At 48.0% G+C, this 283,516-nt stretch overlaps 6 protein-coding genes, 1 long non-coding RNA gene and 2 pseudogenes across 34 annotated transcripts; 6 read left to right on the forward strand and 3 right to left on the reverse strand.

Moving 5' to 3' along the window:
- The first annotated feature begins 9,490 nt into the window (after nucleotides 1-9,490).
- Nucleotides 9,491-54,627, forward strand: L3MBTL1 (L3MBTL histone methyl-lysine binding protein 1). 14 transcript variants are annotated; one of them, XM_077951823.1, is made up of 22 exons: nucleotides 9,491-9,567; nucleotides 15,627-15,772; nucleotides 15,971-16,194; nucleotides 16,718-16,859; nucleotides 17,092-17,242; nucleotides 17,375-17,498; nucleotides 18,163-18,247; nucleotides 31,527-31,615; nucleotides 32,133-32,237; nucleotides 33,153-33,288; nucleotides 33,671-33,762; nucleotides 35,664-35,815; nucleotides 36,233-36,309; nucleotides 36,893-36,978; nucleotides 37,170-37,280; nucleotides 37,714-37,828; nucleotides 38,724-38,823; nucleotides 38,967-39,179; nucleotides 39,294-39,343; nucleotides 42,823-43,109; nucleotides 43,524-43,586; nucleotides 54,419-54,627. In XM_077951823.1, the coding sequence occupies exons 2-22, from the start codon at nucleotides 15,637-15,639 to the stop codon at nucleotides 54,551-54,553; spliced, it is 2,673 nt and encodes an 890-aa protein (XP_077807949.1). In that variant the 5' UTR covers nucleotides 9,491-9,567; nucleotides 15,627-15,636; the 3' UTR covers nucleotides 54,554-54,627. The 14 variants fall into 14 exon arrangements, with proteins under 14 accessions (XP_077807949.1, XP_077807952.1, XP_077807950.1 ...); XM_077951826.1 differs by having other exon boundaries at nucleotides 42,952-43,109; XM_077951824.1 differs by having other exon boundaries at nucleotides 38,982-39,179.
- Nucleotides 25,424-26,141, reverse strand: LOC107000397 (transmembrane protein 14C pseudogene; annotated as a pseudogene).
- LOC144332176 (uncharacterized) lies at nucleotides 44,340-61,173 on the reverse strand. The gene is made up of 2 exons (XR_013399980.1): nucleotides 61,036-61,173; nucleotides 44,340-45,259 (listed from the first exon to the last, which is right to left on the reverse strand). It is a non-coding gene; the product is annotated as an uncharacterized LOC144332176 (long non-coding RNA).
- SGK2 (serum/glucocorticoid regulated kinase 2) lies at nucleotides 61,045-94,055 on the forward strand. 9 transcript variants are annotated; one of them, XM_077951840.1, is made up of 13 exons: nucleotides 61,047-61,589; nucleotides 68,889-68,947; nucleotides 69,502-69,551; nucleotides 70,099-70,156; nucleotides 70,350-70,433; nucleotides 71,819-71,950; nucleotides 73,364-73,476; nucleotides 73,771-73,807; nucleotides 74,814-74,900; nucleotides 76,862-76,957; nucleotides 78,189-78,344; nucleotides 82,221-82,310; nucleotides 92,140-94,055. In XM_077951840.1, the coding sequence occupies exons 2-13, from the start codon at nucleotides 68,912-68,914 to the stop codon at nucleotides 92,284-92,286; spliced, it is 1,086 nt and encodes a 361-aa protein (XP_077807966.1). In that variant the 5' UTR covers nucleotides 61,047-61,589; nucleotides 68,889-68,911; the 3' UTR covers nucleotides 92,287-94,055. The 9 variants fall into 9 exon arrangements, with proteins under 9 accessions (XP_077807968.1, XP_077807966.1, XP_015004453.1 ...); XM_015148967.3 differs by lacking the exon at nucleotides 92,140-94,055 and adding an exon at nucleotides 87,377-89,232 and having other exon boundaries at nucleotides 61,048-61,589; nucleotides 71,822-71,950; XM_015148965.3 differs by lacking the exon at nucleotides 92,140-94,055 and adding an exon at nucleotides 87,377-87,562 and having other exon boundaries at nucleotides 61,051-61,589.
- A 326-nt stretch (nucleotides 94,056-94,381) lies between these two features.
- On the forward strand, nucleotides 94,382-149,156 carry IFT52 (intraflagellar transport 52). 5 transcript variants are annotated; one of them, XM_077948142.1, is made up of 15 exons: nucleotides 94,382-94,505; nucleotides 96,759-96,870; nucleotides 98,148-98,272; nucleotides 99,802-99,889; nucleotides 107,778-107,907; nucleotides 108,201-108,276; nucleotides 109,010-109,081; nucleotides 117,015-117,141; nucleotides 122,637-122,723; nucleotides 124,581-124,649; nucleotides 127,474-127,628; nucleotides 136,860-136,947; nucleotides 138,086-138,194; nucleotides 144,414-144,559; nucleotides 148,865-149,156. In XM_077948142.1, the coding sequence occupies exons 3-15, from the start codon at nucleotides 98,154-98,156 to the stop codon at nucleotides 148,910-148,912; spliced, it is 1,314 nt and encodes a 437-aa protein (XP_077804268.1). In that variant the 5' UTR covers nucleotides 94,382-94,505; nucleotides 96,759-96,870; nucleotides 98,148-98,153; the 3' UTR covers nucleotides 148,913-149,156.
- Nucleotides 149,157-149,299: 143 nt separating this feature from the next.
- Nucleotides 149,300-153,122, forward strand: LOC144332173 (large ribosomal subunit protein uL15 pseudogene; annotated as a pseudogene). Its single transcript, XR_013399959.1, has one exon. The product of XR_013399959.1 is annotated as a large ribosomal subunit protein uL15 pseudogene (transcript).
- Nucleotides 153,123-167,232: 14,110 nt separating this feature from the next.
- On the forward strand, nucleotides 167,233-219,713 carry MYBL2 (MYB proto-oncogene like 2). Of its 2 annotated transcripts, NM_001265855.1 has the most exon segments (14): nucleotides 167,400-167,503; nucleotides 174,229-174,322; nucleotides 181,628-181,699; nucleotides 182,946-183,038; nucleotides 187,047-187,267; nucleotides 194,362-194,524; nucleotides 201,684-201,971; nucleotides 205,008-205,421; nucleotides 208,271-208,410; nucleotides 212,686-212,785; nucleotides 214,191-214,304; nucleotides 215,724-215,828; nucleotides 218,414-218,563; nucleotides 219,183-219,713. In NM_001265855.1, coding segments are annotated over 14 exon segments (2,103 nt in total). In that variant the 5' UTR covers nucleotides 167,400-167,483; the 3' UTR covers nucleotides 219,312-219,713.
- Nucleotides 219,714-229,432: 9,719 nt separating this feature from the next.
- Nucleotides 229,433-230,281, reverse strand: GTSF1L (gametocyte specific factor 1 like). The gene is made up of 2 exons (XM_077952235.1): nucleotides 229,685-230,281; nucleotides 229,433-229,609 (listed from the first exon to the last, which is right to left on the reverse strand). Exons 1-2 carry the CDS (start codon nucleotides 229,961-229,963, stop codon nucleotides 229,517-229,519), a joined length of 372 nt encoding a protein of 123 aa, XP_077808361.1. The 5' UTR covers nucleotides 229,964-230,281; the 3' UTR covers nucleotides 229,433-229,516.
- Nucleotides 230,282-250,587: 20,306 nt separating this feature from the next.
- Nucleotides 250,588-251,959, forward strand: LOC694418 (phosphoglycerate mutase 1 (brain)-like). Its single transcript, XM_015148958.3, has one exon. It carries the CDS (start codon nucleotides 250,605-250,607, stop codon nucleotides 251,367-251,369), a length of 765 nt encoding a protein of 254 aa, XP_015004444.1. The 5' UTR covers nucleotides 250,588-250,604; the 3' UTR covers nucleotides 251,370-251,959.
- The last annotated feature ends 31,557 nt before the right edge of the window (nucleotides 251,960-283,516 follow it).

Here is a 283,516-nt window from a genome sequence, read left to right on the forward strand (position 1 = left end):
AGTCAGGGTATGGTGGTGGGTGCCTGTAGTCCCAGCTACTCAGGAGGCTGAGGCAGGGGAATGGCATGAACCCGGGAGGCAGAGCTTGCAGTGAACCAAGATCATACCACTGCACTCCAGCCTGGGTGACAGAGCAAGACTCTGTCTCAAAAAAAAAAAAAAAAAAAAAATGTGTCTTAGGTGTTTTAAGCCACCAACTTTGTGGTAACTTGTTACAGCAGCAATAGAAAACTAATACAGTTCGATTTTTTTCATTGGGTTCCTCAGCAAGGAAGACATGAATTCTAAGGGTGTGTTGAAAGCAAGATTCAGATACTTAGCAGGGTAGGAGAAAAGGAAATAATTGAGGCTCTGGCCCTGACTGACACAGATTTTCCTAGTGGATATAGACCTATTTTTTCACAAATGTAAGTGCAAGAGTAAATTTCCAAAGCCCAGTGGAAAATGTGTCAGTCTCTGATGTTCTGGATAACGTGCAGCCATACCCACACTGTAAAGTTACTAATCTCCCTCCCCATCCCTTGCCATACTGTAATCTTTCTTTTTTTTTTTTTTTTTTTTTTTTTTGAGACGGAGTCTCACTCTGCTGCCCAGGCTGGAATGCAGTGGCCGGATCTCAGCTCACTGCAAGCTCCGCCTCCCAGGTTCACGCCATTCTCCTGCCTCAGCCTCCCGAGTAGCTGGGACTACAGGCGCCTGCCACCTCGTCCGGCTAGTTTTTTGTATTTTTTTTTAGTAGAGACGGGGTTTCACCGTGTCAGCCAGGATGGTCTCGATCTCCTGACCTCGTGATCCGCCCGTCTCGGCCTCCCAAAGTGCTGGGATTACAGGCTTGAGCCACCGCGCCCGGCTCATACTGTAATCTTTCGAAGGAAGTCGTGCTGTGCAACCCATACTTGAAGAGCAGTGCTATGGTTTGAATGTCCCCTCCCAAACTCATGTTGAAATTTCATCACCAATGTAATTAAGAGGCAGGATCTTCAAGAGGTGATTAGGTCAGGAGGACTCTGCCCTCATAGTGGATTAATGCTGTTATCTCAGGAGTGGGTTAGTTATCACAAGAGTGGGTTCCTGATAAAAAGAATGAAGCTGACCATCAGCTGAGTAAGAACCTACAGCTCCAGCTACTTGGGAGGCTGGGGCAGGAGGGTTGCTCGAGCCTAGGAGTTCAAAACTGTAGCATGCCAAGATTCTTGTGAACAGTGATTGCACTCCAGCCGGGTAACATAGTGAGACCCTAATTTTTTTGTTTGTTTTTGGTTTGTTTTTTTGTTTGTTTGTTTTTTGAGAAAGAGTCTTGCTCTGTCACTCTCTCCCCAGGCTAGAGTGCAGTGGCGTGATCTCGGCTCACTGCAACTTTTGCCTTCCAGGTTCAAGTGACTCTCCTGCCTCAGCCTCCCAGGGATTACAGGTACCTGCCACCACACCTGGCTAATTTTTTTTTGTATTTTTAGTAGAGATGCGGGTTTCACCATTTTGACCAGGCTGGTCTTGAACTCCTGACCTCAGATGATCCACCCACCTCGGCCTCCCAAAGTGCTGGGATTACAGGTGTGAGCTACAGTGCCTAGCCGCAAAACACTATCTTTAAAAAAAAAGGGAAAAAGTTGAGTTCAGCCAAATTTCCTCTTTGTCCATGTTCGCCTGCCCTTCTGCCATGTTATGATGCAGCACAAAGGCCTTCACCAGATGCTCGTGCCATGCTCTTGGATTTCCCAGCCTCCAGAACCATAAGCCAAATAAACTTCTATTGTTTATAAATTGTCCAGTCTGTGGTATTCTGTTATGCACCAGAAAACAGACTAAGACAGGTGGTGAATTGTGCTTCCTTTTCTTTAGGGTGGAGTATCTAATCCCTTTCCATTGGAATCCCTCTGCATGGGAGATTTGTCTTATCTCCCCTATTTATTAGTTTATTCAATCTTTTTTATATCAATATGGACTCCTGGATATTTATTTTAATCTTTAGCTTATGATTCAATATTACTTTATTTGATTGTGCACATTATTCCAGTGTTAGCCATTTGGAGCACTTGTTGTTTCCTCTGACCCTTTGATTAATGCCCCTCATTGTGTTTTGTTTTGTTTTTCTTTTCCTTTCTGGCACTATAAGATGAATCCTGTATATTTTTCATCTCAAACATTGTATTTTTTATATCTAGAAGTTTAATTTGGGTCTTTTAAAAATTATCTTCTTTTTTCTTTTTTTTTTCCAGGATGAAGTCCCACTCTGTCACCCAGGCTGGAGTGCAGTGGCACAATCTCGGCACAACCTCCGCCTCCCAGGTTCAAGCGATTTTCTTGCCTCAACCTCCTGAGCAGCTGGGATTACAGGCACCCGCCATCATGCCTGGCTAATTTTTTTGTATTTTTAGTAAAGACAGGGTTTCACCATGTTGGCCAGGCTGGTCTCGAACTCCTGACCTCAGGTGATCCACCATCCTCAGCCTCCGAAAGTGCTGGAATTACAGGCATGAGCCACTGCACCCAGCCTCCTCTTCTGGCCGGGCACGGTGGCTCACGCCTGTAGTCCCAGCACTTTGGGAGGCCGAGGTGGGTGGATCACGAGGTCAGGAGATCGAGACCATACTCGCCAACACACGGCAAAACACCGTCTCTCAAAAAATACAAAAAAATAGCTGGGCGTGGTGGCGGGTGCCTGTAGTTTCAGCTACTTGGGAGGCTGAGGCAGGAGAATGGTGTGAACTCGGGAGGCGGAGCTTGCAGTGAGCCAAGATCACGCCACTGCACTCCAGCCTGGGCGACAGAGAGAGACTTGGTCTCAAAAAAAAAAAAAAGATTATCTTATGTTTCTCTGCTTAACATGTTCAATTCTTCCTCTAGCTTCTTGAGCATATGGAATAGAGTTATAATAACTGTTTTTAAAAATTTCTCCAGTAATCATGGGAATCTTGAAAGATTATTTCTCATCTTTCAAGAATTTCTATTCTACCAGCCTAGGCAACATAAAATATTTTTTTTAAATAGCAGGGTGCAGGCCTGGCACAGTGGCTCACATCTGTAATCCCAGCACTTTGAGAAGCCCAGGCGGGTGGATAACGAGGTCAGGAGTTCAATACCAGCCTGGCCAACATGGTGAAACCCCATTTCTACTCAAAATACAAAAATTAGCTGGGCGCGCTGGCAGGCACCTGTAATCCCAGCTACTTGGGAGGCTGAGGCACAGAATTGCTTGAACCCGGGAGGCAGAGGTTGCAGTGAGCCAAGATCGCACCACTGCACTCCAGCCTGGGCAACAGAGTGAGACTCCATCTCTAAATAAATAAAACAGGGTGTGGTGGCAAATGCCTATAGTCCCAGCTACTTGGGAGGCTGAGATGGGAGGGTCACTTGAGCCCAGGAAGTCAAGGCTGCAGTGAGCTATGATCATGCTACTGGACTTTAGCCTGGGCAACAGAGTGAGACTGTCTCTGATATGGTTTGGCTGTGCCCCCACCCAAAATCTCATCTTAAATTGTAATCTCCATTATCCCCATAATCCCCACAATCCTCATGTGTCAAGGGAGAGGTGGAGGTGATTGCATCTTGGAGGTGGTTTCCTCTATGCTGTCCTTGTGATAGTAAGTAAATTTTCATGAGATCTGATGGTTTTATAAGAGGCTCTTCCCCCTTTACAGGGCACTTCTCCTTCCTGATGCTTTGTGAAGAAAGTGCCTTGCTTGCTTCCCCTTTGCCTTCCACTATGATTGTAAGTTTCCTGAGGCTTCCCCAGCCATGATAAACTGTGAGTCAATTAAGCCTCTTCCCTTTATAAATTACCCAGTCTTACCAGGCTCGGTGGCTCACGCCTGTAATCTCAGCATTTTGGGAGGCCAAAGTGGGCAGATCACTAGGTCAAGAGTTTGAGACCAGCCTGACCAACATGGTGAAACTCCGTCTCTACTAGGAATACAAAAATTAGCCAGGCATGGTGGCGCGTGCCTGTAATGCCAGCTACTCAGGAGGGTGAGGCAGGAGAATTGCTTGAAACCTGGAGGCAGAGGTTGCAGTGAGCTGAGATCGCATCACTGCATTGCAGCCTAGGTGACAGAACAAGACTCTGTCTCGGAAAATAAATAAATAAATAAATAAATAAATAAATAAATAAATAACCCAGTCTTGGGTATGTCTTCATAGCAGTGTGAAAATGGACTAATACAGTTTCTAAATAGAAAAGAAAGAAGAGTATGTCTTTTGTTACTTGATGGCCAGTGTCTTGAGAAACATTTGCTATGTGATTTCCCTCTTCTCAGTTGTTTCAGTAGAAAGAGTAAATCTAAATCCAAATCCTCATGTAACTCCCATTCCTTTTAAAATGGTTTTAACACATTTGCTTTTGTTTTTTGTTCTGGTTTTTGAGAGACAAGGTCTTGCTATGTTGTCCAGTCTGGTCTTGAACTGCTGGCCTCAAGTGATTCTCCTGCCTTGGCCTCCGAAAGTGCTAGGATTACAGGCAGGAGCCACTGCACCCAGCCCACATTTATTTTACAATCTCTTTATGAATTATGCTATTGTCTCAAGTTATTGTGGGTGCTAATTTTTCTGTTTATTAGGTCTGCTGGTGGTTAAATATGGTAGATCATTTCCCTGACTACTTTATGTTTTTCTACTGTGAGCATTCCATTTGGCTTGGGTTGTAACGACGTCTCTACAGAGAAGTTGTGCATGGATATTACTTGCCCAGGACCAATTTTTGCATTGTTTTCCTAGCTGAAGCTATCAATACCAGGAGGGCAGCACAAATCCCTGCAAATCTAATCTACAAATAGGGTTCCCAAATTTGTAGTTTTACAGTTTTGTGTAGGCTTACAGTTTTGATTTTCCATGGTTGACTTGCCCTGATCATCACTTCTATGCATCCCAGGCAGAGACAAGCTTCCTTTCTATTTCTCTGGACTGTCGTATTGAGTTTTTCCAGAACTCTCTTTAGTGAATATATACTCTGGGAGGAGTATCCAGTCTTTTTTTCTTTTTTTTTTTTTTCCCTTAAGACAGCGCCTCACTCGGTTGCCCAGGCTGGAGTGCAGTAGGGCAAACATGGCTCATTACAGGCTTAAGTGATCCTCCTGCCTCAGCCTCCCAAGTAGCTGGGACCACAGGAATGTAAACACACCCGGCTAATATTTTGATGTTTTGTAGAGACATGGTCTCACTTTGATGCCCAGGCTGGTCTTGAATTCCTGGGCACAAGCAATCCTCCCACCTCAGCCTCTCAAAGTGCTGGGATTACAGGTGTGAGCCACCACATCTGGTCCTCCAGTCTTTATACATGGGCTTCAGTTCCAACTGTCAGGGCCACATGGACCCAAGGTTCCAACTTGCATCATTACATGTGTGGTAAAACTCAACTCTCTAGCAGCTGGGTCCTGTCTGTATCCAACAACCACCTCCAGGACAAGAGAGACATCAGGCCACATCTTGTTGCTCTGGTTCCCTTTTTGGTTTTGACTCCTGAGGATTTCCTCTTACATGTTCAGCAATGAATTTACTTTTTTTTTTTTTGAGACGGAGTCTTACTGTCGCCCAGGCTGGAGTGCAGTGGTGCGATCTTGGCTCACTGCAAGCTCCGCCTCCCAGGTTCATGCCATTCTCCTGCCTCAGCCTCCCGAGTAGCTGGGACTACAGGCACCCACCACCATGCACAGCTAATTTTTTTGTATTTTTAGTAGAGACGGGGTTTCATCATGTTAGCCAGGATGGTCTCTATCTCCTGACCTCATGATCCACCCACCTCGGCCTCCCAAAGTGCTGGGATTATAGGTGTGAGCCACCGCGCCCAGCCAGCAATGAATTCACTTTCTTTCCCTGTGTGCTTGCTTGCTTCCTTTCTTGTAATATAATAGGCAGGGTTTTTTGGTGTTTGTGTTAGAAAAGGTTCCCAGCCAGGCACGGTGGCTCACGCCTGTAATCCTAGCACTTTGGGAGGCCAACGCAGGAGGATCTCTTGAGCTTAGGCGTTTGAGACCAGCCTGGACAATACAGGGAGACCCTGTCTCTATTTTATGTAACTATATTTAAAAGATAAAAATAAAAAAATTTTTTAAAAGTGTCCATACTAGCTCAGTCTGACATTGGAACCAGAAGAGGTTTTTTTTTTTTTTCCCCCTCTCCTCCCCCTCCCCCCAGAAGAGGTTTTATACATAAAGGGCACATCCTGATAATTTCCCTAAAAATCTGCAGACAGTATCAATGGTGAATGAAACTCTACTGTAGGAACAGAATGGTGTGGGCTGCTTAGAAACAACGGTTTTCTTTTGTTTGTTTTACATACAGGGTCTTGTTCTATTGCCCAGGTTGGAGTGCAGTGGTATGATCACAGCTCACTGCAGCCTTGACTTCCTGGGCTCAAGCAATCCTCCCAGCTCATCCTCCCAAGTAGCCAGGACTATAGGCATGTGCCATCACACCCAACTAATTTTTAAATTTTTTGTAGAGACTGGAGGGGGTCTCTCATTGATACAGGAGGGGGGCAGGGAAATGCTGGGTAGAGAAAGGCAGGGTCCCCGGTGAGGGCCCCACCCATGGACCTAGGTGAAGACGAGCACTCCTGTTTTTGTGCCCAAATGTTGCATTTTCCAAGACCACTCTGGCCCACACACCCCCATCTTGTGCCTGTATAAATCCCAAGACCCTAGTGGGCACACATACGAGTGGCTGCATATCGAGAGGAACACATCAGAAGAACACACAGATGCTGACAGGCCATCAACTGCAGAAGGACACGGATGCCTAGATAAATTCACCTGAGGGTGGTTGAAGGAGAGCCCGGCAACTCCAGGGGAAGACCAGGTTCCCACTCCATCCCCCTTCTGGCTCCCCATACACCTGCTGAGAGCGACCTCCACCATTCAATAAAACCTTGCACTCATTCTCCAAGCCCACATGCCATCCGATTTTTCTGGTACACTAGGGCAAGAACCCAGGATACAGAAAACTCTCTGTCCTTTCGATAAGGCAGAGGGTCTAATTGAGCTGATTAAAACAAGCTGTCTTTGGATGGCTAAACTGAAGAGCACACAGTAACACACGCCTACTGGGGCTTCTGGAGCTGTAAATACTCAACCCTAGATGCTGCTGTGGGGTTGGAGCCCATGCTCCCCACAACCTGCCCGTCTGTACGCTCCCCCTGGGGTTTGAGCTGCAGGGCACCGAAGAAGCGAGCCACTCCCCAGCTGTCGCACACCCTGTGAGAGGGATAAGGGAACGTTTCCTGTTTCATTACTACGTTGACCAGGCTGGTCTGGAATTCCTGGCGTGAAGCAATCCTCCCACCTTGGCATAAGTGCTGGGATTACAGGTGTGAGCCACTATGCCTGGCCTAAACAACAGTCTTCTTAGTGCTTTGACTCATCAACATTTCAAAATATTTTGGGTCCATGCTTGAGCAGGGGGTTAACATGGAGAAGACAATGGGGACTGTGAACTTGCAGAAGACGGGGCTATCACTTAAGAGGAAGATCGGATTTGCTTACTTGCTCCTGAAGGTAGACTGGTACTGGAAGGGGAAACTGGCTTCATGAGGCAGAAACTTCTCCAAATTATATTACGTGGGAGCAGCTCTTCACCCCAGTATTTGGTGGGCTTGATACCTGGTTTGTTTGTTTGACCCCTGTTCAAGCCAACAAGCCAGGTATCAAGACCACAAAAATACTGTTTTTTTCTTGGGTGGTAGGGAGGTTGTTTGTTTGTTTAGACAGGATTTCTCTCTGTTGCCTAGGCTGGAGTGCAGTGGCACACTCATGGCTCACTGAAGCCTTGAGCTCCTGGACTCAAGCAATCCTCTCACCTCAGCCTCCCGAGTAGCTAGGGAGGACTACAGTGGTGCGCTACCATACCCAGCTAATTTTTTTTTTGTACAGACAGGATTTTGCCATGTTGCCCAGGCTGGTATCAAACTCCTGGGCTCAAGCAATCCTCCCACCTCAGCCTCCCAAAGTGCTGGGATTACAGGCGTGAGCCACAAAAATACTGTCGATAGGCAGAAAAATAATGTCTTAGCAACTCACATCTATGTTAGTTGTTTGTTTCTAGGTCTTGCTAGCTCAAATTCCACTTGTCCGTCTAAAAGATGCCTTTGTTTTTGAGAATCCATGTGTTTGTGTAGGTTCACCACTTTCTTTTAATCTTCTGAATACCTAAAATAAACCTTTGAAATCTAGATCAAGCACAGTCTGGGTTGAGATGAGAGAAAACTGAGTGGATGGTTGTGTGTGTATCAATGTGTAGAAAGAGGCATCCATTGTTATGGCAACCAGCATCCTTAACTGATGCAATCCTGTTCCCAATAATATGAGATGTGATTAAAAATTGACATTGCAGCAAGGAAGAACACATGCGATGCGTTGGCGTGGCAACCGGAATAGTTAAATTCTGCATAAATGTAAACCTGTTGATCACAGCAATTTGGAGAATTTGCCTACATTTCATTAGGAACCCTTTTCTCACCTGGCCTGGGAAGGAGTCAGGAGCCTGGAGGTCTGACACGTGGCCATGACTTAAGTCCAAGTAAAACCAAGGGATTAAATTAAATCATTGTTTCTGTAAAAACAAGGGATTAAATTAAATCATTGGTGTGAGAGAGGGGGCTGGATGGTGGACTGTACCAAAAGTTACCCTGTTTTCATCTGTATACCGTACATCATTTAGTCACTGAACAGATATTTGTTAAGCACCCACTCTGTGCCCCGCTCTGGGCTAGGTATTAGGAATACAGAAACTAATGTTTCCTACCCTCTTGGAGCTTGAAACCTCTTAGCCTCTTGAATTACTCAAATCTATGTGAAGTGCCAACTGTGGTATGTGTAAGCAAGACAGGTATCTTGTGTTACCAGAACCAATAACAAGGAGATTTGATTAATTAGAGAGATCAGGTGGAGGCGAAGAGATCAAATTGAAGCAGAGAGGCGCAGTGACTGCTACACCACCACAGGAACCCAAACTCAAAACGACCATACGCCATGAAGTGGGTGATGGTCTTTACAAATGTCGAAATGGAGGACCTGGAGGATAGTGATGTTACCCAGCCCATGGCAGTGGGGTCATCCAAAAGTAGACGCCTCTAATGTCGCTCTTTATGCCCCGCAGGGCCAGGACCAGAGCCCCCGCACGAGGGTTCCTCTTTCCGGTCGAAGGCGTTGGACAGAGCAGACACTCGGCTGGGGTGCGTGCCCGGGTGCAGCCTCGTCTTTTGTCACTAACCACTCAGCTCGGTAGCCCTCCAGGCTGTCTCTTCGAGCTCCGCGATCTCCGCGCCCCCGCTCTGCTCTGCTAACTGTGATGCAGGGGTTCGGGGGCAGGAAAAATCTCGACCCGCCACGCCCGTGCGGCAAACCTGTCCTAGGTTGAGGGGGCATGAGGCGCGCACAACCAGGGCCTCGAAGGCAGGCAAGAGGGCGCGGGCGCCACCGAAGCCTGGGCCTGCGCCTGGGCCCGGCAGATGTGCCCGGCGCTCGGGCCCCGCGCTCTGCGTCCTGCGGGGAGGCGGACCCGCCCCGCCGAGCGCGCAGGCGCGCGGCGCCGGGCTCGGACAGTAGCTCCGCGCTGGGCGGCCACTGGCTGGCCGGGCAGGTAAGCACCCAGCGGCTCGTGGGTTCAGACCGTGCGGCCCCTGGGCACCGCGCCGCGCCACCCCACTCCGCCTAAGGCGGCGAGGGCTCGGGTCTGCGGCTCCGGCGTCTCGCTCCTTCCGTACGCCTCCGGCGGGGGGCGCGGGCTGGGAAGGAGGTTCGGGAAAACGCCGGGGAAAACGGTCTGGGCGGAGCGCGCAGGGGGCCGGGCGGGTGCGGGGCTCCAGGCCCAGTCGACCCTACGGCGTGGCTTCGGGCTGCGATCAGGAGGGGCGGAGGGTGGAGGCTGCGTGTTTGGAGATATGCAATCAATTAAGAGTTTTTTATTAATGGAAAGGAGGTGTGGAGGGCGGGGTTTTGGTTTTCTTGGGAAATGAGTCATGTGGCAAACTTTCCTATTATTAATTTTCGATTTTTATAATGGAATATGGAATTTTCTCTCTTTTTTTTTTTTTTTGGCCATAAAGAATAAAAAGAATTCCGCCATTTTGGCGTTTTAAAAAGTAACCGTTCTGCGGAACTGTTGGATCAGTGACCGCCCCGCCCGCCTTTGCCTATACCAGTCCCGGGAGGCTGGTGGCGGTTCCCGATCCTAGAACCCTGCGCTCAGGGCCGCTACCGTCCCCTCCCGCGTCCGGGAAGCAGCTGCGGCGAGGGGCGGGGCCGAGGCCCCAAGTTTGTGGCGCTCAGCTTCGCTGTGTGGTGTTTTCGGGGTAGCTGTCGAGGGCTCTACTCCCCACCCAACACCTATAGTAAGGGCATTTATTGGGCGTTTTTGCACACAAGGCCTTGGAAGGCAAGGGATTGAGGAAACCCTGTCAGACATGAAGAGAAAATACCCATGGACACATTCAGCCAATATATATTTATTGAGCATCTGCTATGTGCACGGCTCTGTGCTGGGGCTACAATGGTTGTTTTAGGTCGGGTCCCCTGGAAACAGACTCCGATAGCAATATTTGAGTGTAGGTTTATCGGAGTGCTCTTGGGAATATCACCAGTAGGGGAATGAAGGCGGGTTGGGCGGAGGAAGAAGCTGAACTGCTGATGTAGTCTCAACAGAGGCCTCAGCCTGACCTAATGGAAGCTCTGGAACTGACATGGCCCTGCAGAGGTGTTCCGAAGTAAGGCAAGGGGGTGGGGTCTCCACACCTCATAGCAACTCGTCATTGGCTGGCGGCTTCCAGGAGTGCGTTCAAGCCTGGTAGCTCTCTAGGCTCTGAGCAATTCCAGGAGAGGCTGATGGCAGAAGGCTGAAAACTTTTTTCAGTGTCCACCAGAAACCCAGACTCTTCTGAGTTCCCTCTCACTTCATGGCCGACTCCTTCTCAGTCTCTTTTCCTCTTCCCAACCTATAAATGTGGGTGTGCTCCAAGGTTCCCACTTTTTTCTTTATATTCAGTTATGTAGTTTTCTTTCTTTCTCTTTCTTTTCCTTTTCGTTTTCCTTTTTTCTTTTCTTTTTTCTCTTCCCTCCCTCCCTCCCTTCTTTTCTTTCTTTTTCTTTCTTTCTTTTTTTTTCTCCCCCCCTTCCTTTTTTCCTTTCCTTTCTTTCTTTCTCTCTGACAGGGTCTTGCTCTGTCGCCCAGGCTCGAGTGCAGTGGTGTGATCATAGCTCACTGCAGCCTTTACCTCCCAGGCTCAAGTAACCCCTCCGCCTCAGCCTCCCCAGTAGCTGGGACCACAGGGGTCCACCACCATGCTCAGCTAATTTTTAAAATTTTTTGTTGAGGCTGAGGCCTCACTGTGTTGGCCATGCTGGTCTCAAACTCCTGGGCTCAAGTGATCCTCCCACCTTGGCCTCCCAAAGTGCTAGGATTACAGGCATGAGCCACCGGGCCTCACCCCACTTCCGTGTTTTTAAATGCCATCTACATATGCCGGTCTTCAAATTTATACTTCCAGCCCCAACTTCATCCATTATCTCCAGCATATAAGCTTCATGAGAGCATTTGATCATGTTTGTGACTGTAACCCCAGAGCACAGAATGGTGCTGACACCCACTTGGTCCTCCAATGCTTGCTGAAGGCAGCAAGCCCAAACAGAAAGGCAATCTTTAAATCCAGCTTCTGCAATAGACCTGAGATGTGACAGGTTTTGACACAGAGTGAAGTTCTTTTAGAAATAACCACATTCACTCTTAACTGTCAGTGTTTCAAATAAAAAGATTAACTCTATTTATTTGTTTATTTATTGAGACAGGGTCTCACTTTGTGACACAGGCTAGAGTGCAGTGGTACGATCTTGGCTCACTGCAACCTCCACCTCCTGGGTTCAAGGGATGCTCCTGTCTCAGACTCCTGAGTAGCTGGGATAACAGGTGTTTGCCACCCTGCCCAGCTAAATTTTTGTATTTTTGGTAGAGATGGGGTTTCAAGATGTTGCCCAGGCTGGTTCTGAACTCCTGGCCTCAACTGATCTGCCTCCCTTGGCCTCCCAAAGTGTTGAGATTACAGGCGTGAGCCACCACACCTGGCCTGCCTGGCTAACTTTTGTACTTTTTTTTTTTTTTTCCCTCGCTCTGTCGCCCAGACTGGACCGCAGTGGCCAGATCTCAGCTCACTGCAAGCTCCGCCTCCTGGGTTTACGCCATTCTCCTGCCTCAGCCTCCTGAGTAGCTGGGACTACAGGCGCCCGCCACCTCGCCCGGCTAGTTTTTTGTATTTTTTTAGTAGAGACGGGGTTTCACCGTGTTAGCCAGGATGGTCTCGATCTCCTGACCTCGTGATCCGCCCATCTCGGCCTCCCAAAGTGCTGGGATTACAGGCTTGAGCCACCGTGCCCCGCCTACTTTTGTACTTTTGTAGAGATGGGGTTTCACCATGTTGCCCAGGCTGGTCTCCAATTCGTGAGCTCAAAGCGATCCACCTACTTTGGCCTCCCAAAGTGCTGGGATTATAGGCGTGAGCCACCACGTCCGGCCTAACTCTATTTAAAGGTATTTAAAATAGTACAAGTACTTCAGCTGTGCAAAGCAAATTGGAATTGAAATTCGGGGAATTATGTTTTATAACTTTTTTTTCTTTTTTCTCTTTTTTTTTTTTTTTTTTGAGATGGAGTCTTGTTCTGTTGCCCAGGCTGGAGTACAGTGGCATGATCTTGGCTTACTGCAACTTCCACCTCCTGGGTTCAAGCAATTCTCCTGCCTCAGCCTCCCAAGTAGCTGGGATTACAGGCGCCTGCTCCCACGCCCAGCTAATTTTTTGTATTTTTAGTAGCAATGGGGTTTCACCATGTTGGTCCAGCTGGTCTCGAACTCCTGACCTCAGGTGATGTACCTGCCTCGGCTTCCCAAAGTGCTGGGATTACAGGTGTGAGCCCCTGCACCCAGCTAATTTTTTTTTTTTCTTTAGAGACAGGGTCTCGCTCTGTCACCTAGACCAGAGTACAGTGGTGAGATCATGGCTCACTGCAGCCTTGACCTCCCAGGCTCAAGTAATCCTCCTGCTCAGCCTCTGGAGTAGCTGGGACTACAGGCATATACTACAACACCTGGCTAATTTTTATTTTTTTAATTTTTTATAGAGACAGGGTCTCCCTGTGTTGCCTAGGCTGGTCTTGAGCTCTTGGGCTCAAGCAGTCCTCCCACCTCAGCCTCCAAAGTGCTGGGATTACAGGTGTGAGCCACTGCATTGGACCCATACAGTGTTTTGTTTGCTTTTGTTTTTTGAGATGGAGTCTTGCTCTGTCTCCCAGGCTGGAGTACAGTGGCATGATCTCGGCTCACTGCAACCTCCACCCTCCACCTCCCAGGTTCAAGCGATTCTCCTGCCCCAGCCTCCCCAGTAGCTGGGATTACAGGCACATGCCACCAAGCTGGCCCCATACACTGTTTTTTATTAACAAGTTCAAGTTACTGAAATCCAACACAAGTACTTATTAAGCACCTACTATGTGCCACGTACGAAGTGTTGGGGATATAGCAATGAACAAGACAGACAGTCAGCATTTATGTGGAGATGACTGATCAAACACAGAAATAAATGAAGATCACTTTTGATTATAATGAAGGATGAGAAAGAAAGAAATATATAATAGTAATGAGACAGCTAGTGGTGGGAAGGGGTGAGGGGTATGCTGCTGCTTTAAATTCCTTGGTCAGGCCGGGCTCGATGGCTCACGCCTATAAACCCAGCACTTTGGGAGACCGAGGTGGGCAGATCACCTGAGGTCAGGAGTTTCAGACCAACCTGGCCAACATGGTGAAACCCCGTCTCTACTAAAAATACAAAAATTAGCCAGGCTATGTGGTGTGTACCTGTAATCCCACCTAGTCAGGAGGCTGAGGTAGGAGAATTGCTTGAACCCTGGAGGCAGAGGTTGCAGTGAGCCGAGATGGTACCACTGCACTCCAGCCTGGGCAACAGAGCGAGACTCCATCTCAAAAAAAAAAAAAAAATTACTTGGTAAGGAAAGACCTCTTCTGAGGAGGTGACTATTGAATTGAGGACTGGAGGATGGGAAGGAGCCAGTTAAGCAGAGAGCTTGGGGAAGGGCGTTCCAGGGGTAGGGAACAGCAAGGGCAAAGGCTGTGAGTGGGAATGTTGGTCAAGCAATAGAAGGAAACCAGAGTCTGTTGACTGGAGAGAACAGGGGAAGAATGGCATAGGATGAGGCCAGAGGGAAAAGCAGAGGTCAGATTTTCTAGGGCAAAGCACTTTGATTTTACTCTAAGGGCAACAGAGAGCCATTGAAGAATTTAGATAGGGAAATTATGTGATTTGGTTTATGTTTTTAAAGTTTTTCTTACTGGGGAGTAGACTGTAGGGGTGCAGGAAAGGAAGCAGGGAAATGGGCTAGAAGGCAATTTCAGAAGTCCAAAGAGAGCTGCTATTGGCTGGGACCAGCATGGCAGCAGTCGAGATGGAGAGAAGTGGTTAGACCTTCAGTGTGTTTTGGAGGTAGCACTGACAGGCCAAGCTGTGCTGTCCAATACAATAGTCATGGCTACTGTCGCTATTTATTTTCTTATTTATTCTCAGAGACAGGGTCTCGCTATGTTGCCCAAGCTAGCCTCAGACTCCTGGGCTTCAGCCATCCTCCTGGGTCAGCCTCCAGAGAACTTGGGACTACAGGCATGCACCACTGTAACTACCTTCTGGTAACTTTTAAATTTCACTAAAATAAAATAAAATAAAAAATTCAGTTCCTCAGTCATAGTAGCCCATTTCAAGTGCTCAGTAGCCACATGTGGCTAGTGGCTACTGTGTTGGACAGTTTAGGTATTGGACAGTCTCATGATCACAGAAAATTCTACTGGACAGTGCTGGTAAGGCAAGTAGGGCAGTGGTCAGTATATTTTAGGTGCTGAGTAAATAGATATTAAGTATATTCTTTGTATCTCTAGGTCTTTTTCTTTATGTTTTTACCTGTTGAATGAACTCTATGAAATGCCTCTACTGCCTTTGCATTATTAAAACAAAATCACATACTGACTTGACTGCATTTTCGTACACTACGTCTTTGCTCTTCAGATGCGTACATGTGTTCAGCAGATATCTGAGTGCCCACCCTGTGCTTGGGGTTGGAGGGAGTGGTGGACAGGGCCATAAAAGAACATGATCAGGAAAGATCCCACCTCCCAGGAAGATGATCCCTGTGTGGGTGAAGGAATACCTGGTATTTGAGGTCTCTGAATCCCCAGAGGGAGGAGGGAGTGATTCTAGTGGGGATAGAGGTGGGGTCAAGGAAAAGGTGAGTTTGGATGTGGCCTGGGCTGTGTCCTGGAGACAACTGGCCAGACAGAACCTTGACCCGAGTCATGCTCCCCAGAGTCAGTGCTGTACATCACAGTTTACAAAGTACCCTCACACATGCCACCCTACCCATCCTTACCATCCTTACAGAGACTGGGGAGGTGCAGGGCCTGGCCAGAACAGGAGCCAGACCTGATGCTGGTCTTGAAGACACCCTACTCCCCACAGGACTGAGGCCTTTCTCTGCAGGTTACGGGTTTGAAGGTGGCCAGCTTCTCAAAGAAGCCCCATCCCTTCACATCTCCATTGCTTCTGTAACAGAGGTCCCCACCTGATCACCCTGGGGGCTGTGTTTGGCTTGTAGGCCTGCCAGGATGGAGGGGCATGCTGAAATGGAGATGCTGAGGACACTGAAGGGGCCTTCCACAGGGGAGGTCAGCGTGCACTTGGTGGCCAGAGACAGCCCCGGTTCTGGTCCTCACCTGCCCGCAACTGCCTTTATCATTCCAGGTGAGTCAAGCTAGGGTAGGAGTCTGGGGAGGAAGAGCATCTCTGTACTTGCACAAGCAAGTGTGGATCCTGGAGAGGGGATGACTGTTTTCACTCTCCTCCACCTGTCTTCCTTCACATGCCTACACATGCGTGGCAGGATTGAGGCAGGGCCACTAGACTCACCCGTGTCGTGTCTATTTGTGTATCTGTTTACAGCCAGCTCGGCCAACCTCGGCCTGCCCAGCAGTGCCCTGGATGTGTCTTGCTTTCCCCGGGAGCCAATCCATGTGGGTGCCCCGGAGCAAGTGGCCGGCAGCGAACCGGTTCCTGCCACTGTCCTGCCGCAGCTTAGTGCCGGGCCGGCCAGCTCCAGCACCAGCACAGTGCGGATTCTGGAATGGACAGAGGCCGCGGCCCCGCCCCCTGGGGGCGGCCTGCGGGTCAGTGTCTGTGGGGATTGGCTAAACCTCGTAAACCACAGCCATGGGGCGGGGCTTGCGGGCCCGGAGGCCGGACCTGAGGCGGAAGCGGGGGAAGCTGGCTAAAATGATGGGCCCTAGGGGTGGGCTTTGAGTGAGGGACTCTAGGGGCGTGGCTTGAGTTGAAGCACTCCTAGGCCCTGGGGACTATGGGGGCGTCGCTTGGAGTGAGGCACTCTGGGACTGGGCCTGTGGGTGTCTGGGGGTGTGGCTTAGAGTGGGGCACTCTGACTGGGCCTGTGGTAGTTTGGGGGCGTGGCTTAGAGTGGGGCACCGGGGGACTGGACCCTGCAGGTGCTTGGGGGCGTAGCCTGGAGTGAGGGTTTGGCTGGTATAGCTTGGAGTGAGGTGCCCTGGCATGGAGTCTTGAGGCCTGCTGAGGGCGTGAGCTGGCATGAGGCGACGAGAGGGCCATGGCCCCGACGCCGAGGTGGGTCAAGGGCCCGTACGGGAGTCGCAATCCTCAGACCCTCCCGCGCTCCAGTTCCGGATAAGCGAGTACAAGCCGCTGAACATGGCGGGAGTGGAGCAGCCCCCGAGCCCCGAGCTGCGGCAGGAAGGCGTGACCGAATACGAAGATGGCGGGGCCCCTGCTGGAGATGGCGAGACGGGCCCCCTACAAGCGGGTAGGAGCCCCGCTCCCCAGGCCCTGAGCTGGGCCCTGTGCGGGTGGGGTGAGGCCTGAGCCCCAGGAGGACCGGGGGCGGGGCCCAGGGTGGTCCTGGGGTGGAGAAGGCTGGAGGAGGCCATCCGATGCGGAGATGGACTGAGGCGGAGGCAGGGTCTGAGGGGGCGTGGGCGGAGCCTGAGTGTGGCTGCAATGGGGCGGGAGGCCTGAGGCCCATTTGGCCCCCGCAGAGGACCACCCCCAGAATCCTCCAGAAGATCCCAATCAGGACCCCCCAGAGGATGATAGCACCTGTCAGTGCCAGGCGTGCGGGCCTCACAAAGCCGCGGGTCCAGATCTTGGTTCCTCTAATGATGGCTGCCCTCAGCTGTTCCAGGAGCGGTAAGGGGAGGAGGTCGCAGCCCTACTCGCTCTGCCTTCAGCCCCCAAAGCCTCATTCCTGTTCAGGGGTTAGGAGAGGGGCTGGGTGGTGCAGGGCGGGTGGTTCTTTCTCTAAGGCTGGCCCTTCCTCAGGTCAGTCATAGTGGAGAACTCCTCAGGCTCCACCAGCGCTTCTGAGCTCCTCAAACCCGTGAAGAAGAGGAAGCGCAGGGAATACCAGAGCCTATCAGAGGAGGAGTCGGAGCCAGAGGCCATGGTAGGAAGAGAGCAGTGGGGAAGGGAGGGGGAAGCTATAGCTTATGCCTCAATTCCCACTGTCGCCTCCGTCGATCCAGATTATGGAGCTGGGCCAGAGAAGACACGCATAATGACTCACTCATCATATTTGGGGGTCCCATCCTGAGTCAGGTCTTATACCTGCTTGGAGGGAAATGAATTAATCACTCTCCTGATTTTCCAGAGCTCCCATCTCAGTTTAGTGTCAAGGTTAAGACATAGTCATGCGAACTAGTACCCAAAGTACATGTGCAGGCAGCTGGAAAACTCCATCACTGGGGTCCAGTACCTAGGCCAAAGGCCAAGGAACACCCAGGGCTCTAGCTGCAGAAGCTGGAAGGGACAGAGCATGAATTCTACTGGGCATGTAAGAGCATCACAAAGGAAGTTTTTGTGTACCAGATAACAAGGAAAGTTGTAGTCAGGCTGTTTAATTAGGATATGCATGCTCATGTGAGTCTGTGCTCAAGTGATAGGGGGATGTGTGCTGGAGCCACACTCCTGCTGGCAGCCTAGAAGAAATTCTGCCTGTTTGGGGCGGAATACCACATGGCCAGAGAGCCAGGTAGGGGCCAGGATCAGACGCTAGCACTTCATCCCAAACCATGAGGAGAAGAAGCTGGGATCAGGCTTGCCTTCTATAGGAGAAGCAAGAAGAAGGAAAGGACCCAGAGGGACAACCCACCGCAAGCACCCCGGAGAGTGAGGAGTGGAGCAGCAGCCAGCCTGGTACGATGGCCTGTGTGTATATATTCGTGTGAGGTGTGTATGCGCCTTTGAAGGTGTGAGGCTGGGAGTGTGGGTTATGATTGTGATGGTAGGTTGTACATACATAAATGAGCATGAGTTAGTGTGTGTGAAAGAGAAAGAGACAGTGAGAGGCTGTTTTGGGTTTGTGTATTAGTGTATGTGTGTTCTTGGGGGTTATATCATGTGTTTATTTATCCTCTTATTACCCAGTCATGACTAGGCCCCAGTGCCAGGGAGATCTTGGCTCAATTTTTGAAGACTTGAGCAGCTTTTACTGGCACCACATGTCATTGCTTCTCTTTAGTGGTAGGGCAAGCCTGCACTGGTCATTGGTCTGACATTCCTGTTCGGAACCCTATTCTCACTCTTTGATTCTAAGAAAAATGGAACAGAGGTCATTCATATCTCCAACCTTGAGGCCTTCTCTATTACCATCTCCGCATTCCCATATGACAACTGTCAACTGTAGCTAAGTAGCATTGTCATACTTGTAATCACATAGATACTATGTAGCAATTTGTTTAATGTCTCTCCTCCGCCCTCAAAACCATCAACACAAGGACGGTATCTAGTTTTTTTTTCTTTTTTTAAATTTTTTAAATTAAAATTTTTGGAGGGTGACAGGGTCTTGCTCTGTTGGCCAGGCTGGAGTACAGTGGTGCAAACACAGCTCACTGAAGCCTTGACCTCCTGGGATTGAGCAATCTTCCCACTTCAACCTCCTGAGTAGCTGGGATCACAGGTGCATACCGCCATGCATGGCTAATTTTTTAAATTTTTTAAATAGAGATGGGAATCTTACTTTGTTGCTCAAGGTGGTCTTGATCTCCTGGGCTCAAGTGACCCTCCTGCCTAGGTTTCCCAAAGTTCTGGGATTACAGGTGTGAGGTACCACACCTGACCCTCTTTTTTTTTTTTTTTTTTTGAGATGGAGTTTTGCTCTGTTGCCCAGGCTGGAGTACAGTGGCACAATCTCAGCTCGCTGCAACCTCCGCCTCCCAGGTTCACGCCATTCTCCTGCCTCAGCCTCCCAAGTAGCTGGAACTACAGGTGCCTGCCACCACGCCTGGCTAATTTTTTGTATTTTTAGTAGAGATGGGGTTTCACTGTGTTAGCCAGGAAGGTCTCAATCTCCTGACCTCATGATCCGCCCGCCTCAGCCTCCCAAAGTGCTGGGATTACAGGTGTGAGCCAACGTGCCTGGCCTGGTCTCGAACTCTTGACCTCAGGTTATCTGCCCACCTCAGCCTCCCAAGTGGTGGGATTACAGGCGTGAGCCAAGGCACCCAGCCTTTTTCTTAATTTTTATTTTGGATTTAAGAGGTGGAGTTTCACTCTATTGCCCAAGCTGGTGTGTAGGGCTATTCACAGACACACTAGAGCCTTGGATTCCTGGGCTCAAGGGATCCTCCTGCCCCAACCTCCTGAGTAGCAGGGATTATAGGCATGGGCCATTGCACTTGGTTCTTGTATCTGTTTTATTAATCATTGTATCCCTGGTGCTTAGCTAGAGTCTGGTATGGAATAGGTTCTCAATCAGTGTTTGTTCAGTGGAGGAATGGATGATTTGTATGTTGGTGGTTTCTCTTGGACTATGGCTTAGTTGCCTCAGTCACTGTCTTTCCCGTCCTACAGAGAACCAGACAGATGAGGTCATTTCTTAGGACATTATCCTGCCTTGATGGATCCAGTACCAGCTGGAGGAGCCCAATCTGCACCCAGGGCTCTGAACTTTATAGTGCCTCTTCCAACTTCTGCCCATTGTAACCAAACCAGAATTTCACTGTTGTGTCTCACCTATGGTATTCATATCAGAAGGCAAAGGTTTAGCTCGCTTTGGTTTATGGCCTCTTAAGACTTATGCAGAGGAAAGAAGCAGTGTGTTAACTACTGTTGGCTCAACTGCTCTATCTTGCTTAGATAAATAGATTCGTAAATCAGCATTCTTTCAGCGAGGTCCTGTTGACCAGTGCGAAGTTATCTTTGGATGCGTACTACTCACCGCCTCAACTGTCAATAGTAGTGTGACATTTCCCCCAGTGCTTTTTTTTTGTTTTGTTTTCCAAGGAAAGAAACTCTATCAGTAGACAGAAGTTTGCATCTATGACTGAAATGTTTTCTACTCATTTTCAGAGTCTTCTGACAAAAGAATCCAGGGGGTAGGAATGGGGGTTGGGATTGCTTGAGTTTCTTGTATCTATGTTGGATCTATACTCTATTTGGCAGTTTGATGGCCAGCTTTTCAATTCATGTGACGCAGACCTGACATACCTAGAGCTGACTGAGTGCTCCAATAGTTTAAGAGTTAAAAACGTGTGACTTGTGTGCCCATTTGGGCCTTCTCTCTCATAGGTCTTCTCCTTTTTGATAACCATGTTTCGTAAATGATCATTTTCTAACACACACCATTGCAAGTTTCTAAAGCTTACTTAGTTGTTCATAGATATTCTGATTGTGGTGACAGTTATAGTAGTCCCCTTTTATCTGCAGGGAATATATTCCAGGAGCCCCAGTGGATGCTTGAAACCATGGATAGTACTAAACCCTATAGATACTATGTTTTTTCCTATCCATACCTACAATAAAGGTATGATAAATAATACACTTTAAGGCCGGGCACGGTGGCTCATGCCTGTAATCCCAGCACTTTGAGAGGCCGAGGCGGGCAGATCATGAGGTCAGGAGTTTGAGACCAGCCTGGCCAACATGGTGAAACCCCATCTCTACTAAAAATATAGGAAAAAAAAAAAAAAGCCAGGTGTGGTGGCTCACTCCTCTAATGTCAGCTACTCGGGAGGCTGAGGCAGGAGAATTGCCTGAACCCAAGAGGAGGAGGTTGCAGTGAGCTGAGATTGCACCACTGCACTCCAGCCTAGGCAACAGAGCAAGACTCTGTCTTGGGGGAATAAAAGAAAAAAAACAATACGCTTTAAGGCTAGGCATGGTGCCTGTAATCCCAGTACTTTGGGAGGCTGAGGTGGGTGGATCACTTGAGCTCAGGAATTCGAGACCAGCTTGGGCAACATGGTAAAACCCTGTCTCTGCAAAAAATACAAATATTAGCTGGGCATGGTGGTGAGCATCTGTGGTCCCAGCTACTCAGGAGGCTGGGGCTGGAAAATCGCTTGAACCCAGGAGGCAGAGGTTGCAGTGAGCCGAGAGTGCACCACTGCACTCCACCCTGTGTGACAGAACAAAACCCTGACTCAAAAAAAAAAAAAAAAAAAGCTGGGCTCGGTGGCTCACTCCTGTAATCCCAGCACTTTGGGAGGCCGAGGCGGGCGGATCACCTGAGGTCGGGAGTTCGAGACCAGCCTGACCAACATGGAGAAACCCCATCTCTACTAAAAATACAAAATTAGCCGGGCATGGTGGCGCATGCCTATAATCCCAGCTACTCAGGAGTCTGAGGCAAGAGAATCGCTTGAACCCGGGAGGCAGAGATTGCGGTGAGTCGAGATCATGCTATTGCACTCCAGCCTAGGCAACAAGAGTGAAACTCTGTCTCAAAAAAAAAAAGAAAAGAAAAAGAGACGAGGTCTTGCTGTATTGCCAAGGCTGAAGTGCAGTGGCGATTCACAATACGGTCATAGCACGTTGTAGCCTCAAACTCCTGGGCTCAAGGGATCCTTCTACCTGAGCCTTCTGAGTAACTGGGACTACAGGCAACCTGCTCTTGGTTTTTTTTTGTTTTTGTTTTTTTTAAATGGTGTCTTTTAAGGAACAGAAAATTCATTTTGGTGATGCCCAATTTGTCAATTTTTTAATGATTAGTGCTTTTTCTGTACATTTTTATAAGGTACCAGTTCTTAATAGCTTTATTGAGATATAATTCACACACCATACAATTCATCCATTTGAAGTATACAATTCAGTGGGTTTTTTGTTTGTTTGTTTACTCACAGAGTTCTGTAACCATCATCACCACAATAAATTTTAAAACATTTCCATCACTCCCAAAAGAAGTCCCATATCTATTAGCCATCATTCCCCCTAAACTCCCTCCAGTCCTAGGCCACCAGCAATCTGCTTTCTGTATACCAGATTTGCCTATTTTGGACATTTCATGTAAATGGAATTACATATTGTGGTTTTTTATGCCTGGCTCTTCACTTAGCACAGTGTTTTCAAGGTTTACATATTTTAGGCTGTATGTGCTTCTTTTATTGCTGAATAATATTCCATTGTATGGGCATACCACACTTTGTTTATTCATCAGTTGATGGACATATGGGTTGCTTCTACTTTTGCGCTATTATGAATAATGCCAGTATGAACATTTGTATACAAGTTTTTGTGTGGACATATGGACTCATTTTTCTTGGGTATATACTTAGGGGCGGAATTGTTCAGCCATATGGTAACTCCATGTTTAGCCTTTTGAGGAACTGTCACACTGTTTTTCAAAGTGTCTGCACCATTATACATTCTCACCAGCAGTATATGAGGATTCCAGTTTATCCCCATCTTTACCAATGCTTGTTATTATCTTTTTTATTATGGTCATTCTAGAGGTTATCAAGTGGTATCTCATTGTGGTTTTGATTTGCATTTCCCTGATGGCTAATGATGTTAGCATGTTTACATGTGCTTATTTGCCATTTATATATTTTCTTTGGAGAAATGTCTATTCAGATCCTTGCCCATTTTTAAATTGGGTGTGAAAAACAGATTTTATATTGAAATACAAGGACTGCCATATGGAGTTGGTGAGCAAGTTGAGAATATGAGTGTGTAATTCAGTACCAGACGTGGATCAGTATGCCACTTAAAGCAACACTGACTTAACTGTGGTCCTTAATCTAAGTTTACATGCAAAATTCTGTGACTTGTTTATGTGAGTTGTCCATGACTTTCATTACATTTTCAAAAAGGGTCCATTTATACTTCCGAGAAACCAAAGGTAATTTTAATGGCTGACACCAGGTAAACAATAGACTATAACATTTTGGAGTCCAGCCTCTTCCGTTTGGTGTTCCCAGGCGTAGATCCCTATAAGGCACATGTTAAACATAAATATCGGACTCTTGGTTAAACTTTCAGTGTCTTAAAATGAACTGATTATGAATTGGCTAACCATGTTCTATAGGAGAGAGGCAAACACACAAATATCTCTGTAGCAAATTGAGAGCAAAAAGACCCAGCACATAGTAGTACCCTGAGGACTGCTTGTAATTAATTGGTTCTTCTTGAATCTTGGCATTCTGTTCTTCCCTTTACATTTTCTGTCTTTTCTGTAGACATTGTAGCAAAAGGTCTGACTAGAACCATTAATTTTTGAATTATCTGTACTGAAGTAACTGATAGTATGCTGAAGAAGCTTCCTGAGGGAATGAGAAGAAAGGAAAGAAGGTGGGAGGGAAGTACTGTGTTCGTTTCTAGGTTTGCACCATTGAGGAGCAGGGTTGAGGCAGGAGGAGGAAGAAGAATAGAACGAAGAGAGTGGGTAAGAAAGAAATGACAAGATGGAATGGGTGGTGGGCAGCACATGAAGATCAAGGGTTGAAGAATAAGAATAGGTCATTGATTTTGACCTTAGTAACTGAAGAGAGCAGTTTCACTAGTGTGTAGAGGTAGGCATGAGACTAGGTGATTAAGTAAAGGAAGTCATCAAAAGGGTGGAAAATTCATAATACCCCCTTTTAATTATTTTATTTTTTATCATTATTTTTAGAGACAGGATCTTACTATGTTGCCCAGACTGGCCTTCAACTCCTGAGTGCAAGTGATCCTCCTGCCTCAGCCTTCTGAGTTGTGGAACTGCAGGCATACACCACTGCACCTGGCTCCCCTTTTTTATTTATAGTAAACTTTATTTTCATTGATACTCCATTTAACATAATTTCAAAGTAGCTCTGTGCCCTAAGATGAGCGAAAGAACAGATATCCTAAATATCATAAGATATTTTTTTCACACTGTTCCTCTGAGCACAGCATGAGGTTTCAGAGCCCCCATTGTTGCCACCTAACATTTTATTCCTTGAGATTTCACCTATAAGATAAAGTGGCCAGCTGCAGTGACTCACACCTATAATCCCAGCACTTTGGGAGGCCGAGGTGGGTGGATCACGAGGTCAGGAGATCGAGACCATCCTGGCCAACATGGTGAAACCCCATCTCTACTAAAAATACAACAATCAGCCAGGCATGGTGGCATGCCCCTGTTGTCCCAGCTACTCAGGAGGCTGAGGCAGGAGAATCGCTTGAACCTGTGAGGCGGAAGTTGCAGTGAACTGAGATCGTGCCACTGCACTCCTGTCTGGGTGACAGAGCAAAACTCTGTCTCAAAAAAATGATACAGAAAGAAGATATAACATCAATACACAAGAATTAAACTGTATTAGGGTATCTGTGGGGTTGTAATGGTGACTGAGTTTTTCCCTGCTAAGTTTGGTGTCTTTTTTTTTTTTGAGACAAGATCTGGCTTGATCACCCAGGCTGGACTGCAGTGGTGCGATGTCCGCTCACTGTGACCTCCGCCTGTAAGGCTCAAGCCATCCTCCCTCCTTAGCCTTCTGATTAGTTGGGACTACAGGCGCACACCACCATGCCTGGCTAATTTTTGTATTTTTGTAGAGACAGGGTTCCGCCATGTTGCCCAGGCTAGCCCAAACTCGTGATCTCAAGCTATCCGTCTGCCTTGGCCTCCCAAAGTGCTAGGATTATAGGCATGAGCCACTGCGCCTGGCCAATAGTGTCCTTTCTTTTCTAAAGTAAAGTGTCAGATAGCCGGGCCTGGTAGCTCACCTCTGTAACCCCAGCACTTTAGTAGGCCGAGGCAGGTGGATCACTTGAGCTCAGGAGTTTGAGACCAGCCTGGTCAACATGGTGAACCCCATCGCTAATAAGAATACAAAAAAAAAAAAAAAAAATTAGCTGGGCATGGTGGAGCACACCTGTGATCCCAGCTACTCAGGAGATTGAGGCAGGAGAATCACTAGAACCTGGGAAACGGAGGTTTCAGTGAGCCGAGATCTGCCACTGCACTCCAGCCTGGGTGACAGAATGAGACCCTGTCTCAAAATAATAATAATAATAAATGAAGTAAAATGTCAGAATATGCAAAAATGCTGCACTTATTTCTGTTAATACCTTGAAAATAGTGGAAGTTTGGAGATTTTTAATTCTTCAAGAGTCCAAGCTGGGAAATGACTACTACTGATGGGGTTTGTTCAACGTACCGATTCCCAGCTTGGCAACCATCAGCAAACTGGTACCTGCAATTAAACCTGAAGACATAAATTTTCCAGAGTGGTAGAATCTCATTCCCATAATGCCAGCCAAGGTCTCAGATGTAGCTAGGAAAACCCAAGCATCCCTTGGATCCTGAAAGCTGATAAGCACCCAGGCCTGTTAAACCCCCAGAGAGGAATGGCATTCTACCTGCTTTTGCATAGTCAGTGATCCCTCCAGAGGCAACCAGTGCTGCCTAGCCAACAGCCAAACCAGTGCAAAGGCACTTGTGGACCGGTATCCTGCGACATTGTTCTCTTCTCACCTGTGCAGACAGGAGACTATAGCAGGCTTGCACTTGGACTGCTCGCCTGAAGGTCTGCACTGGTCAGCAAGATCCCCTTATCCTTTTAGTATCTGTAGGACATTTTTAAATTTCTCTTATTTTCTTTTTATTTTTAACTTTTTTCAAAGATAGAAACAGGGAAGGCCAAAGTGGACAAATCGCCTGAGGTTAGGAGTTCAAGACCAGCCTGGCCAATATGGTAAAACCCCATCTCTACATTTCTGGAAGTGGAGAGAAGAAAAATACAAAAAATTAGCTGGGCATGGTGGCGCATGCCTATAATCCCAGCTACTCGGGAGGCTGAGGCAGGAGAATCGCTTGAACCCAGGAGGCGGAGGTTGCAGTGAGCTGAGATTGCGCCACCACACTCCAACCTGGGTGACAGAGTGAGACTCCATCTCAAAAAAAAAAAAAAAAATAGAAACAGGATATCACTATGTTGCCCCCAGGCTGGTCTGGAACTCCTGGCCTTAAGCAATCCTCCCACCTCAGCCTCCCAGAGTCTGTCTTTGTTTATTAATCAGTCTTTCCAGAAATGTACTAATTTTATTTGTCTTTAAAAATTTTTATTTCCATTTTCTTTGGGTTAATTTTACTTTTCTAACTTCATGAGACAGATTTATTTTGATTTTTAAATTTCATTAATTTTAGCCATCCTCCTTTTCTTTTATTTATTTATTTATTTTTTTGAGACGGAGTCTCGCTCTGTCACCCAGGCTGGAGTGCAGTGGCCAGATCTCAGCTCACTGCAAGCTCCGCCTCCCGGGTTTACGCCATTCTCCTGCCTCAGCCTTCCGAGTGGCTGGGACTACAGGCGCCCGCCACCATACCCGGCTGATTTTTTGTACTTTTTAGTAGACGGGGTTTCACCGTGTTAGCCAGGATGGTCTCAATCTCACGACCTCGTGATCCGCCCGTCTCGGCCTCCCAAAGTGCAGGGATTACAGGCTTGAGCCACCGCGCCTGGCCGCCATCCTCCTTTTCTAATATGTTTATTTAAGGCTGTCATTTTCCTCTAAATATTGCTTTGGCTGCATCTCGGTTTTTGATATGTAGTTATTTCCATCATTGTTCTCTTATTTAACAAATACTAAGTGCCTCCTATGTACCAGATAGTGGGCTAGATGCTAAGAGTTCAGAGTAAGCAAAACAGTACTAGCACTTAATGAGCTCATAATCTAGTTGCAGAAATAGATATGTCAACAGATTATTATGTAACCATATAAAAAGTGTTATGTGTGAGGTATGTAAATACAAGGGGCTGTCACAGAATAAACTCTGCCTGCTGGAGTATAGAAAGGCTCCATGGGGTAGATGGGATGATATTTCATCCATCCATCCATTCATCCATCCATCCATCCATCCGTATGGTCATTTAACAAGCATTTGTTTTGCATCTATTTTATGTAAAGTCTTGTGCTAGGTGCTGGAACTATGGCTACGTCTTGAAGGATGTGAAAAAGATAGGATAATGGAACAAGGCGGGGGTGGGATTTTAAAGCAGAAGTATCAGCCTATGCAAAGGCACAGACATACAGGGGCATGGAAATGCATGATGAAGCTGGCCTGATGGGGAGTAGCTAGTTCGCTGGCACTGTGTGTGGTGTGGAAAGGTGTTTAGATTTTTGGGTTTTGGGTTGGAAATGAGAAGCCATGGAACCTAAAGCAAAGAAAATAAACAGGTTTTTTATTTGATATGTATTCTGGCAGTAGAATAAGGGTGAGGCAGAGACCAGTTAAGAGGCTTTTGGACTAGGTTCAAAGCAAGGACAGTAAATGTGGAAAGATTGATATAGATCCAAGAGATACCTAGGAGTTGGAATCAGTAGAACGTAAGGATCCTGGGGAGTTAAAAAAAAAAAAAAAACAGGCATAAATGATCACTTCCAAGTTTCTGGCTTGCGTGACTGGATGAATGGACGGTGGTGCCATTGACTAGGGTAACGAATACCGAAAGGGCTACAGGCTTTGGCAGAGAAGTTACAAGTTTCATTTTAGATCAGGCTGAGCTTGCCAAAGAAAGTGCTATCCAAGAGCATCTGGTCTAAGGAAGCAGGAATAAGCAAAGGAGCATTTCTGGAACTGGAGAGAGGATCATTGCCACCGCTAGCCAATATGGTACCTTTGTACAAGTTATTAAAAAAAGTACTTCTCGGCCGGGCACAATGGCTCACGCCTGTAATCCCAGCACTTTGGGAGGCCGAGGCGGGCAGATCACGGGGTCAGGAGATCGAGACCATCCTGGCTAACACGGTGAAACCCCGTCTCTACTAAAAATACAAAAATTGCCCAGGCATGGTGGCGGCGCCTGTAGTCCCAGCTACACAGGAGGCTGAGGAAGGAGAATGGCGTGAACCTGGGAGGTGGAGCTTGCAGTAAGCCGAGATCTGGCCACTGCACTCCAGCCTGGGCGATAGAGTGAGATTCTGTCTCAAAAAAAAAAAAAAGAAAAAAGAAAAAAAAAAAAGTACTTCTCCTGGGCAGACCAGTTAGAAAAGGGCAACCTTGCTTCACAATAGAGTCAGCCACTTGGCTTGGTAGACAGTCCCGGCTGGATTTCAGCCCCGTTCACTCCCTTGGCTGGGCACCTATATACAGTGCACAGATTGTACAACTATACACAGGAGCCTTGGGACTTACTTGGGTTTGGGGATGTGCCTAAGGGCTCAGCCCATTGTTTACCAATAGAAAAAGGAGGCAGGAAACTGAATTTGGCTGGGGGCTTGGTCAGGGAAGGAATCTAGTAATTGCTGAAGGATTTGGTGGTCAGGCCTCTTTCCAGTGGATTACATTGAATGTCTGTCCTCACCTGTGAAAGGGGTTACTATGAGCCCTCTCTATCATCTCAGGGCATTATGAGGATTCAAGGAGACCGTGTATATGAAGTGTTTCAGGCATCTCTGTACCCCCAATGTCTAGTACCAGACATGGCACACAGGTTTAACCACTAAATGGTGAAAGGAATGGCTAAGGTCAAATGAAGAGGTGCATAATGGTAAACTGAAGAATGTATGCTTGGTAAGTGTTGTGACTAGTGAGTGAATATGAAGGTAGTACAGACCCAGGGAGGGACATCTTCAGGGGACCAGTGGTAAGAGATAATGGCAGATAGAGGGTGCTGTCAGAGGTGTCTGCTGTGGCATGGGGGTCTCAGAGCTTGGCCTCTGGAGTATGGGTAAAGGGAAGCAAACTGAGAATTGAAGCACCGAAGAGCAGCAGAGGTGCCCGAGACATGAAATCCGGCAGGTAGTCAGCCCCTTAACTGATGTTATGGTTTGGGAAGAGTGAGGCAAAAAGAAGAAAGTCATCCAGGGAGGAAGAAATGACTGTTGGGAAGGGTTCTGTCATAGTAGAAGAAATTTGGGAAAAGTGAAGACGTCTTGTCGTATGCATGGTGATGTGGAATCCCAGTGGCAAGAAACAGCAGGATGATGGCATCCTGAAGTCTACTCTCTCTTCTCTTTTCCCTACTCAGTAAGAATGGATGAAGACTGAGTGGAGAGCTGGAGGGTTTCTTGAGGGAATATAGTAGGTGATATGTTCTAAGGGACAATCCAGGTTTTACTCAGGACAAAGGATAGCCAGAAGAGATGAGCTGCAGATTGGTGTCCACATAGGTCCCTGAGAGTTTGGTAGCTTGCTTGATCCGTTGATGAACAAAATACCTTCTGTGGCCCAACTGGATCAGGCAGTTGAGATCTCAAGGTTTGGTACAGTGACTGAGGAATTTAGGCAGCTGCAAGACAGGTGCTTCTAGGCCAAGTGCGGTGGTTCACACCTGTAATCCCAACACTTTGGGAGGCCAAGGCAGGTGGATCACCTGAGGTCAGGAGTTTGAGACCAGCCTGTCCAACGTGGTGAAACCCAGTCTCTACTAAAGATTTTTAAAATAGCCGCACGTAGTGGTGGGCACCTGTAATCCCTACTTGGAGGCTGAGGTAGGAGAATTGCTTGAACCTGGGAGGCAGAAGCTGCAGTGAGCTGAGTTTGCACCACTGCACTCCAGCCTGGGCGACAGAGTGAGACTGTGTCTCAAAACAAAACAAACAAACAAAAAAACAAAAACAGGTGCCTCTAGCCACTTAGGTCCCAACTAAAGCAAAAAGGGAAAAAAAACATCTTCCTGAGAGACAGACCACTCCAAGCCTGAATTATCCAGGGCAGTAGCCAAGAGAAGCAGAGAAAAGCAAAGCTACAATCCAGTCCTACAGACTTAGTGAAGACCCAGGAAGCACTGGTAACAGAAATACAGCGTTCTGTATTTCATAAGGATCTTTTATACATAGATCTGACTTAATCATCATAGTGATCCTGTATGGTGGATATCTGCATTTCACAGATGACAAAATAGAAGTGTAGAAATTTCTAGAAGAAGCTGGAGCCATTTACCTAAGGGATATGAATTGATTCTTGTGAGTTGTTACCTCTTTAGTTGTCTGTAGCCTTCAGCTGGAGACAGTTCATGCTCATCTGGTCAACCTACATGTGACTGGCTATTCTAGCCTTTAAAGGGTGTTTGTCCTCTGTTAGAGGCTAGGACTCCACCTCAGGTTAGATTGAAGGTGCTGCAGGGGGGTTCATCTCCCTCCCCAGGACCCTGAGACTTGGAGGCATGGACAGGACCTGGGCTTAGGCCCTGACCATAGTATATGTGTGTGAGTATATGTGTGTGCACATAGGCTGTGTGTCTGGGAGGGCTGTGGAATTCAGTGTATCCACTCTGGGGGGCGCCCACCAAGCACACATATGCACATTTGTGTAAGTCTCTGTAAGTGTTCAGGGGAAGAAGAATTTAAAAAGTCGGTTTTTTTTTTTTTTTTGAGACGGGGGCTCCCTCTGTCACCCAGACTGGAGTGCAGCCGCATGTTCTCAGCTCACTGCAGCCTCCACCTCCCGGGTTCAAGCAATTCTGCCTCAACCTCCAAAGTGGTTGGGACTACAGGTGTATGCCACCATGCCTGAATAATTTTTGGTTTTTTGTTTGTTTTTTGAGACGGAGTCTCACCCTGTCGCCCAGGCAGGAGTGCAGTGGTGCGATCTCGGCTCACTGCAATTTCTGCCTCCCAGGTTCAAGCAATTCTCCTGCCTCAGCCTCCCGAGTAGGTGGGATTACAGGCATGTACCACCACGCCCAACTAATTTTTGTATTTTTAGTGGAGACGGGGTTTCACCATGTTGTCCAGGCTGGTCTCAAACTCTTGACCTCAAAGTGATTCACCTGCCTCAGCCTCCCAAAGTGCTGGGATTACAGCCATGAGCCACCATGCCCAACCATGTTTCTTATTTCTCCCAACTGTTCCACTTCTTCCTATTTTCTTATTTTCCCTCTCATTTCTTTTTTTCCTCTCCTTTCCTTGTGAGTTTAGATGGCATTATGACTAAGTTCTCTGGCACACGACTTGTCACTCAGCTTTGTCATGTCAGAGGACAGGGTCCCTCTGTGGCCGAGACTTTGAAACTTCAGTCAGTTGCTGAATGATCCAGAGTAGTTCTGCTGACAGTGGCCTGAGGGGGTAGGGGGGAAGTGACAGGCAGAATTTGGTTTAGCCTCACTTGAGACCAAGCCTTCCCCCAGCCCCCTGTGTCTGGCACCATCATGGTGGGTGGGACCAGAGGGTACATGTAAATGCAGACAAAGGTTTGTTTTGGGGATGAAGGTAGAGCTTCGTCAGGGGAAGCTGAAGAAGGTCATACATCAGGAGCAGCCCAGGAGTTAGCCTGTCTGTCCCCTTTCCACAGCAACAGGTGAGAAGAAGGAAGGCTGGTCGTGGGAATCCTACCTAGAGGAGCAGAAGGCCATTACTGCCCCAGTCAGCCTCTTCCAGGACGTGAGTTGGACAATTTCCCCCTAGGAAGAGCTTGTCTTCCCAGTCCAGGGACACACCACCAAACTTAGGCCTTCTGGCGTTTTCTGTGTCAGGCATGCCTCAGTGGACTGGCGGAATGGAAAGGGAGAGACTGTTTAGGGGCCCAGAGTGGAAAAGGGCCCGCCATAAGGGGCTGGCAGGGTGGAAAGAAATAGAGAGGTGGAAGCTAGGCTCACCCATCACTGGGCCTGCAGACTTTTGAGTTCTGGTGACTTCTACTCGATTCAGCATTGATCTTTCCATGACTTTGGTGAGAGGGAGCCCTTGGTGAGTCCAGCCCTGACTCACCCACATTTTTCAAGGGACCTGGGAGATATTCTCTCTCTCTCTAGATCCCTGAAGTAACGATCCCCAAATAAGTTGCCCCTTTGGAAATACCAGGCGGGTGGGGCCTAAAGGCAGCTCCTTCACCCCAAGCCCACTAGGCAAGGATAAGGCTGGATGGAAGCTGGGTCCTCTCCACTCTGTGCGTTGACAGTCCCAGGCAGTCACTCACAACAAGAATGGCTTCAAACTGGGCATGAAGTTGGAAGGCATTGACCCTCAACACCCGTCCATGTACTTCATCCTCACTGTGGCTGAGGTGAGCTGGGGTTTGGTACCACCTTTCTGATGATGTCTCTCAGTGTAGATTGATGGATCTTGCTGGGGACATAGAAGGAAACACCTCCCTCCCCTCAGAGCACACACAATCTAGCAGGGGATTAAGTTGGAATACACAGAAAGCTTAAAAGAAAAAAACCACATGGAGTGTCATGGGTCAGTCCTATTACTGGATGAACGTATACTGTCCACTCTGCGAAAGCTTGAGGAGATCCCGAGGGCCAGGGATGTTGGCGTGAGTCAAACAAGGTCCTTGTCCTCTAGGAGCTCACAGTTGTCTGGGGAATCAGCCAAATAAACATATCAGTGACATGCCATGGGGGTGGCAGCAGACTTGAGCTGGGAGGCACAGCTGGATCAGATCTGTCTGAGGAGCAGGAAAAGCATAGAGGAAGGGCCTCCTTTGCAGAGTCTTGAGAGAGAAGTTGTGAATAAGGAGGGAGCTCCAGGCAGAAGGAGCAAAGTGGGCAAAAGCCCTGGGGCATGGAACAGACTGCTACCCTCAAGGAATTGCTATTAGCTCAGCAAGAGTGGAAGCAGAGTGTGAGTGGGGAGCAGTGAGAGAAGGTAGCAGAGGGAACAGTCATCAGGAGCCTTCAGCAGTCCTGAGCCTTGGTGGCTGCCCTCAGAATTCTGTCCAGGGCTCAAAAGGGTAGGAGACTCTCATAGGGTCCACCTCCCTTGTATCCAGAACTCAGGGCTCATGAGTACACAAATTGTCCTCACTGCAGAATAGGACAGGATGGGGTACACCTGGGAGGAAAGAAAGGTGGGGTTGGGGAACCTGCTAGCATTAGAGCTTCTGAGACCACCAGACTGGGCCAGGAGAGGTGAGGGAGATGGGGAGTGGGGCATCTCCTGACATTGGAGTCCCTGATTCCCCTCATGGGGCCAGGTATGTGGCTATCGCCTACGCCTGCACTTTGATGGGTATTCTGAGTGCCATGACTTCTGGGTCAATGCCAACTGCCCTGACATTCACCCTGCTGGCTGGTTTGAGAAGACGGGGCACAAGCTGCAGCCTCCCAAAGGTAAGGCCTAGCTGGGTTGGTCACAGTGAGGCAGTGAGTCCTCAGACCCTTTGCTTCTTCCCCTTGGGTCCCCTGGCTTCCAACTCGTTTGTTTTCTGACCCTGTACGCTGTTCCAAAGTCAGCCTCTCTTCATCGCATCCTGATGACTCTACCCTGGGACCAAGTTGACCAGGAGCCCTAGGACTTCCGCTTTGCACTTGCCGTTTGAGTGTCCGCTCAAGTCGTGTCCTGCTTCAGTAGAGGGGGATCCCTGGGCAAGTTCTTGAGGGCTGGGGGAGGGTGGTCCTCAGGCATGCCTGATTCTGCTGCTTCACTGTGGGGTGCCCTCGCCGTGGCCCAGACTCTGCACGGCGCTCTGTTCATCCCCCTCGAGGGGCCTAGGTTACAAGGAGGAGGAGTTCAGCTGGAGCCAGTACCTGCGCAGCACAAGAGCTCAGGCTGCCCCCAAGCACCTGTTTGTGAGCCAGAGCCACGTGAGTGCCCCTGAGTGAGAGTGGATGTCACCCCCAAGTCCCAGAGTCACTGCAGCTGGCCCAGGGTATCTGACTCATCAGAAGGAAGTTAATCTACTGGTTCTTTCAGCTTTGTTCTGATCTCTCATATTAGATGGGGAGGGGCACAGCTGGGCAGGGTCCAGGGCCAGGGATGGGAAGCTGGTTATAGGTTTTTCCCGACTTCCTTCCCTCCTTTGCTACTGCAGATATCCTGTCCTCACATCCCCTTGGAGCCCCTGACCCACTACCCTAGTCTGAGCACTGAGATATCATTGCTTATGTATTCTTGCTTTGGTTTGCTCTGCAGTTCTTTGGTGTAAGGTCAATGCCTCTATTCTGGGAGCTTCTTTTTTCTTCCTTTTGCCTAACATTGAGATTCCTCCATTTATTTCCAACAATTCATCCCTTGTCCTTTCCTCTGTTCAAGGCAGCTGGCAGCTTATCCAGCAGTTAAAGTATCTCACATAATCCCAACCAAAAGGCCTAGGATATATAGGGAGCCCCCATTAAAAATATTATACTGGGTCGGGCACGGTGGCTCATGCCCGTAATCCCAGCACTTTGGGAGACTGAGGCAGGTGGATCACCTGAGGTCAGGAGTTCAACACCAGCCTGGCCAACATGGTGAAACCCCGTCTCTACTAAAAATAGAAAAAATGAGCTGGGCATGGTGTTGGGCATCTGTAATCCCAGCTACTCAGGAGGCTGAGGCAGGAGAATCGCTTGAACCTGGGAGGCGGAAGTTGCAGTGAGCCAAGATCGCGCCATTGCTCTCCGGTCTCAGCAACAAGTACAAAACTCCATCTCAAAAAAGAAAAGTGTATGTTTGTGTGTATATATATATATATAGCATACTGGCTGGGTGCGGTGGCTCACACCTGTAATTCCAGTACTTTGGGAGGCTGAGGCGGGAGGATCACTTGAGCCTAGGAGTTTGAGACCAGCGCAGGCAACATAGTGAGACCCTATCTATATAAAAAATGTCATTAAATTAGCTGGGCATGGTGGCACGTGCCTGTAGTCCTAGCTACTACAGTAGCTAGCTGAGGTGGGAGGATTGTTTGAGCCCAGGAATTCAAGGCTACAGCAAGCTGTGATTGTACCACTGCACCCCAGCCTGGGCAACAGAGTGAGACCCTGTGTCTAAAAAAAAAACAACTATATTGCATGTCTAGAGTCCCCATGGGCCCGGGCCTCCACCATGCTCTTCAGGCAGAGACAGTTACTCCCCCACCCCAGTCCAGCCCCAGAGTTCATACTTGCAAGTTCCCAGGTGACAGGTGGGGTCCCATCTGCTGTTGTGACAACAAATGCCGACTTCTAATCCAAACTGTTTAAATAGTGGCCCCACCATTGACTAGCATTGTGTTCTGGGCCAAGTGATTTAACTTCTTAAATGGGAATAGGGTTGTTGTAAAGGTCCAGGGAGGTGATGTCTTTTGAAGCTTACATGGCAGGTACTCAGTTTATACTGGTTCCCGCCTGCCTCTGTGCCATAGATGTCCACTGTTTCTTCCCGGTCACCCCACTATTGCCACAACTGCCTCAGGACAGGCTGGGAGGGATTGTCTGGGTAGGGAAGATTTATACTTGATTCGCCAGGTTCTTTGGGCGAATGCATAGCCTCCTTCCAGGCACTTACCTTCTGGCACAAGCCAGGCCTCTGAGTGCACCTTGGAGACCAGAGGTTCCTGAGTGCCTCAGGGCTCAGGTTATAATTCTGCCCTGGAGGGCCCTCTTTCCCAGCTTATTTCTCCTTCCTTTCTCACTGCCCACACCCCAGGCTTTCCTAGAGAACCTATTCCTTTGTTTGCCAGTGGGCTCGGGGCTGGTGCTAGCCAGCTTGGCCCTGGCCATGGCAGCCCCTCTTTTTCCCCTAGAGTCCCCCACCCCTGGGCTTCCAGGTGGGCATGAAGCTGGAGGCTGTTGACCGCATGAACCCCTCCCTTGTCTGCGTGGCCAGTGTGACCGATGTGGTGGACAGCCGCTTCCTGGTGCACTTCGACAACTGGGATGATACTTATGACTACTGGTAGTGGGAGGGCCCAGACGTGGTCTCAGGGGGCAAGGGGATGGCAGGGGGCAACTGCTTTCATATCTCAGGTACCATGTAGCCCCACTCAGTCCAGTTCTGACATTCAGATCTTCCTCAGGTTGGAAGATAATTGAATTGAGTTTTATCATAAGAAATATAGCTCAATATTAAATGTTTCATCTAAAAATACCATGGTTAAGATGAGCAAACCCCTATGATTCATGATTTTCCCTTAGATATCGTGGTGATGGTAGAGTTTGTCATTCATGTTGCAATTTTCTAACTTTGTCATTGCCATCTGTCTCCCTCTCACTAAGAAGTAGATGAGGGTGGGCCCTGAGCCATGCTGTCAGAGGGTGGCAGGCTCAGGGCCTCAAGTTGCTCTTGGGACAGTGACGTGTTCTTGGATTTCAGGTGTGATCCCAGCAGCCCCTACATCCACCCAGTGGGCTGGTGCCAGAAGCAAGGAAAGCCCCTCACCCCTCCACAAGGTGACCCTGCAGCCTGAGCACGTCCCCTTTCCTAAGCCTGGCTCTGCTTCCCTCCACTGACCGCCTACCAGTAGTGCCTCGGTAGCTGGCTCTCTAGGGTCAGGGTGAGAGAACAGACGTGTCCTGAAGCCTCAGCTTCTTGGCCTGGGAGTTGAGAACCCTTTGATTTTAGGAGACTCCTGTCAAACCCTGACTCCACTGGGGTTTAGGGGAAGAAAGTTACATGACCATCTCAGCAAGGAAGCGGGGAATCAGAAGTAAAATGAGTCCTTCCTCCTGGAAGTATTGCATTGGCCCAAATACAATAGAGATTCAAACGGGTCTGGGGTGGGAGCAACAGGCCAAGAGTGACAGGAGTCAGGGTTCCCAGACAGCCCTGTAAACTATTAGGGTGGTGCTGTGCTTGGTTCTACTAGCACCCATCTGCCTGAGGAGCCCAGTGCAAGGAGCTGGCTGTGGTGATGGTGGGGGAGATTCTACTCCAAGGGCCTCTGTCCCTTCCATGTTCCTGGTTGTGCTTGGGGGCAGAGGGCTTCCCCAGTACACCTGGGTGGCTAGACATTGCTCTCATCCTCTCCTCCAGACTACCCAGACCCTGATAACTTCTGTTGGGAGAAATATCTGGAAGAAACTGGGGCCTCTGCTGTCCCCGCTTGGGCCTTCAAGGTGGTGAGTCAGTGCTCCCTGCCCCCAGAGCTGAGCTCAGAAAGACATGGAGCACTCAGCTAGCCAGGCTGGGGCACTAGTTTTCTCCTTTGGGCAAGCCCCAGTTTCCCCAGGCACAGCATTTGGGCTCCCTCTGTGGGGCCTCAGCTCTGCTGAGCTGGGCCTTGGCCTGAAGGAAGCTGTCCCATCTGCAGCGACCCCCTCACAGCTTCCTGGTCAACATGAAGCTGGAGGCTGTGGACCGCAGGAACCCAGCCCTGATTCGCGTGGCCAGCGTGGAGGATGTGGAGGACCATCGGATAAAGGTGGCTCTGGGACCCTAGGGCTGGGAAGTGGACAGGCCAGTTGGGCAGGAATTCTGTAGACTGCTTAGAGGTCAAGGGCATCATGGCATGAGAGAGATGAAGCCAGAGATCTTGAATCTCATTCTTGCCTCATCTGTGACTTATTTTTGTGGGCTTGGACAAGTCATTTTCCCTCTCTAAGCCTTACATCATCTGTAAAATGGGCCTAATAATCCTCGTCCCACCCGAGGACTGCCAGTGGGAGATGCCAGTAACTTGATGAGTGATGCCCTTGGAAAATGTGGTGGCCAAGACTGATTATTGCAGGGTTGGCCCCTTGATTCTTCCAATCCAGGATCTAGCTTCTGACGGGTCCCAGGGATGGGGAGAGGACCTCCTGGCTGAGCTGGGCTCCGTGAGAAACACCTGACTTCCAAGAGCCTTTCCTCCCCAGATCCACTTTGATGGCTGGAGTCATGGCTATGATTTCTGGATCGACGCTGACCACCCAGACATCCACCCTGCCGGCTGGTGCTCCAAGACAGGACATCCCCTGCAGCCTCCTCTCCGTGTGTACCCCTAGGGCACTCTGATCTTTTCCTTTCCCCCCAGGTTCTGACAGTCCTGTAGTTTGCCTACAGAGCTCTGACAACCCATGCCCAAATATGACACAGAGGGCTCTGACGCCTACCATGAGTTTCGGAATCCCCCATCCACCCCACCCCCGGACTATATGCTACACTAAGCAGCGCTTCTGGCTACCCCAGTTGTCGGGGTTTGGGGTGTTGAGGTGCAAAGGGGCGAGCTCACTTGGTAGCATGTGCTTCAGAGGTGGTCAGGCACTCAGGGATTTCTCTCAGCATCTAGCAGAGCCACACTGAGCATGCACTGTGTTTGCTAAGGACATGCTGGCTTCCTAAAGTAAATTCTCATTGTCTGTGTGGCAGGGATTAGAGTTCAGGTCACTGGGCTGCTCAGCCCCATTTTCACCCTTAGGATTCTCCTTCCTTATTTCCCTGCTGCAACTGTGTTTGTCTCACATGGGGTGTTGATCCTTTTTGAATGTTCTCCAAGCATAGGCAGAGCCTTAAAAAAGTTACCAAAGTCTTGGGAATGAAAACAAGAAAAAGAACTGAGAGTAACATGAATCTGCCCGATGTGGCTTCTAAGGTATGGCTTCACCCAACCAACTCTGAGTGGCTCTTCTCCCCTAGAGTTCTCTCAGAGACTGAGGGCATGGTCTACAGGTTTCAGCAAAGTATTAACATATGAGAGCTAAGCCCTCCTTACTCAGAGAGGGGCAGATATCCAGTAACAGAGAATGGTGTCACAACCGACACAGGGCCCTCATCCCTGGGGAGTGGGTTTCTAGTGCTGATCTCCCCAGTGGAAACTGCTCCTTCCTTCCCAGCACTCCCCACCCCTAGGACTCCATGAGGACCCCCCTCCTTTCTGCTCTTCTAGGACCCAGAGAGCCCAGCTCTGCCTCCCTTGGGGGCTGTCCCCCTCTCAGCTATAGGAGCCTGCCCCACACTAGGACATCCAAATACAGCTTTCACCACCGGTGAGTGAAGGTTCCTGCTGAGACCCTCAGGGTTGTTTTGCACCTACTGCATGCAGCCGACTGGGGTCCATCAAGACACTCTCCAGATGGGACCAGGGCTGGAGAGGGCTCAGCAGGGACCAGTGGATTCAACCCAACTTAAGCCTCTTCTTCCCCAGGAAGTGCCCCACTCCTGGTTGCGACGGCTCTGGCCATGTCACAGGCAAGTTCACAGCTCACCATTGCCTCTCAGGCTGCCCGCTGGCTGAGAGGAACCAGAGCCGGCTGAAAGCAGAGCTGTCTGACTCAGAGGCCTCAGCTCGCAAGAAGAACCTCTCAGGCTTCTCCCCAAGGAAGAAGCCTCGCCATCATGGCCGGTATGGAGGCCAGGGAGTCAGGGCCCGGCCTTCCTGGGGGTGTGGGGCCTCGTAGCCTCTCGAACTGGGCCAGACACTGATTCCCTGCCATGGGCCTGGTCCTTCCTTCTCCAGAATTGGACGCCCTCCGAAGTATCGAAAGATTCCGCAGGAAGATTTCCAGAGTAAGTCTGGCTTATCTGCTCCTATGTCCTCCACTTCAGAGTGTTCACAGTGAGTGCTCTGTCATTGGTGGGATGAGACAGATTTCCCAGAGTGGGAGAAGTTAGAAGGAGGGCTGTGCCTCTTCGTTTGAGATACTAAGAGCACAGAGCAGTGGCAAAAGCAATGGAGGGGCTTTGAGTGACCTTGGGTTCCAGTCTCATGTCCCCCATGGCCTTGCTGTGAGTCTGTGGGGAAGGTACAGAGCCTCTTGGGGCCTTTGGTTCTCACCGTGAAGCAGGATGATGCCCCTGCTCTTCTCTGATTCTAGGCTTCCTGGGAAGGAGACTATAGCTATCCCTTTCTACCTGCGTGACCTTAAGCAAGTCCCTTAACATCTTTGAGCTTCAGTTTCCTCACTTGAATAACTGGATAAAACCTGCCTTTCCGTTGTCAATACCTGAAATAACAGTGGTTACTACCACTGCTCACTGAGCATCTACTATGGGCCAGGCAGTATGCCAGGTGCTTTACACATACTGTGTCTAACTCTCACACGAGTTCTCTAACATGTATATTGTTCTTCTGCAAGAGGAGGAATATGAGTCTCAGAGGATGAAGTCACTTGCCCAGGGTCATTCACCTTGTAAGGGGCAGAGTTGGCATTCCAACTTGGATCTGACCTGACTCCTCCTGCTGCGTGCTGCTGGTGTAAGAGACATAAAGCACCTAACCCAAATGTCAGTTCACTTCTCACTCCCCTTGCATTAGCGTGCTTGCTGCCGTAACAAAATACCATTGACTGGGTAGCTTAAACAACAGAAATTTATTTTTCACAGTTCTGGAGGCCAGAAGTCCAAGATCAAGGTGTTGGCAGGCTTGATTTCTTGGCTTGCAGATGGCTGTCTTCTTGCTGTGCTCTCACGTGGTCTTTCTTCTGTGCACAAGCATTCCTGGTGTCTCGTGATGTGTCCAAGTGTCTCTTCTTGTAAGGATACCAATTGAGTTGGATTAGGGCCCATCCTAATGACCTCATTTTAACTTAATCACTCTTTAAAGGCCCTTTCTCCAAATGCAGTCCCATTCTGAGGCACTGGGGGTTAGGGCTTCGGCACATGAATTTTGCGGGACACATTTCAGCCCATAACATACTTTAAGGGGAGGAGCACAGTGACTGAGCCCTCCCCTGGGTGGTGAATTCATCTTACATCTGCAGCCACTAGTACAGGGCCTGATGCACAGCAGGGCAGTTGAATGGAATGAATGTCGTTTTAAGGCTAAAAGAGACCTTGAGAATCACTTGGTTTAATGCACCTTTGGCAAGACCCAAGCTGTCCCAGTTCTTCAAGAACAGTCTCTGTAATCTGGGCAGTAAATAACATAGTGATAAAAAGCATAGCCCTGAAGTCAGACTACCTTTTACAGGCTGAGAGATCTTGGGTGGGTGACACTGCCTCTCTGAGCCTCACCTTCCTCATCTGTAAAATGCTGATAATAATTGAACCCATCGTATGATGTGGTGAGAGGCTTAACTGAGATGCTCCATGTGAGGTGCTTAGCACAGCTCCCTGCCAGTATTATTATTCTGAGTCTCTTGCTCACTCCCTCTTGCTGTCATCTCATACTGTTTCCTTTTTTCGGGAACAGAGGCAGTTTCTTCAGTCTCACACCTGAGGGTCTTGGCCAGCGCCTAGACCCTCAGAGTAAGGACTCCTAAGGATCAAACTGCAGTGGGCACTTCTTGTACCCACCTGTGGCACCCACGGTCTGGTCCACTGCAGGACCAAGTTCTGACCACCAGAGGGCACTTGCCTACTGTGTTCACCCCGGAATTAGGCTGTAGAATTTTTGGGAAGCTACATCTTTCCAAGACTGAGACTATGTCCCGGAGCTGGCAAAGAAGGGCTCACCCAGAGCCTTGAGGCACTTCAAGGATAGAGCAGAGGCCATTTCCCAGATCTCACTTCTGCAGGGCACCCCTGCTTTTCTAGCTCTCCTCTCACCCAGAGGAGCCACTGGTCATTCATAGGCTCTGGGGTTTGCTGGTGAACACTTCCATAGGAAGGGCTGCCTGGAGAGGACAGGGCTTGGCTGGGCTTAGTCTTTAGGCCTGGAAGTGTCAACTGCTGAAGGAACCGAGGAGCCATGTCTGAGGAGACATGTCTGACCTGCAGCTGGGTGGTCTGCAGTTAGATAAAACACTAACTGCTGGTGAGCGCTCCTGGCCTGTGCTCTTCCCTGTGCTCTGGGGAAGCAAGATAAGGAGAAAAGCTCCCTACAAACTTGGTGTTGTCTCCCAAACCCCACCCCAGGGTATGAAGGGGACCAGATACAGGGTTTCAAAGAGGGAGTACCTGGTGGACCACAGGCCAAACCTGTGGCCAGGTGGATAAGGTGCTAGTGGTGGTAGCTGTCATGAGAGATGCTGGGCGTGCCCCAGATGGGCCATAAGAGGAGCTGACTGAGCAGGGAGATGGGGCTGTCTGGTGTATGGGCAGGTATTAGGGTTTTGCTGATGAACAGAGAGAGCAGCAGGAAGGCAGTGGCACAGAAGTGTGGTTGGTAGGGCCGGGGATGGAATCCCCGAGGCTTTGTGGGTGGAAGAGCCAGGCTTAAAGGCAGACACTCAAGGAGAGAGGGCAGGACAATCTATGACCAACAGGGAGGGTCTTTGACAAGAGGGCACTTGGAGGTGCTGCACTAATGAGCATCTGGAATTAGCACCAGGAAAATAAAGAGCCAATGCCCCTGGACCATGGACAGAGGCTGGGAAAACCCCTTGGGAAAGTGGCCACATTGCACAAGGCCAGCCAAGGCTGGTAGCAGTGAGTGGGGCCAGGTTTGTCAAAGCAGCCAGAGGGGGATGAAGTCCAAGTTGGCAAGTGCCAGGCCCCACCAAGGAGGAGGCCAAGCTGAGCAGCATGAGTCATCAGCTCAGTACAGCTGCTTGAGGTAGGAGGTTGGGGCCACTGATCCCAGAGGCAGACCAGGAAGCAAAGCCACAGGCAACATGGAGCTGAGGAGTGGGTCAGAGATCACCCTCTAGTGCTGGCGTAGGCAGTAGTGCAGACCGGGCTGGTGGAGGAGGCGGGGGAACTGGAGCTTGAGGCAATGGCAGTGGCCAGAGGGGTGGTCTTCAGCCTCCTCAGGGGGACTGTGATTCTGAAGCAGAATCACCCTAGCTCTGAGAAAGTTGGTCGTAGCCCAAAAGGACCCATGAGAAGAAGAGTAAACAGAGTGGACTTCTGACGTCAAGGCTGAGCTTGTTTGGATGTTAAGGACCCTTTTGATGCATGGCATCTAGAAAATTGTGTCTTTAGAGATGCTGCAGCAGCTCTAAGAGAGTATCCTTGCAGGGCCCAGGGTGGTGCAGCCTCAGAGAGATGGGGTGAGGGTCATTCCAAATAGCTGACCTGAGAGTCTTTGAGAGAGCCACTTTACCAGCAGGAATGAACACTGCATGAGGAGTCAGGAGATATGGCTCACCCTCTTGACTCTACAGGCTGTCAGAAGGGTCCCGGGGTCCTGTCTACTCTGCCAGCCAGTCTCCTGAGTGGTGTGGGTATGCATGGGCTTCGGGAACAGTTTAGCCCTCAGCGTCTGCCTGCCAGCCTCTGCCTCTGCTTTCCAGCACTCACGCCCGATGTCGTGCACCAGTCCCTCTTCATGTCAGCCCTGTCGGCCCACCCTGACCGCTCACTCTCAGTGTGCTGGGAGCAGCACTGCAAGCTCCTGCCAGGAGTAGCGGGCATCTCAGCCTCGACAGTCGCCAAGTGGACCATCGATGAGGTGAGGAGCGAGGGCCCTTCTTTATCCTTGTCTTCCCCTCCTCCTCCCTCTCACCATACCCTGGTGGAAAGGCCCAGGTCAGGTAGAACCTGGTACCACTCCTGGCACTACCTCGTGCTCATCTGTCGGCTGCCCAGTGAGACACTTCCTAATAGGCCCATCTTGGCAGAGGGGGCAGGGGCTGTGCTGCTATTTCAGCCAGAAATCCAACAGGAGAGGCAGACTTCAGTCCCAGGTCTCAGAAGCAAGGGGCCCAACTCGGCACATCTGCCAGCATAGAAACCCTAGGATCCTTTTAGGCTGGGGAGAAAAAGCAGCATTGGCACAGCTCAGATGCACCTAGGCCGTGGAGGCCAGCCCTCCTACATGCCTATGCTCTGTCACCTGGTCAACATGTCATCTTTGGTTTCCAAGGTCTTCGGCTTTGTTCAGACCCTGACAGGTTGTGAGGACCAAGCACGCCTCTTCAAAGACGAGGTAAGGTGCAAGTGCAGAGTGGGAGACAGAGCCGGGGTCACTGTGTCCTTAAGACAGCAGGAAGCAGGTGCCCTCACTGGCGCTGCCTCAGCTAGGGAGGGACCCGTGTTGCCCTACCGGGCAAGAATAGTCAGAGTGACCCATGTCTCTGGGAAGAATCTAGTCTGGACTGTGGCCCAGCTTGGGGACCCTGTGTGCTCAGATCATCTTCAGGAAGGAAAAGGCGTCCTGGAGACAGGAGTCCATTCACTCCTCTGCTCTCTACCCACTCATTTGCTTGCCAAACTTAGCTTCGCAAGTGGTAGTCAGTAAATTAAAGTGTACTTTTTTTAACCTTTAATCCAATATAGCTGATAATTAAAGTGTATTTTGAATGACACAGATACTGTGATTTACTGCAAGGATCCTAACACACACTTAAAATCAAGAGCCAAGGAGTAGTGAGTTGTAGATAAAAAAAGAATGTCAGCTTTGGAGACAGTCTGGGTTTAAATCCCAGTTCTGTCAATTTGAGCTGTTTACTGTCTCTGAGCCTGCATCTTCTTGTCTGTAAAATGGAGATAAAGTGGGTATAATGAGGTCTACCTTGCAGAGCCATTGTGAGCATTGGAAATGATGAATGAATCATACCAGAATGTCTAGTATAATTACAGTCATGCATTGTTTAACGATGGGGATACATTCTTAAAAATGTGTCACTAGACAATTTTGTCATTGTGTGAACATTATAGAATGTACTTACACAAACCTAGATGTTATATGTATTTTTATTTATATGTATATTTTCACATGAAAAAACAAATGTCCCAGCATTATTACTGAATATCAGTCATTTCCCCTACTTGATCTGCCATGCCAATATCAAGGGCCATGTATCAGGTTTCTGTATATGTTCCATTATAATCTTATGGGACCATGGTTTTAAATGTGGAATCATTGATGGAAATGTCTTTATGTAGTATATGGCTGTGTATCACTAGTATATAATATAGCAATATTATGGAGGAACATGTAGATCCAATCACTTTACCTAATACAAAATGACTGATATGGTGGGAACACAATAAACACCAGTTTTGACTTTTAGTACATAGTTGCCCTTAAGTAAAGAATTTTGTCAGCCGGGTGCAGTGGCTGATGCCTGTAATCCCAACACTTTGGGAGGCCAAGTCGGGCAGATCACCTGAGGTCAGGAGTTCAAGACCAGCCTGGCTAACATGGTGAAACCCTGTCTCTACTAAAAATACAAAATTAACTGGGTATGGTGGCACGCACCGGTAGTCCCAGCTACTCGGGAGGCTGAGGCAGGAGAATCACTTGAACCTGGGAGGCAGAGGTTGCGGTGAGCCGAGATTGCACCACTGCACTCCAGCCTGGGCAACAGAACAAAATTCTGTCTCAAAAAACAAAAAAAGAAAGTAGTTGGCTCTTCTTGCCCTGGAAGAGTGTCTGTATCCAGGCCCAGCACAGCCAGTTTCCTCCTTTGAGCTGTGTGTGGTGGAGCTCCCAAACTCCTCCTGCTTCCAGGTGCTTTCCTTACCCTCTGTGTTGGTGATCTTCTTCTCTTCATGTATGTGTGCAGAGCTGAACTCCCTGTTTTCGATGGCCTCTGGCCGACATAGAACATGCTGGGGTGCTGCTCCCCTAGAGGTGTTTTAATTGAGATAAAATGCCTATAGAGAGAGAGGCACACATGTTAAAAGTACAATTTCACAGGTTTTACGACATGTCTGCCCTTGAACTCTTCAATCAACATATAGACATTTCCTCTCATATTAAGTCATACAAAAAAAACTTAGTTAAAAAAAAAAAGAAAAGAAAAAGATATAGACCTTTCCATCATACCAGAAAGTTCTTTCTCAGCCCCTATTAGTCAGTCCGCACCCCAAAAGACAACCACTTTTCTAATTTCTAGCATCATAGATGAGCTTTGCCTGTTCTTCAGCTCATATAAATGGAATCATAGGGCGTGTTATCTTCTAGGTCTGTCTCTGCACAGTGTCATGTTTTTGAGGCTTCTCCATGTTGTTGTCTGTACCTGTAGTTTGTTTATTGCTGACTGGTGTTCCATTTTATGAGTATACCATAATTTCTTGTACATTAGGGTTATTTTCTCTTCCCCTAGATTTGAACTCTATTTTTTTTTTTTTGTTAGCAAAACTTAAGTTTGCCCTAGCTTTATTATAGCCACATCACACTACTTTGGGGTTCATAAAAGCCCCCAGGTGCTTTTCATGTCAACTACAGTTGAACCAAATTTTCCAGTGAGTACCTGCACCACTGAGATTTTTTTTTTAATTAACCTAATGTAAAACTTTACATCCACCCTATTAAATGTTATCTGGTTGGTTTTAAAGCCCTGTTTTAAATTTTGCTTCGGTCATCTGTGATGTTAATAAGGCTTTCCAACCTCGTACAGCTTGCACATTTGATAACTAAGCCTTCTGTGTCTTTGTCCAAGTCTTAACGTGTTTTATGAGAAGGCAGAACCATGTGGCACCCTGTTTCAGACCTTTCTGTAGGTTGACCACAGGTCATAAGTCAGCACTCTTCAAGTGTGGTTGTTCAGCCAGCTACAGAGCCAGCCGAGTTTCATCCTCCAGCCTATGCTTGGCTTTGCATTCTCTTCATCTTGGGACAAGGGCTATGTCTCCCAGGAACATCTGCTGTGTCTCTTGGTTCAGCATGGTCTGTGATACAGAAAACTAGTGGCCAAAGGGAGAAGGTGTACTGGTAGACTGCCAGCATCAAATAGAGTCTTGGAGTGGAGCAGGACCTTTATGGGATGTGAGGATCGCCATCTCCAGTGTCTGGCCCATGTCATGTTTCCCCAGGTAGGACGATGCTCCAGGAGTGGGCTCTCTCTGGCTTAACTGATGATTGGGTATTCAGGGACACCAATCAAGATGCTCTCCGTCTGGGACACAGACCAGCCAGTAGAGGGTTGCTTCATGAGTGAGGAATTAGAGCAAAGTGCATAGATGGTCTTATGGTTGTTCTTTACTGGTGGCTCTAAGAGTAGTCTGTCCAGTCCTCTCTTTGTCATCTTTATTGTAGCCATTTCATCAGCAAGTAATTATTGATGTCTACTTTGTGCCTGGCCTTGTATAAGGTGATGTGATACTGAAGCAGATAAGAACAGGTCCCTGCTCTTAAGGTTCTCTGCGTGGTAGGGGATACAGAATTGTAAGTTGTTGCTCCTGGTAGAGTGTGGTAAGGGCCGTGAAAGACACGTGTGCAGGTGTCCTGGAGCCCAGAGGAAGGGGAGGACAGAGAGGGGCCGGTGGGCTCTGCTAACTGTGCAGCCAGATGGATACTGGCAGCTTCCTGCTTCCCAAATGTCCCATATTCTTGGGCTCCTGGTAGACCACACCTTTCTGCTGTGAAAGCATAGAAGTCCCAGTGGGGTTTTGAAAGTGCTGATTAAATCTTAGCTTGACCTGTGTTAAACATTCCATGTATGGCTCTCTCAAGATCTATCCTGATCATCTCAATTTTAGGAAATTCCCTGGACCTCTCCACAGCACTGCAGGCTGTTGCTTAGGGTAGATTATTGTATGACTTATTTTATCCATTTTCCTCTACCTTCAAGGTCAGAACATGACCCTTTTCCTGATCATATGGCTCAAAACTCCCCATACCCACCAGCACACAGACAACATCTTAGATTTTCTGAGGTCATTCCATTGTTCCCTTACCTAGTCTCAGACTGCCAGACCACAGACTCTGGCCTTTGCTTTGAAGAACCTGAAACCTGGGCCTTGGCAATTACCGTGGGTGAGAAATCTCAGGCAATACACAAGGAGCCATATACCAGTGGGTTCTCTGAATGATAAGAACTGAAATCCTGGCCGGGGCGGTGGTTCACTCCTGTAATCCCAGCAATTTGGGAGACCAAGGCGGGCAGATTATTTGAGGTCAGGAGTTTGAGACCAGCCTGGCCAACATGGTGAAACCCAGTCTGTATGACAAATACAAAAAAATTAGCCGAGCATGGTGGTGCATGCCTGTAGTCCAGCTACTCGGGAGGCTGAGGCATGAGAATCGCTTGAACCTGGAAGGCAGAGGTTGCAGTGAACTGAGATTGTGCCACTGCACTCCAGCCTAGGCACAGAGCAAGACTCTCTATCAAAAAAAAAAAAAAAAAAGAAAAGAAATGAAATGAACTCCTGTAAGAGTACATACTTAACTCTGCCAGGGTTTCCTTTCCTTCATATCCTGAACTTCGAGGTCTCCCTGGCCAGGCTCTGTGATTCAGTGGGACCATCAAGAGGGAGCCCCAGAGGCCAGGCATGGTGGCTCACATCTGTAATCCCAGATGTCAGGAGTTCGAGACCAGCCTGGCCAACATGGTGAAACCCTGTCTATACGAAAAATACAGAAATTAGCTGGGTGTGGTGGCACATGCCTCTGGTCCCAGCTACTCAGGAGGCTGAGGCAGAAGAGTTGCTTGAACCTGGGAGGTGGAGGTTACAGTGAGCCGAGATCATGCCACCGTACTCCAGCCTGGGTGACAGAGCAAGCCCCAGAGCCAGACTGGCATGAGGTGTCTGAATCTGGATGTTTCTACACAGACACATCTGCTGGGGGTCAGCAAAGAGAGCTCCTCAAGTCCAAGGGAGCTGCCTCCTGGGATGACCACTTGGCATCCGCCTCATAGCTCCCAGTGTCTCAGGCAAGCAGTTTCTCCAGTGCTTCCCCATCGAGGAGGTGCTAGAGAGAGAATAGAATGGCAGACTCCTTGAGGAAGGGGGAAATGTGCTTGTTCACCAGACCCTGATCTTAGACCTGGGAAGCCCCTTTTCACTTGAGGGGTCATTTTAGAGCATTAGAAAGGAAGCTTAATGCATATAATCTCATCGGTGCATTTGGCTACTAGACTTTCCATTTTCTTTTGAGGGGGAAGGTTTTTAGCCATCAGAAGTGCCAGTTTTCGGAGCCTCCTTGGTTAGTGAATTGGGAAGGACCAGGTAACTGTTTCCTCAGAGCTGCTGGGGGGACAGATATATGGGGTTCATTCCCCCACTCTGTCCTGCCTCCGTTTAACCTCTAAGATTGCCAGCCTCTGTGAGATACAGTTCTGTTGTCACCACACCTCGGAGATCCTTTCATTCATTCTTTCTGGATTTACTGAGCACCTGACTTATGTCAGGTAAGCAGCCCCGTGGTGCTCCTGGAAGGCAAATGAAGAAATACATACAATTCAGGGGAATTTGTAGAACTGTGTGAAGTCTAGGCAGAGTGGAAGGAAAATTCAGGGGAGTTTGTGGAACTGTGAACTCTAGGCAGAGTGGAAGGAGAATTCAGGGGAGTTTGTGGAACTGTGAACTCTAGGCAGAGCGGAAGGAGAATTCAGGGGAGTTTGTGGAACTGTGTGAACTCTAGGCAGAGCGGAAGGAGAATTCAGGGGAGTTTGTGGAACTGTGTGAACTCTAGGCTGAGCGGAAGGAGAATTCAGGGGAGTTTGTGGAACTGTGTGAACTCTAGGCAGAGCGGAAGGAGTGGACAGTTCTGACTGCTGGGAGAAGCATGCTGACAGTGAGCAGGCCTTCCTGGCAGGGGTGGTAGAGGGAACAGAGGTGCAAGGCAGAAGACACCCAGTTATTGGGGAAGGGTCTGTAGTGCAGTCTGTGGAGCTAGGTGTGAGGAGGGCTCACGCGGAACTGTGGGGCAGGGCCAGGCTTGGGCGGCATCGCCCCCTGAGCTGCATGAGTCATGTCCATAGGATACCCCTACCCAGCTCTCACAGTGGTTAAGAACACAGGTCAGCACTTATAAGCAAGGTATATCTTGGGCAAATTCTGTAGCCTGTCTGCCTTGGTTTCCTCATCTGTATAATCAGGATAATGGTATTGCTTCATAGGGTTATTGTGAGGATTAACTGAGTTAATACATGACAGGTGCTTAGGAGCAGTGCCTGGCACATAAGAAACAACACAGAAGTGTTTTCATTGCTATGATGCTTGAGGGGTGAGCATAGGAGGGATGGCATATCCTCAAAAACAGCGTCCCCCAGCTCAGTCTCTTGACCCCCAGAGTCTGCCTCCCACCTCTCTTCATTCCATCCCCTCCTCCACAACTGACTTCACTCCTTGACTCTACCCACATACCTAGCTGCTAGAATCAACAATTACCAATATTTTCCATATTTGCTTCACCTATATTTGGATGAAGTAATTTTAAGTAAATTTTAGACATCATGACATTTCACCCCTGAGGACATAACTTTGCATCTCTAAAAACTAAGGACTTTCTTTACATAACCACGATCTTGTTATTCCACTACCAAATTGCAAGTAACTCCTTTATATCATCCAATACCCAGTCTGCATTCATATTTCCCCAGTTCTTAGGATACTCTTTGCAGTTTTTGAGCCAGAATCCAAACAAGGCCCACATAATTGGTTTTGGTTTTTATGTCTCTTAAGTTTTTTCTGTTCTAGAAGAGCCCCTCCATCCTTTGTTTTTCCTTTTTTAATGACGTTTTAAAAGTCTTTCAGAATGTGGTTTTTTGGATTTGTCTTGTTGCTTTCTTGTGGTGTCACTTAACTTGTTCCTCTATCCCCTATATTTCCCAAGAAATGAAAGTTAGATCCAAAGGCTGGGTTAGACTTAGGTTAAATTTCTCACTGTCACTGTCCCTGTTTCTCTCTCTCTCTCTCCCCCTGCCCACCTCTGCTTTTGGCAAGACAAGCTCCTAGGTGATACTGTGTACTTCATACTTCCTCATGTCAGAATGCTCACAGTGTCTGCTTGTCTTGCTGTTAGCAACACTAAGGTTGACCGATGAGGTCATGTGGCGACAACAACAGCAGGTTTCTCAAAGCCACTGTCTGTGAGGACTCAAAAGACATTTTGCAAATACATATGCTAAACCTTAGACCAGTCAGCAGAAAGAGAGAAAGAGAACAAGTGTGTGAAGACGGGGAAACCTGTGGCTGTCTTTCTTTCCTTCTCCGTCCCCATTGCTGTCTTCCTTTTTTCCTTTCTCCCTCCCTTCTCCTTTCTCCCGATCCTTTCTCTCCCCCTCTCTCCTCCTTCCCTGTCTTCCACATATCCTTTACTCCTCCTCCCCTCCCCTATTCCCCATGTGCACCCCTCCCTTTCCTTCACCCCTGCCCCGTGACCCTTTCCACCTTCTTCTCCACTTTCCACCTCCCTCCCCCGACCCCTCAGATGATTGACGGCGAGGCCTTCCTTTTGCTGACACAGGCGGACATTGTGAAGATCATGAGCGTCAAGCTGGGCCCAGCCTTGAAGATCTATAACGCCATTCTCATGTTCAAAAACGCCGATGACACCTTAAAGTGACTGGCCCAGGGCTGGGCCCTCCTGCGGCCCCTGCTTGGTCTCCCTCTCCAGCTGATGCTTTCTTCCTGACCTGAGTTCCTCATACCCCCACGTCCCCATGTTCCACCTGTATCTGACCAGGGCTAGTCCTTCTTAGAGGGTACATGGGAGCCGAGGAGCCCTGGGGAGGGTAGGCACCCAGCCCCAAGTCCTAGAGCTCATTCGCCACCAGGCATGTCAGTGAGGGTGTGATTGGCAGGGGCATTACTCATGGAGTCAGTGGGACTGTGGCAACCCCACAGCTCCAGTGGACTTTTATTTTATTACCAAAGGGTCTTTTTCTTAGCGGTTGAGGAGAGTCTAGTAGAGCAGCAGTCCTTCAATCTGAGGCCCCTTTCCCTTTTTTGGTATCTCTGTGTGCTTTTCTCTTCTTGGCTCCTTTCCTCCTGCCAAGAATGACCCTGCCACAAACGTATTTACTCCTGGAGGCACCTCCTCCCTTTCTGTCTGCTGGTTTTGCTGCCCTCATTCTGCTGCTTCGTTTCCTGGGCAGTGCCCCCAGCCAGACCCCACTGGCTCTTCCCCCTGAGAGATGTGAACCTCAGAAACATGTTTTCATAAGATCCCTTGGAAGTCTCTAGCTGCCTTTCTCTCTTTTGCCCGGAATTGAGAGATTCTGAGCTAAGATGCCTTCCTGAACTTGCCCAGTTCTGGACCAGTTGACATTTTAGTATCCCATGCCAAGTCCAAGTTCCAGCAGAATGAGCAGGTGGCTAGAGCCTCTTTTATAGATGGCAGAGGTTGAGGTTCCACTGCTGTTTTCCACACACCCTTCATGTGTTGAGTCTGGAAAGGAGTAAGCCCAGCCTGGTCAGTAGCCTAGGTTAGGAGACCAGCATAAGAATTTGTTAGACAATCTCGGGTCTTTGGCCAGAGGGGCAGCTCCAGCAGGCATAGTGGTGCCTGAAATTAGGAATAGTGTCCTCTGCAGCCTTGGACCTCAGCCAAGGTATTGCCCATGGGGTGATGGCCCCAGGTCTGCCAGGCCTTCTGCCATGAAAATGTAGCACTCTGTGTAGCACACACCCCCATGATATCATTCAGCGTGTCCCTTAAATGTTTACCACTAGCTCTTGCAGAGTCTTGAAGTTGGGAGTTAGGAAGGTGAACTTTTCTATCTGAATTCTCCGAGTCCCTGAAGCCCTCCTTGCCGCTCTCCATTTGTCTTGCACTGCCAGCCAGGTCCCTGCTGGGGCTCTGGGACTTCCACTTCTCTGTCCACATAGGAACCCAGCTTCCACTGAGTCACTGCCAAACCTGCCTCCCAGCCTGGGTGGGAAGGGGGAGAGCCACTGGCAGGAGCCAGCCCCACATGGAGGCAAGGAGTCGCTGCCAACCTCCCGTGCCCAGGTGCTGTTGTGGGCCTGCAGAGTGTGGGGCCGGTGCCTTCTCCCAGACCCCTTCTCTCAATCGTGTGATGCGTGTGTGTGTGCACGTGTATGTGTGCGTGTGTGGCACTCTCAGAAGTGTTTGACAGGGTGCAGATGTGAGGCTCAGTGTTGGGAAAATGCCAAGGGCTATTATTAAAATTTGAAGCTTTATTTTTACCTTAGAAGTGGAAAACCCAGAGCTCTGTTGATTTCCTACCACAACCCAGTAGGGGCCCCTCTCTCCCATGGGCTGGACAGCTTTTTGAGGAAGCCATTCAGCTCCCACAGTTGAGCTCCCACAGGGCTTCAGGTGTCCCTTCCCTTTCAACTGCTTAGAGGCAGCTTTGAGCACAGCCTTCCTGGGAGGAAGCTAGGCAAGCCCTGCCACACAGCAAAGGTTGGGTTTACAAGGGTGACATTGGTACCCCCTTGGCCAAGAGTAAAGTAGAACGAGTCTAAGCCCTGCTTTTATCTTGGTTTTCTGGGTGGTGGCAGAGCTCATCAGCTCCTTATCCTCAGTCGGCTTCTCTAAAAGACGAGAGGTGTTCACTGACTTTGTGCAGTGAGAAGGCAGCAAGTACTCATGGCTGGTGCTGTGGGACCTCACAGCTTCTAAGGAGAGGGGCTAGGAGGGCCTTTGCCCTCGGATCTGTGTAATGCTTGCCTGTGGTAAAGGCAAGATGGACCGAGGGCCTTGGAAAAAAGGGCTCCCAGGCCTCTGAACTTTGAGGCCTCAGCACTTTCTGCACTGTTGTCAAACTCTTTGGAAAGAAACCAAATCATTAAAAAGTAGAACGAAATCTGCCTCTTGTCTGCCCCACTGCCCCTTTACCCCCACTCTGTCCCCAAATGATATTATTGCACCTTGACCTGGGAGTGCAGAGAGGGGAGGGAGTTGGCAGAGATTCCTGGTGCCCTCTGCCCTCTTAGCAACAGGTGCCACTTATATTTTGGCCCCTGGCAGCCTCGCCCAGCCCCTGATCAGCCCAGGCCTAGGGCAGTTAGGACCTTTCTGTTTATGTTCTCAAGCAGAGAGAATGATCTCAGAGTTTGCAAATGAAGCCTTTTTTGCACTTTCATTCACATGCACTTTGGTGGGGTTACATTTTTGTACTTGCCTCTTGTGTGTGCACATGTGTGTGTGTGTCTTTTAAGAGAATCTTCTGGCTTAAGCTAAGATGACTCTTGAGGGAGAAAAAGTTACAAACAAAATGTGGTGTGATTTGTCGGTGTATCAAAACAACATAAATAAACTTGAACAACTGAGATTCAGCCAGAGTGTGTTTCTATTTTCATGATAAAACATCCAGAGAACACAAAATGATTATCAGTAGTGGCATTACTGAAGAGACTGAAGTGTTCTCTTTGTTGTTAGTTAGGGGTACTTATAGTTTTTAAGGTAACAAACAAAAGATAAGGATAAATGGGTATATCTGTCTACATTGAAAGTGTAAACAGTGGGAACTCCCAGAGATCAGTGTCTAAAAGGGCCTGATCCTTGATATTTGGTAAATGGTCAAGGGCAGAAAATTCAATGAAACCTCTAAATTTTAAAATAATAATATCAGGCTGGGCACAGTGGTTCACGCTTATAATCCTAGCCACTTTGGGAGGCCAAGGAGGGAGGATCACTTGAGGCCAGGGGTTCAAGACCATCTGGGTAACATAACTAGATCCTGTCTCTATAAAAAAAATAATTATTTTTAATGATGGCGTATGCCTGTAGTCCCGGCTACTTAGGAGGCTGAAGCGGGAGGATCACCTGAGCCCAGGAGTTCAAGGCTGCAGTGAGCTGTGATTGCACCGATGTGCTCTATCCTGGTGCTCAAATAAAAAATGAAAACATCAAACTTTCAGATGGGGAAATGTCAACCTGAACAGTTAGATTTTGTTACACTTCCCAGAGACTACGAGCAGGTGGGAAAATGGCACCTTTCCACACCGTAACTGGGAACCTACCTGACCGAGACGGGTGCCATGATAGAGTGGTGGTCCCTGGCTTCAATGTGAACTGAACCCTCAGGGCACCCAGGAAGCACCTGGGGTTTGGGGGCTTTAGCTCTAACTTCCCTTTTCATGCTTCTCAAACCTCCTACCCCATTGTCTTGACAGATGTCCTCACCATCCATGTCACAGAGAAAGTGGAAGTCATCAGAAGAAACACCTTCACCTTCCTGCCATCTCATCTGCATGTCTCCTCCCACCCACATTCATTCTGTTTCTTTCCTATTACAGTGGAAGACTTGATGCTTCCACTTGTCAGAAGCTAATCTTCTACTAGCCATGGCTGCAATAAAAGGAAAAGAAACATTAAGAGACAAGAAGGGGCTTTTGGACATTTAAAATGGGATTACGGAGATAAAGATTCAACACAAGGGTCAAAAGATAAAGTTGAGGACATTTCCCAGCAGGTAGAATAAAAAGAAAAAGGCCGGGCCTGGTGGCTCATGCCTGTAATCCCAGCACTTTGGGAGGCCAAGGTAGGCAGATCACGAGGTCAGGAGTCTGAGACCAGACCGACCAACATAGTGAAACCCTGTCTCTACCAAAGATACAAAAATTAGCCAGATGTGGTAGTATGCGTTTGTAATCCCGGCTACTCAGGAGGCTGAGGCAGAAGAATCGCTTGAACCCGAGAGGCAGAGGTTGCAGTGAACCGAGATCACACCACTGTACTCCAGCCTGGGTGACAGAGCAAGACTCCACATCAAAAAAAAAAAAAAAAAAAGAAAAGATAAGAAATGGGAAAGAAGAAAATGTATCAGAGGACTAGTTGGAGGCCCAAATAGATGATTAATAGAAATTCTAATAAGAGAAATTCTAATTCTAACCGAGAAAACAAATTATATCAAAAACAAACTGAACAAACTTGTATACTGAAAACAAGAAAACATTGCTGAAAGAAATTCAAGAACACCTAACTAAATGGAAAGAGATCTGTGTTCATGGCTAGGAAGACTTAATATTGTTAAGATGTCAATATTACCCAAAGAGGTTTACATATTCAATGCAATCCTTATCAAAATCTCAGCTGATTTTTTTTTTTCATGCAGAAATGGAAAGACGGATCCTTAAATTCCTATGGAATTGCATGAGGCCTCAGATAGCCCAAACAATCTTGATAAAGTATAACAAAGTTGAAGAATGAACTGATTTATTTATTTCCTTCCTGCCTGCCTGCCTGCTTTCTTTCTTTTTTTTTTTTTTTTGACAGAGTTTTGCTCTCGTCACCCAGGCTGGAATGCAATGGTGCAATCTCAACTCGGTGCAATCTCAGCTCACTGCAACCTCCGCCGTCTCCTGGGTTCAAGCAATTCTCCTGCCTCAGCCTCCTGAGTAGCTGGGATTACAGGCACCCACCACCATGCCCAGCTAATTTTTGTATTTTTAGTAGAGACAAGGTTTTATCATGTTGGCCAGGCTGGTCTCAAACTCCTGACCTCAGGTGATCCTCCCACCTTGGCCTCACAAAGTGCTGAAATAACAGGCATGAGCCACCGCGCCCAGTCAGAGCAAACCAATTTCAAAACTTACTTCAAAGCCACAGTAATCAAAACAGTGTGGTACTGGCATAAGGACAAATAGACCAATAGGATAGAGGTGAGAGTCTAAAAATTAGTCCATACGTCTATAACCAGTTGATTTTCAATAAGAATGCCAAGTCCATTAAATGGAGGAAAGTACAGTTTCTTCAACAAATGGGTCTGGGGTAACTGGATTTCTACATGCAAAAGAATGAAATTGGATACCTACCTCACCCCATGTTCAAGAATTAACTCAAAATGGATTGATGACCTAAATACAAGAACTAAAACTATAAAACCCTGAGAAGAAAACATAAAGGTATATCTTCATGACCTTGGAATTGGCAATGAATTCTTAGCTATGACACCAAAAGCATAAGCAACAAAAGAAAAAATAGATAAACGGAACTTCATGGCCAGGCACAGTGGCTCACACTTTTAATCCCAGCATTTTGGGAGGCCGAGGTGGGCGGATCATGAAGTCAAGAGATCGAGACCATCCTGGCCAACATTGTGAAACCCCATCTGTACTAAAAATACAAAAGTTAGCTGGGTGTGGTGGCACGTGCCTGTAGTCCCAGCTACTCGGGAGGCTGAGGCAGGAGAATCGCTTGAACCCGGGAGGTGGAGGTTGCAGTGAGCCGAGGTCACGGCACTACATTCCAGCCTGGGCGACAGTGCGAGACTCTGTCTCAAAAAAAAAAAAAAAAATTCATAAAAATTAAAGACTTTTGTGCATCAAAGGACATTATCAAAAGAGTAAAAAGCACCTACAGGGTGGGAGAAAACATTTGCAAATTTTACAAGGGTTTAATATATAGAATATATAAAGAACTCCTAAAAGCAAGCAACGAAAAGCCCCATTAAAAGATGGGCAAACAACTTGAATAGATATTTCTCCAAAAAAATACATGTAAATGGCCAGTGAGCCTGTGAAAAGTTGTTCAACATCATTAGGCATTAGGGAAATGTAAATTAAAGCCACAATGAGATATCACTTTTTACCCATTAAGATGGTTGTAATTTTTTAAAAAAGGAAAGTAAAATGGTGAGGCTGTGGAGAAATTGGAGCCCCTGTAGTAGTGGAGATGTAAAATGGTGCAGCTGCTATGGAAGAGAGTTTGGCATTCAAAGCATGATGTAGGCTGAAGAAAAGAGTTTGGCAGTTCCTTCAAAAGCTAAGCATAGAATTATACGATTTAGCAACTCCACTCCTAGGTATATACCCAAAAGATTTGAAAACAGATACTTGTATGCCTATGCTCATTGCAATATTATTCACAGCAGCTGAAAGGTAGAAACAGCCCATGTCATCATCAGCAGAAAACAAAATATGGTCTATCCATTCAATGGAATCTTAATTCAGTCAAAAAAGAATAAAGTTCTGATACTTGCTACCACTGGATGAACCTTGAAAACACGCTAAGTGAAATAAATGAGGCCAGGCGCGGTGGCTCATGCCTGTAATCCCAGCACTTTGGGAGGCTGAGGCAGGTACATCACGAGGTCAGGAGTTTGAGACCAGCCTGGCCAACATAGTGAAACCCCGTCTCTACTAAAAATACAAAAAATTGGTTGGGTGTGGTGGCAGGCACCTGTAATCCCAGCTACTTAGGAGGCTGAGGCAGGAGAGTCACTTGAACCCAGGAGGTGGAGGCTGCAGTGAGCCGAGATCGCACCACTGCACTCCAGCGTGAGCAACAGTGTGAGACTCCGTCTCAAAAAAATAAAAAAGAGACATGAAAGAACAAATACTCCACATATATGAAATATCCAAAATAGGCAAATTCATAGAGATGGAAAGTAGATTAGAGGTTACCAGGGACTGTGGGGAAGGGGAAATGTGGAGTCATTGCCTGATAATTACAGAGTTTCTCTTCGGGGTGATAAAAACAGATTTTTTATTCATTAGATAATGATGTTTATATAACATGAATATACTTAATGACACTGAATTGCACCCTTAAAAAATGGTTACAATGGCAAGTTTTATATTTACCACAATAAATTTCCTTTTAAAAGAGGAAGACATAGGATCCAAGAAGCAGGACACACCAAGGAAAGAGACAAAGGGGATTTTCCAGGCCAGTCACAGTGGTTCACGCCTGTAATCCCAGCACTTTGGGAGGCCAAGACAGGTGGATCTCTTGAGGCCAGGAGTTTGAGACCAGCCCGGCCAACACTGCAAAACCTGTCTCTACTAAAAATACAAAACAAGTAGCTGAGTATGGTGGTGCGTGCCTGTAATCCTAGCTACTTGGAAGGCTGAGGCAGAAGAATTGCTTGAACCTGGGAGTGGGAGGCTGCAGTGAGCCGAGATCGTGCCGCTGCACTCCAGCCTGGGTGACAGAGAGGCTCTTATTTCAAATGAAAAAAAGGCGGAGGTGGGGACGGGTTTCCAGAGTGATGGGAAAGGAAGGGCCAGGTTCACCTCTGGACAGCTGTCTAGGTGAGAGTAGGAGGATGAAAGGCTCTAAGAAAAATGGGGGGAAAAAGACTGAAACTGATATATTAATGTATCAAGAGGATATTTTAGCTTTATCAAAGAGTTATGTACACATAATTATATATAATTCTCTAATAATTATATATATTGAATATGTTCAATTTCTAAAACCAAATGAAGCAACTATAAATTCAGGAAAAGCTGCAGTGTGTGTTTGCATGGGCATAATCTAAGTATTCATGTTCTATAGTAGTAAAGAAACCACTTGAAATGTTTTAAACTGAAAGATGGAAGAATAGAAGTATAAGACTATTAAGATATATGGAGGTAAATACCAAGGAAAGCAGCTTAAAAAGATGAGGAATGGGGCAAGGAACTGATCTTTTTCATTATTTGATTTTACACTTTGTACACTTACCACTTTCTAAAAATGTTTCCAAAAAGGAAACTGCGGCCCATATCTGGGCTATGTTTGCCCAAGAGTCTTTCTCTTAGCCCATGTGGATAACAGATTTTTCTCTGGTGGCCCTGTGTCTGTTATTCCTTTTGCCTATGGGTGAATCTGCAGGTGGGGCTGGGGGTGGGAATAGGGCTGGAGCCAGACTAAGGACAGAAAAGTGGGCTGAGGAATGTCAAAGTCCAGGGAACATTTCTGGAGGTGAATTTCCATTGGTTAAGTCTCTTGCTTTCCCCTTATGCCTGAGAACAGGGCTTTGACCTTCATACCCAAACAACAAAGTCCAGCCAGGGAGGGTGGGAGGGGAAAGAAGGAAGAGAGGAAGATGGGAAGGAGACGCATATCTGCAGTGGACTATCTGCACATATCTGCACGAGTGACCTTGGCCATTTCCTGCAGTATCACTGAGGGGGAAGGGCAAGTTCAGCACTGCTGCTAGCCACGTTGGTTGGCACAACTTGTTATAATAATTTGGTAGATAGTTCATAATTAACCCAGCACTCACATGTACAAGAGTTTATCTGTTAGAAATACTAGCAGAAGGCCACAGGATATTAAAGCAGAGAGGTTCTCTGCAGCCTTGTTGGAAATATTGTGAAACTGCCGAAAGTCTAAATGTCCATCAGAAGGAAGAGTGAATAGGGAATAGGGGTAGTGAAAACCCCACACTGAAGTGTGGTGCAGCTGCTTAAAAGATGTATATATGAAAAAAAGTGAATTACTGATGGCCCATTTTCTGGAAAAGAATGGACGCAGTTATATAGATTAATACATACAGATTAATATATATAGATTAAGACATAGACAAAAGTCTGGAAGGATTGTCACCCTTTCTTTTTTTTTTTTTTTTTTTTTTTGAGACAGAGTCTCGCTCTGCTGCCCAGGCTGGAGTGCAGTGGCGTGATCTCAGCTCACTGCAAGCTCCGCCTCCCGGGTTCATGCCATTCTCCTGCCTAAGTCTCCCAAGCAGCTGGGACTACAAGCGCCTGCCACCACACCCGGCTAACTTTTTGTATTTTTAGTAGAGACGGGGTTTCACCGTGTTAGCCAGGATGGTCTCGATCTGCTGACCTCGTGATCCGCCCTCCTCGGTCTCCCAAAGTGCTGCGATTACAGGCATGAGCCACTGCGTCCGGCCTGATTGTCACCCTTTAGTTAACAGCAGCTACCTCTGGAAAGGATATTGAAGATGGGCTGGAGGGAAAGCTTTCACTTTTTATTTGACATTCTTCTGTAAGTTGGAATTAGTTGATACACTTTATGCAACCAATGCCAGTATGTGGGGTGTTTTTTAACCAGCTCTGGAAGAGCAGGGGAGAAGGAGCTTGGTGGCACAGCAGCAGCAGCAGCAGGAGCTCTGGAAAAGGGCAGGACCTTGTGTGCTGCCCTGATTTGCTCTGTGCACTTAGGCCAGCCACCTCCCCTATCTGGACCAGGGCCAGACACCTGCTGCTATGTGTGTTGGTGGAGGTGGGGTGTGTAGCCATGCAGGGCTCCTCCAGAGCACAGCAGAGCAGCCAGTGTTTAAGGCACCAGAATTACCAGAAAGTTGTTGACATTTTAATGGAAAGGCAATGGAAGAAGCAGTGTGAAAGTCAGCCTGCTGAGGAGGGGTCACTGGGTAGAGCTTTCCTTACCTGTCCAGGGGTCCAATTAGAACCCAGGGCCAGCCAGGCACGGTGGCTCATGCCTGTAATCCCAGCACTTTGGGAGGCCAAGGTGGGCGGATCACGAGGTCAGGAGATTGAGACCATCCTGGCTAACACGGTGAAACCTCGTCTCTACTAAAACTACAAAAATTAGCCAGGCATGGTGGTAGGCGCCTGTAGTCCCAGCTACTCGGGAAGTTGAGGCAGGAGAATGGTGTGAACCCGGGAGGCGGAGCTTGCAGTGAGCCGAGATCATGCCACTGCACTCCAGCCTGGGTAACAGAGCGAGACTCCGTCTCAAAAAAAAACAAAAAAAAGAACCCAGGGCCTGGGACGCTTTGGGTCAACCCCCAAGAAAACCTTCCCTGTTCTCCAGGGTGAGCTAATCTCTGGTTCCTGAGCCTCAAATCTCTGAAGGGCAGAGTGGGGCATAGGTTTCAACTCAGCTGTGATTCTCCCTGAACGGTGCCAGGGCAGTGCTAGGTTGGGTAAGCTCTGGGTGGCAGTCTTTGGCTTAACACAAGAAATTGCCAGAGGCTGGCTCAGGGGGAAATGAGCTGCCCAGCCCTGGAAGTTTCTATGAAAGGACTGAACATAGAGGCTGGTGGCCCCCATTAGGGAAGGGGTGGAGGAGAGAGTTGTGTGAGACCAACCTTTCAGTTGCTGGTTCACTAGGTTCCAAGCGAAAGGGAAGATGACTCAGCAGAGGGAATCAGGGAAGGCTGTGTAGGAGTCAGCATTTAAGCTGGACCTTGAGAGAGTGCGGCAGTTCCAGTGTTGAAAGGGACTTCAGAGACCCTCCCTCCAGCAGGACACACCATCCATCAGCAATTCACATGAGGCTCCGGGAGCTGAAGTCAGTTGCCCATGGTCACATAACAAGTTGTGCTTTTAAAAATTCAGAGAGTCCCCCAGGCAGTGCCCATCCAGGAGCCAGCGGGTGCAGCCAGCTTGGTAATTCAGGTCCAGTTGTTAATTAGTAACTGGAAGGCCCTGAAGCCAGCTTCCAGCAGGCAGGGCTGGGAGGTTGAACTTGAGCCGGTTTGGGAGCCAGGAGCGAGTGGGTGACAGGTCGTTCCTGATTGGGAAGGTTGCTCGACAAGTCAGGATTGTGCCTCCAGTCAGAAGGACCATGAAGAGAGAGAAGAGGGCAGAGCCGTGCAAGGGGCTGCTCCCCAGGACCTGAGCTGGAACCTGGAGTTTTCAGGTGAGAGGCTCACCCGTGAGCAGGATACCTGCCTGCTGGCCTATTGGTCTCCAAATTGACTAGTTACCTAGCTAACATCTTTCCTAGTACTTGTTGACTCTCTTTCCTTCCTTTCTTCCTTCCCAACTTCTTTCCCTTCTCCCTCCTTCCTTTCCTTCCTTCCCCCTCAACTATCTGCTTTCTCAGCTGTCTAATTTTCTTTCTCCTTAACTAACCAACTTACATCCTCACTTCCTTCCCACTAACTTCATTTTTTCCTTTTCTAGCTTTCTATTGTCTTCCTGAAATTCCAGGTCATGGGCTCTGCAGTCAGATGGCCTGGGTTCAAATCCTGGTTATGTCATTTATTAACTGTCTTGATCATGTCACTTCCCTCTCCTTGCCTCAGTTTTCTCCTCCTTAAAACAGGTACGATGATAGTTCCTAACCCATGGGGTTGTTGGAACAAAATAAGATAAAGTTGGCACTTGAACTGGGCAGGTGTGTAAATGAACAAGTTACATTGAAGACAGGGACAGCACCAGGAGAGGGCGCATGGGGTCGGCGGGTCGTCTGGCTTCCAGGAAAGGCAATGAGAACAGATGAAAAGGTGAGCTGGAAAGACCAGGTTCGTTGGGGAATGTTCCAAGGAGAGAGAACTGTGTGACACTGTCACACCCCCACACCCCATTTGACAGGACCAGGGAGCTGTAAGCATGTCCATGTAACAATGGGACAGAGGAGGCAAATCTGGGCTGTGGCAAGTTAGGAAAGGGACAGGCTTAAGGACTCATGGAGGGGCCTGAGTGGGAGTTCGCAGAGTCTGAAGAGTTAGGAGAACATATTGATGTCCAGCTTCTGGCCAGAAAATTAGAACACCGTGGTGCAAGAGAGAAGAAAGCCTTAGGAACTGAGGGCTGATTAAGCATAGGGGTCACAGTCAAGGTGATGGGGGAGGGTGTGATGGGCCATGGGCATGCCAGGTTCCCACCCAGAACTTAGTACTTGAATATTAACTCAACAGCAATATCTTGAGAAGCTTTACACAATAGTACAAAGATAAAAGTTAAAATAACCAGCCAGGCGCGGTGGCTCACACCTGTAATCCTAACACTTTGGGAGGCCAAGGCGGGCGGATCACCTGAGGTCAGGAGTTCGAGACTAGCCTGACCAACATGGTGAAACCTCCTCTCAACTAAAAATAGAAAAATTAGTTGGGTGTCGTGCACATGCCTGTAATCCCAGTTACTCGGGAGGCTGAGACAGAGAATCGCTTCAACCCAGGAGGCGGAAGTTGCAGTGAGCAGAGATTGCGCCACTGCACTCCAGCCTGGGCAACAGAGTGAGACTCCATCTTAAAAAAAAAAAGTTAAAATAACCTAACCTAAGAACCCGCCGTTACCTTGGGTCGTGACCTTCCAGTCTTTTTTTGGCAGCTGTACTCACAAATGTGTGCGTGCATACGTGTCTTTTGTTTTTCTTTTATAAAATTGGCACCCCTACAACACCTGCTATTTTGAAACTTGGTTTTTTGCTTGATACTGTATCATGTGTATGTTCCTGTTTTGGTTTACATAGGTTTTATATAGTTTTTGGTTGTGTAATTTTCCACTTTATATATGTACCAACATTTATCAATTCATTTATCGATTCATTAGCCAAATATGTACTGGGCACCTACTATATTCCAGGCCCTGTGCTCAGTGCTGAGGATACAATAGTTGAACAGGAAGTATTTGCCCTCCTGGAGCTGATGTTTTAGTTGGAGATAGAAAATAAAAACTAATAGTTACAGGATAAGGTATCAGTGCTACAAAGTAAAATATAAAGTAGACAAAGTGTATAGGGAATGAGCAGAACTGGTATCAGAGTGACTAACCATCCTGGTTGGCCCAGGACTATAGCGGTTTTAGCACTGAAACCCATCAGTCCCAGACAAACCAGGATGACCTGTCACTCGTGATCAGTACAGTCCTCTCCAAGAGGTGACTTTTAAGCAGAAACCGTTATGACATTAGTGGAAAACAGCCATGCGGATGCCTGGGGGAAGAGTGTCGTAGGCAGAGGGAAAGCTACGTGCAAGGGGCTGGAGGCCAGAGAGTAGTGTGTTTCAGGGACAGCAAGAGAAAGCAGAGAGGCTGAGGGCAGTCAGGAAGCAGAGGAGTGGAAGCCGAGGAGGAGATGGAGACAGCAGCCAGGTCATATGGATCTCATAAACCATGGTAGAGGCTTTGGATTTTATTTATTTATTTATTTATTTATTTATTTATTTAGACAGAATCTTGCTCTGTCACCAGGCTGGAGTGCAGTGGCACAATCTCCGCTCACTGCAACCTCTGCCTCTGGGTTCAAGCGATTCTCCTGCCTCAGCCTCCCGAGTAGCTGGGACTACAGGCACGTGTCACGACGCCCAGCTAATTTTTGTATTTTTAGTAGAAACGGGGTTTCACCATGTTGGCCAGGATGGTCTTGATCTCTTGACATGAGCCACCACGCCCAGCTGAGGCTTTGGATTTTTATTCTAGGTGTGATGAGAAAGCGCTGGAGTTTTTGAGCAACTAAGGCACATGATCTGATTTACATTTTAAGACTCATTGTGGCTTTTCATGGAGAAAGATTGTAGTGGGTAAGTGGAGAAGCAGGGAGTCAGTGGAGAATCTATTGCAATAATCCATGCAAGTGACGATGGGGGCTCAGGCAGGGCGGTTTCAGCAATGATGGTGAGCAGCAGTGGTTTCTGGATATATTGTGAATGGAATTTCATGGTGGAGTGGAAGTGGAGTGAGGGTGCAGCCTTTCCAGAATGAACTCAAAGTTGCTGGCTTGAACTTTTGAGTAGGCGGTAGTGCCATTATTGAGGCTGAAGACTGAGGGAGGAACAGACTGGGGCAGAGTGGAAGGAATATGAGTCAAGACCTTTGTTTCAGACATGTTAAGTTCGAGATACCAGCCAGGCACGGTGGCTCATACCTGTAATCCCAGCACTTTGGGAGGCCAAGGCAGGAGGATCGCTTAAGCTCATGAGTTCAAGACCAGCCTGGGCAACATGGTGAAACCCTGTCTCTACAAAAAGTACAAAAAAAATTAGCCAAGCCTGGTAGTGTGTGTCTATAGTCCCAGCTACTTGGGAGGCTGAGGTGGGAGGATGGCTTGAGCTGGGGAGGTAAAGATTGCAGAGAGCCTAGATCACTCCACTGCACTCTAACCTGGGCTGCAGAGCTAAACCATGTCTCAAAAAAAAAATAAAAATAAAAAATAAAAGAAGATTGAGATGCTTTGGCTGGACGTGGTGGCTCACACCTGTAATCCCAGCACTTTGGGAGGCAGGGGCGGGTGGATCACATGAGGTCAGGAGTTCAAGACCAGTCTGGCCAACATGGTGAAACCCAGTCTCTACTAAAAATACAAAAATTAGCCAGGCACGGTGGCAGGTGCTGTAATCCCAGCTACTGGGGAGGCTGAGGCAGGAGAATCGCTTGAACCAGAAAGCATAGGCTGCAGTGAGCCGAGATTGTGCCACTGCACTCCAGCCTGGGTGACAGAGTGAGACTCTTTCTTACAAAAAAAAAAAAAGATTGAGATGCCTCTAGACATCTAACTAGTGAATTGTCAAGGAAGCAGTTAAATATTTAAGTACAGAGTTCAGGAAAGAATCAGAACTAGGCTGGGTGTGGTGGCTCACACCTGTAATCCCAGCACTTTGGGAGGCCGAGGCAGGCACATCACTTGAGGTCAGGAGTTCGAGACCAGCCTGGCCAACATGGTGAAACCCCATCTCTACTTAAAAAAAATACAAAAATTAGCCGGGTATGGTGGTGGGGCCTGTAGTCCCAGATACTTGGGAGGCTGAGGTGGGAGTACCACTTGAACCTGGGAGGCAGAGTTTGCAATGAGGTGAGATACTGCCACTGCACTCTAGCCTGGGTGACAGATCAAGACTCTGTCTCAAAAAAAAAAAAAAAAAAAAAAGAAAAGAAAAGAAAGAAAGAGAATTAGAATGAGAGAGAGAGAGATTTGGGAACTGACAAGTATAGTTGGTTAAACCATTAAAATGATAGCAATCAACTAAAGAACAAGTATGTGTAGACAGAGGCCCAAAGACTAAGCCCTGGGATAGGCCTGTGTTTAAGGATAAAAAAAGGAGGAAAATCCAGCACGAGAGATGGAGGAAGAGCAGTCAGTGAGCTAGAAGGAAAACCAAGAGTTCCTGAAGCCAAATGGGGAACGTGAGCACACCAAATTCTTCAGAGAAGTTGAGTAAGATGAGGATGAGGAACTCATCACTGGCTTTGGCACATAGAGATCACTGGTCCACGGTTTCATTGAAGTGTTGGGATGACAGCCTGTTTGGAATGGGCTCAAAAGAGAACAGGAAGAGGAGTGGAGACAAGGAGTCCAGACCACCCTTCGGTGGAGTTTAGCTGAAAAGGAGTACAAAGAAATGGGACAGTATCTGGACACGGTGTATGGTCAAGAGAGGGAGCTCTTGCAGCCAGCAAGTATTCTGCAGTGCCCTGTGGTGGGACACTTAAGTTACTATTAGCACAATTATTTTGCCGTTATAAATAGTGCTGCTGAATGAAGGCCACATCAGGATCTTGTTTTTAAAAAGAAATGTCCTTGTTCTGGGTATGTGTTTTGTCAACACGACGTCCTGCTCATCATGAACTGGTTCCACATTTCTATTTTGTTCAAGATGGAAGGCTTTGATACTGTGCACTCAGGTTTTCTCTGGTCAACACTTCCAGATCCTCTGCATTTCAGAGCCCACAGAGAACCCCTGAGGCCACTGGGCTCAGTTCTGTCCGTGACCAACTTTCTGGGTCCTAGCCCCATGTGTCCCTCCCCTGTAGTATACTGTAGCCACACAAAAAGTTCGAGAAGGGCAGGGGCCGTGGGCCCATCAACTCCTTTATTCCCCAGAACACCTGCCCACCCCTCGGGTCCTGGGGAGAGGAAGGGACCCTGTGAGTACCTAATGACTGCCCCAGGAAGCAAGGCCTTCCTGAGCCAGGGGGCTCTCTGGGACTGTTTCTTACACAGCAGGACAGCTGTGGGCCAACCAGGCCTGCCCTGAGGACTGGGCCAGAGCCCTTGAGGGGACGGCAGGGAAAGGCCCAAAGGACCAAGTGCTCAGCAAAGACCAAGGCAGCCTGGACTGAGCTAGACACCCAGGCTCCAGGTTCCTTCCTCTGAAACATCTGCAGGTTTTTGGGAGGCGAAGGGGTCTCAGCTGCCATGGCTGACCTCTGTGGGACCTCTTCTTCAGCTCCAGATGGTCTCCACAGGGTTCATATACACAGGCTCCCTACACGTACGCATGCACGCGCATACACACACACACACACACACACACCCCAGAGTAAATTTACTGATATACACCAATATGAACACAGACACACAATGACTTACCTATACACACATATTAATAGATGCCCATACTGCTCTGAACACATACCTTCAGACATCCACACAGACTCGCACTCACCCACATACACACACTGACACAGCACATTCACATACAAAGATACACACTGACATGTACTACAGAGACACGCTGAAACACATCCATATGCACACCACACACACTGAGAGGTACAGTGATGCACACAGTCACAGACGCACAGACATACGCTGATGTAATTGTACAAATGTGGTCACACTGACACATACATGCAATCATCTGCGCAGACTCATACAAACGGACACAAATACCTGAAATACAGAGCCACAGACAGACACACATGGAAGCACGGTATGCACAAAACACACAGTACATACCATGCCGCACACACCCCGACCCACACAGTCTAACAAGCCCCAAGGGTCTCCAGGGCTCCCCTGGGGCTACTGCCCACCCCTCCCACCATCCCCGCCAGGGTAAGATGGTGTCCCCCAGGGAACAGAAGTCTCCAGTCCCATCTTAAGCTCTGCTGGATCCCTCGTGACATCAACCAGCCCCCTCGCGGCTGCCGGGAGCTGTGAGCTCTGTGCTGGGGCCAGGCCGGCACCGGGCACAGACACTTAGGCCCTTGTTGGGAGAACAGAGAGAGGCTCTCTTGTCCACTGCCTGTCTTCGGTTCCAACTGCTGGTTCTCCTAGAGGCCTCTCCTCAGACTTGCAGGTATGTGGGACCAGGGAGGCCAGGTCCTGGCAGAAGGGCCATTGGGGTCAGCCCAAGAGAGGGTGTGGCAGTGTTGTGGGCTGTTTGCAGGAGCACACACGTCTGGCATTGGCTAGGGGCAGGCTGCACTTCCTTAGCAGTTCTGCGGCTTGCTCTTAGGGCTTGGCAGGGCTGGGCCTCTCAGGGCAGCCCTGAGAGGGGCTGATGGGGGATCCTCTCAATTCCCCTTCACTTTCTCCGTTCCCAAGAAGGCCATGAGGTTGGTGCCTCCAGGACCTGCCTTGTAAAGATAGGAAATCTCTACTCAGAGAGGCTGGGCTGCAGCCCAGGCCCCACAGTGGGCCAAGACTAAGGTCTTGAGATGCACAGCAGCTGGCCTCTCAGGTGAGCTCTCTGCTCTCAGCCTTTGCCAAGCAAGGATGAGGCTGTGGGACCCCAAGCGATCTGTGGCGGGGCCTGGGCACCCTGGCCTCCTCTCCCCTGCAGGGTGGAACAAGGAAGACACTATTCCTGGCCACATAGATCAGCTGGTCACACCTTCTGTTGTTTGGCCCCGAATAGATACTGGCCAGTCTTGGGTCTCTCTGCAGCCCCAGCCCAGGGCTTCCACGGCAGTTGCCTTTCCTGAGGTGTTGGGCAGAGTTCCCTGTGGCGAGGAGATCGTAGCACAGAGCCCAGCTGGGAATCCGCACAGTAATTCCGGGTTGCCATTGTTCCTCCGTGAGAGTCCGGAGAGCCCAGCCTGTGCCTTCACAAGGCTGTGTGGACTTAGGAAGGTCCTTTCTTAGGCCCCAGGCCTTCCACCTGTGAAATGGGGGAAGGGTTCAGACTTTATGCCCTGAAAAGGTCCTTCCAGCCCTGGCCATCTGGGACTTCTGGGGCTACCCTGGCTCACAGGGTTCTTGCTGCCCTGGGTATCCCCAATTCTTGAAAAGAATCAGCCTGGGAGGGGCCACACTCTGACTATCCCCCTTTATCCCTTCTGAGATGTTTGTTAGAAAGTCTAGGTCCGGGGAATATCATTGTTTGTTCCATCCATGCAGGGGTTGCTTGCCTCTGGGGTAGGAAACCCTCAGGCGGAGGCAGGTGCACAGGTAGGGGAGGATGGAGAGGGCAGTGGTGCCTGAAGCCCTGGATGGGTGAAGCTGGCCCCACAACACCAGCTCTCTCATGCCTGCTCCTCCCTGTCCCCCCAGAGCTGCCTGATCATTGCTACAGAATGAACTCTAACCCAGCTGGGACCACCAGTCCACAGGTGAGTGGTTCTTGGTCCCCCACTCATCATCAGGGCGCTCACTTCCTCCTGAGGCTAAGGAAATCTGTGGAGACACCCACTAGCCCCATGGGCTGTCCCAGACAATGTCAGGGGCTCAGAGGATCACTGAGAGCACATAGAAATGAGCCACTTGCAAGGTGAATAGAGGAGAGGTTTGAAATAGGGCTTCACGATGGACTGGAAAAATCATGGGATTTGTCATGAAGACACCTGGCTTCTATCCCAACCTGGTTGCCTGTGAGACCCTGGGCAACTCCTCTCTGGGCCTCAGTTTCCTCACCTATTCAGTTAGCACAACAGCCAGCTGCCTCCCAAGGCTGTTTTGAGAAGTGGGTAAGACGGTGGATAAGTGGATTGGTGGGTGAGTAGAAGGAGGGAGGGAGGAAAGGAGGCGGGCAGGTGGGCAGGCAAAAAAAAGAAAAAGGCAGGTGGGCCTTCTAGAGTTGTTGGAGAAGGGATCAGGGCCTGGGCTAGGAGAAAGGGAGGTAGCCAGGGAGCAGGGATCTGCTGATCGTAATCACTTCTTTCTTTAGCCCTCCAAGGCCAATGGGAACATCAACCTGGGGCCTTCAGCCAACCCAAAGTGAGTTCTGGTCCCTCAAGCACCGTTCCTACTTGACTCCCTTCATACCTGGCTCCCCTTGCCTTGGGAATAAAATTCAAATTATCTGGTCTAATATTCAATACTCTCTGCCATCTGGGCCCAGGACCTTTCCCCAGCTTTGTCTCCCACGAATTTCCCAGCAGCCTCTGCCCATGCTGAACCCTCTTCCGGCAATGCCCCCGAAATGTCTGCATTGTTAGCAACTCCCCACACTTCAGGCCCTACTCAGGGGCTTTGGGTACCAGAACCCTGCCTTCTATGCAGGCCTTCTGTGCAGTGTGTCTGGTTTTATCTCCACTCTGCCTATTGTTTAACTTGAATTTGAGTTCCCCTGGGGCCAGGGTGAATCTTACAAGCCCTCTCTCAGCTGGGAGAACATGGCATTCTTCGGGGGTGAGGAGGCATGGCTGCTGGAAGGCTCTCTGTATTTCCCCACTCTAAAGTTAAAAAGAAGCCCAGGTTTGTTCTCAGGCACCAGCTGTCCAGACCTGCAAATGCTGATGCATGGTTTTCCGTCTTCCCCCAGTGCCCGGCCCACGGACTTCGACTTCCTCAAAGTCATCGGCAAAGGGAACTATGGGAAGGTGAGTGACTTGGTGAGGCTGGGAAGCCTGGGTCTTCCGTTCTGCAGCCTCTTTCAGCCCCTGCTGCCACTTGTGTGTGTGAAGAGAGAGCTCTCGTACCTGCAGACAAAAGCAGGGGCAGGCGGGAGGCCTCGTACTGCAGTTGGGAAGTCCAAAGTCACCTACAGGGCCTCAAATTCGTGTTTCTGCTCAGGTCCTGCTGGCCAAGCGCAAGTCTGATGGGACGTTCTATGCAGTGAAGGTGCTGCAGAAAAAGTCCATCTTAAAGAAGAAAGAGGTACCAGGGCTCGGGCACAGGCGTTTCTTCTTCTGCTTCTCAAACCCCAGCCTAGGGTGGCTTTCAAAGATGGGTCCCACCTCTGACAGGTCCATGGGGCTGGGTGCAGAGGTGGTCACAACAAAGGGTAGAGGGCAGATGGTACGCAGGATGCTGGTCCTTCTCAAAGAAAGCAGGCCGAGCCACCTCACCACAGGCTTTCAGGAAAACCAGCCTGGCTTTGCCTTCCCCTGGGAAACGCAGGCTCCACGACGGACAAGTCTTCTGCCCACTCCCAGCGCCAGGCTCCCCATCTGTACAATGTGGAGCCTCACTTTCTTCTCTCTGAAGGCCTTCATGCCATCAGGCCATGTGACTGGAGTGCAGTAGTGCAATCACAGCTCACTGCAGCCTCAAACTCCTGGGCTCAAGCAATCCTCCCGCCTCAGCCTCCCAAAGTGCTGGGATTAGAGGCATGAGCTACCTGCGCAGCACATCATGGACTTCTTTTTGTGTTGCTGAGACAGAGTCTTGTTCTGTCATCCAGGCTGGAGCTCAATGGCATGATCTCAGCTCACTGCAACCTCCACCTCCTGGGTTCAAGTGATCTCGTGCCTCAGCCTCCTGAGTAGCTAAGATTAAAGGCACCTGCCACCACTCCTGGCTAATTTTTGTATTTTTAATAGAGATGGGGTTTTGCCAAGTTGGTCAGGCTCCTGGCCTCAAGAGATCCACTGGCCTCAGCCTCCCAAAGTGCTGGGATTACAGGCATGAGCTACCACACTCAGCCCCATCGTGGATTTCTTGATGCCTCAGCTGACCTAAGTTCCTTTAACACCTAACTCCATTAGTAGGCCAGAGCAGGCTCAGAGGGAGGATTGCATAGGAGATCAGGGGACTCAGAGAAAAGAGTGATTAATGTTGACAAGGTCTCCGTAGGGAGTGGGAATGGGAGGTTTTCCTGAGGAAGGCAGCGGTGCAGCTGGCCTTGATGGTGGGATTCTGATGGTCTGAAAAGAGGGTGCGACATGCAAGAAGAGGAAATATCACGAGCAAATGTGTGACCGTGGATAGTGCGTGGCTTCTTTCCCTTAGGAACTCATTTATGTGAGGCATCACACATGCTTTGCTTTTCACTCCAGGGGCAAGAAGCTCTGATCCAGGGGCTAGAGCTGTGCCCACATGGACTAGCTTAGGATAAGGCTGACCACCCTGAGCCCTGAATACTAAGCAAGGAACTTGGGCCTGGCTCTGAGGGCAATAGGGAGCCATTGTGGGTGTTTGAGCAGAGGCATGAGAAAGTCCTGAGTAGGATGACTCCCACCCACAAGCTTGTATGGGCTGTGCCGGGATAAAAGGGGTGGTTGTGGGCTGTGACATGGACCCCTCTCTTTGTGACTCCACAGCAGAGTCACATCATGGCAGAGCGCAGTGTACTTCTGAAGAATGTGCGGCACCCCTTCCTCGTGGGCCTGCGCTACTCCTTCCAGACACCTGAGAAGCTCTACTTCGTGCTCGACTATGTCAACGGGGGAGAGGTGGGTGGGCCCACAGGGAGGCTTCCCTGGGCGGGCTGTCGGCTGGGAGCTGTCTATCCCGCATGCCCACTGCATGCCAAGTTCTGGAATGATCTCACCTCACCTTACAATAGACCCATTTTGTAGCTGAAGAAACTGAGGTTCGGGGAGGTAATCATTTGCTCAAGGCCACCCAGCCCATACCTGATAGAGTCAGGACTTGAATTCACGTCTGTTAGACTGCCCACCATGATGCTTTCTTGCCTTCCTCATTCAGAGTTGCCCACGGACACACTTTGATAGACCCAGGAAAGGTCAATGCTAAGAGGAGCTCGTGGTCAAGGTTTCCAGTGCTCCCATTTTGCCCCATAGGGCGCAGGATGGGATTGACTCGTCACTCTGGTAAACAGAGACCTGAGGCCACCTGGTGACCCAGAAGCACAGCTGGGACAAGCGGGGCTCCCTCCTGGGCTTCACTCTGTCTCTCTGGTCAAGATGGCAAAATGGGCCAGGTGCAGTGGCTCACGCCTGTAATCCCAGCACTTTGGGAGGCCGAGATGGGCGGATCACGAGGTCAGGAGATCGAGACCATCCTGGCTAACACGGTGAAACCCCGTCTCTACTAAAAAAATACAAAAACTAGCCAGGCAAGGTGGCAGGTGCCTGTAGTCTCAGCTACTCAGGAGGCTGAGGCAGGAGAATGGCGTGAACCCAGGAGGTGGAGCTTGCAGTGAGCTGAGATCCGGCCACTGCACTCCAGCCTGGGCGACAGAGCGAGACTGCGTCTTAAAAAAAAAAGATGGCAAAATGTAGTGGGGCTCTACTCAGTGACCCCAGATTTAACCTGAGTGACCTCATGCCTTTCAGAATGATGCCAAGAGGGGGGTTTTTGTCCTGCATCCCTAAGTGAAGGGCTTTTCATGCCAGCAAAATAGTCTAAAAACATTGGCCCATGGGTGGATCTAACCTGGGCTCAGTCTGACAGCCATATCATCTCATTGCCTGGATTGATGGAAAAGCGTATCTTTGAACCACGCAGGTTCAAATGCCAGCTCTGCCCATTATAAGCTACATGACTTTGGGCAAGTCGCCTAACCATTCTGACCCTTCCTAGCTTCCTCTTACATGAAACTAGCATGACATTTGTACCTTGAAGGTTGTCATGAGGATTAAATAAGAGATGTGGAAAGGCCTGACTTGGAGCCTGGAACACAGGAGGTGCTTAAGCAATGCTAACTCATCTCTTCTTCTGCTGACTCTTTGGACACCCAGGACTGCTGTGTGGGGCAAGGGTCAGCATGAACTCTTTTGGTAGGAAGATGCTGCAGGTCAGAAAGGGAGTGAGCTGGGCAGCCGCACAGGGCAGGGAGCAGGTGCGCCCTAGCCCTACAGTAGCCACCCAGTAACTCCTCTCACACTCCTCCTCCCCTCCAGCTCTTCTTCCACCTGCAGCGGGAGCGTCGGTTCCTGGAGCCCCGGGCCAGGTTCTACGCTGCCGAGGTGGCCAGCGCCATTGGCTACCTGCACTCCCTCAACATCATTTACAGGTGAGGCCTGCCTGTGGCTCAGAGCCAGGACCAGGTCCTTCTTGCTCCAACAGCTACGGGTTGTGTGGACCCTAAAACCTGATGAAATCCTGGTGGAGTTGGTCCTCTGTTTTGGGTGGGGTTGGAGTCTCCTCCTCCGAGGTCCAAGTGCCCAGGCTTCCTGGGCTCTCCCTCTGCGTCTCTGGGATCCTCTATGAATAGTTGTCCTGCCAGGACCACCCTGCCACCAGGTCTCCAACTCTCCTCACTAAACGACTGAGACACCTCAAGGCTCTTTTCTCTTATTTTCTGCAGGGACCTGAAACCAGAGAACATTCTCTTGGACTGCCAGGTTGGTGTGTGTGTGTGTGTGTGCGCGCGCGTGTGTGTGTGTGCGTGTGTGCACGTGTGCATGTGGACATGGTTGCACAGGTACACTATCTGACCATGAGTCTGTGTGCATGGATGTGCATGCATTGTACATGCATGCATATAGGTAGGGGAGGCATTTGAGCATATGTGTGCGTGTGTGCCCATGCGCATGTACACACATGCATATGTGCACGTGAGACTGTACATGTATATATGTGCATGCATGTATACAAGGGGCAGGGGTGGAGCCAGGTAGGGGCTGGTGGAGTTTGTCTTAGACTGGGCTCCATGGAAACAGACTCTGAGATGGAGAGGAGGCAGAAGCTTTGTTGAGGAACATTCTCAAGAGGTAACACTTTTAAAGGGGTGAAGAAACAGGATTGGGCAAAGGAAGCAGCTCACCTGCATTGTGGTTGCCAGTGGAGCCTCAGCTGATCTTGCAGGGGTGGGGAGGGCCTAAGCCAGGATGGCTCTCTAGGATTGTCCCAAAGTGAGGCAAAGAGGATGGGCCTTTGTGCCCCTGGACATGGATTGCTCCTAAGGAGGGGGCGTAACTTTGGGTGCGGGCAATGTTCTAGCAGCAGGGGGATGGGGATAGGCATGGTTCTTCTGTACGCTGGTTTCAGGGATCCGGGCAGAACCCCACCGTATCTACTCACTCTACTTTCCTGCCCAGCTGCCACAAAGTGTGGTTGCTTTCTGAGTCCCCACCCTCTGTCTAGGGGGTTTCTGTCCACAAGGGCATCCTGAAGCTGCCACTGTTGTAGGGGTGGCTCTGAGTTTGTGATGAGCTGTGGGCAGAGAGTGGAACACATGTGCCCACCTGGCCCCCTGTGATGTTGCCGGCATCCAGTCCAGGACCCCTGGGTTGGTGTGGAGCCTCCAGTCTGTGCCTGGGCATCAGATCCCACAGCTGCTGCCCTGGGGTGTGACATCTGGACTTTGGGGTTAGGCCTGGCCATACCCATGCCCTCCCTCATTCTCAGGGACACGTGGTGCTGACGGATTTTGGCCTCTGCAAGGAAGGTGTAGAGCCTGAAGAGACCACATCCACGTTCTGTGGTACCCCCGAGGTAAGCGTAAACATCCCAGGAGAGTGGAGGTCATGAGTGGGTAAGGCCACAGCTCCTGATTACAGCCATCAAGTTACAGCAAAGGGGGCTCACTCCTTTGACCCAAGCACTTCTCCTGAGTTGGCTGTACACTGAACCTTGGTTTCCTCATCTGTGTAATGGAGGCACCAGCTCTAGGACTGCTGAGACCCAGCCAGCTAGCCGCTGGTGAAGCTCTACTGCAGTGCTATCCAGTAGAAATAGAAATAGAAACGCAGGCCAGGCGCGGTGGCTCACGCCCATAATCCCAGCACTTTAGGAGGCCGAGGAGGGCGGATCACCTGAGGTCAGGAGTTCGACACCAGCCTGGCCAACATGGCGAAACACTGTCTCTACTAAAAACACAAAAATTAGCCAGGCGTGGTGACAGGCGCCTGTAATTCCAGCTATTTGGGAGGCTGAGGCAGGAGAGTTGCTTGAACCTGGGAGGCAGAGGTTGCAGTGAGCCGAGATCGCGCCGTTGCACTCCAGCCTGGGGGACAAGAGCAAGACTTTGTCTCAAAAACGAACAAACAAACAAAAAAGCCTTTCTTTGAACTCCCGCCAATATTAGACCTTGGACCTTGGGCCTGAAGGGGTCCCCAGTGGCTAGACAGATGTCAGGGTGAGGGTTGGAGGGCCGAGGTTACAGATTGGGAGGCTCCTCCCCACCTGGCATGAGACAAGACCTCAGCTGCTCTCTTTTTCTCCCTATGCTTGAAAAGTTGGGTCTTGGATCTAATGGCCTCCTCACTTTGGTTCTAGGGTAGCTGATGGTCAGATGACCTCTCTGAGCAGGAGCCATTGTCTGTGTTTGTGTATGGCGGGTGGTGTTTGCTGGATAAAGCCAGCCCCCCAAAGCCTGGCAGTCCAGCCATCCTTCCTTGAACGTTGCTAGGGACAGGAGCAAAGGATGTGGAACCCCAGCTCATGTAGGAGACATGTGGCCCCAACACATCACCTAACCATGACTCAGCCACTTCCACAGTGTTGGGGGGCACAGGCAAGAGTAGCCATGGTTGCTCCCATTGTTCGAGGGCCAGCACATATGTTAGCATCTTAGAACAGCGTCTAGGAGGGATTTGGCATCTTCATTTTTTCAATGAGAAAACCAGGTTCTGAGAGGTTAAATGCCCTGGCTGAGACCATACACCAACCGGGGCTCAGGTCTGTGTGACTCTGCCCTTCCTAGACCCACACAGTCTCTCAGAGCAGCTTTTCCTGTTGCTGAGAACTTGCCCCTGACTCAGTGGTAGAGACACTAGGCTAAGAAATCAGTAAGCCTCTTTTTTTTGTTCCCAGGTTCTCTTCCTCAGGCAAGACATACAGGCATGGTGTGCATTTATTTATCAATAGCTCAGGGGTCACCCCCTCCTTCCTGACCCTCTCATCTGACCCTAGGGTTTCCAGCACAAGGATATACCACATTTACTTTTACTTACACTCACATTCGTCTCCACACTGCCCTGTGAGCGTACTCCCAGGGCCTTCCATTCCCAGGACACGATAGCCCGCTGAATGCCTTTGCATAAATAGAAAAAGGCATCCCCTCCGGGCAGACTAATTAGAAAAAGCACCCCTTGAAACAAAAATAAAGTTGACAGATAATACCTCTGAAATAGTGTTGTGGCTTGGTGAGTGGATCACAGCCATGACTGCAGCCCCCTTTACCCTTTTGGCTGATGCTTGTGTGTGGTACACACCATGTAAATTGCACAAAGCAGCCCTGGCTGACCTCTTCTACGTCCCCAACCCGTGGCAAAGGGCCCTGCAGAAAGCAGGCCTTTGGTGAATGACTGATGGATGAACACATGCACAGCCACAGAGCACACGCACAGCAAGGTCAGCTCTTGGTCATCTTCCTCCAAGTGCCTTATTTACAGATGCGGCAACTGAGGCTTAACAACTTATTTCATTCAGATAAGTGTGTTTCCTTCTGACAGTACTTGGCACCTGAAGTGCTTCGGAAAGAGCCTTATGATCGGGCGGTAGACTGGTGGTGCTTGGGGGCAGTCCTCTACGAGATGCTGCACGGCCTGGTGAGTCGGGGGTAGCCATCTACAAGGGCCATCTGGCTAGCGATGGGTCTATCTCTCATGTGGTCTACACAAGCTCTGCCCAGGAAAATGAGCAAGCCATCTCTTCATTCCAGACTAAAAAAGATAACGCCAAAGCAGATATGCGAATTATTTTTTTTTCCCAATAATGTTAGTTTAGGCCGGGAGCGGTGGCTCACACCCATAATCCCAGCACTTTGGGAGGCTGAGGCAGGTGGATCACCTGAGGTCAGGAGTTTAAGACCAGCCTGGTTAACATGCTGAAACCCCATCTCTACTAAAAATACAAAAATTCGCTGGGCATGGTGGCGAGCACCTATAATCCCAGTTACTCGGGAGGCTGAGGCAGAAGAATCACTTGAACTTGGGAGGCAGAGGCTGCAGTGAACCGAGATCGCACCACCGCACATCCAGTCTGGGTGACAGAGGGAGACTCTGTCTCAAAAAAAAAAAAAAAAAAAGTTAGTGTAGCACTTTATTGTTTACAACACACTGTCTCACCTTGGGTGCCTCAAAATAGCCTTTGGAGACTGACAGAAGGAAATGGAATTATTCATATTTTGCTGATAGGGAAATGGAGACCAAGAGAGATCACAGTCCTGATAGGTTGTGGAACCACCCCTGGCCCCAGTCCTAGGCTGCCTGCTTAGGTAGAGGCATGTGTAGATTTGCCCTAGGTCATGCTTTGCTTTGGGGGTGGTTTCACCAACATAGCTTGGTTCCTAGGAAGGAACAGACTCTGTGGATTAAGGGGAAGGAACAGCTGGAAGAGGCTTGGGAGGAAGAATAGTAAGAAAGAGAAGGGGACCCTGGATATGGTTTGGGGCCTGGCTCTCTTTCTAACTGCAGCATAATTGCTCTGAGTCTTGTTTTCTTATCTGAAAAATTACAGCTCTCTTGGAGGATAGTTATGAGACTGGGGTGAAATGATGAAGGTGAAAGTGCAAATGTTGCCAAATGCAAAGTTGGTGAGCAAGCTAGATGAAAAGAGATGGGCCTCACACTGGTGGGAAGAGGCTTCTGGCCTTCCTAGCAACTCTCTCCATCGTGCCGGAAACCTGGAGTCCTGTCTCTTTCCAGTCTGCCATGCGAGCCATTGCACAAGACGGGGGTCATGCTGAGTCCTCCCAGCGCCCACCTTGCTCCAAGTCTCCCGGAGCCTGTGTTCACTTTTGCATGGGTGATCCTCCAGTTGCTCTCCCTCTCTCCCCAGCCGCCCTTCTACAGCCAAGACGTGTCCCAGATGTATGAGAACATTCTGCACCAGCCGCTACAGATCCCTGGGGGCCGGACGGTGGCCGCCTGTGACCTCCTGCAAAGCCTTCTCCACAAGGACCAGAGGCAGCGGCTGGGCTCCAAAGCAGACTTTGTAGGTGACCTGCCAGTGGAGCACTGGCCCTCAAGGGACCCGCAGCTTCCTGCAGAGGCAGCTCAGAAGCACATTAACATGCACCCTGCTGCCCTCTAAAACCAGACACTGCTCACTTGTTCATTTGGAAATTCACTACTGCTACTAGCTGACTGCTTTCTCTAGTCTAGTTCTCTTAGTCAATCAATATTTACTAAGCACCAACTATGTGCCAGGTATTGAGCTACGTGTTAGGGATTCAATAGACTGGGTCTCTGCCCTTATTAAGTTTGGGGTGGGGGCTGGGTGCAGCGTTCATGCCTGTAATCCCAGCACTTTGGGAGACCAGAGCAGGTGAATCACCTGAAGTCAGAAGTTTGAGACCAGCCTGGCCAACATGTTATAAACCCCACCTCTACTAAACATACCAAAAATTATCTGGGCGTGGTGGTGGGCACCTGTAATCTTGGCTACTTGGGAGGCTAAGGCAGGAGAATCACTTGAACATAGGAGGCGGAGGTTGCAGTGAACTGAGATCATGCCATTGCACTCCAGCCGGGGCAACAAGCAGAAATCCATCTCAAAAACAAAAACAAAAAGTCTGGGGTTGGGGGTAGGCAAAAAACCCAAACATTATATACAATTATCACAAGATATGACAAATGTCAGGAAGAAAATGAACAATGAGCTGAGATAAACAATAATGGGAGGGGAGCAAATTAATACTGGCATTGTCAGGGAGTTCTCTCTGAGGGGGTGACAATTAAGCTGAGGCTTAAGGATGAGAAAGAGGCAGCCATGAAGACAGCTGGGCAAAGGCTCCCCAGACACAGGGCACAGCATGTGCAGACGTCCTGCTATGGGAACAACGAGGAGAGTGGCAAGTTTTAGGGTGTTTTGAGCAGAGGTGTGGCATGACCTGATTTAAGTTTATAGAAGATTCCTCTGGCTTCTTTGTGGAGAGTGGACTGCATTTGCTTTTTTTTTTTTTGAGACGGAGTCTCGCTCTGTTGCCACGCTGGAGTGCAGTGGTGCAATCTCAGGTCACTGCAACCTCCACCTCCCGAGTTCAAGAGATTCTCCTGCCTCAGCCTCCAGAGTAGCTGGGACTACAGGCACATACCACCACGCCCAGCTCATTTTTGTATTTTTAGTAGAGATGGGGTTTTACCATGTTGGCCAGATGGTCTCGATCTTTTGACCTCATGATCTGCCCGCCTCGGCCTCCCAAAGTGCTGGGATTACAGGCGTGAGCCACCATGCCTGGCCTTTTTTTTTTTTTTTGAGACTGAGTCTGGCTCTGTTGCCCAGGCTGGAGTGCAGTGGCGTGATCTCGACTCACTGCAACTTCCACCTCCCAGGTTCAAGCAATTCTAATGCCTCAGCCTACTGAGTAGCTGGGACTACAGGCACCCGCCACCATGCCTGGCTAATTTTTGTATTTTTTTTAGTAGAGACGAGGTTTCACCATGTTGGCTAGGCTGGTCTCGAACACCTGACCTCAAGTGATCTGCCCGCCTCAGCCTCCCAAAGTGCTGGGATTACAGGCATGAGCCACTGCACCGAGCCAGCACTTGCTTTTTACAAATATCTGAGCACTTCTTCCTTGCCAGACCCCAGGCTGGGCAAATGGGATATAGGGATAAATGATTCATAGTCCATTCTTAGCAAATTCATTATATTCATTCATTAAAGTGGCACTTTAAAAATAATCCTACTTTTTAAATTCAACACAAGATAATTTGGATTTACAAAAAGAAGGCCACAATACTTTTCTCACCAGGCTTTTGCTTTCTTTTCTAACACAGTGGTTAAGATGAATGGACTAGGCCAGGTACAGTGGCTCACACCTGTAATCCCACCACTTTGGGAGGCCAAGACGGGCGGATCACCTGAGGTCAGGAGTTCGAGACCAGCCTGGCCAACATGGTGAAACCCGGTCTCTACTAAAAGTACAAAAATTAGCCGGGCGTGGTGGTGGGCGCCTGTAATCCCAGCTACTCAGGAGGCTGAGACACGGGGTGGGTGGAGGTTGCAGTGAGCTGAGATGGGTGCCACTGCACTCCAGCCTCGGCAACAGAGTGAGACTCTATCTCAAAAAAAAAAAAAAAAGAATGGACTATGAGGCAGACTACTTGGGTTCAGATCCCTCCTTCACCACTTACTGGTTACAGGACCTCGGACGTGTTGCTTAGTTTCTCTCTGTGAGCCGCAGTTTCCCCATTGTAACACCTAATATAGCTGTTTTGAAGATGAAATGGATTAGTATTAATGTATGCAAAGTGCTCTCAGCAGTGTCTGGCGCACAGTAAGTGCTTTTTAAGTGTTTGTACCAAAAGCTTTACATTCAGTTACTGTAAATTATAACAACATTTAGGGCATCTGCTGCCTACTCCTGGCCAGCTTAAAGAACAGGAGTTTCCATGAAGATAAGTCTCCTGTTCCAAGCAAAAATTTGCATCTTAAAAAAAAAAGTATGACTCTTAAAATAAGTTATACAGGCCGGGCGTGGTGGCTCAAGCCTGTAATCCCAGCACTTTGGGAGGCCGAGACGGGCGGATCACGAGGTCAGAAGATCGAGACCATCCTGGCTAACACGGTGAAAACCCGTCTCTCCTAAAAAAATACAAAAAAACTAGCCGGGTGAGGGGGCGGGCGCCTGTAGTCCCAGCTACTCGGGAGGCTGAGGCAGGAGAATGGTGTGAACCCGGGAGGCGGAGCTTGCAGTGAGCTGAGATCCGGCCACGGCACTCCAGCCTGGGCGATAGAGCGAGAGTCCGTCTCAAAAAAAAAAAAATAAATAAAATAAAATAAGTTATACATTCACATAGATCAAAATTCAAAGGGTACAAAAGAGTATCCAGAAAAAGTCCTTCCAGCCACCTAGTTCCTCAATTCAGAGGCAGCCAGTGTTACCAATTTCTCGGGTATTCTTTTGGAGGCTTTATTTATTTTTATTTTGAGACAGAGTCTTGCTCTGTCGCCCAGACTGGAGTGCAGTGGCATGATCTCGGCTCACTGCAACCTCTGCCTCCTGGGTTCAAGCGATTCTCCTGCCTCAGCCTCCCAGGTAGCTAGGATTATAGGCACACACCACTACGCCTGGCTAATTTTTCTATTTTTGTAGAGACGGGGTTTCACCATGTTGGCCAGGTTGGTCATGAACTCCTGACCTCAGGTGATCCACCCGCCTTGGCCTCCCAAAGTGCTGGGACTACAGGCATGAGCCACCGCACCCAACCTCTTATGGAGATATTTTGGATCTGAGTTGTTAACCAGCCCACTGGGGTTCCCGATATAGGGAGGTGGAGAATGATTATTTGAGAACACAGACAGAGGATGTGATGGAAAGAAGTTGGTGCCAATGTTGATTTTGATTAGGAAAGGTGGTGAATCATGACCAGGGCTGAGTCCTAAAATCTGGTTGTCTGGGAATCCGAAGGTCTTCTTGGGGGCTTTATTTTTCAAGCCTTCCATAGTGAGTTGATTTAGTCTATTTCTCTTGTTTGCATACTGGAAAACTCAAGATGTACTGAAGCAGAGTGAGGGGAGGGGTCCCCAAGCTCCCACTGGCACTTCCCCACCCCTAGAGCAGATTCTGCTGTCTTATTCACTGACACCCCCAAAGCCTAGCAAGGAGTTGGTGCCCAGAGAAGATGCTCAGTAAATAGTTTTGGAATAAACAGATGCTGTAGTGGGGAGAAGGGTTTGGATTCTGGATGGTGGGAGAGGGTTGGCTACAAAACTCTCTTGTCCCAGGAAACCGGCCAGAACTGCAAGTTAATTTCCAGTTGACAGCCAGTTGCTGGTGGAGCTCTGGAGGATGTGGGAGTGAGGTGAGAACACCCATGGGGAGGGCTACTTCTAACTAGCACCTTTTTTCTGCACTTCCTGCAGCTGGAGATTAAGAACCATGTATTCTTCAGCCCTATAAACTGGGATGACCTGTACCACAAGAGGCTAACTCCACCCTTCAACCCAAATGTGGTAAGAGGTCACAACATTCTAGATTCTGGATTTCTGGGGCTGGGGGAGCTTGCTATGTGTACCAACTCTCCTTATCCAGATGGAAAAACTGGGGGTCCAAGAAGCTCAGGCATTTGTCCTAGGCTACACAGTCAGTTAGAGGTAGAACTGGTCGTGACCACAGGTGCAGCTCTTGGATAAAGAGCCATGTTGCTGCTCCTTTACCTTTAGCACCAATAAATACCTCTGACTTCAGAGCCTTTTACAGTTTGTGTGTCACGTAGCACACCCACATAGGGCCAAGCCCTTTAGAAATATTTTATCTTTTTCTATTTATAGACTTTTTCCTGATAATAAAAATGACATATATTCTTACAAAAAGTATGTAAAACACTGGCCAGGCGCGGTGGCTCACGACTGTAATCTCAGCACTTCGGGAGGTTGAGGTGGGCAGATCACTTAAGGGCAGATCACTGAGGTCAGCCCGGCCATTTTTAGGTTCTTGATTCGTACCACCTTTTCACTGTGTGGAAGGAAGAACTAACCAGTGTAGCCAACATGGTGAAACCCCATCTCTACTAGAAATACAAAAATTAGCCAGAAGTGGTGGTGCACACCTGTAATCCCAGCTACTCGGGAGGCTGAGGTGGGAGAATAGCTTGAACCCGGGAGGCAGGGGTCACAGTGAGCCAAGATCATGCCATTGCACTCCAGCCTAGGCAACAGAGGGAGACTTTGTCTCAAAAAAAAAAGAGGAATGTATGTAAAACAGAAAAGTTTAAAGTAGCGGTGAGGAAATGCTTATTATCTCACTACTTAAGGGAAACCACTGGCATATTTCCTTCCAGTCACTTTTCTATGTGTTTTTTTGTTTTGTTTTGTTTTTTCTTGAGATGGAGTCTCACTCTGTTGCCCAGGCTGGAGTGCAGTGGCGCCACCTCAGCTCACTGCAAGCTCCGCCTCCTGGGTTCATGCCATTCTCCTGCCACAGCCTCCCGAGTAGCTGGGACTACAGGTACCCACCACCATGTCCGGCTAATTTTGTTTTTGTATTTTTAGTAGAGATGGGTTTTCACCGTGTTAGCCAGGATGGTCTCAATCTCCTGACCTTGTGATCCGCCCACCTCAGCCTCCCAAAGTGCTGGGACTACAGGCATGAACCACCGTGCCCAGCCTGGGTTTTTTTTTTTCTAACCTAATTAGGTCCTACTTTATAATATCTATATGTGTATGTGTGTGTATCTGTTCATCTATATATCTTCCTCCTTTTTTGGCTAAAAACTATGTTGTTATAATTTCCTCATGTCATAAAAAATTTATAAGTACAATTTTTAGTGGCTGCATAATATTTCAATCCTATGTTGGTAACATAATTTACTCACCCATGTTCCTAATGGCAATCTTCTTGTTATTACTATGTTTTTTTCTTTATAATGATGTCCTGATGAACAGCTTTAAGTATATGTCTTTGTCCAGAATTCTGGTTATTTCCTTAAGATGGATTCCAGATGGGGGTTCCCAATGCTCACATTTTCAGATTCTCTCTCTCTTTTTTTTTTCTCCTTGAGACAGAGTCTTTCTCTGTTGCCCAGGTTGGAGTGCAGTGGCATGATCTCAGGTTCAAGCAATTCTCATGTCTCAGCCTCCCGAGTAGCTGTGATTATAGGCATGTGCCACCACGCCTGGCTAATTTTTGTATTTTTAGTAGAAACGGGGTTTCACCATATCGGCCAGGCTGGTCTCGAACTTCTGGCCCCAAGTGATTCACCTGCATTGGCCTCCCAAAGTGCCGGGATTACAGGCGTGAGCCACCACACCCGGCCATTTTTAGGCCTTTTCACTGTGTGGAAGGGAGAACCATCTACTGCCTACCAGCGGCACCTGCTGGAGAGTTCTCATCTTACTTGCACTCTGAAGCATGTGTTGTTATTGTTTTTTACTTTGCAAATTTGGTAAGTAAAAAACAGCATCTCTTAATTGTTTTAATTTATATTTCTCTGTCTTATAGTAAAGATGGTTAGTTTTTAAAATTTATTTATTTTTTGAGATAGGGTCTCACTCTATCACCCAGGCTGGTGTGCAGTGGCATGATCTCTGCCTATTGCAACCTCCACCTCCTGGGCTCAAGCCATCCTCCTATCTCAACCTCCCGAGTAGCTGGGAGGTGGGTGCCACTACCCCTAGCTAATTTGTATTTTTTGTACATATGAGGGTTTGTTTTCTATGTAGCCCAGGCTGATCTTGAACTCCTGGGCTCAACTGATCCACCCCCTCAACTTCCCAAAGTGATGGAATAACAGGTGTGAGCCACTACACCTGGCCAGTTTTTATTTTCATTTTCATTTTTATTTTATTTTATTGAGATGGAGTCTCACTTTGTTGCCCAGGCTGGAGTGCAGTGGCGCAATCTTGGTTTATGGCAACCTCTGTCTCCTTGGTTCAAGTAGTTCTCCTGCCTCAGCTTCCTGAGTGACTGGGACTACAGGCATGTGCCACCACACCTGGCTAATTTTTGTATTTTTAGTAGAGATGGTGTTTTGCCACGTTGGCCAGGCTGGTCTTGAACTCCTGACCTCAAGTGATCTGACCACCATAGCCTCCCAAAGTGCTGGGATTACAGGCATGAGCCACCGTGCCTGGCTTTTTTTTTTATATTTTTGAGATGGAGTCTTGCTCTGTTGCCCAGGCTGAAGTGCAGTGGCACGATCTCAGCTCACTGCAACCTCCAGCTCTGCAAGTTCAAGCAATTCTCGTGCCCCAGCCTTCCGAGTACCTGGGACTACAGGCGTTTAGCACCACGCTTGGCTAACTTTTTTGTTGTTGTATTTTCAGTAGAAACAGAGTTTCACCATGTTGGCCAGGCTGGTCTCAAACTCCTGACCTCAAGTGATCCTCCCGCCTTGGCCTCCCAAAGTGCTGGTTTTGCAATGTTAATTGGTAGTAGCAGTGTGAATGAAAGGAGCCCTATTGGAGGTGGGCATTTGAGGCTGTGTGGTCTACCTGTAAAGCGTGGTGCCAAGCCCCTTCCATCGAAACAGCCTGCATACGAAACACTGCCAATGTTAATTCACCATTTACATTTCTCCTTTCGTGAATTACCTATTCATGAACTTGTCTTTGGGCACTGGATCAGATAGGATACACTCAGGCCAGGCACCAGAAAAGCTTCTTTTCCTTGGAATTTTAAAAAGACAGTAAAGACAATGTAAACTGATACCCTGGAGAGAGAATCATACATGGAATGCCAGGCACAGATGCATGGACTTTAGAATGAGACACTCCAAAGCTGGATTCCTGGTTTTGCCACCTACCATTTGTGAGGTCTTCAGTAAGTTTCTTTAGTATCATTTTCTTCTAGGGTCACACAACTAATAAGGGCCAGGATACATATTCTGATCTTGGAACTCTGAGTGCTGGGCTGGGACTACCTTGTCTTGTAGCCTTATTAAGAAGCTGGAGGCCGGGCGCGGTGGCTCACGCCTGTAATCCCAGCACTTTGGGAGGCCGAGGCGGGCGGATCACAAGGTCAGGAGATCGAGACCACGGTGAAACCCCGTCTCTACTAAAAATACAAAAAATTAGCCGGGCACGGTGGCGGGCGCCTGTAGTCCCAGCTACTCAGGAGGCTGAGGCAGGAGAATGGCGTAAACCCAGGAGGCAGAGCTTGCAGTGAGCCGAGATCGCGCCACTGCACTCCAGCCTGGGTGACAGAGCGAGACTCCGTCTCAAAAAAAAAAAAAAAAAAAAAAAAAAAAAGAAGCTGGAAACTGATCTGTTTGGCTCCGTAGCCCAACTTGCACACTAAAGAAGATTTGCAAGCCCTTCCCCTTCCTCGGCTGCTTACTTTATAAAACTGAGGCCTCCTCCTCGGAGAGACTGTATTGGTTAGCTCTTGGTGCATAACAAGCAACTCCAGAGCTAGGTGGTTTAAAACAACAATCTTTTGGCCAGGCATGGTAGCTCATATCTGTAACCCCAGCACTTTGTGAGGCCGAGCCATTACCATTGCTTGAGGCCAGGAGTTCAAGACCAGCCTGGGCAACATGGCGAGACCCCATCTTTATAGAAAAATAGAAAATTAGCCAGGTGTGGTGCTGCATGCCTGTAGTCCCAGCAGGAGGCTGAGGTGGGATGTCGAAGCTGTAGTGAGCTGTGATCATGCCAGTGCACTCCAGCCTGGGTGACACGGCAAAAAAGACCTTGTCTCTTAAAAAAAAATTATTTTGTTCGGATTCTATGTGTTTTTTTTTTTTCAGTCTGAGCCAGGCCAGCTGGTCTCTGTGGAGCTCTCTCACGTCTGTGGTCAGCTAGCGGGACAGTTGGCAGTTGTTGATCTAGAATTGCCTCACTCCCATGCCTGGGAGTTGGCAGGCAGCCAGGGCAACTGAGTTCTTCACAAAGCCTCTCATGCTCCAGCAGGCTAGTCTGGGGCTGTTCACATGGTGGCCTCAGGGTTAGAAGTACAGCAAGAGAGCAACTTCTGATGTACATTTTTCAAGCCTCTGCTTGTGTCATATTTGGTAATGTCCCATTGGCCTAACCAAGTCATATGGCTAACTTACATTAAAGGAATGGAGAAATAGACTCCACCTCTAGATGGGAAATGGAGAATTTGTGATCATTTTTGTAATCTCCCTCACAGGTCTTCCTCCAAAATAGCTAAAGCAGCCCCAATCTCCACCATATTATCCTATTTTATCTTCTTCACAGGACCTGTCACCATCCTAAGTTATCTATTTGTACACATGCTTATTATCAATCCTCCTACCCCCTACAGTGTAAGCTCCATGAATACAGGGGCTCACTTTGCCTTGTTCTCCTGTGTTCCCAGCGCCATGAACAGTACCTGGTAGGCATTCAGTAAGTATGTATTGATTAACTAACTCGTCTAAGGATTGGTGTAGAGGCAGAATACCAGGAGGCGAGAGGATAAAATGATCACTGTAAATGCACAGGAAAGTGACAGTCAAGTATGGATGACTAGGAAGCATGGGGCACTCACAGAGGCCTGACATCCCTGAGGATTTGGGCTCCTTTGGCAGCTCTGACCCCGGTGTTTTCTTCTCATCGTTGGCTTTCATTGACAGGCAGGACCTGCTGACTTGAAGCATTTTGACCCAGAGTTCACCCAGGAAGCTGTGTCCAAGTCCATTGGCTGTACCCCTGACACTGTGGCCAGCAGCTCTGGGGCCTCAAGTGCATTTCTGGGATTTTCTTACGCGCCAGAGGATGATGACATCCTGGATTGCTAGAAGAGAAGCACCTGTGAAACTACTGAGGCTGGCTGGTATTAGTAAGGAATTACCTTCAGCTGCTAGGAAGAGCGACTCAAAGTAACAATGGCTTACATGAGAAGCAGGTTTATTTTTTCCACCACATAAAAGAAAAATAATGTTACGGAGTCCAGGGCTGGCAGGACAGGTCATTGGCTACTCAGAGGCTGTATTTCTGCCCTGCCAACCTTGACAAATGGCTTCCAATGTTAGGTTTGCTACCAGATGGTTACTGGAGCTCTAGCTGCCAATTTTGTGTTTGGGGAAAGGAAAACAGAGGAAAGGGGGAGAAGAGCAAAGGGTGCTTTTAAAGAGCTTTCCCTCTGCTTCCATCTCACTAACCACCCACCCCTACCTGGAATGGAGGCTGGGAGATGTGGCTTATTTGCTGGGTACGTGACTATCCCTTGTAACAAAGGGGTTCTGACACAAAGGGAGAAGGGGAGAATGTTGGGTAGGCACCCAGCACGCTTTACCAGAGGGCCTCCTGGTGTTTGGATTTTGATCTCAATGTGTAAAATGACAGAGATGTAACAAGCTTATCGGGTATCAATATCTCTAATTGTTCTATGTTGATGATATCCGTCTTTGTTGCGGGTAATATTGGACATTTGTTATTGGGTCTGGGTGCCTGGTATCTGAACCCCTTCTTGTCTCCAGGGAATCCCCTGTTTTATGAGACTTAATGGGGGGCAATAACTACCTCCACTTAGGTTCCAGCAATTCTCCTGCCTCAGCCTCCTGAGTAGCTGGGATTACAGGCATGCACCACCACGCCTGGCTAATTTTGTATTTTTAGCTGAAAATGCTAGACACCGACTTTCCCAGCCTCCCCTTAGCCAGGGCCAGGCATGGGGACCAGGGATGCACCCATGCCACACTTTGACTCAGGAAAGGAATCAGGAGTGCTGTTTTGTGTGGTAACTGTGGCAGCAGTATCCACAAAATTGAGTTCCTGGTGTAGAAGTGGCAAGGATGCAAACTGTAGCAGTTGGTGCTCAATGGCAACAATGCCATCAGACCAGCCCTGCAATGTCATTCCTGGAAGCCTCAAGTCTTTTTTTTTTCAGACAGTCTTGCTCTGTTGCCCAGGCTGGAGTATAGTGGTGCTATCTCAGCTCACTGCAACCTCCGCCTCCCGGGTTCAAGTGATTCTCCTGCCTCAGCCTCCCTAGTAGGTGGAACTATAGGCACGCGCCATCACACCTGGCTAATTATTGTTTGTATTCTTAGCAGAGACAGGGTTTTGCTATTTTGGCCAGGCTGTTCTCGAACTCCTGACCTCAAGTGATCCTCCCACCTCAGCCTCCCAAAGTGCTGGGATTACAGGCATGAGCCACTGCACCTGCCCAAGCCTCAAGTCTTATCTAGCTTTCCAAATGATCTGAGAACTTCTGATCCTTTTTAACACAGTCCTTTTTTGCTTAATTGGCCAAAGTTAGCTTTAGATCGCCTGCCTATGCTGGGCTAGTTGCTGTGCTAGACTCTTCCATGTCTATTACAAATTTTCCATCCAAACAACCCTGAGGTAGGAATTATTACTATCCCCTTTTTACCAGTGAAGATGCAGAGTCAGATAAGTTGTTCCTTGCCTGAAGGCCACATAACTAATAAAGGCCGGAGCTGGGACTTGGAGCCCTACAAGCTGGCTCCAGGGCTCTCACATTGAACTTTTGTACTGGTCTGCTTCTCGCTCTGGCTACTAGGTCCAGGCAGAATGACTGCCAAAATCTCTAGTGAGGAGCTAAGTCAAAAGGTGGCTGGAACAAGCCACGTGTGAGAAATGGGGTCTCGAAGAGGAGACATTGAACGGGATGCCGCTCCTGGTCTGAGGCTGGCTGCCAGGTTCGTGCCATGCTCCACTGCACATAGGGGAGCTCAGAGCTTGTCAGAGCTGGAGGCTGCTGCAGAATTGATGCCTAGAACTTCCTCGCCACCATGGAGCTCCATATGTTCAATATTAGTCATTTCCTTTTCTTTTCTTTTTCTTTTTTTTTTTTTGAGACTGAGTTTCGCTCTTGTTGCCCAGGCTGGAGTGCAGTGGCACAATCTCGACTCACTGCAGCCTCCGCCTCCTAAGTTCAAGCAATTCTCCTGCCTCAGCCTCCTGAGTAGCTGGGTTTACAGGCATGCGCCACCACACCTGGCTAATTTTGTATTTTTAGTAGAGACAGGGTTTCTCCATGTTGGTCAGGCTGGTCTCGAACTCCCGACCTCAGATGATCCGCCCACCTTGGCCTCTCAAAGTGCTGGGATTATAGGCATGAGCCACCGCGTCCGGCCAAGATTAGTCATTTCTAAAGGTAATTCTGATCAGACAGAACGTGAGCTATAACACCTCATAAATTCAGAACACTTGTGGGATGGATTGTGCTTCCTTCAGTGGAAAAGTGGTTCGTTTTGGCTGGGCGCGGTGGCTCACGCCTATAATACCAGCACTTTGGGAGGCCGAGGTCAGGAGTTTGTAGACCAGCCTGGCCCATATGGTGAAACCCCGTCTCTACTAAAAATACAAAAAATTAGCTGAGCGTGGTGGCACATGCCAGTAGTCCCAGCTACTCGGGAGGTGGAGACACGAGAATCACTTGAACCTGGGAGGCGGAGGTTGCAGTGAGCCGAGATCGTGCCACTGCACTCCAACCTGGGCGACAGAGTGTGACTCTGTCTTATTAATAAGTAAATAAATAAATGAATAAATAAATAAGAAAAGATGTTTGTTTTTTACAAATGTGTGGTTCATACTCCTGAGTGGCCTTATTAGCTTTTTGGTTAGGAGACAAGGGAAGGAACTTTCTTAGATCAGTGTGTGCTGGTGATTTTATTGCCTTTTCCTCTTAATTCAATCCCACTCTTTCTCTTCCTCAAGTCTTGACCACCCAGCCCCCTACCCCAGGAATCATGGGGGACAAGTCTGGGAGACCACAGAAAAAACACCAATGACACTGAGCTATTAGAGATCAAAACTGGGTCAGGAAGAGCTCATGTTAAGCTTTCACATGTGCTAAGAACGCTGAAAGAAACATACTGATTTCCATCTTGATAGTGCCGGCTAATTGACAGATGTGGGACAAGATGAGGGAGAGGTCAAAATCCCCCTAACTTCCCAAAGCAAGACAAGAGTATAATGATCAGAAACGTAATAGTAGTGTCAGAAGCACACAATCAGCCATGGACGGTGAAACACATAATGGTTCTATCTGTTCTGAGATTGCAAAAGCACAATTATTTTCATCAGGATAAAAAATAAACACGAAGAAAAACTATACTGTTGAATGGAACATGCTACAACCTATGTTTATGGAGCACATTCCAAGTTGTATATGCATTATCTACGATCCTCACTATAAGCCAGCATTTAGAAATTAGTAACTTCAGGCCGGGCGCGGTGGCTCACGCCTGTAATCCCAGCACTCTGGGAGGCCAAGGTGGGCGATTCACGAGGTCAAGAGTTCAAGACCAGCCTAGCCAAAATGGTGAAACCCTGTCTCTACTAAGAATACAAAAATTAGCCAGGCATGGTGGCGGGCACCTGTAATCCCAGCTACCTGGGACGCTAAGGCAGGAGAAATGCTTGAACCCAGGAAGCGGAGGTTGCAGTGAGCTGAGATCATGCCATTGCACTCCGGCCTGGGCAGCAGAGCAAGACTCTGTCTCGGCAAAAAAAAAAATAAATAAAATAAAATAAAAAAATTGACTTCACAGATAGGATACATTTGCTCAGAAATTATGAAAACTGCCCAAGGTCACCCAGCTGGTACAAGTCACAGCAAGGAACTGAACTTGGTGACAGTCACTACTGATTCTAAAAGTCTTACTCTTGCCTTTTTTTTGGCGGGGGAGCAGGGACGGAGTTACACTCTTGTTGCCCAGGCTAGAGTGCAATGGCGCGATCTCAGCTCACTGCAACCTCTGCCTCCTGGGTTCAAGTGATTCTCCTGCCTCAGTCTCCCAAGCAGCTGGGAAGCTGGGATTACAGGCGCCCACCACCACACCCAGCTAATTTTTTTTTTTTTTTTTTTTGTAGAGATGGGGTTTCACCATGTTGGCCAGGCTGGTCTCGAACTCTTGACCTCAAGTGATCCACCCGCCTTGGCCTCCCAAAATGCTGGGATTACAGGTGTGAGCCACTGCGCCTGGCCAAAACTCTTAGTCTTTCTACAATCTCTAACAGTGGGAGAAATGCTCTGGGCAGGTGCTGTAGCAAACACAGACTGCATATCAGGCAGAAAGATCCCAAGATTTGTCCCAGCCTTCAAATGGGATGGCCTACTCTCTTTTCAGTGAGAATACTTCATTTCTATTATTACCCTAACTGCAAACTGTATTCACCCAATTTTGCACCAAAATACAGCATCCCCAAGAACAGAACTCTCTCTCTCTCTTTTTTTTTTTTTTCTAAAGAGACAGTGTCTCACTCTGTTGCCCAGGCTGGGGTGCAGTGCAGCGATCATGGCTCACCGCAGCATGAACTCCTGGGCTCCAGCAATCTTCCCACCTCAGCCTCCCAAGTAGCTAAGACTACATGTGGTTGCCACCATGCCTGGCTAATTTTCTTTTTTTATTTATTATTACTGTAGCAGGATGAGCCACAGACAAAACTCCTCAGTCACCGGATTAAAGAAGGAAGACGGCGGGGCGCGGTGGCTCACGCCTGTAATCCCAGCACTTTGGGAGGCCGAGACGGGCGGATCACGAGGTCAGGAGATCGAGACCATCCTGACTAACACGGTGAAACCCCGTCTCTACTAAAAATACAAAAATCAGCCGGGCGCGGTGGCGGGCGCCTATAGTCCCAGCTACTCGGGAGGCTGAGGTAGGAGAATGGCGTGAACCCGGGAGGCGGAGCTTGCAGTGAGTGGAGATCGCGCCACTGCACTCCAGCCTGGGCGACAGAGCGAGACTCCATCTTAAAAAAATAAATAAATAAAAATTTAAAAAATAAATAAATAAATAAATAAGGAAGAGGTTTTTTATTCCGCCGGGAGCGTCCGCAGACTCGCGTCTTAAGAGCCGAGCTCTCCGAGAAAGAAATACCTGGCCTTTTTAAAGGCTTACAACTTTAAGGGGTCCACGTGAAAAGGGTCGTGATAAATCAAGCAAGCGTGGGAAATGTGACTGGGGGGCTACCTGCATCAGCTAACAGAACAGAAAGTTTTACAATGCTTTTTTCCTACAGTGTCTGAAATTTACAGATAAGTAGTTTAGGTCAGGGGTTGATGTTATTATTACTTTGTTTAACTCCTAGGGCCAGATGGTAGTGCCAAGGTTGTCTGGCTATTTATCTTACTTTTGTTTCTTCCTCTCTTTCCTCCTGTCTTGTGAACTAGGCAAGGTGAGGGGAGGAGGGCAGCAGGAGTAGTGGTCTCCTTCCTTATTACTATTATTATTGGAGAGAAAAGGTGTTACTGTTACCCAGGTCTCAAACTCCTGGCCTCAAGCAGTCCTCCCAATTTAGCCTCCCAAAGTGCTAGGATTACAGGCATGAGCCACTCCATCTGACACAGAGAATTCACATATCACCCCTTCTCCACTTTTTTTTTCTTTTTTTGAGACAGGGATTCACTGTGTTGCCTAGGCTAGAGTGCGGTGGCACCATGCCGGCTCACTGCAGCCTCAGCCTCCTAGGATCAATCAATCCTCCCACCTCAGTCTCCCAATCAGCTGGGACTACAGGCGCGCGCCACCACGCCCAGCTAATTTTTCGTATTTTTAGTAGATACCGGGTTTCGCCATGTTTCCCAGGCTGGTCTCGAACTCCTGGGATCAAGAGATCCACCTGCCTCGGCCTCCCAAAGTGCTGGGATTACAGGAGAGAGCCGCTGCGTCCGGCCCGTCTCCACTTTTAAAATTTCCAGTGACAGAAATTGTGAAAAGCAACAAGAGTTGTGTGTTTTAATATCCTAAACTCGAAGACAAACATAAATGTAAATAAAAACTGTCAGAACTCTCTGCAATCTTCAGTTTGGGTCTTCCAGGCTGCTGCAGCGTTGTTCACAAATCCACACACCTCTAAAGGCAGGCACAGAGCGCTTTCCTGGGTAGTCGGGTGGCCTGCTGGTAGTTGCAGGCTTCTGGTTTCCCACCTTAATGGCGATGGCAGGGCAACCTGTATTGGTGATGCTCTTTGCACAAGCAGTTCTTTCTGCCCGGAACGCCCTTCCCCAGCCTTTGCCTTAATAAATACCACTCTTTCTTCAAAACTCTGCTCAACAGGGGCACCTTTTTGACGAGCTTAGTCGTCAGACTCCCTAATACAGTTCATAGTTTTCACATTTTTGTACAATCTGTTCAAGTTCTAACTCCCCGCCCAAAGGGCTGCGGGCTCACCGCCGGCGCTCATGCCTAGCACCACGGCGAGCGAAGATGCGGAGTTCATAAAGCAGAATTACCCGGTGTTATCATTCTCAACACTAAACCAGCTCACCCTTTTCCGGTAAGTAGTTCCTGATAGTCCGGCCCAGCCCTCCGCCCGGCCCCGCCCTCGCCTGGCTCCGCTCTGCGCCTGCGCCTTGGGAATCGAGGCTGGCGTATTCTCCAATCCCCTCGCTGGAAGACTTCACTATTCTCCTCCCTGTGGGTGGAGCGAAGTTTGGGCACTTGGGTCCTACCGTTGTTATTAGTCTTTAGTCGTAATTAATATTAAATAACAAAATTAAATGGGTTTATTTTTCGTGAAAAGTTAATTCTCCTTGTTTTTGGCTTTGCCCCTCATGCACCAAATGGTACAGTCCCACACCAGCCAGCTTCCCTACCCAACACCCCTGACGCCTGCGACGGAGAGGCGCCTTCCGTGCTGTCGTCATCACGTCGGCCGGAGCTAGCGCTGCGTCCTGGGCCACGCCTCCCGGCGCAACGCCGCTCCTCCCCGGTTACTAAGCGGCCTTGGATACCTGGCCGCGGGATGCTGGGCGGCGTCAGGTGACCGGTGGTCGCTGGGCGTCAGGTAAAGGGCTACAACAGTGGTGGGCCAGCTGGGGCGGTGGGGCGGCCTGGGAGCTGGCGAGGGCCTCGACACACTCTTCGAGGCCGCTGGGCCAGTCATAGAACATCCAGGGTCCACCGGGGTGAAGTAAACTGTGGGCGCGGACGTAGCCCGGGGTCCTGGCGCTCTGGTTGGGCGCCCATCTGCAGGGCCTCGGGTGATGCGGCTTTTTTAGTCGTTCCGCTGACTATGAAAGAGCATCGGAAGAGGAATCGTAAAGTCTTAATCTCTCTTCTGTCGTGGCTGCGATGCCTCGGTATTCATGTGGGAAATACTAATTTGACTGGTAATGTTATTGAAGAGAAAGCGAGAGAATGGTTGTGCAGCGTTACCCAAATATTCGTTATTTTTACAGTTTTAAAGGCCTTATAGTATCATTAAGGAAATGCATTTCTAGCTAAGTCTGACGGTGCAGGAACGCAGACCTGCTACTCTCACCAGGGGCTGAACTAACCGAACAAAAAAAATAGATGTGTCACATTAGTGGGATCATGGAGGGGGCAGTTTTTCAACTGGACAAAATGATGTTAAAGTGCTTAAAGAAGAAGAAATATGTGAAAGTAGCCAGGAAAATTCTAAAATTAATGGTAATAAGGGAAATTAGCTCTCCAGAGCCACCAGATATTATAACATAAAGGTATAGCAATTAAACTACTTAGAAGATGGGTGCAGCAGTGTGGGCCCGTAGTCCTGGCTACTTGGTAGACTGAGGCGGGAGGATCCCTTGAGCCCAGGAGTCAGAGACCAGCATGGGCATCAAAGGGAAACTCTATCTCTGAAAAAAATAAATAAATTTTTAAAAAAGAAAGTTTGGAACTCAGCAGGAGCTTACAGGCAGATAGAATATATTAGAACTCAGAATAAGAGCCAGTTATATATAGGGATTTATTATATAGGGAAGGTGGTACTGAATTTCAAATCAGCATTAGAAAGGTGAATTGGGGTCAGGCAGCTTTTTTAGTAATTTAGAAAGTTGAACCAGTCGAGCGAGGTGTCTCACACCTGTAATCCCAGCACTTTGGGAGGCCAAAGTGAGTGGATCACTTGAGGTCAGGAGTTCCAGGCCAACCTGGTGAAAGACCGTCTCTACTATCGCGTGCGCCTGTAATCCCAGCTACTGGGGAGGCTGAGGCGGGAGAATCACTTGAACCCGGGAGGCAGAGGTTGCAGCCAGCCGAGATTGCGCCACTGCACTCCAGCCTGGGTAACAGAGCAAGACTATGCCTCGAAAAAGAAGGAAAAAAAAAAAACGGAATGAAGCCCGTTTTGAGCACCACAATAATTTCCAGATGGACTAAAATTTAAATGTTAAAATATTACATCACGAATTAGCCGGGTGTGTTGGGCGCCTGTAGTCCCAGCCACTTGGGAGGCTGAGGCACGAGAATCTCTTGAACCTGGGAGGCGGAGGTTGTGGTGAGCCGAGATTGTGCCACTACACTCCAGCTTGGGCGACAGAGCACACTCTGTCTCAAAAAAAAAAAAAAAAAAAAAAAAGGAAAAAGGAAAAAAAAATTACATTGCAAAGTACTGAAAGAAAGCATTGTTCAATTTATTTATAATCTTAGAATGACAAAAACTCTTCTAAATGTTTCATGTCATCCAGAAGCCAGAAAGGAAAATATTAATACTTTTAATTCTATAAAATTTAAAATCTCTATGGCCTGCAAAATTCAACCAAACCAAAAAAAGTATCAGAAGCCAAATAAATTTAAGAAAATATTTGTTTAATGATCAATTAGAAAATTATGAAACCTGACTGGGTGCAGTGGCTCATGCCTGTAAACCAGCACTTTGGGAGGCTGAGGTAGGAGGATCACTTGAGGCCAGAAGTTTAAGGGCAACATAGCGAGACCTTGCTTCTGCAAAAAATTCAAAAATTAGCTGGGCACTGGTGCGCACCTGTAGTCCCAGTTACCCAGGAGGCTGAGGTGGGATGATTGCTTGAGCCCGGGAGGTCAAGGCTGCGGTGTATCGTGATTGCACACGATACATTCCCAGGCTGGGTCACTGTGTGGGACTTTTATCTCAAATAAGAAGAAGTTTTTAAAAAGAAAAATTTCAAGAGAAAAATGATCGGAGTACCTGGACAAGAAAATCAGAAGAAAAGAAATACAAGTGGCAGAAATCTATAGCAAGGGACCACTATCTCACTAACTTCAAAGTGGAAATTAAAACAGTAATGAGGGCTTTTTTTTTTTTTTTTTGGCAAAGACGACAAAGACTGAAAATAGGATTGTGTGGAAACAGAAGCATGTTAGTGGAAGTATAAAATCATAATTTTTTGGAGGGCAATTTGGAAATGATTTACTCAGCCATTCAATAGGTAAGAATCTACAAATAGGCAAAGTGCAGAAAAACATGTTGTTTAACATTGATGTTTTTACTATTGTTTTATAAAATATTTGATAAAAGATGTCAATCAGTATATGACTGGTTAAATAAATTATGGTAGATCCATAAAATGAATACTGTGCAGCTGTTTTTGTTGTTGTTGTTGTTTAAAGACAGGGTCTCGCTCTGTTCTCTAGGCTGGAGTGCAGAGTGAGGTGATTGTGGCTCACTGCAGCCTCAACCTCCTGGGCTCAAGCAATCCTCTCACCTCAGCCTCCTGAATAGCTGGGACTAAGATATGTGCCAGCATGCCCTGCTGATTTTTGTAGAGATGTGGTCCAGGCTGGTCTGGAACTGCTGAGCTCAAGCGATCCTCCTACCTCAGCCTCCCAAAGTGCTGGAATTACAGGCATAAGCCACTGCACCCAGCCCTGTGTAGCTGTTTAAAAGAATATGGTAGATCCATGTGTACTGACAAAGAAAGATGTCAAATATACAAGGTTAGGTGAACCAAATGTTTCAGAGTAATGCGTGTGGTAAGATCCTATTTCATAAAATAAAACTGTAAGTTAATATATGTATAAAAAGAATGTAGAACTGGGTGCAGTGGCTCACCCCTGTAATCCCAGCACTTTGGGAGGCCAAGGCGGGCGGATCACGAGGTCAGGAGTTCGATACCAGCCTGACCAACATGGTGAAACCGTGTCTCTACTAAAAATACAAAAATTAGCCAGGAATGGTGGCACTTGCCTGTAATCCCAGCAACTCAGGAGGCTGAGGGAGGAGAATCGCTTGAACCCAGGAGATGGAGGTTGCAGTGAGCCGAGATCATGCTGTTGCACTCCAGCATGGAAGATAGAGCAAGACTCCATCTCAAAAAAAAGAAAAGAAAAGAAAAAAAGAATCTAGAAGACTATACCCTGCGCTTAACAGTAGTTAGCAGTGATGAATCAGGTTGGAAACATGGTCTTGGGACACAAGAGCAGGGTGATGGCGGGGCAGGGCCATAGGTGTAGGCTGTTGGGAGGGTCTGGGCAAGAGGTGGAAAGCAAAAATGGGTAGGGGAGGGCTGGGTTGGTTTTGGTATTAGGTTTCTGTGCTGTGCTTTTGCATTTCATTCTTGACCTTTGAGAATTGTAGGAATTTCCTAGATAGGTTTCAGTTGTATGCCCTTTCTTGATAAATAGTAGTAGAAGGCAACTATTTATTGCTTTTAGGGTCTTTGGAATATTGTTTATTGATTTTCTGATCCCTTCTTTCTTCCGTAAGGTAACCATGGAGAAAGAGCTGCGGAGCACCATTGTTTTCAATGCCTACAAAAAGGAGATATTTACCACCAACAACGGCTATAAATCCATGCAGAAAAAACTTCGGAGTAATTGGAAGATTCAGAGGTGACCGACCATGTATATTGTTTTCCCTTCTAAATGATATTGTCCTGCTGATAAAGCTGAGAAGTCTTTATTTTCTTATGTAACATAGATTGTTTAGGTGGGAGAAGCTCAATTTAAAGATTATTCAGAATTAGGTCTGGCGCGGTGGCTCACGCCTGTAATCCCAGCACTTTGGGAGGCTGAGGCAGGCGGATCACAAGGTCAGCGATCAAGACTGGCCATCACGGTGGCTAACACCTGTAATCCCAGCACTTTGGGATGCCAAGGCGGGTGGATCACGAGGTCAGGGGTTCAAGACAAGCCTGGACAAGATGGTGAAACCCCATCTCTACTAAAAATTTTTTAAAAATTAGCCAGGCATGGTGGCAAGTTCCTGTAATCCCAGCTCCTTGGGAGGCTGAAGCAGAGAATTGCTTGAACCTGGGAGGCGGAGGTTGCAGTGAGCCGAGATTGCGCCACTGCACTCCAGCCTGGGCAACAGAGTGAGACTCTATCTCAAAAAAAAAAAAGAAAAATCAAGACCATCCTGGCCAACATGGTGAAACCCCGTCTCTACTAAAATTACAAAAATTAGCTGGGTATGATGGTGCCTGCGTATAGTCCCAGCTACTCGGGAGGCTGAGGCAGGAGAATCACTTAAACCCAGAAGGCGGAGGTTATAGTAAGCTGAGATCGCGCCACTGCACTCCAGCTTGGTGACAGAGCAAGACTCTGTCTCAAAAAATAAAAAAATTATTCATAATTAAATAAATTCTTATTAAAAGATCTCTTGGACAGGACGCAGTGGCTCATGCCTGTAATCCCAGCACTTTGGGAGGCTGAAGCAGGCAGATCACTTGAGTTGATAGTGCGTGCCTATAATCCCAGCTACTAAGGAGGTTGAGGGACAAGAATTCCTTGAACCCAGGCAGTGAAGCCTGCAGTGAGCCGAGATCATGCCACTGCACTCCAGCCTGGGCAACAGAGGGAAACTGTCAAAAACAAAAACCAAAAAACATTTCTTCTGAAATCAGCAATTAGGATATTATTAAAGCAGCATATTATTAAGTTGTCTTCCAAATCACACACCAAAAAATTATTCTAATTATACACATGTAGCTTTTTAAGATTTAGAGGCTTTCTTCATATTTTGACTGAGGTCAGAACTAGGGAAAGGAAACATGAGAATTAAATGAGAATAACTTTGACTTTGTGTATGTGTATGTTTCTTCTTAATAGGTGAGGATATGTAATCATACGAGCTAATGGTAGGGCTGATTGAATTAGTAGTTGAGGACTTCCTTATGCTTTAGCATGGCTTGATTTGAACACCTTGACTTACTGGAAGTATTTGGACAGAGGCCAGATGACTCTGGGGCAGGCCTTAGAAGGAATTCTCACTTTGGGAGAGAGACTGGACCAGTTACATCTAAGTCCCTTCATCTCTGAGCCTCTGTGGCCTCTGCTTCCAAATAGTTGAGAGACTAAAACAATACATAAATTGATTTAAATTATGGACCTAATATTTGCTTTTAAAATTGTATTTCTAGCTTAAAAGATGAAATCACATCTGAGAAGTTAAATGGAGTGAAACTGTGGATTACAGCTGGACCAAGGGAAAAATTTACTGCAGCTGAGGTAAGAAATATCCACTAAAGAAGGAATATGGGGCCGGGCGCGGTGGCTCACGCCTATAATCCCAGCACTTTGGGAGGCCGAGGCGGGCGGATCACAAGGTCAGGAGATGGAGACCACGGTGAAACCCCGTCTCTACTAAAAATACAAAAAATTAGCCGGGCGCGGTGGCGGGCGCCTGTAGTCCCAGCTACTCTGGAGGCTGAGGCAGGAGAATGGCGTAAACCCAGGAGGCGGAGCTTGCAGTGAGCCGAGATCGCGCCACTGCACTCCAGCCTGGGCGACAGAGCGAGACTCCGTCTCAAAAAACAAAAAAAACAAAAAACAAAAAACAAAAAAAACAAAAAAAAAAGGCCGGGCGCGGTGGCTCAAGCCTGTAATCCCAGCACTTTGGGAGGCCGAGACGGGCGGATCACGAGGTCAGGAGATCGAGACCATCCTGGCTAACACGGTGAAACCCCGTCTCTACTAAAAAATACAAAAAAAACTAGCCGGGCGAGGTGGCGGGCGCCTGTAGTCCCAGCTACTCGGGAGGCTGAGGCAGGAGAATGGCGTGAACCCGGGAGGCGGAGCTTGCAGTGAGCTGAGGTCCGGCCACTGCACTCCAGCCTGGGCGACAGAGCGAGACTCCGTCTCAAAAAAAAAAAAACAAAAAACAAAAAACAAAAAAAACAAAAAAAAAAAAAAAGAAGGAATATGGTGAAATGATTAAGAGCCTGGGCTCTGAAATACTGGATCTGAATCCTCCTTCACCACTTACTGTGTGGCCTTAAGGTAGTCACTTCATCTCTCTTTTCATCATGGAATTGTGATGATTAACCAAGATGCTTCATGTAAAGTATCAAACACATAGTGTGGGCCAATTAAATATTAGCCACATTTCTTTTTTTTTTTTTTTTTTGAGACAGTCTCACTCTGTCACCCAGGCTGGAGTGTAGTGGCGTAATCTCAGCTCACGGCGACCTCCGCCTCCCGGGTTCAAGCAATTCTCCCTGCCTTAGCCTCCTGAGTAGCTGGGACTACAGGTGCCCACCACCACGCCTGGCTAATTTTTGTATTTTTAGTGGCAACGGGGTTTCACCATATTGGCCAGGCTGGTCTCAAACTCCTGACCTTATGCTGCCTACCTCAGCCTCCCGAAGTGCTGGGATTATAGGCGTGAGCCACTGCGCCCGGCCACTAGCCACACTTCTTTGCTATATTTTTGCTTTGAAAATAGGAAAATTCTGCCAGGTGCGGTGGCTCATACCTGTAATCCCAGCGCTTTGGGAGGCCGAGGCAGGTGGATCACCTGAGGTCGAGAGTTCGAGACCACCCTGACCAACATGGAGAAACCCCATCTCTACTAAAAATACAAAATTAGCCAGGCCTGGTGACGTGTTCCTGTAATCCCAGCTACTCGGGAGGCTGAGGCAGGAGAATTGCTTGAACCCAGGAGGCGGAGGTTACTGTGAGCCAAGATTGTGCTATTCGCACTTCAGCCTGGGCAACAAGAGCAAAACTCCATCTCAGAAAAAAAAAAAAAGGAAAATTCCATTTAAAATAAAGATATTTATTATTCTGGTTTATGGAATGGATAAAGAATGATAAATGTAAGGCCCAGAATACAAATGACAAGTATTGGTGAGAATGGGAAGTTATTGGAACCCTTCCACACTGATGGTGGGAATGTAAAATGGTGCAGTCACCATGAAAAACAGTATGGCAGTTCCTCAAAAATTTAAGCATAAAATTGCCATATGATGGCTGTGTGTGATGGCCCATGCTTGTAATCCCAGCACTTTGGGAGGCTGAGGCGTGTGGATCACTTGAGGTCAGGAGTTTGAGACTAGCCTGGCCAACATAGTGAAACCCCGTCTCTACTAAAAATACGAAAATTAGCCAGGCGTGATGGTGTGCACCTGTAATCCCAGCTACTTGGGAGGCTGAGGCAGGAGAATCACTTGAACCTGGGAGGCAGAGTTGCAGTGAGCAGGGATCGGGTCACTGGACTCCAGCCTGGGCAACAGAGGGAGACTCCATTTCAAAAAAAAAAAACAAAAAAAAAGCCTGCCATATGATCTAGCAATTCCACTTCTGGGTATATGCTCAAAAGAATGGAAAACCGGATCTCAAAGAGATAATTGCACACCTATCTTCTTAGCAGCACTATTCACAATAGCCAAAATGTGGAAATAGCCCAAGTATCCATTGGCAGATGAATAGATAAGATATGGTATATACATACAATGGAGTATTATTCAGTCTTAAATAGGAAGATAATTCTGATACATGCTACAACATGAATAAATCTTGAGGACATTATGCCAGATGAAAATAAGGCAGACACTAAAAGACAAATACTGTATTTCACTTATGCAAGCATGAGGTATGTAGAGTAGTCGAATTTGTAGAGACAGAAAATAGAAGGGTGGTGATTGCCAGGACCTGGGGGAAGTGGGGAATGGAGAGTTGCTGTTTAATAGGTATAGAGTTGCAGTTTTGCAAGATGAAAGCAGTTCTGCAGATTGGTTGCCCAACTGTGTGAGTATATTTAATACTGCTGGACTAGGCCAGGCACAGTGGCTCACACCTCTAACCCCAGCACTTTGGTAGGCTAAGGTGGGTGGATCACTTGAGGCTAGGAGTTCGAGACCAGCCTGGCCAACATGGTGAAACCCCATCTCTACTAAAAATACAAAAATTAGCCGACGTGGTGGCGCACGCTTGTACTCCCAGTTACTTGGGAGGTGGAGGCGGGAGAATCGCTTGAACATGGGAGGCAGAGGTTGCGGTGAGCCGAGATTGCGCCACTGCACTCCAGCCTGGGCGACAGAGACCCTGTCTGAAAAGAGAAAACAAAAAAAACTGCTGAACTATATACTTCAGAATGGTTAAGATGGTAAATTTAGGAAAAGTTAGGTGTGTTTTTTCACAGTCAATAAAACAAAAATCCCAGAACATAGAAAGAGCCATTTTACAGAGAATGGGAAGTACCTTTGTGCTCAGAGAGAATATGGGGAGTAGGGAGGATGAGGCAGGGCAAGGCCAATGTGGTCCTTAGATTGAGGCCAGCCACGGTCTCCTGCTGTTTCTCTGGGTGGTGCCATGGGGAAGAGGTCCAATGGGGAGCATTTCTAGTGTCCTTTGTTTCTCAATTTGATTGCAAGGCGAGCTTCCCCTCTGGGAATGGCATGGAGAGAGACATGATTGTTTGATCAGGTTAATTGACAGAAGGAGTAGGAATTACCATTGGCATTGTGGAAGTAACCAGCAACTCCAACCCACTGAGACCTTGAGGGAAATGTACACACAGAGGGCAGTGGCCTGCAGAGCAACACTCTATTACTTGTTGGGCTTTGGCTCCATCTCCCCATCCACCTAGCGAAGCCAGTGAGAGTTGGCCTGATGTTTGCCAGGAACCAACCAGCCTCGGGAACACAGGGGCATCCAGAGAGAGGGTCAGAACTTGGTGCCTGGGCCTTTTCCCAAGTGGAGATGGGTGCCAGGCCAAGCCTTAGTTTGGGCTTCCAGGGATGGAAGGCTGTTGCATCCAAGAGACACAAGTCCTTCGAGAGGCAAGTCTGATGTAACTTTATCCTAATAAAACGTCCTCTCCCAGACCAGTCCCTGACACCATGCCTTCTCTTTGGAGTTGGAGTGAGGTGGGAAGAAAAGGGAGAAAAGCTATTAGCTTTTTTTTCTAGGAACCAGCATGCCCTTGTGTTACAGTTCTTCCAATAGGCTCATGCTGGTGAGATCACTGCTTTCCTTGTCATAGCTGCTGGCCTCCTAGACTGTTACCCCTGGAGAGCTGTGTGATGCCTTTTTCATGTTGGCTTCCAGAAACTTCTGTGACAGGACAGACATCATATGTCTGATATTTGGTGCTAGTATCAGGCTAGAAACTAGGCTGAACAGTCTTCCCTTATTTCCACCTCAACTGCATTAACGCATCAGACTAGCTTTGTGGTGGTATTCAGTTACGACCAGGTAACCACATGGCTGAGACTAGTATTTTCCAACCCTAACAGACCAGCATCCACCTATATTACCAGTGCCAACTTTGTTACCCTGAATTGAAATGCAAAGATAATCTAAACCACCACCATTAAAAAAGTAAAGCAATACAGCTTCCTAACTTTAATGTACATAAATTAGAGGATGATTTATGAAAGAATATATGTATTTCAAATTGTAAATGTTTAGGCATATATATACTAGGAGAATATACATATTTCAGTTTGTTAATGCTTGGTCATACATACATTAGAACACTTCTTTATGTTTGACATTTTGAAATAAATGTGTAATAAATGTATAGAATTCCCATGAATGGGATAGCTACATATGCAGACTGGAGGAAGTGATGTATTGGCAATTCAAATCACGAGCCGTGTTGCTGTCGGTGATGTGATTTTTCCAAAATATTGACTAACTCTTGGTAAAGTTCTATTAATAAAAAGAGTATAATTCTTCTCTCAGTTTACATGGTAGTTGGGTACCTGGGAATTCAGTATATGTTAAGTTGTGCAAAAAATACTTTGTGCAGTATTTACGTATAATTTGGGCTGGGCGCAGTAGCTTACTCCTGTAATCCCAGGAGTTTGGGAGGCCGAGGCGGGTGGATCACCTTAGGTCAGGAGTTTGAGATCAACCTGGCCAACATGGTGAAACCTTGTCTCTGCTAAAAATACAAAAATTAGCTGGGTGTGGTGGCAGGCGCCTGTGGTCACAGCTACTCAGGAGGCTGAGGCAGGAGAATCACTTGAACCCAGAAGGTGAAAGTTGCAGTGAGCCGAGATTGAGCCACTGCAGCATGGGTGACAGAGCGAGACTTCATCTCAAAAAAAATAAATAAATTGGAGTTAGATTTTAGGCTAAGCTTCATTTGTTTGTTTGCTTTTTCTTTTTTAAACCTATGTGACTATCTGAGAAGATAGTCATGTCTTCTCATGTGAAACAGTTCTTTACTGTGTGGGACTGGTCTGAATATTGCAGGACCTTAACTTCCCTGCCCTTCACCCACTAAAATGTTCTTAAACATTAACATTATGGCATTAATATTATGCCGTATTAATATTAATATTATGGTGATCCATAATACATGCTAGATGATTTAAATGCCTCCACTGAGAGCCACTGGCCTGGATCACCCAGTCTTGATTACATGAAATATCTCACATTTGCTGCCACACTGTAAAACTTAACAGTGTGAATGCATTCTAAGCCAATTTCTAAAATTTAAGTCTGTAAAATTAATCTTTCTTCCTGTTTTTGCGATAAAGAAATAAGAAACCTCCAATTTGTACCAAATATCTGTTCTTTTGTTAGAAGGGTCTCACTTACATGCAGAGCTGGAAACTGGGTCATAATTAATTCGTGGAAGCTCCTTCAACTTTTGCCCATCTGTGTTATTGCACACCACGTCCTTCATGTGTCTTTTTCTTCCAATGCCAGATGGCCAATAGGACACAGTAGATACTAATACTTACTGTACACTCATTGCATTTAGGCAACATGGACAAATCCCAGAACCACATAATCATAAATACCAAGTCCCAGTAGAATTTCCCAAGTGAAAGCTATGTTCTGAGAATATATATTGCAAACTAGATCTGGCTTGCTGTTATCAGTCATAGAACATAGCATATATTTACGGCTATCTGGGAAGAGGAGTTTGAGAGGAAATCAAAAGGAAGAAAAAGGAAGATGAATTTAGGGAGAGATTCAGTCTGTTGTTCAGGGTCCAGGATCCATGCAGTTATAACCCATTTGTTTTGTTTTTCTGTTGTTGTTCCAAAAAATATTTACTAAGGATCTGTTATGTACCTAGTTATGTGCCAGGTTCTAGGACTAACGCTAGGGATCAAAGTCAAATAGCACTTGATCTCTCCATTCTAGGAACTGATAGTCTAGGGGAAATGAAACAAATGGACCATCTACTGATAATGATCAATGTTCTAAGTTCCACATTTCTACAGAAGCACAGAAAAGAGGCATTGGATTATTGGGCCCAGAGGAAATGGACTTTGAGCTGATTTTTTTTTTTTTTTTTTTTTTTTTAGACAAGAGTTTTGCTCTGTTGCCAGATTGGAGTGCATTGGTGCATTCTCAGCTAATTGCAACCTCCGCCTCCCAGGTTCAACTGATTCTCCTGCCTCAGCCTCCTGAGTAGCTGGAATTACAGGCATCTGCCAACACACCTGGCTATTTTTTGTATTTTTAGTAGACACGGGGTTTCACCATGTTGGCCAGGCTGGTCTCGAGCTCCTGACCTCAAGTGATCCACCCACCTTAGCCTCCCAAAGTGTTGGGATTACAGGCGTGAGCCACTGTGCCTCACCTTAATTTTGATTTTGAAATAATTCATTTTTTTATTTTGTTTTGTTTTTTTATTGTGTTTCATTTTTGAGACGGAATCTTGCTCTTTTGCCCAGGCTGGAATGCAGTGGTGCGATCTCAGCTCACTGCAACCTTCACCACCTGGGTTTAAGCAATTCCCCGCTCTCAGCCTCCTGAGTAGCTGGGACTACAGGTGCATACCACCATGCCTGGCTAAGTTTTGTGTTTTTAGTAGAGATGGGGTTTCACCATGTTGGCCAAGCCGATCTTGAACTCCTAACCTCAGGTGATCTGCCTACTTGGCTTCCAAAGATTCATTTGTTTTGTTTTTGTTTTTGTTTTTGAGACAGAGTCTCACTCTGTTGCCCAGGCTGGAGTGCAGTGGCGCAATCTTGGCTCACTGCAAGCTCCGCCTCCCAGGTTCACGCCATTCTCCTGCTTCAGCCTCCCGAGTAGCTGGGATGACAGGCACCCACCACCACGCCCAGCTAATTTTTTTTATTTTTATTTTTAATAGAGTCGGGGTTTCACCGTGGTCTCGATCTCCTGACCTCGTGATCTGCCCGCCTCGGCCTCCCAAAGTGTTGGGATTACAGGCATGAGCCACCGTGCCCGGCCAGATTCATTTGTTTTATGCAGTGTGGCGAAGTCAGGGGGAGAGGAAAATTCAGGGAGCATGCAAGAGCAAGAGGGCCTTGCTGTGGCAAAGCTAGTCTGGGCAGTAGTTTCCAAAGTAGGATGCATGTGATCAATCAATGGGGTGCCAGAAGGAAATTACGTTTATTATTCATATTTTCATTACCCTTAAAACATTTTCTTTTTGAGAGTTGTTTTAAATTATAAAGTGCATATTTTGTATAGAGATACATACATATTGGATGTATTTATATACATGTTCAGATTTTTTTCTGCTGGAGTGCTTGATGAAGAGAGTTAAGAAACTGTTTGTCTGGACCACCCACCCCAGATTTTCTCAGGCTAGACCAGCAAGATCAACCCTAGATTTTTCTCCCATCCCCAGCTTTGTGAAAACAAGAGAGAGCTTCCAGGAGATAAACAGAAAACATGCATTTCTGTCTATGGTGTAGTTGGTCAATGACCTTGAACAGAATTTCTCCCAGGTGTGGTATGAAATGTGTTCATCCTGATATCCTCTGTGGGCCGTCAAGAGAAGGCGTTGTCTAAATTAGTGGTTCTTAACCAGGGTGATTCTATTTCTTCTTCTCCTGAGGGAACGTGGCAATCTCAAGAGACATTTTTGGTTAGTAGGTGGAGACCAGGGGTGCCTCTGAATGGAGAACTGAGCGCTTCCTTTAGTTAAGTTTTTCACTTTTGACTTGCTGTCTGATAGCTTTGAAACTGTAAGTTTACTTTGAGTATTTTGGAGCTTTATGCTCAGAGACAAGCTTGGAGATCCTACATAGAGAGTACTTTTTATCTCATATACATTTATATGTAAATGCCTTATAGATTTGAAGTATTTATTTTTCATCTAGTTAAGATCTTATGGTATTTCGGGCAAAAGTCTTTTGAGTATATTCATAGATTGCTTTTTTCCTTTGTGTAGTTTGAAATCCTGAAGAAATATCTTGACAGCGGTGGAGATGTCCTTGTGATGCTAGGAGAAGGTGGAGAATCCAGATTTGACACCAATATTAACTTTTTACTGGAAGAATATGGAATCATGGTTAATAATGGTAATTAGTATTATTATTTTCAGTAGAGGCAGTAATTTTCTATCTATTATTTTATATCATAGCCCTCTAGGTCCAGTGGCATAATGGAAAAAGCCCTGGGCTGTGTATGCATGTTTTAATGTTCCATTCTCATCAGCAGTCTGAGCCTCCTAGGTTTGGGCTGCTTCCATTTATAAAGTGAGATGGATTGGAACCAAGTTCCAGGGTGCCTTTCAGGTAAAAATTGGTATGAGTCTATAATATCAAACTTATTTCTAACCTAAAATATACCTCCTTCTGTTTTTCCCTCATAGATGCTGTGGTTAGAAATGTATATCACAAATATTTCCATCCTAAAGAAGCTCTAGTTTCCAGTGGAGTCTTGAACAGGTAAGCATGTTGAAAGCAGAAATATCTTGGCCAGGTGTCGCTGCTCACGCCTGTAATCCCAGCACTTTGGGAAGCCAAGGCTGACGGATCATTTGAGATCAGGAGTTCAAAACGGGCCTGGCCAACATGAAACCCCATCTCCCCATCTAAAAATACAAAAAAATTAGCCAGGCATGGTGGCAGGCGCCTGTAATCCCAGCTACTCGGGAGGCTGAGGCAGGAGAATCGCTTGAGCCTGGGAAGCAGAGGTTGTATTGAGCTGAGATTGTGATATTGTACTCTGGCCTGGGTGACAGAGCAAGACTCCGTCTCAAAAAATAAATAAAGCAGAAATATCCTTACACATAACTCTCATTTCTTCTACATAAATCTTCCCTCATCTCTTCTCACACATTCTTTTCACTGCCCCTTCTTCTTTCTTTTTTTATGTTGTTATAATTTATTTTACTATATTACTACTCATTCATCAAATTATTTTTCTTCATCTTTTGAAACTTACTTCACATTCAACTTATTTTTTATTTATATATATATATGTATGTATTTTTTGAGACAGAGTCTTGCTCTGTTGCTCAGGCTGGAATGCAGTGGTGGGAACACAGTTCACTGCAGCCTTGACCTCCCAGGCTTAAGCAATCCTCCCACCTTAGCCTCATATTTACTGTGCTAATGAATACAGTGTGAAATTCTCAAATTTTTTTTGTTTACTAGATTTTAATTTTTCTTCTTCAAGGGAAATTAGCCGAGCTGCAGGAAAGGCTGTGCCTGGGATCATTGATGAGGAAAGCAGTGGAAACAATGCCCAGTGAGTGTGTTTTCTGATGCCACATGAGGAGGATGTATCATTTTGAAGAGTCTTCTTTTTCAAAATGAAAAGAGCTTTTGTTTCTGGTTACAAAAATAATCAGAATTTGAACAGTTCAAGAGGAAAAAAAGTAGAAGCTCTGCACTGTAAGTCCATGCTCCTCCCCCTGAAGGTAGTCTTAATAATATAGTATTTAGGCCTGGCACGGTGTCTCACGCCTGTAATTCCAGCACTTTGGGAGGCCGAGGCGGGTGAATCACCTAAGGTCAGGAGTTTGAGATGAGCATAACCAACATGGCAAAATCCCATCTCTACTAAAACTACAAAAATTAGCCAGGTGTGGTGGTGTGTGCCTGTAGTCCCAGCTACTCGGGAAGCTGAGACAGGAGAATCATTTGAAACCTGAAGGTGGAGGTTGCAGTGAGCCCAGATTGCACCACTGCACTCCAGCCTCGGCAACAGAGCAATACTCCATATGGTATTTAGATTTCTAGGGGTTTTTTTTCCATTTATAAAGTTATAGGTAAGTACCTCTTCCTTTTTAATGACTGGATTAAATTGGATCTATCCCAGTTTATCTAACCAACTCCCTATTATTGGACATTTAAGTAGTTTATAATGTTTTTCTTTAATAATACCACCTGATGTTTGTCAAACATTGACTGTGTGACAGGCATGTATTACCTCATTTAATCCTTACAACTCTGGAAAGTTAGAGATGAGATACAGAGACATAATTGCCCAAATGCACATGACTACTCTGTGTCAGAACTTAGATGCAACCATAGGCAGTCTATTCTAGAGCCTGCACTCTTAACTTCTGTTCTGTATTATTGTTATAAACAATTTTATAGCCGGGTGTGGTAGCTCACTCCTGTCATCCCAGCACTTTGGGAGGCCAAGGCGAGTGGATCACCTGAGGTCAGGAGTTTGAAACCAGCCTGGCTAACATGGCGAAACCCCGTCTCTACTAAAAATAGAAAATTTAGCCGGGCGTGGTGGTGGGCGCCTATAATCCCAGCTACTTGGGAGGCTGAGGCAGGAGAATCGCTTGAACCTGGGAGGCAGAGGTTGCAGTGAGCTGCCGTCGCACCACTGCACTCTAGCCTGGGGGACAGAGGGAGACTTCATCTTAAAAAAAAAAAAATTATATTTGTTATTATAAATAATAAAGCACAAATGAACATCTTTTTTTTTTTTTTTTGAGACGGAGTCTCACTTTGTCACCCAGGCTGGAGTGCAGTGGCACAATCTCAGCTCACTGCAACCTCCACCTCCCAGGTTCAAGCGATTCTCCCGCCTCAGCCTCCTGTGTAGCTGGGATTACAGGTGTCCACCACCACACCCAGCTAATTTCTGTATTTTTAGTAGAGATGGGGTTTCACCATGTCAGTCAGGCTGGTCTTGAACTCCTGACCTCAGGTAATCCACCTGCCTCAGCCTCCCAAAGTGCTGGGATAAGTGAACATCTTTGTATGTACAGTTTTGTGCACTTGTGGTAGTATTTTTTAGGGTAAATTTCTCAGCATTGAAATTTCTGGGTCAGAGGTCTTCCAACAGATGGGTTACCAAATGTAGTGTATTACCAGATGTCTCTCAGGGAGGTGGTACCACTGACAGTCCCTATGAGCACACCCCTTTTTCCTCTCTTGCTAGCACGGAGTATTCTAGTAAACATGGTATCTGTTTCTTTAAATTTGCATTTTTAAAAATTATTAGTGCATAGGATGACCTTTAAAGTCTACTGGCTGATTGTATTTCTTCTGTGAATTTCATGTTCACTGCTTTTTGGCCATTTTTCTATTGATGATTTGTCTTTTTGCATTCATTTATAATGCCTCCATACTTTGAAATATTTTACCCAATAAAAATTGACATTTGTATGTAATTAAAGCATGTTACAAAGTTTTAGTAGTGAAAATAATGTGGTCCGGTTACTGTGGCTCACCCCTGTAATCCCAATACTTTGGGAGGCTGAGGCAGGCAGATCACTTGAGCTCAGGAGTTCAAGACCAGCTTGGGCAACATGGCAAAACCCTGGCTTTACAAAGAAATACAAAAATTTAGCCGGGCATTGGTGGCTCACACCTGTATTCCCAGCTACACGGGAGACTGAGGCTGGAGAATTGCTTGAACCCGGGAAGCAGAGGTGGCAGTGAGCTGAGATCGTGCCACTGCACTCCAGCCTGGGTGACAGATGAGACCCTGTCTCAAAAAATATGTAAATAAAATGAAATTAAAAAATAAAATAATGTGATTGGCTGTGTGCAGTGGCTCACACCTATAATCCCAGCACTTTGGGAGGTCGAGATGGGCCGATGGGTTGAGGCCAAGAGTTCAAGGCCGGGCGCAGTGGCTCATGCCTGTAATCCCAGCGCTTTGGGAGGCCGAGGCGGGTGGATCACAAGGTCAGGAGATGGAGACCACGGTGAAACCCCGTCTCTACTAAAAATACAAAAAATTAGCCGGGCGCGGTTGTGGGCGCCTGTAGTCCCAGCTACTCGGGAGGCTGAGGCAGGAGAATGGCGTGAACCCGGGAGGCGGAGCTTGCAGTGAGCCGAGATCGCGCCACTGCACTCCAGCCTGGGCGACAGAGCGAGACTCCGTCTCCAAAAAAAAAAAAAAAAAAAAAAAAAGAGTTCAAGACCAGTCTGGGCAACATAGTGGGACCCTGTCTCTACAAAAAAAAAAAAAAAAAAAACTTTAAAGATGAGCCATATGTGGTGGCACAAACCCATAGTCCCAGCTACTCTAGAGGCAGAGGCAAGAGGATTGCTTGAACCCAGAAGGTCGAGGCTGCAGTGAATCATGATCATGCCACTATACTGCAGCCTGGGTGACAGAGCACGACTGTCTCAAAAAATAAATAAATAAATAAATAAATAAATAAATAAATAAAATGTGGTCGTAGTCCAGAAATAGTTAAAAGAAAATAAATAATACAGATTAAAATTAGACCAAAAACATATATGGAGGGTGGGGGTTATTTGTGTATAGTAAAAGTGGCATTTCAAATATTAGAAATGGATGGCATAATTCTGGGTAACCATTTGGAGAAATAGTTTCATTTTCATACTGCACCCCAAAATGTATTCTGGATAGGCTAAAACTTTTAATATTAAAAATGAAAGCATATGCCGGCCGCGGTGGCTCATGCCTGTAATCCCAGCACTTTGGGAGGCTGAGGCAGATGGATCATGAGGTCAGGAGTTCAAGACCTGCCTGGCCAATATGGTGAAACCCTGTCTGTACTAAAAATACAAAAATTAGGCCGGGTGCAGTGGTTCACGCCTGTAAGCCCAACACTTTGGGAGGCTGAGGTGGGCAGATCACCTGAGATCAGGCGTTTGAGACCAGCCTGACCAACATGGTGAAACCCCATCTCTATAAAAATACAAAATTAGCCAGGGATGGTGGCAGGCACCTGTAATCTCAGCTACTCAGGAAGCTGAGACAGGAGAATCACTTGAACCCGGGAGGTGGAAGTTGCATTGAGCCAAGATCATGCCATTGCACTCTGGCCTGGGCAACAGGAGCGAAACTCTGTCTCAAAAAAAAAAAAAAAAATTAGCCTGGTGTGGTGGTGCACGCCTGTAATCCCAGCTACTCAGGAGGCTGAGGCAGGAGAATTGCTTGAACCCAGGAGGCAGAGGTTGCCGTGAGCCGAGATCGCACCACTGCGCTCCAGCCTGGGCAACAGAGCAAGACTCCATCTCGAAAAAATAAAATAAAAATTAAATTAAATTTAATTTAATTTAAAAAGAAAGCATAGAAGTACTTAAAGAAACCCAGGTACGATGGCTCACGCATGTAATCCCAGCACTTTGGGAGACTGAGACAGGCAGATCACCTGAGGTTAAGAGTTCAAGACGAGCCTGGCCAACCCCCATCTCTACTAAAAAATACAAAACTTAGCCAAATGTGGTGGTACAAACCTGTAATCCCAGCTACTCGGGAGGCTGAGGCAGGAGAATTGCTTGAACCCGGGAGGCGGAGGTTGCAATGAGCTGAGATCGCACCACTGCACTTAAGCCTGGGTGACAGAGCGAGACAACCAACTCAGAAAAAAAAAAAAAAGTACTTAAAAAAAGTAGGTGAATATTTTAAATTCTTGAAGTAGGGAAGACCTTTCTTAGTAGAAACCAAAGTCAAGTCATAAGGGGGAATATGTGTAGCAATATAATTCATAGTTAATATTTTTGACTGTCAAGAATCAATCTAGGCTGGGTGCAGTGGCTCATACCTGTAATCCCAGCACTTTGGGAGGCCGAGGCGGGAGAATCACGAGGTCAGGAGTTAGAGACCAGCCTGGCTAGCATGGTGAAACCCCGTCTCAAAACAAAACAAAACAAAAACAAAAAACAAAATTAGCTGGGCGTGATGGCGAGCACCTTTAGTCCCAGCTACTTGGGAGGCTGAGGCAAGAGAATGGTGTGAACCCGGGAGGCGGAGCTTGCAGTGAGCCAAGATCGCGCCACTGCACTCCAGCCTGGGCGACAGAGCAAGACTCCATCTCAAAAAAAAAAAAAAAAAAGGCCGGGCACGGTGGCTCAAGCCTGTAATCCCAGCACTTTGGGAGGCCGAGACGGGCGGATCACGAGGTCAGGAGATCGAGACCATCCTGGCTAACACGGTGAAACCCCGTCTCTACTAAAAAATACAAAAAACTAGCCGGGCGAGGTGGCGGGTGCCTGTAGTCCCAGCTACTCGGGAGGCTGAGGCAGGAGAATGGCGTAAACCCGGGAGGCGTAGCTTGCAGTGAGCTGAGCGACAGAGCGAGACTCCGTCTCAAAAAAAAAAAAAAAAAAAGGAATCAATCTAATTATTTCACTTTGTATCAGCTCATCCAATTGGTATAGGTAAAAAAAACTGTAGACTTGGAGTTAGAAGGAATTATTAGAAGTTCCTGATTCCCTCTCTTACTTGCCAAGGGTGACCCAAGGCATAGTAACTGTTAGTGTCTGTTTCCCTATCTGTGTAATGGGGACAATGTTAACATTACAAAATCGTTGGAAAATTTCAGTGAGGTGATATTTGTGAAAGTGCTTTGTAAAGTTTAAAGCATAGTACCTTACCTGTTGTTGCATATGACTTTGTAATTAATTATAGTGAAGGGAATATGTCTGGTTGTTCCTTTCCTGGATTATCCAGGAAACACAGCTTCCTGGTAGGCTTTGAGAGATGGACTAGTCCTCCATCGTGCTTTGAAGTATCTTTGCCTGTTGGAGTCTCAGATTCTCCTTTATCCTTATTTCCTGTTATGTCCCTTCTCCCTTCTCTCACTCTGCTGTAGCCATACTGACTTTGTTTTCAATCCTTAAATAAGCGAAGCTCGTACTCATCTTAGGGACTTTACACAAGCTAGTCCCTCTTTTAGGAAAACTCTTTCTGAAACTTTTCACTGAGCTAATCTTACTCATTCACATGTGGTTTGGAAAGTTCTGTTTGGGGAATGGGTGTTTAAGTTTATACTAAGTCTTATCAAAATGTCAGTCTCATTTATTTCTTTTTTTTCTTTCTTTCTTTTTTTTTTTTGGAGACAGAGTTTCACCCAGGCTGGAGTGCAATGGCACCATCTCATCTCACTGCAACCTCTGCTTCCTGGGTTCAAGCAATTCCCTTGACTCCTGAGTAGCTGGGATTACAGATGCCCGTCACCATACCTGGTTAACTTTTGTATTTTGAGTACAGACAGAACTTCACCATGTTGGCCAGGCTGATCTTGAACTCCTAACCTCAGGTGATCCATCGCCTCAACCTCCCAAAGTGCTGAGATTACAGGTGTGAGCCACTGTGCCTGGCCTAGTCTCATTGATTTTTTTAGTAGTAATTAAAGAAATAGAGGAGTGTAAATAATAGCAGATAGGCCAGGCACAGTGGCTCACACTTGCAGTTTGGGAGGCTGAGGCAGGTGGATCACCTGAGGTCAGGAGTTTGAAACCAGCCTGACCAACGTGGTGAAACCCCATCTCTACTATAAATACAAAAATTAGCTGAGCGTGGCGGTGCGCGCCTGTAATCTCAGCTACTTGGGAGGCTGAGGGATGGGAATTGCCTGAACCCGGGAGGCAGAGGTTTCTGTAAGCTGAGATTGCGCCATTGCACTCTAGCCTGGGCGACAAGAGCAAAATTCCATCTCAAAATAATAACAACAATAATAATAGCAGATAGTTTTTATCTTACTTCTCAAGTGTCCATTCTCCCTTATGCCTTGAGAATCACTTTCCATTTATTGCATTTGGGGAAAGTGTTGGGGATAGATGTGTGTTGACCTCCATATGACTATTTCTCCCCCCTCCCTTTTCTTTCTCCATGGACAACTGCTTGTTTTCTTCTACTTCTGGCCCAGAGATCGTGGGCTGTAATCCACCTTGCTGGGATACTGCTGAAGTAAGGGTAGAAGGCGGAGTTTGGAGAATGTGGGCCAGGTACCACTTCTCTTTCATGGTATGATAACAAAGTCATAGGGTAGATGAGACTTTACTGAAGGAATGGGGAAGATTAACGCTGGAGGCAGACCGGGCCCAGTGGTTTACGCTTATAATTCCAGCACTTTGGTAGGTCAAAGTGGGCAGATTGCCTGAGCTCAGGAGTTCAAGACCCAGCCTGGGCAACATGGCAAAACCCTGTTTCTACAAAAAATAGAAAAATTAGTTGGTGTAGTGGCATGCACCTGTGGTCCCAGCTACTCAGGGCGCTAAGGCAAGAGAATCGCTTGAGCCCAGGAGATTGAGGCTGCAGTGAGCCATGTTCATGCCACTGCACTCTAGCCTGGGCAACAAAGTGAGATAAAAAAACAAAACAAAACAATCAAACAAAATCACTGGAGGGAAATAATTTTAAACTTAAGCTGAAAAGAATTTTTGTGGTCTAAAGAAAAAGGGAAATTAAAATCTCTATGAGGTACTCCTCATGGGTGCTTCCATGTTTCTAACCTTATGCTCTGGTCTTGAGATCTCTGTTTCTCTCCATTCTGAGAGCACTTCCTTCAAGCTTTGCGGAGCTCCATCTTTCAGTAAAACCCTAGCCCCTCCTGCATAGGTTGGCCTTACCCCAGGATCTGCACCGCGCCTTTGCTCCTCTATCCCACACCCTCTCCAGGAGTACATCGCCCCAGGTCAGACCAATTCACTCTAGATAATCTAAGACAAGTCTTTGTTAGGACAGTGGAGAGTAGAAGGGACTGCAAAGCAGATCTGTGTAGAAGTGTCCATCGTAGCGTATATTTATGCCTCTGTCCATGTGACATTCAACTGGTAACATGCCCTTCCAGTGACAGACATTCATTCTTAGATACAGCACCAGCCAAACCCAAGGAAGAAGAATGTATTTACCACTAAGATGTTATTATGCAGAGCAGCTGGAGTTTAGTTCTTGGATGAGGCCCCATCCTTTTCCTCCTTCCTCCATCAGGGGCTAGTTTAGTTCTCCCAGTAACAGTCATTTCCACTTTCCTATGAATTTACTTTCATGTTTGTTAAAATGCTTTATTAAATGTGTAGCTAGAGTTGTCCCAGTTTTTAAGTTAACAAACCAAAGCTTAGAAAAAATTTTGTTTGATAATGAATCAAAGAGTGTTACTCGGCTGAGCGCAGTGGCACACACCTGTAATCCCAGCAGTTTGGGAGGCCGAGGCAGGCATATCACTTGAGGCCAGGAGTTCAAGACCATCCTGGCCAACATGGTAAAACTCTGGCTCTACTAAAAATACAAAAAGTAGCTGGGTGTGATAGCAGGCGCTGAGGCTGGAGAACAACTTAAACCTGGGAGGCGGAGGCTGCAGTGAGCCAAGATCACACCACTGCACTGCAGCCTGGGTGACAGAGTGAGACTGTTTCAAAAAAGCGTGTTACTGAAGAAACATTGAGATTATTTTCAGAATTTTTGTATTCATATTTTTAAAATTTGAATGTGTTTCTTTAATTTCTTACAGGGCTCTCACCTTTGTGTATCCTTTTGGTGCCACATTGAGTGTCATGAAACCAGCAGTGGCTGTTCTGTCTACAGGTTCTGTCTGCTTCCCACTTAACAGACCCATTCTGGCTTTCTATCACTCAAAGGTACAGCCTTTCTTAAATGTGGTTATAGATATTATTTTTATTGTTGAAATAAAAACTACCTGACCATTTCCAGAAGGCTTTTATATATTTTCTCATTGGTCATCCTGCCAGTCCTGCAAAGGACTATCTCAGCTATATACATTTTGCTTATGGGGAAACAGTGGATTGTCCAGTAATTGATGAAGTTAAGGCCTAAACCTAGCTCTTTTTTTTTTTTTTTTTTTGAGACGGAGTCTCACTGTCACCCAGGCTGGAGTGCAGGGGTGCGATCTTGGCTCACTGCAAGCTCCGCCTCCCGGGCTCACGCCATTCTCTTGCCTCAGCCTCCCGAGTAGCGGGGACTACAGGCGCCCGCCACCACGCCCGGCTAATTTTTTATTTTGTATTTTTAGTAGAGACGGGGTTTCACCATGTTAGCCAGGATGGTCTCGATTTCCTGACCCTGTGATCCGCCCGCCTCGTTATTATTCTTAACCCAAAGCTTTTCCACTATAGCATGAGGCTACCTGTATTATAACTTTTAAAATAACTTTTTTTTTTTTTCCAATCCCATGGCAGCATATTGATTAAAGTAACTTTTAATCCTGTCTGTGACTATGGGCTGTACCCTCAGTGTAAAGAGAATACATTCAGGAACAGATGGAGTTAATATATTACACAAAATAGCACAGAATTATGTTGATGTTATTTTAGTTTATCCTAAGAAAATATATCAGAAAACTATTTTTCCAGTTATTATCCTAGAGACCCCATAAAAATGTGGGTGCAGCTAGTCCCAGGCAGTGACCCAACATCCCATTGCCTTTCTTTTTCTTTCTTTCTTTTTTTGTGAGATGGAGTCTCACTCTGTTGTGCAGGCTGGAGTGCAGTGGCGTGATCTCGGCTCACTGCAACCTCCACCTCCCAGGTTCAAGCAATTCTCCTGCCTCAGCCTCCCGAGTAGCTGGGATTACAGGTGTCTGCCACCATGCATGCCTAATTTTTGTATTTTGGGAAGAGATGGGGTTTCACTATGGTGGCCAGGCTAATCTCGAACTTCTGACCTCAAGTGATCTGCCCACCTCGGCCTCTCAAAGTGCTGGGATTACAGGCACGAGCTCTGTTGCCCAGGCTGGAGTAGAATGGCGCAATCTTGGCTCACTGCAATCTCTGCCTCCCGGGTTCAAGCGAGTCTCCCACCTCAGCCTCCCGAGTAGCTATACCACCACACCCTGTTAGTTTTTGTATTTTTAGTAGAGATGGGGATTTACCGTGTTGCCCAGGCTGGTCTTGAACTTCTGAGTCAGGCAGTCTGCCCGCCTTGGCCTTCCAAAGTGCTAGGATTACGGGCATGAGCCACTGTGCCCAGCCCCCACTGAGTTTTAATTCACATTTTGCTGAATTTACCTTCATCTGTCCCCTAAGACAGAATTCACCAGCTGATCTTCTAATTTTTTCCTAGGGAACTCGATGTCTGTAGCTTTTAACAATCCTATTTTTTTTTGTAGTACCTAGGAATTACCTTTCCCTCCTTATTTAAAAGCTCCTGGGCTGGGCGTAGTGGCTCACGCCTGTAATCCCAGCACTTTGGGAGGCCAAGGCGGGTGGATCACAAGGTCAGGAGATGAAGACCATCCTGGCCAACATGGTGAAACCCCCTCTCTACTAAAAGTACAAAAATTAGCTGGGTGTGGTGGCATGTGCCTGTAATCCCAGCTACTCAGGAGGCTGAGGCACGAGAATTGCTTGAACCCAGGAGGTTGCAGTGAGCTGAGATCATGCCACTGCACTCCAGCCTGGAAACAGTGAGACTCCGTCTTAAAGAAAAAAAAAAAATTGAAAAATTAGCCACGCGTGGTGGCAGACTATGTAGCATTTGCTTTTAATGTGGTACAAGTCAGAGTTTTTTAAACCAATTTTTAAAAAATGTATGGAATGTGTGTATTTATATCTCTTGACATCTCTGGCTTAGTGTAATTCTTTTCCTGGGGAAATTATAACTATGCCTGTTCCCTGTATGTGATGTAGCTAGAAAAACCGATTTCATTTTGTAGTTTTACTATTGAACTGGTTTTCTCATTACAAAAGTAGTTATGTGCTCATTGTTGGGCTGGGTGTGGTGGCTCACAACTGTAATCCCAGCACTTTGGGAGGTCAAGGCGGGCGAATCACTTGAGGTCAGGAGTTCGAGACTAGCCTAGCCAACATAGTGAAACCCTGTCTCTACTAAAAATACAAAAATATTAGCCCAGCATGATGGTGAGTGCCTGTAATCCCAGCTACTCCAGAGACTGAGGCAAGAGAATCGCTTGAACCCTGAAAGCAGAGGTTGCAGTGAGCCAAGATCATACCACTGCACTCCACCTGGGCAGTGGAGCAAGACAAGCCTGGGCAGTAGAGCAAGACACTGTCGCCAAAAAAAAAAAAAGTAATATTGTAGAAATGTTACAATAATTGTAGAAAAATTGAACAATACAGAGATAAAGCAGAAGAAAAAAATTCCCCCATTGCACTACTCCAAGACTCTAAGACAGCCCAGGTTGACATATTCTTCACTCTCTCCCACTTTTGCTTTGCCTTATTTTTATTTATTTGCCTCACAAGCTTTAAAGTAGGATAGCTATATAATTTATGCTATAGGTCAAGCGTGGTGGCTCATGCCTACAATCTTAGCACTTTGAGAGGTTAAGAAGGTAGGATCACTTGTGGCCAGGAGTTTGAGACCAGCCTTGGCAACATAACAAGACCTGTCTCTACAAAAAAGTTAGCTGAGTGTGGTGGTGTGCTCCTGTAGTCCTGGCTACTTGGGAGGCTGAAGCAGGAGGCTCACTTGAAGGCTCACTTGAAGGCTCACTCGAGGCTACAGTGAGCCATGATTGTGCCACTGCACTCCACCCTGGGAGACAGAGTGAAACCCTGTCTCTAAAAATGGAAAAAAAAAATTATACTTTTTTTTTTAACCCAATGATTTGTTGGAAGCATTTTCCCATGTTACTGAAAACCCTTTATAATATGAAATTTAACTGCCGAAGAAGGTTCCATCATTCTGAATTACTTTTTTGTGAACATTTGGATTTATTTCTAATTTTTTGTGACTTTAACTACACAACTGTGCATAGAATTTTTTATGTTTCAGACTGCTTTTGTTGCATATGTTAATAGTTTCAACAACAATGTGTGAAAGAACTTATTTCACTAAAATTTGACCAGCACTGTTTATATCATTTTTTCATATTTATTTATCCGATAGGCAAAAGTACTTTGTTTTTATTTGTTAAAAATTACAAGTATTGAAAATCTTTCTTATTAACCGTTGTTGTTTTATGACTCATGCTTGTGCCTTAGTTTTCTTTTTTTTTTTTTTTTGTGACAGAGTCTCACTCTGTCGCCCAGGCTAGGGTGCAGTGGTGCGATTTTGGTTCACTGCAACCTCCACTTCCCAGATTCAAGTGATTCTCGTGCCTCAGCTTCCTGAGTAGTTGAGATTACAGGCATGTACCACCATGCCTGGCTAATTTTTGTATTTTTAGTAGAGACGGGGTTTCGCCATCTTGGCCAGGCTGGTCTTGAACTCCTGACCTCAAGTGATCCACCTGCCTCGCTCTCCTAAAGTGCTGGGATTACAGGTGTGAGCTACTGCGCCCAGCCTTGCCTTAGCTTTCTTTGAGACTGAATCTTACTCTGTTGCCCAGGCTGGAGTGCAGTGGCACGATCTCAGTTCACTGCAACCTCACCTCCCCGGTTCAAGCAATCATCCCGCCACAGCCTCCCAAGTAGCTGTGGGAGTACAGGCGCATGCCACCACCCCCAACTAATTTTTGTAGTATTTCTTTTTTTTTTTTTTTTTTTTTTTTGAGACGGAGTCTCGCTCTGTCACCCAGGCTGGAGTGCAGTGGCCAGATCTCAGCTCACTGCAAGCTACGCCTCCCGGGTTTACGCCATTCTCCTGCCTCAGCCTCCCGAGTAGCTGGAACTACAGGCGCCCGCCACCTCGCCCAGCTAGTTTTTTTTTTTTTTTTGTATTTTTTTAGTAGAAACGGGGTTTCACCGTGTTAGCCAGGATGGTCTCGATTTCCTGACCTCGTGATCCGCCCGTCTCGGCCTCCCAAAGTGCTGGGATTACAGGCTTGAGCCACCGCGCCCGGCCAATTTTTGTATTTCTAGTAGAGACAGGGTTTTGCCTCCCATGTTGGCTAGGCTGGTCTCAGATTACTGATCTCGGGGCGATCAGCCCACCTCGGCCTCCCAAAGTGCTGGGATTATAGGTGTGAGCCACTGTGCCCGGCCTGCCTTAGCTTTCTATTTGGATCTTACTTAAATATTTTTTTTTTTTTTTGGTACCCATAGGTATCTTTAACTGTACAGACTGTCTTTGAGTTTATCTTTTTTTCCCTTTAAAATTATGATCTTCATTTATAAGATAAATAACAGTGGGAAAATGCTGTAGAACCAATTTAATTTTTTTTTTTTTTTTTTTTTTTTTTAATTTTTAGAGACAGGGACTCGCTCTGTTTCCCAGGCTGGAGTGCAGTGGTGCAGTCATAGCTCATTGTAACCTCGAGCTCCTGGGCTCAAGTGATTCTTCTGCCCCAGCTTCCCAAGTAGCTAGGACTACAGGTATGCCTCACCACACCCAACTAATGTAGAATTAATTTATGTTAGTTTTTGTTGAAAGCCAAATAGAAAAATACAGAAATATCTAAAATGAAAGGGAGGTTAAAGCGTAGTAGTTATTATAGTTGGTATTTCTTTTTTTTTTTTTTTTTTTGAGATGGAGTCTGACTCTGTCGCCCAGGCTGAAGTGCCGTGGTGTGATCTCAGCTCACTGCAACCTCCGCCTCGCAGGTTCAAGTGATTTTCCTGCCTCAGCCTCCTGAGTAGCTGGGACTACAGGCACATGCCACCACACCTGGCTGATTTTTTTTTTTATTTTTAGTAGAGATGGGGGTTTCACCATGTTGGCCAGGCTGATTTCGAACTCCTGACCTCAGATGATCTGCCCACCTCGTCCTCCCAAAGTGCTGGGATTACAGGCTGAGCCACTGCGCCTGGCCTATAGTTGGTATTTCTAAACTTTAAAATCTGGGCGTGGGCCGGGCCTGGTGGCTCACGCCTGTAATCCCAGCACTTTGGGAGGCCGAGGCGGGCAGATCACGAGGTCAGGAGATCGAGACCATCCTGGCTAACACGGTGAAACCCCGTCTCTACTAAAAATACAAAAATTAGCTGGGCGTGGTGGTGGGCGCCTGTAGTCCCAGCTACACGGGAGGCTGAGGCAGGAGAATGGCATAAACCCGGGAGGCGGAGCTTGCAGTGAGTGGAGATTGCACCACTGCATTCCAGCCTGGCCGACAGAACGAGACTCCATCTCAAAAAAAAAAAAAAATCTGGGTGTGAATTGGCGCTCTTCAGTATATAAGACAGTTGCTAGCGTGATTCTGATAAGTGTCTGGGGACTAGGATACATGAGATGCATCTTCGGATTTGAGTATCTGACCCTGCTTTGTCATCAATAGAACCAAGGTGGGAAGCTGGCAGTGCTTGGTTCATGTCACATGTTCAGTGATCAATATTTGGACAAAGAAGAAAACAGCAAAATCATGGTAAGCTATTTGTTTCATCACATGAATGTACAATGTGTAAGTATTATTTTCATGTCATTTTAAAAAATACTGGTAAGTTTATTTGCTCATTTAAAACCAGCTACTCAGAACCCAGTCTGTGCCAGGCACTGAGAATACAAAGTTGAGTCAGGCATAGTCCCTGCTTTGGAAAAGTTTGTAATACATTGAGAGAGAGAGAGACAAATTAGAAAACCCAGAAGGGTGTTTCTGAGCATGTCAGGTGGGGTGGGAGCTGAGCCTGGAGAAGCAGAGAGGAACAAGCTCAACAGCAGTATCACGTGTGAGACCAAGGAGCTCGAACTTGATTCTGAAAGCCACAGGGAGCCCTTGGGTTTTCAGCAGCCTTGGGCATAGCCAGGTCTGTGTTTCTTCTTTTTGTTGTTGTTATTGTTTATGAAAGAACTTCTGGAATGTTTTGGAAAGATTTTTCTGTCAGTTGTGTGGAAGGTGGAAAGGAGGAGGCAGCCTAGAGCCAGTTAGGAAGGCGGTGGTGTCACCAGGCAAGAAAGAATAGGGACCTGAGTATCGGCAGTGAAGGTGTGCGTGGAGAGGAGGGGCCGGTGGCATGGAATGGGAATTAGGAAGGGTTCTGTAGAGGACCACTCACCGACTGATGTGGCAAATAAAGACATTGCAGTTTTATCAAAAAAACACCCAGGGAACATGTCTTATGGAGGATGGCAGAGTGGGGAAGCACATGTCTGTACAGCACGTGTCAGAGCTGTCCATTGGTGATTCCAGTGAGAGAAAGAAACGCCCGCCAAACTTTTTCCTTCATAAAATAGATTACTTCAGCCTTATAATTGTTATATTGGGAGATTGATTAAGACCTTATTTCTGTGGAATTTACATGAAGTTTCAGCGTCTCTAGATACATTATGGGAGATCTAGATATTCTACTTTTTTTTTTTTGACATGGAGTCTCTCTCTGTTGCCCAGGCTGGAGTGCAATGGCACCATCTTGGCTCACTGCCACCTCCACTTCGCCGGTTCAAGCGATTCTCCTGCCTCAGCCTCCTGAGTAGCTGGGATTACAGGCGTGCGCCACCACATCAGGCTAATTTTTGTATTTTTAATAAAGACAGGGTTTCACCATGTTGGCCAGGCTGGTCTGGAACTCCTGACTTCAGGTGATCCATCCGCCTCAGCCTCCCAAAATGCTGAGATTACAGACATGAGCCACCATGCCCGGCCTAGGTATTCTACTTTTCAAAAGTTTTAATTTCAGACTGTCATCACAGTAAACAGGGATTAATTCAGGATTGTGAACAAATGTTAATAAATTTTAGCTTGTGGCTAGAGGTTAGAGTGCTTAAAGATAAATTATAAATTTCTGATAATAAAAGTTTCATTATGCTGGGCACAGCAGCTCATGCCTATAATCCCACCACTTTGGGAGGCCGAGACAGGCGGATCGCCTGAGATCAGGAGTTTGAGGGCAGCCTGACCAACATGGTGAAACCCCATCTACTAAAAATACAAAAATCAGCCGGGCCTGGTGGCAGGTGCCTGTAATCCCAGCTACTCGGGAGGCTGAGACGGGAGAATCATTTGAACCCAGGAGGCAGAGGTTGCAGTGAGCCGAGATCACACCACCACACTGCAACCTGGGCAACAGAGCGAAACTCTGTCTCAAAAAAGAAAATAAATAAAAAGTTGCATTAGGGTGACAAAAACCTTTGAGTTCTCATATGATTTCAAGGCTGGCTACCCTTTTCTGAATCACTGCTTTAATCTTTTTTCCTTTATCATTTTTCTTGATGTAATTCTGTAGTCCTGACCTTCAGCTTTTTCAAATAACCAACTGTCCTAATTATGTACTTTTTTTTTTTTTAGGATGTTGTTTTCCAGTGGCTCACAACAGGAGACATCCACCTAAACCAGATTGATGCCGAAGACCCAGAGGTAGACACTGCAAATTATTAGAAACTTTTAAATGAAAAATCAGTCCAGCTTCTCAGTATCACTTCTAACAGCTCAAAAGGAAAACACGTCTGTCTTACCTCATCTGTAAGACAAATGGAAAGAAAGGATGATTTGGGGGGGATGAAAGCCATATTGTAAAAAATAAGTCAATAAACAAAATATGTAATTAATCATAGAATTAATTGGAGGGGAACATACATACATATAGTATGTATATAAATTAGAATTTAAATTATGGGCACTCTGGCCCAAACTTTCAAAATGAGCATCTGTAGAAAAATACTTTTTTCAGAAGTATGAAATTTTCTCATAAAGAAACAAAGACTATCAGAATTTATGTTGTAAACTATAATTTTGTCGCCTTTAGATTTAACAATTCTAAAGGCATTATGATAATATTCATCAGACAAGTGAGAGTGGTGAAACCAGCACAGCGAAATCACCACTGGCTCTTGGACCTTATACAGGTTCTTTCTGACCATTTTTCTTCCTAGTTTTCTTTATTTTTTAAAAAAATTTATTGTATTGAGATGGAGTCTCGCTCTGTTGCCGAAGGCTGGAGTGTAGTGGCGCAATCTCAGCTCACTGCAACCTCCATCTCCTGTCCAAGTGATTCTCCTGCCTCAGCTTCCTGAGTAGCTGGGATTACAGACGTGAACCACAATGCCTGGCTAATATTTGTATTTTTAGTAGAGGCAGGGTTTCACCATTTTGACGAGGCTGGTCTCAAACTCCTGACCTCAAATGATCCACCTGCCTCAGCTTCCCAAAGTGCTGGGATTACAGGCATGAGCCCCCCGGCCCAGCCTTCTGGTTTTCTTATCTGTGAACAGGGGATGCTAATACCTGTGTTCTCTGCCTCACAGGATGATTATGCGGGCTAAGTTAATAGATGGTAATGTGTCAGGCATTGTATGCCATATACTTCCACATAAGTCATCTTATTTAATCCTCTCAACTGCCCTGGGAGGCAGGTGGTCTTATTCTCATTTTATAGATGAGGAAACTGAAATCCTTCAAGATCGCAGTGTGTTCAAATGGCAGGCAAGTGCAGAGCCAGGATCCAAATCCAGGTCTCCTAATTCAAACTCTACTTACCCTACAATTGTTTCTCTATTTCTTAAACTCTGAAATGTCAGGAAAATAATTTCCTGGCCATTGGTCATGGGAGGTAGGTGAGAAGACAGTCAAAGATGGCTGTCCACTGACTGCTTCCTCCCTCACCTAGGGACATGGCTTCTCAGAGACTGATTTGGGTTAGGAAACAGGAGAGCTGCATGTCTAAAGTATTTCCTTATATGGAAACATTAAGCATATGGATATTTTGCTTCATTATTTAAGTGTAATATATTTAACTACTCATGGCCAGTTGCGGTGGCTCACGCCTGTAATCCCAGAACTTTGGGAGGCTGAGGCGGGTGGATCATGAGGTCAGGAGATTGAGCCCATCCTGGCTAACATGGTGAAACCCTGTTTCTACTAAAAAATTAAAAAATTTAAAAAAAATTAGCCAGGCGTGGTGGCGAGCGCCTGTAGTCCCAGCTACTCAGGAGGCTAAGGCAGGAGAATGGCATGAACTGAGATCGCGCCACTGCACTCCAGCCTGGGTGGCAGAGTGAGACTCGTCTCAAAAAAAAAATATATATGTGTGTGTGTGTGTATATATATGTATACATATGTGTATATATGTGTATACATGTGTATACATCTGTGTGTGTATACATATACATATATGTGTGTATGTATATATATGTATATGTATACATATATATTTAACCACTATCCTGTTGGCAGGCATTTAGGTTTTCCTGGTCTTTTACTGTCACTAGTCCACAGCATGTGTCATGACTGAGGGCTCTCAGCAATGCTAGAGGGATGTCCCTGGCTAGGGGAGAAGGACTGGTATCTAGTGTACCGGTGGAGGAACTGTCTGTACTGGTGTCACAGGTACTCTGGCATGCACCAGGAGGAAAGAAGCAGATAGGGCCTGGATGCTAGTGGGTAGGTACATGTTATGGTGGGAGCTTGTGGACTTTCTTTCATGATTTCCTCTATTTTCTTACTAAAATAGAAAATAGGGTCATTGCTAAAATGGTGAAAAGGAAAACCAGTTTTTTTTTGAGACAAAGTCTTACTCTGTCACCCAGGCTGGTATGAAGTGGTTTGATCATGGCTCACTGCAGTGTTGACCTCCTGGGCTCAGGTGATCCTCCCACCTCAGCCTCCTAAGTAGCTGAGACTACAGGCACACACCACCATGCTCAGCTAAATTTTTTTGTATTTTTGTAGTGACAGGGTTTTGCCATATTGCCCAGGCTGGTCTCCAACTCCTGGGCTCAAGCGATCCGCTCACCTCAGCCTCCCAAAGTGTTGTGGGTGTGAGCCACTGCACCCAGCTGGGAAAATCATTTTCATGGCTGAACTGGAAAAAGGGGAGTATTGTCTAGAAGAATGGGAAAGTGGGTAGACTACAGAGATGTAGTTGATTGCTGAGTGCTCAAGATCAGAGATCATGAAATTAAAAGACCAGTTGACAGGGTTGTTTCTCCAGCTGTGTTCAGCCATGTGAGTACTGGTGTAATTGGAGAGTTGGATTTAGCCAGTGCTGGGGTTTAGCCAAGTTAATTTTGTTCCTCTTTCCACATAAATTAGCTTATTTAAGGTTTAGTGGTCAGTGATCATGAACAGTAAAATTTCTTGGCAAGAGAGTATAAATGTTGCAGATTTAGACCTGAGACGGGAGATTTGACAGAATAAATGCTTGTTCTTGCTGTGCTGAAAGGAATCCTCTTGTGGCTTTCAGATTTCTGATTACATGATGCTGCCCTACACAGCCACCCTATCAAAGCGGAATCGAGAGTGTCTCCAGGAGAGCGATGAGATCCCGAGGGACTTTACCACCCTCTTTGACCTGTCCATCTTCCAGCTGGATACCACCTCCTTCCACAGTGTCATCGAGTCAGTACCTGTGGGCCTCTGAGCTACACTGCACTCTATTCTGAGTGTTTGGTTTGGAAACATGAGCCTGGGAACGGGAGTTAGGGTTATAGTAAATGTGGCATGCAGAACATGTTCTCAGATCTGTGATGAGGTCAACAAAGAAACTGGGCTGGGTATGAGGGGTTGATGTAGAGAACTGCCAGAGGTTATTACCCCTGCGTGTTCCAGATTCTGGACCAGGCATTTAGGGTGACCAGCTTGTTTCATTTTTCCCCAGACTTCTGGTTTTAGCACAGAGAGTCCCAAGTCCCAGGAGCACCCTCAGTAAATGGAGATGGTTGGTCACCCCCATTTCTCCCTGGGTATCTGGGCAACTGGTAATGCTATTAACTGGCACTAAGAATGCAGGAAAAGGAAAATTAGCCAGGCGTGGTGGCAGGCTCCTGTAGTCCCAGCTACTCGGGAGGCTGAGGCAGGAGAATGGTGTGAACCCGGGAGGTGGAGCTTGCAGGGAGTCGAGATTGCTCCACTGCACTCCAGCCTGGGCGACAGAGCAAGACTCCGTCTCAAAAAAAAAAAAATGCAGGAAAAGGAAAGATACATGGGCTGTGTTCTGGGCACTTTCAGTCTAGTGCAGATGTACAGGTGGAACTACGAGTTTAAAGATGAAAAGGTCTGTAAGGCCATTAGGGAAGCTGTGGGATGGGATGAGGACATCAGGGACAGCACAAGAATGGGAATTGGCCTTGAGACAGGACCTCACAACTTTCAGTGCTTGAGAGGCAGGAGAAGAGGGCCAAAGACCGAAGCTGGGGAAAAGCAGTTAAATGTACAGGATGGCGGGCAGCATCTTGAAGGGCAAGAAGGAGAGGAGAAAATGACACAAGCAGAGGGGTTCAGAGAGGGGCCAGGGCTCATCTTCACTATTTCTAATCTGAATTTCACTACTCAGGGAGAAAATTTGGTTAGCTTGTCTTCCTTTCCCACCCCTCTGTATCCGGAGACCAAGAGCCATGCCTTATCAACCTGGAATCCTCATTGCCTAAGACCCAGAGCCCAGCACATCCTGGGCATTTGGGGGATGTTTGTGGAATTAACATGCTGCCATTCTCCCCATGCTTTGCTTATACATCCACTCAGCAAATATTTGTGGCACAACTACTGTTCCAGGATCTTGGGATGCTTCAGGGACCTCAATAATGAAAATCTTTACCCTTTTGTAGTTTATTATCTAACAAAACAGACAGGCATCAAGACATTTCTATATCTGTGATGTAAATTAAAGAATATGTTAGAAGATGATTACATACGTCAAGCAGAATACTGGGGAAGGGGAGTGCCAGGCACATTGCATTTTTAATAGGGTGATCAGGCCAGGCACGGTGGCTCATGCCTGTAATCTCAGCACTTTGGGAGGCCGAGGTGGGACGATCATGAGGTCAGGAGTTCGAGATCAACCTGGCTAACATGGCAAAACCCCATATCTACTAAAAATACAAAAATTAGCTGAGCACGGTGGCAGACACCTTGAAACATGGAGTGGTGAAAACGCAGTGCCAGAGTTCAGTTAGGCTTTAAATCCCAGCTACTCAAAGGCTGAGGCAGGAGAATCGTTTGAACCCAGGAGGCAGAGATTGCAGTGAGTCAGGATTGCACCATTGCACTCCAATCTGGGTGACAGGGCAAGACTCCATCTCAAAAAAAAAAAAAAAAAAAAAAAATAGGGTGATCAAGATGACTTCATTGAAAAGGTGATATTTGTGGAAAAACTTGAAGGAGGTGAAGAATTTAGCCTTGTGGCTATCTGAGGGAAGAGTATTCTGGGCACAGGAAACAGCCAGTCCTAAGACTGCAAGACGGAGGAATGCTTGATATATTCTAGGAAGAGCAACAAGGCCATTGTGGCCACTGCAGAGTGAGTAGGGATGAGAATGGTGGGAGATCAGGCCTGGCCTACTTGTTTGCCTCTGCAAGGACTTCCTGGGCTTTCACTCTGGGTGAAAAGAGGAGCCACTGGGAGTTCTGAGCAGAGGGGTGGCATAATGACTTCCTTATATCCTGAATGTCAAGGAGCAAGAGTGGAGTTGGGGCCTGAAGGGAGCTGTCGCAGTAATTCAGGCATGAGATGATGCTGGCACCAGCCAGACGGGAGCAGTGGAGGTAGTGAGAAATGGTCTGATTCTGGATGTATTTGGAAGGTAGAGGCAACAAGATGTGCTACACAGTTAGGATGTGGGAGGTGAGAAGGAGAAAGCTTGTTCTGAGCAGTGAGAAGGATGAAGTTGGCCAGGGATGGTGGCTCACACCTGTAATCCCAACACTTAGGCCGAAGTGGGAAGATCTCTTGAGCCCACAAGTTCAAGACCAGCTTGGGCAACATAGGAAGACCCCATCTCTACAAAAAAGCAAAAAATTACCCAGGTGTGGTGGTGCACACCTGTAGTCCCAGCTACTTGGGAGGCTGAGGTGGGAGGATTGCTTGAGCCCCAAAGGTTAAGGCTGCAGTGACCCACTCCAGCCTGGTCAACAGAGAGAGAACTTGTCTTAAAAAAAAAAAAAAAAAAAAAGTTACAATAACTGAGTTGAGAAAGACTGTGAGTAGATTTTGCAGGAAGAGCAGAAGTTCAGTTTGAGGTATATGGAGTTGAGATGTCAATGAAGTTTCCAGATGGTGTTGAGTAGCAGTTTTATATGTTAACCTGGTGGTCAGAAGAGATATCTGAGCTATACATTTAATGTGGGAGTTTGGGGGCACATCTGTATCTGTATTTCATCTAAAGCACACAGCACACATCTTTTCCTTTTTTTTTTTTTTTTTTTGGAGACAGAGTTTCACTGTTGTTGCCCAGGCTGGAGTGCAGCGGTGCAGTCTCTGCTCACTGTAACCTCTGCCTCCCAGGCTCGAGCAATTCTCCTGCCTCAGCCTCCTGAGTAGCACCACCATGCCCAGCTATTTTTGTGTTTTTAGTAGAGACAGGGTTTCACCATGTTGGCCAGACTGGTCTCAAACTCCTAACCTCAGGTAATCCACCTACCTCAGCCTCCCAAAGTGCTGGGATTAAAGGCGTGAGCCACAGCACCTGGCTCTATTTTCAAATCTATAAAATCAGGATGAATCTTTTTCTTATTTTTTGCCTGTTTTTCTTTCTTTTACTTTTTTTCTGTTTTTCAGGATGAATCTTAACAATAGATGATGTATTAGTTTAATTAGCAGCATTTTTTTCCTTTCAGTGAACCATGAACTATGATGCATCTTACCTTTGGTGGATTCTTAGATTTGATTAAATATGGTAGATAGTATTTAAAGCCATGTGACTGGATGAGCTCACAAAGCGTTATAAGTGTTGATAGAGAAAAAAAAAGGACCATCTTTTGAGCCCTGGGGCACCCCAGAGTTCAGAAGTTAGGAAGAAACAGAAAAACCAGCTGGGCATGGTGACTCACACCTGTAATCCCAGCACTTTGGGAGGCTGAGGTGGGTGGATCACTTGAGGCCAAGAGTTTGAGATCAGCCTGGCCAACATGGTGAAACCCCATCTCTACTAAAAATAGGAAAAAAATAGCTAGGCATGTGGCACACACCTGTAGTCCTAGCTACTTGGGAGGGTAAGGCAGGAGAATCACTTGAACCCAGGAGGCAGAGGTTGCAGTGAGCCAAGAAAACACCACTGGACTCCATCGTGGGTGACAGAGCACGACTCCATCTCAGAAAAAAAAAAAAAAAAGGAAAGGGAGAAATAGAAAAGCCAAAAGAAGAGATGGAAAAGCAGTAGCCAGTGTGAGATGAAGAAAATCAAGTGCATGGTATTCTGAGAGGCAAGTAAAGAAAGTCTGTCAAGATAGAAAGGGTCATCAGCTGTGTCAGATACTTCTTATGGGTCATAAAAAATGAGGGCTGAGAATTTATCTTTGGATTTAGCAACATGGAGGTCACTGGTGATCTAGACAGAGTCTTTTTTATGAGATGGTGAGGGTGAAAGCTTATTTGGAGTTGGTTTAAGAGAGAATTGGACATAACAAATATAGATAGCTCTTTTGAGGTATTTGCTACAGAGAGAAACAGCAGGGGCAAGGGCCAGGGTCAGTAGCTAGCTGGAAGAAGTAAGGTCAAGAAGGTGTTTTTTAGATGGAAGAAGTCGCAGTATATTTTTATACTGGTGGGAATGTTCCAGTAGAGAGAAAAATGGATAATGTAGGCGAGAGCGAGGAAAATGACTGAGGTGAAACACGAGATAAGCAAGAGACAATGGGAAAGGGGGTTTGGTAAGTGGTCTTCTTAGCTCTTTTTTTTTTTTTTAAAGACAGGGTTCCACTGTTGCCCAGGCTGGTCTGGAACTCCTGGGCTCAAGCAGTCCTCCCATGTTGGCCTCCCAAAGTGTTGGATTATAGATGTTAGCCACCATTCCCAGCCTGGTCTTTGCTTTTGTTTTTATTATTTCATATATATATATGGTCTTTTTTTTTTTTTTTTTTTTTTGAGATACAGTGTCATTCTTTACCCAGGCTGGAGTACAGTGGCACAATCTTGGCTCACTGCAACCTCTGCCTCTCAGGTTCAAGTGATCCTCCTGCCTCAGCCTCCCTAGTAGCTGGGACTACAGGCGTGCACCACCACACCCAGCTAATTGTTGTGTTTTTAGTAGAGATGGAGTTTCACCATGTTGGTCAGGCTGGTCTCAAACTCCTGACTTCAAGTGATCAGCCTCCCAAAGTGCTGAGATTACAGACATGAGCCACCATGTCTGGCCCAGTCTTAGCTTTTAGACAGGAGCATGGATCATTTAGTCAGTAACAGATGGGAAACATGGGTGCAGACTCTGGTGGATGAGAAAAGTTGTTGATTGAAGATTATGGAAATTCTTAGGACTTCAGTCTTTTTGATGAAATAGGAAACAAGATCATCAGCTAAAAATTGCCAAAGAAGCCGGACACAGTGGCTCACGCCTGTAATCCCAGCACTTTGGGAGGTGGAAGCGAGCAGATCACGAGGTCAGGAGTTTGAGACCAGCCTGGCCAATATGGTGAAACCCCGTCTCTACTAAAAACACAAATATCAGCTGAGCTTGGTGGCATGCACCTGTAGTCCCCGCTACTCGGGAGGCTGAGGCAGAAGAATCGCTTGAACCCGGGAGGTGGAGGTTGCAGTGAGCCGAGATTGTGCCCTGCGTTCCAGCCTGGGCAACAGACAGAGTGGGACCCCGTCTTAAAAAAGAAAAAAAAAATTGCCAAAGAGATAATGGAGATTTAGGAGAGAAGGCATATATTAGGCCTCTAGGGGAGTGGGAGAGGGAGTGGACAAGGTTTCTTTGGAAGGATTTGCCAAGCAACATTAAAGGCCCACTGGAGACTGGAGGTTTTGGATCGAAAGTTCTACAAGCCGGTAGGGTGGTATGTTTTCCTCCAAACTTGTTTAGCTGTGTGGCTACAGGCAGGGTGGGCCCAGACATGGATTTAACCATTGTGATTTTGTCAAGCAAGTGGTATAAAGAGGAAGGGGCATTATCTTTTGTAAATGCCCAGGAATTATTTAGTTGCATGTTTTAGTATAAACAGTAACTGCTATGTATTGTGGTTTTAATTAGCTTATTTTGTAAAACCTTATACATCATATCCAAAAGCTCTGTTGTCGACTTAAGTTTTTTTTTTTCCAAGACAAAGTCTTGCTCTATCGCTCAGGCTGGAGTGCAGTGGCGCCATCTTGGCTCACCGCAAGCTCCGCCTGCCGGGTTCACACCATTCTCCTGCCTCAGCCTCCGAAGTAGCTGGGACTACAGACACCCGCCACCATGCCCGGCTAATTTTTTGTATTTTTAGTAGAGACGGGGTTTCACCGTCTTAGCCAGGATGATCTCAATCTCCTGACCTTGTGATCCGCCCACCTCAGCCCCCCAAAGTGCTGGGATTACAGGCATGAGCCACCATGCCCGGCTTCGACTTAAGTTTTACAGACATTGAACACCCACTTTCTTCCAAGAGCCTGCAAATACTACCAAATTTACTGTTTACAACAATTCTGAAAAGTAGAGAATAGCTCCATAGTTAACTTCTAAGAAGCTGAGGCTTGGGACGATTTGCTCTAAGTTAAACAGCTACTAATCAATCCCTGACTAACAATTGTCCTTAGCTCCCCTCTTATCTCCCTTTCCTTCAATATTAATAACAACTAACATTTATTTTAGTTAATAACATTTATTTATCAGGTAGCAAGTACCATGGTATGTTCCTTATGTACTTTGCTTTATCATGTAACAACCGCAGTGAGGTCGTTATCTCCATTTTACATCTGAGGACACTGAGGCACAGAGAAATTAAATGATTTGCTCAAAATCACACAACCAGTTTTCATTGGGACCTGAATTTGAAGCCAGGCAATTTTAACTCTGAATCTTGGAGGAAATTATCTGAAAATTTGTTACTGTAGGAGGTGAGGGTGCTTTTAAGAAACAGCGGGACCAAAGCCTCCAGAGCTACCAGGGCATGGCATCTCCATCACCCCTTCCACAGGTGACAGTCCAATTACAAATCCTGTAGCTCCTGGCTGCATGTTTGGCTCTTAACTTGCTTGGTTTTGAGCTCTCGTGTTCTCTTCCTCCTCTGCAGCTCAGGGCTTTTCTTGGAATAAAAAAAGATACATCTGACCACGCCACTAGCCAGTTGCAGTCTGACCAGCTTCTGCTGTTTTGGCCTAATTCTCCCCTGATATGTTTAAACCAGGTCATTATGATAATTTCAGTGTTAAATGAAGGATTAATTGGAACTGCCTACTGTCTTAGTGTCAGCAGAGTCAAATAGTGGATGTTTCAGAGACTTAGACAACTCTTGTATTTGTCTTACATACCACAGCAGAGGCCAGTAGTTACTGGCTTCTGTTGTCTCTATGGTAAGCTCAGATATTTTTATTTGCTAGTAACATCTTTCAGTAGTTTATGTTTTCTGAGTTAAAATTCAGTTAGGCTTTAAATATTTATGTCAACTACAGGGTGTTGCTCTGAAGTAATTTCATTTGTCCACTGGGTGTTTATCAGTGCCTGTGGAGTATGAGGTAGAGGCAGATGGTGTGGAGTCCCTGCCCTTAGAGTTCATGGATGGGCTGGGGCTTGAAACATGGAGTGGTAAAAACGCAGTGCTAGAGGTCAGGCCATACCCGAAAGATCTAGTTCAGCGCCATTTCACAGATTTATATTTAGCTTTGGCATCTGTTCTTCCCTTGGTTTTAAGATTAGTTTCTCCAGTCCCCTACCCGGCTCCCATCAAGTCATGTTGGCTAATGGTAGGAGGATAATTAGGGCAGGTGGTGAGCAGAGTGGAGGACGGGAAGACTTAATGGGACAAAGCCTTTGCTCCAGCACAGTCAGCTCTCTCGGGGGGCAGAAAGTGGAAATAAATTCATACCAGGGGTAGCTGAGGCTAGGACTCAGCAGCAGGATTCTTTGTGAGCAGGTAGTAAGAACTTTAGTTTAAAACTGCCCCTAATCACTTTTGATTTGGGGGCAGACCGAATTAAAGATTCTGGTTGGCAGAGATTGGCTACGTCTGAGTTCTGATCTTGCCTTTGTCCCATGTTAACCATATAACTTTGGGAAGCTACTGTTTATCATTCCTATACCTCAGTTTCTTCTACAAGAGATTTTATACCCACTTTCCACAGTTGTATTGAGGAGTAAATAAGTTTAAGTGCCTAGCACAGGGTTGGCATAACACATGGCGTGTAGCAGGTGCTCCATAAAAGTTATTTCTCTTCCCTCTGTGGAGATTTGCTGCTCAGTGCTAGGAAAGATTCTCCCCAAGCACCTGGAAATAGTGGAGGAGGTGACAGCGGTGAGCTCAGCTAATCGTTTTTCTGCAGTCACAGACCTCACTCATAGAAAAAGCTGCCGTGGTCTCTGCCCAGTCATTGGCACTTGGTTTTCTAGCTTAACTTTGAAGGGCCACAAATAAATATACAAGTTGAGCTGGATGATGATATTTTACTTTGCCTCTTCCCCAGAAAAGTTTAGCTAACTTAAAAAATTGCGTACAACGCAAAATATTTGAGAGAATGAAGACAAAGGAGAAGCCACAATAGAAAAATAACACAGGGGTAAGATGAGCTCTCAGCTCTGTAGGCTCGCTCCTAACACCGATCCTCTGCTGGAGTCCCTCTGGCTGGCCTGCTGTTCTGTGAAAATGCCGGGCACCCTTCTGCCTGTTCTTGCTGTTGCCTCTTCCAGGGACACTTTTTTTTTTTTTTTGAGGCGGAGTCTTCACTCTGTCGCCCAGGCTGGAGTGCAGTGGCACCATCTCGGCTCACTGCAAGCTCTGCCGCCCGGGTTCACGCCATTCTCCTGCCTCAGCCTCACGAGTAGCTGGGACTACAGGCGCCCGCCACTGCGCCCGGCTAATTTTTTGTATTTTAGTAGAGACGGGGTTTCACCGTGTTAGCCAGGATGGTCTCGATCTCCTGACCTTGTGATCCGCCCGCCTCGGCCTCCCAAAGTGCTGGGATTACAGGCTTGAGCCACTGCGCCCGGCCTGCCAGGATGGTCTTGATCTCCTGACCTTGTGATCCGTCCACCTCGGCTTCCCAAAGTGCTGGGATTACAGGCGTGAACTACTGTGCCTGGCTTTTTTTTTTTTTTTTTTTTTTTTGAGACAGAGTTTTTGCTCTCTTGCCTAGGCTGGAGTACAATGGCATGATCTCTGCTCACTGCAGCCTCCACCTCCTTGGTTCAAGCAGTTCTCCTCCTCAACCTCCTAAGTAGCTGGGATTACAGGCGCCAGCCACCACACCCAGCTAATTTTTATATTTTTAGTAGAGACAAGATTTCACCATGTTGGCCAGGCTGGTTTCAAACTCTTGACCTCAGGTGATCCACCTACCTCGGCCTCCCAAAGTGCTAGGATTATAGGTGTGAGCAACTGCGCCCAGCCTCTCTCATTCTTTTTTATGGCTGCATAGTATTCCATGGTGTATATATACCACATTTTCTTTATCTAGTCTATCATTGTTGAACATTTGGGTTGATTCCATGTCTTTGCTATTGTGACTAGTGCTGCAGTGAACATATGCATGCATGTGGCTTTATAATAGAATGATTTATATTCCTTTGGGTATATACCCAGTAATGGGATTGCTGGGTCCATTGGTATTTCTAAAAATAGTACTGAACCACTGTATTTCATGGAGAATAGCACAGTGTGGTCAGTTAGACATGCTGTGTTATGGTGTCTTATCTTGATCCCTGCTTTTTTGTTTGATTATGAACACAGGGCTCACGAGCAGCTAAATGTGAAGCATGAACCGCTCCAGCTCATCCAGCCTCAGTTTGAGACGCCTCTGCCAACCCTTCAGCCTGCGGTGAGTAGGTGTGCTTGGGGGATCCCACTGCAGAGCCCCACTGTTGCCCTTATCTTGTCAGCAGGCCTTCACTGTGGTCCCTTCCATGTGCCATTTGTGGCACTCCTTGTGGAGTCATAGTGCTCTGTCTCTAAACATGCATGGACACCTAATTTGTTAATGTTCTATAGAGACTTCCGTGTGGTATGCTTCCAAATTGAGGAATCAAGGATGTGAAGCCTTCTGGCTATTAAACATTTCCCATTCCCATCTTGTGGGGTTGGAGGGCATATATGAGATTTCTTGGATAAAAAGGAAGAAAACTGTACTGCCATTCCAGGTGTCAGGGCCTGATTCATAGCATAATTCTCACAGCCCAGGGGATAGTTATGGCTATGTGTGTAAATAGGTTATTTTTCAACATTTCAGTCCAACATTCACTCAACTTGCCTTTAAAATTACCTTGTCTCACCACATTCTGAAATGTTATGAGCCAGTTGGCTTGATCTTGCTTGGTAGCTTGAAATTGGCCATGGTGAGAGGATTTACATTACAGAAAATGGTAAATGCTACAAAAGAGGCTTTCAGTTTTGTTTTGTTTTGTTTTGAAAGTAGTTAAACATTTACCCGCATACCATTGGTTCATACCTGCAAAATCTGACTCCAGGTTCAATACTTTCTACACTAATCTGCATCTGGTTCTCCAAATAACTTCCATCCCTAAAAACTTATGATTAAATGAGAAAAAAGTTGTACAATCAAATGTTCAACACAAACCTAAGTCCCAAGCTTTGTGTCATCGTTCTGAGTTAATTAGTGTTGGTATGTCAGCTTGGTCAGTTTAGTGGTAATTAGAGCTGGTTCCACTTGGTTGTTTACAGTGGGCTAGTAATCTTTCTTGATATGGGTCTCATGGGTGAGGGTAGACGAGGTGATGGGAGTTTGGGTACTTCATCCTCGGGGAAGAGCTGAGTTACTGTTCTGTAGGGATTTCCATGTGGTGTGGTTCCCAACTGAGGAATTAAGGATGTGGACTTCCTTATTCTCCTTGTGTCTCGTCACTGTTAGTTATGACTTTGGACAAGCTCTTTCTTGAGAGACTTTATTTCCTTTACATTATCCTCCCGCATTTCTAAATGATGACTTTATTTCCTTTTAGGTTTTTCCTCCCAGCTTCCGGGAGTTACCACCTCCACCTCTGGAGCTATTTGATTTAGATGAAACATTCTCCTCTGAGAAGGCACGGCTGGCTCAGATTACCAATAAGTGTAAGTTTGGCCAACTTTTTTTTTGAGATGGAGTTTCACTCTTGTTGCCCAGGCTGGAGTGCAATGGTGCGATCTTGGTTCACTGCAACCTCTGCCTCCCAGGTTCAAGTGATTCTCCTGTCTCAGCCTCCCGAGTAGCTGGGATTACAGGTGTGTGCCACCACGCCTGGCTAATTTTTGTATTTTTAGTAGACACGGGGTTTCATCATATTGGTCAGGCTGGTCTTGAACTCCTGACCTCAGGTGATCCGCCCACCTCTGCCTCCCAAAGTGCTGGGATTACAGGTGTGAGCCACCACGCGTGGCCTAAGTTTGGCCAACTTTTAAACTTTGTTTTCTCTTATGAGTTTTATTTAGTCATGAATTTCTGAGGATTACTATGAGAGAAAGCTTAGAGTTTGTTTAGGGAAAACAAAATATGAATAGGAGTATAAACTTAACATTCTTATTTATGTCATATAAATGATGTTGGTTGTTCTTCTCAAGGCTATTTAGTTCAGTGAATAAGAACATAGTGCCAAGCAGAAAGCCAAAGGTCTCAGCTTTGATCCCTGTGAGTCCTTAGTTCTGACCTATTGAGAGACCATAGAATTAATCTTGACCCTGGCTGCCACTTAGCAAATCTCAGTCGGTGGTCATAGGAGCAGCTAAATAAGGAAATTGAGTCAGGGCCCAAAGAATCATAGAGACTTCAGACTGGACAGGATCTGAGAGAGAGCCAAGTGTGCCCACCTTGACATGTGGATGAAGAAATAAGGCCCCAGGCCACACAGCTTCACGATGAGTGGTCCTCCTGACTTTTGGTCTGGGGCTGCTCCCGACATGAATTGCCTCCAACACAGCAAATGGCTCTGCATATATATGCTCAGAGGCATAAAATTAACCATCCACTTTGAGGCAGTGGCCCCACTCCTGGAAGTCTAATCTAAGGAGATTATATATATTTTTTTTGAGATGAAGTTTCACTCTTGTCGCCCAGCCTTGGGTGCAATGGTGCAATCTCGGCTCACTGTAACCTCCGCCTCCTGGGTTCAAGCGATTCTCCTGCCTCAGCCTCCCAAGTAGCTGGGATTATAGGCACCCACCACTACACATGGCTAATTTTTGTGTTTTTAGTAGAGATGGGGTTTCACCATGTTGGCCACGCTGGTCTAAAACTCCAGACCTCAGGTGATCCACCGGCCTCAGCCTCACAAAGTGCTGGGATTACAGGCATGAGCCACCGCGTCCAGCCAACTTCTACACTATTTATTTTAAAAATACGATAAACTCGAGAGGCTGAGGTAGGAGGATCGCTTGAACGTAGGAATTTAAGACCAGCCTGGGCAACACAGCAAGACCCTGTCTCTAAAAATATATTTTATTTTTTATTTTTTTTTTTTTTGAGACGGAGTCTGCTCTGTCGCCCAGGTTGGAGTGCAGTGGCCGGATCTCAGCTCACTGCAAGCTCCACCTCCCGGGTTTACGCCATTCTCCTGCCTCAGCCTCCCGAGTAGCTGGGACTACAGGCGCCCGCCACCTCGCCCGGCTAGTTTTTTGTATTTTTTTTAGTAGAGACGGGGTTTCACCGTGTTAGCCAGGATGGTCTCGATCTCCTGACCTCGTGATCCGCCCGTCTCGGCCTCCCAAAGTGCTGGGATTACAGGCTTGAGCCACCGCGCCCGGCCTTAAAAATATATTTTAAAAAATAACAATTTTTAAAAATAGAAAAAACTATAAATTTGGGAATAGCTTTAATGTCCATTAGCAGAGGAATGGTCGTAAACTGCATCACAATCATTTGGTAGGAGAATATGTAGTCATTATAAAAGAGATTCACAAAGGCTAGGGAATGACTCATATGACACAGACAAAATTTAAGAGAGAAGCCTGAATGAAGGAAGCAAGATACAAAACTGCATGTACAAGAGGATACCAGCTATGTCAGCAACATCTGTATGTGCCCAAAGCCCAGAAAGAAGTAAGCAAAATGGAAATAGTTCAGTGTAAACAAAGACCTTTACTGCATCTCTATTCTGTGCCAGGCATTGCTGTAGGTCCTGGACAATCAAAAATGAGCAGGACATAGTGATAAGTCCAGGAGGAATCACAGAACAGTGAAGAAGCAGAAGCTTTGACTTGGCATTTCTGTTTCTAGCAACTGTCCTATGGAAATCCTTGTGGAAATGCAAAACAAAATATATATAGCTATATAGATATTTATAGCATTCAAAAAATTGGTAACAGTCTAATGGTCCATACATTAGTAGGGGGATTGGTTTAAAAGTGTGTGAAATAAGCCTGGGTCACATAGATCGCATCTCTACCAAAAAAAAAAAAATTGCCTGGGCAAAGTGGATCATGCTTATAATTGTAGCACTTTGAAAAGCCAAGGCGGGAGGATCAGTTGAGGCCAGGATTTCAAGACCAGCTTGGACAACATAATGAGACTTTGTCTCAAAAAACAAACAAAATAAAGGGCTGGGTGCGGTGGTTCATACCTGTAATCCCAGCACTTTGGGAGGCCAAGGTGGGTGGATCACCTGAGGTTGGGAGTTCAAGACCAGCCTGACCAACATGGAAAAACCCCATCTCTACTAAAAATACAGAATTAGCTGGGCGTGGTGGCGTATGCCTGTAATCCCAGCTACTTGGGAGGCTGAGGCAGGAGAATCTCTTGAACCCAGGAGGTGGAAGTTGCAGTGAGCCGAGATTATGCTATTGCACTCCAGCCTGGGCAACAAGAGCGAAACTCCATATAAAAAAAAAAAAAAAAAAAATTTAAGTAGCCAGGTGTGGTGGCACACTTCTATAGTCCTAGCTACTTGGAAGTCTGAGGTGGAAGGATCACTTGGGCCCAAGCGTTGGAGGCTGCAGTGAGCTATGATACACTGTTGCACTCCAGCCTGGGTGACAGAGGGACCCTGTTTCTGAAAAATAAATAAATAGAAACAAAATAGAATATTACATATCTGTTAAAAGAAAAATGTAGCCTGGGCACAATGGCTCACACCTGTAATCCCAGCACTTTAGAAGGCTGAGGCAAGAGGATCACTTGAGACTGGCCTGGGCAACACAGTGAGTCCTCTTCTCTGTAGAAAAATAAAATTAGCCAGGCATCGGCCGGGCGCGGTGGCTCAAGCCTGTAATCCCAGCACTTTGGGAGGCCGAGACGGGCGGATCATGAGGTCAGGAGATCGAGACCATCCTGGCTAACACGGTGAAACCCCGTCTCTACTAAAAATACAAGAAAATTAGCCGGCGAGGTGGCGGGCGCCTGTAGTCCCAGCTACTCGGGAGGCTGAGGCAGGAGAATGGCGTGAACCCGGGGGAGCGGAGCTTGCAGTGAGCCGAGATCGCGCCACTGCACTCCAGCCTGGGGCACAGAGCAAGACTCCGTGTCAAAAAAAAAAAAAAAAAAAAAATTAGCCAGGCATGGTGGCTCACTCATGTAGTACCAGCTACTCAGGAGGCCCAGGTGGGAGGACTGCTTGAACCTAGGAAGTCAAGGCTGCAGTGAGCTAAGATTGTGCCACTGCATTCCAACCTGGTTGACAGAGCAAGACCCTGTCTCAAAAAAGAAAAGGCCAGGTGCAGTGGCTTACCCCTATAATCCTAGCACTTTGGGAGGCCAAGGCGGGTGGATCACAAAGTCAGGAGTTCAAGACCAGCCTGGTCAAGATGGTGAAACCCTGTCTGTACTAAAAATAAAAATAAAAAAATTAGCTGGGCGTGATGGCCAGTGCCTGTAATCCAAGCTACTTGGGAGGCTGAGGCAGGAGAAGCGCTTGAACCCGGGAGGCAGAGGTTGCAGTAAGCCAAGATCATGCCACTGCACTCCAGCCTGGGTGACAGAGTGGGACTCTGTCTCAAAAAAAAAAAAAAAAAAAAAAGAAAAGAAAAGAAAAGAAAAAAAATGTAGGGCATAAACTTTGACATGGAATGTCCATAATACATCATTAAATGTGATCCCATTTTTGTGAAAACTTATATTTACACACAGAAGCAGACATAACAATAATAATTCTGGGTAGTTGGTGGCAATAGAACTAGGATGAAAGATTGTTACAGCTGTGGGTTTGAATGTCTTAGTAAAAAACATACGTTTCTATCATAACTTAAAATGCAAATCAGAGGGAGAACAAAGAAATTACAGCCGGGCGCAGTGGCTCACGCCTGTAAGCCCAGCACTTTGGGAGGCCAAAGCAGGCAGATTACTGGAGCTCACAAGTTCGAGACCAGCTTGGGCGACATGGTGAAACCCCGTCTCAAATACAAAAAATCAGCCAGGCGTGGTGGGGCACACCTGTAGTCCAAGCTACTTGGGAGGCTGAGGTGAGAGGATCGTTTGAGCCCAGGAGGCGGAAGTTGCAGTGAGCTGAAATCATGCCACTGCACTCCAGCCTGGGTGATAGAACCAAACCTTGTCTCAAAAAAAAAAAAAGAAAAAGAAAGAAAGAAATTACAGTATAATAGGCCGGGCATGGTGGCTCACTCCTGTAATCCCAGCACATTGGGAGGCCAAGGCAAGTGGATCACAAGGTCAAGAGATCGAGACCATCTTGGCCAACATGTTGAAACCCCGTCTCTACTGAAAATACAAAATTTAGCCAGGCATGGGGGAACATGACTGTAGACCCAGCTACTCGGGAGCTTGAGGCAGGAGAATTGCTTGAACTTGGGAGGCAGAGGTTGCAGTGAGCTGAGATCGCACCACTGCACCCCAGCCTGGCAACAGAGTGAGACTCTATCTCAAAAAGAAAAAAAAAAAGAAGGAAATTACAGTATAATGTGAGAAGGGCAGTAATGGCTGTCCATCCTACACGTAGGGCTCCAGAGGATGGCTTCACAGAGCTATGTTGTTGGTGGAATTATGGGTGATTTTTTTCTTCTTTAATTTTCTTTCTATAATATTGTTTGTTTTTTGGGGTTTTGTTTTGAGACCGAGTTTTGCTCTTGTTGCCCAGGCTGGAGTGCAGTGGCGCGATCTCGACTCACCACAACCTCAGCTCACTGCAACCTCTGCCTCCCAGGTTCAAGCGATTCTCCTGCCTCAGCCTTCCTGAGTAGCTGGGATTACAGGCATGCACCACCACACCCGGCTAATTTTGTATTTTTAGTAGAGACAGAGTTTCTCCATCGTGGTCAGACTGGTCTCGAACTCCCGACCTCAGATGATCCACCTGCCTTGGCCTCCCAAAGTGCTGGGATTACAGGCATGAGCCACCGTGCTCAGCCTTGTTTTGTTTTTGAGATGGAGTCTTGCTCTGTTGCCCAGGCTGGAGTGCAGTGATGCGATCTTGGCTCACTGCAACCTCCGCCTCCCAGGGTCAAGCAATTCTCCTGCCTCAGCCTCCCGAGTAGGGATTACAGGTGCACCCCACCATGCCCAGGTAATTTTTTTGTATTTTTAGTAGAGACAGGGTTTCACCATGCTGGCCAGGCTGATCTCAAACTCCTGACCTTGTGATCCGCCTACCTTGGCCTCCCAAAGTGCTAGGATTACAGGCGTGAACCTCCACGTCCGGCTGTTTTGTTTTGTTCTGTTTGAGATGGAGTCTTGCTCTGTCGCCCAGGCTGGAGTGCAGTGGCGCAATCTCGGTTCACTGCAACCTCTACCTCCCCGATTCAGGCTACTCTCCTGCGTCAGTCTCCCAAGTAGCTGGGATTACAGGCCTGCATCACCACATCCGGTTAATTTTTGTATTTTTAGTAGAGATGGGGGTTTGCTGTGTTGGCCAGACTGGTCTTGAACAGACCAAACTGGTCTGACCTCAAGTGATCTGCCTGCTTCAGCCTTCCAAAGTGCTGGGATTACAGGCGTGAGCCACCACGCCCGACCAATACAATATTGTTTTAGTAAATGCTATTTTTAATTACCCATATGCTTTTCTCATAGTGATCTTTGTTGCATTCAGGGAATGATAATTTGATTTCCTACTCTTGCACCTGTTCTTTCTAATATAGGAATACTAGATCTGAGGAATAGGAAAGCCAGTACCAGTCCAGTTTTATTCTAATTAGGAGTGTCACACTTCTGTCCTAATTTATAAAAGCAGCACATTAGAGAGCGCTAGAGTTTTTCAGTGTTGAAATCTTGCAGTCACATTACTTTAGGAAGAGGTGAGTGATCTTAGGAAATATGGAAACACGATAGGGCATACCTGAAACACACTAAATCTGTACTTTGGGAAGGGCAGAAGTTAAGAATTAATCTAACTACTACTACAACTGTCTTAGGTACTGAAGAAGACCTGGAATTCTATGTCAGGAAGTGTGGTGACATTCTTGGAGTAACCAGTAAACTACCAAAGGACCAACAGGATGCCAAACATATCCTTGAACACGTCTTCTTCCAAGTGGTGGAGTTCAAGAAATTGAACCAGGTACAGAGCCTACAAGGCATAGTGTAGTGGGAGCCCCTCCAGTACTGGTATCATCCATGAACTGTGCTTTTCATGTTTTATGATGTTGATTTAGCCTGCAAGTATTTATTGAGCATCTACTACGTGAACAAAACAGACAATAATCCCTGTACTTATGGAACCTATGTACTAGCTGGAAGATATAGACAATAAGCAATAAACATAAGTGAGTCACATAGGATGCTAGAAAATGGTAAGTGCTTTGGTTTAGAAGTAGAGGCCAGGCACAGTGGCTCACACCTGTAATCCCAACACTTTGGGAGGCCGAGGTGGGCGGATCACCTGAGGTCAGGAGTTCGAGACCAGCCTGGCCAACATAGTGAAACCCCCTCTCCACTAAAAATACAAAATTAGCTGGGTGTCATGGTGCATGCCTGTAATCCCAGCCACTCGGGAGGCTGAGGCAGGTGAATCACTTGAACCCGGAAGGTGGAAGGTTGCAGTGAGCTGAGATCGCACCATTGCACTCCAGCCTGGGCAACAGAGTGAGACTCTGTCTCAGGAAAAAAAACAAAAACAAAAAAACAGCTGGGTGTGGTGGCTCACACCTGTAATCCCAGCACTTTGGGAGGCCGAGGCAGGTGGTTCACCTGAGGTCAGGAGTTCAAGACCAGCCTGGCCAACATGGTGAAACCCCATCTTTACTAAAAATATAAAAATTAGCCAGGTGTGATGGTACATGCCTGTAATCCTAGCTACTACGGGGGCCGAAGCAGGAGAATCTCTTGAACCCAGGAGGTGGAGGTTGCAGTGAGCCAAGATGATACCACTGCATTCCAGCCTGGGCAAGAGAGTGAGACTCTGTCTCAGAAAATAATAATAATAATAGAACTGGGTAAGAGGGATCAAGTGTGCTGAGTGTGGCCATGATGACTGGTGAGTATTAAATAGGGCAATCGGCCGGGCGCGGTGGCTCAAGCCTGTAATCCCAGCACTTTGGGAGGCCGAGACGGGCGGATCACGAGGTCAGGAGATCGAGACCATCCTGGCTAACACGGTGAAACCCCGTCTCTAATAAAAAATACAAAAAAAAACTAGCCGGGCGAGGTGGCGGGTGCCTGTAGTCCCAGCTACTCGGGAGGCTGAGGCAGGAGAATGGCGTGAACCCGGGAGGCGGAGCTTGCAGTGAGCCGAGATCTGGCCATTGCACTTCAGCCTGAGTGACACAGCAAGACTCCGTCTCAAAAAAAAATAAATAAATAAAAATAAATAAATAAATAAATAGGGCAATCAGGGTGGGCCTCATTGCAAAGTTGTATTGGAGCAAAGACTTGAAGGTGTTAAGGGACTTAGCCATGCAGATTTCTGGGGGAGGAGTGTCCCAGGCGGAGGGGAGAGCTGTGCAAAGTTCCTAAGGCTGGGCTGTGCCTGGTATGTTTGATGAACGGCAGTGATGCCAGTGTGACAAGAGAACAGAGGAAAGGATAGAGCATTGGAACATGAGGTTAGAAATCATCTTTCTCAGGCCGGGCACCGTGGCTCCCACCTGTAATCCTAGCACTTTGGAAGGCCAAGGCAGGCGGATCACAAAGTCAAGAGATCGAGACCATCCTGGCCAACATGGTGAAACCCCATCTCTACTAAAAATACAAAAATTAGTTGGGCATGGTGGTGCATGCCTGTAGTCCCAGCTACTCGGGAGGCTGAGACAGGAGAATTGCTTGCACCCGGGAGGTGGAGGTTGCAGTGAGCCAAGACTGCGCCACTGCACTCCATCCAGCCTAGTGACAGAGCAAGACTCCGTCTCAGGAAAAAAAAAAAAGAAATGATCTTTCTCTGACTGAGGACCAATAACTTTAAAATTATCTCTGGCCTTCTTTTTTCCATTCCTTGACAGGATTTCAAAAATTGAATGCCCAGCCAGTGTTGGTAAATAGGCATTCATACCCTACTGATGGGAGAATAAGTTGGTTCCACTTGTCTGGAGATATTTTCATAATACTGTTGAAAAGCCCTAAAATGTATATACCTTTGACCTATTCTAATCTTCAGAATTTGTTTTAATAATATAATTCTGAATATGTGCAGATTTATCAACCAGGATTCTCAGTGAGCATTATTTTATAGAAGAAAAATCTTCGTCAATAGGGAACTGGTTAAGGGTACATCCATAAGATTAAAAATGTTTTTAAAAATGTTTGGCTGGGCATGGTGGCTGACCCCTGTAATCCCAGCACTTTGGGAGGCCAAGGCGGGTGGATCACTAGGTCAGGAGTTCAGGATCAGCCTGACCAACATGGTGAACCCTCATCTCTACTAAAAATACAAAAATTAGCCAGGCGTGGTGGCGTTCGCCTGTAATCCCTGCTACTCAGGAGGCTGAGGCAGGAGAATTGCTAGAACCCGGGAGGGAGAGGTTGGCAGTGAGCCGAGAACATGCCATTGCACTCCAGCCTGGGAGACAGAGCAAGACTCCATCTCAAAAAAATAAATAAAAAATAAAAATAAAAATGTTTAAGGACTTGGGCCAGGCGCTGTGGCTCATGCCTGTAATCTCAACACTTTGGGAGGCCAAGGTAGGTGGATGGATCACTTGAGGTCAGGAATTCTAGACCAGCCTGGCCAACACGGTGAAACCCCATCTCTACTAAAAATAAAATATTAACTGGGTGTGGTGGCCCGTGCCTGTAGTCCTAGTTACTCAGGAGGCTGAGGCAAGAGAATCGCTTGAACCTGAGAGGCGGAGGGTGCAGTGAGCCAAGATTGCACCACTGCACTCCAACCTGGGCAACGAGTAAGACTCAAAAAAAAAAAAAAAAAAAAGTTTAAGGACTTAGGAATACATTCATGATACAGTAAATATGGGGCACGGAGAGACTAAAGAACAGTATAGAGAGAGATTCTACTTTCTTTACAGAATACACATACTCCATAGAATTATTTTGCATAATAAAAAAAGAACATAAAGATATTTATCCTTGGGGCTGGGCACGGTGGCTCACGCCTATAATCCCAGCACTTTGGGAGGCCGAGGCGGGCAGATCACGAGGTCAGGAGATCGAGACCATCCTGGCTAACACGGCGAAACCCCGTCTCTACTAAAAATACAAAAAAGTAGCTGGGCGTGGTGGTGGGTGCCTGTGTCCCAGCTACTCGGGAGGCTGAGGCAGGAGAATGGTGTGAACTCAGGAGGCGGAGCTTGCAGTGAGCTGAGATCGTGCCACTGCACTCCAGCCTGGGTGACACTGCAAGACTCCGTCTCAAAAAAAAAAAAAAAATTTATCCCTGGACTGGCACAGTGGCTCATGCTTGCAATCCCAGCACTTTAGGGGGCTGAGGCAGGTGAATCATTTGAGCCCAGGAGTTCTCAACCAGCCTGGGCAACAGAAACTCCATCTCTATAAAAAAATACAAAAAATTAGCCAGGTGTGGTGGTCTGCACCTGTAGTCCCAGCTACTTGGGAGGCTGAGGTGGGAAGATCACCTGAGCCTGGGGAGGTTGAGGTTGCAGTGAGCCGTGATCATGCCACTGCATTCCACCCTGGGTGATAGATTGAGACCCTGTCTTAAAAAAAAAAAAAAAAAGACTTTAATTTTTATTTTCCTTCTTTATTATAATCTCTATAGTGACTGTGTCACTTTTGCAGCAAAAAAAGAGTGTTTTGTTTTTTAATGTAAGCAGGCAAAATTCAAGCTTAGGATTTTAGATGCTGAGCGGGAAGACCAATTAGTTTTTGAGCCTCTCCTGGAAGGAAGCTGGCTCTGACAGATGCTCATCTGATAATGTTTCACTCTCCACCTCTAACATGGTGCTGGAGGCTGGGGCTATAGCAGTGAACAAGATGAGTGCAGTCCTTGCTGTCCCTCTCAGAGCTCTGTGTAGTGGGAGACAGGAGTGTATGGGCAGTTACTGTGGTCTAAGTGCCATCCATGAAGGGAACCTAGACATGAGGGTTTTGATGTGGCTGCTTAGCAGTGAATGATGGGATGGGAGGTCAGGTAGGTTCCCAGCAATACTCACTCTGGTGGCATGCTAGAACAGGCACCAAGGCCAATGTAAGAAGTCTGGTGTGGTCTTTGCACCAGTGCTTTCAACTCTGTTTGTTACTCATCATGGTGGGTGGTGGGCAGTGGTCACAAGCCCTGCCCTGGTAGGGCAAAAGGATCAAAATTTGATCCTTGGGTTGGATTCAGCCCTAAAGCCAGATATTATGTATATATCCTAATTAATGAAGATTCAGGATCTCTAAATTCCAAAGCACGGAAGAGTTTACATTTCAGGCTTTATACTGAAATACTAAAATTCTATCTTATTCTCTCATCCAGGAACATGACATCGATACAAGTGAAACAGCATTCCAGAACAATTTCTGAAGACCATGCCTCTTGAAGCTTTTTCTGCCTCCTGATTCTCTCTTTATAAACTATTTTCAAATTGTTCCTCAACTTCTTATCAAAATTGTTTATACACTCTTTCCTCCATGAGCTATGAAAGGTATATGCATCTTCTATAATACCCAGATAGGTATAAGATTTTTCACAAAGTCCTTATGTAAGATACATTCCATTTTTAAAAATTAAATGTATGGTTGCATCTGTCTTTTTATACCCTATGAAACAGTCTTTCATTGCATTTTTGTTTTTTCAACCCCAGTTCTGGATTTGAGTCTTTTATCAAAGACATAAATAACTTTCAAGCTTGTTGTAAATATTGTACAGCTTTCTGGACCGGTTGAAAGGATGCAACACTGGCTGGGCACGGTGACTCACACCTGTAATCCCAGCACTTTGGGAGGCCGAGGAGGGCGGATCACTTGAGCACGGGAGTTCGAGACCAGCCTGGCCAATGTGGTGAAACCTGTCTCTACTAAAAATACAAAAATTAGCCAGGTGTGGTGGCACGAGCCTGTAGTCCCAGCTACTTGGGAGGCTGAGACAGGAGAATCACTTGAATCTGGGATGCAGAGGTTGCAGTGAGCCGAGATCGCGCCATTACACTCCAGCCTGGGTGACAGTGAGACTCTGTCTCAAAAAAGAAAAAAAAAGGGTGGGGTTGCCAGGTGCAGTGGCTTATGCCTGTAATCCCAGCACTTTGGGAGGCCGAGGTGGGCGGATCACGAGGGCAGGAGATCGAGACCATCCTGGCCGACACGGTGAAACCCCATCTCTACTAAAAATACAAAAAATTAGCCGGGCTTGGTGGCGGGCACCTGTAGTCCCAGCTACTCGGGAGGCTGAGGCAGGAGAATGGCCTGAACCCGGGAGGCAGAAGTTGCAGTGAGCCAAGATCGCGCCAGTGCACTCCAGCCTGGGTGACAGAGCAAAAGTCTGTCTCAAAAAAAAAAAAAAAAAAATCCTGAATTTCAAATGATTTCTTCTTGGTAAAGCTCTGTTCATAGGCTTCCATTCTTTCCCATACTCAAACCCTAGTACACGGCTTATTCAGAGTTGCCAGCCAGGGCAGAGTACTGGGCAAGGAGGAGGCCACTCCAGGGGCAGAATTTGGGGGCTCTAGCTCAGAGCTGGGAGATAAGCAGCTAGAGGACAGGCCTGGGGAGTGCTGTGGCAGTGTGTTCCGAATACATCCCCAAAATGTATTCAACAATTGTCTCCCGACCCAAATACTCTCTTATCCTGTGGGCTTGGTGCTCCTCCCATTGAGAGATGGGGTCTCTGTTCCCTCCTCTGAATCTTTGAATCTGGCACCATGGCAGAAGTGATGCTGGCGACCTCTGAGGCTAATTCATAAAAGGCTATACAACTTCTGCCTGATTCTCTTGGGACATTCACCTTTAGAGCACAAGACTCCATTTAAGAAGTCCAAGGCCGGCCGGGCGCGGTGGCTCACGCCTGTAATCCCAGCACTTTGGGAGGCCGAGGCGGGCGGATCACAAGGTCAGGAGATCGAGACCACGGTGAAACCCCGTCTCTACTAAAAATACAAAAAATTAGCCGGGCGCGGTGGCGGGCGCCTGTAGTCCCAGCTACTCAGGAGGCTGAGGCAGGAGAATGGCGTAAACCCAGGAGGCGGAGCTTGCAGTGAGCCGAGATCGCGCCACTGCACTCCAGCCTGGGCGACAGAGCGAGACTCCGTCTCAAAAAACAAAAAACAAAAAACAAAAAGAAGTCCAAGGCCATGTGGATAGGCCGTGGATAGGTGTTCTGACCAACAGCCAGAGATCTCAGTCTATATCAGCATCTTGGTATAGATCACTTGCCAAACATGAATGATGATACCTCCAGATGACTCCTGGCCCCAGCCATCAAGCACCTCAGCCTTTTGCCATCCCAACTGAGGCCCCAGATGTCATAGAGCAGAGACAAGCCATCCATGCTGCATTCTTTCTGAATTCCTGACTCCCAGAATCTATGAATATAATAAAATGGGAGTGAAGGTGTGCCCTCACTGCCATTTTGTTATATTTGTTTTTATTTTTATTTTGATTTTTTTGTTTTGTTTTTTTGAGACAGGGTCTCATTCTGTCTCCCAGGCTGGAGTGCAGTGATGTGATCCTCAGCTTACTGCACCCTCCGCCTCCCAGGTTCAAGTGATTCTTCTGCCTCAGCCTCCCCAGTAGCTGGGATTACAGGCACATGCCACCATGCCTGGCTAATTTTTTGTATTTTTAGTAGAGACAAGGTTTCACTATGTTGACCAGGCTGGTCTCAGACTCCTGACCTCAAGTGATCTACCTGCCTCGGCCTCCCAAAGCGCTGGGATTACAGGCATGAGTCACTGCTCCCAACCTTGTTTTTGATTTTTTCGAGACAGGGTCTTGCTCTGTCTTGAAGTACATTGGTGTGATCATAGGTCACTGTAACCTCAACCTCCTGGACTCGAGCGATCCTCCTGCTTCAGCTTCCCGAGTAACTGGGACTACAGGTATATGCCACCATTCCCAGCTAATTTTAAAAAATGTATTTTGGGTCTTTCGTCTGAGCCACGAACATGCCATCCAGACTGAGGAAGACCCAGAAACTTTGGAGCCATATGAGCCACGGCCACAGCTGCATAGGCAAGCTCCAGAAGCACCCCGGAGGCCACGATAATGCTGGTGGAATGCATCACCACAGGATCAGCTTCAACAAATACCACCCAGGTTACTTTTAGAAAGTTGGTATGAGGCATTACCACTTAAAGAGGAACCAGAGTTTCGGCCCAACTTGCAGCCTTGACAAATTGTGGACTTTGGTCAGTGAACAGACACAGGTGAATGCTGCTAAAAACAAGTCTGGGGCTGCTCCCATCATTGATGTGGTGTGATTGGACTACTACAAAGTTCTGAGAAAGGGAAAGCTCCCACAGGAGCCTGTCATCATGGAGGCCAAATTCTTCAGCAGAAGAGCTGAGGAGAAGATTAAGGGTGTTGAGGGAGCCTGTGTCCTGGTGGCTTGAGGCCACATGGAGGGAAGTTCATTAAAAGGTAACTACTTAAAAAAACACACACACAAAACAAATAGGCCGGGCGTGGTGGCTCACGCCTATAATCCCAGCACTTTGGGAGGCCAAGACGGGCGGATCACCTGGTTGGGAGTCTGAGACCAACCTGACCAACATGGTGAAACCCCCCATCTCTACTAAAAATACAAAAAATTAGCCAAGTGTAGTGGAGTAGTCCCAGTTACTCGGGAGACTGAGGCAGGAGAATCACTTGAACCCGGGAGGCAGAGGTTGCAGTAAGCCGAGATCTCACCATTGCACTCCAGCCTGGGCAACAAGAGTGAAAATTCTGTCCCAAAAAATAAATAAGCTTTTTAAAAATTATATATATATATATATATATTTTTTTTTTTTTCTTTTTTTGGTGGGGGGAGCTGGGCATAGTGGCTCATGCCTGTAATCCCAGCACTTTGGGAGACCAAGGTGGGACGATTGCTTGAGCCCAGAAGTTTGAGACCAGCCTGGGCAACATAGCAAGACCCGGTCCATCTCTATTTATTTATTTTTATTTGAGATGAAATTGCAGACATCATAGTACTTTACCCCTAAAATAAATCAATACCTATGGAAATAAATATTGCCGAGGCTGGTCTTAAACTCCTAACCTCAAGCGATCCTCCCACTTTGGCCTCCCAAAGTGCTGGGATTACAGGCATGAGTCACTACACCTGGCCTTAAAATGGCAGTTGTAAGCCACTGATTTGGAGTAATTTGTTATAGAGCAATAGGTAACTAGAATAAACACCTATAATCTTACAAGGAACTTTCTGGTTCTATCTGAATCTAATCCAACTTCCACTTTCACTTTTCGAAAGGATAACTGAGGTCTAGTTGGGGAAGAGACTGGCAATCTGCCTACTAACCAGGAGTTTCTCCCACCACGCCCTCCTGACCAAGAAGGTGCCTTGGAGGAAGCAAGGCCTGTTCTACCACAGGGTCAGTAGGCTTTTCGCCTTCATCCACAGATGGCTTGTGGCAAGGATATATTTTTTTGTCCAATTTATGTGAAAACTTTGAATCTAATTGTGTGTTCTGTGAATTGGGGTAATGGTTATTGTTTATAGAGCATAAGCCAAGTTTTATATTCTACAATGCAAACAGGTACCTGTTTCTCAATAAAACTGTTTACATTCAAAAAAAAAACTTTGAGGGCTGTGCATGGTTGCTCACGCCTGTAATCCCAACACTTTGGGAGGCCAAGGTGGGCAGATCACTTGAGGCCAGGAGTTCAAGACCAGCCTGGCCAACATGATGAAACCCTGTCTCTACTAAAAATACAAAAAAAAAAAAAAAGGCCGGGCGCGGTGGCTCAAGCCTGTAATCCCAGCACTTTGGGAGGCCGAGACGGGCGGATCACGAGTTCAGGAGATCGAGACCCTCCTGGCTAACACGGTGAAACCCCGTCTCTACTAAAATACAAAAAAAATTAGCCGGGCGAGGTGGCGGGCGCCTGTACTCCCAGCTACTCGGGAGGCTGAGGCAGGAGAATGGCGTGAACCCGGGAGGCGGGGCTTGCAGTGAGCTGAGATCCGGCCATTGCACTCCAGCCTGGGCAACAGAGCTAGACTCTGTCTCAAAAAAAAAAAAAAAAAAAAAAAAAAAAAGCCGTGCGTGGTGGTGCACGCCTGTAATCCCAGCTACTCGGGAGGCTGAGGCAGGAGAATCCCTTGAACCCGAGAGGCAGAGGTTGCAGTGAGCCAAGATCGCATCACTGCACTCAAGCCTGGGCAACAGAGCAAGACTCCGTCTGAAAAAAAAAGAAAACCCACTTTGAAACAGAAAAGTGTCCATCCTGGGCCGGGCGCGGTGGCTCAAGCCTGTAATCCCAGCACTTTGGGAGGCCGAGGTGGGCGGATCACGAGGTCAGGAGATCGAGACCATCCTGGCTAACACGGTGAAACCCCGTCTCTACTAAAAAAATACAAAAAAAAACTAGCCGGGCGAGGTGGCGGGCGCCTGTAGTCCCAGCTATTCGGGAGGCTGAGGCAGGAGAATGGCGTAAACCCGGGGGGCGGAGCTTGCAGTGAGCTGAGATCCGGCCACTGCACTCCAGGCCGGGCGACGAGACTCCGTCTCAAAAAAAAAAAAAAAAAAAAAGTGTCCATCCTGGCTAACACGGTGAAACCCCGTCTCTACTAAAAAATACAAAAAACTAGCCGGGCGAGTTGGTGGGCGCCTGTAGTCCCAGCTACTTGGGAGGCTGAGGCAGGAGAATGGCGTAAACCCGGGAGGCAGTGAGCTGAGATCCGGCCACTGCACTCCAGCCTGGGTGACAGAGCGAGACTCCATCTCAAAAAAAAAAAAAAAAGAAACAGAAAAGTGTAAAGAATAGTACATTAAACACCAGTGTGCCCATCAAACTTAAAAAAAATTGTTAACATAGTGCCATATATGCTTTCCTTATGTATTTTACATTTCTTTTTGTTTTTTTTTTTTACATGTAGACCTTTTTGTTTTCTTTTTTTTTTTTACATGTAGACCTTAAAATCCCAGTGTATGCGCCAGGCACAGTGGCTTATGCCTGTAATCCCAGCACTGGGAGGCCAAGGCGGGCAGATCACTTGAGGTCAGGAGTTCAAGATCAGCCTGGCCAACATGGCAAAACCCTGTCTATACTAAAAATGCAAAAAGTAGCCGGGCGTGGTGGCGGGTGCCTGTAGTCCCAGCTACTCGGGAGGCTGAGGCAGGAGAATCGCTTGAACCCGGGAGGCAAAGGTTGCGGTGAGCCGAGGTTGTGCCACTGCCCTCCAGTCTAAGCTGACAGAGCAAGACTCTGTCTCGGGAAAAAAAAAAATCCCAATGTATGTATAATTTTTTTTTTTTGAGACGGAGTCTCGCTCTGTCGCCCAGGCTGGAGTGCAGTGGCGGGATATCGGCTCACTGCAAGCTCCACCTCCCGGGTTCACGCCATTCTCCCGCCTCAGCCTCCGAGTAGCTGGGACTACAGGCGCCCGCCACCACGCCCGGCTAGTTTTTTGTATTTTTAGTAGAGACGGGGTTTCATCATGTTAGCCAGGATGGTCTCGATCTCCTGACCTCGTGATCCACCCGCCTCGGCCTCCCAAAGTGCTGGGATTACAGGCTTGAGCCACCGCGCCCGGCCAATCTTTTTTTTTTTTTTTTTTTTGACAGAGTCTTGCTCTGTCACCCAGGCTGGAGTGCAGTGGCACAACGTTGGCTCGCGGCAACCTCCGCCTCTTGGGTTCAAGCGATTTTCCTCCTGAGTAACTGGGATTACAGCGTGAGCCACTGCCCCCGGCCTGTATAATCTTTTTTTTTTTTTTTTTTTTTTGAGACAGAGTCTTGCTCTGTCGCCCAGGCTGGAGTGCAGTGGCGCCATCTCGGCTCACTGCAAGCTCTGCCTCCTGGGTTCAGGCCATTCTCCTGCCTCAGCCTCCTGAGTAGCTGGGATTACAGGCACACACTACCATGCCCAGGTAATTTTTTGTATATTTAGTAGAGACGGGGTTTCACTATGTTGGCCAGGCTGATCTCGAACTCCTGACCTCCTGATCTGCCCGCCTCACCCTCTCAAAGTGCTGGGATTACAGGCGTGAGCCACCTCATCCGGCCTTGTATAATCTTTTTTACCAAACATTTGAAATGAAATTGCAGACATAATAGTATTTTACCCTTAAATACCTCATTGTATAACAATAATGCCATTATCATTTCTATTACCTTTTTTTTTTTTTTTTTTTGAGACGGAGTCTCGCTCTGTTGCCCAGGCTGGAGTGCAGTGGCCGGGTCTCAGCTCACTGCAAGCTCCACCTCCCGGGTTCACGCCATTCTCCTGCCTCAGCCTCCGGAGTACCTGGGACTACAGGCGCCCGCCACCTCGCCCGGCTAGTTTTTTGTATTTTTAGTAGAGACGGGGTTTCACCATGTTAGCCAGGATGGTCTCGATCTCCTGACCTTGTGATCCGCCCGTCTCGGCCTCCCAAAGTGCTGGGATTACAGGCTTGAGCCACCGCGCCCGGCCTCTTTTCTTTTTTAAATGATTTTTTTTTTTCACAGACAGGGTCTTGCTCTGTTACCCAGGATGGAATTCAGTGGCGCAATCATAGCTCACTGAAGCCTCGACTTTCTGGACTTAAACGATCCTCCCACCTCAGCCTCCACAGTAGCTGGGACTACAGGTGTGCGCCACCATGTCCAGCAAATTCTTTAATTTTTTGTAGAGACAGGGTCTCACTGTGTTGCCCAGGCTGGTCTGGAACTCCTGGGCTCAAGTGATCCTCCCACCTTGGCCTCCCCAAGTATTTGGTTTACAGGCATGAGCTACTGCTCCTGACCAGATACTGATGTTTTGAAAAGACCAAATTAGGTGTCTTGCAGAATATCTCACATTCTGGATTTATCTCATTGCTTCATCATAGTGTCTATTAACTTGTTCCTTTATCTCCTTTATTTCCTGTAAACTGAAGTTAGGTCTGAAGGCTTGACTGAATTAAACATTTTTGGCAAGAATATTTCATAGGTGGTGATGTCAGATTAGTTTTTATTAGTAAGATTAAGCTTAATCAACTCGCTAAAGTGGTGAGCGGGGGTGTTTTTAAATTCAAACGAGCCACAAAAATGCCCCTTTATCCCAGCTGCTATTCACTATGTGCACAAACTTCCTGGTACATAAGATCGTGAAAATGAAAAATAGCCGACTTGAACAAGTGTTCCAACTTCACTCTTAAAAATAAAAAAGCAACGACAATCAAAAACAAAAAACAAAAAAAGAAAACATATATACCAGTCCTGGCAGATAACGGTGTAAAAATAACTGGAGATCGCACCACTGCACTCCAGCCTGGGCAACAGAGCGAGACTCCCGTCTCAAAAACAAAAAACAAAACCCTCTGATCCGAGTTTTCGGGGAGACTAATTTGAGTAATAATATAACTCCGGTCTTCCGCACAGCCCGTTCCGCGCGTGAATTACTATTTCTCTACTGCAATTGCCCTGTCTTGATAAATCGGTAGTGTTCAGGCAGAGGGCAAGATGAAACCACTTGGGCAACCTTACAGCGCTGCCCTTCCGCAGCTCACAATCTAATTGCTGAGAGAAATTAACCTAGTAAGAGCTGCAAACTGGACACCGAGCATGCAGTGTGAGGAGCTGGTCCAGAGCCTCTGAGCCACACTGGGAAGTCAGGGACGGTTCAGGGCCGGGGGCGACACAATGTCCGAGGCCTGCGACGTCCCGCCCTTGCTCCCTCTCATCCCTGCGACTTTCTTTCATCCGTCCTCCACACGAAAGAGACGACGCCTCCGAGAAGAAGGCTCTGGGACGCGGGACTGGCTAGAGCTCCAGAGCCCCAGTAGCCCGGCTCAAGATCCCCTGCGCATAGGCGCCCCACGGTGACGTCAGGGACGCGACTCCCGCGATGCCCCGCGCGCCGTCTGATCCCAGGCGCGGGCTCAGACTGGGATCTCGGAGTTCCTCTGCGCCTTCCTGACGGTGCGTTCTGGCGGCCTCGGGCGCGGGCGCTGCGATCGGACAGCCTGGAGCCTTTGGCCTCGATTTACATGGGAGGCCCCTCGAAACAGGGCCCGTCACTTGCCCCCGGTCACCTGCGGACGGGGAGACTCTCGGGTAGACTCCAAGGCCTGACATTCCCCTCCGGTTTTCACCAAGGAGGATGAGGATGTTGTCAGGAGCTGCGGCAAGGCTGGAGGAGCTTGCGGTTGGGTCCACCCGCCTCTGGACAGGCCTTAGCATTCACCCGCAGTTTCTCCCTGACTTTGAACCCAAACTCCCTACCCCTGCAAGTCCTTCCCTGTTTGATTGCTGAACTGCAAGTGACGGAAGAATTAAGTGTTGGCGAAAGCTGATGCTTCAGGGGGTGCAGGGTAGAGGTCAGGGGTGGGGGCCTCGCCTTGTCCCTGTGGTGTGTATAATGTAGCCCAGGGTCCTGGCACTGAGTCTCATCAGGAATGCAAGGGATTTGGATTAGATGGTTTCTTAGAGAGTAAATTATCCCCCTATGCAACTGCATACCTAAGGAAACCGCTAGGGCTGGCATGAGCCTGGAAAAACCCAGGAAGGGTTAATAGCCCTGTCCTTTAGTCAATGGCCCCACACTTCTTCCAGTGACTCAGAAGGGGCCCCTGGAGTCAGGCAAATGGAACATACCTATCATGCACCAAAACGTCCTTGTGTCTCCTTGTATCCTCTCCACAACCATTGTTACTTTAGATTGGTTTCTGTCACTTTAGATTTGTGTGTAATTTATACAGTTTGTTTTTTTGGTGGTTTTTTTTTTTTTTTTTTTTTTTTTTTTTTTTTTTTTTGAGGCATAGTCTCACTCTGTCACCCAGGCTGGAGTGCAATGGTGTGATCTGGACTCACTGCAACCCTGCCTCCCAGATTCAAGTGATTCTCCTACCTCAGTCTCCCAGGTAGCTGGGATTACAGGTGCGAGCCACCGCGCCCGGCCTAGAGTTTTATATAAATAGTCTTATAGGCCGGGCATGGTGGCTCACACCTGTAATCCCACCACCTTGGTAGGCCTAGGTGGGTGGATCACTTGATGTCAGGAGTTCGAGACCAGCCTGACATGGCGAAACCCCGTCTCTACTAAAAACACATAAATTAGCCGGGTGCGGTGGCTCTTGCCTGTAATCCCAGCTACCTGGGAGGCTGAGGCAGGAGAATCACTTGAACCTAGGAGGTGGAGGTTGCAGTGGGCCGAGATCATACCACTGCACTCCAGCAGGGGTGACAGAGAGAAACTCGGTCTCAAAAAAAAAAAAAAAATTAGCCTGACATGGTGGTGTGTACCTGTAGTTCCAGCTACTCAGGAGGCTGAGGTAGGAGGATGGCTTGAGCTTGGGAGACAGAGGCTGCAGTGAGCCGAGATGGCTCCACTGCCCTCCAGCCTGGACTATAGAGCCAGACTTTGTCTCTAAAAAATTTAAAATTAAAAAAAAGATCGCCGGGCGCAGTGGCTCACGCCTGTAATCCCAGCACTTTGGGAGGCCGAGGCGGGTGGATCACCTGAGGTCGGGAGTTCAAGACCAGCCTGACCAACATGGAGAAACCCCATCTCTACTAAAAATACAAAATTAGCTGGGTCTGGTGGCACATGCCTATAATCCCAGCTACTATGGAGGCTGAGGCAGGAGAATTGCTTGAACCTGGGAGGCGGAGGTTGCGGTGAGCCGAGATTGTGCCATTGTACTCCAGCCTGGGCAACAAGAGTGAAACTCCGCCTCAAAAAAAAAAAAAAATCATACAGTATGTTCTCTTTTGCTTCTTTTAGCACAGTTTGTAATATTTATATTTTATCAATAATTTATTCCTTTTGTTGAGTAAAATTCCACTGTATGGATAGATTTGTTTTTTATCTATAATTTGTTTATCCAGTCACCTGTTGACATTTAGGTTGTTTCCAGTTTGGGATTGTAACAAACAAAGCTATCTAAAAGCTTTGTGTGGAGATATGTATTCATTTTTCTTGGAGTGGCTAGGTGATATGATAGGTGTATATTTAAGGTTTTTGTTTTGTTTTGTTTTTTGTTTTTGAGACAGTTTTCCTTTGTTATCCAGGCTGGGGTGCAGTGGTGTGATCTCGGCTCACTACAACCTCCACCTCTCGAGTTCAAGTGATTCTCCTGCCTCAGCCTCTTGAGTAGCTGGGATTACAGGTGCGCATCACCGTGCCCAGCTAACTTTTTTGTATTTTTAGTAGAGACGGGGTTCCACTGTTGGTCAGGCTGGTCTCAAACTCCTGACCTCGTGATCTGCCCGCCTCAGCCTCCCAAAGTGCTGGGATTACAGGCGTAAGCCACCGCGCCTGGCCCAATTTAAGTTTTTAAGAAACAGTTTTCAGGCTGGGCATGGTGGTTCACGCCTGTAATCCCAGCCTTTGGGAGGTTGAGGCAGGCAGATCACGAGGTCAGGAGACCAGCCAGTTCGAGACCACCCTGGCCAACATGATGAAACCCCGTCTCTACTAAAAATACAAAATTAGTCAGGTATGGTGGCATGTGCCTGTAGTCCCAGCTACTTGGGAGGCCGAGGCAGAAGAATTGCTTGAACCTGGGAGGCAGAGGTTGCTGTGAGCCAAGAACGTGCCACTGCACTCCAGCCTGGGTGACACAGCGAGACTCCATCTCAAAAAAAAAAAAAAAAAAGAAAAAGAATTTTCAAAGTGGTTGTACATTCCCACCAGCAGTATTTGAGAATTCTAATTGCTCCCCATCTTCATCAACATTTGGTATAATTAGTCTTTTTTAATTTTAGCCATTCTAATAGGCACGCAAATCTCATTGTGGTTTTAATTTACATTCCCCTAATTACATGGTATTGAGCATCTTTTCATGTGCTTTTGCCACTGGATATAGGATTTGCAGGTGGATCAGATACGTGATGTGAGAGAAGAGTCAAGAATAATTTTGAACCCTTGCCAGTCCCTGAGTACTTCCTAATCCCCCCTCCTCCTTGCCATGCGCTGGCTATTTCCTGTGCCATTCCCTGCATTGCAAATTCCTAAATCATCCAGCTCTAAAGAGCCTTCAGTGATCCTGTTGGGTGGGCACTCACAGTCCTGGCAATTGATCTTCACCTGTACAGAGCTAATTTTCCAGTCATTATCTTCTGTACCAGTTGGTGAGCTTCCTGAGAATATGGATGGTTGGATTTTCTCATTATGACTAACCTCTCGTTGTAGCCCAGACTCAGACTTTCAGTATACATCACAAATGGTACTCTCCAATCTAATACCAAGTTGTGGATGTTTCGCTTCAAGCTACCAGTCCTTAGCTGTGTGATCAGTGCAATTTACTTAATATCTCTGTGTCTTAATTTGTTTGTTAAAATGTTAGCTGCCGCACAGAGTAATAAACATTAAATGCAAAATAAGCCAGCACAGTGGCTCACGCCTGAAACTCCAGCAAGTAGGGAAACTGAAATGGGAGGATTGAACCCAGGAGTTTGAGCTTGTTTGAGCCCAGGAGTTCGAGGCTACAGTGAGCTATGATGGCACCATTGCACTGCAGCTCCCCAGATTGGAGTGCGGTGGTGCCATCATAGCTCACTACAGCCTCGAACCAGAGTGAGACCTCACCTCTAAAACAAAAAAGGCAAAATGAATGTAAAACTCTTAATATGGGGCCAGGCACATAGTGTCTTGCCTAGGAAAATCATCCTGTTATTCTTATCTTTTTCTTTTTTTTTTTCCGAAACAGGGTCTCACTCTTATCACCTAGCTCGGAGTGCAGTGGCGAGATCTGGGCTCACTGCAACCCCTGCCTCCCAGGTTCGAGCAATTCTTGTGCCTTAGCCTCCCGAGTAGCTGGAACTACAGACGAGCAGCACCACACCTGGCTAATTTTTGTATTTTCAGTAGAAATGGGTTTTCACCATGGTGGCCAAGCTGGTCTCGAACTCCTAGCCTGAAGTAATCAGCCCACCTTGGCCTTCCAAAGTGCTGGGATTACATGTGTGAGCCACCTTGCCCAGCCAAGCTGTTATTATTTTCTGATCTGAATACTTTGATAGTCCATTTCTGGAACTCAAAGATAGGTGCTTTGCAAATGGTTATTAATGTAATCACAATCTTTTGAGTAGTAAAAGCAGACATTGGGGGCCGGGCACAGTGGCTCACGCCTGTAATCCCAGCACTTTGGGAGGCTGAGGTGGGTGGATCACTTGAGGTTAGGAGTTCTAGACAAGCCTGACCAACATGGCGAAAACCCATCTCTACTAAAAATACAAAATTAGCCTGTAATCCCAGCTACTTGGGAGGCTGAGGCAGGAGAATTGCTTGAACCCAGGAGACGGAGGTTGCAGTGAGCCAAGATCGCAAGCCATTGCACTCCAGCCTGGGCAATACAGAGCAAAACTCTATCTAAAAAAAAAAAAAAAAAAAAAAAAAAAAAAGCAGGCATTGAATTAGTTTGATTCCTTGAATCAAGTAATTGAATTGCTTTCCCTCCTCCTTCCATTGAGATCCACACTGTTGTAGAAAGTGTCCCTTTCCAGGCCGAGTCCTTGGCCTCGTATGCCTATATGGCCACTTGTTTGCTATTGTGTCTCTGTTCTCTATACTGATGCCCTGGATGTGGGACAGAAGTGTCTGAAAAACATCCCTTTGTTTCAAAATCTCTCTCTCTCATTTTTAGTAGAGACGAGGTCTAGCTGTGTTATCCAGGCTGGTCCTGAACTCCTAGCCTCAAACGATCCTTTCACCTTGGCCTCCCAAAGTGTTGGGATTACAGGATTACAGGTGAGCCACTGCACCCAGCCAACAGTTGTATGTAATAGTTTAAGGAGACTTGGTATTTAGGTTTTGATTTAACAAAATTTTTTATACAGACAGGGGGTATCACTATGTTGCCCAGGCTGGTCTCGAACTCCTGGCTTTACGCAATCCTCCCACCTTGCCCTCCCAAAGTGCTGGGATTATTACAAGTATGAGCCACTGCACCTGACCCCAAATCTCTTTTTGAGACAGTCTCGCTCCGTCACCCAGGCTGGAGTGTGGTGGCACAATTCGGACTCACAGCAACCTCCTCCTCCTGGGTTCAAGCGATTCTCGTGCCTCATCCTCCCGAGTAGCTGAGACTACAGGTTCGTGCCACCATGCCCAGCTAATTTTTGTATTTTTGGTAGATATGGGGTTTCACCATGTTGTCCAGGCTGGTCTCGAAGTCCTGACCTCAGGTGATTCGCCCACCTTGGCCTTCTAAAGTGCTGGGATTACAGGCATGAGCCACCGTGCCCAGCCTGAATCTCTTTTGATGTCCCATATTTTATGAGATACAATTCAAACTGTAGCATTCCCAGTTTTCTCATTTGAGGTCCAAGCCTAACTCTCCAGCCCAAATGTTAGCTTTGTAACATTGCATCCACTCAATTTAAACGGAATGTGTAAAACCCCTTCCATGAGTACCTACCAGAAGCCAAGCTATAGTAAAGGTCTGAAGCTTAAAATGTGCACAGGCTGTCCTTTCTCTTGAGAGAGAAGTAAAATAGTGGGTGGAGGAAGTGCAATGAGGACAAGAATGATAAGGAGGATGCTCTGGAGGTGGAGGGGGAAGGCGCCAGCCAGAAGGGCCATGTGATTCTACTTTCTATCAATCAGTGTTTGGTGTCCAAACTGGTGCTGGGCCCTGAGCATTTAATAAGTTGATTTGATCCTTATCTTCCCAACACTGGGTCAGGCCTGGGTCTGGAGCCCGGGTTGGGGCAAACTGTGGAATAACCAAATACCTGGAGCCTCCCTGTCCAAGCAGGGCGTGTTCAGGAAAAGTTTCCCAGCAGAGGTAAAGTTTGTATGTTATTAGTCCAGAGTCCAGGGACCACTCCCAGGTGTGGTTGCACCGGGAACACTAGGAATCCTCTCTTCAGGGGATATCTGTTGCTATGATGATAAGTGGAGAGGAAATGTGTGGAGATCATCAGATTCCATCTGGCACCAGCATGATCTCCCTGCTGCCTGACTCACAGCACTGACTCCAGGCTCCTTTGGCTCTAGGGCATTGGCTAACTGGCCCCAGTTCCAGGTTGCAAGTGGACTCTGCAGCTGTTCCCTGCCTCTTGCTTTGGGTAGATACCTTGCCCAAGCTGTCAGGTCCTGCCTCTCCCTGAAATTGGACGACTAATGTGTGGGCCTCAAAGGATAAGAGTGAGGGCACCTGAAGAATTACAGTGGTAATAATAGTTAACAGTAATATAGTTCTTTTATTGCTGGGTGCAGTAGCTCACTCCTATAATCCTAGCACTTTGGGAGGCCGAGGTGGGTGGATTACCTGAGATCAGGATTTCAAGACCAGCCCGGAGAAACCCATCTCTACTAAAAATACAAAAATTAGAGCGTGGTGGTGTGCGCCTATAACCCCAGCTACTTGGGAGGTTGGGGTTATTGAGACAGAGTCTTGCTCTGTTGCCAAGGCTGGAGTGCAGTGGCATGATCTCGGCTCACTGCAACCTCTGCCTCCCGGGTTCAAGGGATTCTCCTGCCTCAGCCTCCCTAGTAGCTGGGGCTACAGGCGCACGCCGCCACACCTGGTTAATATTTTATATTCTTACTAATATTAAGATTAAATTTAATTTTATATTTATATAAATATATTTTATATTTATGTAAAATACATAAATTTATATTATATAAATATAACATATAAATTTTATATTTATATAACATAATTTTTGTATTTCTATAACATAATTTTTATATTTATATAAAATATAATATTTTATATATTTTATATTTATGTAAAATATATTTTATATAAATATATATTTATATTTTTATAAATTATAAAATTTTATAAATTATAAACATATTTATATTTGTATAAAATACGATATTTTATATTTGTATAAAATATGATATTTTATATTCTTGGCCAAGCTGGTCTCAAACTCCTGATCTTAGGTGACTCACCCACCTCAGCTTCCCAAAGTGCTGGGATTACAGGCGTGAGCCACTGCGCCTGGCCAATATAGTTCTCATTATGTGCCAGGAACTGTTTTTGGTGCTTTACACATATGAATTTATTTAATCCTATAACTACCTACAAAGTAGGTACCAGCATAGTGATTAAGAGCATAGACTCTAGAACCAGACAGGCCAGGTTTGAATCCCTGCTCTGCCATTTACTAGCAGTGTGACCTTGGGGAAGTCTGTGCCTCAGTTTCCCCATCTGCTAAAAGAGGATAATCCCAGTATCTACCTCATAGAGTTGTTACGAGGATTAAATGAGTTACAATTTATAAACAGAATAGTGGCTGGTAAAAACTATCTAAAACTTTGATAAATCTAATTTTTCCAGGTGAGAAAACTGAGGCACAGAAGAGTTAGGTAATTGGCTGGGCATGATGGCTCATGCCTGTAATCTCAGCACTTTGGGTGGCTGAGTCGGGTGGATCACCTGAGATCACGAGTTCAAGACCAGCCTGGCCAACATGATGAAAACCTGTCTCTACAAAAATACAAAATTTAGCTAGGCATGGTGGCATGCTCCTGTAGTCCTAGCTACTCGAGAGGCTGAGGTGGGAGAATCATTTGAACCCAGGAAGGGGGTTGCAGTGAGCCGAGATCATGCCTCTGCACTCCAGCCTGGGCAATAAAGCGAGACTGGGTCTAAAAAAAAAAAGTTAGGTCATTTGCTTAAGATACTGCAACGAATGGTGGAGCTGGGACTCAAACCCCAGGAAGTTTGGCTGTAGAGGCTGTGCTTTCAATGAAGTGGGCATGTCCATATTGATTACTTTATAAGGGGAGTGGGCAGGGGAAACCCTGAATTAAGCGATGTGGAAGTTTCTCGCACTTAAGATGTGAGTTAGTCTTCCTTCTTCTGTGGTAAGTGATGTTTACAGCAGCTGGTGGCTGGACTGTCCCCAGGTGGCCAGCAGCTTCTGGAAGGGGGCTCTGAAGCCTGAACAGGGGCTAAAAGGCTGGGGTTTGGTGTGGTCTCTTCAGTGTCCTATCTCAGAGCTCATTTATCTTCCTCTCAGCACTGCTCCCAGGAAGTCCAGTGTGGCTTGATCCTTGGTACTTGGTAAATGTCAATCTAAAATAGAAAACCTTTGCTAAATCTCAAGGAGAGACAGTCTCACTGTCTGTGGCCCAGGCTTGAGCCCTCGAACTCCTTGGCTCAAGCAATCTTCCTCCCTCTGCCTCCCAAGTAGCTGGGATTACAGGCACTCACCACCATGCCCAGGTAATTTCTTAATTTTTTTAGAGACAGGGTCTTGCTGTGATCCCCAGACTGGTCTCGAACTTTTGGACTGAATCAATTCTCCCCCCTCGGCTTCCCAAAGTGCTAGGATTACTGGCGTGAGCCACTATGTCTGGCCTAATCTCTGGGAGTTTAAACCCGAGGTAAACTGAACTCAGTTAAAAAAACCTTTGCCTGGGGCTTCTTATGTCAGGTCTTCTACTGGGTCCTGGAGATAATGGGGTGCATTGAGAGGTCATCTGGACCTCAGGATGCTCCCAGTTCAAAGGGGGAAATGCAGAAGTCTACAGGCAGATTGTGGGCAGTGGACCCGAAATTAAATAAGAATCAGCCACCTGGGAGGGGCAGGAAGTGTTCCTGCCCTTGGTAATGGCTCAGGCAAAGGCAAAGACACCATTTCTTTTGGCCAGGGCTGGGTGGTGGTCTGGCAGATCAGATAAATCTGATTGTGGAGTAAGGAATTTACCTTGAGGGAGAGGAGGACGGTTTTTAATTCTGGAAAAGTAAAAGTCAGGTTTGCATTTAGGGAGAGTCATTCTTGTCCGGGGCTAATGCCTGTAATCCCAGCACTCTGGGAGGACAAAGCGGCAGGATCCCTTGAACCTAGGAGTTTCCAGATCAGCCTAGGCAACATAGCAAGACCCCCTTCTCTTAAAAAAAAAAAAAAAAAAAGAAAAAGAAAAAGAAAAAGCGCGGTGGCTCACTCCTGTAATCCCAGCACTTTGGGAGGCCGAGGCGGGAGGATCACGAGGTCAGGAGATCCAGACCATCCTGGCCAACATGGTGAAACCCCGTCTCTACTAAAATACCAAAAAAACAAAACAAACAAACAAAGAAACCGGGCGTAGTGGCGCGCGCCTGTAGTTCCAGCTACTTGGGAGGCTGAGGCAGGGGAATCACTTTAACCTGGGAGGTGGAGGTTGCAGCGAGCCAAGATCGCGCCACTGCACTCGAGCCTGGCAACAGAGCGAGACTCCGTCTCAAAAAAAAAAAAAAAAAAAAAAAAAAAAAAAAAAAAAAAATTCAGCCTGGTGTGGTGGCGAGTGCTGGTTTTAGCTACTCGAGAGGCTGAGGTGGGAGGATCGGTTGAGCCTAGGAGGTAGAGGTTGCAGTGAGCTATGATCGCGAAACTGCACTCCAGCCTGGGCGATAGAGCAAGACCCTGCCTCTAAGAAAATAAACAACAAAAACTAAAGTCTATTAAGGAGGGTCTCTCGGAGGCAGGAGAGGAAGCAGGGAGAGGCACAGGTAGGGTGAGGGGCCGCTTTAGCGTGGGGCGGTAGGGACGCAGGAGTGGCTTGGATTAGCGTGGGGGATTCCGCCCTGGCGCTTTCCCTGGCTGGCTCTCCTATGCTCGCGCCTCATTCCCCTTGCTTGGTCTTCGCTATGTGGGCTACTCCTGGGCCGCCACGGACTGACACCTGAGCCAGGCCTCAGTCACATCACGGCCCGCTCCGTAACTCCGAAGTGGCGGCCGCTAGCCCGGTCCTGCAGCCGGCCCTGGAGGGTTTGGGCAGGTGCCGCCCCGCAGGCCCCGCCCCGCCGGCTCCGCCCCTCCCAAAGGCCCCTCCCCCGTCGCCCGCGCGCCAGGCCCGGGCGGCGCCTACGCGCTTGGCGGGAGATAGAAAAGTGCTTCAACCCGCGCCGGCAGCGGCTGCAGTTCCTGCGAGCTGGGAGCGCGGGACCTGCTGACACGCTGACGCCTCCTAGCGCGGCCCGGGGCCCGGAGCGACCGGAGCAGCCTGGGTCCTGACCCCGGCCCGGCTCCCGCTCCGGGCTCAGCCGGCGGGCGGGCGAGCGCGGCGCGGTCCGGGCCGGGGGGATGTCTCGGCGGACGCGCTGGTGAGACAAGTCGGGCGGGCAGAGGTCCCCTCCCCCTCCCTTTAATTCACCCCTCCCCCACCCAGCTCCCCCAGACCCTCCCCAGGCTCCCTCCAAGCTAGGGGTGTGTGTGTGTGTGTTGGGGGCGGGGTGTTTCCGCGGAAATGCTGCGTCCTGGGCCCTCTGAGGCAGGGGCGCGCGTAAAGCTGGGGGGCTCTTGGGAGTCCCTGCGGCTACCCGGGCCTGCTGGGCCTCGGAGCTGGGACGGGCGGGTCTCCTGGGACCCGGGCCAAGCCCTGCATGATGTCATTTTGTCTCCCGCCTAATTGCGGGATGGGGGTGGGCCGGCCGGTGTCAGCTGGCAGGGCCTTCGCCGGGGAGGAAGGCGACCCCTGGGAGCGAGAGGGAGTCACCAGAGTCCCAGCCAGCGGGAGGCCGAGCCTGGGAGGCACTTGTTCCAGCCTAGTTTTGGGTCAACTTGGTGGGTGGGCTTTGCTCCTCAACATTCCGGGGAGCACAGAGACCCCCAAGCCCTCTCCCCCGGACTGAGAAGGGTGCTGAGTTGGGGGCTCTTTTGTCTCTCCCACCTGGGTTCCGCGCCCCAGCTTGGTTCGGTTTGAGACCTCTCTTCCTGTTCCCACGAGGAGTTTTGGGCAGCTGGGGTTGAAGGTGCGGGGGAGAGAGTCCCTGGGGCAAAGGCAGGAACTGCGGTCTCCATTTTACTTATTTCCCCAAAGACTTAAGTGGCAGAGCCGAGCCCGGATCCCGGAGCCAGGTCTGTGGCTCCAGATTCCTCTCTTACACCTGTGCGCCTGGGGCCTCAGCTCCAGGCTTTTCAGCCTGCCTGGGAGACAGGACAGTGGGGTCCTGACCTCTACCCTGCCTGGATCCCTGCAGCTCAGATAACCTTCGGTCCCTCTTTTTTTTTTTTTGAGACGCGGTCTCCTTCTGTCGCCCAGGCTGGAGTGCAGTGGCGCGAGATCTTGGCTCTCACTGCAACCTCCTCCTAGGTTCAAGCGATTCTCCTGCCTCAGCCTCCCAGGTAGCTGGGACTACAGGCGTGTGCCACCACACCGGGCTAATTTCTTGTATTTTTGGTAGAAACAGGGTTTCACCATGTTAGCCAGGGTGGTCTCGATCTCCTGACCTTGTGTTCCGCCCGTTTCGGCCTCCCAAAGTGCTGGGATTACAGGCGTGAGCCACCGCGCCCAGCCAACCTTCGGTCCCTCTTTAGACGATAGCCTCATCTAAAGATGAAGCCTTCCATCCCTCTAGATTTTTGCCCTTTCAGGCTGAGGATAGGGATATGAGCACAGGGACTATGTTCCTCAGGCCCCATTTTCCCAGGGGCAGCACCACTGTCCAGGAAGTTTTTTGTTTGGGCACCTATCAGACCCTGCCCTGGTTTTTTTTTTTTTTTTCTTTGAGAGACAGGGTCTCGCTCTGCGGTCCAGGCTGGAGTGCTGTGGTGCAATCGTAGGTCACTGCAGCCTCGATCTCCCACCTCAGCCATCTGGGACTGCAGGCTGAGTAGCTGGGACTGCGGGCACGCGCTGCCACAACTGGCTAATTGTTTTGTTTATTTATTTAGGAGACAGACTCTCGCTCTGTCGCCCAGGCTGGAGGTCAGTGGCACAATCTTGGCTCACTGCAACCTCTGCCTCCTGGGTTCGAGGAATTCTGTCTCAGCCTCCCGAGTAGCTGGGACTATGGGTGAACGCGGCCATGCCTGGCTAATTTTTTGGATTTTTAGTAGAGACAGGTTTCACTATGTTGCTCAGGCAATCCGCCCACCTTGGCCTCAAAAGTGCTAGGATTAGTGCGGGTGGTGGGGGGGCGGTGGCCTGGCGTCGTGTCTCACCTCACTGTGTTACCCAGGCTGGTCTCGAACTCCTGGCTTCCAGGGATTCTCCTCCCTTGGTGTGAGCCACCTTGCCTGGCCCTATCCTGACTGTTCATTCCAGAAGTGACTGCCCCTAGACCACCCTCAGGTCCTCAGCTACTTCTCCCCTGAGGGGCTCAGTGGAGGAACCCCTCCCATGTGAAGGGTGGCAGCTCCACAGCCCTCAGCCCTTTTCCTGGCCATTTGCTGTAACTCTCCTCTGCCCTAGTGCCCCACTTCCCACTTTGTCTCTGACTCACCCCCGTCCTGGAGCAGAGCCCAGCACCTTGAAGGGTAAAAGGTAGGGTATGTTGGACCAAAATGTGGTTTCCACCACTAACTGGCCTCTGCTTTTTCAGCCGGGATTAGGATATGAGGACTTGCAGGTGTCTGGAGTTAGGAAGGTCCAGAACTTGGCAAGTGGCCTGACCCCTCTGAGCCTCAATTTCCGCATCTTTTAAGTGGGGATAATGAGAATGTGGGTGAAGTTGATGGCCAGCACATGTGGTAAAGTATATCAGCTCACAAATCTCCCAGCTGTCTGAGATGCTGACCCTATCTAACAGCATTGGAGGCTGGGTGTGGTGGCTTACGCCTGTAGTCCCAGCACTTTGGGAGGCCAAGAGTTCCAAGACCAGCTTGACCAACATGGTGAAACCCCTCATCTCTACCAAAAATACAAAAATTAGCCCGGGTGTGGTGGTAGGTGCCTGTAATCACAGCTACTCAGGGGGCTGAGGCAGGAGAATTCGCTTGAATCCAGGAGGTGGAGGTTGCAGTGAGTCGAGATCATGCCACTGCACTCCAACCTGGGAACAAAGCGAGACTCTGTCTCAAAAAAAAATAAAAAATAAAAATAAACAGCATTGGAACATGAGGGAGTGTCCATGCAGATATCCTTTCATCCTTGAAAGAATATTTGCTGACCTTCTGTTAGAAGCCAGGCCTTCTTTGTGCTGGACGCTGGAGAAGCAAAGATGGTTTCTGTCACAAGCTGTCTGGGGTCAGTTGATTTTGAAGCCAGCTTCATTCTGTTATTAGTATCTTCTGGATTTTTGCCTTCTGTATTGCAATGGTGGAGGACCCATGAGCTGGGTCGGGAATGAATTCCAGATCCTTCTGTATTGCTGGCTGTAGACACTGTCCCTTTCCTGTTTCTGAAAATTTTTTTCTTTTGAAACTGGGTCTTGCCTGGCCTAAAACATTTAATTAGTATTTCTTATTGGCTAATAGGCAGCAACTTTGCACATTTTTTCATTCATTTGTGTATTCAGTCAGTCCCTGGGCAAACATTTAAGACCTTTTGGTGATAAACCCTGGGATACCGAGGTGGAGCTGACCTTTGTAGATGATGTAGAGGAGAGAGGCAGTTGCAGTGTAAGGGCCTGAGACATGTGCTGTGGAAGTATAGGAGTGACTCTAGGAAGCAATGGTGAGCTCTGGAAAACAAGGAGAAGATAATGTGAAGAGCATAGTAAGCTGCCTTTTATTTGGTCACAAGACCGAGACTTGCCTTGTTTGGAAACCTGTAAGCTTTTTCCAGTTTGCAAATGTCTGACCTAGCAACTTACCTGACCAACGTGACTTGATGCAGGTCCTGTCGGGTGGAGTTGGGGAAAGATTACTAACTTTCCTCAAGCACCTGACATCTCTGGAGGTGGATCCTATATGATTTCCTTTTTTTTTTTTTTTTTTTTTTTTGAGACGGAGTCTCCCTCTGTTGCCCAGGCTGTAGTGCAGTGGCAGGGTCTCGACTCACTGCAACCTCTGCCTGCTGGGTTCAAGCAGTTCTCCTGCCTCAGCTTCCCGAGTAGCTGGGACTGCAGGTACACGCCACCATGCCCAGCTAATTTTTGTGTTTTTGTATTTTTTTTTTTTTTTTTTTGAGACGGAGTCTCGCTCTGTCGCCCAGCCCAGGCTGGAGTGCAGTGGCGCGATCTCGGCTCACTGCAAGCTCTGCCTCCCGGGTTCACGCCATTCTCCTGCCTCAGCCTCCCGAGTAGCTGGGACTACAGGCGCCCACAACCGCGCCCGGCTAATTTTTTGTATTTTTAGTAGAGACGGAGTTTCACCGTGGTCTCGATCTCCTGACCTTGTGATCCGCCCGCCTCAGCCTCCCAAAGTGCTGGGATTACAGGCGTGAGCCACCGCGCCCGGCCTTTTTTTTTTTTTTTTTTTGAGGTGGAGTCTCGCTCTGTTGCCCAGGCTGGAGTGTGGTAGCACGATCTCTGATCTCCACTCACTGTGACCTCTGCCTCCTGGGTTCAAGCAATTCTGCCTCAGCCTCTGAGTAGCTGGGATTACAGGCGCATGCCACCACACCCAGCCAATTTTTTTTGTATTTTTACAAAAAATTACAAAATTGTAATTTTGCCATGTTGGCCAGACTGGTCTCGAACCCCTGACCTTGTGATCCGCCTACCTTGGCCTCCCAAAGTACTGGGATTACAGACGTGAGCCACCGTGCCCGTTTTTTTGGGCTGATTTCCAGTTTTTTTTTTTTTTTTTGAGACGGAGTTTTGCTCTTGTTGCCCAGGCTAGAGTGCAATGACTCGATCTTGGCTCACCGCAACCTCCGCCACCCAGGTTCAAGTGATTCTCCTGCCTCAGCCTCCTGAGTAGCTGGGATTACAGGCATGCGCCACCACACCAATCTAATTTTGTGTTTTTAGTAGAGATGGGATTTCTCCATGTTGGTCAGGCTAGTCTTGAACTCCCAACCTCAGGTGATCTGCCTGCCTTGGCCTCCCAAAGTACTGAGATTACAGGTGTGAGCCACCGTACGTGGCCCGATTTCCATTTTTGTAACTACTAAACTGGATAAATATGAGAATTTTTTGGAGCAACTGGGAAGATTGCCTGGTAGAGTAAAAACACTCAGAACTCAAAGCAGCTCGTACTGTTTTTTTTTCCCCCCGCTACAGCCATGTTAGAAGATATTGTACACTGGGCCGGGCGTGGTGGCTTACGCCTGTAATCCCAGCACTTTGGGAGGCTGAGGCGGGTAGATCATGAGGTCAGGAGTTCAAGAGCAGCCTGACCAAGATGGTGAAACCCTGTCTTTGTTAAAATGCAAAAAAAAAATTAGCCTGGCGTGGTGGCAGGTGCCTGTAATCCCAAGCTACTCGGGAAGCTGAGGCAGAATTGCCTGAACCTGGGGGGAGGAGGTTGCAGTGAGCTGAGATGCCATTTCACTCTAGCCTGGGCGACAGAGTGAAACTCCCTCTCAAAAAAAAAAAAAAACAAAAAACAGGATACTGTACGCTGATATTTCTCTCCATTAAGCCTGTGTGTAGGCAAGGATTGAAAAGGGATTTGCAAAAATGGACGTAAGCTGGACACGGTGGTGCACACCTGTAATCCCAGTTACTTTGGAGGCTGAGGCAGGAGGATCACTTGAGCCCAGGAATTCAAGACCAGTATGGGCAACATACTGAGACCCTGTCATTACAAAAAAAAAAAAAAAAAAAAAAATCCACACATGAGAAAACAACTTGGCCAGTCATGGTGGCTGAGGCCAGTAGTCTCAGCACTTTGGGAGGCCAAGATGGGAGGATTGCTTAAGTCCAGGAGTTCCAGATGAGCCTGGGCAACATAGTGAGATGTTTCTACAAAAAAATACAAAATAGCCAGGCATGGTGTCATGTGCTAGTAGTCCCAGGTACTTGGGAGGCTGAGGAGGGAGGATTGCTTGAGCCTAGGAGTTGGAGGCTGCATTAAGCTATGATTATGCCACTATATTCCAGTCTGAAAGACAGAGCCAGACTCTCCCTAAAAGAAGAAAAACAACAAATGGACATAATATATTTAGAATTTTTTTCCCAAATAACTAATATCTCTTAAAATCCTGGTGCCTGATAACTTACTTCATCAACTTTATTCCTTAAAATATCCATGCGGGTTTGTTACTGAAAGGGAAAAGTGATAGTCTGATTTTAAACATAATATTCTTGGTGAAATCTTAACTTTCTTTTTCCTTTTTGCCTTTCTTTTTTTTTTTTTTTTTTTTTTTTTTTTTTTTTGAGACAGAGTCTTGCTTTGTTGCCCAGGCTGGGTGCAGTGGCGTGATCTTGGCTCACTGCAACCTTCACCTTCTGGATTGAAGCAATTCTCCTGCCTCAGCCTCCTGAGTAGCTGGGATTACAGGCATGCACCACTGTGCCCAGCTAATATTTGTATTTTTAGTAGAGATGGGGTTTCACCGTGTTTCATCAGGCTGGTCTTGAACTCCTGACCTCAAGCAGTCCACCCCACCTTAGCCTCCCAAAGTGCTGGGATTACAGGTTTGAGCCACTGTGCCTGACCTGTTTTTCTTATAGCTTTTGAAATCACTAGGGCATTCCTGAAGATTAAAAAGAAGAAAGTAGCTCTTAACCTATTTCATTAAAGAATTTAAAAAGCGGTGAGGTCAGATGTGGTGGCTCATGCCTCTAGTCCTAGCACTTTGGGAGGCTGAGGTGGGAGGATCGCTTGAGCCCAGGAGTCCAAAACCACCCTGGGCAATATGGTGAGACCCTGTCTCTACAAAAAGTACAAAAGTTAGCCGGACATGGTGGCATGCCCCTGTAGTCCCAGCTACTTAGGAGGCTGGGGCGGGGGGATCATTTGAGTCCAGGAGTTCAAGGCTGCAGTGAGCTGTGATCATGCCACACTGAATTCCAGCCCAGTGGCAGAGTGAGACCCTGTCTCAAAATAAAAATAAAAATAAGTGAAGCAGAAGTGCCTATGTCTTAAAAAGAAGAAAAAGTAAAAGCTCTCTCCCCCAGACCTTTCCCTAGGGTGGGCTGGTTGCTGCCTACACGCTCTCCATTATGTAAAACATACGGACACACCATCCTTGACCTTTGGCCTGCTTTCCCCATAGCGAGGATCTGGATGAGCTGCACTACCAGGACACAGATTCAGATGTGCCGGAGCAGAGGGATAGCAAGTGCAAGGTCAAATGGACCCATGAGGAGGTGAGTCCATGGGGAGGAGAGGATTGATGGCAGCTGGGGGCTGTCCAGAGGAGCTGAGCCTGGAGTCCTGATGTCCCATCAGATGGGATGAAGAGGAGGAGTGGGTGAAGGAAGGGATGGGTCCTCTGATTGACCTCATGCCTCTACTCAGAGCATTCTGGGGGACTCTCAATTCTGAGGACTCAGCGGGTGGGAAGGGGATGTGTGTCCCAGACCTCAGGGCCCATTGTGTCTCCTGAGCAGCTGGCATGTTCTATGTCATGTACGTTGATTGTGCTTTTTGCCTTTTGAGTGCTAGGAGGTTCAGCCAAGTCTGTAACTCCCCCTTTCTTTCTTGTTTTCTTTTTTTGAGACGGAGTTTCGCTCTTGTCACCCAGGCTAGGAGGGCAGTGGCGTAATCTTAGCTCACTGCAACCTCTGCCTCCTGGGTTCAAGCGATTGTCCTGCCTCAGCCTCCTGAGAAGGTATGATTACAGGTGTGAGCCACCACATCCAGCTATTTTTTTTTGAGACAGAGTCTCGCTCTGTCACCCAGGCTGGAGTGCAGTGGCATGATCTTGGCTCACTGCAACCTCTGCATCCTGGGTTCAAGCAATTCTCCTGCCTCAGCCTTCCGAGTAGCTGGGATTACGGGCATGTGCCACCACACCTCGCTAACTTTTTTTTGTATTTTTAGTAGATACGGGGTTTCACCATCCTGGCCAGGCTCGTGACCTCGTGATCTGCACCTCAACCTCCCAAAGTGCTGGGATTACAGGCGTGAGCCACTGTGCCCAGCCTTAATTTTTGTATTTTTAGTAGAGACGGAGTTTCACCTTGTTGGCCAGGCTAACGTTGAACTCCTGACCTCAGGTGATCCACCCGCCTCGGCCTCCCAAAGTGCTGGGATTACAGGTGTGAGCCACCGCACTGTGCCAACTCCCACTTTCTTTTTCTAAAAAAATGAACTGTATTGAACCTTCTGACATCAAGCCCTGAACTGGTTTCCTTCTAGCTCCGTCTTTTTATTTTCTAGTAAATGTGATGGAAATATAATTTATATGTAATCATATGCAATCAAATGCCCTGTTTTTTTTTCATTTTTGAGACAGGGTTTTTGCTCTGTTGCTCAGACTGGAGTGCCGTACTAGCATGGCTCACTGTAGCCTCAACTTTCTGGGCTCAAGCAATCCTCCCTCCTCAGCCTCCTGAGTAGCTGGGACCACAGACATGCGCCACCACGCCTGGCTAATTTTTGTATTTTTTGTAGAGATAGGGTCTTGCCATGTTGCCCAGGCTAGTCTCAAACTTTTAGGCTCAAGCAGTTCTCCCACCTCAGCCTTCCAAAGTGCTAGGATTATAGGTATGAGCTACTGTGCCTGGCCAAATGCCCCTCGTTATGGTGAACAGTTTGATCAGTTTTTTTGTTTTGTTTTTTTTTTTTGAGATGGAGCCTCTGTCTCCCAGGCTGGAGTGCAATGGCGTGATCTCTGCTCGCTGCAACCTCCGCTTCCTGGGTTCAAGCAATTCTCTGGCCTGAGCCTCCCGAGTCGCTAGGATTACAGGCACCCGCCATCATGCCCAGCTAATTCTTGTATTTTTGTAGCAATGGGGTTTTACCATGTTAACCAGGCTAGTCTTGAACTCCTGACCTCAAGCAATCCACCCACCTTGGCCTCCCAAAGTGCTGGGATTACAGGTGTGAGCCACTGCGGCCAGCCAGTTTGATCACTTTTGACAAATGCACATACCAATGTAAGCTCCACCCTGATTATCCCAAGAAGTCCTTGTGGCCCTTTATGGTCAGGCTTCCCCAGCTCCAGGCAATTGCTGATTGATTTGTTTTGCCTGTTTTTTTGGGGGGGTGTGTGTGTGTGTTAACTTTAGGTTCAGGGGTATATGTGCAGGTCTATTATATAGGTAAATTGCATGTCATGGGAGTTTGATGTACAGGTTATTTTGTTACCTGTAGGTAATAAGCATGGTACCCAATAGGTAGTTTTTTTTTTTTTTTTTTTTTTTTTAAGACAGTCTCTGTTGCCCAGGCTGGAGTGCAGTAGCGTGATCTCAGATCACTGCCACCTCCGCCTCCTGGGTTCAAGCGATTCTCCTACCTCAGCCTCTCAGGTAGCTGGGATTACAGGCACATGCCACCACACCTGGCAAATTTTTATATTTTTAGTAGGGACAGAGTTTCACCATGTTCACCAGGCTTGTCTTGAACTCCTGACCTCAGATGATCTTCCCACTTCAGACTCTTAAAGTGCTGGGATTACAGGCGTGAGCCACTGCACCCAGCCCCAATAGGTAGTTTTTTGATCCTCATCCTCCTCCCACCCTCCACCCTCAAGTAGGCCCTGGTGTCCTTGTTCCTTTCTTCGTGTCCATGTGTATTCAGTGTTTGGCTCTTACTTATAGGTGAGAATATGTGGTATTTGGTTTTCTCTTCCTGTGTTTGCTTAGGATAATGTGTTTTGCCTGTTCTTGAATCTTCTGTACATGAAATCGTACGGTTGCATTCTTTGCATCTGGCTTTTGTTCAGCATAGTGTTGGGTGATTCAGTAACTTGTCCTTTTCTATCACTGGATAGTATTCCGCTGTATGGGTATATATAGCACACAGCGTTTCACCTGTTGATGGATGTTTGGATCGTTTCCGGTTTTTGGCTATTGTGTATAGTGCTACCATGAAGATTCTTGCATAAGTCTTTTTGCAAATACATGTTTTCCTTTCTTTTGGGAAGATAGTTAGGTATGGTCATGAGGTAGGTGTTTGTTTAGTTTTACAGAAACTGCCTTTTTCTTAATTGATTGTACCGTTTTAGACTCCTACTGGCCTTTTTATTTTACCTTATTTGTTCTTAGTGTCTTCAGTTCTTCAGTGTTTTTTGTTTTGTTTTCAACCCATAGGTAACATCATAGATGTCCTTAATTTTAGGTTTGGGTTTTTTTTTTTTTTTTTTTTTGAGACAGGGTCTTGCTCTGTCGCCCAGGCTGGAGCTGGGACTACAGGCGCCTGCCACCACGCCCAGCTAATTTTTTGTATTTTTCGAAGAGATGGGGTTTCACCATGTTAGCCAGGATGGTCTCGATCTCCTGACCTTGTGGTCCGCCCGCCTCGTCCTCCCAAAGTGCTGGGATTACAGGCGTGAGCCACCATGCCCGGCCTGATTTTTTGTTTTTAAATAGAGAAGAGGGTCTTGCTATGTTGCCCAGGCTGGTCTCCTGGGCTCAAGCAATCTTCCTGCCTTGGCCTCCCAAAGTGTTGGGATTATAGGCAGGAGCCACCATCACTAGCTTGTTTTGTTTTTTCTAAAACTTGCTGTGTGAGTGGTAAAACCCTTTTTAATCATGAAAGATGTTTTTCTAGATGCGTGCTTAGCAAACCTTTTCTGCTCATCCTGTTGTGGACCAGGGACTATATTTGGCTCTTGTGGGTTTAGAAGAATAAACAAGGCCAAGTTTCTACCCCAGAGCAGCTTTCTCCCTGGGATGGAGAGATAAGACCGTGCGCAGGTCCCTGGAATGTGCTGTGGTCATCCGCGGCACCAGTAGGATCAGTGTCTGTTGGTGCTCATTGTTACAGCTCTGGGCACCTGATAATTGTAGGATGAGTGGATGGTGAGTACCTTTAGAAGGAGATATTACTGCTGCCTGACGAGGTTAAGGAAACTTATATGGAAAAAGTGACCTTCGAGCTAAGGATGAGGATTTGGAAATTTAATAGTGAGGGAAGACCTACAGTGTGCAAATGTTGTGTAAGTCAGATCAGAAAAGGGGCTGTAGGTGGAGAAAAGCCAGTACAGGAGGCCAGTTTGGTTGGAGGGAAGGGTCCTTGAAGGTGTGGAGAAGTGGTTGACGGAGACGAAAGAATACATTGGGGCTGATTCCTCGAGGGCCTTGAGTGTTAGGCTTAGAAGCTGTAGGATTGTTCAGCTCTCAATGCAAAGCCAGGTTAGCTTCGTTTTTGGTTTGTTTTTTCTAAGTCTGAACTGGACAAAGATGGAAGGTTTCTAATGCAGGAGTGATGTGAATGTAGCCGGGCTTCAGGGGAGCTCATCTGCTGTGTGGGGAATCGATAAGACAGATGGGTGGCCTGGCGCAGTGGCTCACGCCTATAATCCCAGCACTTTGGAAGGCTGAGGCAGGTGGATCACCTGAGGCTAGGAGTTCAAGACCAGCCTGGCCAACACGTCAGAGCCCTGTCTCTACTAAAAATACAGAAACTTAGCCGGGTACGGTGGTGGGTGCCTGTAATCCCAGCAACTTGGGAGGCTGAGGCAGGAGAATCTGTTGAACCCAGGAGGCGGAAGTTGCAGTGAGCTGAGATCGCGCCATTGCACTCCAGCCTGGGCAACAAGAACAAAACTCTGTCTCAAAAAAAAAAAAAAAAAGAGATATAGAGCACAGGCTGGGGCTGAGAGACCAGTGCTGAGGGAGTGGGAGAGGGCGCTGTGCCAGGCAGGCAAGAGGTGGCTGTGGAGAGGGCAGTGCGGGGATGGAGCTGACCATGTCAGAGAGTCCCAGGGCAGGTGGAAAGAGTGTAAGTTTGGAAACGATAGTATCCAGGTCAGTTGTCAGGGAGGGTGGTGGTGCCAGAGATGGACTGGGGAACACGGGAGGAAGCAGGTGTGAGCCTGGCCAGGGCAGGGAGGGGGCATGGTTTGGGTAGGGAAGGGTGTCCTGGACTGGCCACAGGTGGACATGTGAGTGCAGGCCTGGGCTGGCTCACCCAGAGAATTTACGGTGACTTTGCCCAGCCTGTGCTGGTTCTGGCCGAGCTGTAGTTGAGGGCTTTGATTCCTGTGGTGAGCTGCATTGTGACCAATTTTTCTGTCTAGGAGCATGTATGCATATATACACATATAAATTTGTATGTGTGACAAAACCATCTCTCTTTAAATTTATCCCCTTTTTCCTCCCCCTTAAATCTACCCCTTAACCATCTTTAACTTTGTAGTTCAGTGGTGTTAAGTATTTTCAGATTGTTTTGCAAAAGATCTCTAAAACTTTTTCATCTTTGAAATTGGAAATGAGGCTGAGTTTGGTGGTTTATGCCTTTAAACCAAGCACTGTGGGAGGCCGAAGCAGGAGGATTGCCTGAGTCCGGGAGTCCTAGACCAGCTGGGGAAACATAGCAAGGCCCTGTCATTAAAAACAAAACAAAACAAAATACCCACCAACTTGGTGGGTCATGGTGGCTCAGGCCTGTAATCCCAGCACTTTGGGAGCCCGAGGGAGGAGATTGCTTGAGGCAGTCTAGACCAGCCTGAGGAATATGCAAGATCCTGTCTCTCCAAAAAAAAAACCCAGAAATTAGCCAGGCATGGTGGTGTGTGTCTGTGGTCCCACCTACTTGGGAGGCTGAGGTGGAAGGATCACTTAAGCCCATGAGGTTGAGGATGCGGTGGGCTCTGTTTGCACCACTGCACTCTAGCTTGGGTGACCAAGCGAGACCCTGTCTTAAAAAAAAAAGACGGAAAACTGAAACTAATTAAACATGAATTCACTCTCCTCCCACCCTCCAGCCCTTGGCAGCTATTTTTCTACTCTGTTTCTGTGATTTTGACTATTTAATTTATTTATTTTATTTTTTCAAGACAGAGTCTTGCTCTGTCGCCCAGGCTGCAGTGCAATGGTGTGATCTCTGCTCACTGCAACCTCCACTTCCCGGGTTCAAGCGATTCTCCTGCTACAGCCTCCCGAGTAGCTGGGATTACAGGCGCCTGCCACCAGGCCAGGCTAATTTTTGTGTTTTTAGTAGAAACGAGCTTTCACCATGTTGGCCAGGCTGGTCTCAAACTCCTGACCTCAGGTGATCCACCTGCCTCGGCCTTCCAAAGTGTTGGGATTAAAGGCCTGAGCCACGGCGCCCGGCCTGATTTTGACTATTTTAGATGCTTCGTGTGAGTGGAATCCTGAGTATTTGCCGTGTCTGGCTATTTGACTTAGCTGTGTCCTCAGCTTTCATCCATGCTGTAGCATGCGTCAGAATTCCCTTGACTGAGTAATACCCATTGTTTATATGCATGACATTTTCTTTCTTTTGTCTTTTGTCTGAGACGGAGTCTCACTCTTGATTTGTTGCCCAGGCTGGAGTGCAGTGGCATGATCTTGGCTCACTGCAACCTCCGCCTCCTGGGTTGAAGCAATTCTTCTGCCTCAGCCTCCCGAGTAGCTGGGATTACAGGCTCCTGCCACCACACCCGGCTAATTTTTGTATTTTTAATAGAGATGGGGTTTCGCCATATTGGCTAGGCTGGTCTCGAACTCCTGACCTCATGATCTACCTGCCTTGGCTTCCCAAAGTGCTGGGATTACAGGTGTGCGCCACCATGCCTGGCTTGACATTTTCTTTATATATTAATCGATTTAACTGAGGAAAATTTTATATACAATTAACTACAACCATTTGTAGTACAATTGAATGGAACCACCAGCACAGCTGGGCTATAGAACATTTCCATTGTCCCCAAGACATTCCTTGCCCCCCTTTGCTATTCATCCCTCTCCACCACTGGCCTCAGACAACCACTTTTTGTCCCTGTAGCTTAGTTTACATTTTCTCGAATTTCATATGCATGGAATCATACGGTGTGTACCCTTTTGTGTCTGGCTTCTTTCACGCATCATAGTGACACTGAGATTCATATTATCGCATGAATTGGTAGTTCATTTTGGGAGGCTGTTTTGATAGATACTAGCCTGTCTTCTAACTACTCTTGTTTTTGCCCAGGCCTCCTGCTTCTAGTGCTAAATCACTGTCACCTCTGGCCTGAGTGCCGTAATGACCTCCTTACATCCACTCTGCTCCCTTCCAGTCCCTTTCCCACCCTGTAGCAGGCAAAGAGAACTTTATAAAAAGCAGGTTTGACTGTGACCACCCACTGTTCAAACACATCAGTGGTTTTGCATGATAGATGGTTGAACTGATGCTGCAAATGATCTGGCTCCTATGGTTCCCTCCAAAATCATCTTGCATCTGTCTTGCTTCCTCCATCCTAGCTGTTCTGCATTTCCTTGGAACCTGTCCCTTAGCATCCCGGAGTAGGCAGTCACCACATACCTCTCCATATCTCCCAGCAGGGAGTGGCTTTACTTTTGTTCCTGTGAGCCTTTGATTGGCAGCTGGCTCCCTCCTGTAAGATCGGGGCAGCTCTGTTGCTGCCTGCTGCTGCAGCTGTAGTGCCTGGCACTTAGTAGGTATTCACCTCATGACGGAATGAATGAACGAGACTGTTCCTTTTAGATTGGGCTCCGTCACGGGCAGCCCTGAGGTTTTCTGCACGTATGTGTGCTGAGCCCCTGTCTTTCTGGTGTTGGCAGGACGAGCAGCTGAGGGCCCTGGTGAGGCAGTTTGGACAGCAGGACTGGAAGTTCCTGGCCAGCCACTTCCCTGTGAGTACAGTCCCTCTGTGGCCCTCCCTTGGGACAAGGACTCTGAGAGAACAGTGTGCCTGGGTCTGACTTTGCCAAGGAGAGGAAAAGGGGAGTTCCTTACTAAGCCCCTCAAAACAAAACCAAATAAAACAGGGCAAATGAACGTTTGTAGGATCTTTCTTCCTAAACTGGCATTCAGGGCACACTGATGTAAACATCTCCCAGCTCCTCAGCATGCCTGCTGGTCTTCAGGCTCTGAGACATTTGCAGCATGTGGTGCATATTTGCATATCTTCCTGTAAGTCAGGAGTGAACAGGTGTTCGGTTTCTCAACAGTGAAACTGAAACTGAGGGGAAGTGATGCTTTCAGCAGGTTTTATGGTGAGGCCCCCACAGGGCTGGTGGGTGCTACCACATTCGATTAGAGCCTCCCGATGATGAGGGGATTCCCCTTAGGACCTCCTTCTCAGGCTCTCCCACCCCTGACCCACAGGTGTCTGGGAGGGAGGGGGTGTGGCAGGAGCTGCCATATGTCTTACTGCCTGGGCTGCTCAGAAAGCAAGTCACCAGATCCCTTCCTGCCGCATTTCCTCATCTCCCCCTCTTCTTTTTTTTTGTTTGAGACGGAGTCTCGCTCTGTCGCCCAGGCTGGAGTGCAGTGGCCGGATCTCAGCTCACTGCAAGCTCCGCCTCGTGGGTTCACGCCATTCTCCTGCCTCAGCCTCCTGAGTAGCTGGGACTATAAGCGCCCGCCACCTCGCCCAGCTAGTTTTTTGTATTTTTTAGTAGAGACGGGGTTTCACCATGTTAGCCAGGATGGTCTCGATCTCCTGACCTCGTGATCCGCCCGTCTCGGCCTCCCAAAGTACTGGGATTACAGGTGTGAGCCACCGCGCCCGGCCTCATCTCCCCCTCTTCTGTGTAATCTGAACTCTTCAGGGAATAAAAATGCTCTCCTAGAAAAAAGCAGGGGTCCCTGACATACAAAGAGTTAAAGACTTGTAATGGTGGCCTCTTGCGTTTGGTTGGTAGGGAGTGGCTTCCCACGGGGGCCCGAGTTTGCCCTCTCGTGTAGCAAAGGGAAACTGTCCATGTTCCGGCATGTGGGCGTGCAGTGTGTGGTGGCTGCATGGAACAGGATACACCTACCCAAGGTGTGCCTAGTCCCAGGCCATAGGCCCCTGAACCTAGTACTTAACCAGGCTCCCAGCCCGAGGTCCCAGAAGTTCTCACAGATTGGTTTGTTCTTCTGTTCTTTTCCCAGAACCGCACTGACCAGCAATGCCAGTACAGGTGGCTGAGAGTTTTGAACCCAGACCTTGTTAAGGGGCCATGGACCAAAGAGGAAGACCAGAAGGTAACTGCTTGGACAGTGCCTTGTACACAGTGGGCCTTCACCCACCAGTGAACCTGAGGACTGTGAGATTGCCTTGTGTTGGGGTTGGGGTGTCAAGCTGAGCATTGGGTATGAGTTGTCTACCAGCCAGTCTGATACTCTTATGCTGCCCTGGCTGCAGCCCTGAGATTCCAAGTTTCGGAGTGTCTCCAGACTTCCCCACTCATGGTCCGAGGGCTGTTGGGCTGATTACTCAGCTTCTCTTGTTCTGCCCATGGAGGGGAACAGCAGCAGTGCGGCATTGTCATGAGAGTTAAGCAGGTGATGTTTGTAGGGGGCTTGCAGGTCCTGTACATGGTGAGCTCTCAGCAAATGGCAGCTGCTGCTATCCCTGATTTAATGATGATTGCACCCTGTGACCTTCACAGGGCAAGCATAGATGCCTTCTTTTGATCGCCATAGCAGTCCTGCGAAGTGGGCAGAAGTTGTTAGTCCCATTTTATAGATGGTGAGAGCAGGGCTCAGAGAGGCTGGGGATGTCCCCAACCTAGAAGAGGCAGTAAGCGCCATGACTGCCCTGGTATACCTTGGGAGTTCCCTCATCTCTTCTCCTTGATACCACCCCAGAGGATGCCATTCTACCGAGGCAGGCGTGGCTCATGGGAAAGAGGGAGATGAAGGGAACTAGACTTTTTTTTTTTTTTTTTTTTTATATGGAGTCTCGCTTTGTTGCCCAGGCTGGAGTGCAGTGGCACAATCTTAGCTCACTGCATCCTCCGCCTCCTGGGTTCAAGCGATTCTTCCGCCTCAGCCTCCTGATTAGCTGGGATTACAGGCACGTGCAAGTACGCCTGCCTAATTTTTTTGTTATTTTTAGTAGAGATGGGGTTTCACCATGTTGGTCAGGCTGCTCTCGAAATCCTGACCTCGTGATCCACCCACCTCGGCCTCCCAAAGTGTTAGAATTACAGGCGTGAGCCACCGCGCCCAGCCTGGAACTAGATATTTTTAAATTGATTTTTTTTGAGACAGGTTTTACTCTGTTGCACTGGCTGGAGAGCATTGGCTAATTTTTTTGATTGATTGATTGAGGCAGAGGTTTGCTCTGTCACCCAGGCTGGAGTACAGTGGCACAGTCACGGCTCATTGCATGCAGTCTCAACCTCCCAGGCCCAAGCAATCCTCCCATCTCAGCTTCCAAAGTAGCTGGTACTACATGTGCCACCATGCCTGGCTAATCTTCTTGAAAAATTTTTGTAGAGACAGTGTCTTGCTATGCTGCCCAGGCTGGTTGAACTTCTGGGCTCAAATGATCCTCCCATGTCAGCCTCCCAAAGTGCTGGGATTATAGGTATGAGCCACTATTCCTGTTCTTTCTTTTTTTCTATTTTTTGAGACTGAGTCTTGCTTTGTTGCCCAGGCTGGAGTGCAATGGCGCGATCTTGGCTTACTGCAACCTCTGCCTCCCGGATCTAAGCAATTCTCTGCCTCAGTCTCCTGAGGAGCTGGGATTACAGGCTCCCACCACCACTCCTGGCTAATTTTTGTATTTTTAGTAGAGATGGGGTTTCACCACGTTGGCCTGACTGGTCTTGAACTCCTGACCTTGTGATCCACCCACCTTGGCCTCCCAAAGTTCTGGGATTGCAAGCGCAAGCCGCTGTGCCCAGCCTTTTTTTTTTTTTTTTTTTTAATTTATAGAGACAGGGTCTTCCTATGATTCCCAGGCTGGTCTTGAACTACAGGGCTCAAGCTATCTTCTCACCTTGGCCTCCCAAAGTTCTGGGATTATAGTCATGAGCCATGGCTGGCACTTCACCTTGAAATTAATTTTAATTAACTCAGTGTGGTGGTAGGGTGCCTGTAGATGGAAGGCGAGTTGGGAGGATCATTTGAGCCCAGGAATTCAAGGCCGCAGTGAGCTATGATCACACTACTGCATTCTAGCTTGGGTGACACAGTGAGACCCTGCCTCAAAAAAAAAAAAAAAAATAAAGCCTGGGTGTGGTGGCTCACGCCTGCAATCCCAGCATTTTGGGAGGCTGGGGTGGGTGGATCACCTGACATCAGGAGTTCGAGGCAGCCTGACCAACATGGCGAAACTGTGTCTCTACTAAAAATGCAAAAATGAGCCTGGTATGGTAACGCATGTCTGTAATCCCAGCTGCTTGGGAGGCTGAGGCAGGAGAATCACCCGAACTGGGGAGGCGGAGGTTGCAGTGAGCCGAGATTGCGCCATTGTACTCCAGCCTTGGCTGTAAGAGTGAAACTCTGTCTTGAAAAAGAAAAAGAATGAAATTTATTTATTTATTTATTTATTTTTGAGGTTGAGTTTCGCTCTTGTTGCCTAGGCTGGAGTGCAATGGCATGATCTCAGCTCACTGCAACCTCTGCCTCCCAGGTACAAGCGATTCTCCTGCCTCAGCCTCCTAAGCAGATGAGATTACAGGTGCACGCCACCATGTCTGGGTGATTTTTGCGTTTTTAGTAGAGAGGGGGTTTTGCCATGTTGGTCAGGCTGTTGTCGAACTCCTGACCTCAGGTGATCCACCCGCCTCGACCTCCCAAAGTGCTAGGATTACAGGCATGAGCCACTGGGCCCGGCCTGAGACCTTGTCTCTTAAGAATAAAATAAAATTTAGTTTGAAAATACTTTTTTGCCTGAGTGTGGTAACTCACACCTGTAATCTCAGCACTTTGGGAGGCTGAGGTGGGTGGATAACTTGAGGTCAGGAGTCTGAGAACAGCCTGGCCAATATGATGAAACCCCATCTACCAAAAAATACAAAAATTAGCAAGGTGTGGTGGTGTACCTGAATCCCAGCTACTTGGGAGGCTGAGGCTGGAGAATCGCTTGAACCTGGGATGCAGAGGTTGCAGTGAGCTGAGATCGCCCCCCTGCACACCAGTGAGACCCTGTCTCTAAAAAAGTAAAAACATAAAATTGGGCTGGGCGCGGTGGCTCATGCCTATAATCCCAGCACGTTGGGAGGCCGAGTCAGGCGGATCACCTCAGGTCGGGAGTTCAAGACCAGCCTGACCGACATGGAGAGACCCCGTCTCTACTAAAAGTACAAAATTAGCCGGGTGTGGTGGCGCATGCCTGTAATCCCAGCTACTTGGAAGGCTGAGGCAGGAGAATCGCTTGAACCTGGGAGGCGGAGGTTGTGGTGAGCCAAGATTGTGCCATTGCATTCCAGCCTGGGCAACAAGAGCAAAACTTCATCTCAAAAAATGAAAATAAAGTAAAAACATAAAATCTTTAAAAAAAACAAAAACAAAAAACAAAGTGATATGTGGTTGCTATAAAAATTTAAACCATACAGAAATGAAGTCAAATATTTATTCACCAAAATCTTTGCCAAAAGAAGCATCCACTCTTCCCAGTTTCTTGTGGCCTGTGTGCACACGAGAATGTGTGTGTCTGTTGTATAGGCAGGGCGTGGCCTGGCTCTTGTGGCTGAGTATGTTGTGGTTTGTGTCCTGAGCTAGGAAGCCTGACTGAGGGCAGGTGGGGACTCAGGTCCAGCTAGGTCAGCCCGCCATGCCTGCTACCATGGCTCAGCCTGTGCCCTCCCAATTTCCACAGAAGTGCTGGGAGGTCTTGTGGCAGCCTGGGGCATGGCCGGGGTGGGAAAGTCTATTTCCCACCTTTAGTTTGGACCCTTGTGGTTGTTCCTCCTCATCCCTCTGCTCTTTTATACTTAGCTTATTGGGTTGAGCCCTGAAGAGGGAAGCAGGACTCTGGTGCCTTTGTTTACCCCGGCTTGATCTCTGCTCTAGAAAGAGTCGCTGGCATTCTTGACCTAGATTTATTCCAGGCAGTAAATGAGAGGGGTGTGGTCAGATCCTCAGGTAGGACTTATGGGCTACACAGAGTCATACTGCGTGGCATCCCCTGCCACCCGCTCCGTGTTGCCTGAGGGGATGTGGTAGGTGGCACCTCCCAGGGCCGTGGCAAGGCTCAGGTGGATGTGAAGGGCGAGGGAGGGGCTGGTGCAACTGGCTACCCAGAGGCTTTTCTCCAAGGTCATCGAGCTGGTTAAGAAGTACGGCACAAAGCAGTGGACACTGATTGCCAAGCACCTGAAGGGCCGGCTGGGGAAGCAGTGCCGTGAACGCTGGCACAACCACCTCAACCCTGAGGTGAAGAAGTCTTGCTGGACCGAGGAGGAGGACCGCATTATCTGCGAGGCCCACAAGGTGCTGGGCAACCGCTGGGCCGAGATTGCCAAGATGTTGCCAGGGAGGTAAGCTGTCTTCTTGGGGGTTGGGGCAGGTTCTCAGGAGGCCAGGCCCATGTTTCTGATGGAGGAGGGTTCCTTGGTGGGTACTGTGGTCCTATGCTCTTGTTCTCTAACACCCAGCCTCGGCTTCAGGACTCCCAGAGGCATGCATAGTCGGGAGGAAGGGTGGTTCCCCAGGAAGGCCCTGTCTTCTGTCAGCTTAAAAGAACAGATGGTGATAAGGGAGGCCTCAGCAAGAAAGTGAGAACCCTGGAGTCTAGTTCTCATCCAGTTCCCAGCTCACTGTGTCTTCTTGGTTAGCCTCTTCTCTTCGACTTCAGTTTCTTCTAACACAGAATAGACTTGAGATGTGGAGTAGATGGGCTTTCTTTAAGAAGAAAATGTATAATCCCAGTACTTTGGGAGGCCGAGACGGGCGGATCATGAGGTCAGGAGATCGAGACCATCCTGGCTAACACGATGAAACCCCGTCTCTACTAAAAATACAAAAAACTAGCCGGGCGAGGTGGCCGGCGCCTATAGTCCCAGCTACTCGGGAGGCTGAGGCAGGAGAATGGTGTAAACCCGGGAGGCGGAGCTTGCAGTGAGCTGAGATCCGGCCACTGCACTCCAGCCTGGGCTACAGAGCGAGACTCCATCTCAAAAAAAAAAAAAAAGAAGAAGAAAATGGTCAGGCTGGGCGCAGTGGCTCACGCCTGTAATCCCAGCACTTTGGGGAGGCTGAGGCAGGTGGATCATGAGGTCAGGAGATCGAGACCATCCTGGCTAACACGGTGAAACCCCGTCTCTACTAAAAAACACAAAAAATTAGCCGGGCGAGGTGGCGGGCGCCTGTAGTCCCAGCTACTCGGGAGGCTGAGGCAGGAGAATGGTGTGAACCCGGGAGGTGGAGCTTGCAGTGAGCTGAGATCGCGCCACTGTACTGCAGCCTGGGCGACAGAGCGAGACTCTGTCTCAAAAAAAAAAAAAAAAAAAAAGAAAATAGTCAAAAATCAGATAGTACTATAATCTGCTAAAAGGTTTTTTTTTTTTCTTAAAAGGTTTGTAATGAAAAACATCAGTCTTTGTCACCACTCTGTTAACTCACTCTACTAAAACAGACTCATCTTTTTGAGTTCTTTATCACTATCTCTGTAAATGATGTGCCAGTTTACATATTGATCCTCTGCTATGGGAGATTAGCTTTCTTAGGCTTTCCCATTCCCCATATGTCCCTATTGCTCCAATAATGTATTATAGTTATTAAAATAATAATGTTTATGGTCGGGCATGGTGGCTTATTCCTGTAATCCCAGCACTTTGGGTGGCTGAGGCGGGTGGATCACTTGAGGTCAGGAGTTCGAGACCAGCCTGGCCAACATGGTGAAGCCTCATCTCTACTAAAAATACAAAAAATTAGCTGGGTGTGGTGGTGGGCCTGTAATCCCAGCTACTTGGGAGGCTGAGGCAGGAGAATTGCTTGAACCTGGGAGGCGGAGGTTGCAGTGAGCCGAGATCACATCACTGCATTCCAGCCTGGGCGACAGAGCGAGACTGTCTCAAAAAAAAAAAAATTTCTTTTTTCCTAAATGCTGAAAGCATTCCATGATCTTTTCTCTGGTTTTTCATCTCTTTTGCTTCATTTTCTGGAAGATTTCTTATCTTCTAACCCTTAATTTGAAGTTACTTTCACTAAAAATTTTACTTTCCAAGGGCTCCTCCCTTTTCTGGCATTCTAACACCCAGCCTCAGAGTTTCAGGTGCATGGGATCTCTTGGAAAGGTTTTCACCTGTGAGGGAAGGAGTGGAGAAAAGTAGGGAAAGGGCCAAGCAAGGGATGGGGTCTTGGAAAATCCAGCTTTGGCCTGCTATAAGGCCAAGGGATGTGTGTATTCACGTGTATACATGCAAGGCATGTACGTGTGAGGCGGCCGCGTGTGTACATGGGTCAGGAAACTCCTGGGGCATCTTTGGTTGTGCCTTCCAAGGGCTGGTTTGTTTTTTTTTCATCTCACTCTGTCACCCAAGCTGGAGTGCAGTGGCGTGATCCAGCCTCACTGCAAACTCTGCCTCCCAGGTTGAAATGATTCTCCTGGTTCAGCCTCCCAAGTAACTGGGACTACAGGTGCGCACCACCATGCCTGCCTAATTTTTGTATTTTTAGTAGAGACGAAGTTTCACCATGTTGGCCAGGCTGGTCTCGAACTCCTGACCTCCTGCCCACCTCAGCCTCCCAAATTGTTGGGATTACAGGCATGAGCCACTATGCCCAGTCTCTTTTTGAAACAGGGTTCTCACTCTGTCACCCAAGCTGGAGTACAGGTGTGTGGCTCATTGCAGCCTCAACCTCCTGAGCTCAAGCAATCCTTCTGCCTCAGCCTCCCAAGGACCTGGGACTACAAGTGCCTGCCAGCATACCCAACTAGTTTTAAAATTTTTTGTAGGGGCAGGATCTCCCTGTGTTGCCCAGGCTGGTCCCAAAGTGCTGGGATTATAGGCATGAGCCACCACACCTGGCCTGGCACCCTATTCTTATTTTGTGGTTTCAATAGCTAGCTTCTCTGTCAGTATATATATATATTTTTTTGGTGTTTTTTTTTTTGAGACGGAGTCTCGCTCTGTCGCCCAGGCTGGAGTGCAGTGGCGCAATCTCGGCTCACTGCAAGCTCCGCCTCCTGGGTTCACGCCATTCTCCTGCCTCAGCCTCCCGAGTAGCTGGGACTACAGGCGCCCGCCCCTGCGCCCGGCTAATTTTTTCTATTTTTAGTAGAGACGGGGTTTCACCATGGTCTCGATCTCCTGACTTTGTGATCCGCCCACCTCGGCCTCCCAAAGTGCTGGGATTACAGGCGTGAGCCACCGCGCCCGGCCTTTTTTTTTTTTTTTTTTTTTTGTCCGAGTTTCGCTCTTACCGCCCAGGCTGGAGTGCAGTGGCATGATCTCAGCTCACTACAACCTCTGCCTCCCGGGTTCCAGTGATTCTCCTGCCTCAGCCTCCTGAGTAGCTGGGATTACAGGCGCCTGCCACCACACCTGACTAATTTTTGTATTTTTAGTAGAGATGAGGTTTCGCCATCTTGGCCAGGCTAATCACAAGCTCCTGACCTCAGGTGATCTGCCTGCCTTGGGCCTCCCAAAGTGCTGGGATTACAGGTGTGAGCCACCGCACCTGGCCCTAAGCTGGATATTGTTCCCCTGTTTTCCATCTTCTGAAAACTTGTAAAAAATCTCTTACTAGTGGCTGTCTTCTACCTGTTTCTCTTTGTCCTTGTGAATTTTTGCCTTGCTTTATTTTGAATTCTTTTTCTTGTCATGGCAGTGTGGTCCTGGCAGGGAGAGAAAATGCCAGATCGTGTGTTTTCCCCAAAGTCTGAAATGATCCCTTTTCAAAGCCCAAACCTGAATGTGTCATCTTTCTGGGGCTTCCCCTTACACTTGGGTTGGAAACTTTGGCTTCTTTCCCCACATGGCATGTTTGGCTCACAGCTGCCCCCAGCCTCACTTTGATCCACTGTCACTTGAGCTCACTTGGTTTTAGCTGCTTTGCCTCCTTTCAGTCCCTCGAACCCTGAGGTCTTCTGACAGCTCCTAGTGCTACTCTGTCGGCCTGCAGTGCACTCCCGCTTGTGCCTATTGTGTAGCTAATGTGTTCTTATCCTTCATTTCTCAGTGGGGGCGCTATTTCTTCAGAGAAGTTTTATCTGTTCTCCCAGACTGTAGTTGGTCCCCAGTGACTTCTGTGTTGTGCCCACACCTGTCTGTGGAGTAGTGTGTACCCCAGTTTTAGCTGGAGATAACATTCATCTCCCCTGCTAGATTCAACTGTCAGTGGCAGCCACCTGTCTTTATTTACCGATGGATCCTCAGTGCCTACAATAATGCCTGGCACACAGTGGGTGCTTTTTATATGTGAGCAAAAGAATGAGTCTCACTATAGCTTGGGGCACCCCAGACTCTGGTCTTGGGGAGTGGGAGGGCTGGGGAGGTGTTTTGGGTCAGGTTCCCTGGAAGCAGAACCTGTGACTCAGAGTTTCAGGTACATGGGATCTCTTGGAAAGGTTTTCACCTGTGAGGGAAGGAGTGGAGAAAAGTAGGGAAAGGGCCAAGCAAGAGATGGGGTCTGGAAAATCCAGCTTTGGCCTGCTATAAGGCTAAGTGGTGTGTGTATTCATGTGTATATATGCAAGGCATGTACGTGTGAGGAGGGCACACGTATACATGGGCTGGGGGACTCCTGGGGCACCTTTGGTTGTGCCTTCCAAGGGCTGTTTTTTTTTCTTTCTTTTATTTTGAGAGGGAGTCTTGCTCTGTTGCTAGGCTGGAGTGCAGTGGCATGATCTCAGCTCACTGCAAACTCTGCCTCCCAGGTTCAAGCGATTCTCCTGCTTCAGCCTCCTGAGTAGCTGGGATTACAGGCATGCACCACCACGCCTGGCTAATTTTTGTATTTTTAGTAGAGATGGGGTTTCACCATGTTGGCCAGGCTGGTCTTGAACTCATGACCTCAGGTGATCTGCTTCCAAGGGCTGTTATGCAGATAAAGTCATAGTAGAAGCCGTTGGCAGCATGTCCGTCAGCTGGGGGATTGGATGCGCTATAGGGACAGAGGATGTGGGTAAAGCACTAGGAGCACCCCTTACCCCACACCTTTGCCTGGTGAGCATTGTGTCCCTGAAGGCTTAGAGTGCAAATGATCCGAGGATATCCTCTTAGACTGGGTGCTCAGTCAAGCTGTTACTTTCTGTTCACTTTTCTTCTTTTTTTTTTTTTTTTTTTTTGAGACGGAGTCTTGCTCTGTCACCCAGGCTGGAATGCAGTGGCGTGATCTTGGCTCACTGCAAGCTCCACCTCCTGGGTTCACGCCATTCTCCTGCCTCAGCCTCCCGAGTAGCTGGGACTACAGGCGCCCGCTACCACGCCTGGCTAATTTTTTGTATTTTTAGTGGAGACGGGGTTTCACCGTGTTAGCCAGGATGGTCTCGATCTCCTGACCTTGTGATCCGCCCGTCTCGGCCTTCCAAAGTGCTGGGATTACAGGCGTGAGCCACCGCGCCCGGCCTCTGTTCACTTTTCTTTTTTTTTTTTTTTTTTTTTGAGACGGAGTCTCGCTCTGTTGCCCAGGCTGGAGTGCAGTGGCCGAATATCAGCTCACTGCAAGCTCCACCTCCTGGGTTTACGCCATTCTCCTGCCTCAGCCTCCCGAGTAGCTGGGACTATAGGCGCCTGCCACCTCGCCCGGCTATTTTTTTGTATTTTTTAGTGGAGACGGGGTTTCACCGTGTTAGCCAGGATGGTCTCGATCTCCTGACCTTGTGATCCGCCCGTCTCGGCCTTCCAAAGTGCTGGGATTACAGGCGTGAGCCACCGCGCCCGGCCTCTGTTCACTTTTCAAGGGAAGAGCATTCTGCTTGGCACTCCAAAGAAGGTAGTGCCTACTGTGTGTAAGCATAGTACCTTTGCATTTTTAGTAGAGATGGGATTTCACCATGTTGGCCAGGCTGGTTTCGAGCTCCTGACCTTAGGTGATCCACCTGCCTCAGCCTCCCAAAGTGCTGGGATTATAGGCGTGAGCCACTGCGCCTGACTTGCCGCTTGCTTCTCACTACTATACCTCTATACACTTTTGTGGTACTACCCCATCCTTCTGTATTCCTCTATGCCTTTATTACTACACGTTGTTTCTTTACTAACCTACTCTGTGCTTTATGCTACTGTTCTACTGTAGATGTGTCTACTGAATCTTCAGTGAATGACAGAGTATGACGTAGTCTTCTGACTTTCCAGATAAAGAAAACAAGGCTCAGGGAGGTGAACAGTAGTGGGCCTTCTGCCCTCTTTGGCCACTTACCAGTCTGTGGGAAGTGAACAGGGCTTGCATCTGAGGTCAGCGTGAGACTCAATGGAAATGAGCAGACAGTGTTTGCTTATGGTTTCTACACATTCGAAGTGGGCAGGGAAGGGGGTGAGAGCTCCAAGCACATATTTTTAGTTTTATAATTTAAAAAAATTTTTAAATTTTTTTTTTACATTTTTATTTTTTTTTAATTTATTTTTGAGATGGAGTCTCACTCTGTTGCCCAGGCTGGAGTGCAGTGGTGCAATCTCGGCTCATCGCGATGTCCGCCTCCCGGATTTAAGCGATTCTCATGCCTCAGCCTCCCAAGTAGCTAGGATTACAGGTGCCCAGCACCTCCCAAAGTGCTGGGATTATAGACGTGAGCCACTGTTCCTGGTATTTATATATATATATATATTTTATTTTTATTATTATTTTTATTTTTTTTTTTGAGATGGAGTTTGACTTTTGTTCCCAGGCTGGAGTGCAATGGCACGGTCTTGGCTCACCACAACCTTCGCTTCCTGGGTTCAAGCGATTCTCCTGCCTCAGCCTCCCAAATAGCTGGGATTACAGGTATGTGCTACCATGCCTAGCTAATTTTGTATTTTTACAAAAATCACAGGCCTGGTGAGCCACCGCGCTCGGCCATTATTTTTTATTTTAATTAAAAAATTTTTTTTTGTCCGGGCGCGGTGGCTCACACTTGTAATCCCAGCACTTTGGGAGGCCAAGGTGGGTGGATCACGAGGTCAGGAGATCGAGACCATCCTGGCTAACACAGTGAAACCCCATCTCTACTAAAAATACAAAAAATTAGCCAGGCATGGTGGTGGGCTTCTGTAGTCCCAGCTACTCGGGAGGCTGAGGCAGGAGAATGGCGTGAACCCGGGAGGCGGAGCTTGCAGTGAACTGAGATTGTGCCACTGCACTCCAGCCTGGGGGAAAGAGCGAGACTCCGTCTCAAAAAAAAATAAATAAAATAATATTTTTTTTTTTTTTAGCCTGAACCTGACAGTAGCTGATGTCGTTTTATAGTTTTTACCATAGCCTGAATGATTCAGTTGCTCATTTCACAGAGCTCTGTGGAAATGCTCTGTAAATTATTAGGGCTAGAGACTCGTGAGACTTAATCTTGGAGCTGAAAGAGACCTTAGAGTTCATCCAGTGGAAGATTCATTTACAGGAGCAGGAACTTGGCTTAGGGAGGTTAGTGAACATGTGCCTGGTGGCACCCCACCCACAGAGCTGGGGTTCAAAGGCCCCCTGCTGCCCCCTGCAGGACAGACAATGCTGTGAAGAATCACTGGAACTCCACCATCAAAAGGAAGGTGGACACAGGAGGCTTCCTAAGTGGGTCCAAAGACTGCAAGCCCCCCGTGTACTTGCTGCTGGAGCTCGAGGACAAGGACGGCCTCCAGAGTGCCCAGCCCACGGAAGGCCAGGTGAGACAGCTGCTCAGCCTTTGGCTTGGTTTGATTTCACATTCATCTGACACCATCTCATTGAACACCTTGTCCACAGCTATTGGTCAGTTTCTGCCACAGAGTCTAAAAGTGGGCCATGTGCTTCTGGGGTCTTGTGACACCTCTGCACATAACTGGCACTTGTCTGCTTGCTGGTGGCCGCCTTCTTACCTGTTGCTCATTTTAATTTTTTAAAACTGAAAGCATGTCTGCAATTAGAAAAAGAAATCAGATGTGACTGGGTGTGTTGGCTCACACCTGTAATCCCAGCAAGTTGAGAGGCCGAGGAGGGCGGATTACTTGAGCCCAGGAGTTGGAGGCCGGTTCAGGCAACATGGTGAAACTCTGTGTCTATCTTTTTAATTAAAAAAAATTTAAAAATTTATTGAGTTGTAATTTATATACTCTAATGTACAGTTTTGAGTTATGACAAAGCGTACAGCCATGTAACCACTGCCCCAATCAAGGTATAGAACAGTCCCATCACCCCAGAATTCCCCTGTGCTCCTTTTCTCAGCCTTTTTTTTTGGTCCTTAGCTCCTTACACTGTGATCTGTTTTCTGTCTCTATAATTTTGACTTTTCTAGAAATTCACAATTAAAATCATATCGTATTACATTTGCAGGCTGTTTTTTTTTTGTTTGTTTTGTTTTGTTTTTGAGACAGAGTCTTGCTCTGATGCCCAGGCTGGAGTGCAGAGCGCGATCTTGGCTCACTGCAACCTCCGTCTCCTGGGATCAAGTGATCTCATGCCTCAGCAACCTGAGTAGCTGAGATTACAGGCATGCACCACCATGCCTGGCTAATTTTTGTATTTTTAGTAGAGATGGGGTTTCACCATGTTGGCCAGGCTGGCTTTGAATTCCTAGCCTGAAGAGATCCACCTCTCTTAGCCTCCCAAGGTGTTGGGATTACAGATGTGAGCCACCATGCCTGGCACTACATTTGCAGTTTTTATTTATTTTTTTGAGATGGAGTCTCACTCTGTCACTCAGGCTGGAGTTCAGTGATGTGATAGCTCACTGCAACCTCCGCCTCCCAGGTTCAAGCGATTCTGCTAACTCAGCATCCTCAGTAACTGGGATTACAGGTGCGCACCACCATGCCTGGCTAATTTTTATATTCTTAGAGACAGGGTCTCACCATGTTGGTCAATCTGGTCTCAAACTTCTGACCTCAAATGATCCATCCACCTCAGCCTCCCAAAGTGCTGGCATTACAGATGTGAGCCACTGTGCCCCAGCTACATTTGCAGTTTTAAAAATGAAATCAGTGTATACTTACGTTAACATCCACTGTCCTATACACCAGAGCAAAGTTTTTATTTATATTTTTAAACTATAAAGGTTATTTTTCAAAATAGAAATTTGGGCAGGGCGTGGTGGCTAACATCTGTAATCCCAGCACTTTGGGAGGCCAAGGCGTATGGATCTCTTGAGTCCTGGAGTTTAAGACCAGCCTTGGCAACATGGCGAAACCCCATTTCTATAAAAAGTAAGAAAAAGTTAGCTGTGCATGATTGTGTGAACCTGTAGTTCCAGCTACTTGGGAGGCTGAAGTGGGAGGATTACCTGAGCCTGGGAGGCGGAGGTTACAGTGAGTCGAGATCCTGCCACTTCATTCCAGCTTTTATCTATAAATAATTTTTTTTTTTTTTTTTTTTGAGACGAAGTCTCGCTCTGTCACCCAGGCTAGAGTGCAGTGGTGCGATCTCGGCTCACTGCAAGCTGTGCCTCCCGGGTTCACACCATTCTCCATTCTCCTGCCTCAGCCTCCTGAGTAGCTGGGGCTTTTTTCTGTTTTTTTTTTTTTTTTTTTGAGACAGAGTCTCATTGTGTCGCCCAGGCTGGAGTGCAGTGTCGTGATCTTGGCTCACTGCAAGCTCTACCTTGTGGGTTCACGCCATTCTCCTGCCTCAGCCTCCCAAGTAGCTGGGACTACAGGCCCCTGCCACCACGCCCAGCAAATTTTTTGTATTTTTAGTAGAGACGGGGTTTCACCATGTTGGCCAGGATGGTCTCAATCTCCTGACCTCGTGATCCACCCGCCTCAGCCTCCCAAAGTGCTGAGATTACAAGTGTGAGCCACTGCGCCCGGCCTAAATAAAATAAAAATTTGAATCAAGCATGACAGAACATTAAGATTTGATGATGCTGGATATGTGGTAGGTAACACAGTTGTCTTCTGTTATTTTCTAATCTTTTCTGTCATGGTATGAACTATTTAATAATTTTTAAAAATCTTTTTCCCTCTTCTTACTGGGTAGAGGTAACTTGTTGACAGCTACAATTCTTCCACAATGCCCTGCTAGAGTGATATATTATGTTTTTGTCTCTATTTCTTGATTTTTCAATTTTAGAGAATATCTCTCGATTTCCTAATACGAATTCACCTATGGGGTAACTTTCAAATGGTAGAGAAAGGTATAAAATGAAAAGTAAAATGACTTCTTTTTCTAGTTTCAACTCCCTGTGCATCTCTTAACCAGAGGAGTCTACTTCTGACAATTTCTTGTACATCTAAGTAGTATGCTTTTGATCTTTTACTTCTGATTGAAGAAAAGGTCTGTGTTCCACAAAGAGAAACAATGGGCATCAGCTGACTCATAGAAGACTTTCAGCATAGAACAGAGTGAACAGATCTTTAATCTCTAAAAACTCTACTGTGCTGAAAGCCCGTTATTGACTTGACTTTTGTCCCCTGACACTTTGAGTGTCTGGAGTGCTGGCTGTGCTGGGCTGGGACCAAGCCCTAGACCATGACCCTGAGCACAAGAGGTCAGTTTTTGGGTTTTTTGTTTTGTTTTGTTTTGTTTGAGACAGAGTCTTGCTCTTGCCCAGGCTGGAATGCAGTGGTGCCATCTCCGCTTGCTGCAACCTCCACCTCCCGAGTTCAAGTGATTCTCCTGCTTCAGCCTCCTGAGTAGCTGGGAAGCTGGGATTATAGGCATTTGCCACCACGCCTGGCAAATTTTTGTATTTTTAGTAGAGATGGAGTTTTGCCATGTTGGCCAGGCTGCTCTCGAACTCCTGACCTCGGGTGATCCACCCTCCTCGGTCTCTCAAAGTGATGAAATTGCAGGCATGAGCCACCGTGCCCGGCCTGTTTTGCTTTCAGCCTTACCCGTTTCTCTCCAGCGTCTTCTCTCTGGTATGCTATTTATTTAACTAGTTTCTTACTGATGAAGATAAGAATATACTGGTTTTTTGTTATTAGAGATAAAATCACTGCTTCTTTTTGCAGTTAGTTCTTGAGAAATTTCTGGAGATGGACAGATATATTTGGTGGTTGGGGGAACCCTTTTGGCTGAGTATGGTGGCTCATTCCTGTAATCCCAGCACTTTGTGAGGCCAAGGTGGGAGGATTCCTTGAGGCCAGGAGTTGGTGAGCAGCCTGGGCAACATAGGGAGACTCTGTAGCTGGGTGCGGTGGCACACACCTGTAGTTCCAGCTACTCGGAGCCTGGGGTAGGAAGTTCACTTGAGCCCAGGATTTCAACAGAGTGAGACTCTGTCTTTGAAAAAGCAAACAGGCCAGGCATCGTGGCTTAATCCTGTAATCTCACACTTTGGGAGGCTGAGGGGGGTGTGGTGGCACAGGCTTGTAATCCCAGCTACTCGGGAGGCTGAGGCACAATAATTGAGAATAAGTTGAACTGGTGTGGCGGAGGTTGCAGTGAGCAGAGTTCACACCACTGCACTCCAGCCTGGGTGACAGCAAGACTCTGTCTTTAAAAAGAAAAAAAAAAAAAAAGAACAAAAACCTCTTAATACATTTTGTTAGATTGCTGCCAGAAGAATTTTGCTTGTTAATTCATGTAGGGACCACCCCCAACTTCCCTCACGCATTGGTCAGTGCTTGTCATTGTAAAATTGGTTCCTCTGCTTCAGAAGTAATGCGTGATCATTGCAGAAACTTAACAACTTTATAGAATTAGGCAATGCAGAAGGCTGAGCCCGCTCATCTCAACTTTTTTTTTTTTTTTTTTGAGACGGAGTTTTGCTCTTGTTGCCCAGGCTGGAGTGCAATGGCGTGATCTTGGCTCACCCCAACCTCTGCCTCCCGGGTTCAAGCAATTCTCCTGCCTCAGCCTGTCGAGTAGCTGGGATTATAAGCATGTGCCACCACACCTGGCTACTTGGGGTGTCTCCATGTTGATCAGTCTGGTCTCAAACTCCTCAGGTGATCTGCCTGCCTTGACCTCCCAAAGTACTCGGATTACAGGCGTGAGCCACAGTGCTGGGCCTAAAATTAGATGATATCTTACTGTTTTACAACTTTATTTTTCTAGTTAATATATCTTTCCATGTTATGTGTATTCAGATCTCTAACATTCCTGAATTTGCCCTATCTTATTTAACCGTTATATTGATGAACATCTGTAACTATTTCCATCAATGCTATAATGAACATCATCATTCAGTTTCTTTGTACATTTGCTGAACTATGTGTCTTTTTTTTTTTTTTTTTTTTAAAGACAGAGTCTTGCTCTGTCGCCAGGCTAGAGTGCAGTGGCACGATCTCAGCTCACTGCAACCTCCGTCTCCTGGGTTCAAGTCATTCTGCTGCCTCAGCCTCCCAAGTAGCTGGGATTACAGGCATGCACCACATGCTCAGCTAATTTTTGTGTTTTTTAGTAGAGAGAGGGGTTTCACCATGTTGGCCACGATGGTCTCGGTCTCTTGACCTCGTGATCCTCCCGCCTCGGCCTCCCAAAGTGCTGGGATTACAAGTGTGAGCCACTGCGCCCGGCCGGTTGATTTTATAATGTGGAATGGTTGGGTAAAATAGTGTGGACATTTGAAGTTTTCATAAGCGTTGCTGAATTGCTGCCAAAGGGATTGTACTGTTTAATTCTGCTATCAGCAGTATATGGGACTGCTTGTTTCCAGCCTCATTGTCAATACCAGCTATGGTTATATAAAAAAAACTTTGCCAGTTTTAATGAGCAACAGATGCATTATCATGTTCTTATTTTGATTGAATTACTTTGGAGTTGATGAGTTTTTTTTTCCAGCTTTATTAAGATATAATTGACAAATAAATTGCATATATTGACCAGGCACGGTGGCTCATGCCTGTATTCCCAGCACTTTGGGAGGCTGAAGTGGGCGGATCACTTGAGGCTAGGATGGTCAATATGGTGAAACCCCATCTCTACTAAAAATATAAAAAATTAACCGGGTGTGGTGGTGCACTTCTGTAGTCCCAGCTGCTCAGGAGGCTGAGGCATGAGAATGACTTGAACCTGGGAGGCAGAGGTTGCAGTGAGCTGAAAGTGTGCCTCTGCACACCAGCCTGGGTGACAACAAGACTCTGTCTCAAAAAACAACAAAAAAATTGCACATGTTTATGGTGTACAACATGATGTTTTGATTCATTGTTTTGGTTTTCATTTCGTTTACTATTAATGAGGTTGAGTAACAAATTACCCCTTAGTTTGTTATTTGGCTTGGTTGCCTTTTTTTTTTTTTTTGGTCTTGTTATTGATTTGTACATTTTATTTGTATATTAAGGGTGTTACTCCTTTATCATGTAGTAACTATTTTTTCCCAGTTTGCTAGCTTTTTTATTTCTTTATTTTATAAAGGTATAATTTACATACAGCAAAATTCACTTTTTTTTTGTTTGTTGGTTTTATAGAGATGGGGTTTCCCTATGTTGCCCAGGTGGTCTTGAACTCCTGGGCTCAAGGATCTGTCTGCCATGGCCTCCCAAAGTGCTGGGATTACAGGCATGAGCTACCGCACCCAGCGTTTTTTTTTTTTTTTTTGGAGATGGACTCTCACTCTGTCGCACAGGCTGGAGTGCAGTGGTGCAATCGCAGCTCACTGCAACCTTCGCCTCCTGGGTTCAAGCGATTCTCCTGCCTCAGCCTCCCGAGTAGCTAGGACTACAGGCATGTGCCACCACGCCCAGCTAATTTTTTGTATTTTTAGAGACAGGGTTTCACCATGTTAGCCAGGATGGTCTTAATCTCTCGACCTCATGATCCGCCCGTCTTGATCTCCTGAAGTGTTGGGATTACAGGTGTGAGCCACCATGCTTGGCCTTTTTTTTTTTTTTAAATGAGACAGGGTCTTGCTCTGTACCCCAGGCTGTAGTGCAGTGGTGTGATCATAGCTCACTGCAACCTTCAACTCTTGAACTCAAGGGATCCTCTTGCCTGAGCCTTTCAGAGTTCTGGGATTATGGATGGATGCCACTGCACCCAGCCCCATCCCCTACCCTTTTTTTTTTTATTAGACTCTTCTATGTTGCCCAGGCTGGAGGGCAGTGGTGTGATCATAGCCCATTGCAACCTTGAGCTCATGAGCTCAAGGGATCCACTTGCCTCAGCCTCCCAAAGTGCTAGGGTTACAGGCATAAGCCACTGTACCTGGTCCTTTAATTTTTAATGTTTATTTAAGCTTTAAAAATTAAATTTTTAATTTTTTTTGAGACGGAGTTTTGCTCTTGTTACCTAGGCCGGAGTGCAATGGCATGATCTCAGCTCACTGCAACCTCCGCCTCCCAGGTTCAAGTGATTCTCCTGCCTCAGCCTCCAAGTAGCTGGGATTACAGGTGCGTGCCACCATGCCTGGCTAATTTTTTTTTGTATTTTTAGTAGAGACAGAGTTTCACCATGTTGGCCAGGCTGATCTCGAACTCTTGACCTCAGGTGATCCACCCACTTCGGCCTCCCAAAGTGCTGGGATTACAGGCGTGAGCCACTGCACCCAACCTCTGTGTACTACTACTTTCATCTGAGCCATTTGAGAGTTAGTTATGTAGCATAGTTTCCTAAGAATAAGGCCATTTGCTTACATAACCACAGTAAAGTTATATTCAATCCAGGGAATTTAAGCTTAATTCAGGATGTTTATCTACAGTTTATATTCCATTTTTCCCTGCCCATGATGCAGTCTAGGACCAGACATTGCATTTAGTTGTCCTATCCCTTTAGTCCGCCTTTCTTAGTCTCATGATATTGACATTTTTGAAGTATATGGTATGGGTAATTATTTTGTAGAATGTTTCTCTATTTGGGTTCATCAGAGTTTCCTTCTTAGATTCAGGTTGTGTAAGTTTTAGCTAGAAATTACTATAGAGTCTATATCTCAGCGAAATCCAAATGGTGTACTCTTGTGTCTTTCAGGGAAGTCTTCTGACCAACTGGCCCTCTGTCCCTCCTACCATAAAGGAGGAGGAAAGCAGTGAGGAGGAACCTGCAGCAGCCACCACTTCAAAGGAGCAGGAGCCCATCCCTAAAGATCTGGACGCAGTACGAACACCCGAGCCCTTGGAGGAATTTCCGAAGCGTGAGGACCAGGAAGGCTCCCCACCGGAAATGAGTCTGCCCTACAAGTGGGTGGTGGAGGCAGCCAACCTCCTCATCCCTGCTGTGGGGTCTAGCCTCTCTGAAGCCCTGGACTTGATTGAGTCGGTATGTTGGTCACAACATTTCACAGTAGGCACAGAACACCCCTAGCAGGAAGTGCTTCTCTCGTGGGCCCACATCCTTTTGCTCATTCCATCTCCCTGCTAACAGTTACTGACTTGATGCTGAGTGCCCAGCCCTAACCGAAGGGCTGGGGACACCAGGGTCATCACCATACAGTCCCTGTCTTTGGGGAACTCCTGGTGTGTGCAGCAGGAATTTGTGGTGGCATCTGACCTCTATGTATGGCACAGGGCAGGGTGGGAAGGCTGCCCAGAGGAGGTGGCACTGCACTGAGTCCTAAAGGTTGACTGCAGGTGACAGCACAGGACAGCGTGGTATTTGTGGCATCACACATGGTTGGGCCTCCCTGAAGAGGAGCCCAGGAAGTGCCAAGGCTTGGTGCTGGTCTTGGAGTGGAGTGGGTTCTGGTTACTCAGGGTGGGGCAGCCATTGAGCCTGTGTTGTGGTTACTGTGTTGGCTGTGGGGTTGTGTCCTTTGAGGAGGGCTTCTTAGTGTGACACCCCAGCTTCTGACTGCATCAGCCAGGCCTGCCGTGTAGAGCGGGTTTTGGGAGGTGAAAGACCAGAGGCCTGGTCACTGGGGTGCGGAGTCCAGTATGGGGGTCCATGTTCGCCTTCCCACTCAGGTGTCTTCCGTCCTAGAACATCCTACTGCCAGGGTCAGCTTAATATACAGTCTGCGTGTTATCCTGTGAGGCGTGTCATTTCTGTTTTGTAGGTGAGACTGAGACTCAGAGAGGTCAAGTAGTATACCCATGGTTGCACAGCAAGTACACTTGGTGGTCTTGACTGCCGTGCTGTGCTCCTGCTACTACTTGATGAAGGGTTGGAGGGCCATCTACTCAGGCCCTCTTTCACTCTAGGTCTCACCTCTTGACCCCAGTGACTGGGACTGGACCCAGCTACAGGCTCTGTGGTGCTCCCACCTCCAGGGATTGTCAGAGGAGTTTGAGAGGCACTAGCACATTCATGGATTCTCAGCACAGCTCTGAAGCAAGCACTGGGCACCATCCCTCGCCTGAGCTCTGAGGGGAGTGTTGAGAGGAGACTCCGCCCCTCTATGTCTGGCACACTGTTTATACCACAGCATCACCTCCCTTTACCCTAGACTGTTGTGTTTTCTTTTGCTTGCAGGCACAGCTCGCCTGTATTGAGCACCCACTGATTGCCAGAGCCAGTGCTTAGTGAGTAATTACAGTACCTAAGATTTGAGTGCTTGCCACTTGCCAGGCCCACCACTTGCTACCTAATGTGTGGGCTCTTCGTTGGTCTTTTCTTTTTGAGATGGAGCCTTGCTGTGTCGCCCAGGCTAGAGTGCAGTGGTGTGATCTCAGCTCACTGCAAGCTCCGCCTCCTGGGTTCACGTCATTCTCCTGCCTCATCGTCCCAAGTAGCTGGGACTACAGGCGCCTGCCACCACGCCCGGCTAATTTTTTGTATTTTTTAGTAGAGACGGGGTTTCAGCGTGTTAGCCAGGATGGTCTCGATCTCCTGACCTCGTGATCTGCCCGCCTCAGCCTCCCAAAGTGCTGGGATTACAGGCGTGAGCCACCGCGCCCGGCTTTAGTTGGTCTTTAACAACCTGTGAGGTGGGTAGTGGACTCATCAACAGTGAGAGCACCCCACACTCAGAGAGGTTAGGAGAGACTTGGCCAGTTTTACATAGCTGGTGACCTCCAGGAACAGGAGTCAGGCCCTGCTATCCGTCCGGCTCAGAGCTCAGGCTGTTTCCACGATGACCTTCAGCGCCTGTTGGGGGAGTTACTGCATATGTGGAAATCCTGTCTTCCTTCCTCTGCTTCGTCCACTTGAGTGGTCCTTGTAGGATGTACTGGGGCCTCCCTGAGGTTGGGGTGTGGGCCTGAGGTCGGTCCTGCCCCCAGCTGGCCTCCATCCTTAGGAGTGAATTGCCCCAGGCTCCTGCAAGTCCTGGGAACCAGAACTCGGCATTAGCATCTGGGTCCCCTCAGAGACCAGAACCCAAAGACCAGAAGCCTTTTGGTTTGTGCTGTGATTTACTGGGTAAAGGAGGGAAAACCTGTAGTGACTCACAGGCTTGTTCTAGCAGCTGAGTAACTTCGGGAAGACCAAATCCCCTTAGCTCAGCTTCCTTGGTGTGAAAGGGAAAGTAATGCTTCCGTGGCAGAATTGTGGGGATTGGAAACAACTTTTGTGAGCTGCCCCAAGGAGGCATCAATGATGAGTGACATCCCATTCACTGCTCTATATTTCGTTCTATAAAAAATATCTGCAGGCTGGGTACTGTGGTTCATGCCTATAATCCCAGCACTTTGGGAGGCTGAGGTGAGAGGATCACATGAGCCCAGGAATTTGAGACCAGCCTGGGTAACGTAGCGGAACACAGTCTCTGTAAAAAATCTTTTAAAAAATCAGCTGAAACTGGGTGCAGTGGCTCACACCTGTCATCCCAGCACTTGGGGAGGCCGGGACTGTCAGATCACCTGAGGTCAGGAGTTCGAGACCAGCCTAGCTAATATGGTGAAACCCTGTCTCTACTAAAAGTACAAAAATTAGGTGGGCGTGATGGCACATGCCAGTAGTCCCAGCTACTCAGGAGGCCGAGGTGAAGGTTGCAGTGAGCCGAGATTGCACCATTGCACCACAGCCTGGGCAACAGAGTGAGACTCTGTCTCAAAAAAAAAGAAAGATAAAAAATTAGCCAAGAATGGTGGTACATGCCTGTATAGTCCCAGCTACTTGGGAGGCTGAGGCGGGAGGATCGCTTGAACCCAGGAGTTTAAGCCTGCAGTGAGCTGTGATTGTGCTACTATCCTCCAGCGTAGGCAACAGAGTGAGACCCTGTCTCTTTAAAGGAAAAAAGAATCTATGAAAATATAGATGTATAGTCATAGAAAACTTTGAGGAAATGCATGAAATATTAATGATTGATCCTGAGCTGTGGGATCATACTTGACACTTACATATTTCCTTTAATGAACAAGTCCTCTTGTATTAAGAGCATAGTAATTGCAATTCCTAACTTCCCTCCCTGGGCAGGACCCCGACGCTTGGTGCGACCTGAGTAAATTTGACCTCCCTGAGGAGCCATCTGCAGAGGACAGTATCAACAACAGCCTAGTGCAGCTGCAAGCGTCACAGCAGCAGCAGGTCCTGCCACCCCGCCAGCCTGCTGCCCCAGTGCCCAGCGTGACCGAGTACCGCCTGGATGGCCACACCATCTCAGACCTGAGCCGGAGCAGCCGGGGGGAGCTGATCCCCATTTCCCCCAGCACTGAAGTCGGGGGCTCTGGCATTGGCACGCCGCCCTCGGTGCTCAAGCGGCAGAGGAAGAGGCGTGTGGCCCTGTCCCCTGTCACTGAGAATAGCACCAGTCTGTCCTTCCTGGATTCCTGTAACAGCCTCACGCCCAAGAGCACACCTGTTAAGACCTTGCCCTTCTCGCCCTCCCAGGTGCGTGGACCCCACTGTGGCAGCTTACTGGGTTGGTACAGACACCTAGTGTTCAGTGCTGGGGCAAGGGTGAGCAAAACCAGACCTGGCTCTGTCCTCATGCAGCTTACGCTCTGGTAGGAAGACCAGTTAACTGAAAAAGACCCAGAAAATGTGATAATCAGGATGAAGGAGAAGGCTTATGGTGCTGCATATGTGTATCTAGTCTGGGCGAGTCCAGGAAGACTGCCAGGAGGAGAAGGAGGATGCTGGTAGCTGGGTAATGAAGGAGAGGAAGAGAACTGTCATGTTTGTTCATTCCATTTGTGGAACCTATTTCGTAGCAGACTTGCCAGCCCTGGGGAGCAAAGATGAAGATGTTGGGTTGTCCCCAGCACTGACTGGCCCTGCCTGGTGCTGGGAAGAGCTGGGATAGCCAGTGCTGGGAATGAGCTTGTAATGAACCAGAATAGAGTGTGGGAAGTGCCATGTGATAGCAATTGCGAAGTCACTGAGAACTCACTGTCCTGGGTGTTGCCCCTGGGTGCCCTTTTAGTAACACACAGAGCTTCGGGAGCCGGGATGGATGCCAAGAGTCTCTCCGAGACAGAGGTCATGGGGGGCACCTGGCCTTCTGCAGAGAGGTATCTGGGCTGGTTCTTGAGCACCTTGACCAAAGGCACAGAAAAGGAAGGGCAGAGAGGATGTGTGGAGTCGTGGGGGGTGGTGCAGGGCCTTGGTGGGCGTAGGTATAACCTCGGGCTTTGGCTGTCATTAGGTCTGTTCTTCCCGTGAGGCTGTGGGTGAGAGCGAGGCCCTGAGGTGGCCCGGTGCAGGAGGCAACCCTGTCATCATGGGTCAGGATGGCTAGTGGCATTTTGAGAGAGTCCCATGTTGGTTTGCTCCAGCTGCTTAACATAGTACCACAGACTCGGTGGATTTGACAACAGAAATTAAGCATCATTGGTTTCTTCTGAGGCCTCTCTCCTTGGCTTGTAGATGCTGGCTCCTCCTGTGTTTTCACGTGGTCGCCTGTGTCCTAATCTATTATTTTTTCTTTTAAAACCTCTTATTTTATAATCTTATAAGGATACCAGTTATTGGATTAAGGCCCACTCTAATGACTTTATTTTTTTATTTTTATTTTTTGAGATGGAGTCTTGTTCTATTGTCCAGGCCGGAGGCTGGAGTGCGGTGGCATGATCACAGCTTACTGCAACCTCCACCTCCCAGGTTCAAGTAATTTTCCTGCCTCAGGCTCCTGAGTAGCTGGGATTACAGGCATGGGCCACCATGCCCAGCTATTTGTTGTTGTTGTTGTTTTAGTAGAGATGGGATTTCACCATGTTGGCCAGACTGGTCTCGAACTCCTGACCTCAAGTGATCCACCCGCCTTGGCCTCCCAAAATGCAGGGATTACAGGCCTGAGCCACCGCGCCCAGCCTCTATTGACTTTATTTTAACTTACCACTTTATTTTTTATTTTTATTTTTTGAGATGTAGTCTTGCTCTGTTGCTCAGGCTGGAGTGCAGTGGCATGATCTCAGCTCATTGCAGCCTGCATCTCCCAGGTTCAAACAGTTCTCCCACCTCAGCCTCCCGAGTAGCTGGGATTACAGGTGCCCGCCACCATGGAGTTTCACCATGTTGACCAGACTATAACTTACCACTTTATTTATTTATTTATTTTTTTGAGAGGGAGTCTTGCTCTGTTGTCCAGGGTGCAGTAGTGCAGTCTCAGCTCACTGCAACTTGTGCCTCCTGGGTTCAAGCAATTCTCCTGCTTCAGCCTCTCGAGTAACTGGGATTACAGGGCCCACCACCATGCCTGGCTAATTTTTGTATTTTTAGTAGAGTCGGAGTTTCACCATGTTGGCCAGGCTGGTCTCGAATGCCTGACCTCAGGTGATCCACCTGCCTCTGCCTCCCACAGTCCTGGGATTACAGGCGTGAGCCACTGCGCCTGCCCTAACTAACCGCTTTAAAGGCCTTATCTCCAAGTATTAATATAGTCCCATTCTGAGGTGCTGAGAGTTGGGACTTGAGGATGTAAATTTGAGGGAGACACAGGTCAGTCTGTAACATGCTGCAAGTGAGGGCTGCTGGCTGGAGAAGGAAGGCAGCGGGTCCCTGAGCTACTATTTGGGCAGCTCAGGATGATGGAGCATGGTGGCCGCCCTACGCCAGAGACCCCATTTAGAGTGGTGACCCTGAGGGTTGCAGATGGCTCTCTATTACAGCATCTTCAGGGCAGGGAGGGAAGAGAGGGTGGTGCTTCAAAGAATGGATGCTGACTTATGTCTAGATTTGAGTCTCACCTCTAGCATTCAGTGCAAGACTCAAAACTTCTCTAAGCTTTGGTTTTCTTACCTGTAAAAGGGAGATAGTAATAGTGCCTATGTCTCAGGATTTGTGGGAACTAAATTATTTGTGTGAAGTGCTTAGCACTGGCAAGAGAAGGTGCCTTCTAAATGATAACCCCCCACCACCAGGATCACTACAACTGTCACATGCCTTGCACCTTCACAGGTCAGTTCAGAGCTAGTTTTATTTCTTCTGAGAAAGAGCCGCTCTCCTGCAGTTGGCTTCCTGTGCCTTAACTGCGTCATGGCACTCGAGTAGAGATGGCAAAAGCTAGGATTAGGGTGACGGAACCCCAGCGGCCTGTGTGAACCTGCTTGGTGGGCACCTGGTATCGATCTGTCCCAGTCTTTGTTCTCTGGTGTCTGATGGTCAGGAGGGGACCTCAGTATCAGAGAGCAGACGTTTTGGGGGAGGAGCTCAAGGATCTCTACCCATGACCCCCTGAGGTCTCAGGAATCCACATGCAGGTGATCATTTTGTCTTGTTCCCTCTCTCTTCTTTGGCAGTTTCTGAACTTCTGGAACAAACAGGACACATTGGAGCTGGAGAGCCCCTCGCTGACATCCACCCCAGTGTGTAGCCAGAAGGTGGTGGTCACCACACCACTGCACCGGGACAAGACACCCCTGCACCAGAAACATGCTGCGTGAGTGCTGTAATGCCCCCCACCTTCGCCGTCCTCTCCCTCAGCAACATGAGACCGTGGGCTTGAGGACCACTCAAGCTGGTAGAACAGTGGGAGGGGACACCCTTGGAATAACACTGGAGACTGTTTGAAGAAAGGCCTCTCCTTTCTGGCCACCACGATTTATCATTTTTGTCAGTATAGTCTGGGGCTCCACCTGTGCTTTTCCTCATTTGTTATTTTTTAATTTGATAGTTTCCTTTTTTGTGGTCCTCCTGCCTCAGCCTCCTGAGTAGCTGGGACGCTAGGTGCATGCCACCATGCTCATCTAATAAAATTTTTTAAGAGGTGAGGTCTTGCTACTTTATCTGGGCTGGTTTTGAACTGGCCTTAAAGTGATCCTGCCACAGCCTCCCAAAACGCTGGGATTACAGGCGTGAGCTACTGCACTTGACCCTCATTTGATAATTTTCTGTCTCAGGAACAGACAGAGTCCATATTAGCCTGAAAAACATAATCTCTTCCCCTTCCTAAGGTTTCAAGTGCAAATTCTCTGTGTTTGAGCAGCCTTATGTGCAAGGCGGAAGTGCCCCAGTCCCTCCATCTGGACTGGAGGCTGCATTCCTCTCCTCTGAGCTTACGGAGCACGGCGTTTTCTGTCTGGAAGCCTGTGCACGTTGCTCGACAGCCTGCTTTTATGGAAGTGCTTTTACAATAAATTGACTTCCTCGAGTCATCATGATTCTAAATTCCAGGTAGAGAGAGTTGCTTAACTATTCCCCTGCTTGATACATTAGCTGGAGGAGGAAATCATTATTTTGTGATTCAGAAGTCAGCTCAGGAATTTTAGCCCTGATAATGATATAATTTCAGGAAAAGATCTGTGACTCCCTTAGTCAGAAATCATTCTCCAAAGTCCGGCTCAGTGGCTCACACTTGTAATCCCAGCACTTGGGAGGCTGAGGTGGGAGGATCACTTGAGACTAGGGGTTTAAGACCAGTCTGGGCAATATAGGGAGACACTGTCTATCCAAAAAAAAGAAAAAGAAAATTTTTATTTATTTTTGAGATGGAGTCTTGCTTTGTCACCCAGGCTGGAGGGCAGTGACGCAATCTCAGCTCACTGCAACCTCCGCCTCCCAGGTTCAAGTGGTTCTCCTGCCTCAGCCTCCTGAGTAGCTGGGATTACAGGTGTGAGCCACCACACCTGGCTAATTTTTGTATTTTTAGTAGAAACAGGGTTTCACCATGTTGGTCAGGCTGGTCTCAAACTCCTGACTATGTGATCCATCCACCTCGGCTTCCCAAAGTGCTGGGATTACATGTGTGAGCCACCGCTCCCAACCAAAAAAATTTTTTTTAATTAGCTGGACATGGTGGTGTGTGCCTGTAGTCCCAGCTACTCGGGAGGCTGAAGTGGGAGGATTGCTTGAGCCCAGGAGTTTGAAGCTGCAGTGAGCTATGGTTGACTACTGCACTCCAGCCTAGGTGACAGAGCGTGACCCTCTTTCTAGTTTTTGTTGTTGTTGTTGTTGTTAAAGAAAGAGAAAAGAAATCCATCTCTAAAGAGTTGATCTGAAGTGTGACTTAGATAGGTTTCGTGATAAATGATTGTCCATTCAAACCAGAATCCTGGACTTTGGATCTAAGCCCTTAAACAGAGATGCTGTCACTACAAAGGCATTGATACTTCTCTCTCTCCCTTTCTTTCTTATCCATGTGGCCTCATTTGCTGCCTCCCTCCAACTCCTTTTTTCTATAGGAAGAAGCATCTCCAGTATTCATTCCTCTTTAGATCCATATGTCCATCTTATTCCTTCTGAAGGCCATCCTTTAACCATGTAGTGTGGGCCTGCTGGTGAATTCTAATTTTTATAGTTTTTGCTAATTTTTCTATTTTTTTTGTAGAGATGGGGTTTCACCATGTTGGCCAGGCTGATCTCTAACTCCTGACTCAAATGGCCTGCCTTGGCCTCCCAAAGTGCTGGTGTTATAGGAGTGAGCTGTAATCCAGCTGTTATTCTTTTGTACAGAGTCTCTTTAGTTATCCCTCAAATTTGCCAGGCTGTATGGTGGTGTGGTTATTTCTCTATTTTTTTCCTCCCTGGCTTTCATATCAGACTAAAGATTCAAACCTTGAGCTGAGGAAGTGTTTATTTCTTTAGTTTTTCTTTTCCTGTCTGCCCCTTCTCCTACCTTACGAATTCCTTCCTATATAGGCTGGATTGATCTGTGTCTTTTTCGTCTTCATACTCCTCTTCGCCATCTTGAGCCATATCCTTAATCTGCCAAGAACATGATGGGATTGTTTTCTGATTCACCAGTTTGGTTGTCTGTGGTTTCTAACTTGCTGAGTTCTCTGACGTACAGAGCTGCGTGTTTTATCTCCAAGCAATCTTTCGAATTCCCTTTTCAAGTCAGCCTCCCTGCCTCCCTGAGGTTTCTTTTTGAGATAGTCTTGCTCTGTCCCCAAGGTTGAATGCAGTGGTCTGATCATGGCCCACTGTAGCTTCTACCTCCCAGGCTCAAGCGATCCTCCCACCTCAGCCTCCTAACTAGCAGAGACCTCAGGTGTGCACCACCATGCCTGGCTAATTTTCTTGTTTTTTGGAGAGACAGGGTCTCACTGTGTTGCCCAGGCTAGTCTTGAACTCTGGGACTCAGGCAATCCTTCCGCCTCAGCCTCCTAAAATGCTGGCATTACAGGGGTGAGTCACCAGGCCCGGCCTCTCCCTGAGTTTTCTAATGTGTGTATATACACTTTTTTCTTTCTTTTTTTTCCGAGACAAGGTCTCTCTTAGTCACCTAGGCTGGAGTGCAGTGGTGTAATCATGGCTCACTGTAGCCTCGAATTCCGGGCTTGAGTGGCCCTCCTCCCATAGTCTCTGGAGTAGTTGGGACTACAAGCACCACCGTGGCTGGCTGATTTTTTTATTTTTAGTAGAGATGGAGTCTCTCTGTGTTACCCAGGCTGTTCTTGAACTCCTGGCCTCAAGTGATCCTCTCCTGTTAGCCTAACACTAATCCTAGAGTGTTAGGATTACAGGTGTGAACCACCGCCTTTGGCCATGTGTGGGCTTTTAGTCCTTGTTGATGCCACGAATTAGAGGGGTTCTGGAACTTTCTAATGTTCCTCAGAAACTCCATTGTCCCATGGAGATGCTTGAGTGGCTCAGATTCACCCCTGTGAGCTATGGTTTGAACTGTAAGATGTGTACATTTGACCTGTGCTTACCTGTCTTCGCTCTTCCTTACAGAGGGGGATCTCTGTGTGTCCCAGATGGGGGATAACAAGGGTTTGGGAAGAAACTGTGGATCCCTGCCTGATCTCTAGGTCCTGAGGAAGGAAGAAAAGAATGGTCTGCACTTGTACTAGTTTTTTTATCCCCCCATGGAGTGGCTGGCCAGTTGCGGGAAGTGGAGGCGTCCAGGCCCCAGGCTGCTGTCTCTAGGAGTTGGCCTCATGACCTGAGTCCCTGGCTACCTGGGCTTTTCTCTCATCCTCTAAGTGCCTTGGTTATGCCATGAGAGTCAGCCATGGTGGCATCTCCAGGTGACTAGGGTCACATACTAGCACAAGGGCTCATGTTTGTGGAACCTGGTAGCTTCCTTCAGAGCTGACATTTGCCCACAGCCAGCCTGGCCCTGCCGCATATCGCCAGCCCTGGTGCTCTGGGGTGTGAGGTGCCTCTTCTGTCCCCCTGCTCCAGGGGCAGGCGGAAATCACCCATGGTGGGTCCACATCTCATAGAAGTATCTTACAGTTCTGCTTCTGGACCAGACCATCCTGAGTTTTTTCTGTGCTCTGCTGAAGGGTTTCCTCCGCATGTCCATCACCTTGGTGAACTCTCAGGAGACCTGGGAAGATGCTGGCCTCACCTCTCGCCCCTCCTTTCCCTCAGTGTGCTGCTGCCATCCTTCTCACACAGGCTGTCCAGGGAGAGCTGGGCAGGATGGGATCTTCCTGGGTTCCCACCTTGCTCCGTGCCCCTCTCACTGTTCCTGAAGTGTGGCCATGGGCTGCCTTGTTTTCTGGAAAGTCCCAAGTCTGGACCGTGACTGAACAGCATTCTCAGCTATCTGCCACCCGTCTGGAGCTCCTGGCCCCTCTTAGACTCCCCTTTTCCTTCTGTTTCCCCCGAGCCCCTGACTTTGACCTGCAGGGTGGAGAGAGGGATGGGAAGAGAACTTGTGCTGGGCCAAAGGTCACATTGGGGGAAGGTGGAGCCAGGGCAGCAGAGTGCCTGGCGTCGGCCCCTGTCCTGTCACTAATTCCCCTGCTCTGGCCCCTGGCAGGTTTGTAACCCCAGATCAGAAGTACTCCATGGACAACACTCCCCACACACCAACCCCATTCAAGAATGCCCTGGAGAAGTACGGACCCCTGAAGCCCCTGGTACGTGGTGTGGTCACTGCCGTGGATCTCTGCCCAGTGGGATCCCTTGGGTTCATCCAACCATGTTCAGTCCACAGGACGCTTCCCTCTGAGGTCTCCCTTGATTCTTCCTCCTGAGAAGATGCGGAGATCCTGGTAGTATAAATGGGGAAGCTGAGGCTGCTCCTTGTCACTTCCTCCGACTGCTCCTGAGCACCTGAGTGTGCAAGCAGGCTCTGGCTAGTGCTGGAGACATGGGGGTATCCTGTGACACTCAGCCTCAGGATGGGGGAGACTGATGTGAAATACAAATAACTCAAACACTTTCAGGCAAAGATAAGCACTGTGCCTAGTTCAGAGAAGTGGCAAATTGCTGCTCTGGCCTGTCTTCTGACCAACTCCCAGTTCTCTACAGAGCACTGGAAAGCCCCAGGGACGTCTTTCCCACAGTGTGCAGGCTGCACTTCTCCCCTGCTCTTCCCAGTGATGGGATGGTTGTGTTTTCTCTGTGAAAACAGGAGTTGGCACCTTGGGCTTTCTGAAACACATAGGTGTTTTAGAAATCGGTGGAGGGTTGTGGAGGCACTGGACTGTGAACAAGGTCTGCAGTTGGTCCCCCTGCCCTCTGTCTCCACTGCGTGGAGCCTCCTATGAAGCCCAAGGGTGGCTGGGAGCTGAGGCTCCCCTGGGCCTGCCATGGAACTGATTCTGAGTCAAGCAGACTTTCCACGGACCATGCTGCATGGGCCGAGGAGAGGCACAGTTAGTGCTCCTTTCCTGTTGCAGTGGAGGTTCAGCTCCTCTACTAAAGTATCTGCGTGCTCTCCAAACAGGTGTGAGGGCAAATCTCATGACCTTGGCAGCTGCAATTAAAGTTTGCAGGGGCTTTTCGGGTGACTTCTGAGGAGTTGCTGTGCTTCACACCTTTCACTCTTAGTAGCACTCTCCCTCCCCTGTTCTCTGTTGCCTGAAGCTGGAGAGGTCCTTGGTACCCCCAGGCCTGAGAGAAGGAAATGGATTTGAGAGCCCCCATTAGTGTGGAACAAAGGGTTGAGTGAGCCTGGGCTTTGAGCCGTCGGGGTCCTAATTCAGCAGCTGTGTGACTATGTGCCGGGCTCTTGATCTCTGAGCCTCTGTTTCTACCTGCGTAAGATGACAGTTATTGCACAGGGCTGTGTGAGGGTTACTGTGTGTCTCTGGGCTGCTCCCAGCCATGGCAGGCCCGCGGGAATCAAGGTCATCAGCTGCTTGTCCAAGGCAGCAGTTAGTGGTTGTGAGTGGTGTATGTGAGATCTGCATCCTGGCGTCAGGCCTTCTTCGTGCCTTACCCAGGACAGCCCAGTTGCAGCTGGGTTGGCCCCACTGTCCCACACACAGACAGCCCGAGTGTGGTGCCTCACATGGGCTGCCCCGCACCTACCCACAGCCGCAGACCCCACACCTGGAGGAGGACTTGAAGGAGGTGCTGCGCTCTGAGGCTGGCATCGAACTCATCATCGAGGATGACGTCAGGTCTGAGAAGCAGAAGAGGAAGCCTGGGGTGAGTGGGGTCGGGGTGGGAGAGCCTGGGCAGGGGGAGTTGGAGCCGTGGCATGGGGGAGGCATCTGGGGACAGGTTGTAGAAAGTGAGGCGCTGGGGAGAATGGGGGTGCAGCATGTCCCCTTTGCCCCCTTTCTCACGGTGGTTGTCAAGGAAACTGACAAGATAAGGACAGTGTCTCTGGGACCCTCCCCTGCTCCCCTTTGAAGGATTCACTTACTTATCCAACATTGTGTTCGGACCCTGCTCAAGTGGGGCTGGGCTGGATGTCGTGGATGGAGCAGCGATTAAGACCCATACTGGATCTCCCCTTAGTGTTCGGGGGCAGAGACAGATGCTAGACAGACACACCATGACTAAATTCACAGGGTACCAAGGGCTGCAGAAAGGGAGGTTCCAAGGGAATCCTTTGAATGGAGGCAGGGCGGTCGAGACGAACCAGCCAGGCCAGGCAGCGCTGGGCTGAGTGTCAGGCTGCATGAGCTGGGGGTGGGGGGAATAGGTTCAGGTGAGGTGGAGTCTGCAGGGATTCCTGGGCAGGGGGGCAGGGAAGGGACTGTCCCAAGCCTCCATTCTATGCCAGCCTTCCTGCCACTGTGTTGTTAGCTTTCGTGACAGTGCGTGATCCCTTTGAGTCTTCTTGTGCTCCTCTTTTTTCCCAGACTGCTCTCCTCAAGGGAGAGCTGGGAACAGTGGGATGTACAGGGTGTTAGGTAAGGAGGAGAGGTAGGCGGTCAGCCTGGGCGGGACTTGCCTGAGCTGGCACCCCATGTGCAGGTGGAGAGAACTTGGACCCTTGACTCCAGGGCCCTCCCTGGCCTCTCCTTGGTGGGGATGGTGGTTGTGAGACGTAGCAGCCCCTGCTGGGTGCACTGTTGGGTGGAGGGGTGGGGTGTGACTCTCAGAGCTGCTCCCTGGTATCGGAGCAGACCCTGGACCTGCTTCTGTGAGGTGCATGGTTAGGGATGGGACATTCCTTGCTTGTATTAGGCGTTTGAAGAGGGGCTTGTCTCAAGCGATTTGTGTTCCCATATTACTGGCCTGTGGGTGGTATTTTAGGTGTTACTGGGATGATTCTCTGCTGGGCCTGTTTGAGGGGCTGTGTCTGGTCCATTCGGGGTGAGAGCAAGTCACTTTGTGGTGGAGGTTCATGCTGTGTTCACTGCTCACTGTTGCAGCACCTGGCAGGACAGGGTCTACCTTAGGTACAGAGTCTGTAATGGGGCCATAGGGCCTAACTTTCCCAGCACCCCGCCCCCCCATTCTTCTAACACCAGATTCCCGCTAGCTGGGCCTTGCTCCAAGTCTGCACTGCAGCAGGGCCTGGTTTTGTGACCATCCATGGCCATGACTATCCAGGCGCTGACCATGGGGAATCCTGACACCCACACTAACCCCCTTCTATCTGCTGACCCCCAGCTGCGGCGGAGCCCCATCAAGAAAGTCCGGAAGTCTCTGGCTCTTGACATTGTGGATGAGGATGTGAAGCTGATGATGTCCACACTGCCTAAGTCTCTCTCCTTGGTAAGGGTTTGCCCACCCCTACCCCACTCCAGAGCTGCCCCCAGGAGAATGAGGTCTCCTTGGAAGGCTTCTGCCCCTTGGAACTGTTGAGTTTTGGAGAGGACCCTGAAGGTGGAGTTAGTCTAGTGGCTCTCCAGCTGGGCTTCTGGAACGCTGGGTTCTGCGGGGAGGGGCTGTCAGGGAGGGTGGGTCTGGGCACCCACTGCTGGCTTCAGTCAGCAGCTCTGCTTGTCTCTCACAGAAGGTTTTGTTTGGCAGAGGTGTGTGGCTAGGACATGTTTAAAACCATGCGTCTCAGTCTCCAGCTCCTTCCCAGAAAGGGTCAGTGATGTGTCTTTTTTTTTTTTTTTTTTTTGAGTCAGAGAGTTTCGCTCTTCTTGCCCAGGCTGGAGTGCAATGGCGCCATCTCAGCTTACTGCAACCTCCGCCTCCCAAGTTCAAGTGGTTCTCCTGCCTCAGTCTCCCAAGTAGCTGGGATTACGGGCATGCACCACCACACCTGGCTAATTTTGTATTTTTAGTAGAGATGGGGTTTCTCCACGTTGATCAGGCTGGTCTCAAACTCCCAACCTCAGATGATCGGCCTGACTTGGCCTCCCAAACTGCTGGGATTACAGGCGTGAGTCACCGTGCCTGGCCTAGTGATGTGTCTTAAGGTACAGCCAGGCACTTGGGTGCAGCAGCCCTGGGATGGGTGCTATACGGCCCCCAGGCCAGTGCACTTGCTGTGCCCGGTGCTACAGTCAGGTCGACCTCGGAAAGGGGGTTGTTGCCTGTGCAGAGCCTGGGTCCCCAGAAGCCATGGTGTGCGGCTGATCCCTCTGCTAACAATGGGGTGAGTTGGCTTGCCCTGGCTCAGAGTGGGGAGGCAGTGAGAGGCACGGCGGCATCATGAACAAAGGTTAAGGGTTGCCTGATCTTTGAAGTAGACTGCTGCCCTCACGATCCTTGCAGAGAAACCTTGTCCTGGCTAGGGGTCCTTGACAGGACCTGCAGTCAGATTACTGCAAAGAAAAAACGTCACTGCAGGGAGTGAACAGCACAGATTGAGTCAGGCGGGCCTGGGTTTGAGCCTGGCACCATTGCTGCTCTCTGGGATTTTTAAGGTTCCCTGAGCCCCAGTTACAAGCCTATAAAAGGGGTGCCAAGCCTAAGTCAGGAGGGTACAGTGCCAGGCAGGCCACAGAGGCTGGAAAGGCATGGGAGGGACTTCGTGCAGCTCTGCTGTGCTTGGGGTTGAAGCTGCATCTTTATGATGCTTGTGGATGTTTCTGGTCCCAGGAAAACTAGGAACAGCTTTGGTTCCTGAGGCTTGATGTGACGGAGGCAACATTATTGAGTATGTTATTACTCGACAATGCTCAATAATACTCCACATTTATCAATTATGTTATTATGGCCTGGGGACTGCACAGCACCCATCCCAGGGCTGATGCGCCCGCAAGTGCCTGACTGTGCCTCAAGACACATCACTGAATCAGGCTCTGAAACGCACACAGATGTTTCTTTACTTGATTACTTGATTTTTTTTTTTTTTGAGGCGGAGTCTCGCTCCGTCGCCCAGGCTGGAGTGCAGTGGCTGGATCTCAGCTCACTGCAAGCTCCGCTTCCCGGGTTTACGCCATTCTCCTGCCTCAGCCTCCGGAGTAGCTGGGACTGCAGGCGCCCGCCACCTCGCCTGGCTAGTTTTTTGTATTTCTTTTTTTTTTTTTTTTTTTTTTTTTGAGACGGAGTCTTGCTCTGTGCCCCAGGCTGGAGTGCAGTGGCCGGATCTCAGCTCACTGCAAGCTCCGCCTCCCGGGTTCACGCCATTCTCCTGCCTCAGCCTCCCAAGTAGCTGGGACTACAGGCGCCCGCCACCTTGCCCGGCTAATTTTTTGTATTTTTTAGTAGAGACGGGGTTTCACCGTGTTAGCCAGTATGGTCTCGATCTCCTGACCTCGTGATCCGCCCGTCTCGGCCTCCCAAAGTGCTGGGATTACAGGCTTGAGCCACCGCGCCCGGTGCGATTTTTTTTTTTTTTTTAAGTAAGAAAGTTATTTAGAACAAGATTAAGTTATTTGCATAATCTTTGTGTTTTTTTGTTTGTTTGTTTGTTTGTTTTTTGGGGGAGACAGAGTCTTGCTCTGTTGCCCAGGCTGGAGTGCAGTGGTGCAGTCTCAGCTCACTGCAAGCTCTATCTCATCCCAGGTTCACGCCTTTCTCCTGCCTCAGCCTCCCAAGTAGCTGGGACTACAGGCGCATGCCACCACACCCAGCTAATTTTTGTATTTTTAGTAGAGATGGGGTTTCACCATGTTGGCCAGGATGGTCTCAATTCTTGACCTCGTGATCCGCCCGCCTCAGCCTCCCAAAGTGCTGGGATTACAGGCGTGAGCCACCACACCTGGCTCCTTGCTTAATCTTCTAAGTATAAAGTAAGATTAAGCTCACGTAAACTCCCCATCTGAAAGTAGAAACTGAGGCTTGGAAAAGTGTGCATCCTCTTTCAGCACCCAGGTGGTGGTGCTGGGGTGGGATTGTGGGTTTTTTTCTTGCCTCTCACACCTTCTGGCAAAATGGTGACTCCTTGGTTTTGGTTTCAGCCGACAACTGCCCCTTCAAACTCCTCCAGCCTTACCCTGTCAGGTATCAAAGAAGACAACAGCCTGCTCAACCAGGGCTTCTTGCAGGCCAAGCCAGAGAAGGCAGCAGTGGCCCAGAAGCCCCGAAGCCACTTCCTGACACCTGCCCCTGTGAGTGCTGGCCATCCCTGGGCGTCCTGCAGTGCCTGCCTTCTTAGCTCAGGGCCTTTGCATAGGCTGTTCCTCTGCCTGGGTGCTCTTCCTGTCATTTCCTATGGCTACGTTTGCTTAACTTACTCTCTGATCTCAGTCTCAATGCTGCTTCCTCAGAGGGAAGCCTTCCCTGACCCCACATACTGTAGAGACACCCCCATTCTGCCATTCTCTCTTTTGTGACCTGGGTTTTACTTGTAACCAAATCATTATTCTGCATTTGGTTTGCTTAGTACATGTCTGTCCTCAGGCAGGGGCTGGCCTCAGGCTGCTGACCCGTCTCAGCTGCTCCTTCTCACCCGCCTTCTGGCTGTGGCTTCTCCTTGAGAGGCTGGTGCTGCACGGCAGCGGGGCAGTGCATGGCCATGTCTCCTTGTCCAGCTTCCTGCTTACAGTTGAGGAAGCCCACAGCCAGGAAGTGACTTGTCCAGGGTCACAGGGAATGTGAAGAGAGAATAAGAAGGTTCTGGCTTCTGGGGAGGGAGGCTTATAACTCCACCTGTCTGGCCAGGATCACCAGGGTCTGTTGGGAACACATAGTCCCTACCTGGATGGTAACCCTCTCACCTTCTCCCAGATGTCCAGTGCCTGGAAGACGGTGGCCTGCGGGGGGACCAGGGACCAGCTCTTCATGCAGGAGAAAGCCCGGCAGCTCCTGGGCCGCCTGAAGCCCAGTCACACATCTCGGACCCTCATCTTGTCCTGAGGTGCTGGGGGTGTCACGAGCCCATTCTCATGTTTACAGGGGTTGAGGGGGGCGTAGGGGGTCTGTGAATCTGAGAGTCATTCAGGTGACCTCCTGCAGGGAGCCTTCTGCCACCAGCCCCTCCCCAGACTCTCAGGTGGAGGCAACAGGGCCATGCGCTGCCCTGTCGCCGAGCCCAGCTGCGGGCGGCTCCTGGTGCTAACAACAAAGTCCCACTCCCAGGTCTGCCTGGTTCCCTCCCCAAGGCCACAGGGAGCCCAGTCAGCTTCTCCGAAGCCCAGGTCAGGCCTGGCCTCATCTCAGACCCTGCTTAGGATGGGGGATGTGGCCAAGGGTGTTCCTGTGCTCACCCTCTCCTGGTGCATTTTTTTGGAAGAATAAAATTGCCTTTCTCTGTGCTGGTCTGGACTCTGCCTCTCTACTGGGCCCTGCTCATGGTTCCCTGGTGGCCCATGGGCCTTCCTTTCTGGGATATAGGGACCTGAATGCTCATTCTCAGAGGCCAGCCTTATCTGCACAGCCCAGGCCTGGGCCCTTGACCCTGTTTCCACAGAGAGGCCCAGTGAGCTGGGAGCAGTTTCTCTCATCTCTGCACCCAGTGGGCATCTCTGCAAAGCTCTGAGTACTATTAGCCATGGGGTGGGGTAAGGGTGGGCAGAGACTGGGGGCAGAGGAGGACGATGGGTTGGTGCAGTAGGGTCTTGCCTGGCCCTTGGCCTTGGGTAGCTCACCTGCCCACTAACAAGCCCCTGCCTCAAGCTGAGCCCGGCTCGCAGGTCAGACTGGTAAGCAAGGAAGAAGGGTGAAGGCAGCTAGGCAGAACCCTCTAGCCCTGTTGGCCAAGGCTGAGCAGGAGACCAGGATGGGCTGGAACCCTCTTGTGGCCCTAAATCCCTAGGGTTGTGGCTACAGAGCACAGTGCTTGGCCGGTGGTTGGGAAGAGTCACTGGGGTTTGAAGAGGGGAAGATGCCAAGTCTGAGAACGTCTAAATGAGGAAGTGATGTTTTCAGCAGTAGGCTTCATGGGACAGGCACATGGCCATCCCTGTGGGCAGAGGTTGAGCGGACTTGGGGCAGGTCCTCACCTGGGGCAAGAGATGTGGCCTACTCTAGAGAGGTGGGGACTGAGTTAATTAGGGTGCCAGAGTTCAGATGTGTCTGGTCTCAGACACACCCCTTTCTCCCTGCTGAGCTCCCACCTACGGTCCCTCTACTCCCATCCATCCACACGCAGGGATGCCATGCTTGATCCTGGCAGTGTCTCAGTTCTTGATCTAGAGCCGAGGAGGGGCGGGGGCTCTGCGCTTCCCACCCTGCACCACGCAGCCCATGTGGTGTGGGGCCACATGCTCCTGCAGGTTCCATGGATGAACCACACCTAACTCACGCCCTGAGCTTTTGTGATTTGTCAGCCTGAAGCCCGTCCCCTCCCCAACTTCTTTCCCAGGCTGTGTCACTGGCCACTCCGTACAGGCCTTGGTCGCCCCCCCCCCCCCACCACAGGGCTGTCAGCATTGGTGGATGACCCACGGTGAGGATGGAGACTGCGTTACTTTGTCTCCTATAGCTCACACCAAGACTCAGTGGAACAACTTTGTCAAACTCAAATGCAGTGCGCTGCAGGCTAAAGATGAAAATTCCTGGGCCCTCTGAGTCAGGCACCTGGTGCGGAGCCTGGAAAAAGGGATTTTTAACAAACCACCAGTGGGTGATTCACATGCGGGGCGTTGGCTGGCCACACTCTGAACTGACTGGCCTGTGAGGCTCCAGGGGCTTGTGCCCCATGCCCTCTCTTGCCTGAGGTCTTGCTCATTCCTAGGGACTGCCCTGAGGCCCTTTCCTGTCCTAGAGGGAGGAGTCTGTAAAGAACAGAGCAGCTGCAGGTAACTGCAAGCTTAACATACCATCCTCACTGAGCTCTGCACTGTAGGCTTGTTCTTTGGCTCATGCATTAAGTAAATACTTACTAGGCCAGGTATGGTGGCTCATACCTGTAATCCCAACACTTTGGGAGGCCGAGGCGGCCAATTGCTTGAGTCCAGGAGTTTGAGACCAGCTTGGGCAGCATCATGAAACCCTCTGTCTACTGAAAAAAAAAAAATACAAAAAATTAGCTGGGCATGGTGGTATGTGCCTTTAGTCCTAGCTCCTTGATGTGGGAGAATCACCTGGGCCCAGGAGGTCGAGGCTGCAGTGAGCCGAGATCATGCCACTGCACTCCAGCCTGGGCAACCAGAGTGAGACCCTGTCTCAAAAACAAAACCACACTTATTGAGGGTCCCTCCAGCCCCGCCCCCACATGTCTGGCATAGTTGTAGTGCTGAAGATAATAGCAGTTAAAGGACAGAAACCAGGCTTGGTGGCTCATGCCTGTAATCTTAGCAGTTTAGGAGGCTGAGGTAGGAGGATCACTTGAGCCTAGGAGTTTGAGACCAGCCTGGGCAACATGGTGAAACCCCATCACTACAAAAAATTTTTAAAACTTAGATGAGTGTGATGGCTCAGGCCTGTAGTCCCAGCCAGTCAGGAAGCTGAGGTGGGAGGATCTCTTGAGCTGTGGTTGTGCCTCTACTCCAGCCTGAGTGACAGAGCAAGACCCTATCTCAAAAGACAAAAACCAAAAAACCACTTTACTCTCATGGAGCTTAAATTTTTATTTTTATTTTTATTTTGTTTGAGACGGAGTCTTGGTCTGTTGCCCAGGCTGGAGTGCAGTGGCACCATCTCCGCTCACTGCAAGCTGCGCCTCCCAGGTTCACGCCAGTCTCCTGCCTCAGCCTCCCGAGTAGCTGGGACTACAGGTGCCTACCACAGCAACAGGCTAATTATTATTATTTTCGTATTTTTAGTAGAGACGGGGTTTCATCGTGTTAGCCGGGATGGTCTCGATCTCCTGACCTCGTGATCTGCCTGCCTCAGCCTTCCAAGGTGCTGGGGTTACAGGCGTAAGCCACCACGCCCAGCCATGGAGCTTAAATTCTAAAGAGCAGATATAAACCAACCAGTTTGTATAACATGTGCCAGAGAGAACATGAACTTTGAAGTGAAGTGGGGGGTACTGTGAGACCAGTCATCTGCTCAGAGAAAATGGGGAGGAGTCAGATTTGACACAGCTCCCGGCCATCGTGGGGACAGGGAGGGAGAGCCCACATGGGAAGGCAGATTAGTTGCCACTCAGGTGGTGCTGGGGGCCCAGCTGCTGTTCATGAGTTTGGGGAACTTGGTCATGAGGATTGATCCAGTCCTGGTGTTTCCCAGGCTAGTGTGGCAAGCAAGAGGGAGTTAGCCAGATAGTGCTGAGGGGCAGAGGGCCTGAGTTCAGGATGGGAGTACAGGAGTGGGGGCGCTGTGGGCAGCCTGGGAGATGGACAGGCAGGAGGGAAAGATGAGGCTTAGTTAAGATGGCAGAGAGGGAGGCTGGGCGCGGTGGCTCACGTCTTTAATCCCAGCACTTTGGGAGGCCAAGGCGGGCGGATCATCTGAGGCCAGGACTTTGAGACCAGCCTGACCAACATAGAGAAACCCCGTCTCTTCTAAAAATACAAAATTAGCCAGGCATGGTGATGCATGACTGTAATCCCAGCTACTCGGGAGGCTGAGGCAGAAGAATCGCTTGAACCCAGGAGACGGAGGTTGCGGTGAGCCGAGATCGCGCCATTGCACTTACTCCAGCCTGGGCAACAAGAGCAAAACTGTCTCAAAAAAAAAAAGCAGAGGGTGAGTGTTCTGGCAAGATCCGGATGGTTGCCTGGCATCTGGTGGCCAGCATGGCCTGGAGGTGAGAGGCTCACAGATAGAGAGACTGCGGTAGATTATTCCAGCAATGGTTCCCAAGGAATCACTGCTCCCTGTAGCTATTCCCTTGAGTGGGTCATGTGGTTGGCTTTGCCCCTATGGGACTCTGGGAGAATCTGCTGAAGGAGGTGAGAATTCTAGCTGTTCTGGTTGAGACTCCAGACATGTGAGTAAGGCCACTCTAAACCACCCAGCCTCACCTGATCTGGCCCAGACTGGAGGAACTGCCCAGCTGATCACAGAGTCATGAGAATAATAAATCAGTATTGCTTTAAGCCCTAAGATTGAGGATGGTTTGTTACACAGCAGAAGCTGACTGATACAGATGCTGGCATGAGGAACTGGGACATGTGAGTACTTGTGTGGTCCAGGATAAATGATAACATGTCCTGCTTCTCACAGCAAGGCAGGGACTGGGGCAGGAGCAGGCCAAAAGCCTGTTTTGATAGGCCAGGAGTAGTTTGGGAGTCTTAATTAGCCACTTTCTGAGCAGACCCTGGTGTCTCACTGAGGAAAATGAACACTGAGCCATGGGCTCAACAGGGTTGGGGAGAAACAGGAGACCTAGGGTTCCAGGAACTTCGTGGGAAATGAGTGGAGGGAAGGATTCTGGAGTTCAAAGCCATTGTGACCATAGCTGTGTCTTGTTCCCCAGAGGTGAAGGCACTGGGGAAGAGATGTGGCTCATGGCATCTGGCACTCTCCCAGGTCCAAGAGCAGTCCTGGATAGAGCTCTTACTTTGGATTAGACAGACTTGGGTGTAAACCCAGCTTAGCTCTTGGGAGCTATGTGTCTCTTTACTGCTCTGAGCCTTGGCTCCTTGGCTGTAAAGTAGGGAGAATCCTTCAACTTCAGACTTGTTGAAGGGATTGGGAAGAACATGGCACATACTCAGTGCTCAGATAACATGGGCTTTTAGTATGTTATTTCTTAGTATGTTTTTACATGTTAGTTTCTCATTTCTGTGTTATACACAATATACCTTGCAAAGGAGAAATTAGTGCCCTTGTTTCAGGTGAGTGCTGGGAGGGAAGATGGTAGAAAGTGGTTAAGTCAGGACTTGAGCCCAGTCCTGGACAGCGAGTCTGGCATTTTAATATGCCCCATTCCATGCCATCCTCTGTGTCATACTGTTATAGAATCTTTGAGGTGTCACTTTTCTGGTCAGAAACATCTGTGGCTGATGGCACCTTTACCCGAGTTCTTGTCCTGTGTCCAGGAGGTACACAGACAAATGGAAGGTGAACATGATTAAAAGAAGCTTTATTGAGTGTTACAACAGTTCACAGGAGACCGGCAGTGAGTAGCTTCTCTCTGTAGGCAGATGGTCTGCAGTGTTCAACTCTCAGCAGAGAGGAGGCCCTGGAGAAGGTTGCTCCTCTCTGCTGCTGTTTGTCCCATTTTCTTCAGTTATCAGCAGAGAGGGTAGCTCCTCTCTGCAGCTGGGCATCCCTTCCTCTGTCCTCTCTCCTGCTCTGGCTGGGCCCGGGGCTTTTGTGGACCTCAGAGGGGGTGAAGTGCATGCTGATTGCCGCATGGATGGCCATGGGCAGCAGGGAGGGGGTACCACAAGTCCCCACTCTGGTCCTCGGAACTGGCAGCTGGCTCCCAGCCTTCAGGCCCTCCCTGGCCTGAAGGAGGGGCCTTACTGGGGACCCACGCCCTTCTGCCCAGGAATCTGACTCCTGCTGCCATTCATGGCCCCCCACTGGGTGCGGCGCTAACTCAGCTCCCAGATTGGAGCAGATGCCGGCAGAGGAGAGAGACCAGGCAGCAGGAGCAGATACCCCTGAGCCTGCAGGGATGGGGAACATTCCCCGCCCGAGAATGCAGGCTGCAGAGATGCCCAGGTCCTGCACCTGGGAGGGCCGCTGCAGCTGCACCCAGGGAGCTCCCGCCCTGCCAACTTGGAAGGGGCGGGGCTCCCACTTGTCCCCAGCTCCTGCCTGCTTTGTGGAGCAGGAGGCCCAGTTCTGCAGCTACCAGTCGGGTGGCTGCAGCTGCACCCAGGCGGGCAGATCTTGCCTACTCCCAGCCCCTCCTAAGAGCACAGGAAGGCTTGGATCCACAGTTGCAGTTTGGGCAGCTGCAGCCCTGCCCAGGAGGGCAGGTTCCTGCCTGCTGTGTGGAGCCGGAGGCCTGGGTCTGCAGCTGAGATTTGGGCAGCTGCAGTGGCACCCGGGGAGCACCAGATCCACGCAGTGTGCAGCTCCCGCGGTGCCTCCCTGACACAGGTGCCTCCCTGCTGCAGCCCATGTGATGGCAGCGGCCACTGACAATACCTGTCAGCCAGGGAAGGAGTATGGTGCCATAGAAAAAACCATAAGCATTAGATAGAGGTTCAGTTAAAATCTTTCCATCGGAGTGCAATATTCATACAGAAGAGTGCATGAATCCAAGTGGTTGTGGATATGTTTTCACAAAGTGGACAGACTCGCATAACCAGCATCCAGATCAAACAACAGAATAAGAGCAGCACTGGAAACCCCCTCTCCCCCCGCGAAGGGTAACCGCCATCCTGACATCAAACACCAGATTTGCTTTGCCTTTTTATTTTCATTAAATATTATGTCAACAGAATTTCACATTGTGTGAGATTCATCCAAGTAGATCTGGGTAGTTACGATTTGTTCATTCTCATGACCATTTTGTTTTATTTTATATATTTTATTTTTTATATTTTATACGCGGTCTTATTCTAGCCTTGAAATCCTGGGCTCAAGTGATCTTCCTTAACCTCGGGTGTCCCTAATAACTGAGACTGCAGGTGCACCACCACGCTTGGCTAATTTTTTTTAAATGTTTCTATACAGACATGGTCTCACTGTGTTGCCCAGGCTGGTCTTGAACTCATGGGCTCAAATGATCCTCCTGCCTCAGCCTCCTAGAGTGGGGCTGGGATGAATTAGAGGCATGAACCACCACACCTGGCCAATTTTAATTTTAATTGACAAATAATTGTGTATGTTTATGGGGTATGATGTGATGTTTTGATTATATATACATAGTAGAATGATTAAACCAAGCTAATTAACGTATCCATCACCTCCCAGACTTATTTTTTTGTGGTGAGACCATTTAAAGTTCACTCTTCTTAATTTTGAAGTATACAATATTGTTTAGTTTTTCATTGTGTGACTTCCACAATTTACCCATTATCTCAAAGGAAGTGTGGATTGCTTCCAGACTGGCTATTACACATAGCGCTGTTAGCACCTCTGCCCAGCCAGCCCACAGTCTGGGAAGTAAGAAACGCCTCTCCCTGGCCGCCGCACCGTCTGGGAAGTGAGGAGCACCTTTACCTGGCTGCTGTGCAACCCTCCAAGTGTGAAGTGGTAGCCTTGCGTGTGGTCTCTCTGCCCTCTCCAAGTTTGCATTTTTGACATTAAAGTTTACTTTTAAATTAAAAAAAAAATTAGCACTGTTATGTACCTCTCATCCTCATGTTTTGGTGAACTCTCTTGCACATCGGGTTTGTACATATCTAGGAGTGGAATTGCTGCGAATGGATTCAATTAGGCCACTTGCCATGAGAACCAAGGCACATTATTTGTGAATCAAGGCACATTATTTAGGTTTTTTTTTTTTTTTTTTTTTTTTTTTTTTTTTTTTTTTGAGACAGAGTTCTGCTCTGTCGCCCAGGCTGGGGTGCAGTGGTGCGATCTCGGCTCACTGCAACCTCCGCCTCCCGAGTTCAAGTGATTCTCTTGCCTCAGCCTCCCGAGTAGCTGGGATTACAGGCGTGCACCACCATGCCCAGCTAATTTTTTTGTATTTTTAGTAGAGATGGGGTTTCGCCATGTTGGCCAGGCTGGCCTCAAACTCCTAACCTTAGGTGATCTGCCCGCTTTGGCCTCTTCAAGTGCTGGAATTACAGGTGTGAGCCACCACACCCGGCCGTTATTTACCTTTTCTGAAACTCACTTTTCATATCTGTATATTGGAAATAAAAATACTTGCCCCTCAGTGTTGTGGCCTGGACTTAATGAAATTATTTCAGCAAGGCACTTAATCTGAATACAGCTCCTCTTTCCTCTTCCTCAGCCAGCGAGAGCACCCTCTGCCCCAACACAATAGCTTTTCCACGGCACTCTCTTTGCCAGGAACCCTCAACATGAACCTGCAAATCTTGCCTGTTGCCCAGGGTCGGTGGGGCTGCCTTTCCCCACTGCCTGTTGGCCAGCTGTCCTTTGGGAGCTTGGAGGTTACCTTCAGAATACTCAACAGAATGCTCCAGGCTGCCACTACATAGTGACAGATGTCAGCTCTGTCTTGCTGTGTCTTGACAGAGCCCCTGTGGGTAGCGCTTCCGCCAGGCTCACTCCCTCATGGCCCAATTCAGGGAGTTTCAGGAAGAGTAAGTTTTCCCAGTCCTATTGGCCTTTGGTTTATAGACATATATTCTCCACATCACTTTTTCCTCCTATTTCAGTTCTCTAGTTCATGCACTTCATTAATCACTGTCATCCAGAACTTTTTCCCCCCAAGAAGTCTTTAATAGTTACCTCGTGTAAGCATTTGAAGGGGCCAGCCAGGTGGCAAAGTTATGATTACTTAAAAACAAACAAAAAAAAATCAGTGAGCCTAGGCAACATAGTGAGACCCTATCTCTACAAAAAATAGAAAAATTAGCCAGTTACGGTGTTGCACACCTGTGGTCCCAGCTACTTGGTAGGCTTCGATGAGAGGATTGCTTGAGCCTAAGAGGTTGAGGCTACAGTGAGCTGTGATTGTGCCACTGCACACCAGCCTGGGCGAGGACTCTCCCAGCCAGAGCAAGGACTCTGTCTCAACAAACAAAAAACCAAAACTTAACAGTTAAGATTTCCTCCTGAAAAACTTTCAAAAGACTTAAGTCTTCTATCTGCGGTTTAAAAAAGTATATAATTTTTGACCAGTTAACATATTCACATGTATTCCCATGTAAAAGATACTAAAGAGTCGATAGTAAAGAAGGGCTCTCTCTTCCCTGCCCCACATTCACCCCGTTGTCTTCCCTGGAGGCAGCCAATATTAGTGTCTAGTGAAGAGGCAAGCAAATATTTCCATTAGGCAACAGGTTTAAAAAACATTTCAGGCTTTGTGGGCAGATCTCCATTCTAGAGTATCCTTAAAGAGAAATATTATGCGAAAGCAAGCACATACATATTCATGTCTTCTCCCACAACTCTCCCCAAATGGTGGCATACTGTATAGACTGTTCTGGACTTGTTTCTTTTCTTTTTTTTTTCTTTTTTTTTGAGATGAAGTCTCGCTCTGTCACCCAGGCTGGATTGCAATGGTGTGATCTCGGCTAACTGCAGCCTCCGTCTCCTGGGTCAAGCTATTCTCCTACCTCAGCCTCCCGAGTAGCTGGGATTACAGGGCCCTGCTGCATGCCCGGCTAAGTTTTGTATTTTTAGTAGAAATGGGTTTTGCTGTATTGGCCAGGCTGGCCTCGAACTTCTCACCTCAGGTGTTTCCCCCGCGTTTGCCTCCCAAAGTGCTGGGATTACAGGCATGAGCCACCGGGCCCGGCCTGGACTTGGTTTCTATCAGTTAAACTAGAGGTTGGCAAACCATGGCCCACCAGTCAAGTCCAGCCTGGCACCTGTGGCTGTAAGTCATTTTAATGGAACCTCTGTTCATTTGTTTACATGTTATATGTGGCTGCTCTTGTGTTGCAGTGGCAGGGCTGAGTAGTTGCAACACACACCGCATGGCTGGCAAAGGCTAAACTATTTACTATCTGGCCTTTTACAGAAAAAGTTTGCTGACCTCTGAGCTCAACAGTGTGTCCCAACCTTTCCATATCAACACAGAAAGAGCTTCCTCACTTTTTTTCAAGGCGTCTTACTATTTTATTATATGGCTGCAGGATAACTTATTTTTAATCAGGACCTTTTAATGGATATTTAGGTCACTTGACTTTTTGTTGTTTAAGACAGGATCTCACTATGTTGCCCAGGCTGAACTCAAGCGATCCTCTCACCTCAGCCCCCAGAGTAACAGGCTACAGCTGTGATTCAACACACCTGGCTCATTTCTAACTTTTTTGCTGCTGCAAATAATGCTGCAGTGAATAGGCTGGTACTTAGCTCACTTTCCACATGTGTGATTATATTTACAGAATAAAGCCTGGAAGTGGAATTGCTCGATCAAAGGCTATGTGTATTGATAATATTTATGGCTATTGTCAAATAGCCCTCCGTGGAGGTTGTACCAACTGACGTTCTTACCAGTGTTATGAAAGTGCCCGTTTTGCCCTACCTTTGCCAGCGGAGTATTTTAAGCCTTTTGGTAGTTACCAATCTGCCAGGTAAAAAAAGAGGTAGCCCAGGGTAGTTTTGCTTTGTATGCCTTTTATTCTGATGCATTGCATGTTCTTCCATGCATTTACGAGACGTGTGCTCTTTCCTCAGCTGGCCATTTACTGTCCTGGTCTGAGGATCTTCTGGGGACTGATCTCTCTCGCTGACTCTTTTGTGTCATTTTCACAAACAAGCTTTTGGGGAACAAAAGTCTTAAGGACAAACATATGCTGGCAATTAGCGCCATCGACATTCCAGATATCAGGACTGGGAAGGCAGGGTGAGACCTGCTGGGGGTCATCGTTCTGCTCTGAACTTGGAAGACTAACTTTCAGAGGGTTCTCGGTGTCCTCTTCCTCCACAGAGCTCCTGTTGACACAAACAGCCTCATGTTCCTCCAGCTTTTTGATGGGGACCACGTGGCAGGCGTTGTATTTGCAGATGGCCATCTTTTTGGCTTTCTTGGGGTTCTTTCTCCTGCATGATGCTAGGTGGTACTGGAATCTGCTGAGTGGGATTCGGTGGTGAGGATCGTAAGGGCAAATTTCAAAGGCTTCTGGCTCCATGAGAAATTCTTCTTGAAGCAGGGTATCTCACTGCTCAGAGTCTAACAGAAATGCTTTTTGTGGAGAAGCCCTTTTGAAAGAAGGATGGAGTTGTCCTCTGCCCACTGTTGGCCCTTGGGATTCTGTAGGTGAAGGTCTTAACTTGTGGTCTCTGTTCTCTAGGACCATGAGTGGTGGATTAGAAGAGAGATGAGGAGCTGTCAAAAGCAGCTACACAGAGAACAGAGTTAGCAAATGGCACCTGAGACAGATCTATACACAGCAGATGCAAGAGCTGAAAAACCACAGCTGCTTGACTCAGGGATACACTGTGATGTCAAGCCACAGTCACCTGTGGTCACAATGGGCAGCCTAAGTCATCAGGAAGAGGCTATTGTGCACTGCTTGGGAGGGGTGGATGGCTTTGGGGAATGCTGCCATCTAAAATTATTCATGGATATATGTTGTGACGTAAGTCTTTTAACTGTACGTATTTGTTTTTGTTTGTTTTTTTTTTTGAAACAGAGTCTCACTCTGTTGCCAGACTGGAGTGCTGTGGTGCGATCTCGGCTCACTGCAACCTCCGCCTCCTGGTTCAAGCAATTCTCCTGCCTCAGCCTCCTGAGTAGCTGGGATTACAGGCGTGTACCACCACACCTGGCTAATTTTTATATTTTTAGTAGAGACGGGGGTTTCACCATGTTGGCCAGGATGGTCTCGAACTCCTGACCTCATGATCTGCCCGCCTTAGCCTCCCAAAGTGCTGGGATTACATGCATGAGCCCCCGCACCCGGCCTCTCCTCTGTTTTTGGGACACCAATGCTGGACGTACTCACTGCATCCTTATAGCATCTGTCTCTCTTCTGTGTTTTTTCCTCTGTGTGCTATACTCTGGATAATTTCTTCTGTACTCTAGTTTACTATTTCTCTTTTCTGCAATGAGCTGGCTGTTACCAAATATGCCTATTGGTTGTGTTTTGTTGTTGTTGTTTGTTTTTGAGACAGGGTCTTACTTTGTCATCCAGGTTGGAGTGAGTGGCACAATCCCAACTCACTGCAGCCTCGACCTCCTGGGCTCAAGGGATCCTCCCACCTTAGCCTCCTGAGTAGCTGGGACTATAGGTAAGCACCACCACACCTGGCTATTTTTTTTTTTTTTTGTAGAGATGGGGTCCCACTGGTCTTTAATTTTCTTTTCTTTCTTTCTTTTTTTTTTTTTTTTTTTGAGACAGGGGCTCACTCTCATTACCCAGGCTGGAGTGCAGTGGCATGATCACAACTCACTGCAGCCTTGACTTTTGGGGTGCAGGTGATCCTCACACCTCAGCCTCCTGAGTAGCTGGGAGTACAGGCACATGCCACCATGCCCAGCTAACTTTTTGTATTTTTAGTAGAGAAGGGATTTGACCATGTTACCCAGGCTGGTCTTGAACTCTGGGGCTCAAGCAATCTGCCCACCTCAGCATCCCAAAGTGTTGGGATTATAGGTGTGAGCCGCTGCACCTGGATTTCTCATTTTTATATTTTGCATTTCTAGATATTTTGGTTGTTTTTCCAAAGCTGCTACATTACTTTGTAGAGTGTCTTATTCCCTACAGGTGTTTTCAGCTCTGAGTTGTTTTAAAACCTGCGTCTGGTATCCCCGGTATCTGAAGCCTGTATGGGTCTATTTTTGCAGATTTTCACCGATGTGTGCTGTTCCTTTGTGTACTGGTTGTCTTTGACTGCTTGCGGTTTATTGTCCTTGAAAAATTATTTGTGAGGATTTTCCAAAGCCTAGGCTACATGTGCCTGACTGAGAGAGGCTTTGCCAGGCACCAGGAGACACCATGGTCAAGGACCTCCTCAATCCAAGTCATGGCCTCATTGTCTGAGCCAGGCTTCATGCACTCAGTATATATTGGTATAAGGGCTGGTTTTTGGTTTTTGTTGTTGCTGTTGTTGTTGTTTTTTGAGATGGAATTTCACACTTGTTGCCCAGGCTGGAGTGCAATGGCACGATCTCAGTTCACTGCAACCTCCGCCTCCTGGGTTCAAGCTATTCTCTTGCTTCAGCCTCCCAAGTAGCTGGGATTACAGGCGCCCGCTATCACGCCTGGCTATTTTTTTGTATTTTTAGTAGAGATGGGGTTTCACCATGTTGGCCAAGCTGGTCTTGAACTCCTGACCTTAGGTGATCCACCCGCCTTGGCCTCCCAAAGTGCTGGGATGATAGGTGTGAGCCCCTGCGCTTGGCCAGGGCTGGTTTTTGGATATGATTCTCAGGGCTGTCTTTCTTTACCCTTCTGCTCTGCTGAGGCCCACAGCAGCCTAGTCCCCTTGGGGGCGGGGGAAGGGTTTAAATCTATCCATATATCTCAGAAGGTGAAGCCTTTTGGTGTTCCAGCTTAACATGGGAAACGTCTCCTATAAAACACCCCATCTTAGGTGGACCCTGCCGTTGTCCCTCTTGTCCCTCACAGAACTGGACCAAAGTCTGGATGGATGCAATTGACACATATCTCAGGGTATAAGTGGTTTTGGTTCTGTGACATTCTGTTTACCTGTCTGGTGTTACGTAGAATTTCTTCTAAAAATTGGCCTGGAGCTCCTTCCCACCCACCCCCCACCCTGTTAAATTGTTTCTTAAGATCTGAGTAACAGTAGAGAAATACCATATTCCTGAATAAGAAGACTCAAAATCATACATTAATATTCTCTGTAAACTAAATTATATAAATTACATAGTCACCCTAAATTAATATATAAATATAATGCAATTCCAAATAATTTTTGTAGCTTTATTTTACGTGCTGATATCTGATAGAGCAAGTCTCTGCTTGCTATTAGTTTTTCCCCCAAAAGCCTTGACTATCTTCAAGGATTTGTTATTCTAGATCATGTGTCAACAAACTATGGGCCCAGGGTCCAAATCCAGGTGACTATCTGCTTTTGTAAATAAAGTTTTGTTGAAGCACAGCCACAGCCATTTGTTTATATATTGTCCATTGGCTGCTTTTGAGCTAGATTTGAGTAGTTGCAACAGAATCCAGATGACCCAGAAACCTCAAATGTTTTCTGTCTGGTCCATTGTAGAAAAAGCTCACCCATCCTATTCTTGGTGGTGGTTAAGGAAGCTGACTGTATTCAAATCCTCCCTCCTACCACTTACCAGCCACATGACCTTGGGGAAGGTGTGTGTGTGTGTGTGGTTCCTGGTATTTACTAAGCTCTATTGATGGTGTCTTTTCAGGTAGGCTTTGTAGTTTTCTTTCTATTTTTTGCACATTAAAAATAATTTAATCTATGATGCTTTATGGTTTTTTCTTTTTCTTTTTTTTTTTTTGGTCATTGTAAATGACACTTTTTCCATCTCTCCACGTCCTAACTATGGTGTTCAGCCCTTTTTGAGGCTTGAAGTGATTGGCTTTGTCAACATTGTTACATAATTGCAACTGATCATACATGTGGGATGTGTTGTTACTATCATATGACATGCAGACAATTTAGCAACATGACACTCACTGATGTCATAGTAAGACATTGTAATGGGAACTCATGTATAGACAAAATATTAGACAAAGGATTCTAAAAAAAGGCATCTTTCATAACTATGCCGTTTATTCTGGGTGTGCCAGTCAGGATAGGCAAGGTTAGGCTGCAATAACATACAGCACCAAAACTTCAGTAGCTTAAAACAACGAAGATTTATGAGTCACTTTCATGTCTAAAGCAGGTTTCTGGGTTGGGGAGGGGTATTGGGGATCTGCTCCTTGTGGTTGATGGAGCCAGGCTGATGGAGCCTCCATAGCAACACTTGCTTCCTTCTAGAAGAAGGAAGGGGATGTGGTGGGTCATGCACAAGCTTCCACCAGGAAATGATAAACATAACTTCCGCTACTGTTTCATGGTTCAGAGTAAGTCCTAGGCCCCACCTAACTTCAAAGAGCAAGGAGGTATTTCCACATGCCCAGAAGGAGAAGAATAGGAACTCTGGGAAGTCCCGAGAGCTTCCTCAGTCTGCCCTTCTCGTCACCAGCATTCATTTCTTTTTCTCCACACACACAGAGCATACTCCCCGCCATGGGAGAAAACCCAAAGTCCTAGCTCAGAGTGGGGGATCAATGGCTTGCTCAGTGCTCACCGGGGGTTCTTGAGATCTTGAGATCCGGCTCTTACCCCAGACCAGTGGAATTCTAGTGCCTCAAACCAAGCTGGCTCCTATGAGGAATGTGAGGCCAAGAAGTTGTGTTCCCTGTACCCCAACCCAGTCACCCTAGGGATAGCTCCTGGTTTGCTCTGCTGAGTGTCCTTGGTAAACTGTACCTTCCATATCATGCGTGTAACACAGTGCCCATTTTCTCCAAGCCCACAGCCCACTATTAAAGGAAATATGGTCGGGTGCAGTGTGGCTCACTCCTGTATCCCAGCACTTTGGGAGGCTGAGGTGGGAGGATTGCTTGAGCCCAGGAGTTCGAGACCAGCCTGGGCAACATGACAAAACCCCATCTCTACAAAAAATACAAAAATTAGGCTGCTGTGGTGGTGCATGCCTGTAGTTGCAGCTACTCAGGAGGATGAAGTGGGAGGATCGCTTGGGTCTGGGAAGTTGAGGCTGCAGTGAGCCTAAATTGTGTTACTGCACTCCAGACTGGGCAGCAGAGTGAGACCCTGTCTCAAAAAATATATTAAAAAAAATTTTTTTTTTTTTTTGAAACAGAGTCTCGCTCTGTCGCCCAGGTTGGAGTGCCATGGTGCAATCTCCACTCACTGCAAGATCCGCTTCCCGGGTTCATGCCATTCTCCTGCCTCAGCCTCCTGAGTAGCTGAGACTACAGGTGCCCGCCACCTCGCCCAGCTAATTTTTTGTATTTTAGTAGAGACGGGGTTTCACCGTGTCAGCCAGTATGGTCTCCATCTTCTGACCTTGTGATCTGCCCGCCTCGGCCTCCCAAAATGCTGGGATTACAGGCGTGAGCCACCGCACCCGGCTGAGGCTGTTGTTTTAAGCCACCCCACTTGTGATTCTTTGTGCCGGCCTAAAATAATATTTTTTAAAAGGAACTATAGTGTTGTCCTTACTGGGAGTTAACAGGGAGTTCAGCATTTGCTCTTCCACACCCCCAAGACTGGTGCAGTGTCTGCCAATGACGCTGATAGCAATCTTCTTTTTTTCTTTTTAGGATAGGGTCCCTCTCATCACCCAGGCTGGAGTGCAGTGGCAAGATTTGGGCTCACTCCAGCCTCAAACTCCTGGGCTCAAGTGATCCTCCCACCTCACCCTCCTAACTGCTGGGACTTACAGGTGCAAGCCATCACATTCGGCTAATTTTTTAATTTGTTGTAGAGATAGAGTCTGTGTTGCTCAGGCTAGTCTTGAACTCCTGTGCTCAAGTGATCCTCCCACTTTAGCCTCCCAAAGGTCTGGGAATTGCAGGCATGAGTCACCATGCCCAGCTGACAGTGACTTTTTAATCCCTAGTGCCATAGTCTTTTGCATGCTCCCGACCAGAGGCGGCCCAGCCTGGAGTCTTCAGGCTTCTGTAATTCTGGTTGTCTTTGATTGTGGTTTATTGTCCTTGAAAAATTATTTGTGAGGGTTTCCCAAAGCCTAGGCTACATGTGCCTGGCTGAGAGAGGCTTTGCAATTCTGCATATGGAGATCACAATGAAAGCACTGTATCCATCATTGAAATCCACATAATGAGTAAGGCATTGCTGTTGCAGGTTTCTTTGTGGCCAAGCACCTATTAGTGTGGCAGGCTGCGATTCAGTCCATTATGGAGAGAGGGAAGGCTGGGGTTGTTTGTGCTGCTTTTTTCTTTTTTTTTTTTTTGAGACAGAGTCTCACTCTGTTGCCTGGGCTGGAGTGCAGTGGTGCGATCTTGGCTTACTGCAACCTCTGCCTCCCGGGTTTGAGTGATTATCCTGTCTCAGCCTCTTGAGTAGCTGGGATTACAGGCACCCGCCACTATGCCCAGCTACTTTTTTGTATTTTTAGTAGAGAGGGGTTTCATCATGTTGGCCAGGCTGGTTTCGAACTCCTGACCTCGTGATTTGCCTGCCTTGGCCTCCCAAAGTGCTGGGATTACAGGTGTGAGCCACCGCGCCCAGCTGTTTGTGCTTCTAATGGACATCTTGAATGGTACTCAAGCCTGCAGCCTCCTCCTGGCACCTGCTCTTAGCCTGGGACCTGAGAGGTTGCTCACCATGGCAACCCAAGAGGATATAGGGAGCTCTTTTCCTTTCACAAGCCTTAACCCTCAGTGTGACTGATTTTGAAGATAGGGCCTTGAAGGATGCAATTAAGGTTAAATCTGTCTGTGTGAAACTTTTCAACCCTGTCTGTGCATGTGACCAGCGCTGCAAGTAAGATGAGACCTGCTTTCCTCTCACTCCCCCCTGATGCTGCTCTTCATCCTGAGAGATGCTGCCAACGGATGGTAGCACAGGCATGGAGAGGAGGTCACAGAGCGGGCAGAAACAGTGTTCTCTGAAAGTGAGAAATGGCATGTCCTGGTTGGCTGAGTCTGCAATTATCATTATGGGGTGGGATGTAGCCATCAGAGGATTAGTCATCATTAGTCATCAGGTGAGGAGAGAGTCTGATGCCATCAAGGCCAGCTTCTCTCCCAGTGTTGGCATGTCCCCCAGAGCATCCTTGGAGGATGGTACAGCGATGGGGAGCTCACTACCTCTCCAGACAGTTCAACTGTTAGATTGTACACTGAGCTGACTGCCTCCTCATACCCTGTAGCAGTTAGTGTCAACACTGTGCCCTCTGCCCCAGGCACCCCCTCCAGGTTAAAGGAGATCCTAAGCTTGCTAAACTCCAGCTGTGTGTATGTGGCATTATCATGGGTGGCTGTTCCATTTCTAGCTCCTTGAGTCTCCCTGCCACGTCCAGGAGACAGGTGTGGACAGCATAGGTAGCCCCCATGGGCTTTTGGACTCTGGCCCAGGGCTTCTCCACGCTGACCGCCTCTGTGGGCCGCTCCTTGCCCAAGGGCTCCTCTGGTCTCAGCCGTCTGGGCACCTGCCGACTCCTTTGACTCAAGGACCTTATTTAGAAAACTCTCTTCGTGCAGTGACAATGAGTGTACTCCATGTAGCATTTCTCAAACTATAACGTGGCCAGGAATCGCTTGGGTTCTGGTTAAAATGCCCGACTGGGTGAAGTTTGGTTGTCTGTGTTGGGTTCCATGTCACAGCTATGCTAGATTTGTAAACTGAATCAGAGCACATTCTCTTGTTTTCTGGATGGTTTAAACAGCCTACAAACATTCTTTGAAAGTCTGCGAGAGCTTGTCTATAAACTCTCTGACCCACATCCTTTTGGGAAATAGTCATCTGTCAGTTTTAAAGTTGGTTACATTGTTTTTTACTTGTCTTGGCAATTCTCATTTTTCTATAAAAGTATGCTGTTATGGATTGAATTGCATCCCTCTCAAATTCGTATGTTGAAGCCTGTGACCTCCAAATATCTGAGACAGGTCTCAGTCGATTTAGAAAGTTTATTTTGCCAAAATTAAGGATGCGCCTGTGACACAGCCTCAGGAGGTCGTGACAACATGGGCCCAAGGTGGTCGGGGCACAGCTTGGTTTTATACATTTTAGGGAGACATGAGACATCAATCAATATATGTAAGATGAACATGAATTCCGTCCGGAAAGGTGGGACAACAACAAAAGTGGGGAGGGGCTTCCAGGTCGTAGGCAGATAAAAGAAACAGTTGCATTCTTCTGCCTTTCTGATTAGTCTTTCCAAAGGAAGCAATCAGATAGCATTATCTCAGTGAGCAGAGGGAAGACGGAATAGAATGGGAGGCAGATTTGCCCTGACCAGTCCCTAGCTTGACTTTTCCCTTTAGCTTAATGATTTTGGGGTCCCAAGATTTATTTTTCCTTTCATAAGCCTTAACCTTCAATGTGACTGATTTTGGAGATAGGGCCTTGAAGGATGCAGTTAAGGTTAAATGAGGTCATAAGGATGAGGCCCTGATCTGACAGGACTGGTGTCCCTAGGAGAAGAGGAGGAGACACTAGAGCTCTCTCTATTCCTGCACAGAGGAAAGGCCAGTTGTGCACAGAGCGAAAAAGGCTGACATCAGCAAGTCAAGAAGCAAGGCCTTACCTTTCCCTGCTGGCATCTTGGTCTTGGACTTGCAGCTTCCAGAACTGTGAGAAAGAAATTTCTGTTGGTTAAGCCACCCAGTCTGTAGTATTTCCATAGGGCAGCCCGAGCTGAGGAAGACACTTGTGTTCTCCACTGAACTCTCCCAGCTGACTAGTACACTGCATGCATTTAATACTCTTCTAATCTGAAACCTCTCCTCTGTGTCTTTGATTACATTTCCTTGACTTCTCTAATGTGTTTTTGCCTCTCTCGTTCACTTGCTTCCTGCCCCCTTCCCCTGCCACCCCCCAACTCACCTTTTTTTTTTTTTTTTTTTTGAGACGGAGTCTCGCTCTGTCACCCAGGCTGGCGTGCAGTGGTGCGATCTCAGCTCACTGCAACCTCCACCTCCTGGATTCAAGCGATTATCCTGCCTCAGCCTCCCAAGTAGCTGGGATTACAGGCGCCTGCCACCATACCCGGCTGATTTTTGTATTTTTAGTAGAGAGAGAGTTTCGTCATGTTGGCCAGGCTGGTTGCAAAGTCCTGACCTCAGGTGATCCACCTGCCTTGGCCTCCCAAAGTGCTGGGATTACAGGCGTGAGCCACGTGCCCGGCTGTGTGCCCCATCCCTTTATTGGGCTTCCACAAGGCTGGGTATCCCACATCTGTTTACAAGAAACCGAGTCTTAGATTTATCAGTTCTATGGATTTTTATGTTTTCTATTTCATTAGTTTTTATCTTTACTTCTGCTTCTCTCCCTGGGTTTATCGTGTTGCTTATTTTCTAGCTCCTTAAGTTGGATGCTTCATTTGCCTTCAGTCTTCTTTGTTGAGTAAGAGAAACATTTGGAGCTATGGGGAATACTTCGGTTTCATTCCCTAAGTATTGCTACATGGCGTTCCAATTGTTATTATGTTCTGAATGGCCCATAACTGCAGTTTTGTTCCTTTCTTTGATCCAAGTTATTTAGGCATAAATTTTCAACTGATTTCATTTTTTTTGTTGTTGTTGTCTATCCTTTTGTTTTTAATTTCTGTTTTTATTGCATGGTGGCTAGATAATGTGGCCTGAGAAAATGATGGTTTGTTAGTGCTTGTGAGGTGTTCTTGGTGGCCTAAAATGTCATCAGTTTTGGCGGGGCATGGTGGCTCACGCCTGTAATCCCAGCACTTTGGGAGGCCGAGGCGGGTGGATCACGAGGTCAGGAGATCAAGACCCTCCTGGCTAACAAGGTGAAACCCCGTCTCTACTAAAAATACAAAAAATTAGCCGGGTGTGGTGGCGGGCGCCTGTAGGCCCAGCTACCCGGGAGGCTGAGGCAGGAGAATGGCATGAACCTGGGAGGCGGAGCTTGCAGTGAGCTGAGATCGTGCCACTGCACTCCAGTCTGGGCGACAGAGCCCGACTCCGTAACAACAACAACAAAGTATCATCAGTTTGGGCCATTTCCTTACAGATGTTTGAATTAAATTGTCTTTCCTGTTTATACCTATTTGTTAAATGAAGCTTGTTTTTCCAAGCTGGCCTTGCATGGAATGCGAGTCCTACAAGTTGCTCTGGGAATTGTCACACCGTACCTTCTCCTGGGGAATCTCAGCGGACATTAGCACAGATCCAAAAGGCTCAGGAAAAGCCAACCATGAACCTTTGCTTCACTCAGTGTCTCCCAGGTGCAGCCTTTTCTCCTTAGCGCCTGTCGCCACCTCTAGCTAGTTTCCTGTGGAACATAGTTGAGAAAACTGTGTTTTAGGGTTTTCTCCTATTTCTTGGGAAGCAACTATTTGTTAAGGGTCATCAGTACTCATTCCTCAGGCATAACCTCACTCTGTCTCACCAAGGCCGGTGTGCAGTGGTGCAATCTTGGCTCACTGCAGCCTTTACCTCCTGGGTTCAAGTGATTCTCCTGCCTCAGCCTCCTGAGTAACTGGGTTTACAGGCACCCGCCACCATGCCTAGCTAATTTTTGTATTTTTAGTAGAGATGGGGTTTCACCATGTTGGTCAGGCTGGTCTCAAACTCCTGACCTCAGGTGATCCACCTGCCTTGGCCTCCCAAAGTGCTGGGATTACAGGCGTGAGCCACCGTGCCTGGCCAATCTGTTCCTTTTTTTTTTTTTTTTTTTTTTTTTGAGACAGAGTCTTGCCCTGTCACCTAGGCTGGAGTGCAATGGCTCGATCTCAGCTCACTGCAACCTTTGCCTCCCGGGTTCAAGTGATTCGCCTGCCTCAGCCTCCCGAGTAGCTGGGATTACAGGCACACACCACCATGTCCAGCTAATTGTTTTGTATTTTTAGTAGAGACGGGGTTTTACCATGTTGGCCAGGCCAGGCTCAAACTCCTGACCTTGTGATCTGCCTGCCTTGGCCTCCCAAAGTGCTGGGATTATAGGCATAAGCCACTGCGTCTGGCCAACTTCTTCCTTTTTAAAACAAATTACAGATGGAGTCTTGCTTAGTCACCTAGGTTAGAGTGCAGTGGTGCAACCATATCTCACTGTAGCCTGGAACTCCTGGGCTCAACCAATCTACCTGCCACACCTGGCTAAGATTTTAAAATTTGTTTAAGAAACAAGGTCTCACTATTTTGCCCAGGCTAGTCTTGAACTCTTGGCTTCTGCCTTAGCCTCCCAAGTAGCTGAGATTCAGGCATGAGCCACAGTGCCCAGTTGACCTCGTCCTTTTCATCTCTGAGCCCATCTGTGAGTGCCGAGCTGCTTTTCTGCTGGAGCGGAGCGTGTCCGTGTGACTTCTGTCTGATGCTGAGGCAGTCTCGGTTCAGGCTGGCTTTGCTGTCCTTTTGCTCTTGGAGGCTTAGTTATCTGAGGGACCCAATGGAGGAGTGAAACTGCGTAGTGACTTTACCGATGGCACCCAAGGGTTTTTCTCTTTGTTCTAGCAGCCCAAAGTTAGCTGGACCTCAGGAACAACCCACACCTCATTCCACCATCAGCGCAGGAGGGTGTGAGATGTGGCCGCAGCCTGCGGCACCATGGGATGGGCCAGCCCTCCTGCCCCTTCGGCAGGGCCAACATCAATGCTGAGCTTTAGTCCTCGGTGATACCCGGTGGCATTTGCTTCCCTGCCACCTGCTGCTTTGAGCTTGCCAGTTTTGTGGAGTCCTAGTGGTATTATGCTAGAGTTCTTCCAGAAGTAGACCCTAAGACGAGATTTCAGATATAAGTAGTTCATTCAGGAAGTGCAGGTAAGGCTGTAGGAGAAAGAGTAAGGAAGATGCATTTATAGATGCACTCACATACCAGTATTTAAAACTAACAAGAGTCAAAAATTATAACCATTTTTGTATTTTCTTTTTTTTTTTTGAGATGGAGTTCCACTCTTGTTGCCCAGGCTGGAGTGCAATGGTGCGATCTCGGTTCACTGCAACCTCCGCCTCCCGGGTTTAAGCGATTCTCCTGCCTCAGCCTCCCAAGTAGCTGGGATTACAGGCATGTGCCACGATGCCTGGCTACTTTTTTGTATTTTTAGTAGAGATGGGGTTTCTCCATGTTGGTCAGGCTGGTCTTGAACTCCCGACCTCAGGTGATCCAACCCCCTTGGCCTCCCAAAGTGTTGGGATTACAGGTGTGAGCCTCTGCGCCCAGCCTTTTTTTGTATTTTCTAAAGTTTTAATGGGCATATCTTTCTGTAACAAGAAAAATCAAGCAAAAATTATATTTAGAAAAACATGGAAACTAGTAAAGACTTTCAAAGGTCAAAGTGTGAAATATCTCCCACGTGATTCAGCTGTCTACTTTGGTGGGCGTCTGAGGCCTTTAGGGGAAACTATGGGAAGTGATACCAAACACACAACTCAGAACTACCCCACCCAAGGGGTCGGGGAGCTGGGGCATTTACACCCCAACCCTCAAGAGAGTCGTTTGTTAAAAGCTATTTCTGGGGTTGTGAGATAGGAGGTGAGACTCGACTCCAGAGGTGGGGCTCAAACACTGGACTAGATTGAGGACTAGCTAAAACAGGGCTGGGGTGAAAGCAGCTTTCAATCTGTCACAGCCACCAGTGTGTTAAGTCAGTTTACTGTTGCCATGGCAACACCTAGGGTTACCACCCTTTTTCAAGGCAATGACCACAAAGTTACCACCCTTTCCCTAGAAATTTATGCATCAACTGCCCTTTAATCTGCATGCAATTAAAAGTATGTGTAGGCCGGGTGCGGTGGCTCAAGCCTGTAATCCCAGCACTTTGGGAGGCCGAGGCGGGCGGATCACGAGGTCAGGAGATCGAGACCATCCTGGCTAACGCAGTGAAACCCCGTCTCTACTAAAAAAATACAAAAAAACTAGCCGGGTGAGGTGGCGGGCGGCTGTAGTCCCAGCTACTCGGGAGGCTGAGGCAGGAGAATGGCGTAAACCCGGGAGGCGGAGCTTGCAGTGAGCTGAGATCCGGCCACTGCACTCCAGCCTGGGCGACAGAGCGAGACTCCGTCTCAAAAAAAAAAAAAAAAAGTATGTGTAAATATGATTGCAAAAGTGCCCTAAGCAGCTGCTCTCTGCCTACGGGTAGCCCTGCTGTGCGGGAACAGTCACAGAACTGTAACACCGTCTCTCCAATAAAGCTGTTTTCTTTTCTTTTTTTTTTTTTTTGAGGCGGAGTCTCGCTCCGTCGCCCAGGCTGGAGTGCAGTGGCTGGATCTCAGCTCACTGCAAGCTCCGCCTCCTGGGTCTACGCCATTCTCCTGCCTCCGCCTCCCGAGTAGCTGGGACCACAGGCGCCCGCCACTTCGCCTGGCTAGTTTTTTGTATTTTTTAGTAGAGATGGGGTTTCACCGTGTTAGCCAGGATGGTCTTGATCTCCTGACCTCGTGATCCGCCCGTCTCGGCCTCCCAAAGTGCTGGGATTACAGGCTTGAGCCACCGCGCCCGGCCAATAAAGCTGTTTTCTTTTACCTCTGGCTTGCCCTTGAATTCTTTCCTGGGCAAAGCCAAGAACATTCGTGGACTGAGCTCCACTTTGGGGCTTGCCTGCCCTGCATCATAAGGTCTTTGGCAGTTCCAACCTGCCAGGCATGGGCAATTCTGGGAGCAACAGGCTTATTTTTAGTTGCAGAGGCTGGAAGTGGAAGCTGGCCAGAGCACACTGAAAAGTCACAGGGATACAGGTGGGGTGCAGGCTACTTGTGCCATGGGTCCCTCTAACCTCAGAGATTCATTTCTTCTTACTTGGTGACTTACGGGGTAGTCAATCCCACAGGTGCTTAAACAGCCAGCATTTAAAAAATCATCGATTTGTAGCATCTGCCAATTTCCATGGTGTAACTATTCCCACCATGGCCAATTTCAAGCTACGAGTGGTTTAACAGTGGTCAACAGGTAAGGAAAATAGTAAAGTGACACTCCTAGAGATAGACCTGTAGCAAGTGGCAGAGTTGGGGTTGCAGCCCAAGCCTGCCAAACTAAAATACTCTTGCGCTTTTTTTTTTTTTTTTTTTTTTTTTTGAGATGGAGTCTCGCTCTGTCACCCAGGCTGTAGTGCAGTGGCAAGATCTCAGCTCACTGCAACCTCTGCCTCCTGGGTTCAAGTGATTCAGCAGCATGAAAACAGACTAATATAGCCATGTTGGTCTGGCTGGTCTCCAACTGCCGACCTCAGGTGATCTCCTCATCTCAGTCTTCCAAAGTGCTGAGATTATAGGCATGAGCCACCGCACGCGGCGGCCTACTCTTGCGCTTTTCATGACATCAAGTTCAGGTGAGCTCAGGCATTTATGATACTGACCTTGTGGGTCAAAGATCTCTGGTGGGGAGACAGACAGACATCCTTCTGATCAGGATACAGTGAGTGCAAGGATGAGGGGACAGCCGGCTGCTACCTTTCAGATGAGAACGGAGCTGGCCTGGATAAACAGGAACCAACAGGCTGTAGGAAGGGTGTTCCAGGCAGGTGGACCAGCACGAGCGAAGCACCGAGGCAGTAAGAGTGGCCGGGCTGGGAACCATATATGAGATGTCCCCTACAAAGTGGGGTGGCAGGGGAGGGGTGGAAATGCACATGGAGTTCAGGCCTGAGGGCACCCTTGCTGGGTGCTGAAGTGATGGGGAGCTGAGGAAGGCTTCAAGTAAGGAAGTGATGTGGACAGGTTTCCATCTTATTTTCTGTCTCTGGGGCCTGTGGTGTTAACAGCAGCAAGACAAGGCAGGGGGCCTGGTTAGGGGGCTAAGGAGGCAGAGATTAGCCTGGCGTGGTGGCTCACACCTATAATCCCAGCACTTTGGGAGGGTAAGGTGGGTGGATTACTTGAGCCCAGGAGTTCAAGACCAGCCTGGGCAATATAGTAAGCCTACATCTCTACAAAAAATGAAAAAATTAGCTAGGCATGGTGGTACATGCCTCTGGTCCCACCTACTATGGAGGCTGAGGTGGGAGAATTGCTTGGGCCCAGGGGGTTGAGGCTGCAGTGAGCTGTGATTGTGCTGCTATACTCCCGCCTGGGCAATAGAGCTAGCCCTTGTCTCAAAAAAAAAAAAAAAAAAAAAAAAAAGAAGAAAAAAAAAAAGGCAGAGAGTAGAGAAATCTGCCCAGAGAGGTGGTCTATAGAAGCCCACCCACAAAAAGCCATGGTCTAAGCACAGCTGGACTGTACAGTAACCCAAGCACACAGCAACCACCATTCTCAAGCACAACAGGAGGATCCCCTCTGAAAGGCCAGGGCAGGAGAACACATCCCAGACAGAAGGCAGGACCCCCTGCCAGCCCCTCCCAGCCCCTCTCCCCTGGTGAGGGCCACACTGTGGCAGAGGGTAAGGAGAATTGGATTCAAAACCTAATAGACTGGTGGCTTTGAACAAAGCAATGCCCCTCCAGTGCAGGCTTCTTATCTGTAAACTGAAGACTGATTAGAAGATTGTATTAAACACTGCCATGCTCAGGACAATCTTTTCCTAGACTAGGCATTTAGCAAAGGTGAAGCTGATTGAATTGGGAAGTAAATTCCAGCCGTGTGGTTTCAGCTATCCTGGTCTTTCAGCCTTGTGGAAATGTGAGTGAGTCGGTGTGGGCCAGTTCCACTGGACATAGCACTGGGCCGGTTCCTCACTCTGCCGGGTCCACCTTATGTTCCAGTTCACCTCAAGGTGAAGCATGTGTCTGGCCTCCTCGCTGGTTTACATGTGAATATAGATTTTCCTGTGTTTTTCCTTTGACCATTTTAGGAAGCATTTGGCAGGGAGCTGTTAAATGGATCCCAGAGTCAGTCATCTGGAAATCCCTTTGCTTTTAACCTTTAGGTAGCATTTCACTGGCGGTGGGCTTTTTGTAAACGAGCTATTTGTATATGGGGAGGGAAAGCCCTGCCCTTTGCTCTCACTCTGTCTTCTCTCCAGGAGGAGCTGCTGACCTGGGATTCCAGATTGAGGAACCCACTTTTCCTGGTGGGAAGGTCGCTCCCTCTTTTACTTTACTCCTCCTAGGTCTGGGAAGGGGCTATCTGCCCCTTTCTTGGCTCTCATTTTCTAACACACCCATTGTGACATGCTGGGTTGCTACATGAGATCCAGGAGGCCAAGTTAAATTTCAGATAAACAATGAATACTTTTGTTTTAGCACAATGTCCCAAATATTGCTTGGGACATATTTATATTTTTAAAAAGTTTAGGCTGGGCGTGGTGGCTCACACCTGTAATCCTAGCACTTTGGGAGGCCGAGGTGGGTGGATCACCTGAGGTCAGGAGTTCATGACTAGCCGGACTAACATGTTGACACCCTGTCTCTACTAAAAATACAAAAATTAGCTAGGCGTGTTTTCCATTTTCTTTTGTTTCTTTTGAGAGTCTGTTCCTTGGAACTTCATGAGGAAGGTTAATGGGCCAGGTAGGACTTGGGTATTCCCTCCAGCGAGCTGCCATCTTTTTTTTTTTTTTTTTTTTTTTTGAGACGGAGTCTCGCTCTGCCGCCCAGGCTGGAGTGCAGTGGCCGGATCTCAGCTCACTGCAAGCTCCGCCTCCCGGGTTTACGCCATTCTCCTGCCTCAGCCTCCCGAGTAGCTGGGACTACCGGCGCCCGCCACCTCGCCCGGCTAGTTTTTTGTATTTTTTAGTAGAGACGGGGTTTCACCATGTTAGCCAGGATGGTCTCGATCTCCCGACGTCATGATCCGCCCGTCTTGGCCTGCCAAAGTGCTGGGATTACAGGCTTGAGCCACCGCACCCGGCCAGAGCTGCCATCTTATATCATTAAAACCTCCCTTTGGCTAGGCGCGGTGTCATGTGGCTGTAGTTCAAGCCACTCAGGAGGCTGAGGCGGGAGGATTGCTTGAACCTAAGAGTTCAAGTCCAGTCTGGGCAGCATAGCAAGGCCCTGTCACTGAAAAAAAGGCCCTGTCACTGAAAAAATCAAAACAAAACAAAACGACCAAGCCAAAAACAAAACACTAAACACCTCATTTCTTTGAGGTCTAACAATTTGTAGTTTAGATTTTGTTTTTTGATTCAACCTAAGCATTTCAGATGAATTTAACTCATGCACATTTATTATGACAGCTGTTATGTGTGGTCTTCTGTTACCTTGTTATGCTTTTTGTTTTTAGGGAGCCATGTTTTCTTGAATTAGTTTTCTTTGGTGTCTTAGAAGTTATACATCCTTTATTATATCAGAGGTTATTTTAAGTAGAAAAACATTGAGACCATTTTGTTTACTTATCAAATGGCAAGAATAAAAATAACCATAATACCATCTCATTGGTTGACAACATGACTCATCTACTTCCATTCACTCCTGCAAACCAGGAGTCTTGATTCCTTTCTTTTCCTCCTTCCCTATGTCAAATCCATTATCAAGTCCTGTAACTCTTAACTTCTGACCAGTTTTTGGATCTGTCCAATTCATCCTCATCAATAATACTCCAGTACTATTGACCATTATCTCATGATCTCATGCCCAATCTAAGATATGATTCCCCATGCCATTCTTCTTTTACTTCCTTTCATATATTTCTTTCTTTTTATTTATTTGTTTATTATTTATGTATTTATTTTTGAGACGGAGACTCCATTTGTCTCCCAGGCTGGAGGGCAGTGGCATGATCTTGGCTCACTGCAACCTCCACCTCCCGGGTTCAAGTGATTTTCCTACCTCAGCCACCCAAGTAGCTGGGATTACAGGTGTGCACCACCACACCCGGCTAATTTTTTTGATATTTTTAGTAGAGACAGGGTTTCACCATGTTGGCCAGGCTGGTCTTGAACTCCTAACCTCAAGTGATGCACCTGCCTTGGCCTCCCAAAGTGCTGGAATTATAGGCGTGAGACACCATACCTGGCCCTTTTCATATACTTCACATTTGGGGAAATTATTTGGGATTTTCAGAACCAGATGATTATGACCTTCCTGCCCTAACCTGGTCATTAATAAAAAATTATTTTAACATATTGTGTATCTTCAGCTTTAATATTTATTTTGGACATTTGCAATAGGTTTCGTGCCTCATTATTTGTAGTCAGCCCTGTATTTTTACATTTTCATGGTTGGTTTTTATTTTCTCTGTACTATTTCTTCCCTATTTCTGAATTTGCTGTTTGGACTCTTCAATCTTATTCTCTGCTGCTAGGCCATCAAATGCTGGAGTCCTATGAGCTTAGTTTTCTCTTCTCTCTTATTGTCTAGATGTAGATAACTCACCAATATGCATCTGGAGGTCTAAACCATCTGCTTAGTGCAAGTCTGTGAATCCACCTTGGACATCTCATGGATACCTCACACTTAACCTTCTCCAAACCAATCTAAAACTGACCTTCCCGCCCTAACCTGGTCCTGTTTCAGAGTCTCCATCTGTACTAGTCAGGGTTCTCCAGAGAAACAGAATGAACAGCATTTGAAAAATGAGGAATTGGCTCCCATGATTACGGAAGCTGAGAAGTCCCATGATTTGCCATCTGCAAACTGGAGACCTAGGAAAGCTGATGGTAGAATTCAGTTCAAGTCTAAAGGCCTGAGAAGCAGGGGAGATGACGATATAAATCCTGGTTGGAGGACTGGAGAAGATGAGAAGAGAAATGTCTCAGCTCAAGCGATGAGTTAGGAAAAAAGGGACAAATTCCTCCTTCCCCTGCCTTTCGTTCTATTCAGGCCCTCAATGGATTGGATGGTGCCCACCCACATTAGGGAGGGCCACCTCCTTCACCGAGTTCAGTGATTCAAATGCTCATCGCAGCCAGAAACACTGTCACAGGCACACCCAGGAACAGTGTTTAATCTGGGTACCCTGTGGCCCAGGCAAGTTGACGAATAAAATTAACCATCACCCATTTCCTCTGCTGACTTCACCCCTCCACTTCCATTCAGTCCTGCAAACCAGGAGTTTTGATTCCTTTCTTTTCCACCTCCCCCATGTCTAATCCATCACCAAGTCCTCCTACTCTTAACTTCTGAATAGCTTTTGAGTCTATCCAGTTCTCTTCATCCTCATCACCACTGTTCTAGTCCTATTGGCTATTATGTCTTACCTCGTCTAAGGCAGTAGTCTACTAACTCGTCTCCCAACTCCCTTCTGGTCTCTCTCTTCTAGACCTGACCCGGAGAGGTCTAGAAATGCCGGCAGGCTGTCCCCATTCTGCTTCCTCTACACTAAGATCTAGCCAGGATCCTTCAGGTGCCCACAAGGCCCTGCACCCTCCAAGGGCTGCCACACCTGGCCATACCTGGCATGCGCTTCCTTCCTATCCTCTCTGCACACCAGCCACATTGGCCCGTCCTGGCCACTCCTGGGCTCCATGCTCTCTGCCATCACAGGGCCTTAGCATCTCCGGCTTTCTCTTGTTTTCTTTCTTTTCGTGCAGAAGCTCCTGCCTGGCCTTTGGAGTTCAGCCTCCCCTGAACTCTCTGACTCAATTAAATTCCTCTGTTCTTTACCCTCGTAGCCTCACATGCCTTTCCTTCATAGCGTTATATGACAACTGTCATTTTACATTTATTTATTTCTATATTCTGATGAACATCTGCCTCCCCCAGTAGACTGTCAGTCCCCAAAACATGCACCTTGTCTTTTTCAATTCGTTGCTGTATCTCCAGTGCCCAGCATAGCACCTGGTGCATAGCAGGTGCACAAAAAGTATTTGTTCTGAGTAAGTGAATGATTCAGAGCTGATCACAGCTGGAAGAGCCACTGAAGGTCATCCCTATTATTAAAAGTAGACCTCAAGGCTTAGATCCCAGGGAAGGGAGGACCCCAGAGAAGCCTGTGAGATGAGAGTCAAATTTTAGAGTGTTGCCGGGCGTGGTGGCTCACGCCTGTAATCCCAGCACTTTGGGAGGCCGAGATGGGTGGATCACCTGAGGTCAGGGGTTCGAGACCAGCCTGGCCAATATGACAAACCCCCATCTCTTACTAAAAATACAAAAACTAGCCGGGCGTGGTGGCGCGCGTCTATAGTCACAGCTACTCAGGAGGCTGAGGCAGGAGAATTGCTTGAACCCGGAAGGCGGAGGCTGCAGCAGGTTTGTTGTGATTTTAGTTTCCTAAGCTTGGCTTGGCACAGCACACACAAAGCCACGGGGACCCAGAGCTCTGACTTACACCGTGAAGCACACGGTGGGGAAGAATGGGTGACAGTGAAGAATGTTCCCTTGCCCAGAAGGAGATGGTTCGGAAAAGACCAGATGGAGGAGGTGTGGTTAGGGATAGGAGTTACTGGATCCCCAAGAATGAGTCCAGCACCCCATCCCTCAGCGGGTAGAAACCCATGTTAAGGTTATAGGGATCCCAGAAGACGCACAGAGAAGCCCACTGTGGTGGAGCAGCAGTGGCACAGGGAGGTGTTGGAATGCAGTGGCCTCAGGACAGGGTCTGTGGGATCATGGACCCCTCACAGTGTGAGGGAGCAGATTAGAGTTCTCAAGCCCCTGGAGAGAGTGCGCATGTAGCTGGGGTGGATGGCTGTCCTGGATGGGCTCAGGCTCCCAGGACTGGGTGATCAGGGACCATGGCAGACCTATAGTCACCTCTGCAGAGGCAGTGGGGACTGGGGTAACTCAGACTCCAGGGAGGTCAGTGAGGAACCCTCCCAGCCAGACGACTCACCCCAGATGCTGGCGAGGTAGGTAAGCGCCTCCCCACACCAGCTGCGCCGCCTCTGGGTGGGGGGGGGTGTGTGTATGCATGTCGAATGCGTGTCTGAAATCTGAATGCAGTGAGTGTTTACCCAAAGAACAGTGGAGTGAAGTGGCTGCTCTGCTTTATGTTTGCAACTGTTTCCTACCTTCAGTGGAAATGGGAGCTTAAAAGCTCAGGTAAGCCGGGGCAATGGCTCACGCCTGTAATTCCAGCACTTTGGGAGGCCAAGGTGGGTGGGTCACTTGACGTCAGAATATAGAGACCAGCCTGACCAACGTGGTGAAACCCTGTCTCTACTAAAAATACAAAAATTAGCTGGGAGTGGTGGCTTGCGCCTGTAGTCACAGCTACTCGGGAGGCTGAGACAGGAGAATCACTTGAATCTGGGAGGCAGAGGTTGCAGTGAGCTGAGATCACACCACTGCACTTCAGCCTAGGCGACAGAGTGACAAAAAAAAAAAAAAAAAAAAGGCAGTCGGTGCTGCATCCTCAGCCCGCCGCCATGGCTGCCTACAAGCTGGTGCTGATCCGGCACGGCGAGAGCGCATGGAACCTGGAGAACCGCTTCAGCGGCTGGTACGACGCTGACCTGAGCCCAGCGGGCCACCAGGAGGCAAAGCGCCGCGGGCAGGCGCTGCGAGATGCTGGCTATGAGTTTGACATCTGCTTCACCTCAGTACGGAAGAGAGCGATCCGGACCCTCTGGACAGTGCTAGATGCCATTGATCAGATGTGGCTGCCAGTGGTGAGGACTTGGCGCCTCAATGAGCGGCACTATGGGGGTCTAACTGGTCTCAATAAAGCAGAAACTGCTGCAAAGCATGGTGAGGCCCAGGTGAAGATCTGGAGGCGCTCCTATGATGTCCCACCACCTCCGATGGAGCCCGACCACCCTTTCTACAGCAACATCAGTAAGGATCGCAGGTATGCAGACCTCACAGAAGATCACCTACCCTCCTGTGAGAGTCTGAAGGACACTATTGCCAGAGCTCTGCCCTTCTGGAATGAAGAAATAGTTCCCCAGATCAAGGAGGGGAAACGTGTACTGATTGCAGCCCATGGCAATAGCCTCCGGGGCATTGTCAAGCATCTGGAGGGTCTCTCTGAAGAGGCTATCATGGAGCTGAACCTGCCGACTGGTATTCCCATTGTCTATGAATTGGACAAGAACTTGAAGCCTATCAAGCCCATGCAGTTTCTGGGGGATGAAGAGACGGTGCGCAAAGCCATGGAAGCTGTGGCCGCCCAGGGCAAGGCCAAGAAGTGAAGGCCAGCGGGGAGGATACTGTCCCCAGGAGCACCCTCCCTGCCCATCTTGTCCCTCTGCCCCTCCCACCTGCACATGTCACGCTGACCACATCTGTAGACATCTTGAGTTGTAGCTGCAGATGGGGACTGGTGGCTCCCATTTTCATTTTAGCCATTTTGTCTTCTGCACCCACTCCCTTCGTACAATCTAGTCAGAATAGCACTTCTAGAGCATAGGTTCTCAGTCCAAGCTCTGGAAAATCTCCCCTTATCCAACAGAGTTTAAAGGTAGTGACTTGGGTTTTTGCGAGTTATTTGTTTACTAAGGACTTGTGGGGAAGAATCATGCTAAGCCATGACCAATGAGGAGAAGCAACAGAGCCTCTCTGTCCCCAGGAGCCAGTCCTCTGCTCTTCCGCAGTCAGGCCACTGCCTGGGGGCTCTAGTCATTCCAGTGGAAGATGAATGTAACCTGCATGGTGATGTGACAACTGTTTCCTCCCTGACCCTAGAGGACCTGGCTCTAGAAGTTTGGGATCAATCCTGAATTTAGTTATGTGTTACATTTACTTTTATTAAAAAAGTATAGTATATATAAATAATACAAAACAGTAACCCTTCTGGGGTTTCTTGTGGCGGTTGAAATAGTCCCACATGTGGTCATCAGAAAATAAGCCATTCCTCATACCAGTATGGGATCAGTTCCTTGACCTCTGAGGGGCAGGAGTGCTTCCTGCCTTGTTTCATGGCAGTGAAATGCCCCTTGGTCCTGTCCAAGTGTGTCTTTCACTGATTTCTGAATCATGTTCTAGTTGCTTGGCTCTGCCACATGGGTCCAGTGTTCACCTGAGCATAACTGTACTAAATCCTTTTTCCAGATCAGTATAATAAAGGAGTGATGTGCAATAAAAAAAAAACAAAAACAAAAACAACAAAAAAAACTCAGATAAGCTAAATATGCAGAAATAGAGAAAGTAGTAGGTTTTTATGCCTGAAGATATGGTCTGGGAAATTTATACTTGTTCCATAGTATTTATACGAGTATTTATACTGGTTCCTTGTATTGCTTGAAGTTCCAGCAAGGAACAGAATCCTACCCAGTTGGATTTCATGGACTATTATAGGGAGGTGGGCGGGGTAAACAGCCCCAGCCAAGGTTGCAGAGGCTCCCAGGCACCAGTAGCAATGGGGAGCCTGCAGGGGTGGGGTAGGGGATTGTGCTGTTGAAGTCCATTGACAGCTGGAGATAGAAAGTGGAACCACCCAGCAACAGCTGGGGTTGAGGGACTAAGCCACTGCCCGGAATGAGACCTGAAGAAGGAAGGAAGCAGGAAGAAATATCCCTACTTCTCTCTGTCCTCCTAGCATCCGAAATCTGAAAGCCAGCCAGCAACAATGTGCAGGTGATGCAGTCCACAGGGGCCAATCTTCCAGAGGGCCCACGGCAGGGCGGAAAGATGGGTGGGGTGGGGCTTGAGTTAAAGAACAGATGGGGAAACTGAAGCCCAGACAGGGGAAGGACTTGCCTAAGGTCATTTAGCAATTGAAGGGCACTGTGAGGACTCAGCCCCTGACTTCCTTACTCTCACAGGAGGGCTTCCAGCTCAACAGCGTGCTTTTATTGCCTACACACACAGCTGCGTTGTCGCTTCTCATTTCCAAACTTTGTTGTAAAAAAGAAGTTGGAAAATGCAAACATTGTATGAAGAAGAAAAGAACATGTTGGCGTCTAGTCTTCCAGGCTGGCTTTCTGTGTGCGGACACACACTGGTTTATTTTTAATGTCCTTAATTTTAGATTCGGGGGTGTGTGTGGGCAGGTTTGTTCCGTGGGTATATATTGTGTGTGTGTGATATCGGTTTGGGCTTCTGTTAATCCTGTTACCCGAATAGTGAACATAGGACCTGATGTGTAGTTTTTCAACCCCTGCCCCTCTCCTTCCCTCCCTGCTTTTATTTATTTATTTTGGAGACAGGGTCTTGCTCTGTCGCCCAGGTTGGAGTGCAGTGACGCAGTCTCAGCCCACTGCAACCTCCGTCTCCAGGGTTCAAGCGATTCTTGTGCTTCAGCCTCCAGAGTAGCTGGGACTACAGGTGTGACCACCACTCCCGGCTAATTTTTGTATTTTCAGTAGAGAAGAGGTTTCATCATGTTGGCCAGGCTGGTCTTGAACTGACCTCAGGTGATCCACCTGCCTTGGCCTCCCAAAGTGCTGGGATTACAGGCGTGAGTCACCACCGCGCCCGGCTCCTCCTTGCTTTTAGAGTCCCCAGTGTCTATGTTCCCAAATTTGTGGACACACATTTAGTAAAAGTGGGAGTGGGTTTTGTAAACCTAAAAGTATTTGAGACAGGTCTCAATCAATTGAGAAGTTTATTTTGCCAAGGTTGAGGATGTGCGCAGAAGAACAGAACACACAACTACAGAAACAGTCCGCGCCTCTCTAGAAAGATGATTTGGAGGGTGTCAGTATTTAGAGGGGAAAAGCAGGCTGGAGGGGAACGAGGGAGGGTGTGGTCATATTACTGAACTCACATGTTGCAAGAGAAAAGGAGTAGGTGGGGGAATTGTCAATTACGTATTCATCTAGCACTCAGTAAATTGGCACTTTAAGTAAGATAAGGTGAACCAGAGTAATTGGAGATATCTGGCCTTCTATCTGTACCTATCTGCTTAGGCACAAAAGGGAAGGCGGTTTCTCGCATGACTCAGCTTTCAGTTTAATTTTTTTTCCTTTGGGTAGAGTGAATTGGAGTCCCAAGTTTTATTTTCCTTTCACAGTTTAGGAAGTCGGGAGAGGTGGGTTCACCTGTGAACTCATAGTGGGACCTGCACTCTGAATTTCTTGGAAGAAAGAGGAGAAAAATGAAGGGAAAAAAAAAAGCAAGGAGGTGGTGGAGGAAGAGAGGGACTAGTTGGTGCTTTGGGCAGCCTGAGTTTCCCCAGCTGCTCCTTGTTTAGGCAGGAGAGACAGGCAAACCACAGAGCACTTGTGAGCTCTCACGGGAGCCCCTGCGCCCTGTGGGTCTGACTTGGCGTTGTCCTCCGTGCTGGGGATATCCCAGCTCCCAGCTTCCTGGAAGGCTGTTGCGTTAACCAAGTGAACACTTTGTGTGGTGCTCAGCTCTTGTGAGTGCCCATGTAGTTCTTAGAGTTGCCCTGGGAGGGGCCAGGTAATGCCTACTGCGTCCTAAAATGCAGTGCCCCACTGGAGGTATGTGAGTGACATTTCATGGTGTTTTGGTGGACAGTTTTAATTTCAGTAATTACATATTGATATGGTTTGGGTTTGTGTCCCTGTCCAAATCTCATATCAGATTGGAGGAGAGCGTTAGTGGGAGGTGGTTGGATCATGGAGGTGGATTTCCCCCTTGCGTTCTCATGATAGTGAGTGACTTCTCATGGTAGTGAGTGAGTTCTCATGAGAGCTGATGGTTTAAAAGTGTGTGGCACCTCCCCCTTTGTGCTCTCTCTCTGCGGCTGCCATTGTGAAGGTGTGCCTGCTTCCCCCGGTCTTCTGCCATGATTGTAAGTTTCCTGACACCTTTCAGCCATGCTTCCTGTACTGTCTGGGCAACTGTGAGTCAATTAAACCTCTTTTCTTTCTTTCTTTTTTTTTTTTTTGAGATGGAGTTTCACTCTTGTTGCCCAGACTAGAGTGCAATGGTGCAATCTGGGGTCACTGCAACCTTCGCCTCCCAGGTTCAAGTGATTCTCCTGCGTCAGCCTCCCAAGTAGCTGGGATTACAGGCACGCACCACCATGCCTGGCTAATTTTTTTTTTTTTTTTTTTTTGTATTTTTAGTAGAGATGGGGTTTCTCCATGTTGGTCAGGCTGGTCTGGAACTCCCGACCCCAGGTGATCCGCCTGCGTCGGCCCCCTAAAGTGCTGGAATTATAGGCGTGAGCCACTACACCTGGCCTAAACCCCTTTTCTTTATAAATCACCCATTTCCAGGTAGTTCTTTTTAGCAGTGTGAGAATGGACTAATACACATGTGTTTTAATGCATCTTAGCAGGGCTGATCATAAACATATTTGACAACTGAATGGCACAGGCATCAACAAATCAGAACAGATGCTAGCAGTAAATAGCCATGAATGTCCCTGGGGCTCATAACTGAACTGAAAGGAGCTCAATTTCCCCCATCCGCCTGGTGATTGGGGTGCTAATAGTCCTGAGAGTGGGTTCCTGCTGTTTTCACCACACCACCCTGGCCTCCATAAATCCACTCTGAGCTTTGAGCTTCCATACTGGGGGCTCAGGGGAGGGAAGGGAAGAAGAAAGGAGGGGGGGGATAGGGGGAGGGCTGCTGCCTGGAGCTGCCTCTCACACAGGACGCCCTGGATGGTCACTCTGTTTCTGGGGTATTTAACCCCTGAAACTGTCCCCTAAGCAGCTGTGTCACCCCTGACCTGCTGCTCAGTGTCACCCCCTCTTTTTTTTTTTTTTTTTTAATTTTTTTTTTTTGAGACGGAGTCTCGCTCTGTCGCCCAGGCTGGAGTGCAGTGGCCGGATCTCAGCTCACTGCAAGCTCCGCCTCCCGGGTTCACGCCATTCTCCTGCCTCAGCCTCCCGAGTAGCTGGGACTACAGGCGCCCGCCACCTCGCCCGGCTAGTTTTTTTTTGTATTTTAGTAGAGACGGGGTTTCACTGTGTTAGCCAGGATGGTCTCGATCTCCTGACCTCATGATCCGCCCGTCTCGGCCTCCCAAAGTGCTGGGATTACAGGCTTGAGCCACCGCGCCCGGCCGTCACCCCCTCTTTTATTTTAAGAGACAGAGTCTTACTATGTTGCCCAGGCAGGAGTGCAGTGGTGCAATCATAGCTAACTACAGCCTCAAACTCCTGAGCTTAAGCAATCCTCCTGCCTCAGTCAACCCTCTTGAGTAGCTGGGACTACAGGTGCACGCCACCATGCCTGACTAAGTTTTAAATGTTATTTTGTAGAGACAAGGTCTTGCTATGTTGCCCAGGCTGGTCTCAGATTTCTGGGCTCAACCAATCCTCTTGCCTTGACCTCCCAAAGTGTTGGGGTTATAGGCGTGAGCCACGGTGCCTAGCCTCATCTCTCCTATTTTCAGGTGTGCCTTTGTAAATTACTTGTATTTCACTGGTTACTTTTTGTTTTTATAACATGTTTTATTGTGACATATAAAATGCAGGAAAAAAATGCATAAAGTTCGTATGTGCAGGTTAACACAGGACTGTAAAAATGTCCTACGCAAAGAAGGAGAACTGGGTTCCCTGGGGCCCCCACCATTTCTTCCCATGATAGCCTCCTGATCCCCAGAGGAAAGCACTATCCTGATTCTTTTTGTTTGTTTGTTTTTTGAGATGGAGTCTCGCTCTGTCACCCAGGCTGGAGTGCAGTGGCACAATCTCAGCTCACTACAACCTCTGCCTCCTGGGTTCAAGCGATTCTTCTGCTTCAGCCTCCTGAGTAGCTGGGACTACAGGCATGCACCACTATGCTGGGCTAATTTTTGTATTTTTAGTAGAGACGGGGTTTCACCGTGTTGGTCAGGCTGGTCTCGATCTTCTGATTTCAAGTGATCCGCCCGCCTCAGCCTCCCAAAATGCTGAGCCACCGTGCCTGGATATCCTGATTTTTATAACGCTAATTTCTTTGCTGTTCTTTATAGTTTCATCACTTAGGAAAACCCTTGTTTGTTTTTGTTTGTAAAATGGCAGTCTTTTTATTTACGAAAATCTTGGTAATCCTGGTTTTATTTTCATCCCCTCCCCACCAAGTCCCCTCCTCTCCCCTAGCCCACCATTTATGGCAAGTAAAATCCACCCCTGTTTACTATGGGTATTCGTTTCTCTCTTAACATGAATTATAATACATACATGTTTAATAATTTCTTTTTTGAGACAGGGTCTTGCTCTGTTGCCCAAGTTGAAGTGCAGTGGGTGATCATAGCTCTCTGCAGCCTCAAACTCCAGGGCTCAAGCGATCCATCCTCCTGCCTCAGCCTTCTGAGTAGCTGGGACTACAGGCACCAGCCACCACCACACCCAGCAATTTAGAGAAAAATCAAGTACAGAATAGTATGTATACATGAGATGGGCAAGATGATGAAGGTGGTACCCAAAGAACTGAAATTTGGGAAACCTTGATTATGTTCCACTTATGAAGAAAAAAAAAAAGTCTTGGGGAGGTCTCTGGAAGGTCAGGGACTGGAACCCAGGTGCGCTGACCCAGACTGACGCGGGCCACCAGGACACCACGGCCCTTGGGGTGCCCAGAGGCTGCAGTGCCGCTATGCACCACCAGAGGGCAGCACGGCCCCAGCTTGCGGCGCCCGGCCACTTCCCGCGTGGGCGGCCTGGGGTGGTGCTGGGTGCCTCTCCCTGGGGATTGTGGTTTGCCTGGACTCACCTTAGTCCAGAGATTCTCAAACGAGCTCTGGGACACACTCCCTTCTAAATTACCTGGGCGCTTGTCAACAGTGTAGAGTTTGGGGCCTTCCTGGACCCACGGAACCAGCATCCCCGAAGCTCCAGGTGTGTGGCGGGAGCTGTGGGGTTTGGACAGTGGGGTGCTGGTCAGGGGAGTTTTGAGAACACCGCTCCAGGGAGGTGGGCACCGTCTGCCAGGGTCAGAGTTTGGGGGTGATGTGTGTGTGTGTGCGGAGGATTATCACACACACCGAGAGGGATTGCCGGTCGGAGGCCTGGGCTTGCATTTGGGCCCACCTCTTACTTGAATGGGTGACAAATTCTACGTTAAGCATTTTGCATCTACCCACTCTCCATCTGACCACCCATCCATCCATCATCCATAAATATATGATGAACTAAACCCTTACTATGTGTCCTTTCTGTGTGTGGAGATCTGGTGGTGGGCAACAGACACCATCCCTGCCCTCCTAGAATTCGTGCTTGTGTGGAGGAGCCAGATAGCAGCAAATAATCCCTTACTGCTTGAGGCCAGGAGTTCAAGACCAGCCTGGGCAATATAGCAAGACCCCATCTTTACAAAAAATTTAAAATAACAATTTATAGGAGCTGCCTTGAAGGAGGAGGGATTCACAGGGTGCTCTGTGAATGAAAAGAGCTCTAGGAACCTGAGGATGTGAAGGATTCTTCCCTTAGGAAATTACGCTTGAATTGAGATCTGAGGGTGAGAAGATGTGAACCAGGCAGAGTCAGAGGGAAGAGTGTTTCAGACAGAGGAATCTCACGTGCAAAGGCCCTGTGGTGGAAATGAGCTCACCGCCTTGGCAGAACAGTGTGGTTGGAGCAGGGAGGAAGAGAGGGACTGGCTGGACCTCGGGTATGGGCAGTAGACAAGGACCAGTACCCTCAGGTTCTCAAATTTCCCATCTTCAAATGGAACAGCAAGAGAACCATCTATCTTGCAAAGAGGATAAAATGTAATGATGAGTCCAAAGCATCTAATGTAGTGCCCGGTACACAGTTGGTGTCAATATTGAGGGTGGGGGTGGATCTGGGCAGAGGGTACAGCCTGGTTAGAGAGCTGTGGGGAAGACTGGGCAACTGCAGGGACCAGAGCTGTCTTGGCCGCCTGCAGGGACCAGCTGAGAAGCATGTTTAACCACGGTGAACATTACCGTTGGCATGGCTCTCTTGTTGAAAACAGAGAGAAATTGGAGAACATACTGTTGTCTCGAACTAGGCCAAGATGACTAATTATTAGACTCACTTTTGAAAGGTTACCATATACAGACATGCGCCGAGGTGGAGAGAGGAGAGTTTGGAAATCTGATTCATTCTGAAACCCCAATAGATGGAACTCTTGCTCAGTTTCTGAGCATAATGACTGTGACTGTGGCATTCGGTTTAACTCAGCTGTCACCACAGCCATGGTGCAAAACAAAATGTTTTGCATCAGCTCCTTGGAGTGTCATGGAGCTCATGGCAGCCCTGGGGAGATCTCTGCTAGATGGTGAAGGGTGTGCAACGTGGGAGCTGGTGTTGGGGAATTGAGGGGACGCCAGACCTCAAATCTGGGATCTGAGTCTGAGGGATGGCTTTGCCACAAGCGAACCATGTGGCTTTGGTTAGCTTCCTCCTTTCTTTGGGCCTCAGTTTCCTCATCTGGAAAATGAAGGCTAGACCAGATGCTCTCCAAGAACTTCTCCATTTCTGTTGTTCCGTGGCCTTTGCTGGTGGTGTGACTTTAGATGTTACCTTCTGCTCCTTGGGTTTTAGTTTCCTTTTGAGCATTTTAGAGTTCCCCAAGGGTGTTGGTTTATTTCACTCCCCATTTGCTGCCCTCACCATTGAAGTCTACCGACTCTAAGTCCCCTTCTCCAGACTCCATTGAGAACAAACCACCCTTGTTCCTTGCCCTGTGGGTCAGTGGTTTAATCTGGGGATGCATGAGTCCCTTGGTCCTGTCTGGAGATGCATAAATCCACTGTGACCTGATGTGGGGATTCCGAGTCCCTGAGTTCTAATCTGGGGATGCATGTGGTCCAATACTCACAGACCCAAGGGGGCCTGAAGCCACCTGGACCCCTTCAGGAAGCACTTCCTGTCTCTGGAACTTTCAAGGGAACATTCGTGAAGCTGGTATCAGTGCTGAATGTGGATTGGGGCTTTCTAAGGGCCAAGTGCAGCACAGGCACTGTGTTCCTTCTCACATTATTCCCAGCTCTGAGGGGCAGAGGGGCTAAGTAATTTTCCCAAGGCCACACAGGGAGCAAGGGTCAGAGGTGGCATACGTTTTCAAGCCTATTTGATTCAAACTGTCATTGATTTTGGAAACTGACCCCAACACCATTAACAGGTATCAAGTGAAGGGGTTTTATTTCTGACAACAATACCATTAACAGGTATCAAGTGAAGGGGTGGCCTGCCCCTCCACACCTGTGGGCGTGTCTCGTTAGGTGGAACGAGAGACTTGAGAAAAGAAATGAGACACAGAGACAAAGTATAGAGAAAGAAAAAGTGGACCCAGGGGACCGGCGCTCAGCTTACAGAGGACCCACGCTGGCACCGGTCTCTGAGTTCCCTCAGTATTTATTGATCATTATCTTTACCATCTTAGAAAAAGGGAAGTGGCAGGATAATAGGATCATCGTAGGGAGAAGGTCAGCAGAAAGACATATGAGTAAAGATCTCTGTGACATAAGTTTAAGGAAAAGTGCTGTGCCTTGATATGCATATGTGAACATCTCCATAAACCTTTTTAGTGCATAAAGAGCAGCATTTCCGCTAGCACGTCCCACCTTCAGCCCTAAGGCAGTTTTCTCCCATCTTAGTAAATAGAACCTACAATCAGGTTTTACACTGAGATGTTCCATTGCCCAGGGACGGGCAGGAGACAGATGCTTTTCTCTATCTCAACTGCCAAGAGGCCTTCTTTCCTCTTATATTAATCCTCCTCAGCACAGACCCTTCACGGGTGTCAGGCTGGGGGACGATTAGGTCTTTCCCTTCCCACGAGGCCATATTTCAGACTATCACACGGGGAGAAACCTTGGACAATACCTAGCTTTCCTAGGCGGAGGTCCCTGCAACCTTTGGCAGTGTCCCTGGGTACTTGAGATTAAGAGAATGGTGATGACTTTTCACAAGCGTACTGCCTTCAGGCACTTGTTTAACAAAGCACACCCTGCACAGCCCCAAATCCTTTAAACCTTGAGTCACCACAGCACATGTCTCTTGCAAGGACAAGGTTGGGGGTAGGGTCACAGATTAACAGCATCTCAAATACAGAACAAAATGGAGTCTCTTATGTCTACTTCTTTCTATGTAGACACAGTAACAGTCTGATCTCTCTTTCTTTTCCCCACATCAAGCCTTAGAGGCTTCATAGCAAAACAGAGTGGAGACCTCGTAGGTAAGCAGACAGCTTCCAGATTTCTCCACCCAGCCCCCACTTCCTGGCCGGGGACTGGAGGCAGGGAAGTTCCATTGCCCATATGGCTGCACGACTTTCCATTTGCCCTTTCCTGTGGTCAGACTCAATGGTGTGAGACTTCCTGTGGTGGAGCCGAGTGATGCAAGCATGTCGCTGTGTGGGGCTGCGGTCCTACACAGTCCACTTTATTGGTTGTCTAAGGCATTTTCAATGGTAAAATGAGAAAGGCGTAGTTTTTGTCCTGAACATTGGCCTTAGACCTAAGCCAGACTCGATCATATGCCATATGGGGCATATCCTCCTGAGCATCCCATGTCTACCGCCTGCCTTGGATGTCTGACATCAAGTATGTGAGCGCTTGTGTCTGGACCTGAATTTCACTCCAAACAGTGAGATTGGCTACAGGTCAGTTACCCATGTGAGATTATAGTGCCCTGACTGGTGATTATTATTATTATTATTATTTTTTTTTTTCTTGAGACAGCGTCTAGCTTGGTTGCCCAAGCTGGAGTGCAGTGGTGTGATGGCTCTGCCTCCTGGGCTCAGGTGATCCCCCCACCTCAGCCTCCTGAGTAGCTGGAACTACAGGCATGCACCACTGTGCTGGCTAATTTTTGCATTTTGGTAGAGATGGGGTTTTGCCATGTTGGCCAGGCTGGTCTTGAACTCCTGGCCTCAAGTGATCCACCTACCTCGGCCTCCCAAAGTGATGGAATTACAGGCATGAACCACTGCGCCTGGTCACCTGAGTGGTTATTCTTATGAAAATGAGAGCAGAACTGAAATTGAACATAAGCCACCATTAATTACTGTCAGTAATGTATTTAAGAATATAATGCATAATTTAAAGTCACACTAAAATAAATATAAATGGCTTGACACAAGTAAACATTCTTGCTCAACCCTTGACACCCTCTAGGGATGGATCTGAAGATCCCCCAGACATATGAATATGATTTTTGAAATTATTATTATTATTACAATTTTTTAGAGACAGGGTCTCACTCTGTTGCCCAGGCTGGAGTACAGTGGTGTGATCGTGGCTCACTCCTGGGCTCCAGAGAGCCTCTGTATTTGTCTGTCCTGGCACTGCTATAAAGAAACACCTGAGACTGGGAAATTTATAAAGAAAGAGGTTTGGTTGCCCCGTGGTTCTGCAGGCTGGACAGATGCTGGCATCTGCTCGGCTTCTGAGGAGGCCTCAGGAAGCTTCTCATAATGGTGGAAGGTGAAGGAGAAGCACGTGCATTGCATGGCCAGAGTAGGAGTGAGCAGGAAATGGGGCACTGCTACACACTTTTTTTTTTTTTGGAGACGGAATCTTGCTCTGTCGCCCAGACTGGAGTGCAGTGGCGCGATCTCAGCTCACTGCAAACTCTGCCTCCTGGGTTCACGCCATTCTCCTGCCTCAGCCTCCCGAGTAGCTGGGACTACAGGCGCCCACCACCACACCTGGCTAATTATTTGTATTTTTTAGTAGAGAGGGGGTTTCACCGTGTTAGCCAGAATGGTCTTGATCTCCTGACCTCGTGACTCGCCCGCCTTGGCCTCCCAAAGTGCTGGGATTACGAGTGTGAGCCACCACCACGCCCGGCCTGCTATACACTTTTAAACAGCCAGATCTTGCAATAACTCACTCACTCACTCAACAAGAACAGCACCAAGGGGATGTTGCTAAACCATTCGTGAAGGACCACCCTCATGATCCAGTCACCTCCCACCAGGCCCCATCTCCAATTCGACATGCTATTTAGGCAGGGACACAGATCCAAACAATATCGTCCTCTCACGTAGCTGGGACTACAGGTGTGCGCCACCTGCTTGGCCTCTGCTTTTCCAAATGATATCCCACATCGGAGCACCTCTCACCACTTCCACTTTGCCACTTGCATTCAAGCCACTAGCCAACGAGGTGGTTATTGCAGAAACAGAAGCCTCCTCTCTCCTTTCCTCCTCCAAACTTGCTCACCTTGTAGGTGATTCTCTGTGCTGCGGGATCTGTTAAAGCTTGAGTCACATGGCGGAGTCTCTGCTCAAGGCCCTCAGGTGGTTTCCCTTCCACCAGGAGTCAAAGCCAAAGTTCTTACTGGGGCCTCCATGACCTTACTGGGTCTGCCCTGGTCCTTTCTGGGCTCACGTCCTGCCGCTCTGCTTTGGTCCCCTCGTTCCAGCTTCTCTGGCCTCCGCGCTTTTCCTCCAGGCACGTTTCTGCTGCATGGCCTTTGCACTTGCTTTTCCCTCTACCACGAAAGCTCTTGCCTCAAATATCCATGAGGTTCCCTCTCTCCCCTCCTTCCGGTTTCTGCTCCATCCCAGAGAGGCTCTTCTTGACCACTCTGTCTAAAATATCAGCTTCCTACAATAAAATATCAACTTCCTTCACTCTTTGTTCCTTTCCCTCTTAATTTTTATTGTATCTCCACCTGACATATACTTGTTGATTCTTTCCCCACTAGAATATAAGCTCCACAAAAGCCGCGTCTGTGCTCCTCTTCCTGCTACATCCTTAGAGTCAAGCCTAGTGCCTGACCACGTCAGTGACATGGGTTGAATTGAATGAAGAATCAATAAAGGAGTAAACCGAGGCCGGGCACGGTAGCTCATGCCTGTGACCCCAGCACTTTGGGAGGCTGAGGCAGGTGGATCACCTGAGGTCGGGCGTTCTAGACCAGCCTGACCAGTACGGTGAAACCTCGTCTGTACTAAAAATACAAAAATTAGCCAGGCATAGTGAGGTGCACCCGTAATACCAGGTACTCAGGAGGCTGAGATGGGAGAATTGCTTGAACCCGGGTGGCGGAGGTTGCAGTGAGACGAGATTGCACCACTGCACTCCAGCCTGGGCAACAGAGCCAGACCCTGTCTCAAAAAAAAAAAAAAAAAAACTCAGATGTCTTGAAAGGCAAAAAATTTAGAAAACATATAATAGATAAAACAAAGAACCTCCCAAGTTTCCTCCCTGCAAAACCATCATTGAAGCTATGTTTCTATGTGGAATCTCTAGATGGAGAGACAAATAGGCCCACTTTTATGAAATAGGATGCTTTTGAAAGTAAAAGCTATTAGAGGTAATTTTACTTAACATAAACAGAAGACAAGGAAACAAGTAAAACCAAAGGAATCTGAATCTTAAACAAATATTACACTATCACCAATGAAATTGGTTCCTAAAAGATCCCTCTATTTTTTTTTTTGAGACAGAGCTTCACTGTTTTTGCCCAGGCTGGAGTGCCATGGTGCAATCTCGGCTCACTACAACCTCTGCCTCCCAGGTTCAAGCAATTCTCCTGCCTCAGCCTACCAAGTAGCTGGGATTACAGGTGCATACCACCATGCCCAGCTAATTTTGTATTTTTAGTAGAGACGGGGTTTCACCATGTTGGCGAGGCTGGTCTTGAGCTCCTGACCTCCAGTAATCCACCCGCCTTGGCCTCCCAAAGTGCTGGGATTACAGGTGTGAGCCACCATTCCTGATCAAGATCCCTCTAAATTTAACAAGAGATTAGGAAAAACATTACGATTGGAGTTACACAGTTTTTTCAAATCTTTGTATTTTATTATAAGTATAATTAACAATGCTATTCTTCTCAGATAAAATACATTAATCCAATGGTAGGATTTTTGAGAGAGTAATGTGAATTTGTTCATCATTAAATCAGAAGACAGGCATATTCTATGAAAAGTCTGTAACCAAGTTTTCCATTTGTATTAGTCCATTTTCATGCTGCTGATAAAGACATACCTGAGACTGGGCAATTTACAAAAATAAAAAAAAAAAATTTAATGGACTCACAGTTCCACGTGGCTGGGGAGGCCTCACAATCATGGCAGAAGGTGAAAGGCACGTCTCACATGGCAGCAGACAAGAGAAGATAACTTGTGCAGGGAAACTCCCCTTTATAAAACCGTCAGATCTCATGAGAGTTATTCACTATCACGAGACTAGCACAGGAAAGACCCGCTCCCATGATTCAATTACCTCCTACCAGGTCCCTCCCACAACATGTGGGAATTGTGGGAGCTACAATTCAAGATGAGATTTGGGTAGGGACATAGCCAAACCATATCACCATTCTTGTCCTTTTCTCATGCAGCCTTCACAGATGTGCACACTTAGTGCTCTGAGTTCTGAATAAGCATAGCCATGTGTCCATCAAGATATAGAGTTGCTCCATCATCCCCAACAGTCTGCCCTGATGGGCTCCTCCTTCCTCACTTGGACCCTGGCAATCACTGATCTGCCTTCTGTACCTGTAGCTTTGCCTTTTCCAGAAAATCACATAATTAGAAGATAATCTGTATCAGTCTGTTCTCACACTGCTATAAAGATACTACCTGAAGGCTGGGTGCGGTGGCTCACGCCTGTAATCACAGCACTTTGGGAAGCCAAGGCGGGCAGATCACAAGATCAGGAGTTTGAGACCAGCCTGATCAACATAGTGAAACCCTGTCTCTACTAAAAATACAAAAATTAGCTGGGTGTGGTGGCACATGCCTGTAATCCCAGTTACACAGGAGGCTGAGGCAGAATTACTTGAATCTGTGGGGGCGGAGGTTGCAGTGAGCCGAGATCGCACCACTGCACTCCAGCCTGAGTGACAGAGGGAGACTCTGTCTCAAAAAAAAAAAAAAGATACCACCTGAGACTGGGTAATTTATAAACAAAAGAGGTTTAATAGACTCACAGTTCCGCATGGCAGGGGAGGCCGTAGAAACTTATAATCATGGCAGAAGGTGAAGGGGAAGCAATGCAAATCTTAATTCTAATGTTTCCATCACAGTATCTCATACCTATTATTAGCTGTGTGTGGTGTTTCTTTTCAAGTCTCTGGCTTCAGCCTCTCCAGGGAGTAAAATTCCCACCTGCTGGGGGTGGGGAGCACCATTACCCGACTGTGCAGGCTCATAAAAGGGGGTCTGGGTTCTAAATGCTCATCAAACAGATTCTTAGCCACCTCTGTTTTCAGCCTTTCTTGCACCCCAGCCTTCAGAGGGATTCTGGTCAATGCAGAGTTTTGTGTCTCAAATAGATTTTCTGTTCTCAGGCTCTTCACCCTGCAGGCACACATAGGACTTAACTTTCTCTGATTTGCTGAGTCAGTTACCACTCATTCATTCACTTTTTAATCTTCCAAATTTTGATGACATCTTTTTTTTTTTTTGGAGACAGAGTCTCGCTCTGTTGCCAGGCTGAAGTGCAGTGGCACAATCTCGGCTTACTGCAACCTCTGCCTCCCGGGTTCAAGCAATTCTCCTGCCTCAACCTCCCAAGTAGCTGGGACTACAGGTGTGCACTACCATGCTCAGCGAATATTTGTATTTTTAGTAGAGACGGGCTTTCACCATGTTGGCCAGGCTGGTCTGGAACTCCTGACCTCAAGTGATCCACCCTCCTCGGCCTCCCAAAGTGCTGGGATTATAGGTGTGAGCCACCACACCTGGCTCTGATTGCTTTCATATCTTTTTTTTCTTAACATCTATTATCTCTGTATTCATAATTCCATTTTCAGCAGGGTCTGTTCTGATTTTGACATTTATAATTAATTTGGGAGTTCTGTAATGTTATTTGATTTCAATTTGTTTCCTTAGGTCTCTCTTTTGTGTGTCATTCTATTGTTTAATCAACTCATCTTTGAAATTTTGTTTTACCAAATTCCTGTTCTTGTTCTATCATTTTACAGCAGAGAGCACCTATGTGAAGTTTTCTTCCAGTTTTGGGGTTATATCTTCTTCTAGGCTGGATTCTTTGTCTTTTGGGTGCTTTTTTTCTTGGGGTTTTGGTGGGAGTGTGTGTGCATAGTTTCCATCAGTTTCCTACTTGTACATGAGCATTTCTGTTCAAATATTATTTTTCCTGTTCTACAGTGTGAACTTGGACTCATTTCTCAGTGTGTCTGAGATAGGTTTTTGCCATAGTTTGAGGTTCAGATATTTTTTGTTCTTCACATTTTTCCTTTAGCCTGGGATCATGGTGGGATGAGGGGCAGGAAAGTGGAAAAGCATATTGGGGCAGTGCATATTTCTGAGAGAAATATGTTCTCACTTCTGAGGGTGTGAAAATATGCTAGGGTTGCACTTCCCAGGGGAGAAAGATAACTTCCCTTTAGAAAGTGGGATAGTCAGCTGGGCATGGTAGCACACACCTGTAATCCCAGCTACTCGGGAGGCTCAGGTGGGAAGATTGCTTGAGCCCAGGAATTTGAAGTTGCAGTGAGCTGTGACTGTGCCACTGCTCTCCATTCTGGATGACAGAGCAAGGGCTGGTCTCTTAAAAAACAAAAACTCAGGGCCGGGAGTGATGGCTCACACCTGTAATCCCAGCACAGTGGGAGGCCGAGGCGGGAGGATCACTTGAGTTCAGGAGTTTGAGACCAGCCTGGCCAACATGGTGAAACTGCGTCTCTACTAAAAACACAAAAATTAGCTGGGCATGGTAGCAGGTGCCTGTAATCCCAGATACTCAGGAGGCTGAGGCAGGAGAATCACTTGAATCCAGGAGACAGAGGTTGCAGTGATTCGAGATCGCACCACTGCACTCCAGCCTGGGTGACACAGTGAGACTCGGTCTCAAAAACAAAAACAAAAATCAAAACCAGAATGCAGGATATTTAATACTCATTGCCCCAGCCTTGTTGGGGAAGGGCACAATAAGAAAAATCCCATCCAGCATCCTGAAACAAATCAGTATTGGGGTGAGCCCAGTGGGGCAGCCGATGGCTGAGTCAGGCTGGTGGGGTGGAGGGAACTGTGAGGGCCTTGTAGTTTGGAGCATCCCTGGTCCCCTTAGCAGCCACCATGAGAGTGAGCAGGCAGGGCTGGAGTCAGACAGCCCAGCCTGGAAATGCCAGCCATGAATGAGTGCCCTGTGGCTGCCTTGGGAATGTGTGCCAGGATTGGAATCCTGCAGTTGAGGATCTGGAAGGTTCTGACCAGGTAGCTAAAGAGTATGACCCCAGGCCGGGCACGGTGGCTCACACCTGTAATCCCAGCACTTTGGGAGGCTGAGGTGGGTGGATCACCTGAGGTCAGAAGTTCAAGACCAGCCTGGCCAACATGGTGAAACCCCGTCTCTACTGAAAATACAAAAATTAGCCAGGCTTGGTGGTGCATGCCTATAGTCCCAGCTACATGGGAGGCTAAGGCAGGAGAATGGCTTGAACCCGGGAGACGGAGGTTGCAGTGGGCCAAGATTGCACCATTGCACTCCAGCCTGGGTGACAAGAGCGAAACTCCGTCTCAAAAAAAAAAAAAAAAAAAAAAAGTATGACTTCATAATAAGGTCATGTTGCCAGGGACCACGTATTGATGTTTCTAGGGAGAAATGAGAAGGAATACAGCAACCGAATAAGACGATGTTCGTTTATGACATCCATGATGTCTTTCAAGGCTTGAGAAACACTCTCTTTTGTCTAATTAGTCATTGTGACCATATCTCCATGGAGACCATTATGTTTGTACTCACAATAGACACGTGTGCATCCATTAAAGGAACACAGTTGCCAAACGTACGCTCTGGGCCCAGGGTGGAGTGGCTTTTTACAGCACAGCCACTGGGACTGCTGCAGAAAATGTCAGAAAACAAGCAAGGAGCTGTCCTTATTCACGAAGAGAGGCTGTCTCTGGCATCCGGTCCTGGTTCTAGGGGAGTGTGAAACCCAGGAAGGTGCGGTGCTCACGCTCATGGCAAAAGCTCCAAAGGCATAGATTCACTCTTTTTTTTTTTAAATGTGTGCCAAAGATTTTTAAGCTCATTAATTAATGAAGGGACCAGTAAGATGTTAAAAACTGGCTCAGGAGAGAATCCAGAGAACAGACATTAATACAGGTAATTAGGAATGTTTTGGTCAAGAGACAAACAATTGGTTTCTTCCAAGAGCAGTAAGGAGAATGAGGAGAAGATTTAGTCTTTCATTAAAAAAAAAAAATTGAGAGCCAACAAGTGCTCAGCAGAGCGAGTGCTGCTCGGACCGAGGGGTGGACAGGCTGGACGGGACTCAAGCGAGACTGTGCTACCCAGACCTGAGCGGTGCTCCAGGGATGCTCAGCAGAGGGGCAGGAGGCTGTGGGGGATGCCGCTGGCTGGGCCCTGTCCTTTTTGTGCTAAGCGTCTCCAGCTCCTGCACAGGCCCCAAATATGGTAAATACATGGCAGACCTTGGAGCATGGGGGAATGAGAGGGGACCTTCCAGAAGAGTGGAGTGGGAACAGACCACGAAAGCTTGGGATTGCAGACCCCAGCTCTGCCATGGGACAAGAAACCAGTCCCTCTCAGATCTCACTCAGCACTCGTTTCTGCCTCAGAACTGAGAGCAGCAAAGGGCTTTTGTGTTTGTCCTGCTCCTGGCTTTTTTCTTTTTCTAGAGACAGGGTGACGCTCTGTCACCCAGGCTGGATTGCAGTGGCACAATTGTAGCTCACTGTAATCTCAAACTCACTTCTGGGCTCAGGTAGTCTTCCCACTCCAGCCACCTGCTAATTTTTATTTTTATTTTTTGGTAGAGACAGGGTCTTGCTATGTTGCCCAGGCTGGTCTTAAACTCCTGTCCTCTAGTGATCCTTCTGAGTTGGCCCCCCGAAATGTTGGGATTACAGACGTGAGCCACTGCACCTGGCCTTCTCCTTGCTGTCCAGTGGGGTTTCGGGACTAATGTGACTTCAGCTACCTTGTTTGTACTGACCATTACCACTGACTACAGAAATATTCCAAGGCTGAAGCCCTCAAGTCCCTAACCTGCCAGTTACAAAGGGAAAAGTTTCCTAAGCTCACCAGAGTGGCACTTGACTTAACTACACACTTCTGCCTGGACTCAGGAAGCAAACCACCACGGACCTCGTCGCCTGTAATCACATGCACAGGCAGGCACTTGCTCCTAGCCATTCCCTCTTGTTTTGTACACAATTCTAATAACTCTAGTATTTTTAGTAAAGTAAGAGTTGATGGCATGGCTGTTGGCAGGCACATGGACACCAGCAGGAGGGAGTAGCTGGAAGCCTGTCAGTGAGGTCAGGAACTGGGGAAATATCAAAGCAATTACAGGAGACCAGGATAGCATGCTGGGGCCGCTCAATGTCAGAGCACAGAGCACTCTGCTCACTCCTGGCCTAGCACAGCCACTGACCATTCTTAGCCATAGCCTAGAGTCACCCAGGAAAGAGCTTACCGACAACAACAGCAGGAGCTTTGGGACCGTAAAGTTCTGGGTTCAATTCTCTGCTCCCTGTTTGCAGGGCTCTTGGCAAAGAGTCTCCCTCTTTTGCCCAGGCTGGAGTGCAATGCTGCAATCTCTGCTCACTGCAACCTCCACTTCTCAGGTTCTAGAGATACTCCTGCCTCAGCCTCGGGAACAGCTGGAACTACCGGCATGAGCCACCATGCCCAGCTAATTATTTTGTATTTTTAGTAGAGATAGGATTTCACCATGTTGGCCAGGATGGTCTCAATTTCTTTTTTTTTTTATTTTTTTATTTTTTTTTGAGACGGAGTCTCGCTCTGCCGCCCAGGCTGGAGTGCAGTGGCCGGATCTCAGCTCACTGCAAGCTCCGCCTCCCGGGTTCCCGCCATTCTCCTGCCTCAGCCTCCCCAGTAGCTGGGACTACAGGCGCCCGCCACCTCGCCCGGCTAGTTTTTTGTATTTTTTAGTAGAGACGGGGTTTCACCATGTTAGCCAGGATGGTCTTGATCTCCCGACCTCGTGATCCGCCCGTCTCGGCCTCCCAAAGTGCTGGGATTACAGGCTTGAGCCACCGCACCCGGCCTCAATTTCTTGACCTTGTGATCCGCCTGCCTCGGCCTCCCAAAATGCTGGGATTACAGGCGAGAGCCGCCACGCTTGACTTTTTTATTTTTATTTTTATTTTTTTAAAGACAGAGTCTCACTCTGTCACCCAGGCTGGAGTGCAGTGTTGCGGTCTTGGCTCACTGCAGTCCTTGCCTCCTGGGTTCAAGTGATTCTTGTGCCTCATCCTCCTGAGTAGTTGGGACTACAGGCATGCACCATCACACCCAGTTACTTTTTGTATTTTTAGGAGAGATGGGTTTTCACCATGTTGGCCAGGCTGGTCTGGAACTCCTGACCTCAAGTGATCTGCCTGCCTCGGCCTCCCAAAGGGCTGGGATTACAGATGGCGCCTGGCCGGTTTAGGCAAATCACTTTTAATACTGCCTTCATATTAGAGTGTCGGGAGGATTAAATGAGTTTACAGAGCACATAGTAAATGCTTATGAAAAATTAGCTGCTATTGGCAGGGAAGTGAATGATGGTCAACGACGTGTAACGACATGGACGAGCCTCAGAATCATTCTAATGAGAGGAAGAAACAGGCACAAAAGGGCACTTACTGTCCAGTTTCATTTATAGAAGTCGCAAACAGACACAAGTCATCTGTGACATTAGAGGTCAGGACATTAGTTACGGGGGTTAGTTATTCAACGGTACCTTGCCATTTTTGTTGTAAAATAGAACAGATAGAAATAATGAGGCAGGGAGGTGAATTTTGAAATATTGTATATTTCGAAATAGCCAAAAGGATTTTAACTGTTCATACCACAAAGAAATGGTTAATTTATGAGGTGATGGATATGCCAGTTTGATAGCCGTATTTGATTATTCTACAATGTATACATATATCAGAACATCACATTTTACCCCATGAAGACACACAATTATTGTTTGTCAATTAAAAATTAAATAACAGCCAGCGTGGTGGCTCATGCGTGTAATCCCAGCACTTTGGGAGGCTGAGGCAGGAAGATTGCTTGAGCTCAGGAGCTCAAGACGAGCCTGAGCAACATAGCAAGACTTATCTCTACTAAAAATAAAAAAAAATTGGCTAGGCATGGTGGCACACACTTGTCGTCCCAGCTACTTAGGAGGCTGAGGTGGGAGGATTGCTTGAGCTCAGGAGGTTGAGGCTGCTCTGAGCCGTGATAGTGGCACCGCACCACAACCTAGGGCACAGAGCCAGACCCTGGTTCAAAAAATTTAAACAAAACATTTAAAAGATTACATGAGATAAACCTGCCGCAGTTTGGGGAACTACCGTGAGAGCACCCCCGAAGCTAGTCCTGATCACAGTCTTCTTCCTTCCTCTAAATATTTTGTTTCTTGATCTGGGTGTTAGTTATCCAGGGGTGTTTATGAAAAATCAGGGAGCAGTAAATTTATGTGCGCTTCTTTATATGCATATTATGCTTCAATAAAAAGTTTAAAAGTTAGGCTGGGGCCGGGCGCAGTGGCTCACGCCTGTAATCCCAGCACTTTGGGAGGCTGAGGCGGGCGGATCACGAGATCAGGAGATGGAGACCATCCTGGCTAACACGGTGAAACCCCGTCTCTACTAAAAATGTAAAAAATTAGCCGGGCGTGGCGGCGGGCGCCTGTATTCCCAGCTACTTGGGAGGCTGAGGCAGGAGAATGGTGTGAACCCGGGAGGCAGAGCTTGCAGTGAGCCGAGATTGTGCCACTGCACTCCAGCCTGGGTGACTGAGTGAGACTCCGTCTCAAAAAAAAAAGTTAGGCCGGGCGCAGTGGCTCATGCCTGTAATCCTAGCACTTTGGGAGGCCAAGGCGGGCAGATGGCCTGAGCTCAGGAGTTCGTGACCACCCTGGGCAACACAGTGAAACCCCATCTCTACTAAAATACAAAAAATTAGCTGGGCGTGGCAGCATGCTCCTGTAGTCCCAGCTACTCGGGAGGCTGAGGCAGGAGAATTGCTTGAACCCGGGAGGCAGCGGTTGCAGCGAGCCGAGGTCGCACCACAGTACTCCAGCCTGGGCGATAGAGCGAGACTTCGTTTCAAAAAAAAAAAAAAAAAAAAGTTAGCACTTATTATTGTTCTTAATATTATTATCGAGTTAACTTACTGTAGTCTTAAACTCTTCATCTGTCTAACGGGGTTGATTATCCCATTTTTTGCAGAATTGTTAGAAGTTACAGTATTCACAGCATATTCGTTGGTTCATTCAGCAGATATTTACTGAGTGCCTGCAGGCTCGGCCACTGTTCTAGGTGCTGATGAGAAAGACGTGATCCAAACAGACAAAAATCATGGGGTTTACATGCCGGCGAGGGGAGAGACATGCTAGGCACTCACGGAGAACTATGAAATTTGGACAGCACCCTCTGGTTCAGAAAACAAGATCCTGGACCACATCTCTATCCCATATGGTGAAGTTTGTTTGGTTTGGTTTTGATTTGGCTCCTTAAATAATTAGCTTCACTTGTTACAAAATCCTGGTTAGCACAAAGTCAGATGAGTGAAAGCACGTGGATGCTACATAAACAATGCCTGCCTTTTCTAGAATTTCGAGGTGCAATCAAATTGCGAATTAGAGCAAACCACCCTTCGTGAGCCGCTGTGTTGAGGACCGAGAAATGAATAGCCCAGCAAAGAAATGCTTTCTCCCTCCTGTTCTGAGGAACTCGGGCCCTGGTTTGAGGCCCTGCACCCTGCAGGCAGGAAAGCGTTAAGGAAGAAATGTGCATTTCCACTGAACAAGAAAATCAACTTAGAAAAGAAATGTGTATTGGAAAATATCTATTTGCCTGCAAAATAATGTAAAAATAATGAGCTCCTATTCCCCTTTGATGTGCAGCGCACGCTTTTAAGGAAAGATTCTGCATTTCTGAGATACTGGGCCTGGCGTGTAATGAAGTGGTTGTTATGGCAACAACTTTCAAAAGCAAGTATTTTCTGAGAGATGTGCTCCACACAGCCAGCGTGAGAGAGGAAAACATGAAAACAGAGACAGGGAGATGAGCTAAACAGAAGGCATTAGATGCCGAGAGCATCCGCTGCAGGTCCAAGGGGGAAGAAAAGTGCCCCTTGCCCCCACCACCCCAGCCTGGATTTGCAAAGCTGCAGGGGAAGCCAGACCCCTGCCCTGGAAGGGGTCCCTTGAGGAATGGAACTGGGACAAGGCAAGGTTAGGGCTGAGACAGTGTGAGACTGTGGAGAATGACAGGCGGCCTGAGCCTGGGGGCTCCATCACCAGTCCCTCACCATGGCCCCCTCCTCCCAGCCCAACTCCAGCCTCAGCCTCTGCCCCTCCCAGCCTCCCTGCTGTTCATTAATTCCAGGGACCATTCTTCCTACTGACAGTCAGGGCCTTCTGCCTATTCCACCCCCTCACGTGCTGGGGGGTCCTGCAAGGCTGGGCATGGGACCGAGAGCCGGCATTCATCACCCTCTTTGCTCTGCACAGCAACCCCAAGTGCCTGGCAAATAGTAGCTGCCCAATCTCTATTTGTGAAGCGAATAGATGGTCCTTCTCTGACAGCTACTGCTATTGTCCCCATTTTGTAGATGAGGTAGTTGAGGCTTGGAGATGTTGAGTGACTTGCCACAGCCCTGCAGGCAGTGAGCAGTGGAGCTGGGCTGCCCACACCCTTGCATGGTGCTGCCTCTCAGTACCCCCGATCCCAGCCTCCCTGTCTTTGTTCATACTGCGTCTCTGCCTGGTGCACCCTCTCCTGTCTTGTAAGACCTGACCCAAAGGCCATCCCGTGGCCATGATGTCATGAAAATGCTGCCTGTAAATGAGACCTCTGAATGTGTCAGTGTCCCGGGACGGGGTCCTCACTACCTGCTAGGGAGTCTGAGCTGGGCACACACGTCCTGGCGGCCAGGAACTGCCAGGAACAGAGCCGCCTCCAGAGGGACCTTGTCTGTCCCATTTGCCATGCTCCTCCCCACATGGTGCTGGGCACAGCGGCGGCGCTTAGGAACCCTTGGGTGAATGAGAGACTTTGGAACCCAGACGGTTTGGGAAGGTCCTGGTCGGTCAGGTTTTGGAGATCCTTGGGGCTGTCCCAGCCGAAGCTTTCTTGCGATTGGGTAACCTGCTCAAATGCAGCCCAAGCTCATATTTGACAGTGACGGTGAGGAGGGGGGCATGTGAGTGTGTGTGGCACGTGAGTGTGTAAACGTGTGTGCACGGCCTCGCAGGAGGCAATTTGCCCTAAAAAGGAGTCTGGGCTACACACATGTGTGCCTCTGTGTCAGGGGTGAGGGAGATGAGTGTGTGCACAGATCTGAGATCTACTCTCTAAAGGGGCATGCATCTAAATATGTGTGTTTCAGGAGCATGTAGTGTGTATGTCTGTGTGCGCATGCATGGCCTTGATTGATGGGACTTGCTTTGTAAGGGGGCATATGTTTATATGCATGTGTGCCTGCATGAGGGCGTGTCTTGTGTGTGTGCACCTGGTCTTGGTCTGTTGTATGTGTGTGTGCACGTGTGTGTGTGAGAGAGAAAAAGATGAGCGTGTGAAGGAGTGTGCTGGAAGGAGAGGTTTGTATGAATGTATATGTATCGGAGGTGTACCTGGGAATGTGGGGATGGATGCCGGGGAAGAGCAGTGGATGTGTTTCTGGCTGCTACAGTTGTCAGGTACAGGGAGCATATTGAAGTAAATGGGCTGTATTTTTGGTTCTCTGCTGTGAGAGAGCTTCCGGCAGCTGTGCTGGCAAACCTATGAGTCACAGAGAGAGAACTATGCCGCGGCACTGTCCTCTGGATCATAAAATGTAAGTTAGAGCCAGAAGCAGCCTTGGAAGTCACCTACTTCTACCCGTTGTGTTACAACTGATGGAAAACAGAGAGGGGAAGCAAATTCTCCAGGTCACACAGCGAACGCAGGATGGAGCTGGAACTTGGACTTGTGTCTGGGTCTGGGACTTCCTGATCCTCTACTTCCTGCTGTCAGGTCCCTGAGGAGGAGGGAGAGGGTTAACCACAGAGTAATTAATACCAGGCACCAGAGTATTATAACATTTCATTTCCACTTTAATTAGGGGAACTTAAAAAAATAGAAGTCTTTGTTGTGTCAATTAGTTGATTGACTATCGTTGGTTTCTGGGTTAGTGAAACTTGATCTGCAGTGAATGAATTTGTTTATCAGGGAAAAGGAGCCAGGGGGTGGAAAGAGAAATTCAATTAAGTGTCAGGCTGCTGAGTGACAGGCTGCGTTTGATAGAACTTTTAGCTTAATTGCTTGTATTTCATTAAGAGTTTTATTTATCAAGAGGATTCTTCATGTTAAAAATCTCAGGTGGTGTCTGAGTGGCTTTGGGCTATTTTTCTGCATTGATTGATGACATTGAATTGTGGACCTGAAGAATTACCTGGGACCTCAGAGACATTCTTGTCTGGGCAAAGACTGTCCTTTATCCTAGCTCCCGGGGCTTGTGGCCCCCTCGTGCCTCCCCTCCCAAAGATATATCCAAAGTTTAGTAAGTGTTGCATTTCTCTGGGGAGAATAATCTGTATTTCTTCTTTAGATTTTCAAAGGGATAGGAGTCGCATAGACAATAATACTCAGCCAGGCTGACCAACTTGTTTGGTTTTGCTCTTTGCTTTTGTTTTTATTCCCCATAAAAACAAACTTAATTGCATGCACAGTTGTAAAATTGTACATGAAGGCAGTGCCAGAAACTACATTACTATTATTCTGCATTAACAAAAGTGACTGTAAAAATAACTATCCTTGAGAAGAAAATGATCCCTACAAGATTTAATTTAATTAGAGATATGATTACTATCAGGGTTTTCCAAGAATGTCATATAAGCTCAAAAGTAGATGCATTTTATTATAAATCAAATGGGTCCTGGTGCCCCAGAGGTATATAAAAATATACAGTGTGGCTTACTTGAGTTCTTCTTTTCTGAAGGACTCCAGACCCTTCCTGTGAGGAGAATTGTCCAATGCATAATCTATAATGGCTACAGAGAGGGAGGGAGGGAGAAAGGAAGGGAGGGAAGGACAACCTGCTGAGCCTTGGGGCTCTATCACCAATCCCACACCATGGCACCCTGTGTCTCTCTCTGTGCAGCTGTGGTCCCAGCTACTCAGTGAGGCTGAGGTAGGAGGATCGCTTGAGCCCAGGAGGTTGAAGGGGCTCCCTTCAACCCCCTCTGGCCCTCTCTGACCCCCAGTTCTCTCATTTATAAAGATGATCACTTGTTTTATAAGTGAGAGAACCAAGGTTCAGAGAGGGCCAGAGGTTTTCCCAAGGACACACAGCCAGCTATGGGTAGAACCAGGACTAGCACTTGTTCTTCCTGCTTCCTTTTCAAGAACCTGGCTCTCTGTGGGGCCTCTGAGTTGCTGGGCTTAGGTCCTTCAGGGACAGTTCAGCAGGACAGCCATTTCTTTTTCTTTTGATCTATTAGGGCAGGAGAACAGAGTGGTTAGGACTGCTGTTACCACCTGGGCTTAAATTCTGGATTTCCTGCTTGTTATGTGAACTTGGACAAGTGCTTTGACTACACTGGTAAACGGGATAGTAAAAGCATCTGTCTCACTTGGCTGTCAGGAGGATCATGGGGTACTCCATGTAATGCACTTAGACTATACCTGGTACATAGTAAATGTTCAGTAAATACCAGCTATAATGATTATTGAGCTTCCAAGTAAGATTTCATTTGAAAAAAGGTTCCTAATTGTTGTTTTTTTTTTTGGAGACAGGATCTCACTTTGTCACTCAGACTGGAGTATAGTGACACAATCACAGCTCACTGCAGCCTCAACCTCCTGGGCTCAAGCGATCCTCCTACCTCAGCCTCCCAAGTAGCTGGGACCACAAGTGCACACCACCAAGCTCAGCTAATTAATTTTTTTTTTTTTTTTGGTAGAGGCAGAGTCTTGCTATATTGCTCAGGCTAGTCTTGAACTCCTGAGCTCAGGCAATCCTTTCGCCTCAGCCTCACTAAATGCTGGTATTACAGGCATGAGCCACCACACCTGGCCTCTAATTCTTAAAAATAATTGAGGAGCATTGTCCTGGACTAAGTAGCTCCCTCTCCAACCGGTTCTTAAGAAGAAATAATTTATTCCAGGAGATGGGTGGACTCAGTTCTGGTCCATGATGAGGGATGGGAAAACGAGGTTTCCTCCTGCCTTGGGTTTTGTTCTTCCTGGCACTCCCTTGGTCCCTGAAGATTTTTCTTTTCTTTTCTATGATAAACATCTATTCTGGCTCTATTCTCTTCCTCTCTCCTTTTTCCCCCCTTTCCTGTCTTATCCCTCCCTTCCTCCCTTTCTCCCTTCCTGCTTCCCTCCCTCCCTCCCTCATTTCCTTCCTCCCTCCCTCATTTATTTCCCTCCCTCCCTCCTTCCTTCCTTCCTTCCTTCCTTCCTTCCTTCCTTCCTTCCTCCCTCCCTCCCTCCCTCCCTCCCTCCCTCCCTCCCTACATCTGTTGGGTGTGGGACCTGGCTTCTATAGTCTCTTTTTTTTTTTTTTTTTTGAGACAGAGTCTTGCTCTGTCGCCCAGGCTGGAGCGCAGTGGCCGGATCTCGGCTCACTGCAAGCTCCGCCTCCCGGGTTTACGCCATTCTCCTGCCTCAGCCTCCCGAGTAGCTGGGACTACAGGCGCCCGCCACCTCGCCCGGCTAGTTTTTTGTATTTTTTTTTAGTAGAGACGGGGTTTCACTGTGTTAGCCAGGATGGTCTCGATCTCCTGACCTCGTGATCCGCCCGTCTCGGCCTCCCAAAGTGCTGGGATTACAGGCTTGAGCCACCGCGCCCGGCCCTATAGTCTCTTAAGAGCTGATTGTGCCTGTCTGTTTCTGACTCTGCATTTTATGAAGTCACTTGGTGGCTTGACATCAGCCATGATAGGAATATTTACACCATGGAAATTGGACAATACTACAAATAAGGGCTTTTTTTGGGATTATTTGTTTGCTATTTTGAAAACTATTTTTCAGCCTACTGTTTCATCCATCCATCCCTGCGTCATGCATCCCTATCTCTGGATGGCCAGACATCCAACCACCAAGCCATGACCCATTGAACCACTCATCCATCTGACATGTATTAAACACTTCTTGTGAGCCAGGCCCTATACAAACTCCACTGGGAGGGCAGAATTGGCCTGAGCCTGCTCCCTGCCCTTGAGGAATTGACACTTTAGTGGAACAGACACCTTACACACTCAAGAACTGTCCTGGACATCATCTCATTTGATGGTCATGGTCAGTATTGTTATCTCAGTGTAACAGTTGAGGAAATTAAGGCTCAGAGAGGTTAAATGAATTGCCTGAGGTCACACAGCTGGCTGTCCATTCATTTGTTTACTCGTATGACAAGGCATAATACTCAGCTTACAGAGTGCTTAAATCCAGCCAGATGCCAAGGTGAAAACTGATTTTCAAACCTGTCCTTCAGAAATAAACCTTCTTAAAAAAATAAAAAGAAAGAAAATAAAAGAATAGGGAAAGTTATTTTTCCATCTCGCTTAGATGGGGACAGTTTTGAATTTATTTTTTTCAGATTGAACAATCGTTCCTCAAATGGATAGTGATAGGTGATCTAAAAAATAATCTTTTAAAACGTCGCCGAGTTGGGCATTTCCTCTGGGTGACATAACTCAGTGTGACAGAATGCATTTAAATTCACGGAAAAGAAATGGCAAGGAGTGCGGTGCAGAAGGTGTTTGTGTGGCTGCTGGCTCCTTAACCCTCTCCTTTCACCATTCTTCCCCCTTTCCTCCACCACCCCTGGGCCTGTGGGCATATTTACTTCCCTCACTGCCTCCAGCCCTATGTCTACACATACACATACACATACACATAGCAGGGATCAAAAGCACTTCTGAAGATCCTGGGTCCCGGAATGTGGGCAGCTGATAGGCTGGGGGGAGAGGGTGTGGGTTTCCTAATGGGCCAAAGAAAGAGGTGCCAGGAATGCGTGGAAGATGATGTCTTCCTTTTCTCTAGATTCCTGTCTGTTCCCATCGTATTTCTATTCCTGAACATGGCCACCGTGATAACAAGGGGAGGGCTTTGCTTTGGGAAGGCCAGGGCCAGGCCAGGTGAGGCTTACAGACAAAGGATCTGCTGGTAACTCAGATTCAGAGTGTGAGGAAACCATGCCACAATTCCTCCCTGGTTTGGTGGGTGGCCTCTCTCTAAGAGACAGAACCCCAGGGCCATGCTAGGGTTGCAGCTGAGAGTGTGGATGGCAGCATGGTGCTCAAGGTGCTAGAGTTTCTTTTGTGTGATATTTTAGTTGTACTTCCCAAGGTATGTTCCATTATCTGCACACTGGTTTCTAGTTTCTGGCATTCTGCATCTGCTTATGGCTGGGAAGAAAGAAGAGGGTAGATAATTCCTTAGGGAGGAGAAGGAGGATCTGATGGAGGGGATGTCTTAAGTCAGCTTTCCTAGATGCAGATTCCTGCAGATTTTTCACAGAGAGTAAATAATTGCAGATGGGGAGTGAAGGGAGCTGGACATGGGAGGGGAAGGACCTGAAGCTAGAGATCAGCTTCAGCCTGATCCATGGGAAGCTCTGGAGTGGGACTTGTACCACAGATTGGTCCCCACTTGAGGCCAGGGGACTGGCATTTGTACTCCCATGTCAATCACTAGCTACTGGTTGCCAGTGGTGGGCATGGGAGTGAGAAGAGAGTAGCTTCCAAGAGGAGGCAGATCTGCCAAAGGCAAGTCTCCAGGTAAGGGAACAGGGTGAACCTTCAGGACTCACAGGACCGAGGGGCTGGGGTACTAGTCTGATAAAAGGGGTGTTATGGTTTGAATGTGCCCCCTAAATTTCATGTTGTAGAAACCAAATTCCCAAATCCATATGTTGATTGGAGGTGGGGCCTTTGAGAGATAATTAAGATGAGATAAGGTAATCAGGCTGGGGCACCCATAATGGAACTAGTGACTTTATGGGAAGAGGAAGAGACCTGAGCTGGCACGCTCCCTGGCTCTCATCATGTGATGCCTTTTACCACATTATGACACAGCAAGAAGGGCCCCACCAGATGCAGCCCCTCAGCCTTGGACTTCCCAGCCTTCAGAACTGTAAGAAATACATGTTTTTTCTTAATGAATTACCCAGTCCCAGATATTAAGTTATAGCAACAGAAAACGGAACAAGACAGGGCGTATGGATTGGGAAGAAACAGCTACTACAAGGAGAACCTCAGTAAGACAGGAAAAGGGAGAGGAGGGACTGTTTCCCTCCCTGCCCTGGGGGACTGTGGGAGGAATTCAGCAGCAAGCAGGAGACACTCTTCACCTACTGCTGCCCTCACCCGCCATGCCACTGTAGCAAAAGTTCACAGAAAACCCTCTCTTAATAACTGAGTACCATCAGCAGGTAGGAGAAGAAACTTGAAAGACACATTCATGAAAGAGAGACCGAAGTGAGAGATGGTTTAAATACTTGCTGCTTTAAGTATAGCTCCAGCACCAGCAGCACCAGCATCACCTGGAGCTTGTCCAAAATGCAGGCTCTCAGGTCCCACCTGAGGCTACTGAATCCAATCTGAAATCATTTAACAAGATTCCCAAGTGATTTGTGTATACACTTAAAGTATGAGATGTTCTCCTTAGAAAAAAGGTATTACAGCAGGAAATGTGCCTCTTAGCTGGACAGACACCTGAAGAGTAGCACAATGTCTTCATTTATTCTCTGTTCTTTATTTTGGTTGTCCTTGTATTGAACATCAGTTTTCCAGGCAGTGTCCCAGGGAAACAAAGCTCCCTGCCCTCCTGGAGCTTGCTGTCTGTGGGGGAAAGCAGACATTGGACATAAAATAATACACATAGTTTATTACAATTGTGATAAGTACTGCAAAGAAAAAGTACAGGTGACAGTAACAGCATAACACAGGGGAGCTGACCTGGTCTGGGGCTTATGGAAAGCTTTTCTGAGGAAGCAACATTGAGAAATGGGGGACTGCCGTGTTCTGGGCAGAGGGAAGAGCTCATGCAAAGGTCCTGAGGCAGGAAGAAACTCTGAGACTTTGAGGGTGTTTTTAAAAATTCTGGTCCTGACTGGGCCCATTTGTCTATGCCTATAATCCCAGCACTTTGGGAGGCTGAGGTGGGCGGATCACTTGAGGTCAGGAGTTTGAGACCAGCCTGGCCAACATGGTGAAACCCTGTCTCTACTAAAAAGTACAAAAATTACCTGGGTGTGGTGGTGCGTGCCTGTAGTCCCAGCTACTCGGAAGGCTGAGGCAGGAGGAGTACTTGAACCCAGGAGGCAGAGGTTGCAGTGAGCCAAGATCATGCCATTGCACTCCAGCCTGGCAACAGAGTGAGACTCGTTCTAAAAAAAAAAAAAAATCCCAGTTCTTGCTATGGACTTGAGAAGAATGAAAGAGAGAGAGGAGATGGGACAGAGAGATGGAGGCAGGGGTGCAACCCTGCAGGACCTTGTAGGCATGGTAAGGATTTTGGACTTTTCTATTCAGAGCAGATGGCATCCTTGAGAAGAATGTTTAGTGTAACTCATAAGTGCATGAACTCTGCCACTCGCTAGCTGTGAGACCCTGGACGGGTGGCTTAACCCTTCAGCATCTCGATCTTCTCATCAGAAACAGAAGAACAAGCTAGTGCCTATGTCATAGGGTGGTTTTTAGGAATAAATGAGTTGCTGTATGTAAAGGGCTTATAGCAGTGAATAGCACATGAGACTTCGCAATGACCGTCGAAGGGTTTTCCTCAGCAGAATAATGTGATAAGATTTGTGGTGCTTCAAGAAATCACTCTCACTACTGCACGAGGGAAACTCGACTGCAGAAAAGACACTAGGCTGTGGGACGGAACGTAGAGTGAAGGCAGAGAGACCAGCCAGAAGATTACAGCTCCCCAGGAGTAGGATGATGGTGGCTCAGACCAGGGCAGAAGCAGTGGAGGTGAAAAGAGGACGGATGAATAGGACTTGGTGAATAGTTGGGTTTGTGTGGTGGGCTGGGCGAAGGGAGTGGGCATGAGGCAGCAGAGGAGTCGAGGATGCTTCCAAGGTTTCTAGTTTGGGCATCTTGGTGGTTGGGTAGCCAGTTTTTTGGTGGAAGGTGATGAATTAAATTTTGGACATGTTGAATTTAGACATGTGAGATGTTAAAATGGAGATGTTGAACAGGGAGATGAGACATGGGGCTGCAGATAAAAATTTAGGAGCCACTAATATAAAGATGACAAAACCGTGGGAAGAGGCCAGGCACCGTGGCTCATGCTTGTAATCCAAGCACTTTGGGAGGCCAAGGCAGGTAGATCACTTGAGGCCAGGAGTTTGAGACCAGCCTGGGCAGCATGGCAAAACCCCGTCTCCACTAAAAATACAAAACTTAGCTGGTTGGTGGTGCACGCCTGTGGTTCCAGCTACTTGGGAAGCTGAAGTGGGAGAATGGCTTGAGCCCAGGACATAGAGGCTGCAGTGAGCTGTGACTGTGTCACTGCACTCCAGCCTGGGCGACAGAGCCAGACCCTGTCTCCAAGCAAGCAAGCAAGTAAACAAACAAACAAACAAAAAACACCACAGGAAGAGATGAAACTACTCAGAAACAGTTCATGGAGCTTGGAG

The sequence above is a fragment of the Macaca mulatta genome, chromosome 10 (genome assembly GCF_049350105.2).
Source record: "Macaca mulatta isolate MMU2019108-1 chromosome 10, T2T-MMU8v2.0, whole genome shotgun sequence".
Lineage (NCBI taxonomy): Eukaryota > Metazoa > Chordata > Mammalia > Primates > Cercopithecidae > Macaca > Macaca mulatta.

Coding starts and splice junctions, on each gene's coding strand:
- IFT52 (XM_077948142.1), top strand. CDS start 98,154: ATGGAGAAAGAGCTGCGGAGCACCATTGTTTTCAATGCCTACAAAAAG. Junction 98,273..99,801: donor AGTAATTGGAAGATTCAGAG/GTGACCGACCAT, acceptor TTGTATTTCTAG/CTTAAAAGATGAAATCACAT. Junction 99,890..107,777: donor AAAAATTTACTGCAGCTGAG/GTAAGAAATATC, acceptor TCCTTTGTGTAG/TTTGAAATCCTGAAGAAATA.
- SGK2 (XM_015148964.3), top strand. CDS start 68,828: ATGGGTGAAGCTGGCCCCACAACACCAGCTCTCTCATGCCTGCTCCTC. Junction 68,948..69,501: donor CTGGGACCACCAGTCCACAG/GTGAGTGGTTCT, acceptor TTCTTTCTTTAG/CCCTCCAAGGCCAATGGGAA. Junction 76,958..78,188: donor ACGAGATGCTGCACGGCCTG/GTGAGTCGGGGG, acceptor CTCTCTCCCCAG/CCGCCCTTCTACAGCCAAGA.
- LOC694418 (XM_015148958.3), top strand. CDS start 250,605: ATGGCTGCCTACAAGCTGGTGCTGATCCGGCACGGCGAGAGCGCATGG.
- GTSF1L (XM_077952235.1), bottom strand. CDS start 229,963: ATGGAGCCAGAAGCCTTTGAAATTTGCCCTTACGATCCTCACCACCGA. Junction 229,610..229,684: donor AGAACGATGACCCCCAGCAG/GTCTCACCCTGC, acceptor TTTGTCCTTAAG/ACTTTTGTTCCCCAAAAGCT.
- L3MBTL1 (XM_077951823.1), top strand. CDS start 15,637: ATGGAGGGGCATGCTGAAATGGAGATGCTGAGGACACTGAAGGGGCCT. Junction 31,616..32,132: donor CAGTCAGCCTCTTCCAGGAC/GTGAGTTGGACA, acceptor GTGCGTTGACAG/TCCCAGGCAGTCACTCACAA. Junction 32,238..33,152: donor TCATCCTCACTGTGGCTGAG/GTGAGCTGGGGT, acceptor TCATGGGGCCAG/GTATGTGGCTATCGCCTACG.
- MYBL2 (XM_077948127.1), top strand. CDS start 167,484: ATGTCTCGGCGGACGCGCTG. Junction 174,323..182,945: donor TCAAATGGACCCATGAGGAG/GTGAGTCCATGG, acceptor TTCTTTTCCCAG/AACCGCACTGACCAGCAATG. Junction 215,829..218,413: donor TGCCTAAGTCTCTCTCCTTG/GTAAGGGTTTGC, acceptor TTTTGGTTTCAG/CCGACAACTGCCCCTTCAAA.